Source organism: Cervus elaphus, chromosome 14 (genome assembly GCF_910594005.1).
Source record: "Cervus elaphus chromosome 14, mCerEla1.1, whole genome shotgun sequence".
Taxonomy (NCBI): Eukaryota; Metazoa; Chordata; class Mammalia; order Artiodactyla; family Cervidae; genus Cervus; species Cervus elaphus.
Genome location: NC_057828.1, coordinates 29,472,566 through 29,760,923, shown reverse-complemented (window position 1 = coordinate 29,760,923; position 288,358 = coordinate 29,472,566). Strand labels below are relative to the sequence as shown.

Here is a 288,358-nt window from a genome sequence, read left to right as displayed (position 1 = left end):
AGGTGGGAGAAAAGATTAGTAAATTGGAGATTTTAGTACAAGATTTTGCAAAGCCAGGAGGGCACAAGCTGCCGCAGATTAATATCCGAGCACGTGTGACAAAGCCTGGTTAGGACACTAGAGGTAGAATCCTTGGAGAAGTTGGGATAATGAAGGGGAGGATATTATGGTAATTAACAATAAAACAGAGTGCCCATGTCATCCAACCCCTAATAAAAAGGAAATTTTAAACAGCAATTACCCTAGACTTCTGATAACAGGTAAATACACCCCAAAACTCCTAGGAGCAAACTTGCATTCTTTCTCTGTCCCTTGAAATAGTAAGTCTTATCATGTCTTTGAAATGTAAACACCCCAAAGGACAACAAAGTCATTACCTACAAAGACTGAATGAAAAAAAGGGGGAGAAAGGTTTTTTAAAATATAGACTGCTGGGCTTTCTTGGCAGTCCAATGGTAAAGAATTTGCCTTGCAATACCAGAGACACCAGTTCAATTCCTGGTTGTGGAAGATCTCACATGCCTGGAGCAACCAAGAGAGTAACCCCTGTTCCCTGCAACTACCAGCACAGTCAAACATAAATAAATATTTTTAAAAACAGAGTGCTATAGAAGCTCCCTTGCCCAAAATCTAGTTCACAGCCTCCTTGACAGTATTAGTCAAAAGCAAATATAAACCTTAAAAGTCTTCCTCACAAATACTGGATAAAAAGTTTTAACCATGTGAAGGAGAGCCTAATTCATGGCTAAAGTTTTGGAATGAAAGCTATGGGGTCTCTGTATGTTTAGGTATGTTATACACGTGTGATGTTTTTCTATCTCTGAAAAGTATTATCAAAGTTATTTTGTAAAAGATCTCTATCTAATTGGCTTCAAGAAAAAAATAAGCTTTAATATCAATAATGGACTTAAATAAAACTGAAACTCACTTTTTGTTTCATCTGCTAAAAGGAAGAAGGCCTTTTGGACTACTGGCCTCTTCATGATATGATTATAAAAGCTCTTCTTTACCTTTTAAGTAATCTGCCTATCAAACAAAATTCTGTGTTTTATAAAAAATAATTTCCTGTTCTTTATCAGGTCTTGAGAAAATGAAATCTTCTCTATTAAAAGAGCTAAGCTTTTATACATATATACATATATAACTTTTATATATATATAAAACTATGTTACTCTGCATTTGCCTTTGAAGTCTTTAGTTGTCACTTTTAAATGCATAATTAAGTGTTGTTTCAAAAGGAACTCTGATCCTACTTAATCAAGCATTTTAAATCTTTTGATATTTTATACAAACTTAAATTTGGGCAAAATCTTTTAAATCCCAAAATCAAATTCTAAATGAAGTCTTATTGACTTTGAAGTTACTTTGGGCTTATATTAGGCTTATTCAATATGCTAAGTTACATGGAAAACACTATCAAATAAGAAATGATGCTAAACTTTCTTTAGGTTATTTCATATAAATTATGTCATTAATATAAATGCTCCTGAAAAGGTGCTTCAAGGAGATTCACAGAGAAACTAAGATCGCCTTCTTATGGGAGGGACAGCAGTAGAGCTTTCAAGTATCCCCATGAGGCACAGTCATAATACGGGGTTGGCCAAAAAGGTCATTGGGATTTTTCCCATAAGATATTACAGAAAAACCCAAACAATCTTTTTGGCCAACCCAATATACCTGGAATGGTAACCCGAGACCTGGCCTGTTTTTCTTCCCCACATCAGTAAAATGTGCCTATTAGTGTTGACGTAAGGTTAACATATGAAGACTTGCCTCTGCTGCAGGCCATTCTGCAGGCTTTACTGGACACCTGTGAGGGAAAAGATTGGAGGTACACATGTGGAAAATTCAAGGCTCAGGTACTGCCATAAAGTTTGGGGGGATCATTTGGTTAAAGAAGACGTTCATTGTCCCAGAAGCTATGATTGATAAGATGCAAGCCTATTAAAACCCCTAAGAGCATGAAAAAGATGCAAGCCTTTGCAGGGATTTGGGGTCTGGAGGACTTCTATTCCCCACCTGACACAGTGCCTCCATCCCTGATCTGCCTGGGAAAGAGAAGGCACATGTGGGATTGGGCATCACAACAAGAAGCCACCTTGAGAAGGCAAAAATACTAAAGCTCTGGGCAACCCCCCAGCAGGGCTACCATTGAGTCAGAATTATCTATGACTCTGGAAGGTGTGTTTGGGCGCTATGGCAGAGACCAGGGAAGGAGAGTACCCCAAGGATTCTGGCCCCAGCTTTAAAAGGGGCACAAACTTGACCCACTCCCATAGGGCAACAGCTCCTAGCAATGTACATAATACTCCTCTAAGTAGAATGCCTCACATATCATGGTAATAGCATCCCTTCCTATCAAGGGATAGATTGGAATATGTTCCACTGACCTACCTCTGCCATGGATCCCACTTTGACTCAATAGCATGCTTATTTGCTGCAGCGCACTGTCTCTAAAAATGTAGGTGCTACTAAGCCCTGTAAAATATATATATCCTCCAAATGACCTCTATGCCTATAGCAGCCTCTATGGCCAACAGAGAGAGAATAGGTGAGTTTCCTGCTGATGCCTGCTATACAGATGCCTAGAAACAGGAATAAACCACACCACCAATAGGCTGAACTCAGAGCAGTTTGGCTGGTGATCACTCATGAGTCCAGGCTGTTAACAACCCTAGAAGCCAAGGGATAGATGACCATAAATAAACCCTTGTGGGGTCAGGATACCTGGAAAGACATTTGGGTTCATCTGCAAGAGCCTGAGGCATTTCTTACTGCCCTCCACGCACCTGGCACTGACAGCCATAGCAACCAGGAAGTTGATGCCCTAGTTTGGGTATGAGCCCTAGCAACTGACTCCCCAGTTTACACAGCAGATTGGGTACACAGAGCAGCTACCAGAGCACACATTACCAAGATGCCAGGCCACCCTTGGTGCAGTAACAGCATGTCCTGTGTATTCAAAACTATGCCCAAGGCAAGTGCCAAGGAAGTTTGGGGTCATCCACAGAATTCCCAACCAGTGAGGGACCGGCACATTGATCATACTGGCCACCCCACTCTGAGACAGCATTCTAAATATGCCTTGGTTTGTGTGGACACTGCATCTGCTTTAATCCAAGCTTTTCCCTGTTGCCATGTAAACCAGGCTACCACCGCCAAGGGACTCAAGAAACTGAGTACCACATACAGATATCCTTGTGGAACAGTGATCAGGAGTCACAGTTCAAAGGTCATGATATGCAAAACTGGACAAAAGAACACGGCATTGAATGGAGGTTTCATCTCCCCTATAACCCGCAAACAAAGGGATTAACAGAAAGAAAATATAAAATATTAAAGCAGCAGCTAAAATTCCTAACAAGTAAAACTATCTTGGCTGAGTAGACTAAAGTGCTCTTCCAGGATTTAATAGATTTGAATGATCAACCAGTAGAGCCCGTCACCCCATATGCCAGACTGGGGACACCTACCAATGCACCCAATACTATAAAGGCGTGGAAATAGTAGGAAACAGCCACTGCCTAAACTCTCACCATGGATCAACGCGCTATGCTGCTGAGAACACCAAGCCTCATCACACCTAGGAAAGAAGTTACCTACTGAAATTTGCAATGGGATATCCCACTGGGATGGGTAAGGTACTTGGCACCCCCGGGTAAGGGATAACTCTAGTGGGATCCCGTTGTCCTACTGCAAGCTGGATCTGTGAAAACACACTACAGCTGGAATGGAACATACACCATCGAAAGAGGAGAGAAAGTTAGAGTCTTGGTCTGGCATATCTTACCCGCAGTCTACCTCCTCACACCTGTTAGTTCTGCCTCCTTCAGCCGACATGTATGGTACATACAACCAGGTCAAGTCCTAAAACTGCCAATCTCTTTCTCCTCAAGGAGGGGACACACTCTGTTTTCCATTGGTATGATCATTTGGCCATCATCTTTGTCCCCTCTATCAGCCTAGAGGACATTATAACATGTATAGAAGCCCTTACAAAATTCTCTGAGCAAACCTCAAATGATCTAAGCCAACAACGCCTTTAAGCCTTCAAATGATTTAAGCCTGCCCTTACTGAACACTGAAATGTCTTTAATGAGAAAAGCTGTCCTCCAAAATAGAATTGCCTTGGACATTATATCATAAGGAGGCACCCATGCCATTATCTAAACAGAAGATAGTGTGTTCATACTGATGAGTTCTCCAATACAGCATCACTATTAAATCACATAAACACACAAATGAATGCCCTGAGCGACCTGACCCCAAGCCTAGGGGACTTCACAAATCAGTGATTCAGATTGTAGGGTTGTTGGTGAGGGGGAAATTTCCCTCTCTACCCTTCTCAAGCTCTTGTGGCTGGGCTAAAAATTGACGTAAGACAGATTAACAGGAGAAAAAGAAACAAATTTTAACTCATGTGCACAGAGGTCTTATAGAAGTGGGATCTAAGATGTGACCAAAGCAGACAGTTTTTATACTTTTTAGACCAAGAAACAGTAAGTGTGTATCAGTCATTCAGTCATGTCTGACTCTTTGTGACCCCATGGACTATAGCCCGCCTGGCTCCTCCATCCATGGGATTCTCCAGGCAAGAATAATGGAGTGGGTTGCCATTTCCTTCTCCAGGGGATCCTCCCTAGAGAAACAATAAATGAGGGAGGAATTGACAGAATGAAGAAATTAAGCTTTGGGTGCTTAATTAGTGAAGAATCTAAATTGTGTGGGCTTGGGGTAGTACGTGAAAGCAATAACAAGGCATGTTTACCAGGCTTCTCAGTCCTAAATTCCCTGTCTCTGGTGATAATGGTGTCCTTCTACATTCAGGTGCACACAGCTCACCTCTGACATGAGAGAACTTCCCTGCTTTTCAGGGAAACAGAAAGGGGTGAAATTGTCCCTCTTGTATCAACCATTTCTTAAGTAACTTAATTTCAAAATAATCAATATGCCATTGAGGCATAGTCTGAGCTCCAACAGGGCTCTTGATAACACACACACACACACAAAATGTTACTTAGTTTAGGAATCATTACCTTGATCTGTGTTTTCTCTTGCACTTGTCTAGACTGTGGCATCTGTTTTCAATGCAGCCAGACAGCCTCCCAACAAGCCACTTCCATGCTGGGGAAAACCCTTGCTGACCGCTCAGGGCACATTATGGAAGGGGGACATACAAGTTTGTAAGAGCCGGTTGTGGAGGAGGAAGTGATGGAGGAAATCAGCTAGAGGACGGGACTGCCGGCTGACCCTTGAGCTGGCTTGGGGTATCAAGGCTCCTCACCCCCTCCCCTGTCCTCTGCCTGCTGCTCTCATAGTGGGACCTGTTCCAAGAGAGAGAAGGGTGTTACTGAGACCCTGTGGACTGAATACATGGCTAAGCCAGCTAAGGCCTCTATATAAACTTTTAAGATTCTCGGGGTAGGTGTGGAGATCCACTCATCTTGTCTTCATATAGGACAGCCTGGTAAGTAGGCTCCCTGGCTTATTAGACCTGCCACCTACCAACCTGGAGTGGGCTGCCTTTTTCTTCGCTCTCTCCCTGCCCTCCATATGCAGAGGCCGGTGTATGAACCAACACATACTGAACAAGTGAAAAAAGGCAACAGTCGTGATGTCCACAAGCCTCCTGAGAACTGTGCAAAGACTTTGTCGTGACAATCAAAACCACACATGCCTCTCAGCAGTGACTCATTTTTCCCTCCCTTTGACTTCTCAGTAAAACCAGAGATGGGTCTGGAAACCACGGGTATAGTGAAGGTATTTTAAATAACTGCAGAGGGAGGTTTCCCGGGCAGTGTCTGTTTGACGCCTGATTAACCCACTACTGAAGGTCGTGTTTCCCTGAAGATCCAGGGTTTAACACCATTACAGTCAAAAGAAGCATACAGGACAATACTGCTGAGAATGCTGGAAGAGGGGGAGGTGGAAGGAATTTTAGATTTAGCTAAACTAATTAAGATTATTTAATGTTAATCTTTCAGTCAAAGCAACTGCTAAAAATCGATGTGGCAGCTGGAAAATCTGAGAAGTTTGGAAACTTAGGATAAAGCTTTCCAGAGTTTTCAAGGTGGTTGCCAGAGCAACCTCAGGGACCAGATACTGGAAGAGTTGAAACATTCTATTTTAAAAACAATCAGTTGTTCATCATAAAGCCAGAAATGATACAACCAAATAATAGGATACACATTGGAAAGTCTTATAAAGATGAGCATTTTCTCAAAACTGGAACTAATTCCATCTGTGAGCAACATTTTGACCCTGGAAGCAAACAGATTTCAAAGTGACTCCCGAGAGTTTGGATGATCATCTGCCTTTTGCACAAAATACTGAAATTTAAAGCTCCTCTCTCCACTTGAACTTTCTTTCAACTCATGTCTGCATTACAGGTTCCTCTTACCCATCAGGTCCCATCTCACTGAAGAAGTCTCTCACACGTGCATGCATGCATTCATTCAAAAAACACTTGTTGAGTAATTTATTATACTACTATGAGCGAGATATCCTGCCAGGTGATCCAAAGGTGAGATGACTCAATGGCATGGTCCTGACTTTGGGGAGAGTCTAGAAGGACAAGTCAGATAGATACAAAAACACAAGGCAGTATGAGATCTGATCATGCGACTGTAGGACCCCAAAAGTCAATGGTTCCCAAAACTGTTGCACATCAGAATCCCATGGTAGAACTTCACAAAAATGTAGATATCCAACCCCACTTCACAATCTGGATCTGGATGTTTTTTATTTCTAAGAGGATTAACAAAAAAAAAACCTTTTATTTTATAATTTATATTATATATAAAGCTGGGGAGAATTAGGACAACAGCCTAGAAAAGGCCCCTAAGAGGGCCAAGAAGATCAGGTGAAGGAGTTGGGACTAGATGCAACAGGCAATGAGAATCAAAGGCCTCCAAGGATGGGAGGGACACACATATGGCAATGTCAGCAGGCATAATTTGGCTGAGTTATGACAGACAGATCAAAGTTGGCATCTGGTTTTAGACAAATCTCTAATTATCAATAGTTAAGACATTAAAAAAAAAAACTAAGCTGGCTGCAGTAGGAGTGAAAAGAGATGAAGAAACAGTATTTAATGTCAATGTGCTGCTTTATTTCAAAACAGATTTGTTTTTAATTAGTCATGACATATTCATCTCTATAAAGCTATATTTAGTAAGACCTAGGATCATGCTTCATTTATTTGTGTTTTTAAACACTTTTCTCTGGGTTTGTTCTATTTCCTACTTTGGAGAAAATGTGATTTTTATCAACCCATCAATAGAGTGCCTCCTATGCACTAGGACAGCATAGGACCACAGACAACTCAAGGTTGAAGAAGATGTAGCACTGGCCCCCAGGGAGACTGCAACTAGAAAAGGAGTCAGATATGTAGATAAGACATCATTATGTAGGAAGACCACTGAAAGAGCCAGTAAGACAGAGAAGGCAGAAACTTCTTTAGTAGATTATTAAAGATTTCATGGAAGAGGCCACATTTGAGTTGAAACTGAAAGATAGCATTTTAGCCCACAGAGAAGGACATCCAAGTGATGAAATAGTGTAAGACAAGGCACAAAGAAAGGAAGTCACAGTCTTATCTATCTATGGTACTCAGCACAACCCCCAGCACATAGTAGGTACTCAATAAATGGGTGAGCAGATAAGTGAAAGGAAATAGATTTCAATAAGGTTAAAAGAGGGGTTAGGAAATCAAAGAGGGTCTTAAAAGAAATGTTAAGTATTGGTCATTCATTCTCTAAAGTTGGGACCCCAAGAAGATTTTGCTTCCCTGGTGGTTCAGTGGGTAAAGAATCAGCCTACAATGCAAAAGACCTGGGTTTGATCCCTGGGTTGGGAAGATTCCCTGGAGGAGGGCATGGCAACCCACTCCAGTATTCTTGCCTGGAGAATTCCCAAGGACAGAGGAGCCTGGCAGGCTACAGTCCATTGGGTCGCAAAGAGTTGGACATGACTGAGCGAAAGCAAGAAGACTTTGGATAAGAAAGTCATATATGGTAAAGGTCTGTTTAGATCACTTCAACGATGATGTGCAGAGTGAACTGAGGAGCAGGGCTAGGGAGCAGACCAAAGACCAGAAGGAAAAACCCACCTAGGAGGTTACTGCAATAGTCTAGCCAAAGAAAGGAGAGCCAGAGCTCTTGAGGAAGTGGCTTGGGGAAGGAGAGTTGCAATTCATGAAGCACTTCAGAAACAGAATCCACAGACCAGTAACAGATGCAGCAGTAAACCTGAGTGGCATGAAAGCTAATGTCCCAATTAACCAAGGTGGTTAACCAAAAGAGTAGGCTGTAAATCTATAGTAAGTTTATCGGTTCAGTCGCTCAGCTGTGTCCAACTCTTTGCGACCCCATGGATTGCAGTACGCTAGGCCTCCCTGTCTATCACCAACTCCCAGAGTTTACTCAGCTCATGTCCACTGAGTCAGTGATGCCATCCAACCACCTCATCCTCTGTCGTCCCCTTCTCCTCCTGCCTTCAATCTTTCCCAGCATCAGGGTCTTTTCAAATGAGTCAGTTCTTCGCATCAGGTGGCCAAAGTACTGGAGTTTCAGCTTCAGCATCAGTCCTTCCAATGAATATTTAGGACTGATTTCCTTTAGGATGGACTGGTTGGATCACCTTGCAGTCCAAGGGACTCTCAAGAGTTCTCCAACACCACAGTTCAAAAGCATCAATTCTTTGGCATTCAGCTTTCTTTATAGTACAACTCACACCCATACATGACTACTGGAAAAACCATAGCTTGGATTAGACAGACCATTGTTGGCAAAGTAATGTCTCTGCTTTTAAATATGCTGTCTAGATTGGTCATAACTTTTCTTTCAAGGAGCAAGCATCTTTTAATTTCATGGCTGCAGTCACCATCTGCAGTGATTTTGGAGCCCCAAAACATAAAGTCTGTCACTGTTTCGATTGTTTCCCCATCTATTTGCCATGAAGTGATGGGACCAGATGTCATGATCTTAGTTTTCCAAATGTTGAGTTCTAAGCCAATATTTCACTCTCCTCTTTGACTTTCATCAAGAGGCTCTTTAGTTCTTCTTTACTTTCTGCCATAAGTGTGGTATCATCTACATATCTGAGATTATTGATATTTCTCCCAGCAATCTTGATTCCAGCTTGTGCTTCCTCAAGCCCAACGTTTCTCATGATGTACTCTGCAAATAAGTTAAATAAGCAGGGTGACAATATACAGCCTTGACGTACTCCTTTCTCTATTTGCAACCAGTCTGTTGTTCCACATCCAGTCCTAACTGTTGCTTCCTGACCTGCATACAGATTTTTCAGGAGGCAGGTCAGGTGGTCTGGTATTCTCATCTTTTTAAGAATTTTCCAGAGTTTGCTGTGGTCCACACAGTCAAAGGCTTTGGCATAGTCAATAAAGCAGAAGTAGACGTAAGTTCATGGACAGGTGAAAAAAGGGAGAACTCTGAGCCCTTCAATTCCTTTCTCTGCCCCAACCCATAAAATAGGAATTTAACCAACAGTTTCCACATCTTAGGGAAGTATCAGGGAGGAAGCGTGTGGCCTGGCTTCTCTTGCTTTAGGGACTGCCTGTCCCTAAACTTCATTCATTCTCTTCCTCCACTCCTGCAAGCATGTGGTAGGTTTATGTGGCCAAGGTCTAAAGCCTGCTTGCATGGCGACACAAGCCTCGACGAGCCCACCCCTCTTTGTTATTCGCTACTAAAGGTGCCGGAACCCTACCTTGACCATCCATAGAGCTGGATGGATAGGACATTCTATTTTCCTCTTCACCTAGACTCATGTCTGTTCTCAACTAGTTCAACTGAAAGAGGAGGAGAAGTGTGATTCATCAGCACTCCTTGAGGTACAAGGTGTAGAACCAGGTAAAGATGCTCAATAGATGGCTTCAAATGCTTGCTTGGAATTCAAGAGGAAGACAGAGCAGAAGAGAAGGTATAGGTTTGGGGGCCACTCTAAGATGAATGATGATAGAAGCTCCAGCACTGGAGAGGGATGAGCTCAGAGAAAGCAGAATCTTACACTCAAATGCATGCAGGGCTAGGCAGGTTGGGGGAGTGGTCGAAGTGGAGGTTAACTGAAAAACACACTTCCCATCTGAAGGAGTCATCACTACCTCACTTCAGCTGATTATTGTCTTGAGGGGTATGGTTCCAATACTGCCAGGTCCCTTGCAATTATTTTCCCAAAAGAAGCTGAAAATCAAGATTTTTGTATGAAATTTTCAGATTCTTAAAATATTAAAAGGGTCAAACAAAACAAACTGGCAGGCCATATATGACCCATAGACTGCCGACTGCAACTCCTAGTATAGAACATGAAGAAAACAAGGTCAAAGGCAGAACATGAATGAACACCTGCATTTGGAGTGTGAGGGAAGAGGAGTCAAAAAGGAGTTAGAGATGAGTGGACACAAGACAGAAAGAAAATTAAGAGGGTCTTGTGTCAGGAAGTCAAAAAGAAGGAGTGTCTAGAAATGTCACACTACGGAAAAGTCAAGGGAGTGGGAATGAAGAAGTCGATCTACCAGATTTGTGACATCGTTGGTAACCTTCAAGATATCATTTTCAATTGAATGAAAGAAGCATCTGGCAAATTGCAAGGAATTCGGAGATAAGTAGGAGTAAGGAAGTGCAGGCAAGGGGGATTGACGACTCTTCCCAGAATTTGGCAAGATTTGAAAGAAGAAATGTGTGGGCTGGCAATATGATGGGTTACCAAGGTCAGTGAAATTGTTTAGAACAAGGGAGACTAGATGTATTCAAAGATGGGAGAAAAAAAAGAGTTGGATCGCAACGAGAGAGAAGGTGGTACTCCGGAAAGAGGGAACTAGTTTGGATATGCTCCAGATGGAGTCAGAAGGAAACTGAATCAAGGGAACCCATGGAAGGAGCAGAGATGGGCCCGGAGGTCAAGAAGGCTCTGGGAGACGAGGATGGAAAGAAGAGCAGGAAAGAGACAGGAATCTGGCGTTAATGGGCTCCATCTACTCACAAGCGAAAGTGGTCACTGTTGAGAAACGGCAGAGCAGTTTGGACAGTGAACAGTGGAGAAGCCACTTGCAGCCAGTGAGGCGTGCGGCAGGGTGGTGTAGGGATGTCAGGGGCCAGCTGCAAGCAGTGGGAGAGGCCACTCTCCTGTAGGGAGAGGCCAGCTGGATACCGAGTCAGCAGTGGGGAACTGACGAGGTGGGACAGGCAAGTCTGTGGGGCAAGGTGTTCATGCCTGCTGCTCCTTCCTTCCAGACTACACGGGGGGGGTGGTGGCGCTCAGAGAATACTGAAGAACAGTGTAGCCAGTCAGCTCTGTATCTGATAATCAGGGTCTCAGCTGTGCTGCTCAAAATAATGTGCATCCAGACCCCCTGGAGATCTTGTTAAACCGCAGACCAGGATCCTGTAGATCTGGGTGGGGCCTGAGAGTCTGCATGTATCACAGGCTCCCAGGTAATGCCAGTGCTGCTGGACTCCCACTGCTAGTTGGCCAATTCCACAAGGAGGAAGGAGAAACGAAAAACCGAGTCTACGAACTTGATGGTGAATCATCACTTGTCCACGTAGTAGAGGGGGTCCCTGTGATGTTCCAAAGAAGCACAGAGCCTTTATTCTAGGCTGAGGGGTGGTTTTGTGATTGTTGGTTTTCATCCAACAAATCTACTCTCCTGATTACATCTTATTTATACTCGCATGAAAATGGACTTCTCTTTTCCATGGTCAGAAGGGGGAGAGAGCCAACTGGAGTTTAGATACCATAGTAGACAATAATATGAAGGATTATCCATCTGTGAATGATGGAAAGTCAATAGGACTTGGAAATATGAAATGAATAAATAGCCCAATGAAATAGAGGTGGGTGGGAGGAAAGGACTCAGAGTAAAGAGGGGAGAGAGTTAGACTTCACTCTGCCATTTTGGGGCACTGAGTATCTGTCTTTCTTCACTTTCATTTATCCTCAGGGAAGGAGCTGGACCGGAATTCACAAAGGCCCTTCCGAGCTCTAATATTCTAGGATCCTAACTCAGAAGTCTGTGACTACTGGATTCTCAGAATTGGGTCCAACTTCCATTTCCATTCACTCACTGAACACTGACTCAGCACCCATAGGGTGCAGGCACCATGCTGAGGTCTAGGGACTTCGGTTTACAACAGACTCCATCCCTGTCCTTCAGCAGCTCATGGTCTAGTCGGGGACAGGGAAATGCAATGCTGCCTAGTAAGCCCTAGGGTAGACATCAGCCCAGGGGCTGGGGGACCCCACAGAAGGGGCCAGACCCCAACCAAGGGAGGAAGCAAAAGGCTTCCCAGAAGTGGTGACAAGAGCTGACTTTTAAAGAATAGGTAGGTTCAGCCAAAAAAAAAAAAAAGGAAGGAAGAATGAGCAGAAGAGGGAAAGTGAATGGAGCTTAGTTGGGTGTGGTTAGAGCAGGGAAGCAGGCAGCCTAAGAAGAACCACCCCCTCTGTAGGGACTTCTCGACCACCCACTGCAGCTGCTGATGGAGAGATCAGACACACCCCTGTTACACATCAAGCAGTTAGACCCTGAAGATCCAGCACAGAAAACACAGAACGGGCACAGGAGATGCTAGGAGAGAGAGAAAAGGAGGAGGTGAAGACGCTGGGCACCCAGAGAAGGTAGTGATCAGAGGCGCTGGTGACATCGTGCCGCAGGGCTGTGCCGTGCATGGCAGGCTGTAAGCAGCAAGCAGGGCCGCCCTCTCTGAGGACTGAGAAGCAGGAAGTGGCAGCCGCCAGCGTCCCCCACATAAACCTTCCTGTGGGAAAAACACCTTGCACAGTCCGCTGCTGCAAGGCTCCTCAACCTTGCTGCTGCCCATTGGGAATGTCTGGGGAACTTTAAAAAACTACCCATATTCAGAGATGCTTCCAAAAGGTCAGTGTCATTAAAAAAAAAAAAAATGGAGAGTCTCTCTCAGATTAAAGGAGAAAGTGGGATATATGGCAACTAAATGCTATGTGTGCTAACTGATTGGGTCCTGGATATTTTTTAAAAACCATAAAGAACTTATTGGGAAAAAAGAGGAAATGTGACTATAAACAACGATTATTAACAGATAATATTATGATGACAACGGCCTTGGGTGTGATCACAGTAGTGTGGTTATGCTGGAGAGTGTATTCAGGGGTCAAGTGTCATAGCATGTGTAACTAAATGGTCCAGGGGAAAAAAAAGCTACATACCTGGGGGAGGGGACAACAGATACAGCAAACATGGTGAGTGATAACTTTTGGTGAAGACTACATTACAGGTATTCATTATACTACTCTTTAAAAAAAAATTTATTGGAGTATAGTTACTTTACAATATTGTATTCGTTTTTACTGAACAGCAAAGTGAATCAGCTATACATATACCTATAGCCCCTCTTTTTTTATTTCCTTCCCATCTAGGTCACCTCAGAGCACCGAGTTCCCTATGCTATAGGTTCTCATTAGTTATCTGTTCTATACATAGTATCAATAGTGTATATATGTCAGTCCCCATCTCCCAATTCATCCCACTCCCGTTTTCCCCCTTGGTATCCATACATTTGTCTTCTGTATCTGTCTCTATTTCTGCTTTGTAAATAAGATCGTCTGTATCAATTTTTCATTATTTTACTCTTAAAACATTCCCTTCCATTTGACATTTCTCCCTCCCCCAAGAAAAAAAAAATTTAAGTTTCTATGTGCAATTCTCACCACTATATTGGAAACTCAAAGGGTGGGGCCAGGGCCTCAGCATTTTACGAAACACTGCAGAGGGGCTTGATTCAGGCAGGCATGAAAACTGCTGCCCTGCTTCTTCTTGGAGCTGGAAACACTTCTGACCTCTAAAAGCCTACCCATCCCAGCAGCTGAAAGGCTTTTCCAACTGTTGGAGGTGCTAGGAGATTGGGGGGGAGCTAAGGACGAGCTGTCTGTGCACCCCACCCAGCCCTGCGCTAGGTAAGGGAGGCGCAGGGTCAAGGAGGAAGTCGGCCCCAAGACCCACCGGGCCACAGCAGCCAGGCCACACAGGGCACTTACACGCAGTAGTGAACCTGAATGCTGAACCCTGCCTGGCAAAGAGTCTCAAACTTGACTGAGTATTATAATCACCCGGGGTGGGGGGGAGGTTTTAAAAATCCTGACTCCCAGGATTTATGCCAAACCAATTAAGTCAGAATCTCTGGAGATGGAACCCGGGCATCAAAATTTCTTAAATCTCCCCAAAGGATTCCAGTGTGCAGCCAACATTGAAAAACAGAGCACTTCACAAACATTAAATATCACAGTTAATAATTACGTGGCCTGACAAAGGCAGTGGCCCGCTACAAGACTCTACCAGCCCCAGCGTCAGCCATGGGCTGGGTCAGCATCCCACGGGCATTTCAGCAGAACTAGGCAAGCGCTGGGCACACCCACAACCCCAGCCCCCTGCCAAACACACACACACACACCGCTTGTGTATAAATCACCTGAGTCACCGCTGCTCTGAAGCTCCCCACAGCAGCCCGTGGGGCATTCTAACCGTTCTGACTCAGGGTGAGCAGTGGATGGCGGTGAAGAGCTATGTGCCAATCAGGCCACGAAAGAGGCTGAAGTCAGAGAGCTTTGGCTCTTGCTGGTGGTCTGTGTAACCCCAGGGGAGTGAGGGCTTGGGCTGCTGTTCTGGAGGCAGCCGTGTGGGTCACGCCAGTGCACATACTGCACGGGAAGAAAGGAAGGTCTGTAGACTGCGGGATGAAAATGACATCACCTACGTAGCAGGAGGACAGCACGTCCTCGCTTTTCTGGTCCTGAAAGAGAAGTGATGCACAGCCCCTTCTCTCCCAGAGAGAGTGTTCCAAATCGGCATGATCTGGAGGGCTCTCAAAGGTCCTGAAGGCTCTCCAGAGGGGACGTGCTGCAAGTGCTAATGTCAGACCTTCCAACCAGTGTGTTTCGGCGGGACCAGGGCAGTGACTAGAAGGAGGCTGCTGGGGGAAGGATATTACCTGCAGCTTCCGGTGAAAACTCCCCTGACCTACGAGGAGAGGGCCCTGAGAAGGGAGGAAGAGATGAGGGGAGAGACAGGGAAGTGAGAGGGAAGAAAGGACCCTAGAGTCTGCAAGGATCGCTCACAGAAGCCCTCCACCCTGCCGGACCAGGAGAAGCCCCTGGGCAGCTCTGGCAAACACCACTGCCCATGCCTCCTTGGCTAATTAAGTGAGACACTCTTATGGGTGGAGCCTCTGCACCTGGAATTTAAAAGCTCTCCAGGAGACTCCAATGTGCTGCCCAGACTGATAAGCTCAGGTCTGTGAGAACAACTTCCTGACCACAACCTTTTTGGGAAAGTAATCCAGCAAATTTAAGAGTACAAATGGCAACCCACTCCAGTATTCTTGCCTGGAAAATCCCATGGACTGAGGATCCTGGTAGGCTACAGTCCATGGGGTCACAAGGAGTCAGACACAACTGAGCAACTTCACTCACTCACTTAACCTGATAATCTCCCTCCTGCGATATAAACACACAAAGGTGTTTATTGCAGGGTTACCGATACAGGCCAAATCAACAAAACTGAGAAGAGACAGAAAGTCCACAAATATGGACATGACTGAACAAACTGGGTGGACTGTGGTAAAGAATCCGCCTGCAATGCAGGAGATCCCAGGTAGATTCCTGGGTCCGGAAGATCTGCTAGAGAAGGGATAGGCTACACCACTCCAGTATTCTTGGGCTTCCCTTGTGGCTCAGCTGGTAAAGAATCTGCCCACAATGCAGGAGACCTGGGTTCGATCCCAGGGTTGGGAAGATCCCCTGGAGAAGGGAAAGGCTATCCACTCCAGCTGGCCTGGAGAATTCCATGGACCCTATAGTCCATAGGGTCGCAAGGAGTCGGACACGACTAAGTGACTTTCACTTTCACTGTGGAATACTATGAGAGTTTGTCATTATTTATAAAACAGTTAGATCTATAGTACTCTAGTGATCTAGAGGGTTGTCCATAATAAAACGGTATGTGGGGAAAAAAGTTATGGAAAAAAATTTTTTCAATTATTGGGGAAAAAAGGCAAAAGGCCAACTCTGAGTGAATATACACATACGTGTGTGTGTGTGCTTATGTGCATTTGTCTCTGTTTGTGCATGGAAGTAGGAGCAGAGACCCAAGCTTTTAACATTAGTTATGTCAGAGAGTCAGGAATAGAGAGGAGTTGGGAGCTTATTAATATTTACTTCGAATTAACTGAGCATCATTTTCTAGTTAAAACAAGGAGATACAACTTCTACAATTAAAATCATTAATGAAGAAAACCCACAGCATGTCTGACTCTTTCAGGATCCTGTAGCCCACCAGACTCCTCTGTCCATGGGATGTTGCAGGTAAGATTACTGGAGTGGGTTGCCATTTCCTTCTCCAGGGCATCTGAACTCAGGGATTGAACTCAAGTCTCCGGCACTGGCAGGGTGATTCTTTACCAGAGCCCAGAGGTAAGATGACCTAGATTCAAATCCTGGCTTTGCATGTCCTAGCTTCAGTTCCTTAATCCCTCTGCCCTCAATACGCTCATTGGTGAAAGGGGACCAGAGTGATGCCTACATCAGAATGGCATCCACATCAGAGATGAGCATTAAGTGAGATGACCCAGTCAAGCGCTTTGCATGATGACATCTGGCATATTCTAGGCCACATACAGTAATTTAATAAACATTGTTGTCATGTAAAAATTTTCCCTTAAGTCACTGAAGACCAATCTTCAAAGTCTAGGTAAGCTCACCTCCTCCAGCAAAGAAAAAACCCAAGCCCCCTTGTCACTCTCTGCATTGCTTCAACCTTCCCTAGAGCCATGCATATAGTGACGTTTTTGTGCAGCCTGCGGGCACTATGGGTGGGCAGTGTTCCTTATGACTTCCTCCAGCTCTGGAATGGGTCACACTGTCCTGCTACCAAGTGACAGACTCTGGGCAGGGAAGTGCCTGGGATCTCCTGGGAAGGGATGTCCTACAAACAAAAAATAGTTACAATAATTATATAACTTCAGCCATCCTCAGTAACGGGCCCTTCTGTAAATGCTCACAATGCATATATGGATTTGGTCCTGACCCTGGGCCTGCTGAGGAGAAAGGAGCCAAAGCTAATTAGAATGATGAACGACCCCAGCCTTGTCCAGCGTGTGCTGAGTCAACTCCCTACGCTTGGATGACTGGCTCCACACGCTGCTCCCTGCAAGCGGTGTGACAGTTCAAAGAGGCCAGGCCCTGTTCTTTCTGTTTGGAGCCTCTCTCCTGGAAAATGATGGGAGCACTTCTTCACAGGCTTTGCTCAGAACAAGCTTGCTTTTTATTCTGATAAACATCCAATAAAATACAACATAAAAAATCAGTCTTGCCTTCTCTTCCCCTGGATAACACTTGTGCGTGATAAGAAAATGCTCCAGAAACCTAAACCCAGGGGCTCACCTTTCACTCTGCTATTTGTCGAGGAGCAGAATTCAAGGGAAGGCCAATCACTGCTCCTAACCAAGGGGATGTTGTTGCCATAAAAACTCTTCCCTGGTACCCATATGGATCCTGTGACAGGTTGAATTGTGTTTCCCCCCAAAATTCATATGTTAAAGTCCTAACTCCCCGTAATCAGATCAGAATGTGACTGAATTTGGGGATCTAAATCTTTAAATCAATGTGTGTGTGTACGTGTGTGTGCTCAGTTGCTCACTTGTGTCCGACTCTTTGGGATCGCATGGACTGTAGCCTGCCAGCCTCCTCTGTCCATGGAATTTCCCAGGGAAGAACAGTGGAGCAGGTTGCCATTTCCTCCCCCAGGGGATCTTCCCTACTCAGGGATTGAAACCACATCTCTTGTGTCTCCTGTATTAGCAATTAGATTCTTTACCACTGAACCATCTGGGAAGCCATAGTTAAGGTTAAATCAGGTCATTACCGTGGACCCTGATCCAATATGACTGGTGTCCTTACAAGAAGAGGGCATTGGGCCACAGACACACAGAGCAATGTCAAGCCAAGGAGAGAGGCCTCAGGAGAAGCCCGCCCTGTCGACACCTGTGCCTCTTTCTGGTAGTCAGACCGAAGAAGGGCAGGGCACACACATGCGTGTGACTAACAGGGGATTGTCTGAATGGATAAATGCCAGTGGTCAGAGGGTGGTATCCAAGTGTGCTCTGCAATCTTCACGTGTGGAACTGTCCTGGGAAATGCAGAGAAACATGCTTTTAATCCCTAGAGCATGGAGACGTAAGAAGTACTAGAAAGGGCAGGCGTTTGACAGTAGAGCTGGATTTGAATCCACACCCAGCACTCCCCTCCTGAGTGATGTAAGCCCTCAGGTCTCAGGTCCCCACCTCCACCTCACAGAGTTGATGTAAGAATAAATCCAAGACTGTGGGTAGAGCACAGAGCATATCCAGCCATTCTGCCAGCAATGAATTACTGAAAAGGTGCTGTCTTCTAGGTCAGGTGTTAAGCAGGAAACAAGATACAAGGGCCCCGCCCTCACCAACATTATAGTGGACTAAGGAAAACAAACATTTTAGAAAGAATAGTCTTTCTGACTTTGCCCTCCCACGATGAATTCCTTTCAAGTTGACAATATTGATAACTGAATAACTTAAATGTCAAGTACTCAAAAACAATCCCATGTCCATCAGTTTTGGTTTCTGTTAACAGTTGGCATCAACACTACCAAAAAGCATTTGAAGTAGCACAGTTATACGATAGTTTAGTTTAAGTGTGATAGTTTATACAAAGAGGATTATAGGAGAGGAGTTGTTGGTCATTTCCTCAGTCCATCCTGCTGAAATCATCTGAACAGTGTATACGTTCCCGAGAGCGGGGATCTTGCTTAAGCGGCTCCCTTATTCAGTTCCTACCAGGACACCAGTGACACTAGCACCACTTTAGGCTGATGCGCTGAGTGGTGAGGGCAGTGATGTCACCACTAGAAAGGCCACAATAGCAGAGCTGTGTTTGCTGTGTGTTGCCCGCCCACCTCCCTGTGCTATAATTGGGGACCATTGTCTTCCAGAATTTCATCACTGCTTGGACCATGTGGCAGACACAGAACGGGAACAGTATGGCTTTTCTGTCCCTTTGTAATAATGGCACTTTGCATTTGTATAGCACATTCAACGTATTCAGTGCATTTTCTTGTCTATTGGCTGGTCTTATCCTAATGAAACAAAACCCCATGTGTTTTGTAATTGTTTGTGCCGTAGAGACAGCTTAGGAATCAGAGTCAGTGAAATTGTGCTGGAGGAGGCTCGATGCCCCAAATCTCTTAAAGAATAACAAATCCCATAGAAGTTGCAAATGGAGCCAGCATGATAATGCAGCAATACAGCTATTCCACGGGGAGCAGATGCATCTGGAGCATGGGAATCAATTCAGCACAAGCCGGGGAGCCCAGAGGAGTTCTCTTCTGAGTCTCAGGGCTCTCCCTGTGGGCCCTGCCTGGGCGGAGGCTGGTACCCGGTTCTAACTACAGGGCGAGACAGAGACTGGACAGCACCACAGGGAATCAGGGACCACTAGGATTCGGTGATACCGGCACATTTTGTGGCCCAGAAACGTGACCCAGAAATGTTTCTTGCTTTTTCAGCAGTTTGGAAAGGGCAAGAATGAGTATCTGGAAGGGTGAACATTTCGGGGGTTGAAAAACCAGAATTTTCACTTATCGCATTTTGGAAAAGGCAGCAGCTAGAAGCCAAGCTGCCACGGAGAAAAACAAGTTGTCTGCCCGTTACTTGCAAGGCGTCTCCTGCTGGGTTGAGCATCTCCCAGGAAGCAGGAAGTTAGGCCCTCACTCCTTTAGTCCACCTGGGCACCCGCTGGTAAATTATTGCTTTTACTCTGGTACCATTTAGAAAATTACGGCTCTCTAAATCATACTCTGGGGGACTGGGCAAGAGAAAAATGCCTCCTCACCTGCATTGCCAAAGCCTGGCCTACCCTTCAACTCGGTGATTTGCAGCCTCGCTACACATTAGAATCACCTAGGGAGCTTTTCCAACACCCCCTCCACCCCTGCCAATGCCCAGGCTGCATTCCGGAACACTGAAACAGAAATGCTGGGGGTGGGATCCAGGAACAGTACTTTTCAAGCTCCCCAGGTGATTCCAGTGTGCAGCCAAGGCTGAGAACCAGCCCGCTAATCGTCGGCTCGGCCAATAAGTTCATTTGGGTTTTCTAGCCACTATAATGGAAAAACCTGAACAAACTTTTTGGCCAAAACATCCATTCTCATGCTCAGTGGACTGCCTGGCAAGCGAGGGATGCTCTGACAAGACAAAGCCCGTCACACCTGCCACAGACCTTTCTTTGGTCTCCTTCGCTTGCCTTAATCCCATGCTCAGTAGTGCTAATTCTACTGCATACATTAAGAAAATAATAATCCAAGCCATTGTGTGGTTGCTGGGCTCATGCTCACTAATCCATTTAGCTAATTAACATGAATCAGACACCATGCTAGGCAACACAGCAGACACAAAAATTAGGAGGACATGATCCCTGCCTTCAAGAATCGACTGTGGAAGATAAGGTGTATGGGTGACTATAATGTGAGGCATTGTGAGATCAGAGGTTTCAGACTCAGGCAGGAAATCAGAGAAAAAATGAGACTTCTTTTAGCTGGACTGATGTCTTCACAACTGACACATCTCACAGATACACACACACACACACACACACACAACAATTGTCAACACATAACACAAGACTCCATACGCAGCAGGTCTAAATGAATTCTGCTTGAATGAATGAAGAAATTCAGATTGCTCTCACTGGAGCTCATCAAGGCCAATATCCAGGACTTCCTGGCTCCTTTCTCTACCCCCACCATGTCCAGGCTCCTCCAGGTACCACCAGATATCACCTCAACCTCTAATGCTGAGCCTCTCTGCCCCCATCCCCACTGCCCACCTCACACTGCCCTTGGAGTTCCAGGGTGCCTGACAGTGGCTGGGTGCCCTGCACTGGCCACTCTGCTGACTGAATTTCTCCCAGAGACCAAGGCAGCTGTCCTCTAGCGTCCACTCCCCCTGCTCTCTGAAATAAAATCTCTGATCTGGAGCTAAGCATATAGGCCCCCCAGAAAAGACCAGATATAGCCATTTGCCTATGATCTGGCTGATGAATTCAGTGGAAGTGATGTGCACAGCTTCCAGGTCATGTCCTTCACTGAAGCGGCCCTTTTCCTGTTACCCCTCCACCCTGCTGCTTGAAATGGCACCATGGTGTGATGCCCTCATGAACCACATGGACAAGAAAATGCCCTAATGATGGCAGAGCTCAGAAAGCAGGAGGAGCCTGGGTCCCCAGACACCTCTGTGAGGCAGGGTCCTCTTCCACCCCACTCTCAGCCTGGTCGAGCTCCCCTCAGACAGAGCGGGCTCCCTTGTATCTTTTACTTACAGTCAGACCTGTAAACCAATATGCTTTCCTGCTTCCATTACATCCTACAGTACCTGGAGTTTCATTGTATATTAAAGAAAGGAGAAAGTGTGGCAGAAAACCAAATGACTTCTGTCAGTACAGTCAATGACTTGTGACTTCTCATAGCAGAACTACTGAGAATCCATAAGTCTGCTTAGGTCAGCCTTTGAGAATCTGCTTCGCTAGTGAATTCAGTAAGTTTATTGGCCTCTTTTTTCTGGTCTACGTGGTCCGTGGAGACTACAGGGGAAACTAAGTGATGGTCATTCTTGGTGAGTGACTCATAGAGACTGATTCCTAGGGTCAACCGAAGCTCTATAAAAGGTGAGCAATGTTACCAGCTCCTACAGACCAAGACAGCAAGATGGAAAGGGAGTAAGCACGAGCTCTGGAACCAGACCTGTGAGCTAGGTGACCTTGCCATCAATCTACCATATTTCTGGAGGGAAGGGATAAGATATCACTTTACTCCTATTAGAATTACTAGTATCAAAAAAGATGAGATAGCAAATGTTAGAGAGGATGTGGAGAAAAGGGAACCCTTGTGCACTGTTGGTGGGATTATCAATTGGCACATCCACAATGAAAAACAGTATGGAGGCTTCTCAAAAAGTTAAAAATGCAGCTATCACATGAGTGAGCTCCAGCAATTCCACTTCTGGGTATGTATCCAAAAAGAAATAAAAACACTATGTTGAAGAGATACCTGCCCCCTCATGTTCACAGCAGCATTTTTAACAACAGCCAAGATATGGAAACAACCCAAATGTTCACCAGCAGATGAACAGATAAAGCAGTTGCAGTAAATATGTTTATATGTTTAGTCGCTCAGTCATGTCCGACTCTTTGCGACCCCATAAATCACAGCACACCAGGCTTCCCTGTCCATCACCAACTCCCGGAGCTTGCTCAAACTCAAGTCCATTGAATCAGTGATGCCATCCAACCATTTCATCCTCTGTTGTCTCCTTCTCCTCCTGCCCTCAATCTTTTCCAGCATCAGGGTCCTTTCAAATGAGTCAGCTCTTCGTACAAGGTGGCCAAAGTATTGGAGTTTCAGCTTCAACGTCAGTCCTTCCAGTGAACACCCAGGACTGATCTCCTTTAGGATGGACTGGTTGGATCACCTTGCAGTCCAAGGGACTCTCAACAGTCTTCTCCAACACCCCAGTCATTCAACCACAAAAAGAAGGAAATTCTGCCACTTGTGACAACATGATGGAACTTGAGGGCATTATGCTAAGTGAAATAAGTCAAACAGAGAAAGATAAATACTGTATGATCTCATTGCACGTGTAACCTAAAAACAAAACAGTAACAACAACAAAAAACTAATAAAAAGAGATCAGATTTTTGATTATCAGAAGAGGGAGAGTGAATTTGATAAAAGTGATCCAAAAAGTACAAACTTCCAGTTTATAAGATAAACTTAAGTAACAGGGATATAATGGCATTTTGGGCACCAGTTGGGCTTCCCTGGTGGCTCAGACAGTAAAGAATCTGCCTGCAATGTGAGAGGTCCGGGTCCCACCCCTGAGTTGGTAACATCCCCTGGAGAAGGGAATGGCTATTGGAGAATTCCATGGACAGAGGAACCTGGCGAGCTACGGTCCATAAGGTTACAATGAGTTCCACATGAGTGACTAACACTTTTCACTGTCATGGCACCAATTAATGGCCTTCCTGTATCCATGCCCATTGCCTTGGAACTCTGTAGTCCCTTCCACTGTGACCCTGGGCTTGGCCATGTGACTTGCTTTAGCCAATAATAAGACACTAGAAGATTTGACACGGGCTTCCCAGGTGGCTCAGTGGTAAAGAATCCACCTGCCAATGCAGGAGACACAGGAGACATGGGTTCGATTCCTGGGGTCAGGAAGATCCCCTGGAGGAGTAAATGGCAACCTGCTCCAGTGTTCTTGCCTGGAGAATCCCATGGACAGAGAAGACTAGTAGACTATAGTCCATGCGGTCAAAAGAGTTGAACACGACTAAGCACAAGATTTGATGAAAACCAAAGCTTGAAAAAATGTTTGTGTATTTCCACTTCTCTTGCTTCTCTATGACACCACAAGAATAAGTCTGGAATAGTCTCTGGAAAATGAGATGGCCCACCCCAACTGAGGGCATCCTGGATTAGCTTATAGCCTGCTGACTGCAGGCAGATATATGAACAAGGCCCAGCCAAGACCAGAAGAACACCTTCTTCTCCCCACAAGCCCAGCCAAGATTAGTGGAATTACCAGATCACTCAAGGATTTACAAGAAATATAAATCATGGTTGACATGAGCAGCTATCATCATGGCAATGGAGACCTAACAAGGATAGGGCCAACCAGCTCCCCCAGATTAGAGTGAGAAGCCAGGGCCCATGTGGGAAGCCTGGTGTGCTGCAGTTGATGAGGCTGCAAAGAGGCGAACACAACTTAGCAACTGAACAACAACAATAGTGTGTGAGGCAGCTGTCGTGAAGTCCTTGGTTTCTCCGGCTGCGGCCTTGGGAGTGGAGGGGAAGGAGGACAGAGCTGTTCCTCCAGCTTCTGGCTCAGCAGCCCTGTGACAGCACCACTATCTACACAGCTAGTCAAATGTCCCCCGTTTCCCTTTGACTAACAAGGAGTCTGCCACAGAAGGCATCTGAAAATAAATTATACATGAGACATAGTTTCTGAACTAGTTGCAAGTTCTGTTCCAGGATATTTTTACTTTTCTTCAAACATTCCCTCCAGGGGTGAACGATCCCACCAAGAAATTAAGTAGAATTAGAAAAGAGTCTTAAAGAGATCTGCTTGGCCCCATCACAGTGAGCTAAGCATATGATAGGGTCCCTGAGGCCCTCTGGAGCTTTGGTATTTGTATCTTCCCTTTAAAATAGCTGAGCAATATTGCTGTAGTGGTGGTCCTTACGGAGTGTGTTTCAAAGAGAACTGACAATTCCTCCTTTAATGTGGAGATTGAAACTGTGGACTGTGTTCAAACAGACTTGCCTTCAAATCCCAGTTCTACCAACTTATGACCTAAGACACTCCAGGATACATGTATTGAAACTCTCTAAGCCTGATTTCCTCACCTGTTAACTGGGGCTATTAATCGGGGCTACTTCATAGAATTGTGAGGATTAAAAGAGTCAATCCTTTTAAAGGCACACAGTAGCCACTCAAGAAAGGTAAGCAATATTGTCACACTTTGGACATTCCCTAAGCCACAGAGAATTCTCATCTGGAAAACTTTTGAGCCAAGGATGGTCTCTCCAAGGCATTCCACACAACTGCCTCTGAGTTTCTGCATCTCTTTTCTCAATAGTATGTCTCTCCATGAAAATACACCATTCCCTCCAGAGCCCTGCAGGAAGAAATACATTAACAGCTAAAAAGACTGGAAATCAAGCCAATCCCTTGTGGCAGGGAGTGCCAGTGACTGCAGAAAAGGCATCACCTTTGCCATTCTTCCACAGTTAATGCATAACAAATTTTGTGCTCCAAAGTGACATGAGTCCTTCTCCAAGTTCTGGTATATAAATGCACTTAGTAGTCTCCTCTTAGGTCAAAGAAATTGGGACAGAGTTTTAAAGTGTCTATTTATAAATTTGTAGAGTCAGCAAATGGCTGATCTCTGCCACAGAAGGAAATCTCTTAAAAAATAAAAAGATTCCTCCCCCACCTTATAAAAATGGGAGATGCTTATAAGCATATAAGTATCAGCTAACTATTGCCATAATAATACTGCATAACAAATCACTCCAAAATTCAGTGACTTAAAACATTTATATTTGTTCATGCATCTAGAGGTTGACTGGGTGTCACGTCACCTACTGGGTTTGGCTCTGGGCTACAGGTAGGCTCAGGTCTGTATCTCATGCCTCCCATGCTCCTTGCACCAGTGGGTGGGCCTTGGTGATGTTAGAGGTGCAAGAAAGGAAGAATAAATGTCCAGTTACTCTTAATGTCTCAGTACACATTCACAAGTCCTCCCTCATTCCAGAGGACACATCCCGTCACATGGCTGAAACCTACATCAGCAGGGAGGGGAAATCTACTCTGCTTCCAGCAGGAAGAACTGCAAAATCATATGCAAAGGTCATGGACACAGGCAGGGCCAGCTTCAGGGATGTGCCGCCCATGCAGACGCACCTGGGCCCTACACTCAGGAGGGCCCCACCTTTGGCTGAATGCTCTGCTGTCAGCTGCGTAAGATCACTAATAAATTTTTGTCATGGAGCCCCAAATTTTCATTTTTTACTGGGCTCTGCAAATTATATAGCCAGACTTGAATATGGGGGAGGATAAAGAATTTGGAACAATAATGGAATCTTCCTACTTAACAAACTGACCTTAGACTACAGAAGTGTCATATTAATTTCCCAACTCTTCCAGACCCTGCATTCAGAACCACATGGAAGAATTTCTGCAGTGAATCCAGGTTCACACCATTCAGCTTCAGGTCACACCATGATGTCCTCCCTAAGACAGAGGTGTGGTTCTGACAAGCATGGAACAGGGAGGGGCCTAAGTGGTCATCAGTTGTTACACGTGTGGCCTTACCACCACCTTGTTCTTTCCAGAATTAAACTTGGAGCACCTGGCCCCCTGCACCAGACTGGTTATACCTCCCCAGTGAACTCAATACCCCCACCCACCCCCAACCCCCACCCACTCATCCTCTTTTTTCACATCCTACTGAGACTGCTCAATGGAAAAAGTAAAATTACCCATCCATGAGAGATTTTCACATCCACCACAGCCAGAAAACCTGCAGAGAGACTAGACACACTCTTGGGGAAATCAGGGGTGTGAAATGGAGAATCAAAGGTTTGTCAAACCAAAGCGACATCCCAAAGCCTCTCAGGCAGGTTCAGTCTAACTCAAAACCATCTCAGACATCAGGCTAACTTCACCTGAGGGAGGTGAACTTTTCTTAGTCCCTGAGATGAACAAACCCAAGGTTAGATGACAGCTGCTTATGAACGAAGTTTCTCTTTATTCTATGCCACTCTCAGGCTCTCACTTAAGCTCATTTCCTCTAACCAGTCCCTGAACTTGGAGATGCAACATGAGGCCCCTAGTCAATCTCCTTCACACGAGAACCCTTCCTGAGAACGGCCGTCTAACCAACCTCTGCTCTCCATACTCCGCCCGGCTCTCTGCACTTGACTGTGACCCTCAGAGCAACAGCACGCCTGGTGGGGATGGCAAGTGGAAAAAATGAATCATAAGCACAAATTGACACAAGAATCCTGCAGTTCAGACAATTACCCAAAGAACACATTTTCTGATAATTATAGAGCTAAAAATGGATCCACTCTGAAAATTCCTTCCTTTCTCCCAAGAAAGCTGAGGAGGTGGTTTAACAACAATCAACTGCTGAGATGCATCACATTCCGGGGTACTTAGGAGACGAGTTCCAAGAAATTTCTTGGAAGGTACAGTTCCCAGAAGGTGGTGGTGCTAAAGAAACCCATTCATCCTCCCCACCTCCTCCAGCACATGCTCACAGCTGGGGAATCTGAACTTAGAAACCCATTCAGAACTAGCCAGGAGGGAGGAGGCAGGCCTTCTTGCCCCGTGACTCCGCTTAAATGTCAAATGACCTCACCCCCACAAAATGTGAGGGGCTGTGGCCAGTCCAGGGTTACTTCAGCACCATGGGTATGCTTGGGGATGTTATAAGAAGTTTTAGGCAGCAGCTGAGGGTCAGGATAATCAGAGTAACATTTAGTACATGCTGAGTATTTATGAGCTAGATGCACATGTATCATCTCATTTAGTTCTCACAACTCCACGAGGAGGGTGATGAACTTACCACCCCCACTTCAGAGTCACACTGAGGGTGACACAGAGAATCTGGGCACAGGCGGGAAGTACCAGAAGCCTGCACACTTTGCCACCGCCCTACATCATGTGGCCAGTGGAAGGAAACAGAACAGGCAGAGAGAATTTATTCGTAAGGTTAAAATATAGACTACAAAGAGGGGAGGGACAGAAACACAGAGGAAAGGAATGGGATACAACCTGGAGCTTAGAGACCTTCTGTGTCAATAATGAATACAATAAAGAGTTAAATTCGATTTTAAAATACAAACCTGATGTAAGTAGCAAATGTGGTAAGATTTAAGTTTTGTGCTCTGTCATGGACACTGTTGAAACGTAGAAATGAAAAGACTATTACGGGATCTAACCAAGTTTCAGAGCTTTTGCACAGCAAAGGAAACCAGCAACAAAATGAAAAGATGACCTATGGAATGGGAGGAAATATGGGCAAATGATACAACCAACAAGGGATTAATGTCCAGAATATACAAACAGCTCACACTATGCAGTAGCAAAAAAAAAAAAGAAAAGTTTAAAAATGGGCAGAAGACCTAAATAGACATTCTTCCAAACAAGACATACAGATAGCCAACAGGCACATGAAAAAATGTTCAACATCGCCAATTATTAAAGAAATGCAATCAAAGACACAATGAGGTATCACCTTGCATCTGTCAGAATAACCATCATCAAAAAGCGAACTTTCCTACCCTGTTTGGTGGGAATGTAATTGGTATAGTCACTATGGAGAACAGTAAGGAAGTTCCTTAAAAAACTAAAAATAGAGCTACCATATAATCCAGCAATCCCACCCCTGGGCTTATCTCTGGAGAAAACCATAATTTGAAAAGATACATGCACCCCAATGCTCCCTGCAGCACTATTTACAATAGGCAAGACATGGAAACAGCCTAAATGGTCACTGACAGAGGAATGGATATACAAAGATGTGTGTGTCTGTGTGTGCACATGTGCACAATGGAATATTACTCAGCCATTAAAAAGAATGAAATAATGTTATTTGCAGCAAGATGGATGGACCTAGAGATTATCATACTAAGTGAAGTAAGTCAGAGAGAGAAAGACAAATTTCATATGATATAATTTATATGTGGAATCTAAAAAAATGATACAAATGAACTTTCTAAGTCTCAGAAAACAGACTTAGAAAACAAATTTATGGTTACCAAAGGGGAAAGGGGAGAGGAATAAATTAGGAGCTTGGGATTAACATATATACATCACAAATATATCTTTTTAAAGATAGATATATTTTATATTTAAATATATATATTTTATATTTAAATATATCTATTTCATATTTAAATATATCTATTTAAAATAGATAACCAACAAGGGCCTACTAGATAGCACAGGGAACTCTACTCAATATTCTGTAATAATCTATATGGGAAAATAGCTTGAAAAAGAACAGATAAATGTATATGTATATATAACTGAATCACTCTGTCGTACACCTGAAACTAATACAACATTATAAATCAGCTATTTACTAAGCATGCCTGCTTAGTCGTGCCTGACTGTGACCCCGTGGACTGTAGCCCACCAGGCTCCTCTGTCCATGGGATTTCCCAGGCAAGAATACTGGAGTAGATTGCCATTTCCTCCTCCAGGAATCTTTCCAACTCAAGGACTGAACCCACATCTCCTGCATCTTCTGCACTGGCAGGTGGATTCTTTACCACTGAGCTACCTGTGAAGCCCCCCAAATCAATTATATGCCAATATAAAATATTTTTAAATACAATTAATTTCTCTAAAAAAAGCCACAATGAGTTATCACCACATACCTGTTAGAAAGGTTGTCATTAAAAAGTCTATAAATAATAAATGCTGGAGATGGTAAAAAGGGAGAAAAGGGAATCTTCCTACACTGCTGGTGGGAATATGTAAATTGGCTCAGCCACAATGGAAAACAGTATGGAGAGTCCTTAAAAAACTAAAAATAGAGCTACCATATGATCCAGCAACCCAACTCCGAGGTATATAACCAAGAAAAATGAAAACTCTAATTCAAAATGATACAGGTACCCTAATGTTCACAGCACTATTTATAATAGCCAAGACATGGAGGCAACCTAAGTGCTGATCAATAAACAACTGGCTTAGGAAGACATGCTATATATATATATATACGTATACAATGGAATATTAAGTGGTCATAAAAAATGAAATATTGCCATTTGCAGTAACATGGATAGACCTAGAAAATATACTTTAGTTGAGTAAGTCAGACAGAGAAAGAAAAATACTATATGATACAGCTTCTACGTAGACTCTAAAAAATAAGACAAATGAATCTATATACAAAACAGAGACAGATTCACAAACATGGAAAACAAATGTATGGTTTCCCAAGAAGAGAGGACGGAGAAGGACAAGTTAGGTGCATGGGATTAACAGATACAACCAACCATGCATGAAATAGGTGAGTAATGATTGACTGGAGAGCACAGAGCTGTAAGATAGGACCTTGGCAGAGGCAGCCACAGGCTATTGCCTGCTGTCTGGCTAGAGTCAATGGTCAAGCAACACAGAAAAGTGAGCAAGGCTCAAATGTGACTGATGGAGGTTACTGCTCTGCCAGAGAATTCAGGATGGTACATTTTAAATGGGTGGGCGTGGGCAACTTGGAGTTGAAAGACCTTGGGTATCAGTCTTAAAAAATAAACTGGAGACTACGGTATTGACACACAGAGAGGATTACTGGTGTCTGAGTCATTCTCTGGGCAAATAATCTACAAATTCATGACTCACTCTTAAAGCCAAATGCATGCATGTGTGCTCAGTCATGTCCAACTCTTTGGACCCTTTGGACTGTAGCCCACCAGGCTCCTCTGTCCATGGGATGTTTTAGGCAAGAGTACTGGAGTGGGTTGTCATTTCTCCTCCAGGGGATCTTCCCAAGCCAGGGATCAAATCCACATCTCCTATGTCTCCTGCATTGGCAGGTGGATTCTTTACCCACTGAGCCATCGGGGAAGCCTCTTAACACCAAATGTCATATGTTATTTTCTTAATCATTCTTTATTCCTTGGATCACTAGTATTTCCATTATCTGAGCTTACTTCCCTGCTGTGTCATAGCAGATGCAGAACCCTGACATACTGAGTTTCTTGAAAAATGGTAAAGGACGAGTAATTAGCTAGAAAAATAACTGCCTTCTTGATTAAGCTCTCTCTCCCAATGAAAGGCGTCATTATTGAAATATAGGGGAAAAAATCAAAAGCTTGCAAATTGTTTCCCTTCCATCAATGTTGGCATGGCATTTGGTTTCTCTCCTATTCACATAAGGCTCAAAAACTCCTTTTGGGTGGACAGGTGGCTTTCCTACAGCCTGTACCTCATCCACTCTGAATAGAGACCAGGGATGTCCCTTGGCTCAAGGTAATGGACATGCAAGTTTTACATGCAAGTTGCTGTTCTCCACACTTCACTACAAAAAGTACATGCTTTCCTTACTGGAGAGTGGCAGACTGATCTCTCTGTCACAGGGGTCTTCCAGCTACATCATAGAACCCTGCTAAATACTAAGCTTAAGCCGTACATGCATACATGAATATGCGTGCACACGTGTGCTTTCTGAATGCACTGAGGGCAGCTGTGACCTACTGATCATTCATTCAGAGAAACTCTCTGAATGCCTGGCTCCCCCTTTAATAACATCTCCCATCCCACCCCTCCAACACTCCTGATGACGCTGTCAATCAAACTGCAAAGCTGAGTGGCAGGTTGAAACCTCAAATGAAACCCAACAACCAGTTAAAAACTTGGCTGAGCCAGGCGGGAGCATTTCTGAGCCCAGCATCAGACAGGGAACAAAGGCTGTGAAGCAGTTATCAGCTGTAAAGGCCATCCATCATCAAGCAAAGATAAAGAACCTCAAAATCCAACCAGAGGGCACTTGCAAATACCCAGTGCTGTCCTGACACCTTGATTGATGGCCACCCCTTTTAATTAGTGCCTCTTGTCTCTGGAGGTTTCCAAAGAACTGATCACTTGTTCCCACCCCCTTCTCCCCCACCATCATTTGCCTCTGTGGGGAGACAGGGACCGAAGCAGGCATTCAGCCTTACCAGTCCCTTTCACTGTGTAACCACCCATGACCATGTGACCATCCACCCTTTTGGCATGGGGCACTTGCACTGACCTTTCGCAGAAGGAAGCATATTCGCTCAATGTTCCTCAGCCGCTCCCTCTATCAGGAGGCACAAGAAAGAAAAGAGAGGGGAGGTTAGGTCTTCTGCTGGAAAAACACGAGAAACGCTACATTCAGCCCCTAGTGGAGGAGGCAGAGTCCACCACACACCCCTCCCAGCCATGGCCTTCAAGCTCTGACCTTTTGCTAAGAAGAATTTCAGCTCATACAACTCAAGAACAACAACAAAAACAAAACACAAATAAACCAATTAAAAATGGGCAGAGGATCTGAATAGACAGTTTTCCAAAGACATACAGATGGCCACCAGGCACATGAAAAGGTGCTCAATCTCACTAATCACCAGGAAAATCCAAATTAAAACTGAAATGAGATATCACCTCACATCTGTTAGAATGACTAGCATCAAAAAGACAAGTGATACCAAGTGTTGGTGAGGCTGTGGGGAAAAAAAATGAACCCTCCTACACTGTTGGTGGGAGTGTAAATTGGTACAGTCACTATGGGAAACAGTATGGAGGTTCCTCAAAAAATTAAAAATAGAAGTGCTACATGCATTCCACTTCTGGATATATCCAAAGGAAACAAAATTACTATGTTGAAGAAATATCTGCACCATTATGTTCATAACAGCTTTTTTAGAGTAGCCAAGACATAGAAATAACCTAAGTGTCCATTGACAGATGAATGGATAAAGCAGTTGTGGTATACACATGAATAATGGGATATTATTCAGTCATAAAAAGGAAACCTTGCCATTGGTGACAGACCTCAAGGGCATTATGCTAAATGAAATATCAGAGAAAGACAAATACTGTATGATCTCATTTATATGCGTAATCTAAAAACAAAACAATAAGAACAACAAGACAAATTCATAGAAAAAAGAGATCAGATTTGAGTTACCAGAGGTAGAGAGGGAATTTGATGAGGCGGTCAAAAGTCAAAATCTTCCAGTTATAAGACAAATAATAGGATGTAAAGTATAACATAATAACTATAGCTAACATGCTACATGGCATACTTGAAAGTTGCTAAGTGAATAAATCCCAAAAATCATCACAAGGAAAATATTTTTCTTTCACATCTATATGACATGATGGATGCTAACCATTTATTTTGCAATGTTAACCAATTATTTTGCAACATGTGCAAGTCAAGTCATTATGCCATACACCTGAAACTAAATATACTGCTGTGTGTCCATTATATCTTAATAAAACTGAAAGAAATAAGAGTTTCAAACTTTTCTCTATCTACCTTGTCACAGTTATTTGCTCTTAACCCAACTTCCCCAGCAAACAGCATGGGTTCAGCTTTCTTTTCAGTGCAGCACAGGTTTCTTTATTTATTTTTCCTACAACCTCCGTGTCTCTGTAAGACAGTCAAACTAAAGAACAGGGACCCCGTGCTCATGAATGTCCTGAAGCCTGGAGTCAGGCCCCCTGGAGGGCTTCCCATTCAAGTCTCGAAGAGCTTATGTGCCTGATTAGTGTGTAAGGTGGGGAAGCTCTCTGCCCTTGACTTTATTTTTCTAAAGTGACTGTATTTAGAGGAAGCAATCTTCCCACTCAGTTAGACACCAGCAGTGCCCCCAGGCTAAGAATTTTTCAAGATGGCCATCTCTGGAGTTTGGCTCACTGCCATGGAAAAATGCCCCAGGGGTGGGCAGGTGATGATGCTTGGCTCACACACTGAATGTTGACTCCCCTTTCCCGCAGTGACTTCTGTGATCTCTGAGGCCACCCTGAACACAGCTGTGGCATCTCCCGGTGCTTCATTACCAAGGCAATTTGGTTGTGGCAGACGTGATGATAATGAGGCTCCTCCTGGATCGCAAGAAGACAGGTGGCTGGGCCACTTCAATTTCTCTAATTAAATCACAAATATAGCAATTCCTGTGCATCCGTTAAGCCCAGAGGAAAGAGCCTACATCAGCACATATTAGCGTCCACGTGGCTAGGAAGACAGACCACATCCTCCTCAACACACGTGTGTGCTTGCACGTGTACAAGCAAACATACACACACACAGCTGGGTATCAAGGCTGCCTAAACGGAGAATGTGTGAAAAGACGTGAGATTCCAAGGATGAAAGAGAGGGGTTCAGGACACACGCTAGCTCTTTCTCCAGCAAGCCAGATCCTCTGAAAGACATTTCTCCTTACTTTACAGTGATATTAAATGTCCCACTGATAAAAGGAAAGGGGAAGGGTTACCATGAGAAACCAAGAGTAAAAACAAACCATTCCTCCTCTTCCCACTGGCTGGAAGCAGGGGCTGGTGGTGAACCAAAGGGTCCAACAGTATTTAGAGCGTAAATCTAAAGAACCAGTGGACCTCATGCATGTTCATTTATAAATACTCCACACCAATCAGCAACTGTTTGTAACACACATTTGTCCAGGACTACAATTAGCAACCAGTGAAGCAGTTTGTCAAGCCACCTGAGCCTGAGACGCTGCTGCAGAGACACCACGGGGGCCGAGAGAGCTTAAAGATGAGTTAAATGAGGCATCCAAATTTTAAGTTCCTGCCAGGGAGTAACATCATAAAATCCAGGGGGAATGTGCCTAATGCTCTTCCATTAGGGCTTTAAAAAATATCAAACAGGAGTCCTTTACAAAGCTAAGGGCTTTACTCTGTCTATAAGATGTCTGGCCTTTGGGGCCCAGACTCCTTAATTAATTCATTAACTGATTAGATGTATGGCTTTATTTTTTTAAACTTTTATTGGAGTATAGTTGACTTACAATGCTATGTTAGCTTCAGGTGTACAATAAAGGGAATCGGTTATATACATACATATATCCAGTCTTTTTAAGATTCTTTTCCCACATTACTACAAATATTGAGTCCCCTGTGCTATACAGTAGGTCCTTAATAATTATCATTTATATATGAACATGAAAGTTGCTCAGTCATGTCCGACTCTTTGTGACCCCATGGACTATATAGTCCATGGAATTCTCCGGGCCAGAATACTGGAATGGGTAGCCTTTCCTTTCTCCAGGGGATCTTCCCAAACCAGGAATCGAACTGGGGTCTCCTGCATTGCAGGTGGATTCTTTACCAACTGAGCCATCAGGGAAGCCTATTTTATACATAGCAGTGTGTATATGTCAATCCCAGTCTCCCAGTTTATCCCCCCTCTTCCCCACCCCTGGTAAGCATAAATTTGTTTTCTATATCTGTGAACAAATGTGGCTTTCATAGTAGGAATAAAGAGTTGAGGTTCAGCTTCTCTGCTATGCAACCTCGCCCTTCGACAGTCATTCATTCGTTCAGCAACAAACAGTTATTGAGCATTCTGTCCTTGTGCAGGTCCTGTCCTGGCACTGACCTTGTGCAGAAGCTTCCCGTTGGACATACACTGGTCCTAATTTTCTTTGTTCTGCCGAAACTAAGGAAACTGCCAAGGTAAGATGGAAATGGGCATCGCGAACCTGTCTCATGGTTTCACCGACTCTCTTGCACCCTGATGTTGAATTCACATGATGGATTTGAGGGGCAGGACACAAGAAACTCTGGGTATTCCAAGTGAGCCACTTCCTAATTTGAGCCCAAGCCACCAGGAGGAAGCAAAACAGGCTCTTGACTCCCTGACATTCCAAACAGAAGCACCCTCTAAGCCTAGAGCGGCTCCACGCACCTGGTCGATGTTGACGGGCCAGGTGTGTGATGTTGGTGCCAAACAAAAAAACATCCAGAATGAAAGGAGGCCCAGGGTGCAACCCTTTCAGGCCTGGAGGAGCCAAGTTACCCCTGGGGGGTGGTGAGGCTGGAAGATGGAAACAAAATGAATTTTAAATAATGACAAGTTTCACAAGACAGGGTAAGTTTTAAAGCAGATCTTAAGGATTCTTCCAATTTGCCACAAAACTCTGCTTCACACTGTTGACTTGGAAAGGGTAGGGTCTGTTTCACAGAATCAAAAGATTATAAAAACAGGTATTTAAAGAATCATATCTATCTCTTTTTCTACAACATAGAGTAAGTGGTAAGAACACAAGCAGACCTGGGTTCCAATTCTGACTTCACTGCTCCTTGGTTAAGAGTCTAAATTGGGCAAATGATACCTGCCTCAAAGAGTTATGAGAATTATGGGTTTTATATATATGTGTGTATGTGTCTCTATACGGGGCTTCCCTGGCTCAGTGGTAAAGAATCTGCCTGCAATGTAGGAGACACAGGAATAATCCTTGGAGAAGGAAATGGCAACCTACTCTGGTATTCTTGCCTGGAGAATCCCATGGACAGACGAGCCTGGTGGGCCACAGTCCATGGGGTCTCAAGAGTTGGACATGACTTAGCGACTAAATCACCATTGGATATATATGTATATATATATATATATAGTTTCTTCGGTTCAGTTCAGTTCAGTTGCTCAGTCATGTCAGAATCTGCAACCCTATGGACTGCAGCACACCAGGCCTCCCTCTCCATCACCAACTCCCGGAGTTTACTCAAACTCATGTCCATTGAGTCGGTGATGCCATCCAACTATCTCATCTTCTGTCGTCCCCTTCTCCTCTCACCTTCAATCTTTCCCAGCATCAGGGTCTTTTCAAATGAGTGAGTTCTTCGCATCAGGTGGCCAAAGTATTGGAGTTTCAGCTTCAGCTTCAGCATCAGTCTGTCCAATGAACATTCAGGACTGATTTCCTTTAGGATGGACTGGTTGGCTCTCCTTGCAGTCCAAGGGACTCTCAAGAGTCTTCTCCAACACCACAGTTCAAAAGCATCAATTCCTCAGTGCTCAGCTTTATAGTCTAGCTCTCACATCCATACATGACTACTGGAGAAACCATAGCTTTGACTAGACGGAACTTTGTTGGCAAAGTAATGTCTCTGCTTTTTAATATACTAAATTTGGTCATAACTTTTCTTCCAAAGAGCAAGCATCTTTTAATCATGGCTGCAGTCACCATCTGCAGTGATTTTGGAGCCCAAAAGAGTAAAGTCTGTCACTTTTTCCACTGTTTCCCCGTTTATTTGCCTAGAAGTGATGGGATCAGATGCCATGATCTTAGTTTTCTGAATGCTGACTTTTAAGCCAACTTTTTCACTCTCTCACTTTCATTAAGAGGCTCTTTAGTTCTTTCCTTTCTGCCATAAGGGTGGTGTCATCTGCATATCTGAAGTTATTGATATTTCTCCCTGCAATCTTGTGCTTGTGATCTGGAATCTTGTGATTCCAGCTTTTGCTTCATCCAGTCCAGCACTTCTCATGATATACTCTACATATAAGTTAAATAAGCAGGGTGACAATATCCAGCCTTGACATGTTCCTTTCCCGATTTGGAACCAGTCTGCCGTTCCAAGTCCAGTTCTAACTATTGCTTCTTGACCTGCACACAGATTTGTCAGTAGGCAGGTAAGGTGGCCTGGTATTCCCATCTCTTGAAGAATTTTTGACAGTTTGTTGTGATGCACATAGCCAAAGGCTTTGGCATAGTCAATAAAGCAGAAATAGATGTTTTTCTGGAACTCTCTTGCTTCTTCGATGATCCAGCGGATGTTGGCAATTTGATCTCTGGTTCCTCTACCTTTTCTAAATCCAGTTTGAACATCAGGAAGTTCATGGTTCACATATTACTGAAGCCTGGCTTGGAGAATTTTGAGCGTTACTTTGCTAGCATGTGAGATGAGTGCAATTGTGTGGTAGTTTGAAGATTCTTTGCATTGCCTTTCTTTGGGATTGGAATGAAAACTGACCTTTTCCAGTCCTGTGGCCACTGCTGAGTTTTCCAAATTTGCTGGCATATTGAGTGCGGTGCTTTCACAGCATCATCTTTTAGGATTTGAAATAGCTCAACTGGAATTCTATCACCTCCACTAGCTTTGTTCGTAGTGATGCTTCCTAAGGCCCATTTGACTTCACATTCCAGGAGGTCTGGCTCTAGGTGAGTGATAACACCATCGTGATTATCTGGGTCGTGAAGATCTTTTTTGTATAGTTCTTCTGTGTCCTCTTGCCACCTCTTCCTAATATCTTCTGCTTCTCTTAGGTCCATACCATTTCTGTTCTTTATTACGCCCATCTTTCCATGAAATGTTCCCTTGGTATCTCTCATTTTCTTGAAGAGATCTCTAGTCTTTCCCATTCTATTGTTTTCCTCTATTTCTTTGCATTGATCGCTGAGGAAGGCTTTCTTATCTCTCCTTGCTATTCTTTGGAACTCTGCATTCAAGTGGGTATATCTTTCGTTTTCTCCTTTGCTTTTTGCTTCTCTTCTTTTCACAGTTATTTTTAAGGCCTCCTCAGACAGCCATTTTGCTTTTTTGCATTTCTTTTTCTTGGGGATGGTCTTGATTCCTGTCTCCTGTACAATGTCACAAACCTCCGTCCATAGTTCATCAGGCACTCTGTCTATCAGATCTAGTCCCTTAAATCTACTTCTCACTTCCCCTGTATAGTCATAAGGGATTTGATTTAGGTCATACCTGAATGGTCTAGTGGGTTTCCTTACTTTCTTCAATTTAAGTCTGAATTTGGCAATAAGGAGTTCATGATCTGAGCCACGGTCAGCTGTGTTTTTACTGACTGTATAGAGCTCTCCATCTTTGGCTGCAAGTAATATAACCAATCTGATTTCAGTATAAGCCATCTGGTGATGTCCATGTGTAGAGTCTTCTCTTGTGTCGTTGGAATGTAATAAAACCCACCCAAAATTTAACAATAATAACTGTTAACTAATAATCCAATAATAACCCTGTACCAAAGTCTATTCCCTGGGTCTTTTAGTACCTCCCGAAGAACACAACTCTCTTCAGGGGGCCTGCAGCTAAGGAGAACAGACCTCTTTGTCCCTGTCACTAAAGAATTATGTCACTAAATGATGTCACTAAAGCCTTCCAGATTAATATTCACACGGATATATGCTATATATATACATATGTATAGTCACACTAGTAAATCCTGGCATTCACTCTACAACTTTTAACTGAAACTATCAACAGAACTCTTCAAACAAAAACTTGCCTTAGCCCTGGAAACCAGGGCCTGGAGGGAAGTTCAACACAATGCAGGGTCACTGAGCTCAGACTGAGAGACAGACCGGCATGAACTATGAGCGCCATCCTTTGAGTTCTGGTCCAGAAGAGTCTGGAAAAGGCTCTGTACAGGCCTGGCTTGTGCCCGGCTCTGGGACGTGGGCTGCACTGAGCCAGGGAGCGGATAGCCAGCACCCACCCAACTCTGCAAACATGAGGTCCTTTTCCCTGCTCACATCGAGCCTTCTTTCTACATCCACTCCAGGCACGTGGAAGCAGTGGTCATGGCCTGACGAGCCAGACAGAGCAGCAGGACTCAGGGAGCAGCAGGCGCAGGGGGTTTCTCACATTCTGAACCGGGGCCAGACAACTGGACTGCATCAGGTTCCCAGGGGGAGGTGAACTGACCCCAAGCCCAGAGAGCCCCCCCGGAGATGAATGTTCCTGGGGTGATGGATACAGTGAAATGAGCTGCGCATGTCAACCCCCTGCAAGTTTCCCTCTGAGAAACCTGGCAAAGTACAGAGTGGGGATGACCACAGTGATGCTCCCACATCCGCCAACATGATGGACAGCCTGGAGCCTCTCTCCCTGTTCAAGACCCACTCACACGGGGCTGTGAGGACTCCACAGCCACAGCACAGAGAGCTTTCCCACCCGGGCACTGGGACTGCTATACTTGACTTTTCAGGATAAGTCGAGACCTCTGTGGCCTCAGGGACTACCGCCCTGAACCATGCATGGAGGTGCAGCCAGGGCCAAGTCTGTGCTTCACTCACCCTACTCATCAAAACCTTACCCTCCTTCACAGGCCCTGGGTGGCCTGGGGTGACACCACCCTTCCAGTCCCCGGCACCCACTACTTACCGCATGAACAGGGTTGCACTGGTCGATGGGGCTCTTAAAATCCGTTCTTAACTCATCAAAGGCAATTATCTGAAATGGAAAACACAGAGTCAAGATGTTAGTGCAAAGATGAGTCAGTTCACCATGTGGAAAGCTTCCTATAGATGTGGTCCGAAACAACTCAGGAGGCAGGAGAGGGGTGCCAAGGACACAACCCTGGCCAGGAGTCACTGTCAAAGCTGGTGATGGACACTTGGGGTTGACTGTACTCTCCTGTCTACATTGTATATGCCTGAAAATCCCCTACATGGGGAATGAGAGGGACGTTGTTTAAGGGTACATATTTAAAATAGCAGATAAATAAGTCCTGGAGACCGAATACACTGTACAGTGGCAATAGACAACAAAATTGTATTATAAACATTATACTTGCTAAGAGACTAGATCTTAATTGTTTCCAGTACTAGGAAAAATGGTAACTGTGATGGGCTAGAGCTGTTAGTCAAGGCTAAAGTGGCCACCGTATGGTAACACAAATGTACCAAATCTACACACTGTACACCTTAGAGGTACTCAGTGTTGTATGTCAAATATCTCAATTTTTAAAATCCCCAAAATAAAGCGTTTTTTAAGTTTCCTGTGCTTCACAAAAATGTAGAGAAAACTCTGTTACGGCGAGAGCAGGCTGGGCTTTGGATAAAGGTACATACACACAAAATTAAAACTTCAAACCAGCACTTTCCATTTTCTCCTGAAGGAAAAAGTTGTTTATTTTTTACTTTTGGTTATTCTGGCAGAGATGCCGATTAGAAGTTAAATGGATAGAAGTCAGGCAAAAGAGAGAAGAGAAAATTAAGAAAGCAGAGTTGACAGTACTAGAAACAATTGAATCTTTAGCCATCCAAAGGCTGGACGATCAGCTCCTGGACAATCAAGGCATCAAGGTCATTCTGGACAGACTCAGGTCCCCAGAGAGCAACGGTTTCCCCATCTGTCTAGAGGGGAGAATATTAGAAGTGACCTTCTCCAGTCACAGAATGAGGCATGACCCAGCCACAGAAAGAACTAGCTAGAAGGGACACTTCCTAACCCCGACCACCTTGTCCCCAGGTGTGTCCAGGGAGACTCACTAACAGAACAAAGGTGTGTACAGCCAGCAAGGTGTCCTCTCCTAGGATGTGAAGGTCTCAGGACCTTTCCTGGGCTGCACACAAATGGACAAACCAGCTCCCCCAGGAAGGCACATCCCAGGCGTCCCCGAACACTCGGGAGAATTGCTGAAACAATGAAGCTGGTGCCCCTGTCCAAAATAGTCCCTGTTCCAGCAGCAGGGGGCTGAGAGTAAGTACCAAGTGAGGAAAAATGACTTGTTTCCCTTAAAAAAGCAGGTATGATTTTAGCGCAGTCATATGTCATTCTGGTTTTAATACTCCTACAGAATTAGGAGGGAATTTTAGTGTAAGTAATATTAGAGAGACACATTTCTGTATCATCCCTTGCCAGATAGTTCATTATCCAGCTGATACCTGAAGCTTTAGTAACAAGAAACTCACCACTTCCTGAAGACTCTCCTTCTTTCCCTGGCTACCTCTAATTAATCATTATGTTCCTTAACTAAACTCACATATAACTCCCTAAGGTTTCCACCCACATGCTAAGTCAGTGTGAGCAAACCACAGCCCGCAGGTCAAATCTAGCTGGCCACTCATTTCTGTACAACCTGTGAGCTAAGAATAGTTTTTATATCTTTAGAATAACAGAAAAAAATTTAAAAATAATATTTTGTGATGCATTACAATTAGATCATTTCAAATTTCAGTGTCCATCGATAATGTTTCATTGGAACGGATTCTTTTATACATGGTCTATTTTCTTACACTATAATGGCTGAGTTGAATAGCTGCAACAGAAACCATATGGGCAGCAAAGCTCAAAATAGTTACTATCTTGCTCTTTAATGAAAAAAAATTTGCTAACCTCTGTTCTATTCTTTTATTTCTCCTCTGAGCTGCATGTTGTCCAATATGGTAGCCACATTCAGCTGTTTTAATTTTAATTAGTTAAAATTAAATTTAAAATTCAGTTCCCACATTCTAATTGCTTAAAATCACATCTTTCTAGTAGCTGTTAAACAGCATAGATATAAAACATTTCCACCATCACAGAAGGTTCTATTGTAAAGCATCGCTTTAGAGACAGAGGATCATTGAATCCCTCTTCCACAAGGAATCCCTATCAGTATTGCCAGCTATGGTGAACCCAGCAAATCTTTCTTCTTCAGGCTAAATCTCTCCAACCATTATATATATTTGTGTATATATATATATGTATATCTTTTTAAAGTCGTTCAGTCGTGTCTGATTCTTTGTGACCCCATGGGCTATACAGTCCATGGAATTTTCCAGGCCAGAATACTGGAGTGGGTGGCCATTAACTGGAACTAAATTACCTCACACTTCTGATTGCCCTTCACTCACATCACAGCTGTAAACACCTTTACTAAAACATGACTGTCAGAACTAAACACCACACTCAAGGCGAGGTCAGTTGGCTCAGAGACTAAAAGCATCACTCACCTCCTCTGTTCTGTAAACTGTACCTCTGTTAATGTGACCTGATAGCAGTAACCTTTTTGTAGACACATCACATTCCTGGTTTCATACTGAACTTGCATTGCATTATAGCCCAGGTCTTTTTTATGTGTTTCATTTAAACTAAACCCACTTCATTACGCATGCCCATTACTGGATTATTGATGCCTAAAAGCACGAACTGACATTTATCCCTTTTAGTTCCTCCCTATTGGTCCAATGTGTTGAGATATGTCTCCAAACTACAAATTTCAATGAACATAATGTGCTCAACATATACATCTGTATCCCCTGATATAAATGCAAACTGAACAGAACCGAGGGCAGAGCCTGAAGATCTCCCTCCTAGATCCCAGGAGGCTGACATAAGCAAGTATTCCACTCATTATGTACCTAATTATAAAGACAATTCATCAGGTTTAATCTAGTCAACTAAGAGTCTCTGGGTGGCGTTAGAACCCCATTATTGTTGGTACAGCACATATAAGCTCCCCAAAGAGGCTGGCAGCCCATTCAGAAAAGGGATCAAGCCCCACATGACCGCTGTAAATGAAGACACACCTGCCTCCAGCCTTCTCCCTATCTAAGTGAAGGGATGTGGGTCCGGGCTGAAGGGAACAAAGGCAGCTGATGCTTGAAGCAGCTAGAGAGGAGCCCCAGGGGGTTTCAAGCTGCTGAGTAAGTCTGAGAGCAGGCAACCACAGCCCATCTGAGGACCCGACTTGAAGGAAGGTATGAAAAAAGCAAGGCCAGAGTGAAGCTTATGCCTTCAAGCTCCATGAGATAACAATTATTTCCTGGGTGCTTTGTGATAATGGTGATGGTAATGGACAGAAAGGCTTTCAGTATCCCCTCCCTCAGCTAACTACTAACTAAACAATCCATCCATTCACTTGACATTCAGTGAGCACCTTTTACCCACAGGCACCGGGCTAGTCCCTGCAGGTACAAAAATCAACAAGATATAGTTCCTGTCCTCAACAAGTCCCTGGTCTAGAAAAGAAGGCAAGCATGTAAACAGATCATCATGCTATAAGGTGATAAGTACTATTAACAAGACAACTATAATAATATCTACCATTTAGTGTGCCTGTTTACATGTTGGCTCTAGGCTTCACACTATACGTGCTTTTTATCATTTAAGTCTTCAGCCACCCCATGAGATAAGTACTGGTCTTGTCCCTATTTCAGAAATTAAAAAACTGAGACCAAAAGTGATTAAATTACTTGTCCAAGATCATTGCTTTGGGGCCAGGATTTAAACCAAAGCCTCTCTGACACTAAAACCTACACAGTTACCATTAAGTCATCCTACCTTCCAGTACACACAGAGAGAAGGAAACAGAGTCCAAGGACAGGTGGGATGAGCACCTATCTCCATGGAACAAAAACAAAGCTTCCCAGAGCCATGAGGTTTGGGTTACCCTCTTCTTAGCACTAGTTCCTAGCACTCCCAGCCTCCTGGCCGGTATCTGAGAAGAGAAGGCTCAGTACAGCGTAGTGGAGCCCTTTGGTGCCACAGATTTCTATCTGGAGCCAAGCCAAAAGCCTCAGGGATGGACGATGAGAAAAGCATGATGACGATGCCATGATCAAAGGATAACAGTTTAATTCAGCTGTATCCAAAGACCAGCTTATATGAGCCTCTGCTCCTCGCTGCAACCCAGCTATATCATTACCTTGCTCCTTTTTGTTGCTGAGTAGTGTTCCATTAGAGAGATGACCAAAGTTTGTTTACTTATTCACCTGTTAAAGAACATGTGGTGGACTTCCCTGGTGGTAGAGTGGCTAAAACTCCAAGCTCTCATACAGGGGGCCTGGGTTCGATCCCTGGTCAAGGAACTAGACCCCATGTGCCGCAACTAAGAATTGGAATGCCACAACTAAAGAGCCCGCATGCCTCAACAAAGACTGAAGATCCCACGTGCTGCAACTAAGACCCACCACAGCCAAATAAATAACTTCTTTAAAAAAAGAGAGAGAGAACATGTGGGTTTTTCCAGTTTTTTATAGTTATGAATAAAGCTGTTATAAACATTTGCATAACAGTTTTCATCTAAATGTGTTTTCGAATTTCTTGAGTAAATAGGACGTGTATTGCTGGTTCATGTGGCAACTAACTGTATGTTTATATTAAGAAATGGAGAAACTATTTTCCAAAGTGGCTGTACCATTTTGTATTCCCACTAGCAACATACAGGAGTTCCAATCACTCCACATCCTCACCAAAACTTAGTATTGTCAGTTTGGGTTTCTTTTATTTTAGCCATGACAATAGAAATATAGAGATATCTCATATCTCCAATAATTAATGATGTTGAGCAATTGTTCATGGGCTTAATGGTCATATGTATATCTTCTTTGGTGACATGTGTGTTCAAATCACTTGCCCAACTTTTTAAAAATTGATCTCTTTGTTTTCTTATTGATGATTTTTGAGAGTTTTCAGTATATTCTGGATACAAATCCTTTGTCAGTTATGCAAATTGAAATTTTCAAAAATTTTTAATTGAAGTGCAGTTGATTTACAATGTTGTGTTAGTTTCTGGTGTAAAGTGATTCAGTTATACATATATAGATATATGCTTTTTTCATATTTCTTTCCATTATGGTTTATTACAAGATATTGAAAATAGTTCCCTGTGCTTTACAGGTAGGACAGTATTGTTTATCTATTTTATATGTAGCAGTTTGCATCTGCTGATCCCAAATTGCTAATTTATCCCTCTCCCCACCTTCCCCTTTGGTAACCATAAATTTGTTACCTGTCTATGAGTCTGTCTCTGTTTTGTAAATAAGTTCATTTGTATCATATGCAAATATTTTCTTCTATTCTGTATCATGTCTTTTCATTCTTAACAGGATATGTCTCTGAGCAAAAGTTTTTCATTTTAATATTTATCAGTTTATCCAATTTATCAGTTTTTCTTGTATTGATTGTGTTTTTGGTGCTGGATCTGAGAACTCCTAAGACCACAAAGATTTTCTCTTAAGTTTTTTCCTAAAACCTAGAGTTTTCACGAGGGAAAGTTTTAACTAAATATTCAGTTTCTTTAATAGATTTAGGACTATCAGGTTATTCCTTATCACATGAGCTTGGATAGTGTGTGACTTAAAAACTAGCCAGTTTCATCAATGTTGTCAAACTTATAGGTTGAATTAATATTCAGAGCCACTTCACTGCTTATTTCACTTTCTTGTATAGGGAATCTTCCTTCCTTGTTCTCCTGCTAAGCTTTTGAGATGGAAGTTTGAGTGAACACAGAAAAGACTAGATAAGGCAGCAGCAGGACAGTGGAGACAAAGCAAGAGAAGCAGCTCTTCCACCAGCTGCATGACAAACATTCTAGCCAACCAGGCTGTCTATGACCTTGCCTGGGACTGTGCTGTGTGGGAGATGCTGCTCAAGAGGGAGAGAAGGTCAGATGCCAGCACCTGGTTGTGTGCAGAGTGGAGGCTCCAGGAGGTGCAGAGCCAGGGGCCCAATGAGTCCACAGAGATGTCCAAAAAGGGAGGGAGGTCCAAGCAGAGAAACACTCCAGATGTGAAGCTGTCTCTGCGAACCTTGAGCCCTGTCCTTGCCACCACTAGGCTTAAGGCTAACTCATTCCCAAAGGTCCTGACCCAAACCCTCCAGCTCTTCCCAGCACCCTCGGGGCCCAGGATAATGAGTCAACAATTCACAGACTTTTGGAAGAATTAATATTGTTAAAATAGCCATACTACCCAAAGCAATCTACTGATTTAATGTGATCCTTATAAAAGCACCCATGACATTTTTCAGAGAACTACAACAAATAATCCTAAAATTTGTGGAAGCACTAAAGACCTAGAATTGTCAAAGCAATCTTGAGGAAAAAGAACAAAGCTAGAAGCGTAACCTACTCAGGCTTCAGATAATATACAAAGCTACACTCATCAAAACAGCATGGTACTGGCACAAAAGCAGATACATGGCTCCATGGAACAGAATAGAGAGCTCAGAAATGAATCCTCATACCCATGGCCAATTAAAGAAGACCTGCCACCATAAAATTCCTAGAAGAGAACATACGCAAAACAGTCTCTGAAATAAACCACAGCAATGCTTTCTTAGAACAATGTTTTCTTAGAGCAAAGCTTTCTTAGTCTCCTAAGGCAAAATAAATTTTTTTAACAAGAGAAAGAGACCTAATCAGATCAAACTTACAAGCTTTAGCACAGCCAAGGAAACCATCAACAAAATGAAAAGACAACCCACTGACTGACAGAAAATATTTGCAAATGATGCAACCAGCAAGGGATTAATTTCCAAAATACATAAAGAGCTGATACAGCTCAATATAAAAATAAAATAAAATAAAATAATGGGCAGAAGACCTAAATAGACATTTCTCCAAAGAAGATATACAGATGGTGAACAGACACATGAAAAGATGCCCAACATCACTAATTACTAGAGAAATGCAAATCAAAATCATAACTCATACCAGTCAGAATGGCCATCATTAAAAATTCTTTAACTGCTGGAGAGGATGTGAAGAAAAGGGAACCCTCCTACACTATGGGTGGGAATGTAAATTGGTGCAGCCAATATGGAAAACAGTATGGAATTTCCTTTAAAAAGGAAAAATAAAACTACCATATGATCCTACAATCCCACTACTGGACATATATCTGGGAAAGACATATATCTTGAAAAGATACATGAGCTCCAATGTTCATAGCAGCACTATTTATAGTAGACAAGACAGTAAAGCAAACTTAATGTCCATCAACAGATGAATGGATAAAGAAAATGTTGTGTGTGTGTGTAAGAACTGATGACTTCGAGTTGTGGTGCTAGAGAAGACTCTTGAGAGTCCCTTGAGCAGCACGGAGATCAAACCAGTTAATCCAAAAGGAAACCAACTCTGAATATTCACTGGAAGAACTGGTGCTGAAGCTGAAGCGCCAATACTTTGGCCACCTGATGCAAAGAGCCAGCTCATTGGAAAAGACACTGATGCTGGGAAAGATTGAGGGCAGAAGAGAAGAGGGTGACAGAGGATGAGATGGTTGGATAGCATCACCAACTCAATGGACGTGAGTTTGAGCAAAATCCAGGAGATGGTGAAGGACAGGGAAGCCTGGCATGCTGCAGTTCATGGGGTAGCAAAGAGTTAGACACAACTGAGCTACTGAACAACAAAACTGAAACAGACTTTCAGACAAAGAAAACAAATTTATGGTTACTAAAGGGGAAGGGGGAGGATAAATTAGGAGCGTGGGATTAATATATACACACTACCATATGTAAAATAGATAAACAATAAGATCCTACTGTATAGCACAGAGAATTAAATTCAATATCTTATAATAATCTATAATGGAAAGTAATCTGAAAAATCAAATATATATAAAATCACTTGGCTGCATACCAGAAACTAACACAATATTGTAAATCAACTATGCTTCAAAAAATTCAAAAATTCACTCTGTGAGGAGCCTCACTATGGACTAGAGCCCCTCCTGTGGCCAGGCATGGGTTGGCCCTAACTCTAGACAGCCTCCATTCCATCAGTCCACATGCCCAGGTGGGGTGAAGCCTGGCCCCACCTCAAGGGGCTTTGTCATTGTTCAGTCACTAGGTCATGGCTGACTCTTCAGTGACCCCATGGACTGTAGCCCTCCAGGCTCCTCTGTCCATGGAAGTTTTCAGGCAAGAATACTGGAGTGGGTTGCCATTTCCTTCTCCAGGGGCTCTTCCTGACCCAGGGATTGAACTCACAACTCCTGAATGGGCAGGGGGATTCTTCACCGCTGAGCCATCTGAGAAGCCACCTCAAGGGGCAGGAAATTACTAAAGTCCTCTACTAAGCATTTCAAGAAGCCTTCTTTCTTTAGGCCCACAGCATTTATAACTAGGAGATTAAAAGTTACCTTGCTTGTCTGAAAGAGTTATTTTGCTAAAAATAACTATACTCTACTATGGCAAAAATCTTCCTGGAAGAGTAAGAATGAGAGAAAATTCCACCCCCACTCACTAACAAGTCCCCAGGGCTGCCCCGTCAGAGAGTTCAACATTTGGAGAAGCCTCTTTTCTCTGGAACATTCTCTTGTCTGTGTTCCTTCCATGGTATCCTCTGGCTTCTGAAAGATCTTCGCGGGTTGAAGCCTCACAGTCTCACATTTGTATCCCATTATGTCCCGGCACCATTTCATCTGCACAAGGACTCTGTGCACTGGATGGGGATTCCCCCTAGTGTAGAGTTTGGGAAACCAAGCCCCAGGCGGAGCGTCTGAATGAATCACTGGCCACAGCACAGTGGGCGAGCAACAGCCCACACCAGGACCCGGTTTCTGAATTCTGATCAGCCGATGCTCCATGTAGCACCACATAGTTGTCTACAGACTCCAAGTAGTTGTCTCTCTGTGACTTGAAATCCTAAAAAGAAAGTACTGAGTTACTGAAGATGCCCCCAGAGACTCTTCACTAAGCACCCACGATGTCCCTGACACTGGTCTTTGGCTCTGCGATATAACAGTGAACCAGAAGACAAGGTCTCTGTCGTCACCGACAAGGGCAGAAGACCGAATCAACAAACAAACAAACAAAATCTGAAAATGCTAGGCTGTGTGAAGAAAGAACAAGGTGATATGGAGACACAGAACTGGGGGGCTGGTCAAGGAAGGCCTCTCGGAGGAGGTGCCATCTCAGCTGAGAGACTGAGAGATCGGGAGCCAGACACGGGAAGTTCCAGGAGAAGGAAGTTATCATGCTGCAGAGGCCCTAGCAGGGAACAAGGTCTTCAAGGGTGAGGTGCAGAAAGGCCACGGCAGGTAAAGCCCGGTGACTGAGAGAGACAGTGGGAGGGGATGGGGCCAAGAGCAGGACTGACCAAGAATCCTGCCTATTCGGGACTCAAATAACCACTCCTCAAAGCAGCCCTGAGAGTGAGACCCCGTTCAGCCCAACTGCTCCATCGGTGATGTGGCCCCTCCCTGACTCTCAGGACTGAGTGCCTTTGCTGCTTGTGGTTCACAATCCAACAAAGGGATGTGACCGAGAGGGACGATACGAGACCGGTCAGTGTGCGTGAAAGCAGTGTCACGTGTGCACACAGCGGAGCAGGTGGCAAGCTGATGGCCTTCTGGTCCTTCCTGCAAGGCCGTTAAATCGCTCAAAGGTAAAGTCAGTGCTCAGAGGCAGTATGAAGAAAGACCAGGAATCCTGGCTAGTCAGACCCAGGAAGCCAGAGGGTGATTTTGGGTTAACCCGACCCAGAGAGTGACTGGACACGAGAAAAGCTGTCCAAAGTTTTCTAACGGGAGGGCACATGACCTGAGTCCCCCCAGAAGTTCTGTCTACTGACCCATCTATCAACAGGGACAGTTCTTTCACCCAGGAATGTGTTCAGACTCCTGTCTGCAGTAGGGCCACCTGGGCAGACCTTCTTTTTTGATTTCTCCATGTTGTAGGCTGAACCTCAGAATGTGGCCTTATTTTGTTTTTTGTTTTTTATTTTTAATTTTGGCTGGGCTGCGTCCTTGCTGTGGCCTGCGGGCTTCTGTAGCTGCAGCACATGCGCTCAGTAGTTGTAGCATTCGGGTTTAGTTGCCCCGTGGCACGGGGGATCCAACCAGGGATCAAACCCACGTCCCCTGCATTGGAAGACATTTTCTTAACCACTGGATCATCAGGGAAGTCCCCTTGGCCTTATTTGAAAATAGAGTCGCTGCAGAAATAATCAGTTTAAATGAGGTCATACTAGATGAGGGGCCCTAAAGCCAGTGACAGCATCCTTATAAGACACAGAAAAGGCCACACAGAAATGGGGGGTGGGGGTGATGCAGCCACAAACCAAGGAGCACCAGGGATGATTAGGAGCCGTCAGAAGCTGGAAGTCACAGGAAAGGATCTCGCCTAGAGCTGTCAGAGGGAGCAGGGACATGCCCTGACTTCAGACTTTCAGCCTCCTGAACTGTGAAAGAACAAATTCCTACTGAGTCACCGAGTTTGTAGCAATTAGTTCAGGCAACCCTGGGAAACCAATACACTCCACTTGCAAAATACCTGAAATTGTTGCTGCTGTGACCTAAGATGTTTACCAGGAGAGAAGGGCATTCGGCGCTATCAGTGAAAGTTGGTTAGTGTGAAAGAAGCCAACAGAAGCATTTACAACCCAAAATAAATACCTTCCCTGGGGAAGCAGGCATTTACACTTACCACATGCCTTGTAAGTTCCCTAAAGTCATGCTCAGAATATACTTCTAATTTAGAAAGAAGTCAGTTTTTTGTTTTTTTTTTAACTTCTTCTCCATGTCTTGTCCCAACAGGAGTAATTCCTTCAAACCACTGCCCAAGCCTTGGGGACATCTTTGAGAGTCAGGAGCTTGACGGGATGGGAGAGAGAAGGGGGATGGGAACAGCTTTACTGGTTGTAACATAGATGGCTTCGGTTTAGTTCTGCTTTTATGTCTGACATGGAGCAGCGGAAGCATCCTAGAGGTTCCATTCTCTGATTCTAAACGGCTATGGGCAAGTTTGCTAAGCCACACCTGAGCCCCCAGGAAGAAAGCAGCATCAGCTCCACACTCATGGGTACCACTTCTGCCGGCCCCACATCCCCCTCCTCACCATCGCTAAGTGGGCCACCATTGACTCCTTGCCTCCTGCGTTCCCTTTAGAGGCAAGAAGCCCGCACCTGGAGGAGGGCTCGGTGGGGTCTGGACCCTGCAAAGACTAGCTGTGTGACCTTGGGCTTATCTCACTTCACTTCTCCAAGCTGTGGTTTTCTTATTCAGAAAATGGAAATAACAACCATCCCTACCTCTACATGGAGCCATGAGTGTGAAATGAGGTGCCACAGATCACAGCATCAGAGCAGGAGAGATAAAGATGGGGCTGGATGAGGAGCCAACTGCTGTTACAGAGAAGGCGCCACATGGTGGAATGGTTAAGCCTATGCCTGTGAGTCAGAAAGTCTCAGTTCCGATCCAAACTCCGCCTCATCTATTCATGAGACTGCAGGCAAACTGTTTAACCTTTCTAACCACAGTATCCTCAAATATAAAGACGGGACAGTAATGGTTCCTACTTCCTACTGTGGCTGTGAGGATCAAAGGAAATAATGTCCATAAAGCACTGGGCACAATGCCTAGTGGCAATGGTAAAAATTGTTATTTTTATTACTGTAGTTATTACCAGCATGCAGATGTTAGGACTCCACTTCCCTGGCCTTGAGCACAGTCATTAACATCACACAGTCTGGATCCAGAAGAACCCAGGCACTGTAGGGGAGGAGGATGTAGGTAGCTGTGGAACCACTCTGAGGCTACACATGGATGAGAAAGTGGCAGGGCCCATCCTGTCCCTGGTGGGAGACTGAGCACGGGGATACTAGGAAAGAGGCTGGGATCGGCACATCAGCTGGGAAGGCAGACATCAGCTGCCCCCAGACCAACCCCTGGACCCAAACGACGAGTACAACTTGCGGAACACAAGGACACAGCCTATTTGCCATTGCCTGTGCCAGAATTTGCAGACACAGTTGGTTCTGACATTGCTTCCCCGGTGCCCATCTAGTTAACAAAAAACAAAGGTGCCCCAGAGCCAGGTATGTCTGGCATGGGAGCCAAGAGAACAGGAGACCAAGCAGGCACAGCTTCAGCCAGGGGACATCCCAGAGGGGAGGAGGTCAGGAGAAGACCCCATGTTCTGCTAACGTGGAGTGGGCGAGGCAACCCCTCTGAAGAACACACGCAGTGAGGGAAGGGTGGGAATGGAACAGGGAAGAACAAATCCCACTCCATTCTGAATGTTTCTCTTACTTTAACCTTTCTATTCCACTGCTTTCGCTACAAGAATGCTGCATGTAGCCTGGGATGTACAGGACAGCCCATTCTCAAGGCTCCGACCTTTAGAGGCATAACACTTCCATTCACACAGAGATAAAAAGTTGCAGAACAGAGAACAACATTTGTCTTGTTGGAGGTTTACCGGAAAGTCATGATCTTTAAACACCTACAGGGACAGTTTCAAGAACAAAATATTCTGACACAAAGAAGTCTGCAATAACCAACATACCCCCTCCTCCTCTAGTATAAAAGAAAGCCTGGATTCTAACCCAAGTCATCTTACCCAAGTAAGATGATTCTTTGGGGGACTTCCCTGGTGGTCTATTGGTTAAGACTTCAGCTTTCAATGCAGGGGCTGTGGGTTCAATCCCTGGTCGGGGAGCTAAGATCCCCTATGCCTTGTAGCCAAAAAAACACAAAACATCAAATGGAAACAATATTGTAATAAATTCAATAAAGACTTTTAAAATGGTCCACGTCAAAAACAAATCTAAGGAAAAAAAGATGATCCTTTGGGACACTAGTCCAGCATCTTCTCAGTCTGCTGGCTTTTCAAATAAAGTCACTATCCCTTTTCCCAACAACTTGCCTTTCAATTTACTGGCCTGTCATGCAGCAAGCAGTACAAGCTCTTCGGTAACAGGAGGAGGGCAGCAGCGGGCAGCATTCTGAGGTCTTCCTGGTCTCACTCAAGCAGGCCACAGGCCCCTTGTTCCACTCAGCCCCTAACCCAGCCAGCACCCACAGTACCATAACCTGCTATGTGATGCAAGTTGGGAACCACAGAGTCTAAGTAACTGTTGGAAGCCCCAGGTTCCCCTTTTCTCCTGTCACACTTGCACTTGCTCTGGCATCATTGGCTCTCAAACTTGAGATTTTCAGGAGCAATTTTAAAGGGTTTGGTGACCTTCCAGACTTTAAATTTTAAAGGGTTTGAGGTCTTGGCCATCAGACTCCCACACACCTCTCAGAATTGCTCCTCCTTCTGGTTCCAATGTCCTCTGTTTCTTGAGCAAGCAAGTGCCCCCTCCAGCCCCCAGGCCTGCAGTGCCCCATAGCCAGTGGGTCCAAGTTCTGGGGGAGCACACATCCAAGGGTAAGTGTGAACACACATCAGGGAGGCTCTCACACCCCGGAGAATCTTGCAGGAAGATCCATCCTTATCACAGTTGTTGTTTAGTAGCTAAATCATATCCAACTCATTGCGACCCCATGGACTGTAGCCCACCAGGCTCCTCTGTCCATGGGATTCTCCAGGCAAGAATACTGGAGAGGGTTGCCACTTCCTTCTCCAGGGGATCTTCCCAACCCAAGGATGGAACCTGCATCTCCTGCATTGGCAGGCAGAGTCTTCACCACCCAACCCGCAGGGAAGTCCATCACTATTCATTCTTATAAATACTTACTAGGATTTACCATTTGCCAGGCACCATGGTAGGAGTTGGAGATACCATAAAAAGGAAGGCAGACAAGGCACAGGGCTCTCCCAGTGACCAAGGTCACTTGATCAGGGTCTCCTTGACCAAACCTTAGTCAGGCTCTTCTGAATCCTCCTCTCAGCTAGGTGTCAGTCCTGGGCTCTGTGTCCATCCTTATCAAGTCTAGTTTTAGCAAGAATCCTGCTAAATTGGTTGAGAGAATCCCTACTCTAGATATCTGATCACCCTGGCCTGTCTTCAGTAAGAATGCTAGTAAGTCAGTTTAGTAAACCTCTCCACCCACCCTTGATGTCTCATCTTAGTGATTTTTCATCATCAACCCCTTTACCCTGTTTATTGGCTACAAATCCCCACTGTCAGGGATTTCCCTGATGGTCCAGGGGTTAAGAATTTCCCTTGCCTGATTCATGCTGACGTTTGGCAGAAACCAACACAATACTGTAAAGCAATTATCCTTCAGTTAAAAATAAATGAATTTAATTAGTTTAAAAAAAAAAAAAAAGAATTCACCTTGCAAGGCAAGGGATGTGGGTTCCATCCCTGGTCAGGGAACTAAGATCTCACCTGCCATGGGGCAACTAAGCCTGCATCACAACTACCAAGCCTGTGAGCCACAACTAGAGAGAAACTCACCCACCAATAAAATATTCCATGTGCCACAACTGAAACCCAACACAGCGAAAACTAAAATAAGTATTTTTAAAAATCCCCATCGTCCTTGTATTCATAATCAAGCCCACTCTTCTCCCCTATTGCAATAACCCTGAATAAAGCTCCCTTACCACTTTCACAAGTGCCAGAATAATTTTTTCTCTAGTACTAAATTTATTCATTCTCATATTAACTTCAAAAAAGCAACAGCCTCTGGGCACAACAGCCTATTAAGCAAAACACTGACTTTTCCAAATGTGACTGTGAACTCTTTAATCAAATTAAAGGTGGGATATATATAAAGGGGTGCAAGACCCCAAGCTCTAGGCCAGAACTTAAATTTTTCTAAGTTGGTGGTGGTGGGTTGCTTCTTTTGGCTTGAGATCCTCAGGAGCAGAGGGTGAATTAACCATACTCCTTGGTTCATAACACACTGTCATCATGGATCTGAGCAAGGCCCTCTCTTACTTTACAAAATTATCTATCCGCTTCCTTTTCTCCCATTAGCCTTTCCTTTCATTAGAGGTGATTATTGGTTTAATGGGTATCTTTATCTTTGTTATATTCTTACAAAATGTGCATATGTGTGTGTACATATGTGTGTGTGTGTGTGTGTGTATGTGTGTGTGTGTGCATGTGTGCTGGGTCTTCACTGATGCACAGGATTTTCTCTAGCTGTGGTGAGCCGGGTCTACTCTTCGTTGTGATATAAGGGCTTCTCATTGCAGTGGCTTCTCTTGTTGTGGTGCATGGGCTCTAGGCACTCAGGCTTCAGTAGTTAGACACAAAGATAGACTCTTACGTTATTTTCCATTTTTTTAATGAGATTTTAGTTCTCTGGTTAGTCCTTTCCTGTCCTCCAACACCAGTGACTTTACTTGTTGTTAAGTCACATCTGACTTTTTGCGACGCTTTTTCCACACCGGCTAAGTTTCTGCGATTTCCAGGCTCCAGAGCTTGGGTCAGTAGTTGTGGTGCATGGGCTTATTGCTTCATAGCATATGGGATCTTCCTGGACCAGAAATTGACCGAACCTACATCTCCTACAGTGACAGGCAGACTCTCATCCACTGTGCCAACAGGGAAGCCCCCTATGTGTACACATTTTTTTATTTTATTTTATTTTTTTTTAATTTTTTTATTAGTTGGAGGCTAATTACTTCACAACATTTCAGTGGGTTTTGTCATACATTGATATGAATCAGCCATAGATTTACACGTATTCCCCATCCCGATCCCCTCTCCCACCTCCCTCTCCACCCGATTCCTCTGGGTCTTCCCAGTGCACCAGCCCCGAGCACTTGTCTCATGCATCCCACCTGGGCTGGTGATCTGTTTCACCATAGATAGTATACATGCTGTTCTCTCGAAACATCCCACCCTCACCTTCTCCCACAGAGTTCAAAAGTATGTTCTGTATTTCTGTGTCTCTTTTTCTGTTTTGCATATGGGGTTATCGTTACCATCTTTCTAAATTCTATATATATGTGTTAGTATGCTGTAATGTTCTTTATCTTTCTGGCTTACTTCACTCTGTATAATGGGCTCCAGTTTCATCCATCTCATTAGGACTGATACAAATGAATTCTTTTTGACGGCTGAGTAATATTCCATGGTGTATATGTACCACAGCTTCCTTATCCATTCATCTGCTGATGGGCATCTAGGTTGCTTCCATGTCCTGGCTATTATAAACAGTGCTGCAATGAACATTGGGGTGCACGTGTCTCTTTCAGATCTGGTTTCCTCAGTGTGTATGCCCAGAAGTGGGATTGCTGGGTCATATGGCAGTTCTATTTCCAGTTTTTTAAGGAATCTCCACACTGTTCTCCATAGTGGCTGTACTAGTTTGCATTCCCACCAACAGTGTAAGAGGGTTCCCTTTTCTCCACACCCTCTCCAGCATTTATTGCTTGTAGACTTTTGGATAGCAGCCATCCTGACTGGCGTGTAATGGTACCTCATTGTGTGTACACATTTTTAATTTACCTAATTGTATCTCATTCTCTTGCCTACCTCTTGCACTCAGCAAAGTAGCTACAGGGCTCCATAGGTATAGCCTCTACAGTTTGTCCATCGGTGTTCCCAGGGAGAGACACTGACTGATTTGACCTTTGCACATCGAATAATGCTCCAAAATCCCCATGCATATTCCCTTAAGGATTGGTGTGGCATTTCCTCTAGATTTATACCTAGGAATGGGACCGCTGGGCCATGTGGTTTATGGTTTTTTTAATAGAACTAAGTACTAAGGGGCTGCAGTCCACAGGATGGCAAAAAGTCGCACACAAATCAAGCAACGAAGTACGCATGCACTCCCCCACCACCCTCCTGAGTGGCTGCACTCCCCCTGTGAGGTGCTACGGACTCTTCATCCTACATGCCTGCCAACACTTAGCAGCATCCAGCTTTCCCCCTTCTGAAGTCTAATAGGTTTTAAGTGATCTTTTTGTTGTTTTAACTTGCTTTCTCCAGACAGAGCCTCTCTCCATATAATGGAGAGCCTTTTATATTTCTTTTCTGTAAATTGCCTGCTTAGCTGCTAGGCCCATTTTTCTATGTGGTTGTCTCCATTTTTCTTTTTGATTCGCACTTGTTGCTACTATGCTGTAGATGTGACTCCTCTTTCAGTTTTAGACATATTGAATACCTCCTCTCATCCATCACCTATTAACTGTAGTATCCTTCATTGAGTGGAAATCAAATTTTCCCTTTATGTTTTATATTTTTTGAAGTTTTTTTTTTAAAAAGAAGTTCTCTAGCTTGGGGGAGAGAGGCTAGAAAAAGACAGGCGAGGAGACATCGCGGGAATTGTCTTTATATTTCGCGAGAATGGGGTTTACTTTGGCACCGCCTCTTTGTGCATCCTTGGGCTAAGGTGGTACTGTTTTCCTACTTGGGTGGTGGGTAAAGACTCGTGGGGCGACTGCGGTTAGGTTTAATTTTTGAAAGCCTGGAGGAAAGGAGTAGTGTCTTATTGGCCACCACCTCAGGGAGTAGAGTGGGTGGATTTTTTCACCGAGGGTCATTCTGTTGTATCCTTGGGGAAGCAGGTGACGTCGACAGGCGCAACGGCGGCGGCGCAACAGTGTCTCGAGAGCGCTGCGGCCGGGAGAGAGCGCGCCCCGGCCGCCGCGAGGTGATGCTGCCGAAAACGTCCGCCCGGCCTAGCGGGAATGCCGCCTGATTTTCAGGGTAGTAAAGTGTCCCTGTATTTTACTTCTAGATTGTCAGTTTGGCGTTTTATCACAGGCGGGGTGAATCCAGGCTGGAGGCCTTTAGTTCTAGAGTTTATTTCACAAAGGTTTTATGTAAATTAAAAAAAAGAAGAAGTTCTTCCTTGCCCGTAAGACACAAAGATAGACTCTTACGTTATTTTCCATTTTCTTTATGAGATTTTAGTTCTCTGGTTAGTCCTTTCCTGTCCTCCAACACCAGTGACTTCACTTGTTGTTGTTAAGTCACATCTGACTTTTTGCAACGCTGTGGACTGTAGCCTACCAGGCTCCTCTGTCCATGGGATTTCCCAGGCAAAAATACTGGGGTGGGTTGCCATTTCCTTCTCTAGAGGATCTTCCCGACTCAGGGATCAAACCCACATCTCCACCATTGGCAGATGAATTCTTTACCACTGAGCTACCAGGAAAGCCCAGTGACTAGACTATGGAGAGTCCACTAAAAGGGATCAGAGTTATTAGTTCATTCACTGAATATTTAATGAGCCCCTACTACGTGGGGCATTATGCTTGAAGCTACAGATAAAAGACAGGACATTGTCCCTGGAGCAGCAGATATACAATAGGACATTGTCCTTGGACTCAATGACAGGAGTGGAATAGCAACTCCATGTGACATAATAGGAGATGGGAGAAATCCGGAAAAGGCAACCCTAACTTGAAGAGATTAAATTTCAACTTGCAAACTGCCTGGATGAGACTTGTCTCAGAAGGCATATGTAAATCATATGCAAGTCAGATGAAAATGACTATGCAAATATTTGTATATCCCAAGAATAGTCCAGAGAGGAACATCCTTGGGACTTTAGAATTCCTTTCCCAGTCTAATGTAAATTGGTGCAGCCACCAATGGAGAACAGTATGGAGGTTCCTTAAAAAACTGAAAATAGAGCTATCATGTGATCCTGCAATCCCACTCCTGGGCATATATCCAGAGAAAACCATCATTTGAAAAGATACATGCATCCCATTGTTCACTGCAGCACTAACTACCATAGCCAAGAAGTGGAATCAACCTAAATAAATGTCCATTGACTGATGAATAAAGAAGATGCGGTAGATAGATATAGATAGATAGATACACACACACATACATATGTATTTATTGAGGAGGGCATGGTAACCCATTCCAGCATTCTTGCCTGGAGAATCCCATGGACAGGGGAGCCTGGTGGGCTGAAGTCCACAGGGATACAAAGAGTCAGACACAACTGAAGTGACTGAGCAGGCACGCGTGCATGCACACACACACACACACACACACACACATATAAATAATATGAATATATTACTCATCCATTAAAAAAAGAATGAAATAATGCCATTTGCAGCAACATAGATGGACCTAGAAATTGTCCTACTAAGTAAAGTAAGCCAAAAACAAATACCATATGATATTGCTTATATATGGAATCTAAAAAAAAAAAATACAAATGAATTTATACACAAAACATAAATAGAACCACAGACATAGAAAACAAACGTATGGTTACCAAAGAGGAAAGGAGGTGGGAGGGATAAATTTGGAGTTTGGGACTATCACATAAACACTACTATATATAAAATAGATAACCAACAAGGATCTACTGTATAGCACAGGATACTTATACTCAATATTTTGTTATAACCCATAAGGAAAAAGAATATATATACTCTTTTATATATATACATAAAATATATATATATATATATATAAAAAGCTGAATCACTTTGCTGTCCACCTGAAACTAACACAATACAGTAAATCAGTGATACCTCAATTAAAAAGAAAACAAAAACAGAGTTCCTTACTGAAGCTAGGAGGATTTGTACCAGGACTAGAATGTTAGGCTTTAACAATCAAGTCCTCAAAACCAAATGTGGAATCAATCATGAAGGAAAAAATGATCAAATGCCCTCAACTCAGCCTCCATAGTGCACCTAATGGGCAGACTCTTTCCTTAGAAAGCCATTTTCCGGGAGTCATTTCCTCCATAACTACACACACCCATGAATGAGTTTGGTGAAGGAAGGCTTAGCCATAACTCTCTGTGGAAACCTCCAAGGGCTTGCAACAACACTTCTGGTAGCAAATGTCTGCCGGAATGATCTCCTGCAGAGAGACTTCCCCACCAGAGGAATACCTAAACACTTCATTTATTAAGGTTTTCAAAGCAGCACCGTCTGCCTTGAGTCTTAAGAGCCAGGCACTATACATTTAATAACTGAAATAATTCAGTGGAAGAACAGCAACTCCAGTATCAAGTGGGAATGAAACCAAAATGCCCAGGCCAGGCCTCTGCTGGTACTCCTTCCAGAGCTGGGGAGAAAGCGGGGGGATAACCTCACAGCAAGTGTGTATCAGTACCCCACCTCCCCGCCCTTGCTACCTGAAGGCACATACAAGGTAAACAGCCCAAGCTCAGGGAAAGGGCACCTTCCTGTGCAGGAGTCAGGAACTTGAGTTTGGGTCCTGGCTTTGCTCTTGACTATGATGTTGGGTAATCTCTTTGCCCGCTCGTGCCTCAGTTTCCTTGTATGCCAAACCAGCACATGGGGGCAGATCAGCATTTCTGAACATCGGATAGGAACAGTAAGCATGTCGGCTTTTTTTAAGGATGTTGTCAAAACACAAGCCCTGCCCTTGATCTGCTAAGTCAAAATGAGGATAGCGTGGCCACAGCCACTTGAAAACTACCTTTCTCTCTGCTCTAACGTGCTGTGTGAGACTTGGAGAATGTTATCACATCAGGTACCTGCAGCATCCCTCGGACAATAAAAGCCCGGCATATCAGCCTCCTCGGGAACTACAGACATGGTTCTCAGCTCTATCACTGTCTTTAACTCTTACCTGTAGATACCATTCCATGGTGTTGGGAGAATGGGAAAAACCTATAAATCTCTGTGAATGCGTGTGTGTGTGTGCTAAGTTACTTCAGTCATGTCCAACTCTTTGCAACCCTATGGACTGTAGCCCGCCAGGCTCCTCTGTCCATGGGATTGTCCAGGCAAGAATACTGAAGTGGGCTGCCATGCCCTTCTCCAGCAGATCTTCCCAACACAGAGACTGAACCCATGTCTCTCATGTCTCCTGCACTGGCAGGAAGATTCTTTACCACTAGCATCACCTGGGATGGGAAGCCCCTCTTTGTGAATACAAACAACCTTAACAAAGTTATTTATTTATTTTTAATCTTGGTTTCTTTTAAATTTATTTTATTTTTTAGCCACACCAAGCGGCATGTGGGACCTTAGTTCCCCAACTAGGGATTGAACCTTCACCTCTTATAATGGAAGCACAAAGTCTTAACCACTGGACTGCCAGGGAAGTCCCCTTTAACAGTAGTTTGGATCTATAAACCCTAATCTGAAAACATAGCTTTCATTTCAACAGTGAGCCTCCGCACATCCCACATACAGAAAGAACTCATGCAAAGAACCCCACTGGTTATGAGTGCCTCTGGGATTTCAGGATGAAATGCTCTGTGAGAAGAGACACTGTTTTGTTCATCATTGCTGTGAGATAATAGAAAGTAAACATATTGGTCTCTGACCCTGTTCCTGGCACAGAGCTCCTAAAACTCATAAATTCCAAAGTGACTGGGAGCAACTTTCATTCTATTGAGGCAATTCTGGGTGGTCTCCTGGATGGGGACTGGCCACCAGGAAGACCAGGTCATGATTAGAAGCTTGGAACTTTCAGCTTCTCATTCTCCAGAGAGGAGTGAGGGGCTGGAAATGAGTAAATGATTAATGATGCCTATGTGAGGAAGCTTCCATAAGATCCAAAGAGTACAGGGTTTGGAGAGCTCACAGATTAGTGAAGACATTCACACTGGGAAAGTGATGCACCCCCAACTCCACAGGGACAGAAGCCCCTGTGCTCGGGGCCCTCCCAGAGCCTGACTTCTGTATGTCTTTATCTGGCTGTTTATCTATATCCTTTATTGTGTTCTTTAATAACCTGATAAAAGAAGTGTTTCCCTGAGTTTTGTGAGCTGCTGGGGCAAATTAATCAAACCTGAGGGGGACGGGGTCATGGCAACCTCCAGTTTGTAGCCAAGTAGGAGGTAATTGACATATAAACTGGGGACCACTACTTGCAGCTGGCACCTGAAATGGCAACCGTCTTGTGGGTTGTTGTTGTTTGGTTGTTAAGTCATGTCTGACTCTTTGCAACTCCATGGACTGTAGCCTGCCAGACTCCTCTGTCCATGGGATTTCTCAGGCAAGAATACTGGAGAGGGTTGCCATTTCCTTCTCCGGGGGATCTTCCCAACCTAGGGATTGAATCCACAACTCCTGCACCTCCTGCATTGGCAGGCAGATTCTTTACCATCTGAGCCACCAGGGAACCTCATCTTGGGGGACTGAGCCTTGAACCTGTGGGATCTGATACTATTCTCAGGCAGTCAGTGTTAGAACTGAGTTAAATTGTAGGACACCCAGTTGATTTTTGCAGAGAATTACTTGGGGTGTGTGTGGCAGGGGGCTTCCACACACTTGGTGGCCAGAAATGAAGTTGTAAAGGAAACACAACAGAAGGAAAAATCTCAGTTTTTCCTTATACAGCTGCCTCCCCACCATTTGGATTAGGGCCAACACAATAGATGTTCAACAAATATCTACTGAAAGGATAAATGAACAAGTTTACCCATATTTGTATCCTTGGCCCAGTGCTTGCAATAAATGTTAAATGAGCACATGAACAAATAGGAAGCATTTTAAACTTCTCAAGATACTTGCATAAATACTTCCTTAATTGAGCACAACCACCCACCCAATACTTCTTGCAGACAAAGTGAGGGACATCCTTCTCCTACTCTCATATACACTTAAGGAAATATTATCTCTGCACCAAAGATGGAGCCCTAGGGTACTCCAGCATTCAAGAGATCAGTTCCCTGAGGGCAATCACATGTCCATCCATCATGAGGCAGGTCCCAGGATTTGCAACCTCCATCTAGACCAGTCTCCTCCAGACTCCCTAAGTGATTAACTGAATTTACCCATATTCATAATGTGTAAGAATACTCTACCTTATAGGAAGTTATTTCAGGTAGCTTATCAGAACTACATAAAATAGTTTTTAAAAATGAGGATAAAAATTAGATCCAGGAAAAAATTCAAATCTGAATGAAAGATAAAAGTTGAGAGAAGGAAATACACACACACATGCACACACACACACATAAACATACACAAACTCTAGGATCCCAAAGAAGCCAAACTAGGTGGCTCGAAAGTTTGGATCTAACCTTCCCAGAAATTAAGATAGGAAGAGGAATCAGCTACACAGTTCTCAATGTCCAGAAAGAAAAAGGGTTCCTCAGGGGAAACAAACTATCCCCAACACTCACATCTAAGTTATTTATCACACATATTTTAATCCACAGTAGGGGGCACACACAGCAATAGGTAGATGTCATTGGAGCCACACTCAATGATGGCTGAGAACTCAACATGAAGTGTGACTCAGTGAAAACAAGTCATACTGTCCAGATTTTGAATGTGTTGCAAACAGTCTTCCATGAATCTATCTCCCACTGAGGCATCTGAACAGATGGAGAACTCGTAAGAAGAGGCTGGGTTTCCTCTGCAGGGACCTCCACTGCAGGCATCCTGTGCTTCTCCTACTACATGGAGCTCCAGTGGCCACCAGCAACACCGTGCTAAAAAGTCTCCATCTGCCCCTCTAGATCCCACTCAACTCTCCTCCACCCTATGCTCAGTCACTAAGAAATGTACCACCTGGCTCTCCTTGCCCTCTGACTTCTTATTACTTCAGGCCAATAGGAGGCACTGGCAGGGTACTTATTCCCCGGGTCCCTTCTTGCTGGACCTGGGTTAGGCAGTGTTTCTGCCCCTCCACCTGAGGCCACAGGCCCCTCAGGAGGCACCCTCACCCCCATGAAGTTCTGGCAACTGCACCCCTCTTGCCCCTCCAGACCAGAAGTGGTAAGTTTCCCCTTCTGATTGACCCTGGTGCTTCAATATCCATGTTGGTTTCTTAACCCAACTCCCCTTCTGTAAATAGTCCTTTCATTAAAGCATCCTCAATCACCTCCTCTGAATGTGTCATCTGTCTTCTGCTGCAGTCCTGACCAATATAGACCCAACAAGAGACCTGAAGGTTAGGCCAGGTCTAATGTGGTAAAGAACCTGCCTGCAATGCAGGAGATGCAGAAAATTCAGATTGGATCTCTGGGTTGGGAAGATCCCCTGGAGAAGGAAATGGCAACGCACTCCAGTATTCTTGCCTGGAAAATTTCACGGATAGAGAAGCCTGGTGGGCTACAGTCCATAGGGTTGCAAAGAGTCAAACACGGCTGAGCAACTAAACGCACATGCGTTCATCTAAAAATGAAACAAATAAACACTCTAGTACCAAAATATCTACTTAAATTCTTTCCTTAGTACCATTCCTTCAAATAAAGTAATTTGGCACCAAAACAAACAAATAAATATTCTAGATACATTCCAGCATGTGAATCGATGATTAATCAAGTTCCCAACATTCTGCATATCATACAGAATAGAGTCATTTTGGCCTAGATAAATTTCAAAGTCAGTACTACTAGTTACTAATTGCTCAGCAGAGGAATTTCTTTGTTTGCTTGTTTGTTTTTTAAATGTCAGTAACACTCCTGTGAAATAGCAGGCTTTGAACAAAACAGCTTTCTAATGAATTCTCCAGGATGAGTTATTTGCAAAGTGTGCCCAAAGTAACTAAAGGAAGTGACCTGCTATATGGAGCTATTGAATGTAACCAATTAAATTTTACAGGACATCTGCTGATGCTGGTTTTAGAACTAGGTTTCACACAATGGCTAAAATAAGTGCCTATTGAGGCCACTGTTAGCTTATGACCAAAGTTAAAAAAAGAAAAAACTGTATCATCAGCATACAGAAAATCCTATTAAAAAAAAAAAAGACAAGCTCCATAGCAAGGAGACATGCACCTAGATTATCCAAAAGCAACTTCAAATCTTTAAGCTTAGGTTAAAAAGGAAGAGGGGCTGGAACACAGCTGTCTTACTTTGTTCAAAACAAATTTCTGACCTAGTAGAAGCCTCTGAGTTCACACTGCAGTAGCGCTGAAAGACAATAGTAACTGAGAGTTTATGTTGAGTTCATACAGTTTCACCAACCACAGAGTAAAAGCCTTAGACAGTCTTATATTTTCTTTACCAGCTGCCTTCCTGAGAGAAGTGTGTAAAAGTGATCAATAAACAGATAGAAATATCTGAAACCCAGTTGCTCCCCATGTAAAATACTGGTTTAAGAAATGCGAATCCACAACTTAAGGAAGAAAAACATAAAATGTAAATGAAATGTCTAATAAACTCAGTCACTTCTAATGATGAGGTCTTCCCGGTTTGAAACGTGATTAGCCAAAAAATGATTTTGAAGGGAAATGTAACCTAATTAATAATTTACTTTAGCTACAGAAATGTGGCCAGTCACTCAACTGGGTAGGCACGAAATGTTTTCCTTTCCTCATGTTCCTTTCCTTGCCATGAGCAAAGGAAATTTCCAGTGACTCCTGCTTCTGCGTCATTTTCACCACCTCTGTCCTCCCCACCCCTGCGCAGCCAGAGCTGCTAAGACCTGCCCAGATAGGTTCGAGGGGAGAACAGAGGCTCATGTCCTCCTAAGCAACCATCACCAGGGACATGAAGCACATTAGCAGCCGCAGCCACATCAGCTGCTGCAACCTGGGCTGAGTTTTGCTTCCTGGGTGTGGTTTCTAAAGGAAGTCCAGAGATGACTGTGCGGTGCAGCTCTGCTGTCTTTCCTGTTCTTTCTTTGGGGACATGGTGTGTACAGCAAGGATCCTTCCTCAGCCACCCTGCCCAGTCTAGGACTTGCTTGCTGTAACAGGAGTGTGCTTGCCAAGGCCCCAGCACTGCTTAGCCCTTGTCTCCCCCACTCCTAGGGGCTTTAATTCTGTTTCCTTAGCTGCACCCTTTCCTCCAATACCAAGCAACTGGCTAGAGTCCAGCTGACTGCAAAAGGATTGATTACCTGGAACGGACACTTGCACCAACCTGACTTTCAGCAACCTGCCTACAGCTGCTGAACTCATCAAACCTGTTGACTCTTGTGCAGCAGACCCTTGAGGACTGGAGCCACATTATTCCCGACGCCCTGATGTCGAGTCCAGTCCAGGCAATGACCCCAGTTTCCCTTGTTGATCTGCTTCAACACAGACACCATCCGCGTGTTCCTATCTGATCAAGCCTCTAGCACACAGGGAAGAAAGGTCTGGATGAGGTCACACGCCAGTTTTTTTTCCCAATCCTACAAAACCTGATAATTAAAGGTCAAACTTCCATGCAATACTTCTTTGCAGAAATAGCCAACAGGGGCTTCCCTGGTGGTTCAGTGGTGAAAGAATCCACCTGCAATGCAGGAGACACGGATTCAATCTCTGATCTGGGAGGATCCCACATGCCAGGGAGCAACTAAGCCTGTGCTCTAGAACCCATGATCCACAACAAGAGAAGCCACTTCCGTGAGAAGGCTGCACACCACAACTAGAGAAAAGCCCACACAGCAACAAAAACCCAGGACAGCCAAAAATAAATAGATAATTTTTTTTAATGAAAGCATTCATTAAAAAAAAAAATGAAGACGAAATAGCCAACAGATCAATAGCATTAAAGAAGTTTTTCAACCTCACTGATAAGCAAAGGAATGCAAATGAAGGTAACAGTGAGATATTGACATCTATCAAACTGAAAAAGAAATTTAACTATGATAAGTAAACTGCTGTTGGGGAAGCAGAGAAAAAGGAACCCCCACCCACTACTGGTGAAAATGTGAAGTGACACAGCCTTTGGAAAGCAGTCTGATAACATCTACTGTTAATGAAAACAAACACCACCTTCACCCAGCAATCCTCCTTCTGGGGCTCTAGCTTCTTGAAATAAAGGCACCACTAGGTAAAACTAGATGTCCAAGCACTGTCTGAGATGGCAAAAAAAACTGAAAACACAGTGAATGCTTATCAGTAAGAGAATGGCTGCACAAGCAGTGATGGGTCCAATTCACGGCTTTTGACGCTGCCCCGAGCTGGATCTACACAGATGAACTGAGGAGGGCTTCCTTGAGCTGCTACTCAGCAGGAAAAGCAAGGTGCAGAAAAACTTCAAACCAAATCCAAGACACTCCCTTAAGGAGTATTTGTGTTTGTATGTGATTACATGACCAGGAAGAAATATATGGAAGATGCCCACCAGGCTGCCAACACCAGTGACCTTGAGTATGGGAGGTGACAGTGGTGGGAGGGGAAGGCAAGTGCCCACGGGTGGGCAGAATAGGGGAGCAAGAACAGCAGCGAAAAATAGAACTTTCTAAAGCGGAGATGAAAAAAATAGAATATATGATGTAATTTCATATAATTCCTTTTATGTAAAATTATGCTATGTGTGTCCATAAAAAGATACATGAAAGTATAGTCACCAGAACGCTAATACAGGTTATCACTATGCGGTGGCCTTATACCATTCCTGCATTATCTGCATTTTTTTTAAGTATGAATTATTCGTATAGTCAGAAAAAATACCCTTCAAAGCTATTTTATGTTAATTTTTTTATTCCCCTGCTTTTCTAATTCTACCATCACTCCAAACTCCCTACCTCCAACCAAATAAACCACATCATAGAGGAGCTGCATTAGATTCAATGTTGACCTGTGTGTGTGTGAGAGACAGAGAGAGAAAGTCTTCTCTCTCTGACTTGGGCCAGAAGACCCCATCACGTTAGTGTCTACACTGAACACAGGCAGGTGGGTCCGTACCTACCTACTCACCTTTGCAGGAAAAGGGAGCCCAGATTTTAAACCAGGCTTGAGGGAGACTTGCCCGAATTCTAGCAACAACAAAGAGCCTTCTCCTCAATCACCATCCCAGGAGTTGGGTTCTAGCAAATCTCCTAACTTCTTACTTCCAAGAAGACAGTTTACGAGGCCTCTGGAACTTCCCTGGTGGTCCAGTGGTTAAGAATCTGCCTCCCAATCCAGGGGACACAGGTTCAATCTCTGGTCCAGGAAGATCCCACATGCAGTGGGGCAACTTAGCCCCTGCACCACAACTGCTGAGCCCAGGCTCCAGAACCTATGTTCCTCAACAAGAAGAGCCACCACAACCAGAGAATGCCCAAGTGCAGGAATGATGCCCCAGCACAGCCTAAAATAAGTCAAATAAATAAGTAAAAATTCTAAGGCCTCTGGAACCTCGTGTGAATAGAAAGCTTTTAGGAACAGCATGCCAAGGCTCTAAAAGAATTGTTTTTGTCGTGGCTGTGGGAACAGTCCTTCCCTCCACCACCCACATTTTGCCAACATTACAGTCTAGAGTCCCAGAGCCAAAAACAGGGCTACACACAGGGGCAGCAGGGTCAGGGGCCGCTGTCCAGACCGAGGCAGCTGGGCCAGGTCACATGGCTCTGGCGCTTATTTGCAAAAATTTACACGTGGATCTCAAGAGGCCTAATTCTAAGTTTTTAAAATCAAATTGCATAGTTTGTGCAACTTCTTGGAAGTGTGTGTTCAATGAACCGCCCTGCTTGGTCTGGATCCAGGGACACAGCTAGCCTGTTGAAAAGCACTACTTAAGCAGGGAGTGCCCCTTCTACACTCCAGGAAGTCCTCCAGGGGAGGTTCTCCTGCCCTTCCCAGCTCCCCACCCTGTCCACCCAGATCCCCTACCCCGAGCTCAACCCAGAAGAGCTCCTTGGCCTCAGAAGCTGGTTGAGGGTGTGGACAGCATGGCCCCAGGCCCTGTGTTGGAGGCTTCACCTTTTTCAGAACACTTAGGTTCTGTGCAAAGCAGAACTTCAGCTGCCACCCCGACACAAGAGCACTTCAGTACATCATCCCGAGCATCAGCTGCTGGCCTGTGTGAGCATCTTGAGCACAGGAAGCACGCCTGTTCAACAAGCCCTGACCCACCGCTCCTGTCTCCTGAGCCAAACGCCCATCTGACTCCACTCACTGCTACACCTCGCTCACTAAATCCCTGCCAATTCCCAGACCACTAAGATTCTGTTAAGCACAACATTCACGTGCAGATGTCACTCCACCTGACTTTCTGAACTCATGGAAATCGCCTGGATTTGGATTCGCAGTGAAGAGAGTGTGGAAGCAGTGAAGGGCAAGACAGAGCCGAGGCAATCGACCGGCCCTCTCAGGACTGCTCCGCTGGGTGGCTCAGATTAGGGAACGGATCCAAGGGGATGACAGAGGATGAGATGGTTGGATGGCATCACTAACTCAATGGACATGAGTCTGAGCAAGCTCCAGGAGTTGGGGATGGACAGGGAAGCCTGGTGTGCTGCAGTTCATGGGGTCTCAAAGAGTTGGACACAACTGAGTGACTGAACTGAACTGAACCTGGGGATTCCCTTGCCTGGGCCGCTTCCCCCAAGTCTCTACCCATCCAAATGAAGCGAACAGAAGGTGGGGAATGGAAACAGTGACAGACTTTATTTTCCTGGGCTCTAAAATCACTGTGGATGGTGACTGCAGCCATGAAATTAAAAGACACTTGATCCTTAGAAGGAAAGCTATGGCACAGTTAGTCTATTAAAAAGCAGACACATCACTCTGCCAACAAAGGTCAGTATAGTCAAAGCTATGGTTTTTCCAGTAGTTGTGTATGGATGTGAGAGTTGGACCATAAAGAAGGCTGAGTACCAAAAAAAAAATGATACTTTTGAACTGTGGTGATGGAGAAGGCTCTTGAGAGTCCCTTGGACTGCAAGGAGATCAAACCAGTCAGTCCTAAAGGAAATCAACCCTGAATACTCATTGAAAGAACTGATGTTGAAGCTGAAGTTCCAATCCTTTGGCCACCTGATGTGAAGAGCTGACTCACTGGAAAAGACCTTGATGATGAGAAAGATTGAGGTCAGGAGGAGGAGGGGATGACAGAGGATGAGATGGTTGATGGCATCGTGGATTCAACGGACATGAGTTTGAGCAAGCTCCAGGAGATGGTGAAGGACAGGGAAGCCTGGCATGCTGCAGTCCATGGGGTTGTAAAGAGTCTCAGCCATGACTGAGCAACTGAACTACAGCAGAACAACAGATTTGAGAAAACACCATTGAGAACCATTCTTGGGGCTTAAAGTATTCATCCAATAAATTGAGCACCTATGTAGGTATATACTGGAAATTAGGTGTATGCTGATATATTAGTTTCCTATAGCTGCTGTATCAAATGACCACAAACTTAGTGGCTTAAACAACAAATATGTATTATTTCACAGTCCTGAGGGCTGGAATTCTAAAATGGGTCACAAAGGAAGGGGCTAAAATCAAGAGTCCCCCAGGCTCTAGCGAAGAATCTGCTTCCTTCTCTCTCCCAGTGTTGAGCCGCCTGCAATCCCCAGCTGTGGGCTTCAGCCAGCCATGGCATCCCTCTGAACTCTGCTTCTGTCATGCTTCTCCCGGTCTGACTCTGGCCCTCCTGCCTCCTGCTTAAAAGAAACCTTGTGATTACACTGGGCCCACCTGGACAGTCCCCTCATCTCTGCATCCTTAATTTCATCACATCTGTGGAAGTCCCTTTTGCTACGTGAGGTAACACAGTCACAGGTCCCAGGTCCCAGGGAGGGGGCATGGACATCTTTGGGGCATCTTTCTACCACAGTCTGTGAGAACAATAAAGAAGGAAAGCCCCACCACTTACACGCTGGCTGAGAAGGTGAGAGATTCTGTTCACCTGCCAATGCAGGGGACACGGGTTTGATCGCTGGTCCGGGAAGATCCCACACGCTGCAGGGCAACTAAGCCTGTGTGCCACAACTCCTGAAGCCCGTGCACCCTTGAACCCATGCTCCACAACAAGAGAAGGCACAACAACAAGAAGCCCATGCACCGCAACTAGAGGCACCAGTGCAGCCAAAAATTAATTAATTTAAAAAAAGAAAAGGAAGAAGTTCTGAAAGGAAGAAACTCAAGGAACAAGGGACAGTGGGTTGTTCACAACTCAGGACAAATCACAGTTCTGGGCCTGTTTCTTTCCACGTTTCATAGTGGTGGTTGGAACTCACACATGTAGAACGGCTGAGGACTTTCTTGCTCCTCCTGCCTGGGAAGGAACAATCACCAACCTGACTGCAGAACCTGAGTAGGCCCCGCTCACTGGCAGGCCAGGTCACTGGGCACTGAAAGCTCAACCAGCCCTCACACAACGTCCCTCTCTCCTGAGCCAAACGCCCTGCCATCTTACTCTGTTCTCCATCACACCCTGTGGGTGTGGACGCACACTGGTGATCAAAGTTGGATTTGAGCTAAGAGAAGGCACAGATTCCCAGTTCAGTGATAAAACCATGAGGTGTGGGCCCCCACACAGCTGTGCTGGAGCTCTCAACACTGGGGAGCCCTGAGCACAGGCCTGAGTCCTGATAAAGTGAATCCTCGTTCCCCAGCAGGCTTTACTGTTCCTCATATCCACATCTCCTTCAGAAACATCCCAGGGAGAAGTGATGAAAAGTTCAGATACTCCTCCATCACTAGCTCCAACATCACCTTAACAAGCAAATTTCTCCCCAAGCCCAAAAAAAGTGCTCTTGGCTTCTAGAGGACTCTGAAGAATGAGGATTGCCTATGACAATTCCTGGTGCTACACAAACATCCGGTGAATGAATAAAGGAATGGAAAACATCCTGTCTTCATGCTCTTTCCCTTTGGTGATCTCATCTCTTCCCACAAATTCCACTACCATGTCTAGACTGATAACTCCTAGCTGGACATCTTCACTCTCTCCCCAGCTCCAGACTCAAAGTTTCCTTCCCAGGGTCCTTCAAAACCTCAAACCCAACATGCCCAGAAAAGAACTCATCAGCACACCTCTCTGAAACCTCCTCCTACATTTGAATTCATAGCCCTCAGAGGGGTTCCAAGACTTAAACTACTTTTAACTCTTCTCTATTCCACCTGCCACTGGTACCTTAAGCCAGTCTGACCCACCCAGACCCTGTACCTGCACGTTACACTGGTGGTCTGACCATCTTCCAAGATGTTTCCTCCTCTCTCCATCACCCCGCTTGGTTCCAAACTGCTTTCTTTGATCACTCTGCCACCAAGCCATAAACTTCTGGCTCTGGAGGGTCTCACCCCATCCCAGCCTGTGTCTTCTCTAAAACTGAGGTTAACACATACTCCCCCAAATTGTTTAAGACTTTGTTTTTTAAAAACAGCTTAAGGTTCTCGGCAAAACTGAACGACACAGAGGTTTCCCCGCTACCCCTACATATTCGCAGCTTCTTCCATTGACAACATCCCCCAGCAGAGTGGTACACTTGACACATTACATTCACCCAAAGTCCATAGTTACATTAAGGTGCATGCTTGGCATTGTACGTTCTATGGGCTTGGACAAATGTACAATGGCATGGGTCCACATTACAGTATCAGACAGAGAGTTTCTCTGCTCTAAGAATCCTCTGTGCTCTGCCTATTCATCCCTCCCCACCTGCAACCCCTGGCAACCAATGATGACTTTATGTCTCCATGGTTTTGCCTTCCCTGGAACGTCAGAGTTAGAATCGTACAGTATGTAGCCTTTTCATATTGGCTTCCTCCACACAGTAATATGCATTAGTCTCCTTCAAGCCTTGAGACTTCCCTGGGGGTCTAGTGGTGAAGACTCCATGTTTCTAATGCTGGGGGCACATCATCCCATCATCCCTGGTCAGGGAACTATGATCCCACATGCTGCACAGTCTGGTCAAAAAAGAAGTTTCAAGTCTTTACACGGCTTGATAGTGCATTTCTTATAGGGTCTCCCAAGTTTTTGAGCTTCACTTTCTCCTAGGGGTTCTGACCCAGCTCACTACTTTGGTTCTTGCCATCACTTCAGTCTGAGGTGAGAACTTCCTGGTCACACAGAACCAAGTCTATGCTAGCAAATGCTTAGCCAGTTTCCACCTATTCCAAGTCCCCAGGCCCAGGCACTGCTATTTCACCTCAGAGACCTTGCTTTGAACTTCCATCATAGACCTTAGCTGCCTTATCTCAGACTCCAAGATCCCTGAGGATGGGGCCTTAATCTTACACGTTATGTCTCCTGTAAGTTCAAACACAGGGACTGATAAACAAGTGCTCAATATAACTATGAATAGAATGAAATAAAACTGGTTTCCCTAAAGGGCTGCCCAGCTCAGGGCTGAAAATATCCTGCACTTTGCCAAGGGCAAGAGATTATCTGGTCCATGAATTAAACATGGTCCATCCTTTCCTCACATTTCCCCACTGCTTTCTGTTCATTGGTCATTTCAGTCCTCATTAACTCCTTCAGGGAAGGATGACTGGGGGAAAAAAATAAATATATATGTGCTACAACATAAACTCCTCCATTTGGGGGTGGGGGCAGTGGGAGGGGTGGGAATGATTGAACTTTGGATGTTTGCTCGTGGCTCAAAGCGATAGGCAGCCACTGCCACCCCCGTGGGTACTGCCCACACAGGTTCTCAAACATGTTCCCACTTCCCTTAGCTGCACAGAGACCTCAGCTACCACCACACAGCGGCTATTGGCATAGGAGCCACCGCCGTCCCCCTGCGCCTCCAGCTCAGACGTGTAGGTGTTTGGCTGCTTAAACATCTATTGCTCATTTGAGTTTTCAGAACTGGCCTTTGTCTTGTTGTTGTCCAGTCGCTCAGTCGTGTCCGACTCTTTGGGACCCCAAGGACCCCAGGCTTCCCTGTCCTTCACCATCTCCAGAGCTTGCTCAAACTCATGTCCATTGAATCGGTGATGCCATCCAACCATCTCGTCCTCTGTCCTCCCCGTCCCCTCCTGTCTTCTGTCTTTCCCATCTTTCCCAACATCAGGGTCTTTGCCTACTGTCCAGATTTCCCAGTAGGCAAACCTTTGAACCGGAGGCTGCTCTGGAAAACCTCAGCCCTCTAGTGGCAGTGGATAGGCATTACAGCATTTCAGAGAGGAAAAAAAAAAAAATGGGTTTCAATTGAAGACAAGGCTGTTTTGAACAGTCAGGTGTCTTCAGGGTAAAGGATAGTCATCCATCTGCAGCAGCCAGGAGAAACTTAATGAAGAATGGATGAGAACAAAGATAAGTGGGGAAGGGTTATGTGGATGCTTTTTTATTCCAGAGAACTGAAGAATTTGTTTCAACAGACACATGCTGCTTTATGCCAGGCAGCATGTTGGAGTCAAGAGGTCCCCTAGACATCATTTGGTCCAATCCCACTCTCTCTGATATGCTGTAATCCATCTCCATAGCTACCACCCTGGATGTGAAATTATCCAGTAGAGATATTTACAGTCTCTTCTACACATTCAGTCACCAAGCTCATGTTGAGCGCCTACAAGGCAGAATCGGCCCCACCTTCATGGAGAAAGTCCAGTCGAAGAGGCCCCCAGAATCACTCAGCCTCCACCCCAGACCAAAGGTCCCACCAGGGTTGCACCAGTACCCACCTTCCAGCTATGGAAACCCTGGAGCTGCCTCATCTGGGCTGGATTCTCATCCCAGGTGCCCCCAACGTTGGGGGCCACAGAAGGTGAGTCCTCCTGCCTCACCTGATCCTGCCTTCTGGACTCACTGTCCTGCCTGGATCACTCCCGTCAAGCTGATGGGCCTGCAGGGCCCAAAGCAGGACCAGTGTGGTTATATTTAACATCTTACTGCATCTTCTCCAGTTTCCTTAAGTGTGAATGAGCCTCCATGTAGATGTGGCTGGAACTAGTGTCCCAAAAATACTGCAAATAAGATTCTCTGTGGAGGCAGCAACCAGCGCCCTGGAGTGCTACTGTTCCTATCATGTGTGTCTCCTGGAGACTGCTACCTCCTTCAGAGCAGGCTGTGTTTTCTTCCTCCCTATATTCCTGAGGCCCAGGACCCTTGGTAGGTACCTGATGATTGTGGAAGGACTATATGCATTTAAGGAAAGGAATATAAAAGCTAAAACCAAAATGCACACTCTCCAAACGCCAGCCTTACAGCCACCAAGACCACAGAAGGCCTACAGACCGGTCCAAGCTGCCAGGTGGTAGCTGGCTGACACTGGCAAAAATAGGGGCCCTTTGGGGGCCCCGCATCTTGACGTTTATGTCCAGCTGTATTGACAAGAGCTCTCAAGAGAGAGTGCAGAGTAGTATCTGCTCACAATGTCCTGACTACTCCTTCTGCCCACCTCTAACCTTGTAGGCTCAGGCTTTTTTCTTTTTAATTGGATTATAGCTGACTTATAATGTTGTGTTAGTTTCAAGTGTACAACAAAGTGAATCAGCTACACATATGCACACATCTACTCTTTTTTAGATTCTCTTCCCACATAGGTCATTACAGAGTATCGAGTAGGGCTCAGGCTTTCCATCTCGAGATGGATGACCTAACCATCTCTGGATTTTCTTTCATCAGAGATACTCACATGTACGTACAGTTCTAGGACTATGTTGCTGTTGCTGTGTAGTTGCTATATCACATGTGAGTCTTTTGCTAGAACAGGACACAGCCCATGGACTGTAGCCCACCAGGCTCTTCTGTCTATGAGATTTCCCAGGTAAGAATACTGGAGCAGGTTGCCATTTCCTTCTCCAGGGGATATTCCTCAGAAATACCAATCATTTTCTTTAAAAAAAAATCTCTACCTACAGAACACAGAGAGTTCGGCACAGTTACCCAAAAGGTACAGCAGAGAGGTGGGGTAGCACATGGGAAGGAGCCATATTCTGGGGTAAGACTGCCTGGAATCACTGCTGGCTTGGCCACGTATCACCTGTGTGACCACAGGCAAAGATTTTGTGCCTCCATTTCCTCATCTAAAAATAGAACTAACAACAGGATCTGCACAAGAGGACCCTGTGAGGATTAAATGAGTTGCTACAGTTAGGATAGTGCCTGGTGGACTAAGTATTCAATCAATATTAGCCATCATCACAGCTAATATCCTCCCATCCTTGCAGAGACCAGCAATCCAGGTAAAAGCTCATTCTCTAACAAATCCTTACATCCAAACTAAGCATGACCAGTCCTCCCACCCAAACCAAAATCCCCAAGGGCAGGAATTAATCTGAACTTCATGAACATTTCCTGGTGACTCACATGCACACTCAAATTTGAGAATATAAGAATATGAGTAAGTCACCTACATATAAACAAGTTCTGTTCCAAGAGTGTGTTCATAAATCAAGCTTGTTCGTAAGTCCAACAAAGTCAGCCTAGATAGCCAACTAACACAATCAACTACATGGTACTGTACTGTAATAGGTTTATAATACTTTTCACACCAACAATACATCAAAAGCAAACAAAAGATAAAACATTTTAATCTTATAATCAGCACAGTACCTTGAAGGACCTTGAAGGAGGGAAAAGAAGGGGACAACAGAGGGTGAGACAGTTGGATGGCATCACCGACTCTATGGACATGAGTCTGAGTGAGCTCCAGGAGCTGGTGATAGACAGGGAAGCCTGGCATGCTGCGGTCCATGGGGTCGCAAAAAGTCAGACACGACTGAGCGACTGAACTGAACCGTACCTTGGAAAGTCCAGTAGTACAGTACATTAGCTGGAATACAGGGGCTGACATCGAGTGAACAGGCAAAAAGAGTTACTGACTGGAGGAGGGAAAGAAGGTGGGAGATGGTACAGCTGAAGGATCGTCAGCAACAGGAGACCAAGGGCAAGCTGTTAATTTCACCCATGCCGGATGTTGATGGCACAGGTTCTGGTTCCTTCCCGGAACCAAATGCACGTTCACATCACTGAAAGTTTGCAACTTGAAGATTCATGTGTACGGGACTTACTCTGCCAATAAGGGAGACCCCAAATGGAATGACTGCAAGATGCAGGAAGAATGGAACCTATAGCTTTCATCAGTTTTACAAAGACAACTCAGTGTTCCATTCTCATCAATTAACCATCATCAGAGAAGGAGACAGAGCCGGAGAAAGACAGCAGACAAGACCAGATGGCTCACGGTCCTAATCTCAGGTGATGTGAAGGGGAGTTAGCTGTCACCATGAATCTCACAAATGCAATCCACTTATCTTCCATTAACTACTGGTGGGAAAGGAAAGTGGGGGCATGGCAGCTTCAAATTTGGAGGTAGGGACAGGCCAATATCCCCACCCTATGAGAGAGATGCTGGAACATGATAAGAGAAGCGACAGAGGGAAAAGGAGGTGTTGTGGGGAGAGCCCCATGGCCTGTGAGAGCTGGCTGCCCTTCATTTGAGAAATGTGCCACTGCAGAGACGGACGACCCAGAGGCCATGACTCGGAAACCATGCTCTCAGCAACATTCCACTCAGATGTCATGATACTGATCAGTCACAGGGCTGGTGGTCCCAACTGGGGTCCTGGGCTGGTGGCTGGAAGAGGAAGCAAAGGCTGGGAGGTACCGCAAGGCCCTGCTTCTCTGCACACAGGCTTGGGGGATGGAGAGGCAAGGAGGAGCTCTCCTGGGGTCTCCAGCGTGCCTGGGAAGAAGATAGCATCACTGAATAAAAGCAGGACTCCAGAGCCCAGCCGGGGACGATGGAGGGGGCTTCCCCCTTGGTTGGTACATGGTCGTGTTGGGCACAGCCCCGAGAAATGACTGGTGAGCAGGGAGGCATGCTCCCCGGGAAGGGAATCTTCTCTGTCTTCCTTTCATAAGTGCTGCAGGCCTACCCTGCAGGTAGGGCTAAACCACTTTCCATGCAGCAGGTGCCAGGCAGCCTCTGGGTGGTACCTGGGTCTGCAGGGGAGGCTGAGCCCAGGCTCTGCCACCACCACACTGTGCCCCAAAGACTCTAATTGCAGCATCTTCATATCCCAATTGCACTGAGGGTAAGTCTCAGAGGCCCTGGGGAACTGCACTTGCCTGATCAAGGAAGCAAATATAGCACATGCAAAGTACAACAGTTCGGCGTAATCTTCCAAGAATGTCAACTATTTCACGGGAAACGTGACACCTCCAACTCCTCTTCACAATCGAGTGTTCCTTCTTCCTTCACCTTTGGATCTGCTGCGTAGGAAATAGCAAGCAGCAGCCTCCAGCCCACCCCTAACAGCCCTGCCCCTTAATGACCACTCATGGTCCCTGAGCATCCCGGCAGATGATGGAGGAGGTCCTCCATCATCACCCAAACCTCTTGTCCCTGGGCCCAGTGCTGGCCCCACTCCACCAATTCATCCTCATTTCCCTGGCCCCTCCGGCCCCAGCCCACTCAGGGCACAGACGCTAATGAGCAGAGAAGATCTGGAAAAGGCAGTGGGGATGCTAAGGGGTAAATAAATTATTCAGACGATCACAGGAACCAAGAGACACAAAGGTTCTCTGGGAGTCTGAATTACCAGAGAGCACATGTGGCTTCCCCAGACAGACTTGACACCAACATCCTTTGCAAAGAAAGGCCTTTTCTAAGCAGCTCTCATCAACCACTTCTGCAGACACGTGTTGTTAAGGGCGCCAAACAGTGAGTGGGGCTCACTCTCTTAAGAGCAGAAAGGGGCTTCAGCTGTCACCGTGCCCACCGCCTCAGTTTACCGATGGGAAAACCACAGCCCAGAGCGGTGGGCTGAGGCTGGGGAGGTAGGCCGTTGTCACAAAGTGGAGGTGTTTCAGCCTGCACTCAACACACGTGGAGAGCGAAAAGAAGCTGCAGGCCTCTCAGTGGATAAGAATCTGTGTGTCAATGCAGGAGACACGGGTTCCATCCCTGATCCTGGAAGATCCCACATGCCGCAGAGCAGCTAAGCCCATGTGCCACAACTATTGAGCCCCACGCCATAGAGGCTAGGAGCCGCAACTACTGAGCTCATGTGCTGCAAGGACTGAAGCCTGAGCGCCTGAGAGCCCGTGCTCCACAAGAGCAGCCACTGCAACGAAGAGAAGCCGCCACGTCTAGAAACTAGAGAAACTTCCAGAAACTAGAAAAAAGTCCAAGCAGCAATGAAGACCCACCACAGCCAAAAATAAATAAATAAATTACTTTTAAAAAAAAAGAAGAAGAAGAAACTGCAGGCCACAAAGCAGGCAGCCGATGTCACTCCTTTTCCTTTTGAAGCCACTTGGGCCTGGGGCTGCTGGCTGGGGGTGGGGACAGGTGGACCCCACCAATGTCTGACTCACAAAAGTGTCAGATAAGGGGGCTTGTTGTATTTGAAAGTTCATTTCAAGAAGAGAACAGAGCAATGCTGTTAGTGTCCCATAAGAGACAGAGGTCAAGGATCAATAGTGATGATCAGGCCCCTTGCCGAGAGAGGAGAACAGTCAAGAGTTCACTCTGTTACAGGGGAAAGAAAATTCACAGACCAAACAACCAAGAGAACACATTTTCTCATCAAAACAGTAAAGGCTGGGGCTTCCCTGGCAGCCCAGGGGTTAAGACTCTGCGCTTCCAATGCGGGGAATCCCCGGTAGGGGGACTAAGGTCCAGACCCACTTGCCACATGGCACGGTCTAAAAATAAATAAATAAAAATAAAACAACCACCCAAAAAAGCCATAAAAAATAAATAAGGGGAAGAAAATGCAAGCAGATACTTAAACATTAAAAAACAAAACAAACAGAAAAGATTGCTCTCTGTTGTGAGATAAGATATACCACCTTGAGGGCCTAGGGAGAACCTGAGTTAAAACAGAAACCAGCAAGTAAGAAGCAAATTCTGGGAAACTTCCTGGAGAAGGGAAAAATGGAAATATAGAAAACATTAATAGAACTGCAAATAGAAAGATTACATGCTATGTGTAAAACAGATAGCTAGCGGAAAGCTGGTATACAGCACAGTGAGCTCAGCTCAGGGCTCTGCGGTGACCTAGAGGAGTGGGATGGGGGTATGGGGAGGGAGACTCAAGAGGGAGGATAGACATGTATACATATAGCTGATTCACACTGTTGCACAGCAGAAACGAACACAATTTATAAAGCAATTATCCTCAAAAAAAAAAAAAATTACATGCTAGAAGTGTACATGTGGAACCAAACTGAGAGTAAAGGAATGACAAGGTGATTAACTTTATTTAACATGGTGCTCTGGGAAGGAATCTTTCTAGAATAAGACTCAAAAGAGCCATGGACCATCAGGAACATTCCGTCCAGTGCCTGCTGCAGCTTCCTAATGCTGCCTGAACGTCCAAGTCACAGGGGAGCTTTCTGAAAATTCCGAATCCCGGCCCCTCACTGCTGAGAATAACGTCCCAGGGTCAGGCATCTGTAGGAACCACTAATCCAGGCACCTCCTTTCACAGAGTCGGAAAGTGAGGCCCAGAGCAGTGAGACGAGGCTGGTAAAATCAGGAAAGGCAAACAGGAGGCGAGTTCTAGAGCCCAGATTCAGAAGGTCGGGCCTGACTTGACACAGGCAAGAGGGGTCCTCAACAGGTGGTGGGAATCCCCCTGACTGTCGGGATGCGCACCCTGGTAGGCGGAGCACAGTGGGGGTGGGGGCGGAGCCTACCGCACCCTGGGAAGCGGAGCACAGTGGGGGTGGGGGCGGAGCCTACCACGTCCCATAGAAGGCTGACCGCTTCCTCCCTGTCCAGCCTGGAGGCAGGGGCTAGGCTGAAGCCCCGTCACCATCACCTGCCCCTTCAGCATCTCCTTGTGCCTTTCAACTGTTCAACATCCTCTGCAGACACCACCCTTCCTCTTCCAGGTGGTTCAGCATCACCCAGACTGACTGTAAAGCCCCATGAAGCAGAGCCTACACACACGAGTCCCGGGTCTCAGATGGAGATCAGGCCCTCCTTGTACATCATCAAGTTGGCGCCCCCTCCCCAGACATGGCTGCAAAGCAGTCTTCCCATCTCACTCTTTGGAAACAGGGTTTCTATCTTGGAGACACTATGAAGTGAAGTGAAAGTTGCACAGTCATGTATGACTCTTTGTGACCCCATGGACTATAGCTCACCAGGCTCCTCTGTCCATGGAAATCTCCAGGCAATAATACCTGGAGTGGGTAGCCATTCCCTTCTCCAGGGGATCTTCCCAACCCAGGGATCAAACCCAGGTCTCCCGCATTGCACATGGATTCTTAACAGCTGAGCTACCAGGGAAGCCCAGAGACATTATACTAAACAGGAAATACCACTTGCTTTGTATGTCTTTCTTATTTATCCATTTGAAAAGCATTGCTATCACAAGCAATCCAATTTGTCCTCTGCAAGGCAGGGGTCACATGTGCTGCTGACCAAAGGGATCAACTGAAAATCTAGGAGAGCAAAGGGTCTCAGAGGGCCCACCCTCACCCCAAAACACACCACCACAGTGTTGTCGACACCCAGCTGGGAGGGTGGTGGTTACACAGTCACAGTGTGACCAACAAGCCAGCCATCACCTTGCTGAGGACTTTGTGTCCTTTAATTTAATACTGTCCTTTAATTTAATACTGACTCCGAGGATAGACACCATGACAAAGCAAGGAAAGGTGTGGCTTCACTGATGGTTTACAAACACCTTCTCAAGGCAAGGAGGGGACGGGAACTAAACAAAACCTTGAAAATGTATGACCAAGACGTCTTGCATGAAAGCTGGGGAAAAAGTGATCCCAACTCAGGACACCATGAAGAAGAAAAGACTCCCCTGTTTGATGACTAAAGAAACTACAATCCAAAGAGAGATGAATTGACATGTCAGGTGGCTTGGGGACAGGCGCCAGGCACAGCACACATTATGAATCAGAATGAGAAACCAGGACAACATGTGTGGCTGGGCCTCGTTCAGTTCAGTTCAGTTCAGTTCAGTTCAGTTGCTCATGTCTAACTCGTTAAGACCCCATGGACTGCAGCACGCCAGGCTTCCCTATTCATCATCAACTCCCAGAGCTTACTCAAACTCACTTCCATTGAGTCGGTGATGCCATCCAAACATCTCATCCTCTGTCATCCCCTTCTCCTCCTGATTTCAATCTTTCCCAGCACCAGGGTCTTTTCAAATAAGTCAGTTCTTCGCATCAGGTGGCCAAAGTATTGGAGTTTCAGCTTCAGCATCAGTCCTTCCAATGAATATTCAGGACTGATTTCCTTTAGATTGGACTGATTGGATCTCCTTGCTGTCCAAGGGACTCTCAAGAGTCTTCTCCAGCATCACAGTTCAAAAGCATCAATTCTTCAGCACTCAGCTTTCTTTATAGTCCAACTCTCACATTCATACATGACTACTGGAAAAGCCAAAGCTTTGACTAGACAGACCTTTGTTGGCAAAGTAATGTCTCTGCTTTTTAATATGCTGTCTAGGTTTGGTCATAACTTTTCTTCCAGGGAGTGTCTTTTAATTTCATGGCTGCAGTCACCATCTGTAGTGATTTTGGAGCCCCCCAAAATAAAGTCTATCACTGTTTCCATTGTTTCCCCATCTATTTGCCATGAAGTGATGGGACCGGATGCCATGATCTTAGTTTTCTGAATGTTGAATTTTAAGCCAACTTTTTCACTCTCCTCTTTCACTTTCATCAAGAGGCTCTTTAGTTCTTCTTCGCTTTCTGCCACAAGGTGGTGTCAACTGCATATCTGAGGTTATTGATATTTCTCCCGTCAATCTTGATTCCAGCTTGTGTTTCATCCAGTCCAGCATTTCTCATGATGTACTCTGCATATAACTTAAATAAGCAGGATGACAATATATATGAGGCTGGGCCTCATAGGAAAAATCTCTGGCCACAAGGGGAAAAGACACTTCTTAATGTAGTTTTTAAAATATTTTTTTTAAGTTTTATTTTATTTAAAAAATATGTCTGACTCTTCACAACCCCATGGACTGTAGCTTCCAGGCTTCTCTGTCCATGGATTTCACTAGGCAAGAAAACTGAAATAGGTAGTCATTCCCTTCTCCAGGAGATCCTCCCGACCCAGAGATTGCAGGCAGATTCTTAACCATCTGAGTCACCAGTGAAGTCCCAAAGTATTTCATTTTCTTTTTTAAATATTTATTTACTTATTTGCCTGCATTGGGTCTTAGTTGTAGCATGTTGGATCATCCATCTTTGCTGCAGAGTGTGAGATACTTTAGATGCAGCATATGGGATCTAGTTCCCAGACCAAGAATGGAACCCTGGCTCCCCGCATTGGGGGCACAGATTCTTAGCCACTGGACCACTTGGGAAGTCCCTAAAGTATTTTTAGTAAATGAAAAAATTTAAAACAACCCTCTAACTCACATCTTCCCAGAGCTACGCAATATCTTAAATAGGGGGACTGACAAAATATTACCTGTCCCTCTTTTCTTAATTCAGTCAACAGTGTTCTCTTTAGCCCACCTAGAAAACAACCAAACATCACAAAATCCGATAATGAGTTGTGGGGGAAGTTTGAAGATTTAGTCTGCACGGCTGTGAAGGTCAAGGAGACACATTGTTATTCTCTATTTCAGTTGTGATGAAACAGGACAGGTTTGCCTGATGAAACCCCTATGGACTGGAAGAAGAACTGGCCACAGAACTGGGAAACCTAGAGGTATGCTCTGGGCTTAGCCATGACCTCACCTCTCCACATTAAAGCATCTCATTCCAAACGTACAGACAGACCAGACGATCTTAGGTGCCTTTAGGTGTGGGGACTCCAGGCCTGTCCGAGTATGTGACTCCATCCCTTGTCATCAATGTAAATCAAACAGAAAACAAATCAGGAAACTGAAAATGAAACCCACCCTACTCAGCCTCATTTCCAGACAAAGGCAAGGTAGAGGGCGCAGAGGGCCAATACATAGCAATCGACTCCCCCTAACAACTGGCTGAGCCTGGACCTCAGACTCTTTACCGGCTCAGGTTTCCACTTTTTTTGTTGTTGTTTTTTTTTTTTTTTCTCTTAAATAAGATACTCTCCTTGAAGGATGTCCCCGGCAGTCCAGTAGTTAAGACCTCGCCTTCCAGTGTGGAGGGGGGCGGGTTCGATCCTTGACTGGGAAGCTAAGATTCCACATGCCTTGCAGCCAAAAAACCAAAACAGAAATGATACTGTAACAAATTTAATAAAGACTTTTAAAATGGCCCACATCAGGAAAAAACCTTTAAGAAAAAGATTTTAACAAAAAGATATTTCACTCAGAGTTTTGATATAGCAAAGGAGAAACTGAAAAATTATGGGAAAACATGGACTAAGCAGCAGCTCCAGCAATCATATGGTGGTCCTGCCAGCATCTTCTCTCCTGGTCCCCGCACCAGGCCCAGCACTTCACTTGCCGCCCCACGGCTCAGTGGGACTGACCTCTTGAAAACACCCTCCTGGTTCTAGAGTCATTTCTCCCTTGGCTTTAATAATCCTGCCACATCAAACTTCATCGGTTCCTTCATGGCAACCCTGAAACGGTGGAGGAGCTAATTTTAACAGAGGTGCCAGCACACAACATAGCTCTGAGCCATAACATCACTTCTCCCCTCGGGAGACAATTGATGCTGCCTCTCATTTACAGAGCAAAATAACTTACTCTGTAGAGTGGCGGAAGTTGCCAACTTTGCTAATTGTAAGAGAGTGACTCCTGGTAGGAATGCAGAGGGGGGCATATTAAGTGGTTCACACAGGGCTTGGGAGGGGGCCCTGTCCTGGCTCTGTATGGAGCAGGGAATGGTAATTGAACACATCTGCTCAGCCCAGTCTAGATAGGGGGGCATGGGGGGCTTTCAGAAAGAGGAGGGTATTTGAGGGGATGGGTTTGCTTTTCCAAGAGGAAAAGGAAGAGCTGGGTTTCACTCTACCAAGTATGCTCTAGAATTTGGGGCTAAACAGCCTGGAAGACACCAAACTGGCAAGACATCACTTTTGTTTTTATTTTTTTATTATTATGCTTATTTTCAGGTGAGTTGGGTCTTAGTTGAGGCACTTGGGATCCTCGTTGCAGAGTGCAGGCTTCTCTTGAGTCATGGGACGCAGGCTCCAGGGCTCATGGGCTCTTTATTTTGCAGCACTTGGGCTCTCTAGCTAAGGCATGAGGGCTTAGTTGCCCCGCAGCAAGTGGGACCTTTGTTCCCCAAGCAAGAATCAAACCTGTGTCCCCTGCATTGGAAGGTGGATTCTTAACCACTGGACCACCAGGGAAGTCTGGCTTCACACAATTGCTGTTCCTCCTTCTAGATGAGCATGTGTTTTGTTAAATTCCTGCTAAGTCCTCATCCAAATGGTCTCTGTGAAAGCTGCAGGTTCCATCACCTTGCCTCCAACGTTTTAACAGTGAGACAATGGAGACTTTATTAAGAGGTAGTGGGCGGTCATTACCCAAGTCGGAGAAACACACTCAGGACCATGAGTCCAGTAGGTCCATCTTCCTGGCCAGCGCACAGCTGCTCCTCATCAGGCTGGACTGGAGATAAATAAGATCTTTTTCGGCAACTCGCTTAGGATAACATATCACAGGGTCTGTGGCAACAAGTTAACCTTTACTTCAGAGAAAATTTTGCTTTCTCTGATTACAGGGGAGGCGACAGTTAAACTGAAGAGCTCAAGTAGTGAATATCAGTCACATTTTTGGTCACTCAACATTCATACCCCCTTTTCTACACCAGTCTGATTTCCTCTGGAGAATTACCTCTCTCCCTTTGACTCAGAGCCCTGATGGCTCAGAGGTAAAGAATCTGCATGCCATGTAGGAGACCCAGGTTTAACCCCTGGGTCAGGAAAACCCCTGGAGAAGGGAAGGGCATCCCACTCCAGTATTCTTGCCTAGTAAATTCCATGGACAAAGGAACCTGGCAGGCTACAGTCCATGGGGTCACAAAGAGTTGGACACGACTGAGCGACTAAAACACACACATACACCTTTTGCACAGTCCAGGTGGGAGGGTAAACCCAGGTGTCTGTCCTTCTACTGGGGAGGCTGGGAGGTCCCTGTGTTACTTCCACTCACCACTACAGCTCACAGGGGCACCAACCCAGACGCAGTCTATAACCCGCTCCATCCTTGGGAGTATCAGGGACAGAAAAAAGATGGGCAGCGGTCAAAATCAAAGTTATCTTACTGCTTCAAGTCTAGTTTTGAAGGCTTTCTGTCCATCCTATAAGCATTCCAATCCCATTTCCATAAATTATTTCTTTGATTAAGGGGGACTGCCCTGATATCTAAGAACCTTATCTAAGTGTTCCCTCCATAGAAATCTGACACTGAATGCCCGGGAAGGCCACCGGAAAAGAAAAACCATCACAAGAGAAAAGGAAGAGAAATACAAGATGCACGTAGCAAGTATGTGCTTGATGAGATGAGATGAGATGCATGAATCAGGCAATGGAAGAACCACAGATTTCTGGAGCCGGCTAGGAGGCTAGACAGAGATCACTTTACTCAGCAACTTCGTTTTACACACAGAAAAACAAGAGGCCTGGGGAGATGCGGGGACTTGTCTAAAGCCCAGGGCAGCTTGCCGAGGGCACCACTCAGCAGCAGCTTCAGCCCCATTAGCTGCCAGCCCCTTTCTAGGGCAGGCTTTACGGTTCTAAAATTGCCAACCAGTGAGAGAAAAGGATGTCAAGCCCAGACACATTTTTCTCCAGTCATTTTTCTCCAGTCAGCACATATGCTTGGTTGGCTTCAGTTCAATTTCCTCATCACTCTCCAGAACCTCCAAGAAAAATTATCCCGGAGAAGTCACGGTCTGGTAATGATGAAGTGGCTTTAGGTTCCTCGGCATCTGGTCCGGATTCCCAACTCCAGACAGTGACTCCACGTGCGGTAAGAGGCCGGCCCTCCTCACACACTCCCCCTCCACCCTCCAAGGTAGCCTTGATGCCACCACAGTTCAGAATGCCTCTCAAAGATCTCCAAGCCCCACCCAATGGCCTGCTGAGGATATCTGACAATGAGAATAAAAGTTCCATAGAGATTTCAGGCCAGGACTTCACTGGCGGTCCAGTGGTTAATTAAGACTCTGCCTTCAGATGCAGGGGGTACAGGTTCAATCTCTGGTTGGGGAGCTAAGATTCCATATCCTTAGGGGCAAGAAACAAAAACATAAACAACAGAAGCAATACTGGAACAGATTGAATAAATAGTTAAAAGAAAAAGATATTTCAGGCAGGCCCAGGGGATTCACTGGGCCTATGGAACAAGGGAAGCATCATTTGTGTATCCAATCCATGTAGAATTTAGAGGCAGTTGGAGCATACTTGTTCTCTTTGGCCCTGGTCTGCCTACAGCTGCTCTGAAGCCTCCCAAGTGGGCAGTAGCCCTGGGTGGACATAAATCCGGACGTGCAGTTCCATGTCCACACACACATGATCAGATCAGATCCCTCTCCCCCGACAAACCCAAGGGTGGGCTATCTCAGACCGACAGCCAGAGCAGTGCCATGCCCTCAAACCCATCTTCTCCCACTGAGTCCCCGTATCTGAGCCTTCCACCTCCCAGTTCCCATTCCTTAATCTCTGCATTCAGGAAAACTAGAATCATTTGGCTAGTTTCATACCCACAACACCTGAATGCAGTTGCTGCTAATTCCTCTTCTCAGTAAGATTTGCAGAACACATTTCAATATTTTTTTTTTATCCAAGATACAAATGCCTCTGTTATATAGGGGACCATCTGGGCTGCTATTGCTAGCTGGCTATGTTGTTATCAACTCTTTTTTTAGGGTTCATGAATCAGTTACCAATAAGGAAAAAAAAGAAAAGGAAGTCAGCTCCAAGACTGCTCTCCTCCCCTGCATTTTTCCCCAGCAGGAGAGCTATATCCCATCATCAAAATGGACCATGTGAACACAAAAACAGAAAAGATACCTAAAGCTAATGTTCTGGAAATATCAGCCCACAGTTCTAGATGCCCTGGGGGAGGGAGGTGGTGTCAGCTAATATCCCAGAACTCAGGCCCTCCAGCTGAGCTAAGAAATATTGTGCAGGCTCTGGCAGAGTAAGATCTGTGCAAAGGAAAAGGAATAGAAGGAAGCAGTAGAGAAAGGGAAGAAGGAAGGAGGGAGACAGAGCCATCAAGCCCTGGGATCCCTAATGCCAGGGACTCGCCAACCACCAGAGGCTCCAGCCAGCCCAGAGCACCCTGAGCAGTCCAGGGGTTGAGCTCCGGGTGCCAGGCCAGGGAGGGTGAAAGTGAAAGTGTTAGCGCTCAGTCACATCCGACTTTGTGTGACCCCATGGACTACAGCCCACCAGGCTCCTCTGTCCATGGAATTCTCCAGGCAAGAATGCTGGAGTGAGTTGCCATTCCCTTCACCAGGGGATTCCAACCCAAGGATCGAATCCAGGTCTCCTGCACTGCAGGCAGATCCTTTACTGTCTGAGCCAACAATATAAATGGGAAGCCAAAACCTGAAGAGGAGGTGAATGGGGAAGCTGGGGAACAAGGATGGGCGGGGGTGAACCATGGGCTCATAGTTGCCTGGCCTGCTGTGTCTCCCTCTCCAGGAGGACAGGCGTCCAGAGGAAGGAAGTGGGTGTGTCGTTCAGCTGGAAACATGTCCGGAGTACCTGTCTATAGTATTTACAGACACTGAAAAGGACCAGAGGTCACGGCTTCAGCCAGCCAGATGGCATCACAGAAGTCGGACCTCACCCCACGGGCAGTCCCAGGTGCTGTACATACTCAAGGGCAGACCATGCAAACAGGCGTGGGGGCCTTTGACCCCGAGCCTCTGGGTGGTAAGCAGCAGTCACTGGTTGTGTATGGATGTGTGGTTAACAGCTCCCACTAAGGCATTCCACCCCAACTGTGGGGACTGCAAATGGACACACCTCCCACAGCCACCCTTACCCCCAGAGAGACAGAGGAAAGCAAATTCCATCCTCCCCAAATTTATGGCCAAGAAAAGGTGGGATTTGCATTGCTGTGGAGAATTTTTGTTGTAGTGATAATTGTATGCACATGCACACAATTATGTCTGTGTGTGTATTACATTTTAATAAATCTGGTTTATCTTTTAAAACCACTTTAGTGACCCAAGACAACTTAAAGAAACTAGGAAATTAAGTCATCCTCCAAACTGTCTCCCAGTGAGCTAAAACCTCCTTCATTTCCATGACCCAGCAGTCCCCAGTTTAGGGGCAAAATTGAACTTGAGTCTTCGGCCCAGGTAAAGTTGCCTGGTCCCCCTCCCTGGCAGCCACAAAAAGAAGTGCTGGGCCTTTGGGCTTCCCATTGATTCATGAGCAGAAATGCAAAGGTTTAAATGAACAACAAAAAAATTTTGCAGAAGATCCCTTTGTTCTCAACATCAGGTACATTTCTCAGTCCTCACACACCCAGGCCGAAAGTCTCAGAAAACACTGCTAGCTCTTCCTGATGAAATCCTTTGGAAGAAATGGCTGTGGTCATGAGGCGATGGCAAAACCCAAGATCTGTCTCCGGTAAAATCTGTTTAAGGAGCATTTAAACTTCTCAATAGGTTCAACTAGGACTCCATGCTAAGGCTTGAAGAAAGATTCTGCAACTATTTTATTCACCTAGAAGACTTGGGGATTCCAGAGTAATGTAGCAAAACAGACCAGATTTTTACACAAGCAAATAAACCCAGGATGTTTGGGGCACTGCTGTTGGTCCATCCTAGAACAAGGAAGACAGCAGCAACAGATGGGCCAGAGAGTCAAGAAAAGGCAGAGCTGGTGCCGCAAAGACTGAGGACCAAAAGTTCCTGGTTGAAATAGTTCCTGCATTTCCACTTGTGGGTTGTTGCTCAGTCACTCAGTTGTGTCCAACCCTGCAACCTCATGGACTGCAGCACGCCAGGCCTCCCTGTCCCTCACCATCTCCCAGAGTTTGCCCAAGTTCATGTCTATTGCATCAGTGATGCCATCCAGCCATCTCATCCTCTGACACCCTCTTCTCCTGCCTTCAATCTTTCCCAGCATCAGGGTCTTTTCCAATGAGTCAGCTCTTCTCATCAGGTGACCGAAATACTGGAGCTTCAACTTTAGCATCAGTCCTTCCAAGTGAGTATTCAGTGTTGATTTCCTTTCAGATTGATTGGCTTGATCTCCTCGATGTCCAAGGGACTCTCAGCAGTTTTCTCCAGCACCACAGTTTGAAGGGGCGCTCTGCCTTCTTTATGGTCCAACTCTCACAACTGCATGTTGACCACTGGCCACTGGGAAGACCTTAACCTTGATTATACGGACCTCTGTTGGCAGAGTAATGTCTCTGCTTTTCAACATACTTGTGGGTATATACACCAAAAATGAAAAACAGGGTATCAAAGAGATATTTGCACACCCATGTTCACAGCAACACTATTCACGATAACAGCCAAAATGTGGAACCAACAGCTGAATGCATAAACAAAATGTGGTACACACATACACTGGAATATCTTCAACCTTAAAACGTAATGAATTGCTGTCACCTTCTACAACATGGATGAACCCTGAGGATGTTACACTAAGTGAAATAAGCCAGACATAGAACGACAAATACTGTGTGACTCCACTTATACAAGGTACATGTGCCTGTGTGCTAGGTAGCTTCAGTCGTATCTGACTCTTTGCAACCCTATGGACCGTATTCCACCAGGCTCCTCTGTCCATGGGATTATCTAGGCAAGAATACTGAAGTGGGTTGCCATGCCCTCCTCCAGGGGATCTTCCTGACGCAGGGATCAAAGCCAGGTCTCCTACGTTACAGGCAGATTCTTTTTGTCTGAGCCATCAGAAAAGCCTCATATAAGGTACATAGAATAGTCAAATTCCTAAAGACGGAAAGTGAAAAGGTGGTTGTCAGGGGCTGAGGGGAAGGGGGAATAGGGAGTTATTGTTTAATGAGTATGGAGTTTCAGTGTGGCATGATGGGAAATTCTGGAGATGGATAGTGGTGATAGTTGTACAACCACAAGAATAGACTTAATGCGACCGAACTGTAAACTAAAAAATGATTTTTAAATGGCCAATTTTATGTCTATCTTACCACAATAAAAAAATTTAATCAGTTTGAAAAATTAGAGGAGCCAGAGAGAGTCCAAAGTAGAAATTGCAGGGTTAGGTGCAATCCCGTTTCCTCTCTCAGGTAACCAGGGAAACACAGAGAAGGCTGAGCAAAAGGTAGCAACAGGACAGAACTAGAGAAAACAGATAGCTTGACCAGGCAGCCTGACTCTAGAGCTGGGCTGGTGTAATTAAATGATGGAGACTGGACAGAAATCTCCAGTCCAACTCAACACACACTTAATCAGTGTCTACAGAAGCTCAGGTAAGACAGAGAGAAGATAGTCCCTGCCCTCTATCTGCCTGTGTAACTGAGGCCCTTACAAGGCCTGAAGCTAGAGCAATGGAATTGTTTATTTGTGACAATGGCCTCAGGGTCAGCTGGTGATGGTTCTGGTCTCAGCAGTCCAACACAGATGGGAGTGCCAAGCCTGCAGTAAGAGGCCAGCCCCTCAAGGATGAAGCCAACCTCTGTGACCGCGGTACCTGGCTGGTGCATCCCTTCCAGGTCAAGTCTCAGAGCAAACAGAAGGAGCAGCTGCCAGCAGACCAGCACCCACAGCACCCAGCCGGAGCAGCACCCGGCTGGGCCAGCTCCCAGGCCCTGCTCTCAAGGCCGGCCACCACAGTCACCAGAGCCCCAGGCGCCCTCTTTTCTTCAAAGTGTGAGTTCTTTGTTTAAAATTGGGGTATAGTTGCTTTCCAATGTTGTGTTAGTTTCTGCTATACAATAAAGTGAATCAGCCGAACGTATATAAATATATATCTCCCCTCCCTCCTGGGCCTCCCTCCCACCTGCCATCCACCTAGGTCATCACAGAGGACCGTGCGAAGCTCCTTCTGCTATACACTACCTACCTATTTTACACGTGGGAGTGTATACACGTCAATCCCAATCTCCCAGTTCATCCCCACCCCCCACCTTGTCCGCACACCCATTCTCTACATCTGCATCTCTATTCCTGCCCTGCAAACAGGTTCCCCTGTGCCATTCTCCCACATGAGTTAATACGCGATATTCGTTTTCCTCTCTCTGATTTACTTCACTCTGTGTGACAGCCTCTAGGTCCATCCACGTTTCTGCAAATGACCCAATTTCGTTCCTTTTTATGGCTGAGTAATATTCCATTATATATATGTACCACATCTCGAAGGGTGAACTCTGAGTTAATGAGCCAAACAAGGCTACCAAAGAGGTGATTTTCATTCCTCCTTTCATGGCTGACCTGAAGACCACCCACCGCCAGCCACAGGATCCCCATGTGGTCACTGTGTCCTCCTAAGTTCTCTGAATGCATGACATGGACAGATAAGGACCCTCCCCTCTAACAGTGCCTACTGCACTTAGAGAGTTCAGGACACACATGTGAAGGTGTGTACTCACACAAGGTCCTACATGCACACGAGAAAGTGAGCTACATGAGCTTTCTTAGAAGCCTGTGGTAGGCTGGAGTGAGCAGAGTTGACAATGTGAGATTTGAGCGAGACAGTGAAAAATGTGCTGAATTTAGACCCAAGAGGGTAGAAGTCTTTCCTTGTGGAAAGTGGAATAAAATGCACACTTCTGGGAGGCAACAGAGTCTACCTGTGGACCAACACCAATCTGATGTGGACGTTGTCCCAAGAGATCTCCTGAGATCCTAGCCTTAGTCTGTAATCCCCGTGCCCTGTGGCAGGGAGTATCCCAACCAAGATTCTCTAACTAAGTCTTTCAATGCCTCTGACGCTGTGCACAGAAATGTTGGTGGCTCCATTAGAGTCTAAGAGCTTAATCTTGGTTTAGATATCTTTTTTAGAGTTTTATAGTTCATATTTTGGCTGTATTTTAGTATATGTAAGAATGTCTTCAGGACTTCCCTGGCAGTCCACTGGCTGAATCGTCACGCTTCCATCACTAGGGACACAGGTTCGATCCCTGATCCAGAACTAGGATCCCACACAGCCAAAACATTTAAAAAAGAAAAAAAGAAAAAGTCTTCTGTTTGCCTTTCTACACTAAATTAAAAATATTTGCCAGCCTCATCATTAAGCTGTATGAGGATTTACTGAGCCCCTTCTACATGACAGGCACTCTTCCAGGCTCCAGAGAAACCATGATAAGCAGAAAGGGTCCCCTGCTCTTATGGAGCATCATCCTGTGTTAGTTGTGAGGCAGTGGAGAAAGAATACGGTGGGGGATGAGAGAGGAGGGAAGTGGGGGAGGAAGGATGTGCAGACATCACATCTAAGAGTGACATACCACAGGAGATGGGGATGCCTCAAATACAGCAGAACATGGAGGCCAGGTAGGGCGGAGCAAAGAGACCGGCACCTCCATCTGGACAGATCAAAGGAGGGTCCTCAAGGGACAGGCTATTGCCAAGCCCAGGCATCCGACCATTTCACGTAAACCCATTATTTTCGTTTCCAGATGGATAATCTGAGAAACTGAGAAGTCTGCTCAGTTCCCTGTGACACAAGCTGGAACTGGCTGAAAGGCTCAATCATAAAGACGTTTCACCTAGCAAAACTGCCCCTCAGTCAGTATTATTTGTTATTTTCTGTTGGGGTCTGTTAAAACTCTCCAATGGCAAATGCTGCTGTGAATCCAAAGAAATATCATTGGAAATTAATTTATTTGTATGTTGCAAAACTCAGTCTTTAAAAGAGACTCTAGATATTTTTTTTTAAAAATTTAAACTAAAAATTTGAAATAACCGGTATGAATCTTCGATCTTTTCAAAGAATGGTTTCATCTGTGTTTATATAAATGAGAGTCTGCAAACAGGCTCAACCAAGCTGGAGCTGAGAGGGCTCTTGCGAGTAACATTGTTCATTTTATGTTGGCTGGAAACAGACATCACTTCACATCTGAAACCCTTTAAAACACTTTTCTTCCTTCTAAACACCCAATATACATTTTAAAAAATACACACATACACAATGTTTGGAAGAAGAAACACCCAAGCCTCTTCTGGATGACGACATTAGCAGTGATTTTGGTCCAGGATTATGTACCTGTCCTTTCAAAATTCGGGGCAATGAACTTGTATAAACAGAAAAAATATGTTTTTTTTTTAAATAAAATAGAATTTTCTCTTTTTAAAAAGGATATACAGTATGGTTGGTGTCGTCTTCCTGTTGTTGTGACTCTAATCAGAAATTCCAACTCCAAATACTTCATCATACAGAAAAAGGTAATTCTTTGGATAGGAATATTATTCACTATTATCAAAGCTAAACAATCCAAAGACAGTGACTAGAGTTAGAAAAGGGACATGGGCGTAAGAGCCTGAGACTCAGCTAAACCCTCAGCTCTAATGCATACCAGCTGTGCAACCTTAGGCACAGTCTCTTCATCTATAAAATATCATACAGTCTCTTCATACAGTCTCTTCATCTATAAAATATCAGTTGCGAGGACAAAAAGGCTGCCTGGGCAATAAGAGACGATGTATCTGATGGTATGCAAAGCCACACACACACACAAAAAAACCCCTCAGTTTTATTCTGCACCTTCCAAATATAACAAATATACTCAAAGATGGTGGCTCATATAGAATAAATTAACCAGTAATATGAAATCTTTCCATTTGAAAACAAATGCAGATAAATTTTCAAAGTAAAAACCAAGACTTGAAAGCTTTAAAATTTTCAGCTTTAAAATTTTCTTTTAAAAATATCTACAGTCACTTTTAAAAACTGCTACAATATTGTAAAGTAATTAGCCTCCAACTAATAAAAATAAATGAAAAAAAAAAAAACTGAGTTGTGCTATGACTGGCCACATCCATCTTTGCTTCCAGACCTCCCGTGGGGAGAGGAGCCAGGTAAGCAATTAGAGATACACCTGAGGAGTCCTCTGTAAGTACCTAAGACTGGCCTAAAACAAACACTCAGCAAACAGCAGCTACTCTTACTGTCCCGACGTGTGTACAATTAGGTAAGAAGAACCATCTTCTTATCTTCAGCCCAGACATGGCAGTGGGGCAGGTCTTTTAACTGCTGTAAATTGTTAAGTGCACAAGTCATTATTTAGGATGTCGATATATAGTAAGCAATCAATACGGCTTGTCAGATCAAGAAATTTATAAGGAACATAAGCTGAAAAAAAAAGAAAACAGAGTATAACACAGACTAACCTAAATTTTGGTTGAAATAATCATCACTGTATAACCAACACCCCCACACACAATGGGTATGCAGACTGTGTCGATGTGTCTCAGATTTCCCATTTCAGTGTTCAGGAACCAAAGCAATCAGTGGGGCTTTGGATTGTTGGTTTTGCAGAGAGGGTGATGGAAAAGACTAGGAAAGGAAAAGGGGCTGAGACTTGGGAGTTGCTACTGTAATTTGAATTCAAAGAGCACAAACTCTTTTCATCATCAGAAACTGGAACCTTGCCAGGTCAGGAAGGAGGTCTGGACCTGACCCAGACTTTGAACCTGACCACGTCCAGCGACAGGGGGGTGAGCACTGGAAACCTGAAGAGCAGTGGCCAACACAGTATTGCAGCAATGCTCGGTGTTGAGTCAAATTATCAGTCAACCAGCTGCACAAACCATCCATTTAATTAACCTGCTCCTGAATTATTTATTATCTTCCCGAGTGAGAGAAAATCATTCTTTCTGGTTACCTGCTTTGCTTCAGGGGCTAATTCAAAGCTCTCTAAGCCTGACAGTTTGATGAAGCTCTCTGGTACCTACCACCCTCTGGCCAAGGCAAAAATGTAAAGAAACAGCGAATGAAGTATTTCTTAAAAAGAGGGGTAGTCTTCTAGAATGCAAACAACTCCCTTGATCTCAAGAAGCACAGCAAGCTCCTTTAAAGCACATTAGGAGAGGTCTGTTTCATGTTTGGGCATGATCTGTCCCGCACCCCTTTTATCCTAAAGTTTTGTTTTCTCTTAATGGGTGTCAGCAGCTTCAAGGCTCCATTCTGCACCGTACGATAGAGCCAGCCTTCCCCACAGAGGAAGAGATGATGCAAAATCCCATCACTTCTCACTTGCAGGATTTTTGATCAGCCCCAAAATTCCCACATATGAATTCCTTCTCTCTCACTCCTAGATTCCTAGGTCAACTGATTCACACACTTACACCCTCTTAGCCATAATGGGAAGCCTGAAGATCATCCAGATCAACTTTCTCACTTTTGAGATGTCTTTCCTAAGCATCTTCCCTAAGGTGACACAGTCAGAAGTCTTCCCCCTCCTGGGGTTCCTGCTCCTCCCTGTCAGAGAGCCTTGTAACAGGGGCTGCTCTAGCTACTTAGTTCTATTTTCAAAGAAATCCTCTCACTCTGGAAACCATTTGTACAAAACATCTTCATCCCACCCACCACGAAATTTTCTCCTGGTCTTCAATCCACCCGACGCGTGTTCTCTGAGGCTCACGGGAACCATGCCTCCAGGAACTCATCTCAGCATCCTTCCCTAGCACCTGACTTGCTGGGCAGCATCGGGGTGATCCTAAAATGTGCAACCTTAGCTATTCTTCCCAACAAGTCTCTGGAGGTGAGGGCGGGGAGCTTAAACCACCTCAGAGGAGGAAGCTCTGAGAGTAACTAGACTTGTCGGACATTGTGCGGTCTCTGTGAGAGAACCAGCATTCCTCATTTCTCTCCCCTTCCTTCTATTCAGAAGCACTCTGTCCCCTATTCCCACGCCACACCTGGAGAGTCAGGACTCACCACGACTGCCTTCAACCTGATGCAGCCCCAGGAAGGACAGCAGGCAAGCGCGTGCCCACTGGGGATGCCCGAGATCTCGCCAAAAGGAGGTGTGCCACCTGCAAAGCCTTTCAGTTGACTGGCTCAGACCCCAGGAGGGCAATGGAGGAAACTCTCTCCCCTCCACCTGTCTCTGCGAGACTTTGCTCCGCAGCCTCATTCATGAGCCTCTTTCTCCGTCTCCCTCCCTGGTCCTCGCTTTTCTCTCTGTCCTCACTGTCCACCCCCTTCTCTGTCCACCTGCATCACCTGGTTTCCCTCCACTCCCCTTCCTGGCCGGGCCTCTCCCTATTTCCTCTTACAAGGCGCTCCCGTCGTGTCTCCACTTTGCCTCCAGTTATGCGGAAACACAACCGACCACAGATGCTGACATTTTAAATGTTTAGTTGTTATAGTTACTTGACTAACTGCCGGGCCCACGGTGGCGCTTCTCCTTCGCCTCCCCGCGGGCAGGACAGGAGGGGGCACGGGAAGTGGGGGGAAGGTTGCTGGGGCTGCAGACGCTCATCTCGGGGCCTGGGACACAAGGCCAAGCCCTGGCGAGGGTGCCCTGCCCCGCGACCCGGCGGTCCCTCCGCCCGCCGCCAGTAGGAGGGCACCGAAGGCGCGCCGGCCTCGGGATGCTCTGAACCATCTCCCGCCCCGGGACAACCGGGCGGCGGCAGAGGGTCTAACCGCGGGTGCGCCGCGGCCGGCCTCCTATCCGTCCACACTCGCGATGTGGAAAAAGTGAAGTGGCATTTCAGAGGACCTGGGGAAGGAGGCGGCCAGGGGCGCGAGAACAGAGTTAGAAGCCGCTGCCGGTTACTCACGTGCCAGATGGCGAAGAAGATGAGGGCAGCGCACAGCACCAGCGAGAGCATGTAGCAGAAAGCAGCGAAAGTGAAGGCCATGGCCGGCCGGCGGGGGGCCGCGCGCACCCCAACACCAACACACAAAGCAGCGCCTAGGAGGCCGAAGTCCCTCTGGAGGACCGCACTCCCTCAAAAGGCGGGGGACAGCAGGAGCCAGGTCTGCACCCTCCGCTCGAGGCCAGTGGCTAGGAAGGAGGCACGCCAGCGGAGAGCCCTGCGGGTCTGGGATAGGGGCAGGATTCCCGCAGGCTCCGGCGACCTGAGACGCCAGCTCGTCCGCGAAGACAGGTGCGTCGCGCGTCGTTGGCGGGAACTGTCCCCAAATCGAAGAAGAAACCAAATCAATAGCGAACTTCTTCAGTTAGTGCCAACCAGCCAGCTTCTCGAGACAAGACGCGGGGGTGCGAGGACTCCTCGGAGGACCGCGCGAGCCACGGAATCCCAGGGAAGAGCCCCCTCTGCTTCCCGCGTCTAAGAGGCACAGGAGAGCCGAGAGCGCCGCTCAGGACCCTCCCGCGCCACCTGGGCGCCAACCGAGAGCGTCCAGCTAGGTGCCCGGGAAGGGGGCGGCGGGGGGGAACCCCGAGCTCCTCCCAAATCCCAGATCCAGCAGCGGCTCTTTCCCGGGAAAACAGGTCTTTAGGTAGCCGAGAAGAGCGAGGTTCCCTTGGTCCTGCGCCCCGGATGCGGTTTCCAGAGCTGCCGTGCGCTCCTAGGCGCGCCGGGCTCCGGCGGCCCCCCGGCCCACCAACCTCGGTAATCCAAGTACCCCGGAAACTAGGGGTGGGACTCTAGTGTCTCCTGTGTCTAAGCGGCTCAGGATCCCGGGCAAACGGGCTCCAGCCCAGCAGGCCCGCTGGAGTGGATCTCAGGCCAAGAGCTGCTCACCGCGAAGCTCGCTCCACCTGCTGCTGCTGCCGGTGCCACTGAGAGCACTGAAGCTGCGCGGCCGGGGTCCCCTCCCTCTTGGCGCCCCACCCTCGGCTCCGGCTCCGCCGAGCACGCCCTCCCCGGCGGGCGGAGACTGCGGCGGCGGCGGGGCAGGGGAAAGGTGGGCGGCCAACCGCCTCTGGGCGCTCGGTCGCCGAGGCTGCCTCACTCGTGCGCGCCGGCCTCTCGGAGGAAACTTGAGGCCAGCAGCGCGGGTGGGGCGGGGCGGGACGGGACGGCGGTGCCGAGGTGGGGCGGGGTGGGGAGGAGCAGGGACTCTTTAAACACGTGCGTCTGGAGGAGGTGGGAAGCTGCGGAAGGGTATGTGTGTACCTCGCACCTTAAGGCTGCGGCTTCCCGCTGATCTCGCAGTTACTCTGGAGTGGGTATTGTAAGGGCTGGGGATGCTGATGTTGTGTTGGTTGGGGAGACAGGAAAATCTTTTGGACCCCAGGGTTTGTCCAGTGGGTTTTCCCAGCTATGGATTTCATAATGCTTCAGGCTGCGTTTGCAGCGCATCCCTGCAAATTCTGTGTGAGCGTCTTTCCTTTGCATCCTTCACCCTCCCCCGCCGTCTGACCTTGGGATTGAGAAAGCTAGACTTGGAGGACTTTTGTGGGCTGGAGAGGCGGCAGCAATGGTTCGGTGTGTATTGGCGTTGGTCTAGTGGAAGTGTCAAAAGCTTGTGCTTTTGCAGTCAGACCCCATTCTACTGCACCTTTCCTAACCTCTGTAAATCTCGGTCTCCTTATCTGCGTAAGGGTCCACATTTAATTGCCTCTGGGTCTACATACTTTGCACTGCCAAGTACAAAATGCAAATGTGGGGCTTCTTATTTAAATATGTATGGGGGAGAGGGGTCTTCCCTGGTAGCTCAGCTGGTAAAGAATCCGGCTGCAATGCAGGAGACCTGGATTCCTGGGTTGGGAAGAAACCCTGGACAAGGGCATAGCAACCCACTCCGATGTTCTTGCCTGGAGAACCCCCATGGACAGAGGCGCCTGACGGGCTGCGGTCCATGGGGTCCCAAAGAGTCGGACACGACTGAGCGGCTAAGCACAGCACACAGACTTTCAGCATCGGAACAGCAGATTATTAAACCAAGGGTGAGGCCCGTCTGAGTACAGGACATCCTCCCCCAAGCCCTGAAACTGTGGAGGTTGCACACCTCCACAGGGACTTCAGCCCTGCCCTGTGTTATATTTTTTGCCACTTTATGTTTCACCTAAATATGTCTCCAAGTATAAAGTTTTATTAAAGAAAATTTGGAAATACAGAGATGGAAAAAAATGAAGCAAACGCTGTTTGCCACTCTCAGAGGCCACTAACACAAAAGTGGTGTGTTTCTTTCTAGCTCTATTTTTTGCTTTTTATTTTATATCAGTTATTTCTTTTAATTGTTGTGATTATGCTGCATAAATTTTTGTAACACCAGAACAATACAATAATCTCAAAGGGAAATTTGATCATTCAAATATTTTGAGACCCTTAAGGCTGATCTATTGTCTTTTGTTTCTACTGGTTCCTTCTTGTGGAATCCTAGCATCTCATCTGTCTAGTGATTTTATATTGTATGTCAGACTTTGTTTTGAAATGTTCTTTGTGGAAATTTGAGGTTTCTAAGATGATGTTATCTTTCTCCAAGGAAAATTTTATACTTCTTTTACCAAGTGTCTGAGGGAAATGAGCACTCTGAAATTACCTGGATCCAGTTTTAGGGACTGAGATTTTGTGGGCTAACCCACTAACTGTGGTCTGCGTGAAGGATGTCTTTATTTCTGGTTCACTCTTATTCAAGTGGAGCAATCATTTTAGATCCCAAGCCAAAGCAAGTGGGTTATCAAGTGCTAAACCATGGTGGTCCTTGGACTCTGACTTTTGCCCCCACCCTGCAAAGCACTAAAGCACAGCTCAGCCTGTCAGTCACCTCCTCTAGGTTAGCAAACGTCTCTAGAGAAAAACTGGCCCCAAGTGCTAGGCTGGCCTCTCTAGGTTTCCAACCACCCTCAGAACTTGGCCTCAGTAATTCCTTACTCCTTTGTTCAATCTTTGGTGCTTTTAAGAATATATATATATATATATTCCTTAAGAATATATATAAGAATATAAATATATTTAATAATATAAATATATCAGAATATATATAAATTTTAAGAATATAAATATATATAAGAATATAATATATATATTTCATTAAGCTTTTAAAATTGTGTTCAGTAGGAGGATTGGTCTGAATTATCTAACCCAGCATTACCAGAATCAGAAGTCTCTACATGAAAGGAAAATTTAATTATGCTACCACTCTGGCTTTCAAGTCTCCATCCATATCACAGGCCCTATTTTTCCTGCGGGTTCCCCAGCCCTGCTGTATCTCATTTATCAGTTATAAAGTGGTATCTTAGTAAAGGTGACTGCAGTGGTAGAATTTCAGAAAATAAGATCCCAGGCAGTTACTGTTATTCAACAACTATCTAGTACCCATATGTTGTGGGCATTCCTATGGACTCATAAAGTTCGCAGGCTGATTGCTGAGGCAGCACATAACTCCTCCACAAGCCAATGTCTTTACAAAAATAAAATAAAAGTGCATGTGACACAGTACAGGAAGGCAAGGAATAAAGTGATTAGGAATGAATGTTGCGTGACCAAATAAAGTGTTCTGTACCCAATTCCAATGTGAGGGGGTCCTCTCATATCACCAAGCAATCCTCAGAAACCAACTGGGCATCCTACAATTCAACTCAACTCTTAATAGCATCCGATTCCACAAGTTAAGGGCCAGTCTCACAAGCCAGTCTCCAGTTCAGATGCCAATCTCATGAGCAGATAGTTACCTCTGCTTCTGCTAACTGGCAACTGATTGGAGGCTCCAATGATCCCTTCCTTGGATTTGGTTAATTTGCTAGAGCAGTTCACAGTACTCAGGAATCCAGTTTACTTACTAGATTACCAGTTTATTACAAAGGATATTCAAGGTTATGAATGAACAGCCAGATCAAGATATACATAGAACAAGATCGGGAAGGCTCTCGAACTTAAGAACCTCTGTCACCATGGAGTCTGGTAGGCACCACCGCAGTGATGTGTTCTGGTTCAGCAACCTGAAAGCTCTTGGCCATTGCTGACAAACTCAGCCCCCATCCCCTCTCCCCTTCCCAGAAATCAGGGAGTAGGACTGATCCTACTGTCAGTAACTAATCATAGTTGATTCCCCACTCAACTCGCCCCCTTTCTTAGGAGTGTTCCAAAAGTCACATCGTTAACATAAACCAGTTGTTGTAGAAAGGAGCTTGCTATGGATAACAAGACACCATTTCACCTTTCTGGCTCTGAAATGATTTCAGGAACTGAGGACAAGAGACCAAATATTATAACAAAAGATGCTCACACTGCGCTTATCTCTCAGGATATTTCAAGGGTTTTGGGCGCAGTGAGTCAGGACAGTGGACATTTGAATGACCAAATACATATTTCTTATAAATCATAATATCCTGCCAACCTACATTGTTTCAGCTGCTGTAGATATTTGAAAAGCCAGTTACTTGATTTTTTTTTCCCAGCCTCTGTGCAGGTAGGAGTGACCATTGTGACACAGCTTGAACCTCTGAGATACATACTTCTTTTTGCCTGAAATGCAAACCTGATGCCTAGAAATACACCAGCAATCTCGTGATCATAAGAAGGAAATCAACACATTAAGAATGGGAAAGCTAAAGAGACAGAGGGAGCAAGTACCATTGACAACATAGTTGGGCCTCCTGAAACAGGAGGAAAGCCGGCAGGACACATCCTACAAATGAATGACATAGCCCTGGAGGATACGATATAAACTGGTTAGAACCAACTAGGTCCAAGATGGCAGAAGCTTTGACTTCCAGTGGACCTTGAGTCTCTTTACAAGTTAGGTTAGCCTCCTAACCTCTTCCCAAGCTTATGTATACAGGTTGGTTTTGGTTTTCTTCCTTCTCTTATCTTGTTAATAGTAACACTTCAGTTTCTCAAGGGTGAAGACATATAACATGTCCCCACATGACTGAAGACTTGGTTCATCATGAAGCTTCTTCCAACCCTCAGCCCTATCCTGCTTCTTCCTCCCATGACCCTCCCTCTCCACCTGACCCATAAGCATCAATCAGAGAAACAGTCAAAGTTTAAAGATGTATGTCTTTGAATCCATGCGAAGCTCAGTTAAGTGGGCTGTGAGCCCCTTCTATCCCATTACCAACCCCATTCCACTGATAGGAAAATCTGACCAGACTTCATTTAGCACAGATTCAAGAGTATATCCTGAGACTTCCCTGGTGGTCCAGTGACTAAGACTCCGTGCTCCCAATGCAGGGAATCCAGGTTCAATCCCTTGTCAGGGAATTAGATCCAACATGCCACAACTAAAGATCCCTCAGTGAAGATCAAAGGTCCCCTGGGTCACAACCAAGACCCAGCCCAGACAAACAAATAAAAATTTTTGAAAGTATCTCCTTACTGGGGCTTCCCAGATAGCACTAGTGGTAAAGAATATGCCTGCCAGTGCAGCAGACATAAGAGACACAGTTTCAATCCCTGGGTCAGAAAGATCCCCAAGGGGAGAGCATAGCAGCCCACTCCCAGTATTCTTGCCTGGAGAATCCCATGGACAGAGGAGCCTGGTGGGCTACAGTCCATAGGGTCGCACAGAGTCAGACATGACTGAGTGACTCAGCTCAGCACAGCACATGTCCCCACTGTCATTTCACAGAAATGAACTCTGCACCTTTCAGGGCTGGTGTGGTATATCCAGTTACTCCTTTGCTTCCCAGCCAAACTCTGTCAGAATCCCAGAAAGCTTTGCCCATCCTCCTGTGTAAACCCCACACTCACCAGCTTCTTCCCCAGCCACTATGCAAATACTCCTCAAATCCCTACCAGACAGAGGATTTGCCCATTTAATCCACCTCACCAAGATTCTCTGTTTCTATCGCTCTGGTGAATTTGGTTATTGGAATGCCCTGAGAATTTCAATTTTTTAATGGCTTTTATTATATAATTTGGGGTTTCCCTGTTGGCTCAGTGGTAAAGAATCTGCCTGCCAATGCAGAAGACTTGGGTTCAATCCCTGGGTCAGGAAGATCCCCTGGAGAAGGAAATAGCTACCCACTCCAGTATTCTTGCTTGGGAAATCCCATGGACAGAGGAGCCCGGTGGGCTACAGTCCATGGGGTCACAAGAGTTGGACACGACTAAGCAACTAAACAACAGCAACAACAAATTATAAAATTTTCAAACATATAGAACAGCAAAGAAAAGAGCAGGTTGAATATTCAACTATGTATCACCTGGACTCAACAACTGTTAACGTCTTGCTATATGTGCTTCCAATTGTCCCAAAATTGTATTTTATAGCTGGTTCATTCAAACAGGGATCTAAAGATTTTCCCTTCACTCCTCATCTCTCAAAGCATTATAACCTTTTGCTTGCATATAGTTTATTCACCAATCCTTTTTTTTTTTTAAGTTGAATGCCTGCTATTGACAGCTCTGCACTGAGCACAGTGACTTTGCTCACTGGTTTCCTATGTTTGTTGCTCTACATGCCCTCAAAAATCTAAGTTAGCATTATCTAGCCTAGGAATTTGTCTACTTAATTTGCTTGGCACACATTCACACATGTGGAGAAGCTGGCTATCAATTGTAGACTCGTGACTGCTGGATGAATCCCTTCATTTTCCTTAAAATAATTTAAATCCAATTGGACCTCCCTTCTAGCTTGCAGGACTAGTAGGAAATTCACCATCAGCCTTCAGTGGGGTTCCCCCATGAGTGCGGATAGAGCTTCTGCGGGACTTACATAGCACCAAAGCACTGGGCTTTGGTTATCTGTCCAGCTGGTTCCTGCTGAGACATCCTAACTGAACTGGTCATTGGTTTTTTCACCTCTGGCCTTCTGTTCTCTCCTAGCTGGTGTGTCTGGGAGCTCCTCTGCCTGGTTTTTCCAGCCTCCCTGGGCACCACACTGCCATATCTCTGAGATCCTGCTGCTTCCATGAGTTGCTGGCATGAAGCACTATGTGGGTCACCTCCAGAACACGTACTTCTGCCCTTTTGCTGTCTGCAGGACATTGCTTCCTGCTTCCTTCTTGCTACTGCCAAAGCCGTGCTCTCTCCTCTCTCATCTTTTCTTCTTAGGGACATCTCGCAGAATCTCTCCCAAATCAGGAAGAACCCTTGACTTGACTTCAAAGACCTTCTACTTTCTGCTTTGCAACTTATTCAGCCAATATTCACTGGTATAACTAGTGATTGTGATACTCTTGAAAGATTTCTGTTCCAATTGGTAAGTAGAATGACAGTTACTGCAGCAAACAGTAAAATTAATAAATAATTAAAGATTCTAAATTAAACTCATTCATTTGGGTCAATTGTCATAGAACATCACAAGGACCATTGATAAACGGGCCTCTCAGATGCTTATTTTTCACAAAGTACACCATGCAGTTGACATCCCTGTTTATCACTATACTGGAATCATGTGGTTGCCACGGATTTTAAATAGTTGCTACTTCAGTTGTATTTGTGCGTTGTAATGTTTGTATAAGTGGTAAATGTAGTGTTTCAATATTTATAAACTCAAGAATTTATCAATAAATACCTTTTAAAACTCTCAAACAAAAAAGAGGACCAAGCATGGATACATTCATTAATGTTCCATTTAAATATCATACAACTCAATCTTCTGAGTCTGCAAAGAACAAACAATATTAATAATGAAATGTAGCCTAGAATACCTACTGTGTAGATTTCAAAATGACCTGAACATTTTTATACAGTGCAAGAATTGGTACAAGTTCACATAATACTTTTTATTTCTTTAATGCAAAATAGATTGTTTTAAATTATGAGTGTCTCATCAGTGCTAGGAATATAAATATAGGATGCAAATGGTGCTCTGAGTTGACTGTTAAAAGACACTCAACAGAGTGGCAATCACATTTTGCCAAAGCTTGAGGTTCAATAAGAAGAATTGTAATTATCAATGAAATAGTCAAAAGATCAGTTTCACACTATAACATATTTGAAAGAACAAAATCTTCAAAATTTAACAAAATATTGATTAAATGATTTAAAATATTCAGGAAGTACCTTTTAAAAAATTAACTAAGGACTTCCCTGGTGGTCCAGTGGTTAAGAATCTGCCTTGCAGTGCAGGGGATGAGGGTTTAATCCCTGGTCAGGAAACTAAGATCCTACATGCCACGGAGCAGCTAAGCCTGCACACCACAGCTACTAAGCCTCCACACTCTGGAGCCTGTGTGCCACAACTAGAGTCTGTGATGCAACGAAAGATCCCATATGATACAACTGAAACCCAAAGCAGCCAAGTAAACACATAAATATGTATATTAAAAAAAAAGGGAGAACACTAGCCAGCATGTGCTTAAGCATAATCAAGCATTTCCCAACATGAAATATTTAACAGTCATTTAAAAAAGAATAGTATCTGTATAAGAATACATTACATTCTAGATTTATGTTCCCACTTGTTGGAAAACATGTACCTACTGAAATGAGAAAACAGCTTATTTTAAAAGTTGTAAATCAAAAGAGTAAAACATTCACTTTCTATGAACCTTCAATTGTTTCATATAAAAGCATATTAAAATTTTATTTTAAAACAAGAAATTTTGTGGAGTTAGAATAATGTTTGAAATAATAACCAAACTTTATTGCCAGTGTTTAAGAAAAACAGTGTCAATAAGACACGGTTTCATGGAAACTTTTTGTTCAGACAGTACTAGTGCCTATATGTTAGGGAAAAAGTTCCTATTTCAGTCAAAATTTTAGAAATATTTCTAAATGTTTTTAATTTGACACTAAGTCATTGTATTCAATTACCCCTGGATGATGTAATGAAGGATGTAAAGTACTTAGTACTTATTTATCCTTAGTACTTATTTATCTTATAAATGGAAGTTTGTACTTCTTGACCACCTAGTCTCTATTTCATTTATTTCCATTCTGATCTTTATTATTTCCTTCTTTCTACTAACTTTGAGCTTTGTTTGATTATCTTTTTCTAGTTCCTTTAGGTGTAGGGATAATTTTTTTGAGATTTTTTTGTTTATTAGTTTCCTAAGTTCGACCTGTACCACTGTAACCTTACATCTTAGAACTGCTTTTGCTGCATCTCAGATTTTGGAACATTGTGTTGGAAAACTGTTCTATATGTAGCTGTAGTTTTGCTGTGTCCATGGGAGGAGACAAGCTTAGGATCTTCTACTCTGACATCTTGATCCCACGCCCACAGAATTTAAAATTTTTATTTTCATTTTGATGTAACTTGTAAAATGGAAGTAAACATGTAGGAAAAAATTAGAGAATTAGCCTTAATAAACAATATTCTAATAGTGATAGTCACACTTTCCATGACTTTATAAGAAATGTGTTTCTGTTAAATCGATTTAATTCTACAATTAATAAAAGTAATAAAGCCTATAAAGATAAATAAAAGAAGCTTTAGAGAAACAAAGAAATATCATATACCACTTGAAACAAAACAAATTATAAATTCTAAGAAGGCTGTTCAAACATCTACGTAAATTATGTAAAGTGAGTGATGACAAGAGTCAGAAGCGTAATGAATTTTTAAGTTGTTTCTATTTATTAAACGGTGTCATTCTGCCTAATGATGTTTGCAAAGCTCCATGGATTGAAAGTAATAAAAAATCAATCTGACTTTTTTTTTTTTTTCAATCTGACTTATTAAGTATGTTATTCCATGAGAACAGAGGCCTGGCCAGCCCCCGTTTCTCCCCGTACTTTTGGGGAGCCAACTTGACTCTTTCAACCCCAGACCCATGGGTTAACTGCGTCCAGCACCACATACAGCAGAGACAACACCCAGCTGAACCTAGCCCAGGGCTGAGCCGTGAGCAAAAAAGAGTGGTTATTGTTTTAAGTAACTAAGTTTGGGGGTTGGTTGTTCTGTAGTGATAGACCATTGCAAATGTTCTTTATTCACCAAGTGGCCTTTCTAATTTGGTGTCCACTGTAGATAGAACTCATGGCTTCTAGAAAGAAGTGTATAATGAAGCAAACTCCCTAATAGCTTAGGTAAGACACAACTCCAGATCTTACACCTGCATTTGCCCTGATTCCCACAGCCACCCAAGCCCCATTCCACAAGCAGGGGCACAAAGGCTCTGAGGTCTGGGCCAGGCTGGAGCTCCAGGGGTCAGTTGTCCTCAGGCTTCAGAGTACTTACCACCCTGTTTGTGTAAAGGATGTTGTTGTTGTTAAAACATATAGAAGATCTACCATTTTAACCATCTTTCGGCATTTGGTTCTGTGATATTGAGTACGTTCACATTGTATACAACCATCACACTGTTCATCTCCAGAAATTGTTTTAACTTCCCACACTGAAACTCCACCCCCAGTGAACAATAAGGCCCCATTCTCCCTGCCCCACCCTGACAACCACCATTCTACTTTCTGTCTCTATGAATCCAATTAGTCTAGATACTTCATATAAGTACAGTTTGGAAAACTCAGAAGTGGCCACAGGACTGGAAAAGGTCAGTTTTCATTCCAATCCCAAAGAAAGGCAATGCCAAAGAATGTTCAAACTACAGCACATTGCACTCATCTCACACGTTAGCAAAGTGATGCTCAAAATTCTCCAAGTCAGGCTTCAACAGTACATGAACCGTGAACTTCCAGATGTTCAAGCTGGTTTTAGAAAAGGCAGAGGAACCAGAGATCAAATTGCCAACATCCGTTGGATCATAGAAAAAGCAAGAGGGTTCCAGAAAAACATCTACTTCTGCTTTATTGACTATGCCAAAGCCTTTGACTGTGTGGATCACAACAAACTGGAAAATTCTTCAAGAGAAGGGAATACCTGACTACCTAACCCACCTCCTGAGAAATCTGTATGCAGGTCAAGAAGCAACAGTTAGAACAGGACATGGAACAACAGACTGGTTCCAAATTGGGAAAGGAGTACGCCAAAGCTGTATTTTGTCACCCTGCTTTTTTAACTTATATGCAGAGTACATCATGCAAAATGCCGGGCTGGATGAAGCAAAAGCTGGAATCACGATTGCTGGGAGAAATATCAATAACCTCAGATATGCAGATGACACCACCCTTATGGCCGAAAGTGAAGAGGAACTGAGGAGCCTCTTGATGAAAGTGAAAGAGGAGAGTGAAAAAGCTGGCTTAAAGTTCAACATTCAGAAAACTAAGATCATGGTATTTGGTCCCATCACTTCATGGCAAATAGATGGGAAATTAATGGAAACAGTGATAGACTTTATTTTGGGGGGCTCCAAAATCACTGCAGATGGTGACTGCAGCCATGAAATTAAAAGACGCTTACTTCTTGGAAGGAAAGTTACGACCAACCTAGACAGCATATTAAAAAGCAGAGACATTACTTTGCCAACAAAGGTCCGTCTAGTCAAAGCTATGGTTTTTCCAGTAGTCATGTATGGATGTGAGAGTTGGACTATAAAGAAAGCTGAATGCCAAAGAATTGATGCTTTTGAACTGTGGTGTTGGAGAAAACTCTTGAGAGTCCCTTGGACAGCAAGGAGATCCAACCAGTCCATCCTAAAGGAAATCAGTCCTGAATATTCATTGGAAGGACTGATGCTGAAGCTGAAACTCCAATACTTTGGCCACCTGATGCGAAGAACTGACTTATTTGAAAAGACCCTGATTCTGGGAAAGATTGAAGGCAGGAGGAGAAGGGGGCGACAGAGGATGAGATGATAGGATGGCATCACCAACTCAATGGACATGAGTTTGAGTAAGCTCTGGAAGTTGGTGATGGACAGGGAAGCCTGGCGTGCTGCAGTCCATGGGGTCGCAAAGAGTCAGACACAACTGAGCAACTGAACTGAACCACACTGTCTTATAATTCAACTTTTAAATTTGTATTTTATTGAAGTATAATTTATTGACAATGTCATGTTAGTTTCTGCTGTACAGCAAAGTGATTGAGTTATATATATTGTTACATAATAATATATATGAGTTTTATGGGTTTCTCTGCTGGCTCAGTGGTAAAGAATCGCCTGCAATGCAGGAGACCTGGGTTTGATCCAGGGCCAGGAAGATCCCCTGCAGAAGGGAATGGCAACCCACTCCAGTATTCTTGCCCAGAAAATTCCATGGATACAGGAGCCTGGTGGGCTACAGTCCATGGTGTCACAAAGAGTTGGACACAACTGAGTGATTAATACACACACATGAGTTTTATATATATGTGTGTGTATGTATATGTATATATATAATTCAACTCTTTACATGTTGAATATCTATCTCCCTCTCTAAACTGGGACATCTTTGACATAAAGATTTTCTTTATGTCAAAGATTCAAAGACTTTCTTCTTTGAATCACCATTATCCCTCCCAGTGTCTGGCATATAATAGATGTCTAGTTAGGGTTCGAGAAATGGATGTGTATGTGTATGGATGGATAGGTGGGTGGATGGACTGATGCAAGTATCACTGTCACTAGTAGAGTAGTTGACTTTAAGTCTGCCCACTGATGACATGCAGATGGATCATGTCTATTTCCTACTTATTTGCCTAAGAGCACTTACCAGTTCAATTGTCCCCCAAAACGGGGCACAATCCATGCCCGTAAGAATCTAACAGAGCCATCTATGACTTTGATAAGAACCCTAACAGAGAAGTGCAGATACTTATAGAGACACCTAGCACGAGGCTTCGGGCATAGAGCATGTTCAATAGGAGTATTTTTCAGTGAATTGAATCAGACGACAAACTAGTCAGGAAGCTTTGAGCTTCAATTTCCACTTTGAAGCTATGTGACTTTAGGCAAATTAATTTATCTCACCACGCCCTGCAGATGTGTTTTGGTTCTGACAAGAACACCAGGTATAAGCCAGCTTGGCCTGCGCAGACAGGACCCAGCCTTTCACAGAAGCCACATTTTCACCAAAAAATGGTGGGGAGAAGGACAGAGGAGGACCAGGGAGGGCCTGGAACCACAGAATTGGTTCCAGAGAGTCCTTGGGTTAGGGAAGCAGAGGAATGGGAAGCAGCTTCCCACTTATGTTCTGAACTCACCGAAATGTCATCTTCCTGCCAACGCGGCCTTCTGTGGAAATTGTGATTTTGCTATTATTAGCTCTGTTAAACAGGCACTGTAAACAGATTGCAAACAATGAGCCTTTGTCAGAAACACCCCGTTCTGTTCTTGGCCCTGGCTCCTTTCACACCTGGAGATACAATATCTATTTTAACAATACTGCTTAAGAGGCAGCTGTGATGTCAGGGGAAATTGTCTTACTCAGAAACTGAAGAGATTTCAGGAGGAGGTTAATGGTACATGTTGGAGTCTGCCTTTATCCTCGTAAAGCACAAAAGTGGATGCTGCCACAGACAGGGCCAGCGTTACTACTAACATGGAAACTATGTGTTGCCATTCCTGTGTTTCCATTTGCTAATTCAGATAGATTTGAGGGCCTGAGTGTTTCCATCAGATGTGAAATATCTTCCCATGCTTCCCACATGCTATGAGCCGGCGTGCTGTCTTTAATAACAATTTAAGGCATTCCGCAGAAAATCTGAGGCTACTAAGTTTAGCCCCACAGCTAATGAGTCTGTAACTCACAAGATTAATGTTAGATCTAATTTTATGGAGTCTGAATATCGCTGTCATGATTTCCCTTCCGTTCTTCAACGTGCTCTGAGAGTCCCAGCTCTTCTCTTTGAAACTTTCCACACCTCTGTGCTCTATTGGAACTTTCATTTTTATTGATTAAAGCTGTGAGTCACTTATTCCATTTTGTCGATTCTTATAAGGATATCTGAAACCATTACAAAGATCAGAGTGTTTGTAAACATACACGCACACACCATCATGCATGTACTTGGAATGAAGTTCTTTCACTTTTGGACAAAATAAGTCCTTGAAGCGTCATCTGAATGAGCACCACATGTGACAATGACCCCAGCAGATAACAACAGCAACTGTTTATATGTTCTGTGAAAGTATTGATATTCTTTGAAAATATTCTGATATTCTGATATCTGATATTCTGTGAAAGTATTGATAAATAGTGGTTATTAATAATCAATGCTGGGGGAGTGGGATGAATTGGGAGATGGGGATTGACATATATACACTACTATGTACAAAATAGATAACTGATGAGAACCTACTGTATAGTACAAGGAGCTCAGTGCTCTGTGGTAACTAAATGGGAGGGAAATTCAAAACAGAGGGGTGCCAGATCCTGAGCAAGTACTTGCCATGTACTCTCTCCTCTCATTCCCACACGCTATGATGTGAGTGTTTATCATCTCCATGTTATCAATGAGAAAATTGAGACTCAGAGAGGTCAGGCCCTTCCCTGAGGTCACACAGCAGACAGCAGGGTCTGCTAGGATCCACATCCAGCTCTTACTCTAAAGCCCGCTCACTAAACCTCAGAGGTAGAGGCTGAGGGACGTGGACCTCCTGGATAGAGATTGAGGAAACCTGGCAGCTCAGCCTCTGAGAGTAAAAATGGGCTGTTGTACAGTTCAGGGCCAGGGATCCTCAAAAACAGAAGAGCTCCAGCTGGGACTGCACCAACTTTCATGTCCTGGCGTGCACGGCAGGGAGCAGATGCCAGGACAGTTGGGCCTGATTTGCCTATGGTCTCTCCTGATCCTCTGGAACAGGCCTCCAAGAAAGCCATCTGCCCCGGTGAGACCAGTCTCCTCCCACATGCCATCTGGAAGGCCCAGAGGTACAGAGAAGTTAGGTAACTTTACCAATGACACGCAGCTAGTAAGTGGAAGAGCTGGGATTCAAACCCAGGCAACCTGAGCGCAGAGCTGGTTTCCAAACCCTGCACTTCAAAAAAAGGCCTGGACTAACTGCCTCAGATTAGCGCAGGTCATAAATGACTTCACAGTTCAGAGTGGGCGGTGGCTGGGAGAGAGGGGAAAGTAGGTGGAGCGTTGATCCTTTAGCCACACCTGGAAGAGAAGGGAGGCGGGATTTATGGAGGTGATGGAGTGGAGGATGCCAACCTGTGTGCTATTTCATTAATCACTGAGCAGATCAGCTTGGCTATGAGTTTATTAATAGAGGAGTGAGGGGGGAAGCCTAATTAGAAAAGTAGGTTTGGTTGCCTTGTGTGCCAAGCTGGATTAAATAAAAATAAGTTCAAGAGAAGTTAGAGTCTACCTTTTCCAAGTGCCTCCCACATCAAGTTTCTGTACAAACAACTCTAGAAGAGGAGCTGTTTCTGCACAAGACCCCTGTAAATGTTACAGGGAAATGTAATGCATAAATGAAGCCCCAGAAGTCCCTAGATGCTCTGGAAATCGCCATCACAAATTCAGCCAGTACCCACCACCAGGGAGGAGAGATGGAGGGGGAGAGCCAAAGCCATGGAAAGGAAGATTCTGCGGCATAAGTACACCCTCCCGTTGAAGATTAAGATGGACAGGACTCCCCTGATAGTCCAGTGGTTAAGACTTTGGACTTCCAATGCAGTGGGCAACAGGTTCAATCCCTAGTCAGGGAATTAAGATCCTATATGCCATTTGGTGCAGCCAAAAGATAAAATTTTTTTTTAATTTTTTAATTTTTAAAAGATGGAAGCAGTTACCTGGAGAGGGGAGGAAGTTATAGAGGTAAAACAACCCCAAAGAACAGGTAACCTCAAACTCTTTCAAATGGCCAATTGTAGTATTTAGGCTTCCATTATTTTCCCATTTGTTTAATAAACATTTATTCATGGTCTACCGTCTGCCAAGTACTGTGTTGGCATTTAAGAGCGAATATGCTGATATACTGGTAATTCTCAAACTTCCAAGCAAAAGAATAAGATTTCACTGGCAAGCCTCCATTTGGAGTTGCCTGAAACCACTCCTCAACTCCTGTCCGCCCCCAGTGCTACACTGAGGTGTGGAGGTGAGATGGGAAGAGACTTAAAGAACTCCCCATGGAGCTCCCTGCAGGAATTAATAATCAGCCACCTGTTTCTCTGGCTAAGCCATGAAAAAAAAACACCATGGGAAAAGAATAAAAGCAAAATATACCAACACAGTATAATCTAAACAGAAGTACATTGGTTTGATTAGTTGGGGTGGTCATGCCCTGCTAAGCTAAGAAAAAACATAGTGTGGACCTTGGAATGCCGGGTCAGCGCAAGTTCAGAACGCTGCTTGTGCACACACCAAGATATTTTCCCAAAGCATATGCCAGTCTATGACCTCCAGCTGGGTGATACCCCTTGTACAAGAAAATAACAAAGATAGTTCAAAGTAACCAATAAAATGGGAGGCATGACCAGGGACACAGGAGGCTGATTTTATCATAGCACAACAGATGTACTTTCTGCATGCCAAGACATTAAATAAAAGTGATGTGGCTCCGAGGAACAGGGCTCTTGATCCAAGAGGTCTTGAGTCCCCCGTCCCATCTTGAAAACTTTAATTCTGTCTCTAGTTTCTTTTTCCCAAACTGTGCGTTGACCACTTTCAATCCCTACCTGCCGTGCTGGCCTCAGGAGCTCTCTAACACAGGCCGAGGAGTCCTTCCCTGGGGCTGGGCAGCTGTGTGTGTATTCTGGGTTAAAAATCTTCTCTCGTCCCTGAAACTTGAGTGTGGCATAGAAATACGTTAAGCTATAGAGCAGCCATCAGAGATAGGTGTCCAACTGTTGGCAAAAAAAAAAAAAAAATCCAAAAGCAATCCTGGCCAAACCCTCCAAGAGTCAGCTTCGAAAAGGGGGCAGCCTGCAGTTCATGGGACAAAAATCACTTTTGCCTGCACATTGAATAGTGCATAACTCATTTTCATTTAACCCCATCTCCTCTAAGGAGACTAAACCGTTATTTTGATTCAGAATGTAGTGTAGACTTATAATAATGATGATCTGCTATACCTTCAAAGTGCCCCTGAACAAGATATGAGCACAGAGATGCTAGGAATTCAGTGACCCTCTGTGGCAGAGCCTGTGAAGAGCAATGCGCTGAGTTTCCGTCCCTGAGAATCATTCCATTATTCTAATGTCCAGGCAAAGGTGAGGCAAAAACAGATCCAAACTCAGGAAAGGAAGTTTGGGCATTTTCAAGTTTTCTAACAGCAATGATTGTGCTCACTCAGCCACTTTCATCACCAGAGCTCAGCCTTTTTAATCAATTCCCACAGAGATCTGGAAAACTGATACACAGAATGATTCCATGTAAAATGTCTCCCCAAAAAAAGGTGGGGGGGAGGCGGTGTCAGGAAGAAGCTAGTGACTTGGCCCAAGGCTTAATGTTAAACCGGCTTCAGAATCAAGAACAGAAGTTTCTAGGATCAGCATTTACTCTCCCAGTAAGATCCACAACCTGAGAATCTGGCCAATAAAATTCAAAATCTTTCAACACTCAGAATCAGCAGCATCAAGTCAGAGCTAAGAAATAAGTAAGTGTTGCCTAGTGCTGCCAGCAAAATAAAGAAAGTGTAAAAATCTAGTTAATTACTCAGGACATGTTGGCAGACACCTCTGCTTGTCAAATTCCTGGTTGTCTGTGTGGTTATTTACATCCGCATTAATTTGCACTTGCGGAAGTTTTAAATACTTCTTAAGTAGCAGCAAAGATATTACCAGAAACTGTGCGGTTTTGGAAAAATTCCTCTCCTCCATTCCTGATTTATTCACAGGTATAGGACATGTTGCCATAGAGCCATGACTCTTGAGCTTGGAGAGATCTTAAATGGATCTCACACTCGGACATCACAGCTAAAGCCACTGCCATCCTTCTGGCTCTGCCTGGACCATGAACTTGATCCCCAGACTTCTACTCTTGCAGTGCACAGTTCCAATGCAAAGGCTCTAAGAAAATCTAGACACTCATTAAAATTTGAAAAAAAAAAATGGGTGAAGGTGATCAGGGGTTAAAACTTACAGTCATAAGACAAATCAGTTCTGGTGATGCAGTATACGGCATGGTGACTATAGATAACAATACTGTATATACAAAATTTGCCAATATATATGTTAAAAGTTTTCATCATAATAAAAAAATTTATAACAAGGTGAGGTTGACTGATATTAACTAGACTTACTGTGGTGATCATTTCATAACATATACAAATATCAAATTGTGATGCTATACATCTAGAACTAATACAATGTCAATTACATCTCCATAAAACTAGAAAAATAATTAAAAACTAAAACTTTGACAAAAACATATTGAGGTGCTCGCTTCGGCAGCACATATACTAAAATTGGAACGATACAGAGAAGATTAGCATGGCCCCTGCGCAAGGATGACACGCAAATTCGTGAAGCGTTCCATATTTTTTACACAAAAAAGAAAAAGAAAAAAAAAAAAACATATTGAGGGAAAATTTTTTTTAATATCATTTTGAATTTTTTCATTCATTCAACAAATGTTTCCTGAGGACATATTTTGTGTCATATTGTACCATTAGGTCTTGGGGACACATAGTCAAAGATTTATCACATCACCTCTGCCTACAAGGAGTTCACAGTTCAGTGAAGGAAACAAACACTGAGAGAAAAACAATGGAATAGGTGTTTAGAGTGGAGTGGGAGTGAAGTTGACATTTACATACTAAAGCTCAAATATGCAGAAACTAGAAATATGTTTTCTATAATCAGTCTTACCTTGAGCTCAATCCCCAGTGACAATACACATACACAAATCTTAAATTTTTCAGTAAGAGATAACTCAGGCCCAGGGGCTTCCCTGGTCGTCCAGGGTTAAGACTCCATGCTTCTGCTGCAGGGGGCTTGGGTTCAGTCCCTGGTTGGGGAATGAAGATCGTGCATGCTGCATAGTGCAATCAAAAAAATAACAAGAATAAACAAAAACTTCAGGTTCTTCTAGGTTAAAAACATCACTTTCAGGTAAAGATTCACTCACTTTCCAAGTTCAAATTCCCTTTCAGTTCTCTTCTCCTTTCCAAAGGAGCTCTGGTCTAGCCACACACTCAATTCCTTCTCATCATGGCACCAGGTGCAGCGGGAAACTTCCTAACCTGTTGGCATCCAGCCGCCGGTCCTCTACTGAGGTGTTTCTGGTCTCCTCTGGACACCCATTTCCTACCCCAGTGTCCACTGCTGTGACTGACCTCTCTCAGTGTTCTAGGTTGCAGTGCTCCCCACTAGGGCTGAAGTCCTGAGTCTCTGGCCCTCCTCTCTGGCCTCCCTTATCCCATCCCTGACTCTTCTCTATCTTCAGCTCCTTCAGCCTGTCTATATTCCCACTCAGGCCCATGTAAACGCCAAGTCTCATAACCCACACACCTTGGCTGCTCTCATAAGCCACACTGCCCCATGGCTCTGCATGGCAGTCAATTCCTAGGGCTGCCAGAAATCTGGAATCAAGGCCATGGCCCTCTGAAGTCCCTGCAGGAGGAGTCTTCCATGCCCCTTCCAGTTTCTAGTAGATCTCAGTGTCCCTTGGCTTTCAGCAACAACACTCAATCTCTGCCTTGACCTTCACATGGCCTTCTTCCCTGTGTCCTTCTCTGTCTTCTCTTCTTATAAAAACACCAGTTATCAGATACAGTGCTCCTAAGAGAGTTGCAGTCTCCCAGGGAAGCAGACAGAGTATTTGTTCTAATGTTCCCAGAGTCCCCAGATCACCTGGTAATTACTCAATTCCCTTTAGAGCTTTGAGGTCCAGATCTAGAGCCCACTTGGGAGAACCAGATCATCCCCATGTAAACTTCCCTCTCTGCCTACTGTTTTCATTTACATTGTACACTATACTCTGAATGCTACTGCCACTTCTGATCACCAAATGCAAGGTCAGGGATAGGGAGGGTGGGAGGATTTCCACACATCAAGCAGTTCTGCAGAATACTGTCAAATGCTTTTTCTGCAGCTGTTAAGATGATCATTATGAGTTTTAAGCCTTCATTTCATCCTTCTGCAGACACTAGCTGGGTGTCCTACAACTCAAGTCAATTCTGACACTATTTACCTGAAGATCGTGTCAGATTCCGAAAGTTGAAGGCTCAGTCCCACAGCCTTCCCCATTTCAGATGGGGAAGTCTAGATGTAAGTCTAGATTGTTACCTGTGCTTCTGATCAATAGGCTAGTTCATAGGCATGGTTGATTAAATCAGTAGTCACTGATAATCAAAGTCTCTCTGCCCTCCCCAAGGTAGGTGGCAGGACTGAAAGTTCTAACCCTCTAATCACATGGTTAGCTCCCTGCCAACCAGCCCTCACCCCTAGATTACCAGGAGGCTTTCCAAAAGTCACCTTATTAATCTAAACTCAGCTGTGGTTCAAAGGAGCTTGTAGAGACTCCCTGATGATCCGGTGGCTGAGACTCCACACTCCCAATGCTGGGGGCCGGGATTCAATCCCTGGTCAGGGAACTGGATCCCACATGCTGCAATTAAAGATCTTCCATGCTGCAACCAAGACCCGGTGCAGCCAGATAAATAAATACTTTTTAAATAAATAAAGGAGCTTGTAGTGAATAAAAAGACATTTATTTCATCCTTATATCTCTGAAGCCATTTCAGGAACCAAGGGCAAAACATGCAAATATGTATGTGTGTATATATTATAACATAAGATGTTCTCATTGCTTGTATTGCTTAGGAAATTTCAAGTGTTTGAGGAGCTATGAGCCAGAAAATGTGGACAAAGGCCAGATACATGTCTTTTATTGTAAGTTATAATATCAACTGCCCCATTTCTCCCCTTTCCACCCTCCCCAGGTACTGGGGAGCAGGGTAGGGGAGAGGGGAGTCTCTTTTTTTCTATAAGGTGAGGATTTTCTTACCTCTTATCCTGAGGTCCCTCTATATTCATAGTAAAAAAGTCCACAATCTGCAGAGGTTCAGAATGGCTCCCTCCTATTAAGCAAAGGGCAAATGTGAGTCTCTAACCCTTTCAGCAAAATCTAGCCTTCAAGACTACTGCCTGGCTATAGATTCAAAAACTCTGATATGAAATTTAGAACTGAACCATGATCCTCTGTCATAGGCTATCCCTGCCTGCCCCCCCTCCACCGCCTCTCTTGAGATGTTGATTCAGTGTATGTGCAGCTACAGGAAAGCTGAGAGAGAACTGCATTTTGATTTAATATAATTAATATACTACCCAACACATCTACTGTATGGGCTATGGCAGCACATATATGATCCCCTGAAGGAACTGTGTCTTATCCATCTTTATTCACAACATCAGCATCATGCCTGCCACATGGTAGATGCTCATTATGTATGTGTTGAATGACTATGGGGTTCTGGAAGGCTTCGTGATAGAGGCAACGTTGAGTCAGGCCTTGAAAAATAGCTGAGTAGGATTTGACCAAGGGACATGGGCAGGAGTGTCATGACAAAGGGCAAAAGAACAGAGGCATAAGAGAGAGCGCCAGCTTCAGGGATGGTGAGGAGTCTGGCATGACTGGTGGGTGGTGGCAGGTGAGACTGGAAAGCTCAGCTGAAGCAACTTCTAAAGGACTTGAGAGATATGCCGCCCACCGAGTTGAGATTTTAGTGGGAAGGAAATGGTGGTGCGGGCTGAGAGCAGAGGGTGCTGCAGCATTATTCACATGAATTGTCAACTGAAGAAGTGGACAACGTAAGAGCCGTGAGTTAAGATTTATTTAAGGCCTAATGAAGACTATAGCCCGGGAGACAGACTCTCAGATGGCTCTGAGAAACAGCCCCAGTGAGGTAGGAGGAGGCCAGTGTATATGTGATTTTGGTGATGGGAGTTGCATTCAGTCAAGCACACATTTTGGCAGAAGGTTGCTGCTAGCCACCAGGAGCAGATGTCTCCATTAATTGTTTTAGTGCTTTCCTAGATATGAGGAGATGCAAGAATTTGTGTTCATAAAATCTTCTTCTGAAAATATAACCATCTGAAGTCCTATTCTGCCAGTTTTTCCTAGAGCACAGAGCGCCTCATTTCTGATCTACACTCTGAACTCCTTTCAGTGGGTGTTGAAGGTCAACAGCTGCAGTGGCTAGCGACTTCATTCTTGTGGAACCAGGTGGAGAGTTTGACAACTTTTCATTGACAGAATTAATGCTTTGTTGGTCTATAACAGATTACGGGAGACGCCAGTAGGCCTGGGGGTTCTTCCTGACCCACTGAGACTGATGTTAGCAGGTGCAGCTGTGTTGTTCCCACTCCTAATTAAGTCCCATGGTCTTATCATCATAGACTTAATGCTGGGTCAACCCACACTGACATTTCTGAGATTCTCATAAGGCTGAAGGAAACACCATGCAGGCAACTAGACCACAAATTAGAAATATTTCAAAGAAACACATTCAACCACTTTTTTCAAAAGAGTCAGTGCAAATCAAACTGCTGAATCATGTAGCCAGATACATGCATATATATCTCAAATGATAAATACTATTCATCAAATTCAAGTGTTGCAGTTCTGTTGACTACAATGTGAATATTTTTACCAGTCTTTGTTCTATGACCAAAAGGATCAGCTTCCCAAAAAGGAAGGATCTACATCAGCGCTTTTTCTCTGCCTTTTAATGAAACATTGTTTGCTCTTGACAGGAAGGATTTGTGATAAAACCAGTGGTTTTTCCCTCTAGCCCCCAAACAAGACTTAAATTCAATTTGTTTAAGATCAAGAAGTACCTTACTATCTTAAATATCACCAGGCATAACATTATCTCTGAATTTCCCACTATTCTAAGGATGTCCAAGGACAAATAATCATACAGAGTTTATGGGGATTGTGAGCCTCTATACGAAATAAACCTGAGACTTTTTTCCTCAATGTCTTTTCTCTGTATATTTTAACTCTCTTTTAAAGAAGACAATGGGACAAAAAATGAAGCTGGAAATTATTATAATAAAATGTTTTTGAAACACTGAGTGATGTAAGCAATAAGTGTGCAAAAAATATCCTTTTTAAAAGTTTCCCACAAGGATCTCAAAGAACTATGGATTCAGTGGATTTATTTCCCAAGAAAGTGTAAATAAGTGAGGCTAAGGCACTTGCAAGTGATTTGGAAAAACTAACATGTTCTAATCTGAAAATATATATGAATAAATAGTGATGTTGATGAAAAAATTAACCTGTCAATCTAAGAAAGAAATGGAAAATTTGAAAACAAACTTATGGTTATCAGAGGGAAAGGGCAGGGGGAATAAACTGGGAGGCTGGGACTGACGTATGCACACTGCTATATATAAAATAGATAATTAATAAGGATCTACTGCATAACACACAGAACTCTACTCAGTACTCTGTAATGACCCACAGGCAAAAGGAATCTTAAAAAGAGTGGATATATGTATATGTATAACTGAATTACTTTGCTGTACAGAAGAAAGTAACACAACATTGTAAATCAACTATACTCTAGTTAAAAAAGATGTTTTTTTAAAGTAGGGTATTGCAATTGTAGGGCTTCTCAGGTGGTGCAGTAGTAAAGAATCTGTCTGCCAATGCAGGAGACCTGAGTTCAGTCCCTGGGTTGGGAAGATCTCCTGGAGTAGGGAATGGGTACCCACTCTAGTATTCTTGCCTGGAGAATGCCATGGACAGAGGAGCCTGGCGGGCAACAGTCCATGGGGTTACAAAGGGTCAGACAGGACTGAGCAAATTTCAGATTCAAACATGATCTCTAAATTCACCCTCCACCTTTGCATAGCATCTCTCAGTTAACCTGCCTAGAGCATCTCTTTGATAATGTTCCAAATCTTCAGAAATTCCCAGCAGTGAACAGGAAAATTGATATTTACTTGGCTCCCATCCACTGATCTCATACTCAGTTCTGATCTTTTCTCTCACTCCCTCACAGTCTGGCCAAACTGGTCTACTCCCTGGCTGACATTTCAACCACTGAGCTGGGAATACAGCCTCCCCTCACCTAGCAAGTCCCCACCCACCCCAACACCCACCCACCAACTGTTCCCTAACAAGCATTCCTAGTTATTTGAGACTCACCTCAAATTCTGCTTTGATAAAGGCTTCTCTGGTCATGAAACTGAATGGGGCCCTGTGGAGTTCCCAGGCAAGGTCTCCCCCTCCCCACCTCCACTGTTTCCTTTAGGCAAAATTCCAGCTTCCATGACCTTCCTGAGTTCCAAAGGGCAAATTCAAATTACTGTTAATCAAGGAAAGAGCAGCCAAGAACTCATCTGAAGCAGGATTAAAGGGACCAGAGATTAAAGGAGCCATTAAGATTACCTAAGGGACTCCTCTGGGTGGACAAGTGGTTAAGACTGTGCTCCCAGTGCAGGAGGCATGGGTTTGATCCCAGGTTGGGGAACTTGGCCAGAACAAAAAAATAGATTACCAGAGACCAGGTTAAAGAAGTGCAAGCCCCACATACACCCTAATCTTATCAGCAACCCCACCCTTGAACTGTTGCTATAAAGTGAAAGTCACTCAGTCTTGTCCGACTCTTTGCAACCCAATGGACTGTTGCCTGCCAGATTCTTCTGCCTATAGAATTCTCCAGGCAAGAATACTGGAGTGGGTAGCCATTCCCTTCTCCAAGGGATCTTCCCAACCCAGGGATCAAGCCTGGGTTGCTATATAACCCCTCATCAAATCCTCTCAGGGTTGAGACACATAGTTTTTCTAGACAGAAGCCCACTGTGTCTCCCTTTGCCTGGCAATGCAGTTGCCAGGTTTCCTCGGTCCAGTTCAGTTGCTCAGTCGTGTCAGACTCTTTGCAACCCCATGGACTGCAGCACGCCAGGGCCCCCTGTCCATCACCAACTCCAGGAGTTTACTCAGACTCATGTCCATTGAGTCAGTGATGCCATCCAACCGTCTCATCCTCTGTCATTCCCTTCTCCTCCCGCCTTCAATCTTTCCCAGCATCAGGGTCTTTTCAAATGAGTCAGTTCTTTGCATCAGGTGGCCAAAGTATTGGAGTTTCAGCTTCAGCATCAGTCCTTCCAATGAATATTTAGGACTGATTCCTTTAGGACGGACTGGTTGGATCTCCTTGCAGTCCACGGGACTCTCAAGAGTCTTCTCCAACACCACAGTTTAAAAGCATCAATTCTTATGCATTCAGCTTTCTTTACAGTCCAACTCTCACATCCATACATGACTACTGGAAAAACCATAGCCTTGACTAGATGGACCTTTTTTGACAAAGTAATGTCTCTGCTTTTTAATATGCTATCTAAGTTGGTCATAGCTTTCCTTCCAAGGAGTAAGCGTCTTTTAATTTCACGGCTGCAATCACCATCTGCAGTGATTTTGGAGCCCAAAAAAATAAAGTTGGCCACTGTTTCCACTGTTTCCCCATCTATCTGCCATGAAGTGATGGGACCAGATGCCATGATCTTGGTTTTCTGAATGTTGAGTTTTAAGCCAACTTTTTCACTCTCCTCTTTCACTTTCATCAAGAGGCTCTTTAGTTCTTCTTCACTTTCTGCCATAAGGGTGGTGTCATCTGCATATCTGAGGTTATTGATATTTCTCCTGGCAATCTTGATTCCACCTTGTGTTTCATCCAGCCCAGATTTTCTCATGATATACTCTGCATATAAATTAAACAAGCAGGGTGACAATATATAGCCATGATATACTCCTTTTCCTGTTTGGAACCAGTCTGTTGTTCCATGTCTAGTTCTAACTGTTGCTTCCTGACCTGCATACAGATTTCTTAGCAGGCAGGTCAGGTGGTCTGGTTCCCATCTCTTTCAGAATTTTCCATAGTTTGTGGTGATCCACACAGTCAAAGGCTTTGCCATAGTCAATAAAGCAGAAATTGATGTTTTTCTGGAACTCTCTTGCTTTTTCAATGATCCAGTGGATGTTGGCAATTTGATCTCTTGTTCCTCTGCGTTTTCTAAAACCAGCTTGAACACCTGGAAGTTCATGGTTCACATATTGTTGAACCCTGGCTTGGAGAATTTTGAGCATTTCTTTACTAGCGTGTGAGATGAGTGCAATTGTGCAGCAGTTTGAGCATTCTTTCCAATTCCTTTCTTTGGGATTGGAATGAAAACTGACCTTTTCCCATCCTGTGGCCACTGCTGAGTTTTCCACATTTGCTGGCATATTGAGTGCAACACTTTCACAGCATCATCTTTTAGAACTTGAAATAGCTCTGCTGGAATTCCATCACCTCTACTAGCTTAGTTCATAGTGATGCTTCCTAAGGCCCACTTGACTTCACATTCCAGGATGTCTGGCTCTAGATGAGTGATCACACCATTGTGATTATCTGGGTCATGAAGGTCTTTTTTGTACAGTTCTTCTGTGTATTCTTGCCACCTCTTCTTAATATCTTCTGCTTCTGTTAGGTCCATACCATTTCTGTCCTTTATTGAGTCCATCTTTGCATGAAATGTTCCCTTGGTATCTCTAATTTTCTTGAAGAGACCTATAGTCTCTCCCATTCTATTGTTTTCCTCTATTTCTTCACACTGATCACTGAGGAAGGCTTACTTATTTCTCCTTGCTATTCTTTGGAACTCTGCATTCAAATAGGTATAGCTTTCCTTTTCTCCTTTGCCTTTCACTTCTCTTCTTTTCACAGCTATCTGTAAGGCCTCCTCAGACAACCATTTTGCTTTTTTGCACTTTTTTTTTCTTGGGGATGGTCTTGATCCCTGTCTCCTGTACAAAGTCACAAATCTCCATCCATAGTTCATCAGGTACTTGGTCTATCAGATCTAGTCCCTTGAATCTATTTCTCACTTCCACTGTATAATCATAAGGGATTTGATTTAGGTCGTACCTGAATGGTCTAGTGGGTTTCCCTACTTTCTTCAATTTAAGTCTGAATTGGGAAATAAGGAGTTCATGATCTGAGCCACAGTCTTTTCCCAGTCCTGTTTTTGCTGACAGTATCGATCTTCTCCATCTTTGGCTGCAAAGAATATAATCAATCTGATTTCAGTTTTGACCATCTGGTGATGTCCATGTGTAGAGTCTCCTCTTGTGTTGTTGAAAGAGGGTGTTTGCTATGACCAGTGCATTCTCTTGGCAAAACTCTATTAGCCTTTGCCCTACTTCATTATGTACTCCAAGGCCAAATTTGCCTGTTAGTCCAGTTGCTCTTGTCTTCCTACTTTTGCATCCCAGTCCCCTATAATGAAAAGGACATTTTTGGGGGGTGTTAGTTATAAAAGGTCTTGTAGGTCTTCATAGAACCATTCAACTTCAGCTTCTTCAACATTACTGGTTGGGGCATAGACTTGGATTACCGTGATATTGCATGGTTTGCCTTGGAAATGAACAGAGATCATTCTGTCGTTTTTGAGATTGCATCCAAGTACTGCATTTTGGACTCTTTTGTTGACTATGATGGCTACTCCATTTCTTCTAAGGGATTTTTGCCCACAGTAGTAGATATAATGGTCATCTGAGTTAAATTCACCCATTCCAGTCCATTTTAGTTCACTGATTCCTAAAATGTCAACGTTCACTCTTGCCATCCCCTGTTTGACCACTTCCAATTTGCCTTGATTCATGGACCTAACATTCTAGGTTCCTATGCAATATTGCTCTTTATAGCATCGGACCTTGCTTCCATCACCAGTCACATCCACAACTGGGTGTTGTTTTTGCTTTGCCTCTGTCTCTTCATCCTTTCTGGAGTTATTTCTCCACTGATCTCCAGTAGCATATTGGGCACCTACTGACCTGGGGAGTTCATCTTTCAGTGTCCTATCTTTTTGCCTTTTAATACTGTTCATGGGGTTCTCGAGGCAAGAATACTGAAGTGGTTTGCCATTCCCTTCACCAGTGGACCACATATTGTCAGAACTCTCCACCATGACCCGTCCGTCTTGGGTGGCCCTACATGGCATGGCTCATAGTTTCATTGAGTTAGACAAGGCTGTGGTCCATGTGATCAGATTGGTTAGTTTTCTGTGATGGTGGTTTTCAGTCTGTCTGTCCTCTGATGGAGAAGGACAAGAGGCTTATGGAAGCTTCCTGAGGGGAGAGACTGACTGAGGGGGAAACTGGGTCTTGTTCTGATGGGCAGGGCCATGCTCAGGAAATCTTAAATCCAATTTCCTCTTTCCTACTTCACCTAAAACTCTGTCTCTGAGATTTGACTTTACCAGTGCAGAGAAGCTGAGCTTTTGGCGTCAGTCACTCTGGAGTGTGTCCACTACCAGAAATGTTCTCTGTCCTCTGCATTCTCACAGCACTTCATGTATGTGCCTAGGGAATGTAAGTACCTAATGTGATGAAGTGAGAGTGTCTAGGTGCCCAGAGTCAAGGGACCCAGAGCAATTTCTTTTAAGTTTAATGTTTTTTAAAATGTATGTGAGTTTTGAATTCTCTATAGTCTATTTATGGAGACCACCAATCTCTCAGGCAGATGTGCTATGTTTTTTCTGAAGCCTCTGTTACACTGGCCACATGCTGTATATCCAGCAATACATGAGTTGAAGTCACACATCGGAGTTACAAAGAGAGGAAGGACTCAATAAAAAATGTCTGAATTAATAGATAAGTGAAAACTGTATTAAAGTCCAGTTTTTCTCCCTTCTATGGTTAAGAATAGCTCCTAATCTCTAAATTTTCAGCCCTGACCATCCCAATATTCAGAAAATTAATGCCCTCTGGTTAGCAGGACTCAGCCTCCTTAGAAGAAGGCATTTGAAATACCTTTTGATTCCTGAGAAGGCCATTTGGGGTCCCCTACCCTGACCTCAACAGTCTTCTCAAAATATTTCTTCTAAAGATATACTCCTTCATACCAAAAGGAATTTGGGTGAATAAAGTTTCTTTCATTTCATTACATATATATATTAGGAGAAAAGTTTGTGGTGATTCACTCAGGTATGTTGCATAAAGAACATCACCCCAGATGTTTCAATATCCATCACCACTATTTCAGATTAAAACTAATCAGTTGCATGACTTCTCCATGGTCTAGCGGTTAAGACTCCATGCTTACACAGTAGGGGGCATGGGTTCAGTTCCTGGTTGGGGAACTAAGATCCCACAGAACCTCAGGATATCAGGATAACCAGATAGAAAGCTAACTTTATGAATGAAAATGCAAAGATTTTCTGGAGAAGAACCAGCTCCTCCCATCCTCCCACATCCCTTTGCCCAATTTACTCTCATCAATCTTCATTCCTTTTTTATGCACTCCTGCCCTATCTTCTGTATGGGTAAATGTTTAATGTTATATCCTGGCAAGTCTCATCTGATTCCAGAGATGTGAAAAGGCCTCCAGGACATGCAGCTCCAGTTCCCTCCTCTTGAGGCTTCCCAGAGTCCTCATTATTCCATTGTAATTTGGATATGAACAGTCTGTCTCAAACTACAGGCTTAGAATGACTCAAATGTTATCCCTAAAGATCCTTAGCAAAGTAGATTAGCTAAATATGACCTTAAATCATCTTTTAAGAAAAGAAAAATAATGCATGTCACCTTTAAAAAGCCAACTATTCAGTAACAAACTGGTGGGTTCATAAGAGTGATAATTATGTTTCCCCATGATGCAAACCCTATATAGTAGCACTGCTTCAAAAGAGAAGTATGATTTACTTCTCTTCCATCCTCACATTAGGAGGTAATCAAATGCTCTGGGTTCTTCATATCATGGTCTCAAGAGCAATGAGTAATTTATGTGTCTGATTATTATTTGTACCAGTCAATTAATCAAAATCTATAGTCAGATTAACTAGCAGATGGTAGAGACCTATGAAAGTGGGACACAAAAGTAAAAGTTTATTTTTTAATTTATTTTTTTATTTGGCTTTGCCACATCTTAGTTGCTGCATGTCAGGCCTAGTTTTCCAACCAGGAATCACATCCCAGGCCCCCTGCTTTGGGAGCGCATAGTCCTAGCCACTGGGCCACTCGAGAAATCCCAGTTAAAGGCTTTTAAGTAAGGGATAGTAGGGAGTAAAAGAACTGGAGCAATGATTTACATTTTTCCCTATGATGATGCCTTTTTTATTTCAAGAAATTTTAGGATCCTGGTTAAGACAGCAGACACAAAAGAAAGACAAAGGAAATTTCTGAGATAATGATGAAAAAAGTCATCAAGATAGTGGCTGTTTCAGCACACATAGGGCATAACTAATCCAGTCTAGAGAAGGTGAGAGGCTCTAGAATCATCAAAAAGATGAAACTAGAAAAGCTACCTCAAGTAGTTACATGATAAGAGTAGCTTCATACACTGGGAGCAAGTAGGGAGAATGAATTAGCAGTAAGTACAAAGAAAGTTAACTGGCCCAACAAGGCAAAAAGTTTTACAGAAAAGAAAAAGTAATCATAGCACACTACATGGCTCAATTGTGAATTGTTGGTGTTTTTTAGTCCATAAATTGTGTCCAACTCTTTTGTGACCCCATGGGCTGTACACCACCAGCCTCCTCTGTTCCTAGGATTTCCCAGGCAAAAATACCAGCGTGGATTGCCATTTACTTCTCCATGGGATCATCCTGACCCAGGGATCAAACGCATGTACCTGCATTGACAGGTGGATTCTTTACCACTGAGCCACCATACACATACACACACACACACACACACAATGGAATACTACTCAGTCACAAAAAAGAATGAAGTTATCTGATATACTGTTTTGAAAATGCTCATTTATTCACTGAAATAGTCACAGCAGGATTTCTATTTGCAATAACTTAAAAATACTTTCTAATTATTCACTAAAAAAAGAATAAAATTTTTCCATTTGCAACATGGATGGGTTTGGACTTGGAGGGTATTATGCTTGATGAAAAAAGTCAGACAGAGAAAGACAAATACGGTATGTTATCACCTATATGTGGAATCTAAAACATCATTAAGTCGCTAACAAAAAAGAAACAGACTCACAAAAAGAACAAGTTAGTGGTTACCAGAAGAGAGAGGTAAGTGGGGAGGGGCAAAATAGGGGCAGGGGATTAGGAGGTACAAGCTACTGTGTATGAAATAAATAAACTACAAAGATATATTGTACAACTCAGGGGAAATGGCTGGTATTTTTAATAACTATAAACAGAATATAACCTTTTTTTCCATTTATTTTTATTAGTTGGAGGCTAATTACTTTACAATATTGTAGTGGTTTTTGCCGTACATTGACACGAATCAGCCATGGATTTACATGTGTTCCCCATCCTGATCCCCCCTCCCACCTCCCTCCCCATCCCATCCCTCTGGGTCTTCCCAGTGCACCAGCCCTGAGCACTTGTCTCATGCATCCAACCTGGGCTGGTGGTCTGTTTCACCCTTGATAATATACGTTTCGATGCTGTTCTCTCAAAATATCCCACCCTCGCCTTTTCCCACAGAGTCCAAAAGTCTGTTCTGTACATCTGTGTCTCTTTTTCTGTTTTGCATATAGGGTTATCATTACCATCTTTCTAAATTCCATATATATGCATTAGTATACTGTATTCGTATTTATCTTTCTGGCTTACTTCACTCTGTATAATGGGCTCCAGTTTCATCCATCTCATTAGAACTGATTCAAATGAATTCTTTTTAATGGCTGAGTAATATTCCATGGTGTATATGTACCACAGCTTCCTTATCCATTCGTCTGCTGATGGGCATCTAGGTTGCTTCCATGTCCCGGCTATTATAAACAGTGCTGCGATGAACATTGGGGTACACGTGTCTCTTTCAGATCTGGTTTCCTCGGTGTGTATGCCCAGAAGTGGGATTGCTGGGTCATATGGCAGTTCTATTTCCAGTTTTTTAAGAAATCTCCACACTGTTCTCCATAGTGGCTGTACTAGTTTGCATTCCCACCAACAGTGTAAGAGGGTTCCCTTTTCTCCACACCCTCTCCAGCATTTATTGCTTGTAGACTTTTGGATAGCAGCCATCCTGACTGGCGTGTAATGGTACCTCATTGTGGCTTTGATTTGCATTTCTCTGATAATGAGTGATGTTGAGCATCTTTTCATGTGTTTGTTAGCCATCTGTATGTCTTCTTTGGAGAAATGTCTGTTTAGTTCTTTGGCCCATTTTTTGATTGGGTCATTTATTTTTCTGGAATTGAGCTGCAGGAGTTGCTTGTATATTTTTGAGATTAATCCTTTGTCTGTTGCTTTGTTTGCTATTATTTTCTCCCAATCTGAGGGCTGTCTTTTCACCTTGCTTGTAGTTTCCTTTGTTGTGCAAAAGCTTTTAAGTTTAACTAGGTCCCATTTGTTTAGTTTTGCTTTTATTTCCAATATTCTGGGAGGTGAGTTATAGAGGATCCTGCTGTGATTTATGTCAGAGAGTGTTTTGCCTATGTTCTCCTCTGGGAGTTTTATAGTTTCTGGTCTTACATTTAGATCTTTAATCCATTTTGAGTTTATTTTTGTGTATGGTGTTAGAAAGTGTTCTAGTTTCATTCTTTTACAAGTGGTTGACCAGTTTGCCCAGCACCACTTGTTAAAGAGGTTGTCTTTTTTCCATTGTATATCCTTGCCTCCTTTGTCAAAGATAAGGTGTCCATAGGTTCGTGGATTTATCTCGGGACTTTCTATTCTGTTCCATTGATCTATATTTCTGTCTTTGTGCCAGTACCATACTGTCTTGATGACTGTGGCTTTGTAGTATAGTCTGAAGTCAGGCAGGTTGATTCCTCCAGTTCCATTCTTCTTTCTCAAGATTACTTTGGCTATGCGAGGTTTTCTGTATTTCCATACAAATTGTGAAATTATTTGTTCTAGTTCTGTGAAAAATACCATTGGTAGCTTGATAGGGATTGCATTGAATATAACCTTAAAAATTGTGAATCACTATGTTATATGCCTGAAACTTACATACTATTGTAAATCAACTATACTTCAACTTTTTTAAAAAAATCAATTCCAGATAGACTGAAGACTTTAACATGAAAGGCCAAACTATGAAACATTTAGAAGATAATACAGCCCATATGTTCATAACCTCAACTGCACAGAAATGGCACCAAAAGCTAAACCATATAAGGGAAAGTTTGGTAAATGGACTAAGCTAAAATTACGATGCCTATTCACCAAAAAACATGTAAAGAGAGTGAAAAGAGAAGCTACTTGTTGCAACATATAGTTGGGGTACTGTCTCACTCCATTCAGGCTGTGTGACAAAATACCACAGTTTGAATGGTTTACAAACAACAGAAATTAATTTCTCACCATTTTTGAGACTGTGAAGTCCAAGATTAAAGCAGCTATAGACTCTGCCTGATTAGAACTCACTTCGTAGTCCTAGTCAGTCATCCTCTCCCTGCGTCCTCACGTGATGGAAGGGACCAGGGCTCTCTCCGGGACCATCTTTTTCATCCCATTCAGGAGGGATCCACCTTCATGACCTAATCACCTCCCAAAAGCCCTACCTCAATCATCATCACATTGTGGATTACGCTTCAACATCTGAATTTTAAAAGGACACAAATATTCAGTCTGGGCTTCTCAGGTGACTCAGCAGTAAAGAATCCACTGGCCAAAGCAGGAGAGGTGGATTGGATTCCTGGGTCAGGAAGATTCCCTGAAGTAGGAAATGGCAACCCACTCCAGTATCTTGCCTGGGAAATCCCAAGGACAGACGAGCCTGGCGGGCTACAGTACAAAAGGTCCCAAAGAGTTGGACATGACTGAATGACTGAGCAGGGGCAAACACTCAGTCTATAGCCCATAGTTTTTAAAATACACAAAGAATTCCCACAGATCTATTACAGAAAGATACAGATCCCAATAGAAAAAGGTTGGCAAAAGACCTGAACTGCTCTTTGCAGAAAAAGAAATATAAATAGCCAAGCCAAAAGGAAATGTGCTCAACGTCATTCATAATTAGGGAAAAGAAAAATTAAAACCACAACAAGATACCATCTCACACCTCCCAGACTGGCAGAAGTTGAAAGAAAAATGACTACATCTGAGGAAGGAGGAGGATGCTTCCAGAGGAGGCACACAGGGGATTTCAAAAGTAAAACGGAACCAGGTGTTCACTATTATAGTTCTCTACACATCACATATATTTTATGAATACTCTTCGAAGCTACTCAATATTTAATCAAAACAATTAAATGAGATGATGACCCAGTAAAATACACAGCACAGTGGTTGGCATATGCTAGGTGCCCATTCTTCTTCTAGTTCTTGTTTCACTATAAATATTTTAGAAAAAAATGTGAGCAAAACTAAATAGTGGTTCTCTCGTAACTCCAATACTACTTGGTAGATGGAAGACTATAGGATGAGATTCCAGATCTGTTCAAAGACAGAGACAAACAAGCCTTTTTGCTCCCAGTTCCCAATCTTACAATCTAGTTATTTACGCCAATTTTACTAAAAATAAGTATCTAAGTGTTTCATTCTCTCTCGTATCTTGATTTCTACCTCTTCAGTTCTGTTTTCAACTGGAAAATGGTACTTTGGTGAAACCATTATGAGAGAAGCCACAGCTGAATGGTGAAAGGAATAAAAATCAAGGCACAAGGGATGCCTGCAAGCCAGCACACCATCTCAGCCTGGTCCTCCACAGTATTACACGGTATGCAACAGGCAAGAAAGGAGGAAAGCTAATGGCTTGCTCCATGCCTGCTCTTGGACTGTTCTGTGGCCCACATGCTAGAAGTCCCTAAATCAGTTTGAAAACATCTGTCATACAAAGAGCCCCAGACCAGATACAAGGGAGGGAGGACGGAGAGGATGGGACAAATTGAGATGATGGCATTGACATATCTGCACTGCTGTGTGTAAAATGGGGCTCAGATGATAAAGAATCTGCCTGCCATGCAGGAGACCTGAGTTCGATCCCTGGGTTGGGAAGATCTCATGGGGAAGGGAATGGCAACCCACTCGGTCTTCTTGCCTGGAGAATCCCACGGACAGAGAAGGCTGGTGAGCTCAGCCCAGGGGATCGCAAAGAGGTGGACACCGCTGAGCACCTGGGCACACGAAGGGGAGAAGCGGGGGCAGCCATGAGAACACAGGGCCCCAGGCTGGCTGGCTCAGCCTTCCCAGAGGGTTCAGCATTAACCTCTGGTTCCAACGAGAAGGAGGAGTTAACCTGATGTGGTGGCATCATTGCAGGAAGGGGGATCCCTTCCAGGGCCCAAAAGTGGGCTTGGTCTAACACTCAGAAATGAATTGTCTGAAGGGACACATATGTTGACAAAGCAAGGGGTTTTACTGGGAAAAGGGCACCCAGGAGGAGAGCAGCAGGGTAAGGGAAACCAGGAGAGCTGCTCTGCCACGCAGCTCGAAGTTTCGGGTTTTATGGCAATGGTGTTAGTTTCCAGGTTGTTTCTGGCCAATCATTCTGACTGAGAGTCCTTCCTAGTGGCGCACACATTGCTCAGCCCAGACAGATGTCAGCGAGAAGGATTCTGGGAGGTAGTCAGACAGTGGTGTCGCCTTTTGACCCTTCCCAAACTCTTCTGGTTGGTGGTGGCATGTTAGTTCCGTGTTCCTTACAAGGACCTCCTGTCATAAAATAACTCATGCAAATGGTTACTAAGGTGCCTGGCCAGGGTGGGCGGTTTCCATCAGTGTGCTTCCCCTAACCGAGTGGGGGTGATATAAGAAGCAAGGAGAGAAAGCCCCAAGCTGGGAGATGCAGGTGTGGAGGCTCTGGAGCGAGCTGAGTTTCCTTCTGGATACTAGATGGATCAGAGGGCCTGGAGCAAAGAATGCAAGAAGGGCGGAGCTTGGTTTATGCTCTCCTTGGGATCATGCCCACCAGACAAGCCCAGAAAATGTCCAGCCTTAGTCCTGAAGAGCAGAGGGCATGATCCATCCACTGCCCTCTCCTGTGCTTGGCTGCAAGGATGAGGCCAGCTGGGAGGTCTGGTTGGGACCTGACAGTGGTTCAAGGAATGCAGCTGGACAGTACAAACTGAAATTACAAGTAAAGACTGGTTTAAAATTTTTGCAAGAGAAAAACTACTGCAGCATGACTCCTCCCATACACTCAGGTCTTCAACTGCTAGAACTCCCCTGCTATACAGGGAGAGGTGTTTCCCTTGTGGCTCAGTGGGTAAAGAATCCGCCAGCAATGCAGTAGACACAGGAGTCACAGGTTCAATCCCTGGGTTGGGAAGATACCATAGAGGAGGGCATGGCAATCCACTCCAGTATTCTTGCCTGGAGAATCCCATGGACAGAAGAGCCTGGCGGGCTATAGTCCACAGGGTCACAAAGAGTTGGACATGACTGAAGCGACTGCGCATGCACACACATATATGAAGAGGAGCCTCCAGCACTGCAAAGTATATATCTGGGAATGGTCACCAGCTTGACAGCCTGACTGTAAGTGAGAGAATACCTCTTCTGAGGGTTTCCCTGGTAGCTCAGCTGGTAAAGAATCTGCCTGCAATGAGGGAGACCTGGGTTTGATCCCTGGGTTGGGAAGATCCCCTGGAGGAGGGCATGGCAACCCACTCCAGTATTCTTGCCTGGAGAATTCCATGGACAGAGGAGCCTAGCGAGCTACAATCTGTGGGGTCGCTAAGAGTCAAGACATGACTCCGCAACAAAGCACAGCACAGCATACCTCTACTGAAAGGAAGAAACGACGTTTTTCATTTCCAGACCTGCCCACACACAGACTTAGGGGCATCTGTAAGGTGAGACAGAGGAAGACCAGGAAGTGGGGCAATGTCTACCCATCACATGCTTAGTCCTGCACTATCCCACCCACTCACCCCTCTGCTCCCCACTTGCTCTTCTAGCACTGCAGCTGCTTCAGGCTCTCTTCGCCAGAGACCTGTCAGGAGTCAATTGAGCTGTATCCATCCAGGTATTGCCATACATTTGTTTCAACTATAATTACCCCTCCCAGCAGACAGAGGCATCCTGGTGTGTGACACAGCAGGCCAGCACCACACAGGCACATGGGCCAAGCAGCAGGAAGAGTGCAGTGAGGTGGCTCTGCCATCTGGTGCTTAAAGGAAAGGCTTGAGACTCACATCTCCACCCCCAGCCCCTAAACTCCAGACTTCCCCCAGAAAACCACGGGTAACACCTCTGTTCAATTCTTTTCAGCACCTCTGGTCTCATGGGTCCATTTTGTGACTTGCCATGGACAGAGGAGTCTGGCAGGCTACAGTCCATGGGGTCACAAAGAGTCAGATATGACTGAAGCAATTAAGCATGCATGCATCCTCTTCCAGTTAGCCCTTGACAGTCATTTTGACCTGCTCTCACCAGGTCCAAGATGCTGAGTTGTCACAGCCAGGGTTTGAGAGTGGAAAGCAGAGAAATTTAACTGTGTAATTAACCTTAAGGTCTCTATAAGCCCCGTTGACAACTCCCCAGGTATCACACTGGTAAAGAATCTGCCTGCCAATGCAGGAAACACAAGAGACGCGGGTTCAGTCCCTGGATTGGGAAGATTCCCTGTAGAAGGAAATGGCAACCCACTCCAGCATTCTTGCCTGGAAAATTCTATGGACAGAGGAGCCTGGTGGGCTACAGTCCATGGGGTTGCAAAGAGTCGGACACCACTGAGCAACTAACACTTTCACTTTCATCTCTACAAGCCCTGGTGACAACTTTACCTCTTCCATCCAGACACGGTACTGATGGAGATAATAATGAATTCTTTTCCCAAAAGTAATTATTGTTATGGTCAAAGCTAAATTGTTCTCTAGTTTTGTCATCTTTTCTAACAAACGATATGGTACAAACTGGTGTGACTCTTCTACCCCTTTGTGCGACCTCTGCCTTGCACATAGCAGGCACTTATAAATGTTTACTGATGCTAGATGATGAATAATTAGCACCAGAGCCTACTGGTTTACAAAAGGAACTCACAAGAAACCAAAGATCTATAAACATAGACATGGACTCCCCATACAGGGCACTGCTCAAGGGAGCCCACCCTATCAAATCAATATCAATATGATTCATGTCACATGGACCCTTTCAACATGGAGATCTATTCCTCCCTAGGATTCCACTTATGGATCCCCTAGTGGAAAAAATATACATTCACCTTCCAGATTTTATTGGAGATTCTGTCCTCTCTCTGGGAAGATATTTGGAGACGCCACTCAGCAGGAGAGATTTTGGAGGGACCAGATGGCTGGTAAATGAGAGGCCATCTCAATCCAGGGCCAACAGGAAAGCAGAAAGCCAGAGCTCAAATTTAGACTGAAACCTGGTACCCAACAGTATAAACTTAGAAACTCCCTTGAACCATCTGGCTCTTTTAAATAAATACCTGTCTGTCCAATCCTAGAATGGAAAGGAACTTCAAAGTCTAGTTTTCTTCCCAGACACAGCATCTGTAGTGCCTAGCAGCTACGGGAGATGCTTGAGATGGACCAGCTAACTGAGCCTACATTAATGGCTGCCAGTCTTAAGGATCTTAAATTTCACTGGACTCTTTCTGATTCCACACATCTTTCACACTTCTTTTCTGTCCATCTAATTCTTTTTTTCATTACCCTACCAGAGGTTAGAACACACACACACACACACACGCATACACCATGCAACCCTCTCTAAACATTTTAATACATTACTGTCCCTCTTCTGGTCCACTTATAATGGTCTTTCCCTCTCACTGACACTTTCCACTTTCCCTCATGTCTCTCTCCCCTTCTGGACAATAACCCCTAAAAATCAGCATTTTACCTCCCTGTGTGAAGTCACCATCCCTAAGTATTCTGAAATATGGTGTCTCCAGCCAAGTTAACACAGATCCCAGATCCTCCTCCCCTCTCCAACCAACACATTGCCTTAAGACCTCTCCCACCATACACAGGCTTGCCAGGAGCTAACACTACCTTGACCAAAAGGTAGTGACTAGACTACCTTGACTAGAAATGGCCTTACCTGATCAATTCCTTCAACTGAATCTTCATCCCTTGCAAAAAGAAGTGGAGAGACAGTCTGAAGTGGGAAGGGTGGCAGTAAGGACCACAGGAAAAGAAAGACAAATAGGACCTCCCTTACGTGTTTCCCCCTCCTCCCCTATTGTTAAACAGTGAGGTAAAGTGCCAAGGCCCTCAGTTAACTGTTAGATCCAATACAAATGTAATTTAACATTGCTATTAATTCTTTATTACAAAATAATCCCTTAATTAGAATAGAACTAGTGTCATTGAGTGAAAGTGAAGGTCGCTCAATCGTGTCAGACTCTTTGAGATCCCATGGATTATACAATCCATGGAACTCTCCAGGCTAGAATATTGGAGTGGGTAGCCTTTTCCTTCTCCAGGGGATCTTCCCGACCCAGGGCTCAAACCCAGGTCTCCCGCATTGCAGGCAGATTCTTTACCAGCTGAGCCACGAGGAAAACCCAGGAATACTGGAGTGGGCAGCCTATCCCTTCTCCAGTGTATCTTCCCAATCCAGGAATCGAACCGGGGTCTCCTGCATTACAGGCAGATTCTTTACCAACTGGGCTATGAGGAAAGTGTCATTGATGGTTCCCTCAAATGAGCTTCACCTCCATGACACAATGATTTAGTCTCAGTCTTAGTCACCTTCAACTCCACCCCCTCCCTTGCCCTTCACATTGTCAAGCACAGTTTCCATTCACTCTATTTTCAGAAAGTCCTTTAATTCATTCTCCTCATTCACTCTCTTTTGCCCTGAACTCAGCCCAGTTTTTTGTCATCTTGACACTGAATTATGACTGTCTCTTACTCGAAGGTCTTCCCACTCTGTATCAGTTCAGGTCTTCCAAGAAACTAAGCCAAGATGGGATTAGATTTGCAAGATGCTGACTGTGGTTGGGGGAGGGCAATGGTAGGGAGAGGGACAGCATATGAAGGATAAAGAGAGAGGGAGGGAGTGGCAGAAGGTGGGGAGAGCCTTTGGACCCCGCTGTAGGTCTGACACCTGTGAGGGGTGGAAGGAAGCCTGGGTATGAAGAGCCTCTGACCACATGCAGTCCTGGGAAAGTCTCAGTAGACCGATGAGTAGTCTCCAAGCAAATGTCTCCATTAGAGGTATCCCACATGGACAGAAATGAGGCTTTAGTACCCTCTGTGCTCAGGCACTGATAGGCAATAGCCTGGGAGAACTGTGGCCTCAGCATAAATATCAGAGTTATGGGGGAAAGAGTCTTCTCAATAAACAGACTAGATCAACTGGACATAAAGGAAAAAAAAATAAAACTTAATTTCCTCTCATACCATTCACAAAAGTTAGTTCTGAGTGAACTATAGATCTAAATATGAAAAGAAAAAGACAAAAACGTTTAAACTTTTAAAAATAATATGAGGAGACTTCCCTGGTGGTCCAGAGATTGGGAATCTGCCTGCCAGTGTAGGGGACACGGGTTCAACCCCTGGTCCAAGAAGATTCCACATACCCTGGGCAACCAAGCCCTTAAGCCACATCTGCTGAGCATGCATGTTGCAACAACTAAAGCCCATGCACCTATAGCCTGTGATCAGCAACAAGAGAAGCCCATGCACCACAACTAGGGGGCAGCCCCCTCTCACCCTAAGTAGAGGAAGCCCGCATGCAGCAACGAAGACCCAGTGCAGCCAAAAGTAAATTTATTTTAAAAAATAACAATAATAATATAAGAGAATCCACTTATGACCAAGAAAGGAAACCTACAAACTATACAAGAAGAGAAGGATTCATTGGAATACATTACAATTAAGAACTTTTATTTATCAAAATTAAGAACTTCTGTTTTGGCAGGCAGAAGAAAGTGAAAAGACAAACCAGGGTGGGAGAAGTTAGCTTCAACGCATTTGACTCATAAGGGGATCATAACTAGACTATAAATAAAACTAGTAAAAGTCAATTAAAAATTTTAAAAAACAACAAAGACCTGAGTAGAAAAAAAGAGCAAAAGACTTGAAAAGATGTTTCACCAAAGAGGATACCCTAATGGCCAATAAATTTATGAAAAGGTGCCTAATATCATTAATCAAGACAGGAGTACACACTAAAACCACAATAAGATATTACTGAACACTCACTTGTATGGTTACATCTAAAAAACTCTGGTAACACGAAGTTCTGGAGAAAACATGGAACAACAGAAGTTCCCTGATGTTACTAAAGAGTGTGCAAAATGGTTCAGTCACTTTGGAAAACCATTTGCAACCTTGACTACTAATAGGCTCAGCCTGTAACCGAAAAATTTCGTCATAGGTTTGGAAGTACCTAGACGTAGAATCACGTATGCATAAGATGCACACCAAAAGACATGCACAAGAAAGAATGTTCACAGCAGCATCATTATCATGAGTTAAATGTCCACCAAGAATAAAAATGGATAAATACATTGTGGTCTAGTTCTTCCATGGTGTACCATAGTGAAAATTAATACATCAATGTTACACCTGACAATATGGATGAATTTTGCAAATACAGTGCTGAGTGAAACCTACTTCAGGATTATACAAAGTTCAAAAACAAGTGAAACTAAAATTTGGTGTTTAAGGATTCATTCTTAACTGGCAAAACTACTGGGTAAACAAAAGCAAAGACATGATAACCATCAAAGTCAAGATGATGGTTACCTTCAGGGAGATAGAAAATTAGAAAGAGATAAGCATGAGGTTTCTATATGCTAGCAACGCTCTACTTTTGACCTGAGTATATGCCATATAATAACTTTTAAAATCTTCTTTTAACATTCATGCATTTTTCTTAATTGTGTTATATTTTACAGCTTTTAAAATGTTTCTTTAAAATAAAAAAATAAGAAAATCTTATAAAAGAGGAGCAATCTAAATAGACCTAACTCCTGCCGCTGAGAGCCTACACCTGATTATCTAATAGGGACTGTATGAAAACTCTGGTAAAATGTAAGGAATAGAAGACCAAGCACAGAGAAGTTTAGTTCATGATATGACAAAGCATTGTCATCTCTGTTTCAACATTTTCATTTGTTTATTTATTTTTGGCTATGATGGGCCTTCATTGGGCTTCCCTGGTGGCTCAGTCAATAAAGCATCCTCCCGCATTGCAGGAGACCTGGGTTTGATCCCTGCATCAGGAAGATCCTTAGGATAAGGAAATGGCAACTCACTGTAGTATTCTTGCCTTGGAAATCTCTTGGACAGAGGAGGGTCTTTGTTTCTGCATGTGGGCTTTTTTCTAGCTGTGGTACACAGGCTTCTTGCAGTGGCTTCTCTTGTTGCGGAGCACAGGCTCTAGAGCATGGGCTCAGCAGTTGTGGTACCTGGGCTTACTTGCCCCACAGTATGTGGGATTTTCCCAAACCAGGGATCAAACCTGTGTCCCCTGTATTGGCAGGCAGATTCTTAAGCACTGGACCACCAGGGAAGACCCTGTCACTTCCTTTTTTAATAAAAGAGTAGAAACCAGAAGGTATTATTAACAGAAACATCCATGGAAGTGAAACTGCATAGAGCCCCAATTGTCTGCTACCACCCCAACAATATAGAGAGTTGAGATGACTATTCTCCTCTTATCAGGGTTAGCACCCCCTCTCATAACCTGGCTGGCAGTTTGAACTCCAAAGAAAGACATCACTGTGACTCATATAAGCAAAAAGTGATTGATAGCTCATTTTCCCAGGGTACTTTGGGAGCCACCTTGCAAAGGGTACTTTCAGTACTCTGGTAATTAATGTATAAGCTGGCAGGCACTTTTTCATTTAAAGACATTTATTTCTTAATTAAAATGACATGCAAATGTTAACATTTATTAATTATTTTACTAGCTCACAGCAGTGTAATTAACTGACTTGAAAAGCTGAAAATGATACCTCCATCTTTCAGAACTTGCAACACAGAGCTGAAATGATAATATGAAGCAAGAAAAATTGTTCCTGGGTGCTCCTCAGCTCCTTTCACAGTCTCCACCCCACATCCTACCTCTGTGACCGTATTTACCAAGTGGGCTGTGATGATTAGGATGTCTGATTTCCAAAGCCACTTTGTAACCACAGTGCTGTTCCGGATGACCCGGTAGAGGCCACAGTAAAGCAGAGAGGAACCATTACCAAGCCAAGGGCAAGTGATACAAAAAGACAGGAAAACCTAGCTACAGGCGTGGCAGTTTCTCCTTTCGTGATTCAAGGAGAGAAAGCGAATGCCTCAAGACTGTAGGCAATGGATTGGAAGAACTGAATACATCATGATAAGATCAAAGCACTGTGCCTGCTGTAAGTTACAGCCACTCTTCCTCATCAGTCTTGGCTGATCCCTGTAAAACTTCACCAGCTGCCAGTGAGCAACGCATCTGGGGCAGGAGGGGCCTTACAGACAGCCACCTGGGATGGAGGGTCAGTTATTCTGCCTACGTATGATCAGCTGCGAGGAACAAGCAGGTATGGGGTATGGCCAGGAACATGAATGATTGAAAATATTCATCAGGTCCCATAGCCACAGTGTTGGGTCTACAAGTCAATTCAAGGACAAGGGAAAAGTTTAGGATTGTTTTTAAAAAGCATATATATATATAAACTATGAAAAGAATACTACAACACCACAATCAATAAATGCTTAATTACATGCCTACAAAATGTAATGTCAACCTCATTTGTTAAATTAATATTCATAAAATTTTCATTGTGCTGAAAAACAATCTGCAGGTTAGGCTTTCTTTCTTCACAAAAATTCCAAGTGTAAATGAGAAATCACAACCAATAGTGAATTAAGTAAACTGTTCATAGCCTGATTGCTTTGAAAGCAAAATTATTTCTTACAGGTCTTCCAAGTGTTTACAGCCAAAAAAATTACATTTCCTGTAACATATTTTTTTAAATGCTGTAGGATGGAGCCTCCAAAGGAAGTGTTCTTAGATCTCTAAAACAGCGCTGGCCAGCTTTGTCCTGAATCTGCAAAGAAGGACCATTAAAGGCCTTACCAAACCCAAGTTCTTCCCACAGTGACTGAAATGTTGTTGGTCTTCATTAAACTGTAATTACATCTGGAGGCAACACTTTCCACACTATGAACACAGGATCTGGAGTCAGACTGCTCATGTTCAAATTTATTTTGTGCATCCTGAGGGAAGTGGCTCAACCTCTCTGAGCCTCACTTTCCTCATCTGTAAAATAAGGAGCATGATAGAATCCACTGTAAAAGATTGGGAGGATTAACTGAGTTAAAACATGTAAAGCATTTATAACTGTGCCTGGCACAGAGTAAATATTGAATAAATGTTATTCATTCACAGAAACGTGGATCTGCCGTAAGAACCCTATCCAACTGTTTGATGATTTTTACATCATTCCAAGGTGAATGTGCACAAAGGCAGGCAGACGCTTCTTCAATCAGGTTTCACCCAGGCAAGGTCAGGCTGTTTCCAGGCAGAACAGCAGTGGGTGTTCAGGGCCAGGGGACAGATAGGAATCGAGCAGAGAACAAGAAATCCAGGACACAGACAGTGCTTTCACAACTGAGACTCTTGCCCTTTGCTCTCTGAAATGGTTTTCTACCCCTCCCTCCCCCCCAGCTGGATTATTTGTGCCTATGGAGAGAAAAGAGAGAAACTTTGGAAAACTACATGGTTAATTAATCCTCAACAAACTGCGTAGTTGACCTGCAGCAAATGGATACTTCCTACAGAGGTGACAGTTATTTGAATGCAAATTAAGTAGTTTATAGGCCCTTAGAAGAGGGAGATAATTCCTTATAAACATCCATTTTGTGAGGAGGGAAAGGAAGGGAGAGAGAGGAAGGAAGGAAGGAAGGAGAGAGGGAAGGAAAGAAGTGGAGGAAGAAAGGAAGTAAAAGAAGGAAGAAAGACCCAAAACCAAAGAATCTGTAGTACGAACTCATTTGTAAAAAGAAGAAAGAAAAGAAATCCAAACTCCACTTTTGATGTTTTATGTGTAAATGCATAGAAAAAAGTCTGAAAGAATACACATCCAATTTTAGGGAGCACTACCTCGGAGAGGAGCACAGATTTTTGGTAGGGGAGCTGGGGTGGGAGGACAGTGGGAGTGGAGAGATGCCTGCAGTCTAAAGAGAGCGAAACCTGGTGAATGAGCTGGGTCCCCCAAACCTCAAACTAACTCACAACATGGCCACCCCCCACTGGAGGCCTCCCAACCAGATTTGGGCGTGGGAGTGAAACAGCAAGGAATTCTTGCCAGGGGAGAAGAAACCCAATCTGCATCTTACAGGCTAAGCAGCACCACTAGGCAAAGATGGCAGGAATCAAGCCAACTGGCAAAAAGTCCACCTGTCCAGAAGAGCCAAATAAGCTCCTGAGAGTTCCCGTAAAGCAAGCACACTTTCACATCTCCCTCCAACCGAGTATCTAAAATGGTAAAAATCCCAGGGTAGTCTGTACTCAACTTACCTATGCCCAGAGTTCCAGATGTGTAATATCTGTAGGCTGGAGAAAGCCTTAGCATCTCTGTCATCAAGGATGTGCCTGTCCTATAACAGCCAGGTGAGCAAGCGTCTCACAGTCACCCGATCCTCATGGTCTTCCTACTGGTACATCTTGAACACTCATCAACACCACTGTGTGATAAGCATTTGTACAGTCAGGCCAATCAAGATGGCAGTTCCAGGGCTCCTCTGGTGACTCAGTGGTAAAGAATCCACCTGCCAACGCAGGAGACACAGGTTCAATCCCTGATCCTGGAAGATCCTACATGCCTCAGAGCAAATAAGCCCATCCACCACAACCATGCTTTAGAGCCCAGGGGCCACAGCTACTGAAGCCTGTGCACCCTAGAGCCAGTGCTCTGCCACAAGAGAAGCCACAGCAATGAGAAGTCCAAACACCGCAACTATGGAGTGGTCCCCACTTGCTACAACTAGAGAAAAGCTCACACAGCACACAGCAATAAAGACCCAACACGGCCATAAATAAATAAATTGGTGGTTCTCTTGCTCTCTGTGCACCCCCTTCCCAACCAGTCTCTGCTTTACCTGCACCCCAGTCACATGACTGACCTTCCCTCCTAATCATAAAGCTTAATCAGTAACTGCCCGCATACTTGACCTCTGGCCCCAGCCAGGGGGTGTTCTGATCAATCCCTGCTCAGATCAGAACAGCGCCACTACAATAGTTTATCAAACGGAAAACATCTGCCCAGGTGACTGACCGGAGGGGCTATGAGGGGTGTGCCCCTCTGCTGGTTTCCCTGGTAACTGGTGAGCCAACCTGATGTCAATTCCCACTATAGACTCCTTCTCCCCGACCAGAGCAGCAAAGACTGCTGCTGTGTCCCGCCTGCTGTCTGCCTTACATGGCCACCCCAGGACCTTGCTTCAGAAGTTTAAACATTCCCTATCCAATAGATCACTGAGGTCTCAGTTGCTATCTCAAGGCTCTTCCTTTGCTTGTGTGTCTGGGCAATGACAAGGGTTGCAGGCCTGTGGGGTGCAGCCCAACAGCACTCTATTCAGAGATGAAGAAGACACAGTCCTACCCCTGAGAGAGACAAAGAAGTAAATGGGCAGTTATGGCCCAGTGGTTTTGGGGCTGCAGTCTCAGGAAGCACGGGGTAGTATGGAAACAGTGTGGTGTGGGAATGTACAAGTACACCTACCCCAGCACACCTAGAGTGGAAGACGTGAGTCAGGAGGTGACTAACCCTGGGCAGAGCCTTGGAAAGGGGGGAACAAGGGGAAGGGCCAGAGCTGATATGAATGAACGGGGATGCACGTCCACATTCCTACATCCCCTTCTGCCAGCATTCCTGACCTCACTGATGGCCACTGAAACTGCAGTCTCTTTGCCACACACAGTGGGCATTACCTCACTATTCTTTGTCACTGAAATCCATTGACTTTCATCTGAACACAGTTTATACAGGAACGTGGGCATAACTGATTAGCCCCTATTAGAAGCCTGTTATTTCACTCCACCTCTAAACCGTAGCTGAAATAATTGGGTTCTGTTGTCAGGGAGGCTGCCTTTAGGGTGGGCAATAACTAAGTAATGCTGCTCTGATAAACTCTGAACCATCGATATAATGACTGTATTTGAAAAATTTAAACGTTTATGCTCAATATAGTAATACCTGTTTTGGCATTTTCGTTTGTATTTTCCTTCTTGAACTGGTAGTTCCCTTCCCTCCCCATTCGCCCACGTCTACCTTCTTTTATGACTTGAGTCACTCATGCCTTGTAATATTGTTTTTTGCTATTGTTTTAGTTGCTAAGTCATGCCCGACTCTTTGCAACCCCATGGACTATAGTCCCACCAGGCTCCTCTATCCATGGATTTCCCAGGCAAGAATATTGGAGCATGTTGCCATTTTCTCCTCCAAGGAATCTTCTTGACCCAGGCATCGGACCCGCATCTCCTGCATTGGCAGGCAGATTCTTTGCCACTGAGCCACCCAGGAAGCCCACCTTGTAACATTAAGTGGACTCAAATAGGTTTCCAAATCTCCTTTTTAAAAAACATGGCGCATCAGTCTACATCTGGGCATTAAGATGGCAAAGAACAGAAGGAGATCAAGAAATCCTTCTATTCCAATTGACAAATATCTATTAAACACTTTCTCTGTATAAGATGCTGTACTAAATATTAAGTAGAATGCAAATACATATAGGACATCTCTCAAGATCCTGACAGTTGGGAACAATAAGACCATTATTAAAAAAGGAACAAGTCACAAATAACAGGTAGACATTCCAAGAAAGAAGATCATTGTCTGAGAGGCAACTACAAAGTCCCCCCTAAAACTAACACTCAACTCTTAATGAGATTCAACATGTTTAAAAAAATACCTTAAAGATAAAATATTGCTAGGAACAAACACTGGATAAACAAGCAAATTGTTTCAGCATTGTTACAGATCCAAAGTTGAAGCAGATAAAATGGTATAAACATGGAAGGCATCAAATTAGCAATGAAACAGACTAAACAAATGTCAGAGGCAACTGTGGGGACCTACCCGAGATGTGCAGGAAAGGAGATGCCTTGGCCCATGGATTCTGGGTGCGCATAGTGGGGACATCTCTACAGTAGAGACTGGTGCTCTGAACCTGGTATCCTTAACTATTTTAAAAGTGCAACTCACCCCCACAACTACGTTGCTGTGATTACAAAATAACCTAGAAGCTTTGGAAAAAATTTGACCTTCTGGGTATACTTTCCTATTGAGACACAACACACTGACAGAAGAATGTACCTTGGTCCTGAAAGGACTTAAAGTTTTCATTATAAATGAACAAAATAGCATACTAGATTCCTTATGAATCTCTCACGAAATTGGTCAATATGAGTCTACTCAGAGAGACTGATCCATTCTAGGTGTGCTTAGCCTAAAAGCTAATAATAGAAGCCGATGCAAATTCACTGATGTAAATGGCACAAGCTGCCTTCAACAGTGGATTTCGCAATCAAAATAATGAACTTATGCAGGAAGAAGCCAAAGTAGCTTTTTTAAAAAAAAGAAAGAAAGAAAAAACTAGTGATGATCTGAATTCAGTTAAACATAGAAATGAATCTTAACTGGTAACTAGAGTTACAAAACATGATGAGATCATTATGAATATCTTGGAAGAAGAGGTACACAATTTTAAAATAATAAGCTTTTGATGATAATATATTAGGGAAAAAATTTCAGAATGTGCCAAAAACAGGAGATCCAAGGGGGGAGGTACTATCAGAGTGCAAATGTTTTTGAATTTCTTAGGAAGAGTTAAGACACTGATTCATTTTTGGAATTGATAGACTAGGAAATGTAAATTTAAATATATTACTTAAAGATTAAAAGATAACTGTAGACTATTTGACTTCCAGTTCCTGCTAAAATGGAGTAAAGGGGACCAGATTTATCTTCTGCATGAACCTACCAAGAAAGCTAGACAAAATCTATAAAACAAAGGCTTTCCTTGTAGCCCAGGGGTTAAGAATCCGCCTGCCAATGCAGGAAACATGGGTCTGATCCCTAGTCCAGGAAGACCCTGCATGCCGAGAGGCAAGTAAGCCCATAAGCCACAACTATGGGAGTCCTCAGGCTTAGTGCCTATGCTCCTCAGCAAGAGAAACCACCTCAATGAGAAACCTGTGCACCACAAGTAAAGAGTAAGCCCTGCTTGCCACAACTAGAGAATGCTTGCACCCAGCACTGAAGACCCAGCACAGCCAAAAATAAAATAAATATTAAAATATATACGGTGGGTGGTGGTTCAGTCACTAAATCATATCTGATTCTTGCAACCTCATTTATTGTAACCCACTGGGCTCCACTGTCCATGGGATTTCCCAGGCAAGAATACTGGAGTGAGTTGGCATTCCCTTCTCCAAAGGATCTTCCCAACCTGGGGATCAAACCTGGGTCTCCTGAATTCCAGGCACATTCTTTACCATCTGAGTCATAAAGGAAGCTCCATTAAAAAAAAATATTATATATATACATATATAAAACAATGGTTTTCAAGAACTAGACATCAGGCAACTAAGGACAGTGATCCTGAGAAACAGAAATACAAACATGAGTCTTACATTGGTCCACCTTACCAACTTATGAGTTTCTAGGATGTGGCTCAGAAAGGAGGAAGGAGAGGCCAGGTAGAGTTCCATGGTCTCCCTGAGTTGAGGACACAAATATGGGTGTACAGGAAAGCCAAGGTACCTAGTGTTCAAAGGACAAAGTACCAAAAGTGAAAGAGTTGCATAGAAAGAGAGCTCAGGAGACCTACAGAGGGCCCTCCTTCAACCTTCAGCTGAGTACTGATGAGCTCATACATGAGAAAAAAATTAAGGCTGGGAAAAGAATCACAAGAAAGCCTCAGGAAGAACAGTCCCTGGACAATGACCGGAGTAGTTCCTGCTCTTAACCAGTCAGAGTGAAAACCCTCATGATTCACGATGCCTCAGTAGAGTATAGAGAGGGGTTTTGTGTCGGTATTGGGGGGGGAATTACCCCCAGATTAAATGCTGCTCTGGTCCCACCTAACAAATATTAGAAGCACATCTCAAAACCACACCTCCAAACAAAGTTCAGTAATTCTGAAAGGAAACACAAAAGCATCTGGGACCCAACAAGCCAAAATTCAGCATCTGGTATCCAACCAAAAAATACCAGGCATACAAAGAAGCAGGAAAAAACAATCCATAACAAGGAGAAAAATCAATCAACTGAAACTGACCCGGAAAGAACAAAAATGATAGTGGACATGCTAAATCATTTTGCATGATTTTTCTCTGGGATCTTTAATTATAAATTTGTTGAACCATGTGATACACTGGGTCACAATGGAACTCCTTCCTTTTCTTTATTCACCAGTGTTTCTCAAGGTATGTAGATCCCAACTCAGGCACGCAGCTCTGTAACGTCACTCCTCCTCATTTCCCTGACCCAACTCTGGTTCAGCCATCATCCCCTAGGAGGCTGCAACAGGCTCTGGTCTCTCATGCAGTTTCTCTCCTCTCAAGTTCATGCTCACTGATAGCACCAGTGAGTAGCTTGGAGGTGTGCTGGAGGGATGGGGTACAGCGTTTTACTGTGTCCTATTGTTCACTTTTATTTGCAAACCAGTTCTCCCTGAAGCCCTCTGGGAACTGGCAACATGGGAGATACAGGTTAATACATTGTGATTTCAGTTTGAAAAAAACTTCCATAAAAGAGATATACAAATATGCAAGAAGGAAGCCAAGTTTACAGTGTTATAGGCTGAATCATGTCCCCCAAATTCACGTGTTGAAATCCTAACCTCCAGTACCTCAGAATGTGACTGTATCTGGAGAGACTGTCTTTACAGAGGTAATTAAGTTAAAGTGAGGTCTTACAAGTGAGCTCTAATCCAATGTGACTGGTGTCCTTATCAGAAGAGGAAAGCTGGACAAAGATATTCACATACATGGACCAAGGGGCAACCATGTGGGGACACAGTGAGAAGGGGCTGCAAGCCAAGAATAGAGGCCTCTGAAGAAACCAACCCTGCTGACACCTTGATCTTGGACTTCAGCCTCTAGAATAGTAAGAAAAGAAATTTCTGTTGTTTAAGCCCTCGGTCTATGGTACTTTATTATGGCAGACTTCACACACTCATATATGTTGTGAAAGTCGCTCAGTCTTGTCTGACTCTCTTCGACCCCATGGACTATGCAGTCCATGGAATTCCCCAGGCCAGAATACTGGAGTGGGTAGCCTTTCCCTTCTCCAGGGGATCTTCACAACCTAGGGATCGAACCCAGGTCTCCCACATTGCAGGCAGATTCTTTACCAGCTGAGCCACAAAGGAAGCCAAATACATGTTGTAGAAGCCAAATATTAGCCTTGTGTGCATGCTAAGTCACTTCAGTCATGTCCAACTCTTTGTGACCCTATGGAAGATAGCCTGCCAGGATCCTCTGTCTATGGGATTCTCCAGACAAGAATACTGGAGTGGATTGTCGTGCCCTCCTTCACAAGATCTTCCCAACTTTGGGATCAAATCCACGTCTCTTTTGTCTCCTGCATTGTTAAGCAGGTTCTTTACCACTAGCGCCACCTGGGAAGACCAATATTGGCTTTACAGAGGCCCTATGTTAAGCTGACTCAGGGGAAATTGCTTCCTGCCTCACACCTTCATCCAATGCCACAGGGCCTTTCCCCTCCTCTGTGCCCCTCTCTCCTCAGCCTGGCACTTTCCAGTGTCTGTTCTTACATCTATTTTTGTTATGCCCTTCTCGAAAGCACCTAGTTGCCCAGTCAGGCCCCTAAACTTAAAACCAGGTGAGACCTTCAAGGCCCAATACTGTGACTTCCAACACAGACTTGAAAGTTACCCTGAGTGGCAGGGAGTCTGGAGGGAGTGGAATGCTCTGGCGTTTCACACTGTTGTTGAATGTGCATGTTTTTTAAAAGGTGATAAGAACTCTTCTAAGCAGCAAACTTTCTTACTAACAGTCTCACAGTTCTTTGTGGGGTTTGAAATATTATGATAAATGGAACTGAATTAAGACTAAAGGAGAGAAAATGATGAAGTATGAGCAGTAAGGTGTGGGTGTTTGGAGCTCTTCACTTATTCCACAAACGTTTATGAGTGTCTATTATATGTAGGCACTGCAGACCCTGGAGAGCAAAGCCTATATAGGCCCTGCCTTCCAGAAGCATCTAGCAGGGAAAACATAAACTGACATAAATATATAAATATATGAATATGCACATACATCTACATACATGTGTAAAATAATATACAATGAGAATCCATACAAAGTTCTATGAGGACTATGTGCAGGGAGGTTTTTATGTTTTTTGTAGAAGTGAAAGTCGCTCAGTCATGTCCGACTCTTTACAACCCCATGGACTACACAGTCCATGGAATTCTCCAGGCCAGAATACTGAGGTAGGTAGCCTTTCCCTTCTCCAGGGGATCTTCCCAACCCAGGGATTGAACCCAGGTCTCCCACATTGCAGGCGGATTCTTTGACAGCTGAGCCACAAGGGAAACCCAAGAATACTGCCTATCCCTTCTCCAGCGGATCTTCCCGACCCAGGAATCGAACCAGGGTCTCCTGCATTGCAGGCGGATTCTTTAGCATCTGAGCTATCAGAAAAGCCCCAATGTATATTGGATTGTGTTTTTAAGGTTAACTTGATATATGTCCTACAAACAGATTGCACCTTCTTCCCCCTCCCGACAACGTGCTATACTGTAGGTTCTCATTAGTTTTACACATAGAAATGTATAGTTCTGAGAGTGAGCATAGCTTGTCTGCTCTAGTCTGGGTGGGCAAGAAAGGCTTGCCTGGGAGTGACCCTTGAGCTCATGCCACGTAGAAGCTGCGGCCTCTCAGCTAACACTCCCCCTGCTTCACTTCCTCTCCAGCACCAGGACCGGAAGCCTGAGGCTGCATTTTGCACACTCCCTTGCCAGCTGGTTCTGCCAGTGGGAGGCACTGGGAGGAGACTGAAAAGCAGATGACAGGAAGAAGTGATCCTTTTTCCTGATTCCGGTGGCAACGTCAGCAAGAGCAGCAGAGGCAGTGGCAAGAGCCGCAGTGGTGGTGGCAGGGGGGATGGCGGCGGCAGCAGGCGTGAGGGCGGCTCTGGGGTTCCTGCTCTGGAAGCCGGCTCGGAACAGCAGCACAGTGGTGCGCTCTGGTAACGCATGTTCACTGTCTGCATCCTCCTTTAGAGGTGCATGGCCAGTGGCCTCCTCAAATGATCAGTTTCTGCGGTTCCACCGTCCCAAGACCTTTGCTACCAATTTCCTGGGTCAAATTCCCTCTGTTTAAAAAACCAAGAGTAGTTTTTGCTTCCCCAACCAAACTCATGCTCGGCTTCTAAAACAGCCCCAGGAAACTGACTTGAAAAATAGGTATCTGGATTGGTCATCTGAGCGATCCTGGCTTGAGTGCAGTGATTACCTCAACACCAGTGAGAAATTGGGATGCTGGTCTCCATGGTACACAGCAGCAAATGGTGACTTAAATTATCACCACTGGCCACTTGGGAGGAAGTGCTTATGGGAGGTGAGGCTTGAGGAGACCAAATGGTGGCTGTAAGTGACCATTTCAGTAGGAACAATGACTAGAAAGGCTCTGGATGAGCTGGCTGCTTTCTGAACACACCGGTGAGTTCAGTGGGGAAAAAAAAAAAGACCAGTTCAGGGCTTTACTATCTTAGCTAATGTCAGGACTGAAAAGTGAAAGTGTTAACCACTCAGTCGTGTCCAGTTCTTTGCAGACTCCATGGACTATAGCCTACCAGGCTCGTCTATCCATGGAATTCTCCAGGCGAGAATACTGGAGTGGGTAAACATTCCCTTCCTTCTCCAGGGGATCTTCCCGACCCAGGGATCAAACCTGGGTCTCCTGCATTGCAGGAGGATTCTTTACTGTCTGAGCTACCAGGGAATCCCTCATGTCAGGGTTAGAGAACCATAAAGTTTCTATTACAGCAAAAGAGAACCTCTTGTCTTATAGCCACGGAGCCAACTGAGCTAAAACATCAGAGCTCAAATTTAACCCTGTCGGGGCAGAATTACAATGAATGGATTCACCAGGTGTCTAGTGTGACCTCTGAGTCTATAATCAACCAATAAAGTCATGGCTCTAGGTCTTGGATACAGAGGTGAACAAGACCAACAGCACTTTCACCCTCAGAGAAGTCTGGGCAAAGATCTGGAGAAAAGGCCTTCTAGGGAGAGGGAACAGCAAGTGCAAGGACCTGAAATGAAGCCAGCTTGGTTTGTACAAGAGACAGAAAAAAAGGCCATTGTGGCTGGAGTGAAGTGAATGTGGAGGGAAGTAGTGACAGAGGCAGCCGGAGAGGCAGGAGAGGTCAGGTGGCAAGGCCACGGTGAAGGTTTGCTTTATTCTGGTTTAATAAAAGTCACATGGAAGTTCAAGAAGGTGGAATATGGCAATACAGTTTTGATACCAAGCCCCTGGGTCAGCAGAGGCCCCACAGCCCCCAAGAAGACTGTCATTACTTCATATGTTAGCTGCAAATTCAAGGGTCCTGAGGCCACCCACACTTCTGAACAACTGGCTAAAAATTCAGGAGGTTCTATGACTCCCTCAGATTCAATTTTACCAGAACAACTGACAGAACTCAGGAAAGCACTAGACTTACACTTGCAGTTTTATTATAAAAGATACAAATCAGGACCAGTCAAATGAAGAGACACATAGGGTGTGGATTAGGAGCATCCCAAGGAATCAGGATGTGTCACCCTCCCAGCACATGGATGTGTTTACCAACCACTGACGCTCATCTAAGCCTTGGGGTCCAGAGCTTCCAGGTCCAAATGACTCCCATCCAGAGCCATCTCATTAGCATGAATAATCCAGACTCACCGTGAATAACAATAGCATTTTTATCACTTGGGAAATTCTAAGGTGTTTTAGAAGCACCAAGCCAGGAACCTGGGACAAAGACCAAAGAAATCCTTTATTATACAACAGCAAGAGAGTGTCATAATCCGAGTTAAATTTTAGAAGGAGCATTGCAGCTGCTATATTGTCCTGTACGAGACAACACAAGACATGGAGCCTACAGTGGCCTTCTAACCAGACGGTCTCTGGTCAGACCCCTTGGCTGTCCCTGGCTGCCTAGTCTCCCTTGGTCCCTGCCCATTTTCCAAACCTTAGCTTTCCAGCTTCCCCATTGATTCTAAGAGCTACATAAGACCTTGAAATAAATAGTCTGCTTAAATAAACCAGAGTTGGTTTCTGTTATTTTCTACCAAACACCCTAAGCACTGCATGCTCTCTTTCTATCATTAGGTTTCCATAGTCTCTCTTCCACAAAGGAAAATGTGGTTGACCCTCAGTTTCTAAGTTCACATGTTCCAAATCTGAACACTCAGACAGTTTTTCAGTTTCATTTCCAAGTTCCTGGGAAAGAGAGTCTGATCATTTCATTTGGGTCAGATGTACTCTCTTAGTCCAATCATGGGTAGCTTAAAAGGCTGGGTTATGTAGTACAAACATCACCAGAGGGTAGCTAAAATTATTACAAGTAGACTAGATCTCCAAACACTGTTTCCTACATATAGGTGGAATTTAGATAACCTAGGGGGAAAAGTATGAATTGCAAGGAGAACATGAGCTGATGATGCATAGAAGCTGGACTGGTTGTGGCATTTTCAAAGAACAGGAAAGATTCTGGCCAAATCACAGAAGAGGGATCTGATGAGAAGTGGAGGGGGCATGGGCTTGGCGATGAAGGGGGAGGTCCTATTATGGAGAATCTGGATACTTAGCAGAAAAGTTTCTACTTGTGAAGAAAATGGGAAGCCATGCAGTTTTTCTTGGCTGAAGAAAGGTCTTATAAAAGTATTACCTCAATAGTAGCAGCAAGTTGGATGGGAGATGATGGTGATAGAGAGAGATACAAGTTTAAAAAAAAGAGTATACTCATTTACTCCATATGGAAAAATGAGAGAAATAAATCACAATTATAAAATCCAAAGTTGTTAATGAGAGAGAGCAGTAAATCTCAAACTTACAAACAACTGATAAATGAATGTCCCATAAAAAAGAACAGCCAGTGGCACAGTGTGTTCTTTCTGCGCTTGTTCCTGTGATGGTCTCTGCCTCTCAGAAGGTAATAGCATGACAGAGAACCATCAAATCTAATGAACAGCTCTTATCTCTTTTAAGGGGGGTGGGGGACAAATCTTGCATTTTTGCTGACTCAGCTCCACTCACCACTATGGGAAATTTATTTTTTATATGCACACAGAGCCTTTTTAAGAGCCTCTTCTCCCTCTTTCCTCTCATGTAATTTTTGTTCAGTTACCTCAGGAAAATGTCTCTTGTGCCCCCTTTTTTCCATTTGTGAGTCAAAGAAAAATGACCCTAATCATGAATGATAAGTTTAAAGTAGTACTAGTGATATATCCATGTGAGGAAAAAAGAAGGCCCTATATTTGGGAGTGAAATGTAATGTCATCAAGAACCAATAGTAGCAAATTAGAAGGCCTGGGAAAGAACCCAAATTTCCCTTCAGACTCTCCACTATAGTACCAATCTGTATTTTCATTCTCCTTTAATGAAATCTATTTTTCCACAGGCATTATCATTTAGTAAGAATGAAAGCCTTTCTTCATCAATTTTAAGGATGAGAGATCAAATTACTTACATAAAGGCTAATAGTGCAGTGCAAACATTTTTTTAAACTAATTTTCCTCACAAATATACAATATGGCATCACTGTTTTAAGCTTAAATGGCTTTACTGAGCCAGCCCGGGTACCTAGTTGCATTTATAATGACATTTTAGGAGAAAAATACATTATATCTTCAAACAAACAGACTTTCTTTGATTTCTGGAAATCTAGATTTTGAAAGTTGAACACTGCTTAACTCAACAAAAGATTCTAATGGGAAATACAAAGTTATATAATTATTTTATGTAGAGTAATGGAGAATTCCAACATGCATGCTTGATGCACGTGACTTTCCTTTCTCACCACTTGATGTTTTGGTAGGCAGCCAGTTCTTTATTTGTTGTTCTGAAGTTGTCATGATGAGTTCAGCTAGCTCACAGAGTGGGGGAAAAAAAAGATGAGCTGGAGGTATGAGTTTTGTTGCATGAGTTTTCTAAATATATTTATTGGTACTCCTTAAATTAGGCTCGAAGCTGGTTGTCTCTCTCAATTTAGAGCATCTTCCCACTTGCTTTAGCACCACCACGATCTCACTTTTATTGTCTGTATAACCAGATGCAGCTGCATTTATTTACATTTTTTAAATGAATGAAACTCTTAACTTGTTGACATATTGGAGAGTCTAAAAATGTCCCATTTAAAGTCATCCTCACAACTACATCCGCATGGATGGCAGTTGAATTAGCCCCACTTTGTAGCAGAGATGATTTTCAAGAGAAATGTTTACGTGGAAATGAAGGTTTTCAAAAGCCTTATTATTGGGTGACACAGAAGAAACTATTTTCGTTGCATTTCAAGTTTTCAACTGAAATTTCAAGTCAAGGCCATGAGACAAAATCTACAGGAACAAAATGAAATGGAGTACAGCTGCGCTTCCGTTTCAGACTTCCCAGAGACTACTTCTCCACCAACTAAATCACCTCCTTTTGAACTTCTGGCTCTGGCGAAGAAAGATCAGGAAATCTTTTTTTTTTTTCTTTTTAGCTGTGCTGGGTCTTAGTTGCAGCATGTGGAATCCAGTTCCCTGACCAGGAATCAACCTGGACCCCCTGCATTGGGGGTACAGAGTCTTAGCTGCTGGACCACCAGGAATGTTTTAGATCAGGAATTCTGAAACTATGATATATACTTCAACACCAGCCTCTCAGTGATCCATACTGTAGGATTTGCTTAGGATTCATTCATTTGCTAATATTTGCAGAGAACCCACTATGTATAGTCAAAGCTATGGTTTTTCCAGTAGTCATGTACGGAGAGCTGGACCATAAAGAAGGCTGAGCACCAAAGAATTGATGCTTTAGAACTGTGGTGTTGGAGAAGACTCTTGAGAGTCCCTTGGACTGCAAGGAGATCACACCAGTCAATCCTAAAGGAAATCAATCCTGAATATGGATTGGAAGGACTGATGCTGAAGCTGAAGCTCCAATACTTTGGCCACCTGATAGAAAGAACTGACTCATTGGAAAAGACCTTGATGCTGGGAATGATTGAAGGCAGGAGGAGAAGGGACGACAGACGATGAGATGGTTGGATGGCATCACCGACTCGATGGACGTGAGTTTGGCAGTTGGGAGTTGGTGGGAGGGACAGGGAAGCTCTGGGAGTTGGTGATGGATGGGGAAGCCTAGCATACTGCAGTCCATAGGGTTGCAAAGAGTTGGACATGACTGAACTAACTGACTAACACTATATACAAAGGTGGTTCAGTGGTAAAGAATCTGCCTGCCAATTCAGGAGACGGAGAACAATGTCGGTTCCATTCTGGGGTTCTATCCCTGGAGGAGGAAATGGCAACCCACTCCAGTATTCTTGCCTGGGAAATCCCACAGAGGAGCCTGGCAGGTTACAGTCCATGGAGTTGCAAGAGTCGGACACGACTTAGTGACTAAGTATGCATGCACGCTCCGTGTGAAGCTCTATGGGATGAACACAGAAAGGAATATGATTCAATAGCTGCCCTTGAGATGCATACAATCTGGAGAGAAGGCAACTAGCTATAATATAAAGCAATGTAAAAATAAGAACTATAGGAGAGGAGTAAGAAAAATACTGTGGAAAGATGAAGTCAGGAATAATTGATTTCAACTAGGTGGCCCAGGAAAGGCCATGTGGAGATCTAGAATTGAATGGAAGCTAAGAAGATTCTACAGACAGTATAAAAACACAGAGGTTTGCGTGACTCCACCGGTGGTCCGGTAGTTAAGATCCCATGCTCCTAAGGCAGGGGGTATGGGTTCAATTCTACATGCCTTATGACGTGGCCAAAAGAAACAGCATAGAGATTTGAATGGCAAATTCAGGGGAGAGTGAGGAGTGCAGTGTGACACATGCAGGGGCAGAGACACGCATAGTGAGTGAGGAAGCTGAAAAGACAGATCAGGGCTCAATCCTGGAAGGCCTTAAAGCTACAGACAGGTACTGAGCCAGATACTTTGACCAAGAGAGAGCCATTGAAGATATTGAGGGGGTAGAACTGTCTCACTTATTTATAGGAAGATAACTCATGTGACAATGAAGAAAATGGGCTGGAAATTTGATATGTCAAAAACCTACTAAAAGAATTCAGAGAAGAGTTAAGTACTTAAGTTAGAGCAGAACCAAGGTATTGGCATCACCAACTCAATGGACATCAGTTTGAGTAAACTCTGGGATTTGGTGACGGACAGGGAGGCCTGGCGTGCTGAGGTCCATGGGGTTGCAAAGAGTCAGACATGACTGAGAGACTGAACTGAACTGAACTGAAGGTATTGGGTGGATGAACCACAAGCTGGAATTAAGATTGTGGGAAGAAATATCAACAACCTCAAAATATACAGATGATACCACCCTGATGGCAGAAAGCAAAGAGGAACTAAAGAGTCTCTTGATGATGGTGCAAGAGGAGAGTGAAAAAGTTGGCTTAAAACTCAACATTCAGAAAACTAAGATCATGGCATCTGGTCCCATCACTTCATGGCAAATAGATGGGGAAACAGTGGAAACAGTGGCTGATTTTATTTTTCTGGGCTCCAAAATCACTGCAGATGGTGATTGCAGCCATGAAATTAAAAGACGCTTGCTCCTTGGAAGAAAAGATATGACCAACCTAGACACTGTTTTAAAAAGCAAAGACATTATTTTGCTGACAAAGGTCCATCTAGTCAAGGCTGTGGTTTTTCCAGTAGTCATGTATGGATGTGAGAGTTGGACCACAAAGAAAGCTGAGCACCAAAGAATTAATACTTTTGAACTGTTGTGTTGGAGAAGACTCTTGAGAGTGCCTTGGACTTCAAGGAGATCAAGCCAGTCAATCCTAAAGGAAATCAATTCTGAATATTCATTGGAAGGACTGATGCTGAAGCTGAAATTCCAATACTTTGGCCACCTGATGGGAAGAGCTGACTCATTAGAAAAGACCCTGATGCTGGGAAGGATTGAAGGCAGGAGGAGAAGGGGATGACATAGGATGAGATGGTTGGATGGCATCACCGACTCAATGGACATGAGTTTGACCAAGCTCTGGGAGATAGTGAAGGACAGGGAAGCCTGGCATGCTGCAGTCCACAGGGTCACAAAGAATCAGACACAACTGAGCAACTGAACAGCAACACGTGTACCAATATGAGAGTTGGGCCATAAAGAAGGCTGAGTGCCAAAGAATTGATGCTTTCAAATTGTGGTGCTGGAGAAGACTCTTGAGAGTCCCTTGGATAGCAAGGAGATCATACCAGTCAATCCTAAAGGAAATCAACCCAAATATTCACTGGAAGGACTGATGCTGAAACTGAAACCCCAATACTTCAGCCTCCTGATGCAAAAAGCCAACTCATTGGATAAAACCCTGATGTTGGGAAAGACTGAAGGCAGGAGGGGAAGGCGATGACAGAGGATGAGATGGCTGGATGGCATCACTGACTCAATGGACATGAGTTTGAGCAAACTCCGGGAGATGGTGAGGGACATGGAGGCCTCACATGCTGCAGTCCATGGGGTTACAAAGTGTTGGACACGACTTAGTGGTTGAACAACAACAACAATTGAAAGTTCTTTGAGATTCCTACTTACTGTTGCTATGGCCACACCAAGAAAACTGAACATCGTCTGCCCTTAGTAATGGAAGTATGGTCCTAGCTTTCCTCCATATACTTGCTCATAAGAAATTCAGAAACATCTCCTATTGCCCAGTCAGTTAGGTCCCAAAACCTGCCATGTCCTTGAGGCTCTCATAGGGTGAATTAAGAGGGGAACATGCAGGAGTTTGGCAAAGCAGAAGTTGCAAACTTTTCTCTCTCAATTTTCTGATTTCTGTTCTTAGATCTACCCTATTTTAGTTGATGAAATGAAGTCTCTATTGTTTATTGTGGGTGAAAATGATAATGATTAGCCATACACCATTCATCAGGGTAGCTGAAATTATTCAGGCATCTCCTTGTACCCCCAACTAGAGGGCTGTTATAGTGACTGTTGCTATACATTTTTAATGTACACAGTGCTTCATAACAAAAGAGCACTGTTCCTTACACTGACTCATCTGTTTCTCACTACATTCTGGTGAGAAAGATACAATTTCATTCTCCCTGATTCTTGCACACAGAAATCTCCTGCAGATTTCTCTCAAGATTGCATTCGGGTCATCTTTCCACATCTTTCTCTAGCTCATTTTCTCTATTAACTGGAATAGAGCTCACCTTCTTCCCCTTAGCACATGATTTTTTTTTTCTTTCTAACCTCATCCCTAGTCAGTATTTTCCTCCTGGCAATCCTTTCCTCCAAGCTAACAATCCACCATTATCTGTCCCATTTTTGTTAGGTTTCTTTCCCTCCGCCTCTGCCCCCATCGCCCTTGAGCTTTAAAAGAAACTGCATTAGAACTTAGCATTCAGAGACAGCTATTTCTCACATAAAAATAGGTGCCACCAAAATGCAAATAGGATCAAAATGGGGACTTTCACACCAGGCATATCCTTGGATGAGCAAATTGAAGCTGGGGGAAGGGTAGGCTGCTGAAAACTGGCTCCCTGCCCCCATATGGCATGGTCTCTGCACAGTCTCCGCCCCCATCTCTTCTTGAGAACCCACTCTCTAAACTGCTTCACCCGTCTTTGTAACCCAGAAAAGCTAACCTTTATAGGCTCCATGCCAGCTGCCCTCCAGCTTCTGGTTGGATGAAGCAAACAGGTATCAGAGGATGGAAGAAGAGAATGAGCAGATGTGTATCCCCCTGGTTCCCTCCTTGCCATGCAGATCCTGTTAGACAGCCACCTCCTACGACCTCAGCTACTGCCATCCCTGGCTCTGGGACTGTCCGTCCCTGACTCCTTTAGGTCAAGGGGTGGTAATGGCATCTTCCATTATGAGCTCCAGTTAGTAGGAGTCATCCTTCATCATCCTTGTTAGTTTCCTTGCCCCTGTCCACCTTTGTGTTTCCCTTCATTAAACTCTCCCCAATTAGCACATCTGAGGGTGACCTACCAGACAGAGTCCCTTCACAGAGCATGTGGTGCTCAGCAACTCCCCACGCCCTCCCCACACTGCCAGCAACAGCTGCAAAGACCTGCTGCTGCTAAGTCCCTTCAGTCGTGTCCGACTCTGTGCGACCCCATAGACGGCAGCCCACCAGGCTCCCCTGTCCCTGGGATTCTCCAGGCAAGAACACTGGAGTGGGGTGCCATTGCCTTCTCCGGCAAAGATCCTAGTAATAACGAATTAGCTAAGCTAACCCAACAGGCTACAAGGGCCTAGAGAAATGAAACTTAAGGCAGATAAACACTGGGGAAAGGAAAAATGTTTTCATTTCCTTAGGCTGCCATGACAAAGGACTACAAATTAGGTGATTTAAACCAATAGCAATTCATTCTCTCACAGCTCTGGAAGCTAGAAGTTCGAAATCAAGGTGTCAGCAGGGCCATGCTTCCTCAAAAGGAAGGGGAGAACCCTTCCTTGCCTCTTCCAGGTTCTGGAATTGTTGAGGATCCTTGGTTTTCCTTGGCTTGAGCTGGAGCCCTTCAATCTCTGCATCTGTCATCACATGGCCTGCTCCCTATATGTCTCCGCCTTCATGTGGCCTTTTCCTCATTTAGTCCCGGTCCAAATTCCCCTCTTCCATAAGGACATCAGTCATGTTGAATTATGGCCCAAGGTAATGGCTTCATTTTAACTTGATTACATCTACAAAGATCTGACATCCAAATAAGGTCCCATTCTGAGGTCCTAGAGGTTAAGATTTCAACATGTCTTTTTAGGGGACACAGTTCAACCCATAGCAGATGGGTTCAGAAGTATAGGCTGCTAGATGTCTATGACTGCTTCACGTTTCTAAAGAGACCAAAGCTGCAAGGCATGCTGTCTACAGCTGATTTGTACCTGTCAACACAGCACCTGTGCCTGCCTATAGGGCTCAGCATGGGGGATCTAAGAAGAAACCACCTGCCTGGACTTGTTTGTTGCAAATTCAGTCTGACTTGTGAGCCAAAATATCAGCCCCTCTAATAAAGTTGTGAAAAGGTGAGAAATGTAATAGGTCATGTTTGTGAAAGACTTGAGGAAGCTCAGGGGGCATATGCTGTCTATGGTGATGATTTATAATCATAGGGGCTATATTTAGACTCTTCCATTATAGAAAATGATACCATGTTCATGCTGGTCTTAACATGTTTATTTTCCTTAACATGTTTTTTTGAGTCCATTACTGCTTCTTTCAAAGACACTAACTCAAGAAAAAGAATCTCTGTTCTGAGACCACAGACTTGCTACTTGGGTGTTCCAAGCTGGCAACTGGTATTTTTAACAATATGTATTTTTTAATAGAATCAAGGGACAAAAGTCTGGTGACATCTTTAGATAGACTGAAAATCTAGAATTCTTAAATCTCAAGCTATAAGCTACAATTCTCCCTTGCTTGACCCTATAAAATCAACTCAGTGTTTCTCAACAAGCTTTACCACCCTAGAGAAAGCATTGTCCAAACTCCTCTACCCAGCATTTCAGATCCACAGTAGTCTCAAAAAACCACGTGCACATCTTATATCCAATCATATGTCATTCATTTTCTTTATTTCTTCAGCAAATAATTAGTCACCTACTATTTGCTTAGCAGGTGTTGCAAATAGCAGGATCAACTGTGTCTCCCAAAAAGATACGCTGAAGTTCCAACTGCACCCGGACCTGTAAGGGAACCATGCTATTTAGTTGCTCACTCCTGTCTGACTCTTTTAGGGACCCCATGGACTGTAGCCCTCCAGGCTCCTTTGTCCGTGGGATTTCCCAGGCAAGAATACTAGAGCAGGGTGCCATTTCTTCCTCCAGCGGATCTTTCTGACCCAAGGATCAAACGCAGATCTACTGCATTGGCAGACGGATTCTTTGCCCCTGAGCCACCTGAGAAGCCCAGAGGGAATTGTACCCAGTACCTGAAAATGTGATCTTATTAGGAAATAGGATCTTTGCAGGTATAATAGAGTTAAGATGAGGTCATACTCTCACATACATCAAAAATAAACATATGGTTACCAAAGGGGAAGGTGGGAGGAGGGATAAATTGGGAATTTGGAATTAACAGATACATACTACTGTATATAAAATAAACAAGGACCTACTGTACAGCACAGGGAACTGAATTCAATATCTTGTAATAACGTATAATGGAAAGGAATCTGAAAAAGAATATGTGATTCACTTTGCTATATACCTCAAAGATTGTAAATCAACTGTTTGTTCAGTTGCTCAGTCGTGTCTGACTCTTTGCAACCCCATGGACTGCAGCACACCAGGCTTCCTTGTACTTCGCCATCTCCCAGAGCTAGCTCAAACTCAAGTCCATTGAGTTGGTGATGCCATCCAACCATCTCATCCTCTGCCACCCTCTTCTCCTCCTACACTTCTCAACCATACTTCAATAAAAATTTTTAAAAATTAAAAAAGGATGAGGTCATATTGAACTGGTGTGGGCCCTAACCTGATATGACTGATGTCCTTATAAGAAGAGAAGAGACACTGAGACAGACATAACAAAGAGAAGACATATGATGACAAGACAGAGGCTGGAAGGAGGCACTTACAAAGCGGGGGATGTCAAGGGTTCGTGGCAAGAAAAAAAGCTAAGAGAAAGCATGGAACAGATGCTCCCCTGGAGACTTCCAGAGAGCATGGTACTGTCGACAGCTTGACTCTGGACTGCTACTCTCCAGAACTGTAAGAGAATAAATTTCTGTTGTTTGAAGCCACTCAGTTTGTGGGAATTTGTTCGGGCAGCCACAGGAAACTCCTACATCAGTTAAACCACTAAGTTTAGCCAGACTGGTCCCCCTGCTGCTGCTGCTAAGTCACTTCAGTCGTGTCCGACTCTGTGCAACCCTGTCGATGGCAGCCCACCAGGCTCCTCCATCCATGGGATTCTCCAGGCAAGAACACTGGAGTGGGTTGCCATTGCCTTCTCCAAGACTGGTCCCCTACTCCCTCCCTAATACCTTCATTGAAGTCCCAACTCGGTGACTTTGCAAGAACATTTCCCTCCATCTGGAATGTCCTCTACTTTACTCTCCACCTCTACAAATTCATGACGTCCAACCTTTTTTCAAAGCCTAACTCAGGTTTCTCTATACCTTGAGGTTCCCTGAATGATTTCAGCCCACATAAATAGCCCCCGAATAGACTAGTATAATATTTACTGTATAAATGATATCACTTCATCCTAGATTATATCCTTTGGTACAATGTTTTATAAAACTACTTATTATCTACTTCATCCTCCGGAGCCTCAATTTCCTTGTCTATAAAATGGGAATAACAGCACTCAACTCACAAAGTGGTTGTCAAGATTTTTTTATTTTTCTTTCCCCTTGGTTATGCTGGGCCTCCGTTGCTATGCACAGGCTTTCTCTAGTTGTGGCGAGAAGGGGCTACTCCCTGGGGGCAGTGCACGGGCTTCTCAATGTGGTGGCTTCTCTTGCCATGGAGCACAGGCTTAGGCACACAGGTAGGCTCTCGGCCTCTAGATAGAGAGCTCACTAGTCATGGTGCACAGTCAGTTGCCCCATAGAACATGGGGTCATCCCAGACCAGGGATCGAACCAGGGTCCTCTGTGCTGGCAGGTGGACTCCCAACCACTGAACCACCAGGCAAGTCCTGGTTGTTATGGTGGAATGAGGTATCAGGCTGAACTACATAAAACTGAAAAACAGTAAACCTAACATATATAAAGTCTTCAACAGGGCATTCAACATATAATAGATATAAATTAGTGGTATCATTCCTACTCTTGTTCTTCTTATTGACTGAAGTATTTTAGTTATCTCTCAAAGTAGATCATTTGGAAACTTTTGAAAACAATAAATATTTCTCTTATCTGCCATTGTGACTACGTTAGAGGGACTGATTCTATTCCATTTAATTCAGCAAACAATACCACAATAAATGGGCTTCCCTGATGACTCAAATGGTAAAGAATCTGCCTGCAATGCAGGAGACCCAGGTTTGATCCCTGGGTCAGGCAGATTATCTGGAGAATGGAATGGCTACCCACTCCAGTATTCTTGCCCAGAGAATTCCACGGATAGAGGAGTCTGGTGGGCTCCATGGGGTCGTAAAGAGTTGGATACCACTGAGCAACTAACACTTTTTTTTTCCACATCACAATAAATAGCTGACAGTTGGCCTATGGGTTCCAGTCCAGATCTCAGGCCCAGAATCCAACCACTTCCCCATTCCTCCACTGCTACCACCCAAGTGTGAGCTACCATCCCACCCACCTGGATAAGTGCAAGAGCCTGCTGGTCTCTGCTTCTACCTTGTCCTCGACAGTCCATTCCTGATACAGCAACCACTTGTCCCATCATGTCACCCTTCCTCTTTACATTTTCCTTTGGTCCTCCTTTCAGAGTGAAATCCACAGGCCTTACAATACCCACAAAGCCCTCTGTGCTCATATCTCCTGTTGTCTGTCTGACCTCATCTCCTAACTCCAGCCATGGGGCCTCTATGTTGTTCCTCAAACACACCAGGCTCACTCTTACTCGGGGCCTTTGTACGAGCCACTTCTGCTGCAGGAAATGCTCTTCTTCTTGGCTCAGTCCCTGAGCCTTTCAATGAGTCCATCCTGATCACCCTATTTAAAATTGCAAGCCACCCTTCCCCCACCCCAGGCCCAATTCCCTTAAGCTTCCTCTGTTTTGTCTTTCTGCAACATACTTCAAAGTATATATTTTAATTATATATCAATTATTCATTGTCTGTCTTCCTTTCTCTACCCCCGCCCCCTACTTTATTAGAATATAGGACTCACAGAGCAGGGATTTTTATCTTCTTTTACTCTGTAGCCCAAGTACCTAAAATATGCCTAGGCACACTATGGGCAATAAGTGTTTGTAGAATGGAGGATAGTTTCGCTTTGTCTACCTTTTCCCCAAGTAGATTTCATCCACCCTCTTGGTTTCATTTATGCTGAACCCTCTCTCCCATCTGCTTCTGTACCCTAGACTTTCTCCTAAGCTCTGGATGTCCACCTGCTCATCAACCAGTTGGATGTCACACACCACCTCAAACTCACCAGGTCCAAAATTCATACACATATTTGTCATATACAATGCAGTCAAAATAACACTTTGAAAATTCAAATCTGATCATGTCACACTCCTGGTAAAAATCCTTCAACTGTTTCCCATTACTCTTGGGACAAAGAATGAAGTTTTTACATTCCCTTCAGAACTTGGTCCCAACTCACTTTCATTGGTCAACAGCTCTTCTCTTTACTCATTTCAGCTCGACTTTCTTTAAATCCTTCAAAAGTGCCTCATTCTACGTGAACATCATTCCCTCTCGGAAGCCTTACCAGATACACCAAGGTTGGATCTTCCTGTCTTAGACCCCATATTGTCTAAAGGTGCATGGTGCATCCCTTCATAGCATTCAGTAGAATGAAGAGTGACTTCTTTAACACTTGCCTTCTGTATATGGCTCAAGGCTACATGAGGGCAGAATCCACATCCACCTCATTCCCCCCTGCACCCCCCAGAGCTTAGATCGGTGCTTGGCATTAAAATAATGGAGAAATAGTGTGGCTACAATTGGAGTGCACTATGCTCTCATCCTCCCACTGTCCTGAACCTCTCCTTGATATCTGCAAATCAACATGATATGAAGACGGAAAGATGCCCCAAGCTCTTAGCCACCAATTCCATGTCTAGAAATTCTGCCTTATCCATCTTGCCAAAGGAGAGTTCATTTTAACCCCAAGAGGTAAAGGAAGAAGAGGACTGAAAGACAGAAAGAAAGCTGGGCTTAACTCTAAGAAATGGAGGGTTAAAAATCCTCATTCTGCCTCTTATTAGCTGTGTGGTTTTGAATACTTCTCACCCTCTAAGTCTCACTTTCTTCATCTCTAAATTATGAATACTAATTCCTACTTTGTGTGTGTGTGTTAATCTCTCAATCGTGTCCAACTCTTTGCAACCCCATGGACTGTAGCCCACCAGGCTCCTCTGCCCATCGAATTCTCCAGGCAAGAATACTGGAGTAGGTTGCCATTCCCTTCACCAGAGGATCTTCCCAACCCAGGGATCAAACCCGGGTCTCATGCACTGCAAGCAGATTCTTTACTTTCTGAGCCACCAGGGAAGCCTAGAAAGTGTGTGTGTGTGCCCTACTTCACAGGTTTGCTATATTAAATGGGATACAGTTTGTGCAAATCTTTCATAAACTCGAAAACCTATAACCTACAAATGTTATTTTATATTGATAACAGTCATTTGTGACTAACTACATTGGTCATGCCAAATGCAGTTTGGGACTTGATTTATGGGACTTAGTTTATTCCATTTCATTAAATAATTAGACAATCACTCAAGAATAGAGGTACATAGAAACTTCAAAAACAAAATAAAACAACATATATATATTTATAGAAAATATAACAGTATATAAATAGTTATTTATATAAATCAGATTTTGTATCATATTCTCTAGCCCCGTCCAGCCTTCCTCCTAGAAATTCTATGCGCTGGAGAACCACCGAGATTGCTTTTGCAGAAGCTTTGCCTGAGTTCCAGACTTAACAGGAGCACAAACTCTGCTGCCCCAGGAGAGAAACTGTTTTCCCTGCCTCCACAGCATGACTTGAGGGCAGAACATAGCAAGCGCTCAGCAAGGCCAAGCTGAATCCTCTCCATGGATCTTCATGCAGAAATGTAGGATTCTCTCTCTAAGTGCTCATTTTGCCCATCACACCTACTATGGCATGAAGTTAGGGTCCGTTATCAGAAAGCGGTCTTACTTTTAGCAGAGTGGGCATAACTATAGACTCAAAGGGATTTTTTATTTTCACCATGGAGTCCACACAGAGAACTCCTCAATGGGAACTGGAAAATTTTCCTTTTCTGCCTCCCTACCTCATTCACCCCATGGATCCCCCTGTCCTCCTCCACCAACTGTCCCCCCATTGGTGTCTGTGCTTCACTTTAGAGGGCCAGCATAAGTCATTGTGGTTTCGAGTGAATCTGGCAGAAGCTCCTGGTCCTTCTGATGGTCCGGAGTGGCCCATCTCCAAGACAACCCTTTCTTCTTGCTAATGCTGATCACACTTTTGCCTCGCATCAAAATCCCTGGCCAGAGAAGATGGAATAATACAATTGCACACCTAGTCCCGCCCATACCTGAATTCACTTCTTCAGCCATTTTCTTTTGCATACAGACTTTCTTACAAATACACTGATAAATAAATACAGTAGACAGAAAGATTGATATGTCAAAGTGGAAACACTTGGTTTCTCTGTGCCAATGAACAACTGGATCCCAGTGTAACACAAAGAACAAAGCTGAATAGTCGCTCGGAACTACAATGAGCTGGCAATCAATATTCATGAGGCCTGTGACAAATCAGATTCACTCTGCTTTCCATTTCAGGTGGGAGACACTTCCTTGGAAGACATCCCCCTGCAGCTTGCCATCTCCTGTCCCTCCAAACGGTACACACATCACGAAACAAGTGATGTCAGCAGTTTGTCTTCCTTAGGTAAGTGGGCAAGACCTCTCCAGAAGATGGCAAAGATGCTCGGAATTCCCCAAACTTAATTCTCAGTCTCACCATTAGCTTCCTGGAAGACCATAACCAAGTTGCATAATCTAAAATATGGGATATTTGTGATAGGACCTATATGTGACAAACACATTATTATCATTTATCAGTTTCACTTCATAATTTTTAAAAAAGTCTTCATATTCTGATCATAAAATATCATCTAGAAAAATAATACATAAGCATTATAAAGCATTTGGAAATACAAAAGAAAAAGATCCAAATCACTTATCATTCCATGATCCAAAAGAAACCACTGTAAACATTGGGCATTTCCTATTAATTTTGTGTGTGTGTTAAGTAGGTAGATATAGATAAATGTACATATGTGTGTACATACATGTACATGAATTTGTACATATAAACTTTATGTATTTTAAAGTTTTAATTGTTAAAACTTATTTTAATTGCTTCACATTTTATCAAGGTTAATTTTCTTTGACCTTAGAAGTCTTTATCACTTGCATGAAATTCTGTACCATATTCCATTAGGGAATTTTTATAAAATCATGTTGTGCTATAAATACAGAGTGGAGTTACTGGCAACAAATTGTTCATCAGACAGAACCTGCTATCAGCACCCATTATACCAGTACCAGCCCCTATTTCACTCAGTATTTATCAGTACCAGCCCCTGTTTTAGGGTCTGCTGCCTTAGCAACAACCATTAGGCAAAGTTCACAATTCTGGTCAACAGTCATTTTGCTGCTGCTTTTGTGAAATGAAAGTCCCTTTCAGTAAGACATAGTACTTTCTGGGACTTCCCTGGTGGCCCAGTGATAAAGACTGCACTCCTAACACAAGGGGCACGGGTTTGATCCCTGGTCAGGGAACTAAGATACCACAAGCTGCACACCACCTGGCCTAAGATATAAAACAAACAAGTAAATAAAGATTAAAGTCAAAAAAATTTTAAAAAGAAACAGCTCCTCCCTGTGAGGAGCAAAAAATTATCTTAGGGGGCTCACAGTATTCCTTGAACAGATGGGTGAGAGATAGAAGCTGTGGTTTGTATCATTGGTCAGCCCCAGGATTGGCAGCAGCTGGAGCTCCCCGCACCCAGCACCTCCCCAGGTCAGCACAGATCTGTGCTGGATTCATCTTCATTTTCCCCAGGCACCTACCCCACATGCACGAACATTTAGTGAGTACTCAGTCTTCAAGCTTTTGAGCACCTACTTTGGTCTACACTGTGCTGGATGCTGGGGAGGAGTTGTGACTTCAAATTTGGTGGGACAATTTGAAGTAGGACATTCTTTTTTTTCTATATCTTTTTATTCAAGTATAGTTGATTTACAATGTTGTGTTAGTTTCAGGGGTCAAGCACAGTGATTCAGTTACATATAAAAGAAAGTGAAAGCGAAGTTGCTCAGTCGTGTCCGACTCTGCGACCCCATGGACTACCAGGGTACCAGCCTACCAGGCTCCTACGTCCATGGAATTTTCCAGACAAGAGTACTGGAGTGGGTTGCCATTTCCTTCTCCAGGGGATCTTCCCAACCCAGGGGTCAAACCCGGGTCTCCCACATTACAGGCAGATGCTTTACCATCTGAGCCACCAGGAAAGCCCAGTTATATATGAGGGAGGGAGTAAATGAGTGAAAGTCACTTAGTCCAGTCTGATTCTTCGTGATCCCATGCACTGTAGCCCACCAGTCTCTTCTGTTCATAGAATTCTCCAGGCAAGAACACTGGAGTGGGTCTGGGGGCGTGCCCTGGAGGTGCCGGCCCAAGGCAGCTGGTGTTGACAGATCCCAGCGTCAGAACCATGCCTCCTGTAGCTGTGGGTACCACCTCTTGTGCCAGGAGCACGCCACTGCGCAAGAGGAGACACCATTTGAGTTCTCCATGAATGTTCAGAGGAGGAATGTCAGAGCTGCTGGCTGAAAGCTATCCAGACAAAAGAAATATCCCCAGGATGGACTCTCTGGTTCTCTTCTGGCTCTGTCTGGCTTTGGTGCTGGTTGGTTCTGTGATGATCTGCATCAGCTCAAAAACCCATGACTTGCAAGACCTAATCAGCAGAGGAGCACAGATATTTTCATATATAATTCCAGAATATCTTCAGAGAGCCATGCTAAGAGTGGTTCATTTCCTCTTCCACACAAGAAGCTGCATCTCCGTTATCCTGCATCTAATCTTGCAAGGGATGGTTTATACTAAATATACCTGGGAAATATTTGGCCTCTATCAAGAGCTGGAGTTCTCTTTGTATTACATTTTTCTGCCTTATCTACTGCTGATTGTAAACCTGCTTGCTTTTTTTTTTTTTTTCCTTCTTTGCCCTTAGTTCTGTAACCAACACTGGTACCACAACAAAAGCAAATGAATTACTGGTCCTTTAAGCTTATGCATTCGATGTGATGTTCCCAAAGAACGTGAGGTGCCCTACTTGTGATTTAAGGAAACAAGCACTGTCCAAGCACCGGGTGTGTAACCTGTGTGTGCACCAGTTTGACCATCACTGTGTGTGAGTGAAAAACTGCATCAGGGCCTGGAACACCCGGTATTTACCCTCCTACCTCTTGACGCTGACAGTCTCGGCCACCACCATGGCCGTGGTGAGCACCGTGTTCCTGGTCCAGCTGGCGGTGATGTCAGACTGGTACCTGGAGACTTACGTCAATGACCTCGGACATTTGCAGGCTGTTGACCCCGTCGCCCTTATTCAGTACCTGTTCCTGACCTTCCCAAGGATCCTCCTCCCGGTGGGCTTTGTCGTGGTGCTGAGCTTCCCCCTGGGGGCCACCTGTGCTTCTGTCTGTACCTGGCCGCCACCAACCAGACCGCTAACAAGCAGTACAAAGGCGACTGAGCCTGGTGCCAGCACTGCCGCCACATGGCCAGGCCCCCATCAGCAGAGCCGCGGGCTCACCAGAACGTCCACTCCCACGGGCACTGGCGCAACCTTCTCGAGATCGTTCTACCTGCTACTGCACATTATGAGAGAAAGAAGAAATAGGGATGGGAAGAGCACTACTGCCTTTTAAATATAGCATACATTTATTTATGAATATGGATACTTTCTAAAAAAAAAAAAATACTGGAGTGGGTAGCCATTCCCTTCTCCAGGGGATCTCTTTACTGTCTGAGCCACCATATATATATATATATATATATATATATATAATTTATATATATATATATTCTTTTTCAGATTCTTTTCCCTTACAAGTTATTACAAAATAATGAGTATAGTTCCCTGTGCTAAACACTAGGACCTTGTTTATATATAAATGTGTGTGTGTGTGTATTTTAATTCATCCTAATTTATTCCTCCCCTGCTTTCTCCTTCTGTAACCATAAGTTTGTTTTCTATGCCTGTGGGTCTATTTCTATTTTGTAAATAAGCTTATTTGAAGATATGAAATTCTTTTTTTTTTAACTTTAAATCTTTCCATTGGTATCAGGGTATAGCCTGAAGAAGCAAAATTCTTAATAGAAAACGGAGGAGAGGTAACTGTCAGATGAATCTGCTATGCCTCCCATCTGACCTCTGACCTGTAGGGTCAGACATGAGCCCCTCAGCTGAAGCAGAGACAGAGGGACACCTAAGTGCCCTCCAGGCCTCTGAGTGGATACCTTAGCACCGAGCTCAGGGAGACCCTTCACAGCAGCCTTGAGCAACACAAGCGCGATCCCCTAGGACACAGCCAGCCTGCCCAGTGTCTCCTCGGAGAAGCCCTGCCTCCTGTCTTCTCAGTCTTGCTGGTTCCTGACTCTTGTTCTCTGCTCCCTGGCTCCTAATTCTGACACCTCTTCTGCTTGGCCTTTGGCTCCTTCCACTCCCTGCCCTGGGAGCCCTCATTCCTTAGTCTCACTGTTCACTCCTTGTGCATTTGCCCACAGATCCCTAACCTTGAACGCCGCTAGTCTTGCCATATCTCATGTCGTCCTAGGTTTCATGGTCATGGCCGGCAAACCTACAGCCCTCCACCCCCACTAACATGTGTGGAACATGCTGCTGTCACACATGCATGTGTGGGGCAGAACATGCCACCATCATTGTGACACATGTGCCCCAATGAACTGTCTCAACTGAAGTTCACGATGGGGACCTGGACTGTAGGGGGCCGGATGTCATTCATCTGGGAGGAGGGGAGAAGGGAGAGTCATAGTACCAAGCAGTGTGCCAGTGACATGCTGAAACAAAAGTCCTCTCAGGCCTTGGATGCCAAACCAAAAGAAACAGAGGAACAAATTCAACTAGGTCTTCCCTTTACTGCACTAATTCCTGAAAGATAGTAGGATAGTTGTTTCAGTAAAAGTCACTCCTCTCTTTCAGTTAATGAAGGCTGCAGAGCACCAAACATACCCAAAGCATATGGAGGTGTTTATGCATTTCCCATAGCTGATCATGACTAGAGGATTTTCAGTTGCAAGTTTCAGAACCTGAATCACATGGTCGCAGGCAAAGTATCTCATATTTGTGGCTCATACAGTGAAAAGGTACAGGAGAGTAATTGTCATCAGAGCTTTGAGTGAGGACATCACACTTGGCCTCTCTCCATCTCCTGCCCTGGTTTCATCTCTACTGGCTACATTTAGGCAGACACTTCTCATGCAATGCAGGACAGTCCTCCAATGGCTCCAAGCTCACATCCTATCACTGTAACACCACCAGTGCAAAGGAGGCTTCTCTCTCCCAGGAGATTCTCAAAAGTTCAGAAATTGAATCTCATGGCCTGGGCCCCTGACCTCAGTCACGGGGCTATCTCTGAATCAACCACTGTGGCCAAGAGAAAAGCATAAACCACATAGTCTGAGAATTGAGAAGAGGGCAGTTCTTCAAAAGAAAATCAGCATGCTATTACCTAGGAAGAGGAAGTTGATACCTAGGAAGGCAAAAATAACAAATGTATTCTACAATCCATCCCTACCCTCTTATTATCCCTATACAACCTTCTTCCCATTTGTACAATTTCTATTATCTATTTTCTATATAATATAATCTCTATCCCTAACATAATATAACCAAACCCACATGCATCTAAAAATTAAATCACACCCTCCCCAGTCATAAACAATCCAAATTATGCCATTTTTATACCCAGCTCCAAGACCAAGATCTCTAGGTCATGTGGATTCCTCTCAATGAGGTCTGGATATAGCACCTAGAGTTTGACATCCTTCAGACTAAATGACAGACATAAACACTCCCAACATATACAGCAGTGTTCTTGTAAACAAGAGTGAAAAGAAAATAGGATAATTCAGTAGCTGTCTCGTTTGGAAGTGAAAAGGGGAAACAGAGGACGTGATGAGCAGCCCTCTTCCTTTATTGTGTTCTTCTGGACAAAAACAGTAAGGACTCGTGGGCTAGCAGTGAGTGGGGTCCTTGCCAGCCCATCTGACAACCCCGGTCCTGCTCTGAGAGGATCCCCTCTGCATGTTGTCCCCCATTCCCATCTGAGGAGAGACACTGGGGAGGACCCACTTCCAGATGGTGCAGGTTGCAGAATCTGGGCTTACCTCAGGGCTGAGCAATGACAAGCCCCCTTGGCCATGCTGAGATTTCTCCAGCAAAATAAATCCCTCAGAAGCTCACTACTTACTACTCTTTCAATTTGCATTTGGTCATTTCATGGAATATTAACCAAAGCAAGAGATATTGTCCTTAATCTAAACTCTGGCCTGGGAGTTTGGTTTCTTAGCAGCAGCTTGAGGGCTCTTCCCTCCTTCTCAGCTTAATGGCCTCTGCCTTCTCCTCTGCATCAGTGAAATTCCAAACCAGAGCCTGGAATGGGAAGGTTCAGCGAAGCTGCCTCTCAAGCAGCAGCCAGGGGATAATTATTATTTTAATGAATCATTGATTTGCACTCTCACAACCATCTCTCTTCTTCCATAGCCTATGATTAGAAGATTTTTTTTTTAATGTTACTGACAGAGAAATGCTGAAATCACACATGAATGATCACAAAGTAAGCACACCAGTGTAAGCAGTGCCAGGTCAACAAATGGGACATCAGGACTCTCGGAAGCCCCTTGCGTGCCATCCCAATCAGACCTCCTCCCATATTCCCAGGGTCTTCATTCACCTCATTTCTAACACCATACGTTGTTTTTGCTTATTTCAAAGATTACATAAATGGAACCCTATAGGATGTGTTATGTCAAGCTTCTTCACTCAAAATTATATCTACCAGATTTAGTCCTCCTGGTGACGCTAGCAATCGTGTGATCATGTTCATTGGACTATGGAGTTCATTGTAATTATTTACCCATTTGCTGTCGATAGGCGTTGAGAGTTTTCCAATTTGGGACTGTTACAAACAATGCTGCTAAGAATATTGTTGCACCTTTTGGTATATATGCACTCACATCTAGGAGTGGAACTGTTTGGTAATAGGCTATGCACACATTCAATTCTAATGGATAATACCACATTTTTCCCAAACCACCTATTTACATTCCTACCAGAAGTGTCTGCGGTTTCCAACAGTCTTAAACAACATGGGTATGATCTGTCTTCTCTATTTCAGCTGTTCTGGCAGAGCCTATAGTGGGATGTCCTATTTGTTTTCATTGCATTTCTCTCATGACAGATGAGGTTGAGCATTTGGATAGCCCCTTTTGTGAAGGCCTGTTGATCAATCCTGCCCACTTTTCTACTGGTTTGTCTATTATTTGCTTATAGGTATTCCAGATATGAGCTCTTTGTCAGTTATATGTGCTGTAATACCTTCTCCCATCCTGTGGCTTGTGTTTTCACTCCACTGTGATGTCTTTTGATGACCACAAGGATGAGCGGCGATCAAGCTCAGGCTCCTTCCTGGTTTTTGTCTTCTCTTCTCTTCTGTTTCTAGTCTTCCTGCTTTTTCTGGGACAAACTTCATCATAAGGCAAAGAACTCACCTTTTCCACTCTTACAAGGTATAACTTCACCTGGCTCTCACTTATGAAAGGCAGAAAAGACCTTTTTTATCGACATATTTTTCCTCTTTTTCTACTTCTAAATGGACCAACTTTGAAAGAAGCTTGTCTCTCTCTCATAAAAAACTCACTGAGCACTTTAAGAAGCAGCCAACACATTCCACAGCCTAAGACATTCTACAAAAACTTTAACGATTCCAGTCTCAAATGGCACATGCTCTGAGTTCCAAGAAAGAATGGGCAACAATTTAACTATATGCTTTGTTAGAGCATAACAAAGACAGCTAACTTCTCAGCGGGGATAGTCAGATCCCGGCTGCCTTTCCATTCTACCTTAGATGGTACGTTTTAAAGTCTATCACTTGGGGACTTCCCTGGCAGTCCAGTGGTTAAGACTTAGCTTTCCAAAGTAAGAGGTGAAGGTTCAATCCCTGGTGAGGGAACTAAGACCCCACATGCCTGACAGCTAAAAACTCAAAACATAAAAACAAATAAATAATAAACTCTAACACTTGTAACACCTCACGGCTACATAATGACACCTAGCAGAAATCTTTCACAATTCAAATTAGCTTCTGTGAAAAAATGACCAGGGGAGTGGTGGGGGTGGGGGGGTAGGTGACAGATTTATTAGGTCACATAAGTGAATAGTCTCAGTATAAATCAGTCATAACTGCATACAGGGGCTCAATTCCACTTGGAACAAGCATCTCACTATCTTTCCATTTTTCTTTCCTCTGTGTTAGCACTGTGTGTCATTCATGGGAATCTTCTGGCAGTCTAATAGTTAGGACTCTATGTTTTCACTGCCTAGGGCACAGATCCAACCCCTGGTCAGGGAACTAAGATCCCACAAGTCATGCACTGCAGTCAAAAAAAAAAAAGTAGTCATGTGTCATTCATTGCATTAGCATGTGTATAATTTATGCATTCATGCATTCAGGCAAACTCACCACCAACAGTTTTAACTGGCATGCTATCTTCTCAGACTCCAGGGTAAGTAGAACATGTCTTTTCCTAACAGTTTAAACAGAAGTCCTGAAATTGATCCTCAGATCATGTTCCCACCTGTGGAATTTTGGGAAAGGGTCCCTTCCCCCACACACACACAGCCAGAGGAAAACCAGTGAGTACCACTGAAGGAGGCCCAGTGTATGTACCGCAGGTGAAAACAAAAGATGTTCTCAACAGTCATTTACCAACGGAAAGCATCTTAATAACTTGGAGGAAAACAGTATGATTTATCCACCCATGGTCCATTTTCTCTATTCCTTCTTTCTGGCTGATGGAGTCTCAATTTAGCTTGCTTGGAAATACGCCCAGTTTCAGGCCATGAATCATAACTGGTTTCAGCTAAGATTAATAAACACACTTCCCTTTTCCAGATTATTTAATGAGTGGATTCATAACAAACTCTGGTGGCTAAGACAAAGAGAAAATCTGCTGGGGAGGTGTATTTCTGGATTTTGCTCCCTGAAGAGAAAAGACGTCCAGGCAGAGGTTCACTTGTTGTCCTGCCCACCCCTAAGCCCACTCTCAGTTCCTGCCTTTGGACATCATTTCACAGGGATGTGATGCCTGGAGCTGCTGCAGTCATCCTGTCAACCGGGAGGAGAAGGCCAGGAGAATAAGAAGAGACTCCAGCTCAGAGCCCTTAGGGTCATGGAACTACTCATCCAGCTTTAGAGCTACCACATCCAGGCTGCTTGTTAGGAAAACAGTACGTATGAAGCTGGGTTTTCTGTTTCTTACCACTAATACATTCTAACTCTTCCATGACTATTCACTACAAACACACATAAGCCTCTCTTTATGCAGCAGCAGCAGGCAAGGAAGAAGCAGGCTTTCAGCCAACCACCCATTGCCAAGTTAAAACTACCTGTATTATCGCCAACCCATAATGAAGAAAGGAACACAAGCCACAGATGCCCATGCTGCCCTTTGTTCTCCAGCACTCCTTCCCTTGACTTAGGTTGAACCTCAGGAAACTGATATTTAGCCCTTTCTGACCTACAAAAAAAAAGCTATTTCATATGCTTCAATCTAATATAATCTCTTTACCAGTAAATACCCCTATACGAGGCTGTCTCTATGTTAACAAGCATTGTGGTTGCCGTTCAGTTGCTAACTCGTGTCCAACTCTTTGTGACCCCATGGAACTGCAGCACACCAGGCTTCCCTGTCCTTCATTATCTCCCGGAGTTTACTCAAACTCATGTCCATTGATTCGGTGATGCCATCCAACCATCTCATTCTCGGTCACCCCCTTTTCCTCCTGCCTTCAATCTTTCCAAGTATAGAACCTGAGAAATCATTTCCTTATTTCCCAACCATGGTGAATCTTTGAGCAACATTTGGAAAAAATAATAATAATAGTAAACAGTGCTAGAGGAGATGTGACAGGTGCAGCTGTTGTTGAGTCACCCTGGGGAACAGGCTTCCTGCTCATCGACTGGCCTCCCAGCCGTGGTCTCTGGACACTCTAGACTAGCACTAGCCAACAGAACTTTCCACAATGAAGAAAACATTCTGCTCTGTGCTGTCCAATACGGTAGTCACTAGCCACATATGGCTGCTCAAGTCACTTGAGCATGAGATATGGGGCCTAGTATGACTGAGAAACTGAATTTTAGTGGCACTTAATTTGAATTAATTTCAACTTCAATAACCACAGGCTGGCTGGTGGCAACCACACTGGACAGTGTAGCTCTAGATTTTTAATGACTGCTTCCAAGGCCTCGTTTCAATGGCCGAGACTGACCTTGGTCCTGCTCCATCATTTCCAGTAAAGTTAAATCTTATGGTAAATATGACCTAAACAGCAGACTGTAGAAAAAGCAATAACTAGCCTGAATCCCGCGCTAAGTCTGGAAGGAGAAGGTCAAGGTTGTGTGCTGTGCCCCAGTCACTCGATAGGACAGACGCCCACTGCAGAGCAGGATATAATACACAGAGGCTGGAAAACCAGCAAGTGTTCTGGTTCACGTCTCCCCAGAAATCAAGCCTGAGGAAGCCTCAGGCACTAATATCATCTCTTCGGTTCGGGTCTTTATTTAAGCGTGGTAAGGGATGATGGTGACAGGTCAGTCTTGTCCACAAGTTTCTCAGTCTCAATTGGGGAAAAACCAAGCCTGTGCAAGAAATGAAAGTGTCTGTGAATGTCTATGGTCCTCTTTCCCAGCTCAGAGTTCTGCTTGTTGCAGCAGGGGTCTAAAACTAAGCTAAAAGAACTTCATATCCATTCATTTATCTATCAGTTTAGTATACAGAGTGTCTCCTATGGGCTAAGAATCTCTGTATGGTCTGAAGACAGAAGATAGAACAGATAGAAGATAGAAGATAGAAGCAGAACAAAGCCCTTGTATGCAAGTAGCTCACTTTCAAGTGGCTCATTAAAAAGGCTTTTTTGAAAATTACACCTGGAATGATCCAACAGACTCAACACAGATTCTTAAACAAGGTACCCTAGTAGTTTTCCTATTGAAAACTAGGTTCCTTTGGAGAAGAGCTTGGTATCCTAAGTAATTTGGTAAATACTCTACTCATTTGCATCCCTTTCAATGTCAGAATCTCTCCTGGGCTATGAGAGCAGGCTTCTAGTTTGGGGTTTCAAAGAAATTTTGAGACGTGTTGCATGTATCATGGTAAGGAAGGTGATGACTGCCTTAACACATGCAGGACCTAGGAACAGTTTGATTTCTCAGAACAACCAAGGAGGTGAATAAATACCTCAAAGGCTCTGTGTGGTGAGCAGCTCAAGGCATCAGCATTCTCTTCTGATCTCTCCAGAGTTTTAAACAACCTAATATTTTTAAACTCTGATCAGAAGTCTCCAGGACTAGATAGCTCTACGAGATATTGGAGCCTGTGGGCTCATCCTGAGAAGAGTCTGAAAAAAAGGCACGATTGTGAGGCTGCCAGGGCTAACACTATGACAGGCGGCCCGGATCTAAGTTGCGGTTTCCCCTGAAATGGTAAGATTCCCTACCCCCATCAGGCCGCCTGGAGCCAGCCAATCAATATGCGCCCAGTAAGAAACAAAGGGAAAGCTGAAAAGCCCGCGAATGCCCAAGTTTGAAAAAAGCCCACGAAAGTTTGTACCAATAAAATTGCTTTGCAAACATGTAACCAATCCACTTAAGCCAGCTACCAACCGCTTATGCATACCTTATAAATTCGGGTAACAGCTTGGGCTCGGGGCTTTTCTGACCCTGCACCACTGCGTTGGTTGCGGCAGAAAGCCCTGGCTTGAGTCAGTAATAAACTTCCCTTTTTGCGAATTGCATTGTCTTGGAAGCCTTCTCTCTTCCCGCCCGGGGATTCGGACATCGGGCATGACAACAATCAGTATAGATCTAAGGGTACAGTTGTAGGAAAACTTAGCTTGCAAACTGACTGCAGTGACTTCTTGGTCAATCTATGTGTAGTTTTGTTACCAAATTGGCCAACTTGACCTGTGTAGAGGTCCTAGCCTGGCCAGAGAGGGAGGCTCTTTTTCCAACCAGATTCAGGTAGCCAATAACAAAACAGATGCTGAGACGGGAACAGCACAAGCTTTATTCAAGGGCCAAAAAAATGGAGAAGTGGGAACTTTGTTCACAAATCAACTTCTCAACCCAGTTCGGATGGAGACATCAAATATGTAGGAGGATCGAAGTAAAAGGAAAGGATTTGTAGGAGGAATATTCATGAGCTATCCAAGAACAGGGGTGTGGTTTGGACCTAGAATTGATGCAACTCTCCTAGTCAGTCCTTGTATGGGCTTTTCCAGTTGTTGTCATGGCAACTGTCAATGAGCATGGTGCTGGTGGGTGTGTCATAACATGTTAATGTATTACAATGAGCATATAATAAGGCTCAAGTGGAAGTCAAATCTTCCACCATCTTGGACCTGGTTGGCTCTAACCAGTTCTTGTTTTTCTTCTCTTTGCAGCTTCCTCCTAAAGCTTAGATAAGAGTAACTGGTTTCTATTCAAGGGAGGGGCAGGACTGTGATTCTGGGGCAAGCCTTGATAACAGTTTCATTCATTCACTCACTGAACAAATATTTATTTCATGCAGGCATGCCCAGAAATGTACTAAGTGTAGGAGGCTCAAAGATTTAAAAATATATGGTATCTGATCTTACGAAACTATAAATAAATTTAACTAATTTATTTATTAAATAAACTATAATAGAAGGGAGATAAGCACCAGGAACAAGACACACAGAGACTGGGTACCTCTGGGAGCAGAGAGGAAAAGCTCTGAGCGGAGGTTTGTGAGGAGCGGGTGTCAGAAAAAGCTTCTCAGGGGAAGCCAGCCTGAGCTGAGTCTTGGAGAATTATCTGAAAATGATATGATTAGAAGTGGTTCTTAACTGTCACAGTGCATCAAAACCAGCTGGGAATGAATCAAAGCCTGAACCCCTTCCAGGCCAACTAAATAAGCATTTTTGAAGGAAGGCCTAGGCACAGGTGTGGTCTAAAGCTCTCAGGTGATTTTCATGTGCTGCTAGGGTTGAAAACCACTATTCTTGGAACTAGAGTGATAAGCAAGGGATGCTTCCTCTCTGTTGACCTTCTTGGGTTGAGATAGAAAATTATTAGGTAGTCAGTGTAGGGTTAAGGCCTCGCTTTCTTCTTTTAAAAATACAACTCAAATTTCCACCTATTTTCTTACACCAGCATCTCACTTCATTAAACTATAACCATACTCGTTCTTCCAGTTTTCCTGGCATTCAGAGGAATGCCTCCCTGGCCTGGAGGTCATAAAACACTCAAACCCATGACAGGACAATCAGGAACTGATGTCCAACTTATGGAGAAAGAAAACACTAGGTGAACCATCAACACTAAGATATGCATCTGGTCCTTAAACAATGGCCTGAGGTCACGAGAAAAGGTCAGGGTATGGAGACTCAATGTCTTAGGAAAACTCAAGGACTGAGAGATCAAAAAAGGCCATAAAATTGACAAACTATGCATGATGACTTTTAAACTGACTGGTCATGGATTGCATACATCAGAACCCCTAAACCAACCAAAACTGAACAGGTCAGTGTTGGCAAAGATATAAACTGTTGTGATTCCCACTGTTATGGGACAATTTTCCCCCTCTCGGTGTCTATGCTGAGAGCTTTGTACTTCTACTCTCTGAAAAAAACTTTGCCTATGTGAGTGTCTGCATGTCCATGGATTCTGTTCTTCGGTTTCATGAACAAGAGCTTGGATTCACTTTTCAGGGTTAGCATGGAACCAACACAGGATTAAAACTAGACAAAACTCTACTTCATGATCATTGCAATGAACCAGCACAGCAGAAACAAATGGCTGCTTCATACCCCATAATAGGCACTTGCATTAGCAAGACCAAGACATGAGAGCAATTCAGCAATGGATGGTTTATGTGGAGAAAATATACAGCTGAAATTAAATGGTTCCAGAAAAATTTGAACCCCTTAGTCTGGAGGAGATGCTTTATGGCTTAAATATACTTCCAACTTAACCTTGATTTAAGCCTTAAAATCAAAACAGCACAAAACTGGGGAAAGAAACAAAAGTCCTGGCCTATTTATACACACCTCAAGCCCCACATCCTCTGTCCCCATGAGAAAAATTACACATAAATACAACCAAGCTAAACACCTAGAGCTGGAAGCAAGGAACACAGTGGGGAAAATGAAGAGAAGGATATAAAGTACAATAAGAGGTTCAATTTTTTCTAAAAGATTTTGCATGTTACCCAGCATATTCCTCTTTCTAGTTTGTATCACGCACCTTTACAAAAATAGAATTTACCAGCAGGGATCAGCCCATGGATTATCTTGTTTGAAATCACGGTTCCTGCAGCAAGGGCCCAAGGTGAGAGGCCAAAAAAATAAGAGACAACTCGATGGGGATGAGCTGTGCAGGCAGCAGGAAGAGCTAGTCCCTCCCCGACCCCCTGGCCAAGCAGGTAACCAATGCCCTGCTCTTTCCTAGGCAGAGCATCAGTCACCCACTTGGTCTATCCCCATATAAAGGTGCTAATGGGTCTCCTCACATTCCTTGGGTCTGTTTAAAGTATAGCTTTATGGGACTTCTCTGGTGGTCCAGTGGTTAAAATTTCACCTTCCAGTGCAGGGGGTGTGGGTTCAATCTCCAGTTGGGGAACTAAGATCCCACATGCCTCAGGGCCAAAAAAAAAAAAAAAACAGAACTTAAACAACAGAAGCAATATGGTAACAAACTCAATAAAGATCTTAAAAATGGTCCACATCAGGTTCCTATTGATGTATGGCAGAAACCAACACAATATTGTAAAGCACTTGAAAGTGAAAGTCGCTCAGTTGTGTCTGACTCTTTGCGACCCCATGGACTATACAGTCCATGGAATTCTCCAGGCCCGCATACTGGAGTGGGTAGCTTTTCCCTTCTCCAGGGGATCTTCCCAACCCAGGGATCAAACCCAGGTCTCCCACATTGCAGGCGGATTCTTTACCAGCTGAGCCACAAGGGAAGCCCAAGAATACTGGAGTGGGTAGCCTATCCTTTCTCCAGCGGATCTTCCTGACCAGGAATCGAACCAGGGCCTCCTGCATTGCAGGTGTATTCTTTACCAACTGAGCTACCAGGGAAGCCCAGAATTCGAGTTCTCTGCCAAGAGGAGGTGATCAGTCTCCAATCCTCAGCTCAGGCTGAGGCCCTTCGACCTGATTCCTATGCCCAGGACTGGGGGATTAGAAAAAAAAGGGAAGGTTAGGAAGGGTTAAGCAGAGGAAAGAGAGAGGGAAGGGGAAAGAGGTCAATAAAGTCTCTTGTTCCTTACCTGGTCGGGGCACTCTGGCCAGTTGTCCACGTCAGGAGGAGACTAGGGATAAAAGGGTCCCAGTTGCGGCCACTGGGTCTGGTCCATCGGTGAGCAAGCTGGCCCCTGAGTACCCCGAGTGGTCAGGATGTCAGTCACAGCAAGGAAGAGTCCCCACCAGAGTCGCCATTTGTTGCAGGAAGGGGGACCCCTTCTAGGACCCAACACTGGGCTCTTGTCTAACACTTGGAAATAAATTGTTCGAGGAGACACATGTGCTGAAAAAGCAAGAGATTTTATTAGGAAAGGGCACCCAGGTGGAGAGCAGTAGGGTAAGGGAACCCACTTATGCTTCAATTAAAAATAAATTTTTTTAAATATCTTAAATAAAGTATAGCCTTAATATTTACACCATGAGTTTCTTTCTGTATCTGCCTCAAAATCACTACAGTCAATGAAGAATACCTATCTTCAGGATGTTAATTTGATAACTTTTTTGTGAGAATCCTTGGTTATTAAGAACATGTTCCCTATTGTAAATCCTGCACTAGGGCTCCTCAATTTTTTTGTTGTTAACTTTACCTTCCTAGGGTTTATCATCTGCCTCATAAGGTTCTTTCCCCAAGACAAGAGTAAAGAGAGGCCCACTTCCTACCAGAGGATAAAGATGCCCCATGGGTGACATAAATTCAGAATCAAAGACCCCTGAACAAAAACATTAGATAAATCTAATATGGTCCTTATGAATTTCAGTGTTCTTCACCCTGAGAGGTACAGGTGATACTTGGTGATGGTTTAGTTGCTAAGTAGGGTCCAACTCTCTGCGACACCATGGACTGTAGCCCACCAGGGTCCTCTGTTCATGGGATTTCCCAGGCAAGAATACTGGGGTGGGTTTTCATTTCCTTCTTCAGGGGATCTTCGTGACCCAGAGATCGAATCCAGGTCTCCTGCATTGGCAGGTGGATTCTTTAACACTGTGACACCAGGGAAGCCCACGGGTGATACCTAGGGAAAGTTTAATAAGAATAATAGCACCAATTAGTAGATGTAGTAAAGCTGTCATCATTGTCATAATCAGTAATAATACTAATACTAGTAACAAGGCTTGTTACTAGTAACTAGTAACAAGGCTTTGCTTCCCTCACATAAATCGCAGTCAACAAAGGAAGTCATCAACTTCAGTAAACGGGCACATCCTGTGAGTTTTGAAGGGTTTTGCTGAAGTGGGTGCTGAATGCTGGACAGTTGTTTGATGGTACAGTATATGCATTACAGCTATAAAAGTCTCCTGGGCTTACCCCTAGTATCTCCAAACTCAGAGTCAGCCAGGTCTCACAATAATAATCATAGTAACATACTGTGCGCTTAGTCACTCAGCTGTGTCCGACTCTTTGCGACCGCATGGCCTGTAGTCCGCCAGTTCCTCTAACCATGGAGCTTCTCGAGGCCAGAATACTGGAGAGGGTCGCCATTCCATTCTCCAGGGGATCTTTCCAACCCAGGGATCGGACCCAGGTCTCCCGCATTGCAGGCAGGTTCTTACCATCTGAGCCACCAGGGAAGCCCAATCATAGTAACTGCTGCTTATTAAGTGTGGACAATATTCAAATGTTGAGCTGAACGGTTACAAACCTTATCTCATTTGCAAAATAACCCAAGGGAGTAGGTATTACTATTAACTCCTTTTATAAATTATGGAACTGAGGCTGAAAGAGTTAAAATAACTAACCAAGGTCATACACATGACCCAGAGATTCGACCCTGATCTGCCACGTGTGGATCTCGAGAGACAGGGATGTGAAAAGCATAGGTTGGACTGAATTTGGACCCTGAAGGCTGGCTTCTGTCCTTGCCCAGGCCGCTTTGTATCTCCAAACCTCAGTTTCCTCGTGGTAGAATGAGGCCAGGCCTCCCACCCTGCCTATGTCACAGTTACTGCAGTGATCAAGTGAAAAAGACTGGCTCTGAGGGCAGGTACCACCTCTGTCTTGCATCTCTGGCATTTTGCATTCAATAAATGTTTACAGAAGTAACAATGCATCCAAAAGTGCTTAGGAAGCTGTAGGATATCATGAGGTACAAATGCATGAGACTCCTAAAGGGCTAGAGTCTGCAGCACCGTTGATGAGGGCTCGCTCTGCTCCCCAGAGTGCTTGTGGATTCATGGCCCAAACTTAGGCCTTCAAACCTGGCGGTCCAGTGGTTAGGACTCCGTGCTTTCACTGCTGAGGGTCAGTTCAATCCCTGGTTGGGGAACTAAGATCTTGAAAGCCTTGGGGTACAGCCAAAAAAGAAGGACACATTTCTCCTCAAAGAGAATCACCCTAGAAGCTGAGGTATCAAATCCCTGTTCACGGAAGTACTTCAACCCTCCTGAGGCTGAGATAAGCCCCGCTCCAAACCTAACAAAAACAGTGTGAGTTTATGCATCTTCGTTTATGGGATAAATTAGCTAAATATGTTCCCGGCCTGCCATTTCTGCACATTTCATAGGCTAATGCCCTGAAGACAAGGCTTCCTCTGAGATCTGTTCAGCATCATGGGAACTCAAGTCTGCAGGGTTCGTAGGGGTCACCTTCACCCCACCAGCCTCCATCATTACAGGAAAGTTGAGAGGATCAGGGGGACACACAAGAGACTGAGGTAACACATAAAATCCAAATATATCCCATTGCCAGAACACTCATATTTGCCCACCGCAACACATGGGGTACCCCAGCTCTAGGATCCAGGTGAAATTCTGCCCCTACTTCCACTCTTAAAATAGCTTATCACTTCCTGGGCCCTGAAACAGAAGCCGGGTTGGGAGAGTGGGCGGAGCCATCTGGCTTTCTACCTCAGTCTCCTAAAATACCCCAGGAGGCCCAGAAAGGCCCCGGAGGGGAGAGGGTGTCACCACAGCACTGCCTGGGGGACAGATCATCTAGAAGGGATGATGCCAGGAAGGCAGAGGCTAAGAAAACATGCTGCAAGGTCTGCACGCTGCCCTCTCTGTTCAGCGCTGTTCTGTCCGCAGGCACCAAACGGCCCATCAGCTCCTGCCAGGCCGGCCAGGGCCAGGGCCCAGGCACCTGGGGCAGTCTATGGAGATCTCTCCCAGGAGGACCAGGCCCCACTGTCTGGGGTGTGCAAAGGTTTCTTGCAGGCCCAGCCCAAAAGGCCAGAAGCCCACCACCCTTCATGACAGCACTTTTGCTTTGAAAACTGAGAATCTACCATCTGTGGCCTGTGGCGTGAGCTGTGCTCTGAAAATATAAGGATAATTAGGACTCCCATCCTCAAAGTTCACATTCCCATGGAAAAACCACAGATGGGGCCAAATAGTAGAGTTGTCATTGCATATGAACTGAGGCTGCACCATGAACGGCTTCATGTGCCAAGCTGAAGCACATGGATTATAAGTCTACACTTGCAATCTCTAGATTTTGTGAGTTGCAAAAGATGATCCAGAGGGTGAAGGAGGAAAATATTAAATTGTCCATCTATTTATTTTTATATAAATAAAAACAAAAATAAGATCTATTAATATTCATATAAGCAACAACTTTCACACCTTCACCAGGTCCACTCATCAGTGATGATCACACATCACTGAGGGTCTCCAGGGATCCTGGAAGCATGTGGACATTGGTGGACAGTGGCAATTTCATTTCTGGCAGCACCACGTGACCTACTCCATACAAGCCTAAGTCAGTGGAATTACACAACAGATCTAATTTTTAACTAACCACCCCAAAAAGGGGTCTTTTTTTATCTAAAAAGAAAATATGGGTTGATGTAATAATACAAGACCAAGAATATGAATACCAAGAAAAAGGCAACCCTGACACATTGTTAGCAACAATATAATCAGACCTCACACGTCGGCCAGGAAGTTTTTTAATTACCCAGAAGACAATTTGAAATGTAGCTTTACATTTACTGTTGGGAATGAACCTAATCATAAGCTTAAATGGTGCCTGAGATATTAGCGAATGATAGTAGAGAAACCAAAGCAATTAACAAAGCATTTTAAAATATTGCCTGCATTATCTTCAATATGTATTTTCTGAATTTTTATGCACAATGTGTTGGTACTGTAATGCATGTACAAAATTACAAATAAATGAGTGTGCATCTGCTGGGAGTGCACATGCAACACATTTCATTGCCAACAGTGGGCATTCAAAACGTCTTGGAAGTGACTGCTTTAAAAGATGCAATCCAGAGATAGCCTACACCCCTATCCCAACCCCCCTTCTTCCCGAGGACTTCTTTGGCTTTCATACTTAGCAACAGAAGGAGAAGTGTTAAGAAGCAAAGCTAGGCATTGCCATGTTCACAACTTTGTCAAAGACCATCCCAAAGCCTAAGACCTATCAGTTTAACCAGACTGTTTCTTTCCACCATGGCCATGTGCCAGAAAGGAAACAGACCCAGCTAAATTCAGCTCTGCAACTCGCAGAGATTTGGGGCAATTCACACCACTTCCACGCGTGCAAAATAAGGTTGCTGTACTAGGTGCTTTTATTTTAATGCTAATTTTTTTTTTTTGATGTGGACCATTTTTAAAGTCTTTATTGAATTTGTTACAATGTTTCTTTTGTTTTATGTTTCCATTTTTTGGCTGTGAGGCATGTGGGATTTTAGCTCCCAACCAGGGATTGAACCTGTACCCCCTGCATTGGAAGGCAAAATCTTAACCACTGGACCACCAGGGAAATCCCTTGCTGTTCTTTATCTTAATATGTATTTGAGGAATATTAATTTTCCATTTATGGCCATGGTTTTCTTATAAAAATCAATTCATATTTACATGAGGGTTTATATGAGTGTTAAAATATTAAGCAAGTCATTTAGCTGGAGTGCAGACTCATATGTCAAAAATTAGAGAGATGGGATGGATGGATGAGGAAAATACCAGACTAGATAACCTCTATACAGTATCCAGGTCTGAAACTCAAATATAGTAAAGCTCTTACAGCAAATAATAGGACCTAGATAAGCATGTTTCAGTTTAGATTTTCCCCACGTCTTAGTTCATTCAGGCTACTATAACAAAAGCACCACAGATTGAGTGGCTTAAATAACAAACATTTATTTCTCAGTTTTGGAGGCTGGGACCTCCAAGATCAAGGTGAAGGTTTTCAGGTTCTTCTGGCTAAGTCTTCACTTGGTGGAAGGGGCTGGAGCCTCTTTCATATGGGCACTAATTCCATTCATGAGGGCTCCACCCTCATGATCTAATTACCTCCCAAAGGCCTAAAACCATCACATTGGGGATTGCAGTTCAACATACAGATTTCAGGGACACAAACATTCATTCCCTAGTACTTGGACACAAAGGACTCTGGCTCTTGATTAAGATGAACAAATGCAAACCAAAGGATAATGACTGACATGGTCTCTGTGGTGACAGCTTCTTTGAGGTAGGGACCCTAATCTCTGAGCCCAAGACCTTCACAGGACCCTCTGGGAAGTCCTAATATCTCTGGGCAGCTTTTTGTTTCTTTTTCCAGAAAAATGGAACGGGCAATTTGTTTGTTCTTTTAACAAAGAACATTCTCTGCTATTCTGCTGTGAAATCTATTTTAGAAAGAAATGACCAAATCCCAGGAAAGAGAAGAGAGCAAACAGACCGATAAAATGTGAGCTGGAGGCCCTGTCACTCATCTAAGCTCCATCTCCCAGCAGAACCGTGCGGGTTTGGTGCCCCCTACTGTCCCCTGCCTGCTTCTGTCTGTGTCTTCTGTTTGTGTTCTGTGTCCCCTGGGTCCGGTGTCCTGTGTATCCCATGTTCTGCCGGAGACAGACATCCCCAACCATGGTGGGCGGGAAGAGTCACTGCAAAATGAGCAGGTAACGGTGGAATGAGGGCACAGTCTTGTAAAACTGCATCTGAAACATCAATGATAAAATCCATGACTGTTAAGAAAATCAAGGGCAGGCATGGTCCAGTAATTAAGACTCTTTGTCTCAATGCAGGGGGCTTGGGTTTGATCCCTGGTCAGGGAACGAGATCTCACGTATTACCATTGGCAAAGCCGAATAAAGAATTAATTAGTTAATAAATTTTAAAAGATCAAGTGCAGTGAAGTGGCTCTGCATCCCTGTCCCTCACCACTATAGTGAACTGCTGTGCGATCTGAGATGACAGCAGAACCTGGGAAGTGTCCTCAGCGAGACCGTCCCAGTGTCCCCTGGATATACTGAGAACACAACTCCTGCTGCGCCAGCCCGTGTGTGCCTCTGAACTGAGGCTGGGAGCAGGCCTGAGGCATTTCAAAGATTTCTTCAAGAAATTAATAAACTTCTATACTGAGTTAGGAGGCACTGGAAATAATCCAAAAGGTATTTAGTATAGACTAGGAGGAGGGGCCCTGCTCTCAAAGGTTTTCCATCCAGGGGGGAAAAAAAGAGATAAAAACATAAATGGCTAAATAATACTAATCACCATTTATTGCCAGCCATCTATCATTATGCCCCATGTCAACAATACTGTGAACTGATCATCACCAGGTTACAGATGGGGAAACGGTCTCAAAAAGGCCAAAAGACACCGGCCAGACGTGGTAGAGGCAGGTCTCAATCCCTAGTCCACCTGACTCCAAACTCCATGCTCTGCACCCCACATCCTCTATGCCTTGATCCTGTCACTCACAAGGGGAAGCCGCAGCCACCCACGCTGGTGCACACACGGGCACACACTCGTGGACAGCGTGGGTGCATACCCACCACAGGGTCTCCTCAAGGGTCAGAGGAACATCAATGGGTGGGATGGGAAATATACAAACGTTCATTTCTTTTCTTTTAAAAAACAAACAAGGTTTAAAACCATGACAGGGTGTATCATTGGATAAAAATAGCTTTAAATGCCAATAAAATTGTTCATTGTAAAAAAAAATCGGTATTTGTTCATTTGGTTGGTGGGTACAGGGCTATTCATGATATCTGTACAGTTATATATTTTTAAAGAATTTTCCTAGATAATATTTTTCAAGAAGAAGGAAAGACACTGAAAGTGAGTGTGAATCCTCCAAGGATCAGAATATGAAATATGAAAATCAGTCTCTTAGCAGTCACATCTGAGCTTGACCGTGAAACCACAGGTTCGATCCTGGTGGAGAAAGTTCTATTTCACAGCAGCTTTCATCTGCGGCCCTCTGAGCACTTCCCAAACACAAATTAATTGCATCTCCTGTTACCTCCGAAAAGATGGAGGAGTATTTTACAGATAGTTAAAGAGAGTCTATGGGAAATGAAGTGTCTTGTCTAACATCCCACTGTGAGATGCACACTGCATTGAGACTAGAGACTTAGAAATTTGACAGGCAGCCCTCTGGCCTGACCACAACTGTGACGGGTCTCCCCGATAAAGATGAACAGGCCACAGTGTCGGCGGCTCCCACAGAACTGACACAGCGTAAGGCACCATGCCTTGAAGAAACAGCCCTGACGGAGAGGTCAACCTCGCTTTCTTCACATGAAGCCTCATCTGAAAATATCCTTCCACACATAAATAGACATCTTTTTCAGGGACAACCCAAACCACATCCTCAGGCTTTTATTTGACATGTCCAGCCCGGCTTTTTTAAGCGCAGGGCCTCTGGTGGAATGAGGCAGCTCACCTCCCGTCCTGTGTCCCCTTCTCTCAGCAGACAGGACGTGGCAGGAACAAGGGAAGGCCATCGGCCTCAGGCCTCCACCACCAGGGGAGGCTTAGTCCGAGCAGAGCCAGTACAGAGACCACTGGCTCCGGAATCCCCTGTGGAGTCACAGGAAACATCTCTGACGGCGGATCCTGGAACTCATCTCTTCTTGTGGCTCCTCTTCCCTGCCTACCTGATCCCCACAGCATCATGGGCAAGCGATTGGCCGGGACACTGATAAGGTTCTGGTCCTTACCGTCTCAATTGCCTCAATTCTTAGCCTCCTAACCGGCCTCTGTGGCTCCAGACTGCTGAATGCAATAGTCCTGAAGCACAAATCTGACCATGCTGGGCCCCCGCTGAAAACAGGAGACCTCCCCACCTGTGAAGGATGGAATCTACACTCCTTCGCACGGGGCAGGGAGCGCCTGGCTCCCACCGAGGCCTCCAGCCTCACCCACTTCTGCTCCCCCTTCCCAGAAGCAGAGCTCCCACGGAGAAACTCCCCACAGAGCATCCAGACATGCCATCCACGGGTCAGTGAGGAGGCAGGAGTCCAGGGGTCAGGGATCAAGCTTAAGCTAGGCAGGATGAAGAGGGTGGGCCAGCAGCCAAAAGCCAAGGAAGCGCCAAGCTGCAGACAGCACCGCTTTTCTCAGGTCTCCCGCCCCACGGCTTCCTGGGTTTGCTCCGGGGAGACACTGACCCAGTCCACTGAAGCTCTGAGGGTGCAACGAGGCCTCAGGACACTCTTTAGCTCTAGATGCCGCCCCGGCAGGCCAGACTGAGGCACTGCCGTGAGTCCAGCGCTCACGCTCCTGGGTGAGGGAAATGCAGAGGCGCCCAGAGCCTGAGCGCCTGTCTCATCACCTGGGCACCTCACACCACAGCTCTGGAATCACCTGGTGGCCAAGCAGCCACAGAGGAGTCTCTCCTGGGGGAGTGACACGATCAGATGGCGGGGGGGGGGGGGGGTTGCAGAAAGACCACTCTGGCAGTTGTGTGGAGGTGAGGAGATTACTTGGGAGACAGTGACAAGAGTCTGGGGGGAGATGGCAAGCGCCTGAACTGTGCAGGGGGGCTGGACTCAGAGAGAAGGGTGGTGGGTCTCCAGGGCGGGGTGGAGATATCTGAGGTGGGGGAAGCATGGAGCCAGAACAGATAGAGGAAACCAAGAGGAATACTCACGGTCAATATACCAGCAGGGAAGGGGGTTTTACTTACCCTGATGTTTGCCCAGCAGCAGAGACTAAGGGCTACTCTTCCCTTTTAGTATCTGACACATTTTACCTCCAGTTTTTGCTCAAATGCCTAGTTCCACTACTAAACTATAAGTTGGGTGGATGCTCGGTCGCTCAGTCATGTCCAACTCTCTGCAACACCATGGACTGTAATCCGCCAGGCTCCTCTGTCCATGGGATTGTCCAGGCAAGAATACTGAATCAGGTTGCCATTTCCTCCTCCAGGGGATCTTCCCAGCCCAGGGATCAAACCCATGTGTCCTGCACCTCCTTCATTGGCAGGCTGACTCTTTACCATTGAGCCACCTGGGAAGCCCCAAACTATAAGTTACTTTATGATTAAAAAAATGTTGTTGGGAATTCCCTGGTGGTCCAGCGGTTAGGTCTTGGCGCTTTCATTGCTGGGGGATAGGGTTCAATCCCTGGTCTGGGAACTAAGATTCCAAAAGCCACACAGTGCAGCCAAAATAAAATAACTTCTTTTTTTTTTTTTTAATCTTACTGTATTTATCTTTGAACCCCAGAGTCTAATACTGTACCTCACATAGAATAAATGTTTAATAAATAAAGTCAATAAGGTTTCACCAGCATGCAGATTCTTCACCATTTGAGCCCAGGGAAGCACCAGAAGTGTTAGTCACTCAGTCATGTCTGCCCCTGGACTGTAGCCCACAAGGCTCCTCGGTCCACAGACTTCTCCAGGCAAGTGGGTAGCCATTCCCTCCTCCAGGGGATCTTCCTGACCCAGGGATCGAACCCAAGTCTCCCACATTGCAGGCAGATTCTTTATCGTCTGAGCCACTAGGGACGCCCACAAGAGCATATACATATAGAACTAGTGGGAGAAGGTGGAGCTAGGCCGTATTTCTAAGGACGCTGAATTAAGTGGATAGTTGTATGTTTGATACTGTAAGTAATGGGGAGTCATGGAAGTTTTATGAGAAGGACAGTAATTTGATCAGAGCTATGAGAATCCCATGAACAGAGGAGCCAGCTGGCTACAGTCCATAGGGTCACAGAGAGTCAGACATGACTGAGTGCTTAGGAAAACCAGACAGGCCAAGATACGTTTAAGAGATTGGAGCAGGGAGGAGCAGAAGTAAGGTCAGTCAGAAAGCTGTGGCAATACTTTAGCATGAAGGACTCCTGCTGAGAGTTTCACTCATGGCCCCATTCTATAGAATGCGAGCTAAGTCACTGCTCATTAAATTGAAAATCACATCCCAGGAATTCCAATTAAGACAGATGCAAATGCAGTATGAAGTCCCACTGTGTTAGTTCGCATATTTGTCTTTGCTGGGAAAGCCCACTCCTTCAAATGCCAAAGGCATTTACAACTCTCCTAAGTTTCAGCCTGTACCATCTTGGGAGTCTGAAGGGGCCCACATCTGGCTTTAATGACCACTGTCAAAAAAGAAAAATGGCTAGAGAGTTAGAAAGGAGGGAAAACCTTGCATCTGAGGGTAAGTGGGAAGGGATAGGTTTTCTCTCAAACCATCTAGCTTCTCTTTTTTAAGACTCCCCATCACCAAAGGCACTTCAGGCCTGGATTTTCACAATGCTAACAAATAACAGAAAATAGGGGCTAAAATGGAAACCTGTTTCATTTGTTACTTGGCTATGGCAGATGGCCTGCTCCTGACGTTCAAGGAAATGGACTTTGCTTTCAGAGAGAAGAGCCTATAAAACAATGAAGAGCTGTCCGGGATGGGCAGAAATGCTTACCCCTTAGGCACAGATGTCAAACGTGTAAGTGAACTATAAACAACATTCACGGTCTAGTGGGGACCAAGACTTCATATCTCCACATACAAGCAGGTAGCAAACACTTCCAAATGTGAAAGTATGTCTAACCAATTGAAGGAGAAGTCTTGACACAAGGTGTACACTTAAACTGGTGCCTCGCATTGATAAGTCCATGAGGTTTCTGCATTCAGTAAGACTCTAACTGAGAGGCAAGATGCCAAGTACCTGCTTCTTGCAGACACCTTTGATAAAAGAGCAGGGATGGAGTGAATTTGGGGTTCAGACTGTGTTATACTTAAAGCCAGGGGTCCCCAAACTCTGGGCCACAGACCAGTACCAATCTATGGCCTGTTAGGAACCAGGCCACATAGTAGGAGGTAAGCAGCAGGCAAGCGAGTAAAGTTTCATCCGTATTGACAGCCGCTTCCCAATGTCCTCCCATCACCCCCAGATGGGACCATCTAGTTGCAGGAAAACAAGCTCAAGCCTCCCACTGATGCTACATTATGGTGAGTTATATAATTATTTCATTATATATCACAGTGTAATAATAACAGAAAGGGTTTCCCAGGTGGCTCAGTGGTAAAGAATATGACCGCCAATGCAGGAGATGCAGGAGATGCAGGAGACAGGGGTTCAATCCCTGGGCTAGGAAGATCCCCTGGAGGAGGCAATGGCAACCCACTCCAGTATTCTTGCCTGGAGAATCCCACAGATGAGGAGCCTAGCAGGCTACAGTTTGTGGGGTCACAAAGAGTCTGATACAACTGAGAGACTGAGCACACACACACACAATAATAATAAAGTGTACAATAAGCGTAATATGCTTGAATCATCCCAAAACCATCTCCCCACCACCAGTCCATGGAAAAACTGTCTTCCAGAAAACTGGTCTCTGGTACCAAAAAGGTTGGGGCCCTATGAACAAAACCTTTTGGTCTAACCATGGATCCTAGTTACCAAATCAGGCTGCAATTTCTAACATCATAGGGGTCTGAGATATATCAAATATACATGTATTTGACAAACACTTATACAGACTTTATTATGTGCCCGGCACTATTTTAATCACTTAAAAAATATTCATTTAATTTAATGCTCATAATAAACCCAGAAGACAGGCACTGTTATTACCTTCATTTACTGATGAGAAAACTGAGACACAGAGAGGATACTAAGCCTGCCCAGGGTGCCAATGCTACTAGGCGACAGAGTCAAGAATTGAAACCAAATTCTGTGTCTTAACACTAACTCCTGGCCTTGTACACACCTCTTTTCTGTGTTGATTAGAACATGATCATTTCCTCTCTAGTCCAATTTTGGGCACAGTCTGATGGCTAAATACATGTAAAATTCCACTACAGAAAAGGGTCTAATGTAAAAACAATGAATTCCATTTCTCAAGGATGGCTAAAGGCAGGGAAGATTGAAGGCAGGAGGAGAAGTGGATGACAGAAGATGAGATGGTTGGATGGCATCACCGACTCGATGGACATGAGTTTGAGCAAACTCCAGGAGATGGTGAAGGACAGGGAAGCCTGGCGTGCTTCAGTCCATGGGGTTGCAAAGAGTCAGACATGACTGAGCGATTGAACAACAAAGGATGGCTGCTGGACATGGTGACTTATTGCTCCCCTTCTGATCTCACACTGTTCCCCTAAAAGGGCTAGGTCAGGTTTAATGTCAGGGAAGGCCTCAGAGGTAGGGATGAGACAAACCCCATTCTGACCCATCCTCCCCCATGCAAATGCCCCCAGGAATAACACACACACTAAAACTCAGTCCACTGAGCAGTGGAGTCCGTGACTGCCAGCAGATCTGTTACTACCAAGGCCGGGAGGAGGCAGAAGGGTGTTACAGAGCAGAGCACCGATGCCTGGCAAAACAGAGGCCAAGCCTGAAGGGAAGGAGCAAAGACAGTCGAGACGGAATGTGCTCGCTTCAGAACTTTGCCCGCAGTGTTTCACATTCCTCCGTTCTCGGACAAAGAGGAGCGGCTGTGTGTGCAGAGGACGGGAATGCAGCCCCTGTCCTGGTGACTCACACCGACACCACTTCGCTGTGGAGTTGTTGTTTGTGTTTAACACCCAGCTGCCTTTGTCACAGAGGAATTCCTTCCCAAGAGATTCACATGTCCCGAAAGATTCATTCCCAAAGGATCATTATAAGTCAAAATTCTACGAGCCAAGATTCCTAAAAATAAAGAAGCTTCCCTAGACTTTGGGCACCAAAATCTTTCTGACTGGGGGCTGGAGAGAGAGTGCATTTTCAAAGTGGCAAACAAGATTAAGCTTAATGTAAGCCAATCACTTCAAGAGAAATAACGAAACTTTTAGTGCCATAAGTCATAGGGATCAAAGTACTACTTCCAGTTAAGGCTTCAACCTGTTCAAGGCACTTTGCATCTGCAGATTTTTTTGGTCATCAATCGAGAATTCAATTTTGTCCAACACCAAGAATTGGTATGGTGTCAGTATAAGCAGTAAATGAAATTAAAGTTCAGAATATGTTCTGCAAAGACAGTGTGACTAAAAGGCACAAACAATAAGATAAAACGAAATAAGACCTTAAAGTCAAACAGACCTGCACTGGATTCTCAATCTTCGCAGCTGTGTAATCTTGGTCAACTTAATTTCCTTGAGCCTGTGCTCCACAACAAAAGAAGCCACTGCAATGAGAAGCCCACACACCACAAAGAAGAGAAGCCCCCATTCGCCACAACCAGAGAAAGCCCACACACAGCAATACAGACCCAGGGCAACCAAAAACAAATAAATCAATAATCAGCCTTCTGGCTTATTTTTTAAATGGGAGGAAAATGTATCCAAGGTATTTATTGATTATCCAACACATGTACACCACAATTCATGATATGATGGGAAAACAGAAGATATGCCTGCTTTTAAAGAGCTTAAACTCAAGACAAGGAGACCAAAATGTTGACATTAGGCAATTAGCAACAAAAAAGTCATAATGAACCTCAACTGAGCACTTACAATGTCGTGAGCACATGCAGACTTCAGGAAAAGGGTCTCATCTGATCCACTTAACAATCCAATGAAGTCATTACTCAGTCCCCATTTTCCAGATGAGGAAACTGAGGCTTGGCAAGATTTAGTTACTTACCCAAGGCCACAGAGCTCAAATACTGGCTTTGAACTCCAGCAATCTAAATCTACAGATATGACTTAGATACAACTGAGTCTTGTAAATTAAGGGGGAGTTAGACTAGTGACTCAGCAGTGGCCACAGGACTGGAAAAGGTCACTTTTCTTTCCAATCCCAAAGAAGGGCAATGCCAAAGAATGTTCAAGCTACAGCACAATTGCACTCATCTTACACGCTAGCAAAGTAATGCTCAAAATTCTCCAAGTCAGGCTTCAACAGTATGTGAATCGTGAACTTCCAGATATTCAAGCTGGATTTACGAAAGGCAGAGGAACCACAGATCAAATTGCCAAAATCCACTGGATCATAGAAAAAGCAAGAGGGTTCCAGAAAAACATCTACTTCTGCTTTATTGATTATGCCAAAGCCTTTGGCTGTGTGGATCATGACAAACTGTGAAAAATTCTTCAAGAGATGGGAATACCAGACCACCTGACCTGCCTCTTGAGAACCTATTTGCAGGTCAGGAAGCAACAGTTAGAACAGGACATGGAACAACAGACTGGTCCCAAATTGGGAAAGAAGTATGTCAAGGCTGTATACTATCACCCTGCTCATTTAACTTACATGCAGAGTACATGATACAAAATGCTGGGCTGCATGAAGCACAAGCTGGAGTCAAGATTTCAGGGGAAAATATCAATAACCTCAGATTATTGAGGTTATGCAGATGACACCACCCTTATGGCAGAAAGTGAAGAAGAGCTAAAGAGCCTCTTGATGAAAGAGAAAGAGGAGAGTGAAAAACCTGGCTTAAAACTCAACATTCAAAAAACTAAGATCATGGCATCCAATCCCATCACTCCATGGCAAATAGATGGAGAAACAATGGAAATAATGACAGATTTTATTTTCTTGGGCTCCAAAATCACTGCAGATGGTGACTGCAGCCATGAAATTAAGATGCTTGCTCCTTGGAAAAAAGGCTATGACCAACCTGGACAGCATATTAAAAAGCAGAGACATTACTTTGCCGACAAAGGTCCATTTAGTCAAAGCTACGGTTTTTCCAGTAGTCATGTATGGATGTGAGAATTGGACTATAAAGAAAGCTGAGCGCTGAAGAATGGATGCTTTTGAACTGTAGTGTTGGAGAAGACTCTTGAGAGTTCCTTGGACTGCAAAGAGATCCAACCAGTCCATCCTAAAGGAAATCAATCCTGAATATTCAGTGGAAGGACTGATGCTGAAGCTGAAACTCCAATACTTTGGCCACCTGATGAGAAGAGCTGACTCATTTGAAAAGACCCTGATGCTGGGAGAGACAGAAGACAGGAGGCAAAGGGGACGACAGAGGATGAGATGGTTGAATGGCATCACAGACTCTATGGACATGAGTTTGAGCAAGCTCTGGGAGTTGGTGACGGACAGGAAGTCTGGTGTGCTACAGTCCATGGGGTCACAAAGAGTTGGACACAACTGAGCGACTGAACTGAAGACTGAAGATTAGTGACTCAAGACTTCTTGGAGGAGTTGAGTTGGGCCCCAGAGGAAAGTGAGGTTTGGACCAGCAGAAGACGCAGAGTGAGTAAATCACAGGAAAAGCCTCCCACTGAAGATTCCAAAGGACCACAGAAAGAAAGGAGAAACTTTCTTAAGGGGAAAAGAAACCAGAAAGATAACTCCTTTACAAAATACTGCTTGGAACCCAGAATTTCAGTTGGCATCACATGTAAGAATAATGTCCCACATTTTCAACAATGCACCAGAGTTTACAAAATGCTTACACAAAATCTTTGCATTTGATGATGACAAGAGGCAACATTTATTGAGCAACTTATAATAAACCACGGCTTCCCTGGTGGCTCAGACAGTAAAGAATACACCTGCAATGTGAGGGACCAGGGTGCAATCCCTGAGTCAGGAAGATCCCCTGGAGAAGGGAATGGCTACCCATTCCAGTAGTCTTGCCTGGAGAATGCCATGAATAGAGGAACATGGTGGGCTATATAGTATGGGGTCACAAAGAGTCTGAGACGACTGAGAAAGTAACAGTACACTTTTATAATAAACCAGGCACTGTATTAAGCTCATTCCAGCCTCACCAGGACCCTAATGAGGCAGGTTCTATTACTGTCCTTCCCAGATGAGAAAACAGATGTTTAGGTCAGTTAACATGTGGCAACAGTAGGGTCTGAGCCCAGATCTTAACTCTGGAAGACATCATTCAACCACGTGGTTCTCAGAACAACCCATTTAGTAAGCAGGGCAAGTATTATTGTCATTTTTCAGAGGAAGAAAGTGAGTCTCAAAGAGGGCAAGTCACTTGAGTGAGCTCACTCCATTAGAACCAAACCAGCTTAGCGGCACCTACCCCTTGCTTACCCCTCCACCACCCAGGACAGGCCTCCCCAGTCCCCTTCCTCCGACCAGGTGTAAGATGGGACTCCCTTAAAGAAGGGAGCGCCTGTTTGCCTTCCCGGGACTAAGGGGTCTCCAGCTCCCGCCCTCCTGGAAACCGGTTGCCTGGCTACCGCCAGGCCCGCCTATCGGCGCCTCTGGGCTGGGCCTGTTATTTCACAGGAGCTGGCACCCCCGCCGAGGCCTCTGCCAGAGGGCTGGGTCGGCTTTCCTGTCTATCTCCTCTGCAACAGCTGTGTTTTCAATAGGGAGAGTCTCCTGCTCGCCTCTCCTCATGGCAGGACCGCACTCCAGCTCCCCTTACTAAGTACCAGGCTCCCGTGTGCGATCGCGGCAGGGTTGTGCGAGGATAAGATTAGGAGGGGGCCCCGCCCCTGTGCTGTGGGTGGGCACTGAGGAGGCGCCGGACTTGGCTGGGCCTGGACAGCCTCGGGCACAGGCCTCCCCTGGGCCACTGCCTGTGAGGCCCTGGGGGTTGGGAGGCCCGGGATGTCAATTTCAGCACCAGGAGCCCCTGGAAGGCATGGCCTTCCCTCCGCAGGGAACCCAGGGGTTTTGCCCATGCCAGGAGGAAGGAAATGAAGAGGGGGAGCAAGACAGAGACAAAGTGAATGAAGAAAAGCCAGGGAGGAGAAGACAGAGGAATTACGGGCCAAAAGACTAACATTGGAGATAAGAGGCTACTACGTGTGCTGCCAGCCTAGCTTGCAATCAAGCGTGAGGCTGGCGTCTCAGACTGTAGTTGACAAATAGAAATTTTAATTGAAGAAAGTTAAGTTTTACCCCAAATTTACTACATTGTGGACTGAACCGCAGACTGGCCCTTAATACAAAATAAAGACCATCCGCCTTCACGTCCTCCTCCCAAAAGGACGGTGACTTCATCCTTGTGGAAGTCTCCCGGGTTTCCCAGGCTGGGTTCTCTCCCCCAGAGAGCTATGTGCTTTAGAACAGACTCTTCCAGAGGCTGGCACCGCCTTCCTGCCCTCTTCCCCTCTCTCTCCCTCAGTAGGCCCTATCCCCCTACCTTTGCCCTCCTCCACTCTACCCTGTCAGCTCACACATTTTCATCATCTGTCTCACCCTCCCCTCCACCTTTTCTGTCTCTCTGGCTCTGTTCCTTGCAATTCATATGGTTTTTAAATCCACCGCTTCCTTTCAGTGGTTAGAGAGCGGATAAAAGCTTTCCTTTATGTTTGCCAGTGTTTAAATTGCTTTTGAAAACACCCAGTGGTAAAGCCGATGAAAAGGGGACAGTCTTTTTCAACTGATTGTTTATGTAGAACTTAGCAGGAAAAACAGGCAGGGGGGTGCTCAGTAATGACTAGGCTCCATCCACCTGGCCGCCATCCTGTGGGGGGCCCTGACTCTTCTTGGAGGAATAGCAAATCACCTCCCCAGGACTGGCTAGTGCAAGGTCACCTCCACAGGGGCAAAGGCTTTGCCCTGTGCTCTCCCGAGCCAGGGGGCCCTGAAGCAGGCAATGTGGGCTCAGTTATGAAGGAAGCAGTGAGTCTCCAGATCTCAGGGTTTCAGTCCTGCTGCACTGCTGCCACCTTTCAGGAGACCTGGGCTTTCTGCTCCCAGAGAGGGCCCTCGTCTCCTCCCTCCATGTCATCAGCAGGGAGTTTCTACAGGGAGAAGCCCTCTGCTGCCCAGCTGCTTTCTCATAGGTAATATCTGGACACGGTCTCACCACTTCTTTCTTTTTTTAATTAATTAATTGACTTGATTGCACCTGGTCTTAGTTGCAGCATGTGGGATCCAGTTCTCTGCACAGGGATGGAACCCAGGCCCCCTGCATTGGGGGTGCATGGAGTCTTAGCCACTGGACCACCAGTGAAGTTTCACCACTTGTTTTATCTTAGCAGACAGTCACTTGGGTTTCTCATTTCCAGTTCATCCAGCCAGTCAAATAACTTGATTCCCTCATTTGTGAGGACTCCAAGCAAACAGGAGCCTCGGTCAGGGTGCCACACTCAGCAGCACTTCCGATTCTGCCCATGAGCGGTACCCCAAAGGAAGACTCTTCTCTGGCAAACCATCCTGAACAAAGCCCGTAACTTCCTCCACTCGCCTGATCCCTACCCCATACTCCTCCATACCATCCCTTCAGTTTCTCAGGGAGCCTCAAGCTCCTTGCCCTCTTCTACCTTCTCCACTCAGAGTCACCTCTACAGGGACTTATCTTCTAGGAAAGTATCTCTTCGTAAATTTCTGCATAAACATGATAAATGCTTAAGAACATGAACTCTGGAGTAGTAAAAATCTAGGTTCAAATCTATACTACTGCTGACTATATTGCCAACACTAAATGAGACTAAATAAAATTCTCTGGGAAGCGTTTTTTAAAAAGTGCCTTTTGCACAGAAAGCTCTCAGTGATATTATTATTACTCATGACCATTCAACACTACAATGAGCCAAGTAGGACTCCCCCTACCTCAAGGGTCTTCCTGTTCACTGGAGGAGTCAGACAAATGGACAATTGGATATAATGCTATAAAGTAGTAAGATATACATAGTCTTTGACTATCTAGATATAAGATATAGAAAGTTTTTGACCTTCATTCCTGACACAAGAGCTCCTAAAACCCTTGGAACTTTCTAGGAGCATCTTTTGTTCTAAGGACATGAATCTTGATGGGCTCCTGGATGGGGAGTTGGTCATCAGAAAGACTAAGCCATGATTAGAAGCTTGGAACTTTCAGCCCCACCTGGGTAGGGAAAAGGAACAGCAAAATGAGTTCCCAACCGATCATACCTACATGATGAAGCCTCCACAAAAAGCCTTGAAGTCCAGAGTTCTGAGAGCTTCCAGGCTGGTAAACACATCCATGTGCCAGGAGGGTGGTGTACCCCACCTCCACAGGGACAGAAACTCCCGAATGCTCAGCATCCTTCCAGACCTCGCCCCATGTAGCTATTCATATGACTGTTCATCTGCATCCTTTATCATATCCTTTATAATAAGCTAATAAGCACAAATGTTTTCTTGAATTCTGTGAGTCATTTTAGTATATTACCAAGCCTAAATAGGAGGTCATGGGAACCACAACTGATAGCCAGCTGATCAGAAGTACAAGTGACAGTCTGGGACTAGCAGTTAGCATCTGAAGTGGGAGTCTGTGGGACTGAGCCCTTAAATTTATAGGCAAAAAATAGTGTCAGAACTGAAGTGAACTGCAGGACACCCAGCTGGTGTCAGAGGATGGGTTGGTGTGGGTAAAAACCACACATCTGGCCTCAGAAGTGCTGAGTGTGAGGGTACAGGGAAACAGCACATTTTGCCCCAGACAAATGCCAAACAGAACTACATGTGAGCTAGAATAAATGCATTTACATATGAGCTAGTATGGTGTGTCCTGGGGAAGGTGGGGGATAGAAGAAGGATTAATCTTACCAGGAGAACAGAAGAGACGTAGCAGTGGTACTTGAAAAGTTTTAAAACATGTATAGGACTGGGATCAGTGGAAGCCAATGGAAGCATCAGGGGAGATTTCTCACAGAAATGAGAAGGTGCAGGGTGTATGGAGTGAACAATGCTGGATGCTTCCTTAGATTCTAGACTGTCTTCCTTCTTCCTAACAGTCCCCAATGTCCATTTAGGGGTCCATTCAGTTCTGGGGAAAACTTCTGGTGTAAGAAGGACCTTTGTAGCTGCACCTCCCACTGACCATAGGGTTTGGCACAGGAGTAAAAAGATGGCATAAACAAAGTCTAATCAGATTGGGCTTCCCTGGTGGCCCAATGGTAAAGAATCTGCCTGCCAATGCAGGAGTCACACGAGACACAGGTTCCACCCCTGGGTTGGGAAGATCCCTTGGAGGAGGAAATGGCAACCCACTCTAGTATTCTTGCCAGGATAATTAGCCTGGCTGGCTACAGTTCAGGGAGTCACAAAAAGTCTGATGAGACTGAGCAACAATCAGATTGAAGATGGATTAGGAATGCTGGGGCAAAGACATTCTGTTTTTCTTTAGAGACATGAACAAAGAAGCACAAAGCCCAAGAGTTGCTGGCAATCATCTTGGGACCATGATAATCAGTTGAAAAGAAATTGAGTCCTTGGGGAAATTGTTGAGCTGCTGGATCAAGCCCTGCCTGCAGCTCAGACAGATAATGGCCTTTTTTTAAAACCCAGAAGCAAATAAATACCTGAATTGTATAAGCCAGGCTTTTCATGTCTTGATGTTCAAGAGATGACCTCAAAGTATGTATAGCAAGAATTTAGGGGGTGGGGGGAACATGGAGGACTGTAAAAGACATTGACACTTGAAAGGAATTAGAGGGTTAAATCATGAGGGGCTTTCCTTGACCCATACTAAGGTATTGGACTTTATATGTAGGCAGTGGGGAGACCCACACTGAAAATGGTTGAGGAAGGGAGGTGACATGATACACTGTACTTAAGGAAATTACCTCTGATGGCAGGATGATAGACTGCGGGGAAGGGAGATTAGAAGCAAGAAAATGTGATTAGTAATGAGTCTGGGGAAAGGAAATTTTATCAAGTACCCCCCAGAGGTCAACACTGCCTGGAGTGGGGAGCGGTAAGCAAGCAAAAATACTCCTGTGGTAACCCCTCTTATCAGTACCAAAGGCCTTTCCTTTGCCTGCAAGGGCATCCAGTATATAGCTGAGAACCCAAATCCCAGTACTGTCATACCTTAGCAGGCTATCTAGTTGTCCTAGAAGTTTCAAATAACAGGAATTTTAAACATTTTAAAATCTCAAACAAAGTGCATTTCAATTGACTTAAACATCTGAACTAACAATACTTTTAAAGGGTAGTAAAAAGAATACACCCCAGAACAACAAGCCAAAACAAAGTGTCTCCATTCCCCAAGCGTGTGAATCATGGATAAATCATGGTGCTGCTAGCTCCCTTACTGATGGGAGCATCCACCACAGCTTGGGTTCCCAGGCCCCTCGACAGCTGTCAGTTTGCTAGGGCCTTCTAGAACCTGTGCACAGAAGGGGCCTCCAGCACTCATGTGGCTCCATCCTTTACATCCACGAAAAGATAGAAATCTCCCCTGGAGAGATGTAAGCATCTTCATTTTCTCACACTGCACGTAGACAGCCCTTGCTCCCTGCTGCCCTTGGGCTGCCCCACCGTTCCAGCAGTGCCTTGGGCTGACAACGCCAGGGCAGGGATGGACCACACCCCACATCTTGCCCCCTGCCGTGTAGCTTCCTCACCGGTGCCTTAATAGCACTTGATAACCTGGCTGCTCCCATCTGGCCTCATTCTCCAGTCTTTCCCACAGGCAGACTGCCACCTGCATTCCACAGCAACTGTTTAATTTACATAATTCCAATAGCACTCATTGCCAGCTTCCTGTTTTTGTAAACTCCTGGACAATTTTTTCGTTTCATAAGAAACAAAAGCCTGGACTCACAATCAACCTTCTACCAACCCAGTCCCTCGGCATCAAAGGAGACAGGGAAGCTTCTCTCTGATGGCTTCCCTTCTTATTTTAGAAACAGAAGCTTAAGAAGCACCCCGTGGTTTCCAATCCAGAGTTTCATACAAGCTTTTGACTTCACTGGTTACTGGCTTCCTGTTAACAGAAAGAAGTTTCAAGCTGAGTCAGAGAAGAGAGCCAGACCCAGCCGTGATTCATTAGTGTTGTAATGACACCCTGCCGCCACCACCAACCGCCATCAACCCTGCTTCTGCCCAAGCTGCTGTGGCCCACAGCCTCACCCTAGGAGAGCAAGAAACTGAAGCAGTTTTCCTGATCTTCTCTTCCAGATGGTGTAGCAGTGGCAGTAGTCAGCACAGGCCAAGCAAGGCTGGCCTTGGGATAAGGAGACCAGATGGGCCCTGAATCAGGGTGACCTCAGGGATGCCCAGGAAGGCACCACAGCCTCAAAATAACTTCTGCTTCCCCTACCCTGCCTTTTCTGCAGGGCCTGATGATTGCTCCCTCTGAGCTTTATTGGTCTTCCTTTAAGATACAAAGACAACTTAAACAGGCCACTCACACCCTAATATGATTAATATGATGAGCTCATTTTGGAAAACACGAATCACTTGAGAAAGCACATGGGCGAGACACAGAAATGATAACCCAAAAGACAACCAGGCCAGGCAAGTGACACAGATGTCGATTCCTTCACAGTGTTGCCCGGGACCAGGCTTGGCTGCAGGGTCAGCAGGTGGGAAAACACTCACCCCTTTGCCATGACTCTAGTTTGGGGATTTCTCTGGATTCCAAGGTCATCTCAAAGAGCCTCAGGAGAGAGCAATTTACTTAGAAGCTTCTTTATAAATGCAGGAATAAAATGACGGGGGTTCCACTCCTACACTGTTGGTGAGAATGTAAATTGGTACAGCCACTAGGGAGAACAGTTTGGAGTGTCTTTTAAAAACTAAAAATAAGACTGCCGTATGATCCAGTAATCCCACTGCTGGGCACACATCTGAAGAAAACTATAATTTGACAAGATGCATGCACCCCTGTGTTCATAGCAGCACTGTTTACAATAGCCAGGACATGGAAGCAAGGTAAAAAAGTGTCCATCGACAGATGAATGGATAAAGAAGATGTGGTAGATACATACAATGCAATACTGTTTAGCCACAAAAAAAAAGAATGAAAATAATGTCACTTGCAGCAACAGGAATGGACCTAGAGATTATCATACTAAGTCAGAAAGAGAAAGACAAATATCATATAATATCACTTACATGCAGAATTTAAACTATGACCCAAATGAATGTATCTATGAAACAGAAACAGACTCACAGACATAGAGAACAGACTTGTGGTTGCCGAGAGGGACGAGGGGTGGAGAAAGAAGGATTCAGAGTTCGGGATTAGCAGATGCAAACTATGAGATACAAGATGGATAAACAAGGTCCTACTGTATAGCACAGGGAACTATATGCAATATATGTTCAATATCCTGTGATAAACCATAATGGGGAGGCCCACAAAAAGGATATTCTGCTACTGCTGTTCAGTTGCTCCAGTTGTGTCCCACTCTTTGCGACCCCAAGGCCTGTAGCCTGCCAGGCTCCTCTGTCCATGGAATTTTCCAGGCAAGAATACCGGAGTAGGTTGCCATTTCCTCCTCCAGGGGATCTGACCCAGGGATCAAACCTGTGGCTGCTGCATCTCCTGCACTGCAGGTGGATTCTCTACCACTGAGCCATCAGGGAAGCCTGAAAAGGATATATATATATATATATATATATATATATATATGTAACTGAATTACTTTGCTATACAGAAGAAATCAACACAACATTGTAAATAAACTGTATTTCAATTAAATAAATAAAGGGGTTCCAAACCACGCCATAACCATAACAATAAAGAAAACTCCCAGGTCTTTTACAGACAGCCAAGTCTATCGCAAGCATTATCCTGTCTAATATTCATAGCCATCTAGGAAATACAGCTTCTCCTGATTCTAGAGGTGGAGGGTAAGGATGACTCCACGAGAAAATCTGACCCAGGTTTTCTAACTCAAAGCATCACAATACATCACAATATAACTGATCAATTCCTACATTTATTACAAATCAAGTTAAAATTCACACACCATTTTAAAGTACACCATTGGGTGGGGCTTTGTAGATTCACTGTCGCACGACCACCACCACTGACTCATTCCATGTGCCAGCAGATGGGAGATGTGAAAGTCCTTCCCCAGACCCACCCGTGGCCAAATGGGCCAATCAGCTCTTCCTTCTCAGGTAGATGGTAGTTGGCAGACTCCAGAAGACACAAGAGAAGAGATAACAGCAGACGTCCCGAGGAAGCAGAAGTTAGGGACCCAGAAGAAGGGAAGGGCGTTGTTTGGTAACCAATGTGTCACTGCAGATCAGAGATGAACAAACTCCTGCAGCTGGAAGGAGGAGGGCTGACTCTCTGGAATTACATGAGCTCTCCAGTAATTTTTCACTTCCCAGATGATGTCCACTCCACATGAAAAGAGCACATCCTTACTGCTTAGCTGGTCTCTCTCTCCCCATTGATATCTCATAAACATCTTCAACTTAACTAAACACAAATTCTCCACGTTTCTCCTCAAAGTCGGCTCCCTCCCCCCACCCCCTCCCACTCCACCTTTGTCCTCCAGACTCACTGGCCTCCTTCCGTCTCCTTCGCCTCACCCGGCTCCTCTTGCACCACAGAACCTGCACATACTGCGCCTCCACTGGGGATGCTGCTGGCCTTGTCATTCCCGTGAGCTCCGGGTCTCCCCAGTGCCCCACGGCTCTTCGAGAAGAATGCCCGCTCCTCCTGGGAGCTCAGCCCCGAGTCACCTCTGCAAGGAGGCTCCCTCGGGGCAGCAGTGTCTCTTCTAGGCTGTCTAGAGCACAGCTGCTCTAGGCACAGCTTCTTTGTGACAGTTCACACAGTAAGTCCAGTTAACCTGTGTCACCATTTATTGTTGTTCAGTCGCTTAGTCGTGTCTGACTCTTCGAAACCCCAAGGACTGTAGCTGCCAGGCTCCTCTGTCCATGGGATTCTTCAGGCAAGAGTCCTGGAGTAGGTTGCCATTCCCTTCTCCAGGGGACCTTCCCGACCCAAGGACTGAACCCAGGTCTTCTGCAATTGCACGTGGATTCTTTACTGTCTGAGCCACCGGAGAAGCCTGCAAAGATGGCTGCTAGATGGCAGGTATTCTTCTCCTTGCTGAGTTCCCTCAGGGCTCACTGGCTCACATCTGTTGCTGTTGTTCAGTCAGGGTCCTGTCTGACTCTTTGCCCAGGGACTGCCGCACGCCAGGCTTCCCTGTCCTTCACTATTTCCCGGTGTTTGCTCAAACTTATGTCCGTTGAGTCGATGATGCCATTCAACCATCTCATCCTCTGTCCCCCACCTTCTCCTCCTGCCCTCAATCTTTCCCAGCATCATGATCTTTTCCAATGAGTTGGCTCTTCACATCAGGTAGCCAAAGTACTGAAGCTTCAACTTCAGCATCAATCCTTCCAATGAATATTCAGGGTTAATTTCCTTTACAATTGACTGGTTTGAGTTCCCTGTTAACAAAAAAAAAGGTTTCTTCTCCTGTGATGATTAGGGCTGAAACCCTAATAGCTCTCTAGAAGAAAGTAGCTACAGAAAGAACCTCAAAAGAGCCATAAGAGTTAAGCTATCAAGTCATCAAGCTAGTGACTGCATTGCGTCAACTTTGCAGAGACTTGGCAGGAATGGGTTCAAGAAAAAGGATTGTCAGGCACTGTGTTGATCAGGACTGTTTTCTGCTTTCAAAATATAGGTTGAAGGAGGATCTGAGTATGTGACACTGGCTACTCTCAGACATATATTCTCTCAGCCTAGTGGTCTGAGAGCACTGGAAGGACACCAGGATAAACTAGCAGGCCTCAGCCTACTAAGGAGATATGTGTGGAATTCATCCAATCTAATCACTCAGACTACACAGCATGTCAAGGAGCTTGGTGATTTTTGAAATTCAGTATGAGAATGACATGAGATCTAATTTTTCAAGTCCTTTTAGTCAATTTTATCAATAAAAGATGTGAAATACCAATAACTGCTGGTAAAATAGAAATTACACGACCATGGCTTTTGAATCAACATCTGTGATAAGACATCCAAAAATCGACCCTAGTGACTTCTAAGACTAAAAACCTGAAGGACACAATTACTGGTTTTAGATTGTCCTTTCTCATCCAATGTGTTCAAGTTTATTGTCTGTTAAAATACTGTGGTAACAACAGCTAATTTACATGGCATTTTGTTTCTGGGGTAGAGACAAGCACAAAGTAGAGTTACTGAAGGAATTCTGACCTGACCTTTGCAGAATGGAGAGGAAGTATATGAGACTTCATAACTCGGGGGGCCACAGGAGAAAGGAACTGCATTCTGTCCTTCCTCACTCTCCTGGTCTCCAACCCCTACATACAGCTTTAGTCCTACTCTCCTTACGGAGCTCCCAAAACTACTGGAGAGGGCCAGGAGTGAGAGTGACCTGAATTATCTCCAATGCATGATGAAAGCAAATCATTCACAAATTATATTATAACATTAACAATCACTTGTGATACACCTTGTAACTCATCTGGATACCTGGTTGAGAAACTTAATATGGAGTTGACTGCTTTCCTGAAGGGGAAAAAAGAAAAAAAGATACACTGGCTTACCAGTCCACATTTACACATTACCACTCCCTGCTAACAAAGGGAGTAATTTAGCTTCCTTTCAACCTCTTTGTAGTTCTATCTCACTTAACATAACTATGTTCCTGGAAACCTGTGTGCATTTCATGTCTTGTAAATGGTAAGGCACTTGAAAGGCACTAAGGGAGCTTCCTATTTAAAGGAAATCCAGGGACTTCTCTGGTGGCTCAGTGGGTAAGACTCCGAGTTCCCAAAGCAGGGAGCCCAGGTCCAATCCCTGGTCAGGGAACCAGATCCCACATGCTGCAACTAAGGATCCTGAGTGCCACAAGTAAGACCTGGTGCAGCCAAATTAATTAATTAATTAACAAAAAATTAAAGGAATTCCACATTAAGAAAATATCAGAACTAGGGCTACCAAGACTTTGTGGCAACATGAAAAATGCTTATGACCCAGTGTTGAGAGGAAAAAAATAATCAAAATTGTGTGCACACTATGACTGCAATTTTTAAATAACATAGATGTACATATGATACAATTTTGGAATGCAACGTACCAAAAACGATAATAGTTACATTAGGAGATGGGATATGAGTTATTTGTGTCTCATTCTGCTTTCCAAACTTTCTGGAATGATGTTTTTACAACTAAAAGTGTAAAAGAAATATGTGCTAAATCTTACTGATAGAGTTGAATAATTATTCAGTCATGCTCTCTATCTGGATCTTTCTTAAGTTCAGGAAAATCTGTATTTCAAAGATTTTAAAACCATTAATATTTCCCATTAAAATAAATCTTAGGGCTTTCTAGGTAGCTCAGTGGTAAAGAATCCTCCTGCCAAGCAGGAGACGTGGGTTCCATCCCCGGGTAGGGAAGATCCCCTGGAGAAGGAAAGGGCAACCCACTCCAGTACTCTTGCCTGAGAGATCCCATGGACCGAGGAGGCTGGCAGGCTACAGTCCATGGTGTCACAGAGAGTCGGACACGACTTAGTGGCTAAACAACAGCAACAATCACATTACCTGACAATAAAAGTAATTTAACAAAACCCAATATCCATTTAACCGGCATGTTAGGAATTGAGAGGAGCTACCTCAACCTGATAGAACATCCCCCCCCCAAAAAAAAGAATTTTAAATTTAACAATTAGAACACCCCTAAAGTCAATCAAAATTAAGATGTGAAGAAGAAAAATATTGGTAAACTAGAAAAGGACTGTTTCTCAATATGCAACTCCTTAAGGAGTTTTAGTGCACAGGACAGGCAAAAACAGGACTCTGTCATCTTTGCGCTTTGTTCTATGTGGGGAACCATCTGCTCCCCTCTCCACCTCCCACCCCAATGTTTACTTTTCATTATTTTTGCTAATAGCAGTCACATCCCTTCATTGAGCCCTTGGGGCACACCGAAACTACATTCTGAGAAGCGTCCCAGTTCTCTCCAGCCACCACCAGATACGTGCATAAACATACGCATACACTCTCAATGTCAAACCTCGGGTAGGTTTGCTAAGGACAATTTTAAGAACCAAAAAGTGACTTGTAAACTTCCTTTATGCTCTAGAAATATAAAAGTTCCACATGTCTATTACATAAATCAGTCACCTACCCAACAACCTCTTTATTACCCACCATATTAAGTTGATATACATAAACTAACCAAATAACTTTCAACAGATTAACCCCTTTAAACAAAATAAATAAATAGAAGAAAGATTTTACTAGTAAGCTTAAGATGCTTTTGTCAACTAGTAACAAACAAAACACATTTTGTAGGTTGAATTAAAGGCCCTAGGATGAATGCCCTCACTATCCACAGAAATCACTGGCTAAATCCTTGTAAATTGATTAGACGGCTCACTCTCCTCCATGCTGATATTATTTGATGTTATAATAAAACAGTCTAAGTCATTCAGGCTTGTCATAAACAAGATGGTCTTTGCCTTTCCCTCATATTTGCCTAAAGGCCTCTGCCATAAACTCAGAAGAAAAATTGAAATTTTTGATAGTAACCTCAAAAACAGATGCAATAAAAACTGCAGCAGGTACTTTATTGATAGTACAATAAACAGACTCAAAAGTGCAGGCTTCCCGCCTGGAGCTGACATCCACAGAAACATGTCCAGTCTGTATCAAGGACTTCTTGCTTTCTAGCTCGGAAAAAGATGATCCCGTGAAAGTAGCCTACTTATCCTGAGATAGTGTTAAAAAAAAAAAAAAAAAAAAAAAGAATTTTCTGGGATTAAGTGAACTGAGTTAACTGTAGTTAATGTTCTATTTTTGAGTAGATATATGAGGAAAAAATCCTTTTCTTTCTCTTTTATCTCTATCAGTTTAAGGTAGCGATACTTACATACTACATACTTTCATAAACTGGAATGAAACATTCTTTAAGTGGCATATTATTCCAACATCCCTCCTTAGAATTCATGGGGAAAAAATTGTTATGAAACTTCTCAGTGTATATTTTCAATGTAAAAAAACCTACAGAAACTTAAAAGAGCAATTCTATAGACTATATTAATAGGCCTTATCTAACAGTACCCAAAACAACAGTAACAATGGTTTGATATTATTCAAAATGCTTTTACCAAATTCCTCTATTTTTTATAATCATGTAGTTATTTACTCAAGCTTAGTAAAAATTCATTCTCTTTCCTATAAGGTTTAACTGGATAAATCAAATTTGCAACAGTAAGACTCAAATATCATTTAATTACATGTGACAAACTGCTACTAGGACCAAGGACTGTACTTTACAGGTTGAAGGGAAATGCATGCAAACAGTAATATGCTAGTAAATATTTAACATCCAGCTCACCAAAGGAAAAAAAATAGCATTTGCTGATGTCTGTGGTGTAAACACTTCCATCACAGCCAAGTTTAACATGACATCACTAAACATGGAGTTGGGAAGAGACATGCAATAACACACCATTATATAGTATTTTCACCATAGATGAATGGATAAAGAAGTTGTGGTACATGTTCAATATCTTATAATAAACAGTAATGGAAAAGAATATGAAAAAGATTATACATATATTATTATGTTTGTATACCTGAATCACTTTGCTGTATACCAGGAACTAACAGAACATTGAAAATTGACTATACTTCAATTTTTAAAAATAGCTCTTAAAAAGGTCATACAATAATTAGGAAGTGATAAGTTTTGAGTATTTATTACCACTGATTTAAATACAACCCATTTAATTGTAAGCTACAAAGTTTAATTTCTGATAATGGCCATGTTTAATAAGCAGCTTCCAAAATTCCTATAAATTTAGCAATGAGCTCTCATGAGCCAGCATGAACCAATTCCAGTATACCATTCTCAGGAAACTGTCCTGGAACTTATTCTATGGTTTAAAAAATATGAGCTTTTCAGGTAATAAAGAATTTCCTAGCAGGTCAGGAATTTGACAAACCTGAGTTTTGCAGAGAGAGAGAGACCCTTACAGGCTACTAAATAGGTAAACCTCATAGAAACAAATTGGAAGGTCCTTGTTCCTTAGCTCAGTAGATGAGCTGATAAAGGCAATAAAATAATTTTGATACCTAAAAGTAAATTATAACTGTAGAGGAGTTTCAAGTTAATTCTTAAACCAGAACTGCTCCAGTTTTATTAATATATAACAAGGATGTCTTTGTATATTAACATCTCTTATACACTATATAAATAAAACCAGTTAAATAAAACAAATCAAATGAGTTACACTGAATCAGATAATCTCTAAACAATTAATGAGGTCAAATCTGCATGTGAGTGAAACTTGACCATAAAGAATCCCAGAGACAAAATACACACACACACACAAACACACACACACACACACACACACACACACACACACACACACACACACAACATGGTCACTGTATACACTTCTAGTCCTCAAAATATGAAATCTTGAATATTTCCTATGGGTTACTGCCTACCTAACAAAAATGTCTCTATACCTAACTTTTCTAATATCAGTGTCTGAAGATATATCTTGTCCTTTGTAAATATTAAAGTCATGCAAGAAAACTACTATTTTTCTACCATAAACAAACTGACAGTAAACTCTGTGATTTGGTAATTTTTTTCCCTTTAAACATCTGCTGCATTTTTTTTTACTTGATAACCCTGTTTTTCTAAAGCCTAGTGTGCTCATTTGTTCAGTTGTGTCCAATTCTTTGTGACCCCATGAACTATAGCCTGCCAGGCTCCTCTGCCCATGGATTTTCCACGCAAAAATACTGGAGCAGGTTGCTATTTTCTTCTCCAAGGGATCTTCCAGGTCCAGAGATCGAATCTGTATCTCTTGCGTCTCCTACATTGGCAGGTGAATTCTTTACCACTGTGCCACCTGGGAAGCCCCTCTAAAGCCTAGAGTCCCTTGCAAACCTCTTCTTAAGTAAAGTTCTTTCCTTTCCTAAATGCTTTTGTCTCTGAGTCTTTGTTTGACAATAACTTGCTTATTTGTCCCTATGTTCTTTGGTCCTACATACCTATCTAGTCACGACCATGTGGCTCCTATCAGACCAAACTTCTCACGGAAAACAAATGTAAACTCTGAGCTAAATATACAAGCAACTATCTGAAGATATTGAAGAGCAACTAAGAACAGGTGGATACTGAAAGGGAGTCAACATTTGGATGAAGAGAAAAGCACTGATGAGTTTCCATTTTTTATGACTTTTTCCCTGAGAGAAGGCCTTAAATTGCACTATGCAATGCAGCTAAAAATCAAAGAAAAACCCAAAATCTTACTAGCTTGTAAAACCAGAGTCTAAGGGAAATACAGCTGCTGGAAAGCAAAGGGAGAATTCCTAAGAAGTAGCAAGCCAGGAAAGAGGAGACCCGAATCATGTGTATAAATTCTAGCCAGCTCTCTGGATGAGGTTGCAACCATACATGTGTGAGGCCGACTTGAAGCAGAAGACTAAAAGAACTGAGCAGAAATTCGAGCCACCAGTCACAGCGAGGAAGATACAGCTTACAGTCTGAATTCAGCCAGGTTAACTGATTACTATTAAAAAAAGAAAAAATACTCCTCGGGGGAACATAACAGAATTCAGAATCTCAGCATATCATTCACAACATCCAGGACACAGTTCAAAATTACTTAACAGTCAAAGAAAATAGGAAGACATTACCTATTCTCAGAAAAAAAGCAGAATCAATGGAAGTCAGTCCTGAAATGATTCATGTATTGAAATTAGCAGATAAGAGTTATAAAACAATTATCATATCTTAAGTTCAAGGACACAGAGGAAAATATGCTCATAATGAAAGAAAAACTAAGATGTATCAACAGGTTACTAGAAGCCATAAAAAAGGACTAATTATAAATTCTAGAATTTAAAAATATACATTTGAGATGTTAAAAAAATTACCCATTGGTGGAGAAGGAAATGGCAATTTCCCAGTATTCTTGCCTGGGAAATCCCATGGACAGAGAAGCCTGGTGGACTATAACCCTTGGGGTCGCAAAAGAGTCAGACATGACTTAGCAACTAAACACCAATAACATACCATACTTAGAAGTAAATTCCAGATGGATTGAAAATTTTAATGTAAAAAGGAAAGGTATAATATTAGACTAAACTAAAAAAGTACTGAATGGGCTTAACAGCAGAACAAAAATAACAAGAAAGAGCCAGTGAACTTGAAGAAAGATTAATAGATTAATTATCTATTAATAATCTGAAGCACAGAAGAAAAAATAATTGAAATAATTAAGAGAACTTCAGGAACCTGTGGGACATTATCAAAAGATTTGTCATATACAACTAGAGTCCCATAAGGAGAAGAAGAATAAAATAAAGCAGACAAAATACTTGAGGAAATAATAACCAAACATTTCCCATAATTGTTATATCCCCAGCTAGACCATAAGCTCAATGAAAGCCAGGAATTCTAAGTTGTACCTCTTTATTAATCCACATAGCTCCTAACAAAGGCTGCATAGTGGGTTCTCAATTAATACATATTTATATATTCAGCATCAAGAATGATTATTTATTGAGTGCCTACTGTGTGAAAAGCATGATGAAAGGTGCTACAGACACAAAGATGCTTTAGTTACAGCCACTGTGCTTAATGAAGGAAATTTTGAAGAAGATAAAAGAGAGAAGCCTCAATTGTTTTGAAGAAGGAAAGGGTTTCCAATGGCTCCTGTTTTTCATTTTTCCCTAGGCAATTCATCATGATTTTATCTAACTTGCTTACTGTAATCCCTGTTAAAAGGAGAATATAACATTGTAAATCCAGAGTGAGAGGGGTTCTGGCATCAGAGGTCATGGTTATAAGTATTACATTCCAGAGCCTGTTCAAACAGTCCTATTCTCCCCAACTTGGTTCAATTAGGACAAACAGGGGAGACACTTCTGTACAATTTTCACTAATTTTTTTTTACATTTGCCTCTAGCTTTCAGGCAGAACTTATATCCTCTAGACACTTAACAAATGATCAGTAAGGACATATTTTTATAACCTCAGCAAAATATGGGAGGAAACAGCTGAGAAAGAAAATTTCCACACTTTGGGAAGAATACACAGAAATGTGCATACCTCTCCAGAACCTGGAGTGTATAAGATCAAAAGAATTATGAGTGTATATGTGTGTGTGAGAGAGAGAGAGAGAGAAACAGAGACAGTGGAACAAAGAGAGAAACAGACGCTGAGAGAGACAAAGTAGGACTCAGCATTCCTTTCTCTGTGTGAAAGCTTGAAGCACTTCACTCAGTTTGTTTAAAAACTATCCACCAACAGTCTGTGATTCTGAGAGGCAGTCTGTCCACAAATAAACTCAGCAAAACACCACAACAGAGATGTGCTGGCCTGATCTGCTCATTTCAAGCATGACCATGTATGTAAGGACATGGTTTGGGGCACAAATCCCAAACCTAGATGCCTGCAACCATGAATTTAGTACATCCCCTTGAAATGAGCTGCTGGAAATGTCTTGTTTCTGTTAAAAAATAGAACTCGCTCATAAAGATATAAGCAGAAATTAGATTTTAGTATGTTTGCAGGAGCCTCTGAGTCCAGGAAGTGGCATTTACGACTTTGGTTATGAATCTGTCTGTGACTTTAGTCAGTATTTCAGTCTCTCTGGTGCCTATTTAGTCAGTCAGTTGGGGATAATACTCTTTGCTGTCCATTTCACAGCACTGCTACATCTGTCATGATCATAATAGCTGTCATTTATCGAGTTACTACTATGCATCAGACACTGGGATAAGCACTCTGCTTGCATTATTTGCAATCCTGACAGTAATCCTGAAGATGGGTGTTATTCAATTTACAGATGATGATGCTGACTCTCCAAGAGGTTTAGCAACTTTGGAAAAGTCACACCAACTAGTAAGTAGTGGTGTCAGGATTCTCTCAGATACCTTTCACTACATTACGCTAATTTGCTTTTATTCCTTCAGCATAGTTGAAATATAAAGAATACTCGAGGTATACACATATACTTATGGGGGGGAAAAGGAGAAAACTTAGGAAGTGTATTCCAGGAGTGTAAACCTAGACTGGGTATAAGACATGGCCTAAATCGACCAGAGGCTAGAAACAAATCACAGAGCAAAGGCTGCACTTAAGGACTGTGCATAAAACATAAAGGGAAAAGGTAACTGAGATGCTTAGGGTTATCACCTGGAACTCACTGGAGGCTCTTAGTTTTCATGTTGTATGCATCCTAACTGGGATAAAAACCAAGAGTCCTACACACAAACACACACACACACATGCACACACACACACACCCCACAAGACAAAATGGGTTATGCATCCCCCTGCCACATGATAGCTAATGTAACTTGAAAATAAGTCTCTAATGCTTGCAAATCAGAAGCATTAGAAAAATAAATTTTCTACATCAACTATACTCCAATTTAAAAAAGAAAAAAAACAGAAAACTTTTTTTTAAAACACAATTTCACAAGTTAATGATTGTTGATTGGTATGTGGAAATACCCATTGTACCCATTGTACAGTCTCGTTGTATTTTTGCAGGCTTAAAAATTTCCATAATTAAAATTCTAAAAGAAAGAAAGGTGGGAAATGAAGGGAAAGGAAGAAAAGAGGGGAAAAAAAGAATAGCCATCTTCTTGAGATGGAAGAAGAGTGATGTGTGAAAACAAAGAAACTCTGATTTAAAAATGACTTAAGAAAGAACTGCTTTCCCCCAGTTCAACAACGGTTGTAGGATTTCAAGAGGACAAAACTCAGGAAAGAAAGGAAAAGGTCCTCCTGTTAAAACCTGAGAGTGTTTTTACAAGAAATGTAGGACTCTAAATCTCCAAGAAAAGCCAGTATCTTGGAAAATACACCAGAGTGACCCAACACAGAGGAGCTGAGAATGAGAACACAAGTTCATGAGAAAAGGGCAAGTTTTTAACAGAGGACTGTTCCCAGGGAACATAATTGCATCTAAGAACAAAGTCCAAAATATTAAGATATATTAATATATATGTATATATATATAAAATATATCTATAGTGATGTCTCAGGGAACCAGTCTGTTTAAGCGCTTATCAGGGCTTCCACATAGTTACCAATTTTGCCCTGGTTGATCTTGTTGTTTGCTGCCACTGGCATGAGATGGTCAACTGGGGCTGTTACCTCCTTTCATTCAATTCTAGCTTATAAACCAGTGAGTCCCAAACTTCAAGTTAAGACAGATTGCTCATTTGATTTGATGGAATTTGTTCTTTTTTTCTCCCTAAAGGAAAAAAGCTATATGACATTTTAATAAAACTAAACAAAAATAACAGTTCTGATAATTCTTTACAATTAATAATATTGATATTAATATTAATTAGAACATGAATATTAATAATAACACAAAATTTGATGTTAATAAGAATATTATTAATATAATATCCAATATTAATAAAAATACAAAGATACTCAGCACTCAGAATGGTGAAACTAACAATGTCTGACATTCAGTCAAAGATTACGAGCCACAGAAAGAAACAGGAAAAACTTACTCTTAAAGAGGAGAATGATTAGTCAAAATAAGCTGAGACAGAACTGACCCAGAGGTTTTGTGTCCAAAGATGTAAAAATAATCATAACAGTTGTATTAAATATGTTCAGAATTTTAGTTGACACATGGAAGATATTTTTAAAGTACTCTTGGCAAACTTATAGACACCCATAAATCAATGGAACAGAATAAAGAGCCTAGAAATAAAACCATTCATATTTTGTCAATTAATTTATGACAAAAGAGCAAAAATGCAAAATGGAGAGAGAATAGTCTCTTCAGTAAGTGGTAATGGGGAAACTGGATAGCTATACAAAAAGAATGACTAGACCACTATCTTACATCATACACAAAAATCAACTCAAAAAAAAAATCAACTCAAAATGAATTGAAGATATAAATGTAAGACCTGAAACCATAAAATTTCTGGAAGAAAACATGTGACGTAAGCTCTTTGACATCACTCTTGGCAATGACCTTTTGGATTTGATGCCAAAAGCAAAAGCAACAAAAGCAAAAATAAAAATGGAACTACATCAAACTAAAAAGTTCCTGCACAGGAAAACGGACAATCAACAAAATTAAAAGGTAACCTACAGAATGGGAGAAAATAACAGCATAAAATATACATGACTCCCTGTGCACTGTAAGTGGGAATGTAAATTGGTACACCCATTATGGGACGCAGTATGCAAACTCCTCAAAAAATTAAAAACAGAACTACTATGCTCTATCAGTTCCACTCTGGGTATATGTTGTTGTTGTTGTTCAGTCGTTAAGTCGTGTCTAACTCTTTGCGACCCCATGGACTACAGCAGGCCAGGCTCCTCTGTCCTTTACTATCTCCCAGAGTTTGCTCAGATTCATGACCACTGAGTCAGTGATGCTATCTAACCATCTCATCCTCTGCTGCCCCCTTCTCCTTGTGCCTTCAATCTTTCCCAGCATCAGGGTCTTTTCTAATGAATCGGTTCTTCACATCAGGTGGCCAAAGTATTGGATCTTCAGCTTCAGCATCAGCCCTTCATGAATATTCAAGGTTGATTTCCCTTAGGATTGACTAGTTTGATCTTCTTGCTGTCCAAGAGACTCTAGAGTTTTCTCCAGCACCACAGTTCAAAAGCATCAATTCTTCAGTGCTCAACCTTCTTTATGGTCCAACTTTTACATCTGTACATGACTACTGGAAAAACCATAGCTCTGAAAATACGGACTTTTATGTGTCCATATTTTGTGTCCACCAGGTGGCCCTGGTAATAAAGAACCCACCTGCCAATGCAGAAGACAAAAGAGATGTGGATTTGATCCCTGGGTTGGGAAGATCCCCTGGAGGAAGAAATGGCAACCCACTCCAGTATTCTTGCCTGGAGAATCCCATGGGCAGAGGAGCCTGGTGGGCTACAGTCTACCAGGTCGCAAAGAGTTGGACATGAATGACGTGACTTAGCAGGCAGGCATATGGACCTTTGTCAGCAAAGTGATGTCTCTGCTTTTTGATATGCTGTCTAGGTTTGTCATAGCTTTTCTGATAAAATAGATAACTAATGAGAACCTATTATATAGCACAGAGAACTCTACTCAGTGCTCAATGGTGACCTAAAAAAAGAGGGGATATATCTCTATATATATAGCTGATTCGTTTTGCAGTACAGCAGAAATGAACACATCACACATCAACTATACTAAAGAAAATCAATAAAAAAATAAATAGATGCAGTTTATTGTTTGTCAATTATACCTTGATAAAACTGACTTTTTTAAAAAAATGACTCAGAGATCAAGAAATACTTGGGTCATCTGACACTAACAAGCTCACCATCCTGGTGGGCAAGGGAACTGAACCAAGGGCCTCAGCCCAGCTTTCTCTGAGCTCAGTATCAGAGGTTTTTACGAGCTCCAAATGTGTTTTGGTTTTGTTTGTTTTGTTGCCATGCTGGGCAGCTTGCAGGACGTTAGGTCTCTGACCACGGACTGAACCCAGGCCACAGCAGTGAAAGCGTCAAGTCCTAGCCACTGAACCACCAGGGAATTCCCCATCCGTCCATCTTACAAAGGCAATGCCTGGTTTTCTCCTCTGTGTCCTTAGGAGCCTCCCTCACCGCTCTCCACATATTTAAACTGAAGCTAAGACAACCAGATAACATGCTTCTGAAACTCCACTCCACTGTGAGGAACACTGAAAATCAGTAATTTAAGAACAGCCGCCCAACCAGATCTATATTACTATGTGCACAGAGTCCTACCAGAGGAACAACCCCCACCCCCAGAGATTCAATCTGTGTTATTTCTGTTCTTTATTAAGAACTATTTGCCCCCATGCCATAGTATGGATGAGAAACAAGGAAACACCTGGTTATCACAGAGGGTCGCTATTATCTGTTACCATGAAGTCTGGCTTCACATAAGAAAGCCCAGTCATTCACGTAGGTGGGTTTCTTTTCTCACTTTATTGAGAGTAAAGCAGTCAAACTGTTTTGGCATCTCCATGAGGTCATCAGGGTCACAGCCTTCTTCTGTCTCCCCAAGCATGTGTTTTCCATCCTCAAGGTCACATGGTGTTGGCTGGAGAGCTTTGATCTGAGCAGTAGGAGGAAGGAAGGAGGAAAGGAGAGGTACCTTGATTTTCCAGGACAGTAGAAGGGGAGACTACCTGGAGGAAGGAGAGGTGGATCACCTGGAGTGATCCAGGAATGCCTGACTTTGGAAGTCAAAAGATGGTGGACACCGGGGCCAGTCCTGAGAGAGCACTTGTGCTATCTTGCACCTTGAGGGTCTCCTAAAGAGTTCATCACTGGACCATCCACTCCTTAAGATTCAAGCTCCCAATGCAGGGGACATGGATTCGATCCCTGGTGAGGGAACTAAGATCCTGCATGCCACATGGTGGGGCCAAAAAAAAAAAAAGGAGTTAATCACTGGAGCTGAAACAAGTCCTCTGGGTATAAAAACCAATAATTGAGTGCAGTGCTGAGATTTTCTTTCCCTGAAGAGCTGCTTTGAAAGAGCTCCACTCCTGTGTCCTGGTCCTGACTCCACCCTCAGGGACCACATGACAAGTGCAGGCAGGACCTCTCTCCTCCCTGGAGATCAGACCCGGCCCTGGGAGGCTTCCCTGGGGCTGTGCCCTGAACACCTTGCCTCTTCCTCTGTGGTCACTCAGTCACCCAGTGTTTCTGGGCTGCTGGCTGGTAAGCTGGGTGAATGGGCACAGCCATGCGAGAGGAGTGTTTGCTGTCCAGAGCACATACTTGGAAAGTGGCTACGTGCAACACACGCACACTCCTAAAGGTACGCTATCATGAGTGGGAGTAGTGGGAAAGCGGTGGGAGGTGTGTTCCAGAGTAGAAGGCAATGCTGGTGTTGCACAGTAAGAGGCACAGAGAAGCTAGCCAAAAGGCGACGGCTCTCGTCAGGCCGGGTGCTCCTGCCAGCCAGCCCCAGGCCACATCTGCCCCCAGCCCACTTCTCTGGGGTTAAAACCTGGGGAGCTTCTGCCCCGCACCTCAAGGGGCCTCACCGCACACACCTTGTGAAACTTGGCCCCGGGCGCCTCACGCGTGTGAGGCGTCGGAAACTCCAATGAGTGGTTGACTCTCCAGCTGGAGCCCCGCCGCTGAGCACGACCTCGGGAAGTGGGCGGCCCACACCTGACAGGATGGCCGCTCCCGTCACTACAGTGGCCACCAACGCGCCTGCCTCCTGAGTCACTTCAGTCATGTTGGACTCTTGGTGACCCTATGGACTGTACCCGCCAGGTTCCTCTGTCCACAGGATTTTCCAAGCAACAATACTGGAGTGGGTTGCCGTGTCCTCCTCCAAGGGACCTTCCCGACCCAGGGATCAAACATGCATCTCTTACGTCACCCGCATTGGCAGGCAGGTTCTTTAGCACTTGCGCCACCTGGGAAGCCTGTGACCATCAAGGGAGAGGGGGATTTTTCCCGGCTTCAGCCCTCCGGCCATTCGGCTCCCCAGGAACAGCCTCTACTCAGCTGCTGGGCTCCTCCACCACCATCAGTGAACAAGATCAGAGGGAGACCAGCCACCTCCACGCCCTCCAAACACATGAAAGCACTACAGGTCCCTGGACACAAAACCAGGAGAGGGGAGGAGCCCTGGAGGGGAATATCCTGGACTTCTGGGCCTCTTGCCCAAGTGAGGTCCTCCAGCTGCACTTAAAGTAACACTTTCTTTCTGTTTAAAATCGATTTCAGACATAACTAGTGGGTGTAAAGTAAAATAAGTTCCCCCTCCCCTCCAAACCTAGCTTCAACTCCAAGGACTGTAACATGCAGTTTTGGGTATGTCTTTACAGAAATGTTTTATACAAGTGCATTCTGTTAAATGCATTCTCAAGAATTGTACTTATAAATTATTCAATTAGTAAGAATAACTAATGTATAAAGTATATCTTATTTACATTGAAATTGGAACCGGGAAAAAAAAAAACTTAAAAGTGATCAGAGGGCTGGCAATCCTCCCAGAGTGCAGTTTTCGAAGTGACCACCAGGTGTCAGAGTTATCAATAGTATTCCCCAAATTACAACTGGAAAGTTACAGGATGGGGAAAGTGCCTGGCTGGAAAATGAGATGGTGAGATCCCCAAACAAGATAATTTGGCCCTTTGGCCCAATATTTTGTCTACTTAGGGTTCCGTAGGGAGAGAGTCAAGGCAGCTGCAGGAAAGAAATCTTACGTTCTCCCCCCATAGACTGCCACTCAGTTGGGCACGCTTAGATCTTCAGAGAAGCTCTGAGTGCTGGTGAATTTCACATGGGAAATGTGAAAACGGCTGGGCGGAGTCGGGTCTCCTACCTTTGCGAGGCTACTTTTGGAATCCAGGGCCATCTCCCCTCTCCTCAATAGGAGACCACAGGATGGTGATCATAAGAGGAGGACACACATGAGGCCACATCAGCTGTGGCCTTCCTCATTGGAAAACCCACATCTGTGTCAGGAGCTCTTCCTATCTAACCTTGAACATCATGGTCTCTTATTCACTTCCAATTTGGCCTCCTCACATATATTTCCTTTACCAGAACTGATGGTAGAGCCTGTTGGCTGTTGTCTAGAGCTGCTGGCCTAGAAAACATGCACCCGCCCATGCTTGAGAGCACAGGGTGGGGCATCTACCACCACAGTCTTCAGGCTGTTGCCCAGGGTTAGTTACACTCTTCCTCTAGGGGCCCAACCACCTCACTGGTACCATCCACCCGGCTCTAGTGGACTCAACATACTGTGGAGGACTCCAGGTGATGCTCATGGCAAGAATTACCCTCCTTGGATCCACCAACATCCAACTCAGCCAAAAGGGGATGCTGAGGCAGTTACAACACAGACTTGTAGGAGGAGGGGATGATGGCCAAGGCTCCTCTTCCCTTGGAGGCCACAGCTGAAGACTGTCAAAAAGCAAGGAGAACCCTTGCCACGTGTCCCAGCTGGCACCTGTCTAGGCTGTTCCCTGGACCACATCCCATTTCTGGCCGTGGGTCCAGGCAAGGGTTCAGACCCACTACACACTACACACTGGGGCTTGTCATGGGTGGAACTTTACGGCGAACAACGATGCCAAGCTTGTGGGAGGGGTAGGAGGCAGTGTAAGGGGAGGGCAGAAGGTAAGTCAACATTTCATGGACCATGTTACTGGTATTTAAATACTTCTCAAGACTTGTGATTTCCATGAATTCAGACAGGCAGATTAAGGGGACTATTTTGGGGGGATGGGGCAGACGGGTGCCAGCAGCATGCAGGATCCTAGTTCCCGAACCAGGGACTGAATCCAGTCCCCCTGCAATGAAAGCACAGAGTGTTAGCCACTGGACCACCAGGAAGTTCTAAGGGGACATTTTATGTGATTTGAATGACATCATCTGGTAAATTGGTACATCCTATGTAGGCCACATGAAGCAACAGTAATTATATAAGTCACTATACACCTTAAATGCTATATACATAATTTAAAATGATACACCTGTGGTGCCACGCACATAATAAAAATGCCAGTTATTATTAAAACATAGGTAGTATCCATATTCAAATATGACCATGCATTATGTTTGATGTTTCAAACAGAATATACAAGCCAAATGCTTCATTTAAAAACAAAAAGGGATAAAGCAGTGTTTATATTGGGACCCATGTTAATTTACCATGACAAGTATATTAACTGTTGCTTTGATGTGGCAACACTGGTATGGCAGTTGAAGGTTTTTTTTCCATTATCCTATTACATATGCTATAAGAGGGATGGAACAGAAAGAATCTCTCATAATGCTAACCACAGCCTGACTGTTTCAAAGGCAAGGCTCTCCAGACTAAGCCAAGGAAGGGACCACAGAACTCCACCCTAATCTGCTCAGGGTTTATCAACCTCAGGAGGCCCCACTTACTGTGGCTCCTGGACAATCCTGGACCCACTAGATTCCCATAAGTCAAAGAGCCTCCTCTAGCCGTGAACAGTCTGGCTATCCATCACTTGTTCTACTTGTGACAGATACTTGAGCCACTTAAGCGACAAGGGTGTCACAAGCCCAGAACAGACTTCGCACAGTCAAGGCGTATCTTGGGATCCCCAGACTTCGAGGTTCTCTGGAAAAGGTACAGCCAATGGTGCCCCCTGAACTGGGAAAAAAAGGACTCAGGCCCCTGCCTCCCCAGTGCCTGCTCACCACCTGGCCCCTCCAGGGTAATCATGCTTTGTGTAGGTGAGTCAGAAAGGAAGTGGGCAGTCGTGTGTGGATATTCTGATGACAGTGACTCCTCCCGTGACTTAATCCTTCTTCCAAGCCCTGCAACTCAGCCAGGCAAGAGGCCTGATTCAGAATCTCCTCACCAGTACGCAAGGCTGTTTCCCTTCGATAAAGCGAGCAAGGAAATCGTTGATGTGGACACACAAAAATAGACTTCCTGAATCAGATGTGAATTTGGGTGCAGAGTGAGGCCAAGCTAAAGGCTCAAACTCACTGACCATAACTATCCCTCCCATAGGGCAGCAGCCTTCCTTACCTGCAGCCAAGCAGCTTCTGAGGCAGTGACGAACAGCTGAACCTGTCGAAACCTCAGAGGAAACATTCCTCACCAGGTCTCTCAGCCCAAGCTTCAGAGGACAGGGCACCAGAAAAGTAAACAGACTAAGCCAATAGCAACAAGAGAGAACTGGTTCTCCTGCTCTCAAGATGGTTCATGACACTTCAATTAAGTTCAACACAATATAGTTGAATTATTTTTAACCTTGTATGGAGCCTCTTGGTTTCACAAACAATATTTATGTTGGTAAAGTTGAAGGATAGCTAGAAGCAGAGTCCAGAAAAAAAGAAAGAAATCACGAGGAGAAATGAGCCTTTTATTCAAGAAATCATAAGTGCAGTACACTTTGGGTGTTGCTTATTTGTCATTTATTTCTCAGAATAATATAGCACATTTCCTTTAAGCAATTTCACGGTTATTCCAGCAAATGGGAAAGGAATCCTCAGTTCTGACTTTCTCAGTATCTCTGTTGCCTTGATTATCAGCTCACAGCTGAACAACAGTTCAAGATATTCCTGCCTAAAGTTAATATGAAGAGTTCTTACTGCACAGCCTTTTGGACTCACTCATTGTCTAAGCAGACTAATCTCACATTTAATAGCTCTGCTATGGGGCAAAGGGAAAGAAGGGTCCCTTTTCCTTTCTCTGTTCCGCTTTTCTTGGCTCCATGCTACAAAAATCTCTTTTCAAAACTTGTCAAGGGTATACCTTAACCTCCCTGAAAAAATGTATCCGAAGTTTTTCTGATATGGTATCAGAGTTTAGCACAAGAGTTGCAACTTGCAATGCCTTATAGGTGCCAAATAGATTTGTTTCATAATATCTTGAGCTGTATTCTTTGGCCTTGAAACACTTTGCTTTTTAAAATATCCATTCTGGAACTTCCCTGGCAGTCCAGTGGTTAAGACTTTGCTTGCCAATACAGGGTGTGATTCCTGGCTGGGGAATGAGGGTCCCACATGCCATGGGCTGTGGCAAAAAAAAATTTTTAATCCATTCTTCTTGAAATATGGCCCACTTTTAATAGATAGGTGGGCATGAGAAATAGCTCTCTTTCCTCTTAATTCTACTATCAGAAATACAGCAGCTCACAATTGACCATAAATGGCAGCTGACAGTCAATTTCATTGTTTGAGAGATAACAAGGACTAGTGCAGACTGGAGTAAACTGGAGAGCACATGACCTGTATAAAGGAAGAAGCCACTGTTGCTACCAACAGCCAGCCCTGCAGGAGTATGAACTCAAGTCTTTCTGGAGAAACCAGAAACCCAGATTCTGGTGTGCAATCTCTCAATTTTTAAATATGAACTACCAGTTTAAAAAAACTCATCAGTTCGCCACTTTGCTGTCTCCCTTCAGTGATTAAAGGCAGTATGACTGGGAACAAAAAAGCCACCATGGAAGCCAGGAACCCAAGACTGTCAGACCTAGCTCTGACACCAACCCACTGTCTATCCCTGGGCAAGACACCTAACACCTCAGCTACCTTGTCTGAAAGGTTAGAGGTCCAAGGATCCTTTTAATCCTAAATTATTACACTGTATATTTAAACAAGTCTTCTAGATGGTCAATTTCCCAAGAACAACCAGAAACATAATTAAAGGTGGGGGGGGGAGACACACATACACAAAAACAGATTATTGTGCCATAACAGGGTCTATTATGCTGTCTAGACATGGCCTTGATGTGGCCAAGCCACTTGGTTAATAAAACCACAAAGAATGTGAACACTTCTATCAGGCCTGATCTCCTCTATCATAGCCACCCACCCACTGGGGAAGATGAAATTGTATATCACCATTTCTGGGGCAGGGAGCACCTGTCTGTAAAACAGAACTCTCTTGCCCCTTTTGAACCCAAACCCAGGGTTTTCAGGGAACATTTTGAGCTGGAAAATAAAGCTGGCCAGCAGGCTGCCCTGAGCCACGGCTCCTGATTTTCAAGTTCATGCTCAGCCTACCTGCGATGAAATTTGGAGTTGCCACATCAGGGCTTTCGGCATGAGCCAACTGTACTCAGACCAGCTCTTGTTATGTAACCTTCGGCCACGGCCCACATATGTACATGAGCACATGCTCACCCTGTACAAAAGCACACAGATCTTCAAATACAGCACCTTTTTTTGTTTCAGTTACAGGAAGGGAGTAGAAAACATTAAGCTGGAAAATAATGAGGGATGGGTAAAGTAAAGGCCCTTTCCCACTGGAAAGGTTAAAAAATAGGCACATTTCAGAGCAGATAAAAGTCCACATTCTTGTGGCTACATTAACTGTGTGGCTTGGGCAAACTGAAGGCTCAAAGAAGAGAAAGCCAAGTGAATTACAACTCGGCAGTTTCTTCACACAGGCCATCTTGACATGAATAGCTTGGCTTCCAGTGAAGTGGGGAGGCACCTACATTCCTAAGCGCTTTTGTGCATCAGTTGTGAACAGCAGGGCCTTTTTATTTTGCTATTTGTAGCTGCCAGTAAGCATCTAGTATGCTTTAAAGAACCTTTGACTCCTAAACCAGCTATGACCTATGGCTTCAGTTCTGCCTGCTGCAGACACTTTCCTCACTGTGCCCTGATGTTGCCCTGGCTTTAGGTAACCAGTGTTTGTTCTAAGTCAGCTTGTTCTTACCCTAAGGCCTTTGTATTATCTGTTCCTTCTTCTCGGAATGCTCTTTACCCTGATCTCCACAAGGGAGTTCATTCAGGCCTCAGCCTCCAGGCTGTCCCTCGGAGAGGCCTTCTCTGGCCATCCACAGAATCCACCCATGCATTCGGTGTCACGTGACCCTACTTTAATTCTCTGCCTACACTTCCTACCTCCTGATTCAGTTCCTGTTTCTTTCTTTCTTCATTGCCTGTCTTCTCTCACTGGTACATAAACTCCATGGAAATAAGGATTTTGTGTCTGTTTCACCATGTGTTTCCAGCAGCTAGAGTGATTTGTATATAGCAACTGCTCAATAAATATTAGTCGAAAGAACAATGGACAGTTGGATGAATGGAAGAATGCGTCCAGCAAATACCTGTGAAGCATCTATGGTAACCTGGGAAGAGATGAAGAATGAAATCCTCTTTCAAGGACTCCACAATCTACCAGGGATGACAGACATTTAAGCGGTACAACATGGCGAGAGAACTGCGTATAGAAGAACACCATGGGGCTTCTCTGGTGGCCCAGAGGCTAAGACTCCCAAAGCAGGGGTCCTAGGTTCAGTTGTTGGTCAGGGAACTAGATCCTACATGCTGCAACTAAAGATCAAAGATCCTGTATGCCGCAACTAAAACCTGGTGCAACCAAATTAATAATAAATAAATAAATGTTTTTTTTAAAAAAAGAAGACGCGTTCCATGTCTTCTACCCAAGGTGAGTAGGAGGACAATCTCTAAGGAAAATTCAGAGTTAGCCAAAAGGGCAAAGACGAGAAGAAGGGTGGCAGGGAAGGCACCCTGTTGAGAAACATTCCAAGAAAGGCATGATATCTGAAAGCAAACTATGGGTTCCAGAAGCCCCAGGAGGACTGGGCTGGTTGGTTCCACAAGTGACAAAATGAGAGAGATGGGGCCTCAAAATAGAGACCAGGGCTAGTTTTTAAGGAGCCTCACAGACCAGCCTCTGGATGTTAAGATTTTAATTCTCTGATCTGTGGGAGCCATTGAGATGCTTTTAAGCAGGGAAGTGATATGATGGTTTTATGTTTTATAAAGATAATGCTGATGGCAGTGAAGGAAACTAGTTAGAGGGAAAAAAGCATTCAGGAGGTTATTGTCCAATCCAGGTGAACAAATGTCAAGGAACCCAATTAGTGGCAGCAGAAAAGGAAAAGAGCAGACAGATATGAAAGCTATTAAAAGGGTAGAATCAATAGAGCTTAGTGACACATGAAATGAGGGAGGTAAAAGAAAGGATAGGGTTAAAGAAAATCCCAGGCTGTGGTTAGTGTCATCAAAATGAATGGTGCTCCTGCTTCAGGCCTGGGAAGCCTAGATTCACTCTGTGATGTGGCTGAATCTGAGTCTGCTCACTAACATGAGCTCATGGACCCTTGCCCAGGTGGCTCTCTGTGATCCTAGCACAAAGGTTCTTTTCTCTGCTTATCAAGCAAATTTCTATAGAAGTCCCTCTGAAGTGTGTGCATCACATCTACAACATCGATGATTTATCGGTTCACAAAGACACACATTATTATTTCGATGCTCGGCCATTTTTGGAGGCACACACTGATCCATCACCACAGGAGCATGACTATTGGTCTAAATATAGATGTGCCTGTCACCTCAGAGAAAGAACAGACCAGAAGTCATGATTCCATTTACTCCAAGGAAATTTTAAGGTGATAAAATTGTAAAACAAATCGGTATCATGTTTCTTAAGTCTATAAATCTGATCTAAAGAGAAAATTATGATTACCTCACCTGTGTTTCACATTCTCTTGACATTAATTGCTAATTTAGCCCACAGATCCCTCTAAAGCAGCCCTCACCCCCACCCCAAGATACTGCTTTCGGTCTTCACAGGCCAGCTAGCCCACGGGTGACAAAAAGCAAGCAGAGTGGGCTCTCTGGCCAGAGGCCCTTCAGGGATCCCCGGCTTATTCCTTTTCTCCTACTCTAGCCCCCATCGGCTGCTGCCACCTGAGAACCTACATAACGTTAAGAGACAGGGGGCATTGGTGCCTAAAACTTGGCTTTACCATTTATAAGCTGTGTGATCTCAGGAAAGTTATCTAGCCTCTCTGTGCCTCAGTTTCCACCCTTGTAAAATAAGGATACTTTTACCTAATTTACCTCATGGGGTAGTTGTGATTATTAAATGCGTTAATAAAGTACTTAAAACAGTACCTAGCAGAGTAACAAGTAACAAGCACTCAATAAATGTAAGCTACTGGGCACTTCCCTGGCGGCCCAGTGGTTAAGACATTGCCTTCCAGTGCAGGGGGTACGGGTTTGATTCCTCGTGGAGGAGCTAAGATTCCACAGGTTCCACAGCCAAAGAACCAGAATATAAACAACAGAAGCGATATTGTAACGAATTCAACAAAAGACTTTTTAAATGGCCCACATCTAAATAAATAAATAAATGGACGCTCTTAATATTCCTCCTCCTACTACTGCTCTTAGTGGCACTGGGGGAGCGTCTGGTAGGTTCTGAAATACAGTGCCAAAGCAAAAGGGAAGGGACGATGTCCTGCTTCTGTAATATATCAAAGGGGTCACAAAGCGGTAGAATACATGCTCAGTGTTTTCTATAATTACCAGTAAAAGAGTTCTTTGCAGTTTTCACTGGCAGCCCTCCCTCCCCAAACCAAAGGGCTGAGACATGAGTCCACGGGCACCAAGGCTAGAAGACACGTGAGTGACAGACAGCACAGTCTCCCTCCCTCGGGGCAGGGCTTCATTACAGGGTCAAGTGGGTCCAGCCTGGCTCCCACTCCCTTAGGATGAGTTCTTCCCAAGAGAATCGCTCATTCCTTACCTAAATAGCCTCCTGGAGCCACCCACTTCTCAGTCTCTCCAAAGGAAGCATTTAAATCTGATACTTTAAAAGGATAAAAGACCAGCTATATTGTTTAATTATTTGTAAGTAGAAAGTAAATATAAATCATAAAAACAAACTCAATTCAAGACTAAAGGCTAGTTCTGATATGGACTTTTAATTTATCTGTAATGATAAACTACCTGTCAATAGTCTTAACATTAGTACAGGCAGAGTAAAATCAAATGTTAAATGTGATACATATTAGCATATATTAGCATATATTATATATTATAACATATATATAACATATATTATAACATATATGTAACATATATAACATATAACATATAATAACATATATTAGCATAAAAAAATTCAATACACAGAACAGAATTGAGAGCCCAGAAATAAACCCACACATATAAGAACAATTAATAATTTACAATAAAGTAGCAAAGAACATACAATGGAGCTGGGAAATAAATGGAGCTGGAAATAAATATAATTGGGAAAACTGGACGGCCACATGCAAAAGAATGAAACCAGACCATTACACCATACACAAGAATTAACTCAAAATGGTTTAAGACTTCAGTGTGGAACCTGATACCAGTGGCTCAGCAGTAAAGAATCCACCTGCACTGCAGGAGATGAGGGTTCGATCCTTGGATTGGGAAGATCCCCTGGAGGAGGAAATGACAACCCACTCCAGTATCCTGGCCTCGGAAATCCCACGGACAGAGGGGCCTGGCAGGCTACAGTCCGTGGGGTCACAGAGTCGGACACAACTTAGCGACTAAACAACAACAACATGCTCTTTGACGTTGGCCCTAGCAGTATTTATCTGGATTTGTCTCCTCAAACAAGGACAACAAAAGCAAAAATAAACAAAGTGGAGCTAATCAAACAAACAAAAACAAAAAAAAAAAAAACCACTCAAAAAAAGGAAGAAAAGGCAACCTACTAAATAGGAGAAAATATTTACAAATGATATGTCCAACATGTGGTTAACATCCAAAATATATAAAGAATTCACAGAACTCAACAGCAAAAATAAACCATCCAATTAAAAATGAGCAGACAGGGACTTCCCTGGAGGTCCAGTGGTTAAGAATCCTCCTGCCAACACAGGGGACACAGGTTCAGTCTCTGGTCTGGGAGGATCCCACCTGCCTCCGAGCAACTAAGCCAGCGTGACACAACTACCGAAGCCCAGGGACTCTGGAGCCTGTGCTCCGCGACGAGAGAGGCCACCGACATGAGAAGCCGGGGCACCGCAAGGAAGAGGAGCGCCCGCTTGCCACAGCTAGAGAAAGCCAGCGCCCAGCTACGAACACCCAGTGCAACCAAAAATAGCTAAGTAAATAAATTAAAAAAAAAAATTTAAACGGGCAAACTACTTACAGTAGCCAAGATATGGAACCAATCTAAATGTCTATTGACAGATGAATGGATAATGAAGATGTGGTGTATATGTAATAAATACAGTAGACTACTACTCAGCTGTAAAAAAAGAATGAAATGATGTTATTTGCACCAACATGGATGGACCCAGAGATTATCATATTAAGTGAAGTAAGTCAGAAAAAGACAAAATACCATATGGTATCACTTATATGTTGGAACCAAAAAAAATTATATAAATAAACTTATTTACAAAACAGAAATAGACTCAGATATAAAATCAAACTTATGGTTACCAAAGGGGAAAGGGGGTGGGGAAAGGCTGAATTAGAAGTTTGGGATCAGCAGATACAAGCTGCTATATATAAAACAGACAAGGGAATTCCCTGCCAGCCCAGTGGTGGAGTTCAAGAACCAAAATCCCACAAGCTCCACTGTGTGGCCAAAAAGAAAAAATAGACAGGCAACAAGGTCCTATTGTATAGCACAAGGAGCCATATTCAATATCCTGTAATAAACCACAATGGAAAAGAATATGAGAAGAGCATATATATAATATACATGTATAACTGAATCACTCTTCTGTATACCAGAAACTAACATAATATGGTAAATCAATTATACTTCAACTAAAAAAATGAGCAGACACTGAACTGATCTTTTTCCAAAGAAGACATACACATGGCCAAAAGACACATGAAAAGACACTCACATCACTAATCATTAGAGATATGCAAATCCAAACCACAATGAGATATCAGCTCACATCTGTCAGAATGGCTGTTATCAAAAAGACAAGTAACAGGTGCTGGCAAGACTCTGGAGAAAAGGGAACCCTTGTGCACTCTTGTGGGAATGTAAATTGGTGCAGCCACCATGCAGGATAGTATGGAGGTTCCTCAAAAAACTAAAAATAGAATGCCATATGACCCAGCAATTTCACTTCTGGGTACATATCTGAAGAGAATAAAAACACTAATTTGAAAAGATACATGTACTCCAATGTTCATATCAGCATTGTTTATAATAGCCAAGGTTTGAAAGCAACCTAAGTGTCCATCACCAGATAAATGTATACATAAAATATATGTATGTGTGTGTATGTGTGAGTGTGTGTTGGTCACTCAGTCATGTCCAACTCTTCACAACCCTGTGGACTGCACCCCACCAGGCTCCTCCGTCCATGGGATTCTCCAGGCAAGAATACTGGAGTGGGTTGCCATTCCCTTCTCCAGGGGATCTTCCTGACCCAGAGATCGAACCTGGGTCTCCTGCATTGCAGGCAGATTCTTTACCATCAAATATTGGCTATATTCCCTTGTAGCTTATTTATTTTATACATAGCAGTTTGTACCTCTTAATCCCTTACCTCTATCTTACCCCTCCCCTCTTTCCCTTTCCTCACTAGTAGCCACTAGTTTGTTCTTCATATATACAAGTCTGTTTCTTTTCTGTGATATTCACTAATTTGTTTTATTTTTTAGATTCCACATGTAAGTGGTAACACAACTATTTGTCTTTCTCTGTGTGACTTATGGGCTTCCCAGATGGCATTAGTGGTAAAGAACCCATCTGCCAATGCAGGAGACATAAGAGATCCCTACAGTCCATGAGATCGTAAAGAGTCAAACACGACTGAAGTGACTTAGCACACACATGTGACTTATTTCACCAAGCATAATACCTTTGCAAATGGTAAAATTTCATTCTTTATAGCTGAGTAGCTTCCCAGGTGGTGCTAGTGGTAAAGAACCTGCCTGCAGATGCAGGAGACCTAAGAGATGTGGGTTCGATCCCTGGGTCAGGAAGATCCCCTGGAGAAGGGCATGGCAACCCACTCCAGTATTCTTGCCTGGAGAATCCCACGGACAGAGGAGCCTGGCAGGCTACAGTCCATGGGGTCCAAAGAGTTGGACAAAACTGAGCATGCAGGAAGACAGGCAGTATTCCATTGTGTGTGCGTGTGTGTGTATATGTGTGTGTGTGTATATATATGTGTATATATGTATATACAGATGTATATCTCTATATATACACACACTTGTATATATGTGTGTGTATATAATATACACACACAATTTTGTGTATAATGTGAATAGCTGACTCATTGGAAAAGACCCTGATGCTGGGAAAGACTGAAGGCAGAAGAGAGTGACAAAGGATGAAATGGTTGGATGGCATCACCGATACAATGGACATGAACCTGGGCAAACTCCAGGAGATGGTGAGCAACAGGGAAGGCTAGAGTGCTGTAGTCCAAGGGGTCACAAAGAGTCGGCCATGACTTGGTGACTGAACAACAACAACGTGTGTGTGTATGTGTGTGTGTGTGTGTATAGGTATAGATATGTGTATACACACACATAATGGAATATTACTCAGCCAGAAAAGATGAAATCTTGCCATATTATAAAGATATTTGCTCTCACAAATCAATGCACAGATTTTATTTAATTCCAGTCAAAATCTCGGCAGTTATTTTGTGTAAACTGACAAGATGATTCTATTTTTCTATGGCATGTAAAGGGCCAAGAACAGCCAAGAAAATCTTGAAGAAGAAAAACAGCTGATAGATTTACATAACCACATGGAAAAACTTATTATAAAATTATAGCAATTGAGTCAGCATGGTATTAGCACAAACTTTTGCCAACTGAAACACAAAGATACACAAACGGACCAACAGAACAAACAGAGCTGAGGAAGAGACCTGCACGGGTATAGTCCTCTAATGAGGGATAAAGACACCACTGCAGGACAGAGGGGAAAGGGTGGTCTTCTCAAAACGCTGCTAGATCAGGAATTTCCTGGCTGTCTAGAGAATAGGACTCTGTGCTCTCACTGCCAAGGGCCTGGGTTCAATCCTTGGTCAGGGAACTAAGAACCCACATGCTGCACAGTGAGGCCAAATAAACAAATAAGTAAACAACAACAAAAATGATATCTGGATCATAAAAAAAGATATCTGGATGTTCACATGGAAAAACAAATTAATGTTGACCCCTGTCTCATACCCGTCACAAAACTAAATACTAGGAGTGTAGACAATTTTAAAAACACAAAATGCTGAAACTTCCGGAGGATAACTTATGAGAATATCGTCATGCCCTTGAGGCCAGGGATTGAATTCTAAAGTAGACAAGAAAAGCACAAACCATAAAGGGAACAATTGATGAATTGAACTTCATTAAGAAATTCTGCTCATTAAGACACCATTAAGAGAGTGAGGGCAAACCACACAGTGGGAGAAGACATTTGCAGTACATACATTCAACAAAGGACTCGTATTCAGAATATATAAAGAATTCCACAAATCAATAAGAAGGAAACACACTTTTAAGAGGGAGAGAGAGGAGGACAAGAACTTTTCTAGGCACTTCATAGATTACAGAAATGGCTCCAAAAAAATATATTTTAAAATGACTTAACACCATCAGCCATCAGAGAAATGCAAATTAAAATTACAGTAAGGTACTATGGAATCCTGGTAAAGCTCTGTTTCATGACACATGGGTGGTGGTTTCACGGGAAAATATTCACTGAGTTGTACAACAGGAGGTGTGCACTCCTCTCTAGATATTACACTTAAATAAAAATGCTTCCTTAAAAGACAGTGAGACTTTAGAAATATATCAACCAAAAGCAATGTGTGGATCCTATTTGGATCCTGCTTCACACAAACCAACTATTAAAAAAGAATATGTATGTGAGACAGTTGGGGGAATTTGAACACTAACTGCATATTTGATGGTAATTAAGGGATTATTCAGCTTTTTAGGTATGATGATGGCTTTGTGGCAATGTTTTCAAAAAGGGTTGTTATTTTAGACCTACATACCGAAATATAAATACATATATTATAAATAATATCTTGGATTTACTTCAAAATAAGCGGAAGAGGGAGGATGGATGAATTGATGGCTACTGGAACTGGACAGTAGGCACATGGGAATCTCTGGACTATTCTACCTTTGTGTATGCTTAAAATCTTGCATAATAAGTCTTAAAAAAAAAAAAAAAGCTATGGCATAGCCAAAGTTTTATGCTTTGGGGCTATTTAAGATTCCTTTCTCCTACCCCCACAACCTAATCAAGTAATACTATGTAGTGGCAACAGAAACCAGATACACCGAGCCCTTAGGCTATAGGGACTTCAAGAAGTCACCTAGGGCATGATCTTATTTGCAAAAGAGAGACAGAGACACAGACATAGAGAACAAATGTATGGACACTAAGGTGGGAAGGGGGAGGTGGGATGAAATGGGAGATTGAGATGGACACATATATACACATATATGGACACATTTGGGCTTCCCTGGTGACTCAAACTGTAAAGAATCCGCCTGCAATGTGGGAGACCTTGGTTCAATCCCTGGGTTGGGAAGATCCCCTGGAGAAGGGAACAGCTAGCCACTCCAATATTCTGGCCTGGAGAATTCCATGGACAGAGGAGCCTGGCAGGCTAGAGTCCATGGGGTCGTAAAGAGTTGTACACGACTGAGCAGTGACTTTCACTATTGACATATGTACATATGTCTAAAATAGGTAACTAAAGAGAACCTACTGTATAGCCCAGGGAATTCTACCCAGTACTCTGTGGTGACCTAATCGGGAAGGGAAACCAAAAAAAGGAGGTATACGTATACGTATAGCTGATTCGCTTTACTGTACGACAGAAATACAACATTGTTAAAGCAACTATATGCCAACAAAAATTAATTTTAAAAAACAAAATTAAAAAATAACAATAGAAAAAGAAGCCATCTAGGCCACTTTCTCATTATCAAGTAGAGTATCTGAAAGAGAAGAAAACCCACACCCCAACTACACGGTGATGGGCAGACGAGACACAGTGTGCTTACCCTCAGAGAAGCGGCTAAAAAAGAAACGTGACTAGGGCACCTGCCCAAGACACAGCAATCACTTACCCACATTCTTCGGGGCACATGCCACTCAGGGCTCTAAGCAGCCTGGCTGCCCTCCCTCACAGTAGACTCAACAGAAGCTCCTGTAGCCTCCCCAAGCTGGCCCTTCCTGTCCTGCCCGTGGATACTAAGCATCTGCTGTCTGGCCTCATCTTAGTTAGACATCTATCTTCCTTTGCCAGTTGACCTGGCTGGAGCCACTAACGGAGTAAAGCAATCAAGTACGAGTTCTTGTATAAATCAAGGCTGGCTCTTTCTTTTCCCAGGATCCTAGACAAGTACAGGCTTACACAGTTGAGAAACTCGCACTAGAGACACAAGCAGTTGCAAAACCACCCGGCTGAGGCCTCCTGACTTAATGTGTCTCTCAAGAAGCCCTCTAGGTTTGGAGCTCTCCCAGTTCAAAAGGAAATTAAGTTCATTCATTCCTTCTGGCCCTCCTTCACTGTTTTAAGATGAAGTTCGCTAAACGGATAAACAAATCTCCAGGTTATACCTAGCCTCGTGTGTTATCTATCCCTTCTAGGCAAGATGCTGCATTTCAACCAGGACTTTTTTGAAGAAATGAACTCTGTGTTTGTCAAGGAGCTTTCGGGCACTCCCCCAGGTGGCTTCCGGAAGAAGGAAAACGTTTTACTAGCGCTTACAAAGCCATTTATCTACCACTAAATGGGCTGATGAGACGACAGGGGCTTCAAAGGTGAGGGACCAAAATCTTATGTGCATAAAAAGGGCAAAGTCAAAAAACTAATTCAGGGACTTCCTTGGCAGTCAGTGGTTAGGACTTTGCTTTCCAATGCTGGGGGAGCAGGTGTGATCCCTGGGCAGGGAGCTAAGACCCCACACGCCAAAAAACCAAAACACAAAAATGTAAGCAATCCTGTAACAAATTAAAGTCTTTAAAAATGGTCCATGTTAAAAAAAAAATCTTTAAAAGAATTAATTTATAGGACTTGCTCTATTTCTTCTTTTCGGCCCCTTTAAACGAGTACTTTTCAGAGTCATACCAGCCATCTCCGAAAAGCAGTGGAGTGCAGAGCACACAGTTCTGAAGCCTGCGCATCCGGCTCTCCCACACACCAGCTGTGTGACCTCAAGTTTTCTGGTGTCAGTTTATCACCCATAAAATGGGGGTAATATTGATAATACTGTATACCATCAATAATATTACATACCTCATAAGGCTGATGGGAAGGTTAAAATAGTACAGTGAATGTCAAGACTTAAAACAAGGCCTGGTAGGTGTTAGCTCTTCATATTTGTTTATTATTATGGTAAACCCTGTGGTGGACATGTCCCATCATAGGAAAGAAAGGATAAGAATGAAAAGGATGGACACTAGGAAACAAAAGGAGAAGACCAGTTTTGTTGAAACTCTGTGACTGAACCTTACAAACACACCTATTTCTATTTTCATAATATTTGTCAATAATTTAGGGATAGAGAAAAAGCTACTCTGAGAAAGGGTCAGAAGTATAGTTAGAAAGTGGACATTCCTATATTTCACAGATGTACACAGAAAGGTCACTCTTATGAAGACACAAACCCCATTGGTATTAAAGGACCAGCAAGTCCTAAAACCCTCTCGTCCTGACTTAGCCAAAGGCCGCTCCACAAGCCATTAAAAAAAAAAAAAGCTAACAACTACTGTTTTGCACTTTCGTTGTTAATGACTGGCATTCATGAATTCCTTCAGCTTTTTAAATTTAGGCTACCATCCCGTGCCACATTTGCCTACATATTTAGTATTATTAAGTAAAGAGCACATTTTTGAGGTAAAATTAAATGAAGAAATGCAGGAACTCTTTCAACAGTTTTTTTAAACTTCATGAATAATCACCTACTAAAACCTTTAAAATGTTTAGGCATTAGACCATTACTTCTATCTGGGCTGTGTGTAATCTAATCAGAAAACATACTTTCTCATACTAATTAGAATTTGTTGGTTAACAATAATTGTGTTTTTCCATTGATTATTATTTACGATTATCATAGTGCCAGAGAGATGAACCACATACAGGAACCTGAGAAGAAGAAAGATTGCCCAAAGGGCCTGCTGTCCACTGTCCATGGACTCCAGGGGCTATTAATTATTTATCTACTTTTCAAAGTTAATAAATAGGAATGTCTTTTTGCCCTTTATTCCCCAGATGAATTTAACCAAATGAGAGATGGGTGTGTGTGTGCGTGCAGAGTCAGCAGTCTGAGAACATGGGAAGTGCAGGTAATGGGAAAGAAAGAGATGTTTACAAAGCAAATATATTTAATGTCATCAATTATACACAACACTGCTTCATCTGGCATCTTTTATTATGATTAATGATCATGAATATTTTTATTGGTTTTGAGTGTACTTTTAAAAATGTGGAAAAAATTTAAAAATTAAAATAAAAATAGAAACGTGAGTACTTTAAAAACATGACACTTATTAATACACACAAAAAAAACAAAATCCAAATAACCTCTATTGACACTTTAAAAAAATACTTATATTTAGTTAGAAAATGCAAACACTGCAGAAAAGTATCAAATGGAAAAATCGGAACCTCCCTCCTCAACCACCCCAGTCCTTCCACTCAAAGATAAATCACTGCTTTATGCTCTTCTATCCTACCAAAAAAAAATAATGCATACATATCTTTTCATTTATTTATCAGGTGAGTCATATGAGGCACACTGTTTTGTGATAGGCATTTTTTACTCAATATATCTTGATCCTATTTCCATATCAGCACCCCATTCTTTTTGCTCCTTCCAATGATGCTTCAGTGAATATCTCTGCACACACATCTTAGTGTTACATGCATTTTGTGACAGAGCCGCAAGAACAAGCTACTCCAAGCAGTCTAACCCAGCTGTGTGGTGGGAAAAGAACAATCTAGTTTTCTTGGCAAAAAGGACGGTATTCAGCTGAGAGGAAAAAGAATACTTCCACATGTTCCTTTCTAAGTATAAGGCTCCTGTCTTTGCACTTGGATCCACCCAGCGTGCCACCCCTTCCCTCCCTCACAGGAGGATACTGGATGCTGGTGGCAAGAGCGGAATGTTTGTAGGAGGGGAGGATAACCAAGTGCTGGAGAGACATGCATGGAGCAGTAACTGCCAGGGTTACTGTGCCCTCCACTCTACAACGTAGGTACTGGAAACTCCCCATTCCTGGAAGGCCAGTTTGAAGCACAGTATGGACAGCTGTCAGGCTAGAGGTGCACAGGAACCCAGTGGAGTGGTCGTGTTGGGGTTAACAAATGACTACAGAGTCACAGCTCAGAAACACGAGCAGTTATTAAATTCTTTGAACTTCATTGCCTCAAGTCCTTTTTGAAATGATGGAAGATTTAAGCTATGTTTTAAAACCTTTCAAGATAGACTTTTTCCAACTATCTGTTATACTTGCATCTTGTTTGACTCCCAGATCAATTCTCTGAGGCAGGTAGGCCGGTGCCATTATCCACACTTCACTTGTGAAATGAGTGCAGGGCAGTGAAGTCAAACTACTTGTCCAAGGTCAACTGGCTGATCAAATGTGCTCTCACTCCAAGTGCTCTTTCCTCAATTCTCCCAAGTCCAACAAGTCCAGCTTGCCAATATTAGAACCCTGGACAAAGAAAAGCTAGGAATGATACAGGAAGATTCTTTACTATTTGAGCCACCAGGGAAGCCCCAGAAATGATGCTAGAGATGTAAATACAAATATATCCCTCTCCAAGGACACCTGAGAACTACCTCTTCCAGTAGAAATTTAATAAACTGAATAATAGTAATGTTGCTAAGTACCAAGTTGAGACACTAAATTTAAAACTTGACAGAAGAGTAAACAGTCTCTTCTAGTTTTTTTTTACAAAGTCTTTTATGAAAATTTGGTTTTATGTTTTATTATGAACACCCATACTATCTAAGTAGCTTTTAATTTTTTAATCTAGTAGCTTTTGATTTTTTAACCTAGTAGCTTTTAGTTTTTTAATCTAGTAGCTTTTAATTTTTACAGCTAAGACACTGCTCTGGACAGAACTTGTCTAACACTGATCTCCTGAGTTGCCTTTTGTCAGTCTAGACTGTCTGAGATGAGTGTTTTGCAAACTTTTATGAGAATGGCCTACAAAAGAGATGCATTTTGCTTTGTAAAGCTGAGAGATATGTCTGTCATTAAAACAGAACTTTAACAAAATAATAATGACCTTTCCTACTAGTGACTGACTTGGATGCTTCCTAGTCTTTTTCATTTTTCCATTTCATTTTTTAAAATTATAATCACAACCAAAACAACAATTTTATGACTCACAGGTCAGGGTCCAAAATCTGAAAAACATTGGCTTAAACGACAATACACAGATCCTACCTCAAAGAATTTATACTCTAGTTGAGAAACACATAATGTTCATAACTCACAGACATCTTGTAGTTGGCAAGTCCTTATACATAAAGTAGCTCAACTATCTTCTACATCCCTGTAAGTCTTTGCTTCAGTATCTCTAAGATAAAAGTTGCTTCTTATTTGTAACCTAGCACAGGGTTGGTCATATAAAGGCCTGTTAAAATAGCACAGGAAGTGAAAACAAATGAATCAAACACCTGAATATACATTCAAATTTTTTTTTTCCTAAAAGACATCTTGGACCTTTACTCATACATCTATCTCAGTCTTTTCCAGGAGGAGGGTGAAAAGGGGAAGGCAAATCAGGGGAACTGAATCAGTCCTCTCTGAAGACTTGAAGAAGGGGTTTTAGTTAAATATTGCAAGCAGACTTCAATATTGGAAGTCTAAATAAAGGACTCTCAGAAGGAGGGTAAGGAGGCTGGAAGTCAGGAAAAACTCCCCTGAGGAGGTGAGAAAGGAGCCAAGTCTTGAATCAGAAGGGTAGAGAAAAGGTAGGAGGGTGCATGTGATCAGACTCAGAAGATGAGGCCAGCACATTTGGGGGAGTGAAGGGTTCATAAAGGGAGCAGTAAGAAATAAAGTCAAAGAGAAAGATGGAGAACAATCTGTGGAGAGCAAGGTAAACTCTGGATTGCATCCCGCAGGTAATACGGTGTTACTGAAGATTTCTCAGTGTGTACAGAGTGGTATTTCAGAATTATTCATCTGTGCATGGGCTTGAAACCTGGCTCTAAAAACATTCAAAGTTCAAACAACAGGGTCTCCAGCTCTATTTTAGTTTAGAGAAAAATGTGTGCCCACATGGACTTCATAAATTCAGAATTCTTGTAACAGCCACCTTAGTCACATAATACATACAAAAGCTGGGGTATATATATGAGTTTAGACACCAATTGAGACCAATTTCTTTTGCCTTTCATCCTTTACTTTTGTTCATGAAGGGTAAGCCTTGTCTGTGGCTACCACTAAGTAATCGTTTCCTTCATGAAAGCTACAGACTTTATTCAGAAACTTGTCCTCAGTACTGCTATGGGCCTCATAAATTATTAAAAATGACTTTGCAAATTTTAATTTTGTATAAACAAAAACAACACGTTTAATAATAAGGCTGTCTAAAGTTAGCATACAACCAGGACTCTCTGAAGTGTTAACTATCTAGTAATTCAGGCTCTGCTGGATACAGTGGCAGTGCCCTATGAACCTCAGGTAGAACTCAGGTCTGTCTCAGGTGAGTAAGAATACTGAATGTGAGTCATCTCAAAATTACACTGCCACCTGGAAGCATATTTAAGAGATGAGACTAAAAGCTAAATCTCTGTCAGATCTTGCATTGGTCTTCTTTCTTAAATTTGAGGATCAACAGAACTCAGGATTCTTTAATACTTTCTCATAAGAATTATTTTTTGTGGTGGCTTAGTCACTAAGTAGTGTCCGACTCTTACGAGTCCATGGACTGTAGCCCACCAGGCCCCTCTGTCCATGGGATTCTCCAGGCAAGAATACTGGAGTGGGTTGCCATTTCCTGCTCCAGTGGATCTTCCCAGCCCAGGAATCGAATCCCAGTTTCCTGCATTGCAAGCAGATTCTTTACCAACTGAGCAACAAATTTTTCTAACTTCAGAAACCTAAACAAAAGCCTCAAAGTTATTTTGCGCTATAAACTTTTGAGATTTCTGAGCTGTAATATACTCCATTGTTGAGTCTGTTTTTCCACATGGAAACTAGTTCAGAATAAGATTGTTAAATGTCTAAGAAAATCTCTGTACATGTCAGGTGTATATGCTATCGACCACATATATGTAAATAACTGTTTGGGGTAATGGAGACTATTTACCAATGATCAAGACTCAGCCTAGCTCTTGGTTGCTGCATTTCTACAGCCACATAAATGGGTTAAGTTACATCGACATTGAAGCCTCGCAGTTCGCCTAAACATTTAAGCCTGGATCTCAAGTTGAGTCTGAATACTCCCTGAGATTCATGTTTTGGATGAAGCTGTTTGGTCTCTATTACTGCTGCCTAAACTGAGCAGTGACTCAAGAGGCAACTGGAAGGGAGAAGGAGATGCTGGGCAAAAGCTAAGTGAAAGCCCCTCAGCAGAGTCCCTCCCCGCCTCTCTACACCCACAGCCTTTTTCTGACTCCTTGTCCCCATCAGATATTGCTCTTAGCCATTATTCCATCTCCCACGGGTGGAACACAGTCTCCCAGGCTCATCATCTCAAACCTCCAAGGATGGCCCAGGCACGACAACTGTGTGTGGCACCTGGCTGTAGAAATTCGATTTTTCCACACTCAAACCGAGAGCTGGCTAGTCCTGGTTACCATTGAGCGAGTCGACAGGGCCTACCACAGCCCTGTGCCTCTTCGTTCTCGTGACAAAAACCTCGCCACCTGCTCGACCCCGTCCTCGGCCGGGGATGGAGAATCTGCAGTCCCTCCGCACCCCTGGCGTTTCTAGGTCACCCCGGGGTCCACACGCACATTTCTCGCGCACACGATCGAGATCGCCGCCCTCCTGTGCACGCCCAGCCTCGGAGGGCGGTTACAAACTTACTCCTCGCCGAGGCAGCCCTGCCAGGGGCGCTGGGGGCGAGGCCCAGCCGGCCAGGCCCGGGCTCCGGGGCGGATCTGGTCGGGTCGGGTCGGGGTCGGGGTCGGGGTCGGCCCCCCGCCGGCCCGCCGGCCTTCCTCCCCTCCCGCCCGGCCGGCCCCCGGCGCACGTGCCGGGTGACAGGCCCCCCTATAGGTTCCATACCTGCCACCGGAAGTGAGTGAGGAGGGCAGTATAGGCATTTCCTGTGACGCGAGCGCCTGGACTCCATTAGGCAGCAGCTGGGGGAAGAATCAACACACCAGGGAGCAGAGCGGAGCGGACCCGAGGACAGAGGCGGCAGCTGCCTCCGCTGCCGCCCGCCGCCGCCGCCGCCGCCACCACCGCCGGGGCTTAGCCCAGCGGCGGGCCCCGAGCCCCCCGCAGCCGCCCCGCGGCGCCCCCCCCGGCCCGACCCCCGGGCCGCGCACCCCGAGCTGCCTCCGGGAGGGGGGGGGGGGAAAGGGCCCGGATCCTCCTTCTCCCCCTCCTCCTCTCCCTCCTCCTCCCCCTCCTCTCACCCCTTACCCTGACCCCCCTCCCCGCCTCCCCGGCCCCCCCTCACCCCGACCCTGTCCCCGGCCCCCGCCTCCCCTCCCCCGCCTCGCCCCACCGGCTTCCCACCACGGCCTCTCTCGGCGAGGAAACTCTGGCCTCCGCTTCCTCCTCCTCCGACTCGGACACCGGCGGAGCCTCCCCGCCCCCGCGGAAGAAACCCCGAGCCTCGGCGGCGGAGGGAGCAGGAGAGCCCGGGGCTTCGGCAGGCAGAGCAGGCCTCTCCCCTCCGTCCTCGTCGTCCTCGTCCTCGTCCTCGTCGTCGTCCTCCTCCTCCTCCTCCTCCGTGGTGGTAGTGGTGGGACTCCCCCCGGCTGCTGCCCCTTCCGCCGCCGCCGCCGCTGCCGTCCCCCACCGAAGTAGCGGCCACAGCCTGGTCAGCGGCAGCATCATGCAGGCCAACGGGGCAGGAGGAGGAGGAGGAGGCGGCGGCGGCGGCGGAGGAGGAGGAGGAGGGGGCGGCGGGGGCCAGGGACAGACCCAGGAACTCGCCTGCCTGTCGGCCCAGAACGGGGAGTCGTCCCCCTCGTCCTCGTCGTCCGCGGGGGACCTGGCCCACGCCAATGGGCTCCTGCCTTCCGCCCCCTCCGCCGCCAGCAACAATAGCAACAGCCTGAATGTCAATAACGGGGTCCCCGGCGGGGCCGCCGCCGCTGCCGCCGCCACCGTCGCCGCTGCCTCCGCCACCACCGCCGCCTCTTCTTCCTTGGCCACCCCCGAACTGGGCAGCAGCCTCAAGAAGAAGAAGCGGCTCTCCCAGTCAGATGAGGATGTCATTAGGCTAATAGGACAGCACTTGAATGGCTTAGGGCTCAAGTAAGTATCCCTTACAGGCAAGCTGGTGTGGACAGACCGAGGGGACCGAAGCTGGCGGGGAGGCGAGGGGAGCGGGGCGCGCTGGAAGGAGCTCAGTCAAAGAGTGAGAATTACTGCTGGGCCCAGGACACGGCAGGACGCGGCCCAGACAGGCTGACCAGGGAGGAGGAGCTGACCTGAAGGGAAATAAGGGAAAATCAATCAGTCGGACAAATTGTGAGAGGAGACAGGCGGTTGGGAGGGTTGGGGGAGAGGGGCCTAGGAGCCCAAAGATTCACCCCTCTCCACACACCTTCAGAGCTTAATTGTCTGTCAATAAAGACAGATGCGGGAGTGTGTCTCTGTATGTGTTGGGGGAGGGGTGGATTAGAGCTGGTGGAAATAATGAACCTTGGAGGATTTGTTTTTCAAGTGTATCTCAGAGGCATCTTTGTGGGACACCTCCCCACCCCCAACCATGACAGACGACCCAGGCAAACTACCAATCAGGAAAGACAATCAGTTACAAGTGTTTATGGGAACTGAGGGGCTGGGATCATTCGGAAGGAGGCTGCTAAATAAATCTGATGGGAATAATGAAGTAAGATACCATGTTGATGTCATGTAAAGGCCCTTGTGTGTGTGCAAGAGGCTTACCACTAACTTGTCTGAAATCCCAATGTAATACCAAGAAAGCGGTTGCCTCTGAAAAAGGGACATCGAATCTGGTGAATCATTTATTTTCAGATACAATTTAGATGGCCTTGTGTACCTAAAGTAGGGTGAAGGTAGACGACCTTGGCCCCAACCCCCCACCCCACCCCCGTTTTGTATACACACAAAGAAAAACCAAGCGCGGGGGTGGACGGTAGGATTGGTGGGAGTACCGTGGAGCCTGATGGAGGAACCGGACAGAATAAGACTAGGAAACAACATGCAACAGTCAGTTTCCAGCTTCAAAGCATAGATTAAATAAAATAAGTTCTTAGACCTAGCCTTCACTTAGTATTTTTGGATTTATAGATTTGTTCTGGGGAGAAGGTGAAAGAGCATTTTTAAGAGTGACATAAGTATTTTGATTCTCAGGCAGATTATTGCACTGTTTTTGCTGAAAAATGGAGCTGAATAAGAAAGCATTGAAACATAAGTATGTAAGATGGATAAAGATTCTTAGAGATATCAAAATATCTGATGGAAGAAACCACATGTGGTGAATCGTTTAAGCTCTGAAAGAAATGTATCGAAGGAAGATTTCACTTTGTTCCCTAAGGAAAAGGATTAGTGTGAAAACAGATTTTTGTAAATGCTAACAGAACCTATTACTGAGACAAGAAGCAAGCTGACAGCAGCAGGAGGAAATAACTCGTGACTGTTTGGAACCTACACCATAGTAAATTTGCTATTTTTAGTATAGAGAGAAAGGGAATGATTTTTTGATGCTGGATTTATTTTAATTTTAGAGATTGACTTGTTAGAATTTCTTTGCAGACATAATACCTGGATGTAAGGCTCTTACCTAATAGAGGTCATTTCCATCACCTTGTATGGAACTAACAATTTTTTAAAAAATCTTTCAAACTGTAGTAATGTGGCTAGTATGTAAATCATGGTTTTTCATGTGTCTTAACCAGTTGGTTACAACACATTTTTAGAAATTTTATACTTCATTAAAGGCATAAAATGAAGGAAGAATTTTATTTTGATTCTGGTTTTAAGAAGGTTTTTGACTTTAGATGTAAACATAGATGGCAGTTTAAAATTCAAGTTTGTTTAGCCAAGCACATCAAAGCTGTTTATTTCTTTTTCCTTCATCATGAGGTTAGCTTAAGAACTTTTGAAACTGTTTTCATAGACAGTAGTTTATTTGGAAGAGTAAACCCTAAAGTTGGTCAGGTCTTTTTTACACTGTATCTCTCCTGCAGCCAGACTGTTGATCTCCTCATGCAAGAGTCAGGATGTCGTTTAGAACATCCTTCTGCTACCAAATTCCGAAATCATGTCATGGAAGGAGACTGGGATAAGGTAAAGTAGGGCATATAGAGCTGTGTAACTGCTGCTAAAATTATATATTTGATGTGCATTTTGTGACATTTCTGTTTTTCTCTTATACCAATTTTTGCAGGCAGAAAATGACCTGAATGAACTAAAGCCTTTAGTGCATTCTCCTCATGCTATTGTGGTAAGAGGCGCACTTGAAATCTCTCAAACGTTGTTGGGAATAATTGTGGTAAATACACTTTTGTTCTTAGTTTCACATTTATGCTTATGTTAGTAGGTTATTGATAAGTCTAGGCTTCTTCTTATAAAAGATAAGGCCGTAATTTTCATATCATTACCTTTGTAAACTAAGATGAATGTTGATGGTGTTTTAAAGTTTGAGCTTTATATTTTAAAAATCATATTTAATAAATATATCCTTTGAACCTCGTTTATAAATTAAGCTTCTACTAAGTTATACTGAAAGATCTTTACACACTCAATACTATTAATAGGTGTTTTGTATTTATAGGATCAAGAATAAATTATCCTTTTATTCTTTAAAATACTGAATGTGCTGGTAAAGAAAACATTTTTGGGTGTATGTATATCTATATAACCTTAAGTAGCTGACCACATTAAGTATCTTTTTAAAAAAAAAAAATCTTTGGGAATTATAATTAACTCGAACCAGCTCCATTGGTGTGCTCATCATTTTCCATTCCTGCATTCCAGTTGTGTGAACTGACAGTGTCAAAGTTTGTATGACATAAATCACTCTGGTGGAGGACTCATGCAAATTTGACCATTGGGCTCTGCTTATTGCCCTTATTTCCTGACAGGATCAATGTCGAAGTTTAACCTGTTAGCCTCTTTCATAAATCTTAAGGAATCTTTTATACTAATAGGCTTTAATTCTTCAGTAGATGTTGGTGAGGGAAAGGAGGCGATCAGTTTTTTTTCCTAAGTCCTTGTGATTGGAAACCATGAAGAATCAGCTGCTGGCTGCTGGCTTTTTAACTTCTAGCTGATTCATTTGTTGTCAAAAGCAGTTTCCTGTCTGGTGGGGGAGGGAAAGAAGGCGAATAGGAAGTGAAGTAGGGAAACCAGCTGTTTGTTGACTGTTACATTTTGATTTTTTTTTTAATTGGGTCAAACATTAATCTTTCTACCTTTGTCTATAAACCTAATAGACCCTCCTGTTCTGTTTTTGGGGATTTTTTTTTTTTAAAGAAAATCTTGATTATAAGAGTTTTCAAATTCTTAATATAATCTTTTATAAAAATATAATCCTAGAGAATGGACTTCAAGTGAAATAAGGGAGGAGCCATATGAACAAATATGGATTCATTTAAATTGATGATCTAGTGTTTTGTGGGGTTTTCCCCCCATAAACACTTAAAATACTAAAATGTTTAAGTTACTATTGAATCAGATGCCTGATAATAAATTAACTCATGGAATAATCAATTCTGTGGTAAATTTTTAAAATGGAAACACAGAAGTTACAAACATCTATATTCAGAAAGATTGCAAATTTTCTAGCAAGTAAATTTTCCCCAATCAGTATGTTTGGGGGTTGCTTTTTTTTTTAAAGTGATACCCAAGTAAATTTTGATTGGGCAATTTTTTAATACATTGTTAGCCCTGACAGAATGGAGGTGACCCTAATATAAAGACAATTAAAAAGCCAAAATAAGAGTTGGGGTTCCTTTCCCATTGGACATTAGCACTACTTGTATGGTGACAGTAGAGAACTTGCCCATGGACTATTTTAAAATGTGTGATTTCTTGGAGGATCGTTTTCCTTTTTTAAGCTTCAACCAAATTGTATATGTAACTTTGTAGTAAAAATTATTAATAGGCTCACTTCTTTTTTTCTTACTTATTTGTAGTAATTTGAGACTTCTGTATTGGATTTTGATTATAAATATCTCATTAGAAATCTTCATTAGAAGCAACATGTAAACTGATGAGAGGTAGTTGTAGATAATAAGGAGGAATCCTTTCTTTTTACAGCCTGTTCAGTCTATAGAACATTCTAGGATCTAATAAGAGATGAAGATAAAATCTCTGGCTGAGCCTCACACCATCAAACTGTTTAGGTATTTATAAAAGAAAGGGGTTCCAACTGTATCTCACTTTAAACATTAATGAATCAATTGCTTTTAAAGATTTAGGTCACATTTTTTCACCTAATTATGTTTAGATATACTCCTTTCCTCCACTCCATCTCTAAAAGATAATCTAATGTAAGCATAAATTTGTAATAATACCTTAGAAGACAACTATTTGGGTTTTTCTTAAAAACATAATTATTTTAATTGTATACCCAGACACATTTGATGACTTAGTCTAGACTAAAATTGTATTTTCTTTTTAAACCTGAATGTTTCTGTTGACCCAGTCCACTCTCCCTCTCAGCCCCCATATTTTTAAATTGTTCATAGTCAAATGATTCTACGAATAGCAGAATTTTTTTCTGGAGTTTCTGGAACCTGAGCCTATGAATCAACATATTTTAATTTGGGTTCAGATATGCTTAGCCATGTCTGGAGAATTTGGGTAGATATTTGAGATCAATAACATAGAAAATTTTATATGTCTAGAAATGTTTGATTCTTAATATAATAGAAACATGCTTAACAAAAGTGTTCAAATATTAACTTGATGTACAAAAATTTACTAGTGTATTTTAAAGTCAAATAGTGAGACATTTTAAAAGCCATGGTTTAAATTATAATTCATTTCCCCTTTCTCTGAGTCATGATTTAATTGATATAACTTGGTTATAACCTTATTTCAGAGTTAGTCAGAATCACTACTAAGTTAGCTAGGATCTGCCCTTGATAACCAGACTTTCTCTATATCATAAGTTCTGAGTTTCAGAACTTCACATTGAGTTCAGTTTAATTATATGGGAGAAAACAGTAAATCCAAACAATGGATAGGGTGGTGGGGGACAACCTAAATCCTAAAGATTTACCACATGCACTAGGTTATGCAGGTTCACCTCATATGCAGGATTTACCACATACACTATCTTTTGAGCTATCCTACCTAGTCACTTACCAATTTCAAGTTTTTATTAGATAATAAGAGAGAAGGAATTACTGCTAGGACCAAAGATGCTGAAAAATTATCAAAGGTTAAGAATAATCTCTTACAGAGGTCTAGTTAGGAGGTGGGGAAAGCTGTAAGAAGAGTTTATTTTCTCAACCTGTTTTCTTTTTTCCTTCATGTAAGAAGCATGTCATCTTTTAAAAAAACACATAGTAAAACCATATCCCGACCTCAGCAAGCTTTAATTTTGCTTGATTCTTTAAATTTTTTCAGTAAATAATTAACATCTTTTGTGAAAGATGTTCATTTTTTTGAAATTGTCTTTATACTTTTGCGCTTTAAATTTTGGAAGGTAAAATAATGGCTTTACTTTCTCAATCTTTATCATATGTGTCAAATACTGAAATTGATTCTTAGCAGAATAAACAGTTTCTCAAGCAGAACTCTAGCTGTTCTTGGCCAGTAACTTAGTTACCATGCACACTACCAGAAATTGGTATCTGTTTGAGGATATTCTGTGTCTTAATCTGGATAAAATGACTCACAGAGAAATGTTCTTGCACTGCTTTTATAGCATTCCCTGTACACGCAGAAGTGTGTGTTTATATTGGCTTCTCTCAAAGTTTCACTCGCCTTTCTCTTCTCTCCTGCCCTGCCTCTGCCCCTTAGAAAGAGAGGAGCATGTTGTAGTAGGATATTGATGGGAAAGCAAGGGGGAAATAGGAAATAGCTCTTGGGGCACTGTCCCTACACAGATTGGAATGGGCAAGGAGGCGTACATAGGACCTAAATGATATATATCCCACAAATTAAGACGTGCCCTGAATTAAAACAAAATTTTCCCCCAAATTCTCAATTACTAAGAAAATTTAGTGAAATTAAATACATATGCCACCAATGGCATTTAAATGAAAAAATTCTGCAAGTAAAAGATACTCGAGGTTGATTCAAAAACACTGTAAAATGAAACTCTTAACAGTTTGTTGATAAATGGAAATATATGAATGCTTCATTTTCATAAAGAGTTGATGTTCTTTTCAGAAGATAAAATGGTGAGAATACCCACAGTAACTTTAAAATCCTTTGATTTTTAGATTTTTTTATTTAGTCTTTTGGTTTTTGTCACGTGATGGACTTTAAATATTTTATTTGCCATCTAGAGATTAACATTAGGTTATATGTTTCAAGGCATCTTGGTAACCTGTTTCTGAAACATTCATTAGTCTTAACTTTATGTGTAAAATTTGGTAAATGTAGTTTTTCTAGAGTTACAGGAGCTTATCTCATAGTTTGAAATTTTTTCTGTTCTTTAATTGTCAGTTTAAGATTAGATTATTATCAAACATAAGCAATGTATATTGTAAAAGATGTATTTAAACGTATGCCTAAGTTATATGGGAAGGTATGTTTCGTTAGAAATCATTTTTATAAACTTGTAGGTTAAGCTTTCCTTTCTAAATACTCCCTAAAAGAAAATCCTATAGAACATTTCATTATACTGTTAATTTTTAAGTAAAAGATAATTTCTCCACACCATTTTTGACAGCAGTACCTTATTTTTTAAAGTAAGTGTCTTATTGAAGAAAAAAAGTCATTTGAGGTTTTCTTTTAAATGGATTTGAGATCTTTACTGCTATATTCCTTGGCATCTCTAAGTGTGACTAACATTTCCTGTCAACTTTTCTATCTGCATCATTTGGCTTGCTTAAGCACCACAAGTAGCAGATATGATAGCTGAAACCCTAACCCTCCAAGTAATGGTCTTTAATTAGGTTTAAGGTTTAAAAGACATTCCAAACTTAATGTTAGTAAAAACTCTTTTGTCTAGCAGAAAGCTGCTAAATGAGTGATGATCACTTTCAAGTTAAAAGTAAAGTAACGGAGTAAAGGAACATTAAAAGTATTGAAGTTAAACATATATCAGAAAAAAACTAAATGTGCAAGGGCTTCACCATAAGCTGGAAATGGTTTGTCCTTTGTGGGGAGGGAAGAGTTGATAATAGTGCTTCATAGTGAAATGCATCAGGATGAGATGCTACCAATACACAAAGACCTTCAAGTTTCACCTTCAGTTGTAGGCATCCCTTTATTGCCACCTGGAGAGAGGGAGTCCATCAAGCTCATGCTTGTCCACTTTAATCATAGGAAACCCAGTACTTTGCACGCCAACCTCTAGTCCAGTTGCTGGTCAACTCCTCTTACCTTTGATAAGCTAAAATCTGACACTTTGTAGCTTTGACCCAGCAGCTCCAGTTCTGCTTTTGGTCTACTTAGTCCTTGTTTCACATTGTGGCTTTTGAATAATTCCTTCATTAACTGGTTTTTCTGCCATCTTTTTTAAACTTGTTGCGTGAATCCCCCCCAATACCCATTAGAGAAGTCAGGCTTATTTAAATTTTCACAGAAAGAAAATTATAGTTGAATGTTTTGAGGACGGAATAAGTTTTCTCCAATGTTGATGCCTTGGTCACTAATGATCTTTTCTAATTTGAGATTAATCATTTAAAGCAGAGTTTTATTAAGATGTAAAACTGAGCAATTGAGTCACATGTCATCTGTTGTGACCCTATTAAATAGATATTTTGAGTCATTTTAAAGCTTTATAAAAATTATTTTCAAAGGGCATAGTAGAATGGTTTCTACTGTTCTGTTTAGGCACAAACATTTTCTGAAACCTCCATCAACTTTTTTCCCCTGACTGCTGCTTTCTGTCATGTCAGAGGATGAAGTTTTTGCTGCTGCAGCAGAAGTACCTGGAATACCTGGAGGATGGCAAGGTCCTGGAGGCACTTCAAGTTCTACGCTGTGAATTGACGCCACTGAAATACAATACAGAGCGCATTCATGTTCTTAGTGGGTAAGGAAGCTCAGTTCTTAGACTTCAGGTTGAGAAAGAAGCTGTTTGTATCAAGGTTACCATTCCAGAGTTGCATTTCTTTTAACATTTTCCCAAGATCTGAGTATTGCTAAATTCTTGGGTGATACTTGTTGGGTAGTTTCACTAATGTGTATTCAAACTATTTTTGTCATCCTAGGAAGCTTTCCATATTAGAATAGAGGTATTTAAGTGAATGAAAAGAAATATGTATTGACAATGAAATGCCATTTCATGATCTTCTGTAAAAGTCCTATGGCATAATGTTCTGTAGATAAAATAAGCAGTGAAGTTTCCAGTGTTGCATTTTTTTTAAACATATACTTGTAGCAGGTCCTTGCTAAGCATTTTATATACACAGTCTCATTTTATCCTCACATCAAACCTTTAAATGTTAGAGGGCCCAAAACCTTGGTTCTGGTCCTCCTTCTGTTCTGTCTACACACACTTCCTATGTGATCTCCTTCTGTGCCATGGCTTCACATACAATCTATATGCCAGTGGCTCATAAAATTACCCTCATCTGAACTCCTAACATATATATCTAATAGCCTGCTTGATAGTGTCCATTTGGATGTGTAATAGGTATCTCAAAGTTATGTGTTCAGAACAAAAATTCCTGATTCCCATAATCCCTCCACCCACCCCCACAGACCTGTTCTTCCTCTAGTTTTCCTCATCTCAGTAAATGGTAGGATCCTCTACCCACTTCTTCCAACAAAAAACTTAAACTTCATCCTTGCATTTTAATCTTTTAACTGTGACATACAATGTTTGTGTAAGGAAATTGCCCATAGAGGGCAGATATCAAATTTGACATGGTTTTTTCCTCTTAGTTCAGTGTCCTTTGAGTTATACTATGTGACCCCCCCCCATAAACAGACACACATTTGAAACCTTAAAGTATAATGTGTATTCAAAAGGAAGCAGAAGTAATCGTGGATAACTTTTGGAAATTTTTTTAAAGAAAACAGTTTTTCGTAAAATTGTTAATAATTTTCCTCCCAAAAAGTTATTTTAGAAACCAAAATTTTTGTAGTGTCCAACTTCTTTTATGGGGTTTTGTGAGTCTGATTACTTACACTATTAAAAAGTAAATTCTCATCAGCTAAGGTACGTGTGCATGCTCTGTCGCTTCAGTAATGTTTGACTCTTTGCAACCCTTTGGACTATAGCCCGCCAAGCTCTTCTGTCCATGGGGATTCTCTAGGCAAGAATACTGGAGTGGGTTGCCGTACTATGCTCCAGGGGATCTTCCCCACGCAGGGATAGAACCCACATCAAGTCCCCTGTGTTGGCAGGTGGGTTCTTTACCACTAGTGCCACCTGGGAAGCTCCAGTCAAAGCATATTTATATAGCAAATAGCAGGAGAACAAGTAGTCCTGCTATTGGGTAAGAGGCTATTAAATTCTTTAGCTGCTAAATGCAATTTGCTAAATGCAGTATGCAGTTTAAGAAAGTGGTGATACTCATGTTAACTGATACATTTATGTATACCAGATAGTAGACCAAGTACTTCATGTATTCCATCTTATTTAATCCTTACTACTTCCCTTCTTAATATCCTTTTTACAAATAAGAACAGACTGGTCTGAGGCCAGAGTATGAAGCAGAATAGGAGGAGAGTTACTTGCCAGGTCTAATCTCCATGTTTGATTAATGCCTTCACTTCTTTTACTTTTAAAGCCAGTTCTGGGTAGAGGTAGAACAAGGTTAGAGTCACACTTCCAGCATGGGGCCTTTATGTATTCTCCAGAATCCATGAATTTAGCATTTTTACCTCCTTTGGCAATATAGTGAGTAATAAAATAGTACCCAAATGTTCTTCTTTGGGATCTCAGTAACTTTCATAAGATCACACAAGGATGATTATCTAGTTATACCATTTCTTGAGTGGCATTTATGATAAACTCTTGAAGATATGTTGTTTTTGTTTATTTAACTTAGTGTGAATATCTTTGAAGGTTTTTTGTTGGGGATTTTTTGTTTTGTTTTGTCTTAACTATTGAGGAGCAATTAAGTTAACATAGTGATTAAGAGCAAGTTCTACAGCTACAGTGCCTCAATTTATTTTCCTACTTTACCTCTCCTATGCCAGTTCCTTAAGCTTTCTGTGCCTTAGTTTCCTCATTTATAAAAATAGAATAATAGTGTTTACTTCATAGAGGATCGTTATGAACATAAAATGAACCAATATACGTTGAATGCTTAGTAAAGAACAGAGCTCGGCACACCATAAGAGCTACGTATGCATAATGATACGTAACAGTAAATCTAAGGATACTGGTGGTTGTTTAGTCACTAAGTCATGTCCGACTCTTGTGAGCCCATGCAGTGTAGCCCACCAGGCCCTTCTGTCCATGGAATTCTCCAGGCAAGAATGCTGGAGTGGGTTGCCATTTCCTGCTCCAGGGGATCTTCCCAACCCAGCAATTGAACCCAGGTCTCCTGCATTGCAGTCAGATTGTTTACCAGCTGAGCTATAAGGAAAGTACCAAATCAAAGGATACATTCTATTAATTGATAGCAAATAATGATGTCTGTCCTGCTGTAACTTATATTCATGTGCCAGATTGTATTAATGAATTGGGTCCACTGTAGAAATTTCTTCTTGATATATATTTCTTGTAAGAACTAGATCTCCAGAGTATAATCAGTATTTATCCATGATGTTTAATCCCAAGAAAAAGGTTTGATATTTGGTGCTTTCTTTGTCATATTTTTTAGGTATCTGATGTGTAGCCATGCAGAAGACCTACGTGCAAAAGCAGAATGGGAAGGCAAAGGAACAGCTTCCCGATCCAAACTGCTGGACAAACTTCAGAGTAAGCATCTTCATCTTTGATGTTTCTGTATGTTCTCTTAGAAAGGATACTATGAATCCATTAGCAAGACTTACATCTAGACATACTCTTATCAAGTGGTTATATAGGAGGAATGAGCGGGGAGATCCATTAGGACACCCTTTAAACCAAAGGCTTCAAAATCCACCATGGAGTCAAAGAAGCTAAACCTCAGGAGTCAGTGAGTGGATGCTGGTCCCAGAGCTTGTCTCCTTCCATTTCTTTTATGTAGTGATGCTCCCCTTAAGATTTTGTTTGGGGGAGAAGTACTGTGGTTAGAGAAAAAACATGGAAACCACAGCTTTAAGCCACAAGTGTTTTAGATAGAAGCAGACCTCATTGTGCTTCTCAGATACTGCATTTTTTTATAGATTGAAGGTTTGTGGCAACCCTGAGTTGTCAAATTATGGTTAGCATTTTTTAGTAATAAAGTTTTTTTAATTAAAGCTTGTATAGTTTTTTAGACATAATGCTATTGCACACGTAATACACTACAGTATAGTATAACCACAACTTTTATATGTACTGGGAAACCAAAAAAGTTTCTGTAGCTCACTTTATTGTGATGTTCGCTTTATTTCAGTGATCTAGAACCGAACCCTCAAAACCTCTGAGGTGTGCCTATTTTTTTTGTTGATTTCAAGTGTAAAGCACCAGTTTCCTTTGGTAAATTATTTTACCCTCCCTCCAAATATTTTTATGTAACTTCCAAATTACAGGAGACATTTCCTTTTTGCCACATCTTTATAGTAAAAAACTGTCTTTCCCTCTTTAGTTAAACCATATCCTATGTTTTCATATTGAAGTGAGAGTGGAGATAACTTCAGAATCAGAAAACCATGTTGTGGAGGGATAAGGCATTAAAGGATTGAAATAGATTGGTATCGATAATAAAAACACCAGTTATTCCCTGCATTTTCACAGTACCTTGGCATTAGATACAATTTGATGAAACCTGGAACTTGAGTTCTTCCTCCATTTTGGTTTGCTCCTTGTTAAGTGGAGATTTTTCTTATACTTTTAGTGATGCTTCGTCTACCTGTGGGACACAAATATCTTTAGATTTTATTTTCATCATCACTACCTTTTCATTTTCTGTCAAATTTTTGTTTTTGTTATGTTTTTGTTGTTGTTTTAGGAAATTCATTTGCAAATTAAAGCTCTCCTACCCAAGTGTATTCATTCTAGTGACAGCGTAGCTGTAGTTGCTGACAGATACCCATAAAGCTTACATGTTACTTCATTTCACCCAGAACTGCTCTGTTTAAAGGTCGGGACACCACGCAGGTAGGGGCAGGCACAATAGAAGATGAGTCAGATGTCCTAAGTAAAAGTAAACTGTTCTGTTTGGTTTTTTAATTTTAATTTTTATTTCTCTTTTTAAAAATATCTTCTATTAAAGCCTATTTACCACCATCAGTGATGCTTCCCCCACGGCGTTTACAGACTCTCCTGCGGCAGGCGGTGGAACTACAAAGGGATCGGTGCCTCTATCACAATACCAAACTTGATAGTAATCTAGATTCTGTGTCTCTGCTTATAGATCATGTTTGTAGTAGGTAAGAGGAAAATGTTTTATATTTTAAAATAGGCTAACATTTTACAAACTCACTTAGAAATTTATTAAAATGTTAGGATTTTGTTTTAAGAGTTTTATCCTGTCACCATAAAGCAATTCATGTTTGCTTTAGCATTTACAAATATAGCTAGAACCACTGAAGTTGGCAATTAAGAGAAATTTGTATATGTTTGTATAGGAAATTACTCTTTGAGAACTGAAGCTGGTTGGCCTGTTTGTTCCTTTACTTGTCTGTGGGTTTGGTTGGTCATTTTTTGTATCTGGCTTTTTTTTTTTTTTTTTCTTTTTTTTTTTTTTAAGAAATTGTAAGTGATCCTGTGTGAGAATGCCAGTGACCCAAGCCTTTGTTGTCTTTGGATGCCAGAGACCACTTAGTTATTACCCTCCCCAGTCCCCACCCCCACCCCCCGCATGCCCCCGCCCCATCCACCCCCTCCCAGACATTCTGATTATTTTAACTGTGGCCCAAATTATTTTATGCTCATGAAGATCATGGAAGTACTTTTCATAATGGAAGCTCTGCTTTTTAGTTGAAGGTAACCTTTTGACTAGAAATACTTGTAATAATAGGTATTAATTTTCTGGTTTGGGTTTTGTTGTCATAACCTATGCATCTGCATAGTTTAACTTATAAGAATTCAGGCTTCACTTTTGATGTTAGAATTATTTTGAGTATAAAAGTCCCTACCATTTTAATAATGATCTCCAAAATTTCAGCAGAGCTTTCATTTTTAAGATACTGAAAAACAAGATATGAAATCTTTCAAACTCCAGAAGAAAATTATTTGGGTCTAGTGAACCAAACATGACAGCTGCAATGCACATGCTCTATTTCTTTTGTCAAAGATCCTTGGAGAACTATTGAAAATAACATGACTAGGAAGAATAAGAGTGTATATGTGTGAGAGCTTCGGGAAGATGAGGAATTTCTGAATAACCATAAAACATGTATATGTGCCCATATATACTATGATTTAAGATAATCTTTACTTGCTCATAAACTACTTTCATATATAGTTGATTTCTCACTTCACCCTCCCCCATTGCAATTTAAAAAATAGTAATAATTGAACTATTGTAAAGTATTGGATAATTACTTGGTGCACTTAAAGGAAGTGATTAGAGATCCTTTTCATTTATCCCTTGTTACTCCTTAACATTGCTTTTTTATTTGCTTATGAGAATTTTTAAGTCTTTTCATTTCAGTTGAACAGAGGTAGGAGGAGAAGATAGATTAAAAGACTATATGGGTTCATATTTAATAGCTCCTTTGAAAATTTGAGATCAGTGTTAAAATTAAGGCAATTGTGAACCCGAATTTTTTTTTTGGTATGTGAATTTATTGCTGGTGGTATACATTGAAAGGTATATATGGTAGACTTTATGGTTCAAGAGGTATCAGTAAGTTGAGAGCTTGCCTTCCTGTTTGGAAACTGATATGTATGAGAACATGACCTCCATTTTTCTTAGGTTCTTTAATTTCTATGCCAGTATCTGTGAAAGTAAATGATGGACAATATTTATTTAGTCTGACTTTTCCTAACCCTCAGATCAGGGATCAGGCTCCTACAAACCTGCATGGAAAGCACTCTGTTTACACAGGAATGAAAGAGTTCCTGCTCCTCAGAGATAACCATTGATGACTGGAGGTCTTCCTAGTTGTCACCGCACAGCCCCCCCACCCGCTGCAATACCTCCACTTTAAAGCCAACTTAAAATGGCTGCCTACTGTACATTCACAATACCTTCCTTACTGCTTCACTCTTCAGATTTCTGTAGTACTAGGGCTTATGCAGTCAGCACAACACCAGAACTTTTTTTCTCCTGATCTGCATTGAAGAGATTTTATTAGATTATATATATTTATATTTTTCACAATTAGTGCATATATATATTTTTTGGTTAAATTTGATCAGTAAAGTACAGGATTTTTTTTTTTTTTTAATCTGTAGAAGGTTTTTTTGTGTGTGGGTTTTTTTCCCACCAACAATCAATGGAAGGATGTTTCCACAGATAGCTTTTTATTTTTATAAGTATTAGTTTTTAGTAAAGGATCATAAAATATTTATAGAATGTTAAGGTATTTAGCTTGATTTAAATGCTACTTTTTTCAGTTTGATTTAGGAAGATCCTTATATTTTTAACAAATTTTAAATTTATTTGAAAACAAAGATAGACTATCATTTTAATACCCTAAAGTTAGCCTTTTAATAAACTAAGGGCTTAATTACTAGTCTTTTTAGAAGGTTACTTAAGTAATAATAAAATAGTGACTATTTGAGTGCCACTTTGGTGTTCCCATACAAGGGGGGGCTTCCCTGGCTCAGTGGTAAAGAATCCATCTGCCAGTACAGGAGATGCAGGTTCAATCCCTGGGTCAGGAAGACGCCCCCCTGGAGAAAGAAGTGGCAACCCACTCCAGTGCTCTTGCTTGGGAAATCCCATGGACAGAAGAGCCTGGCAGGCTACAATCCACAGGGTCACAAGAGAGTCAGACACGAGTTAGCAGCCTAAAACAGCATTTTTTAAAATGGACTTAAGAGTTTACCCATTAATGTTTAAGTAACTTTTACAGTACAGATCTGTATTGTCCTAACAGTAGCCACGGATTACATTTAAATTTAAATGAAAAATAATTCAAGTTAAATTAAGTGAAAAAAAATCTAAGTTCCACAAGTATGCTAGCCACCTTTCAGCTCAGTAAACACATACATCTAGGGTTATCAGATTGTATAGTGCAGGTATATAACGTTGGAATTATCGCAGGAAGCTCTATTGAACCGTGCTGATAAACTGGAAAAGGATAGAATGGTTTTTAAAAGTGAATACTTAATGAGAATAGTCTTAACTTTTTTCTCTTTAACTTAGTAAAGTTAATCATAGAATTCTGTCTTTAATATATAACTGCAACTTTATAAAGTACTAGCTAAACATCAGAGCCAGTTTAAATGCTTTACATTCATTGTCTCATCCTTTTTATTTCATCCTTGTATAAGGAATTCTATAAAGTACTCTTGTCTTTAGGTTATGGTTGGATATACTGAGATTTAGAGAGATTAGGTTTCTCAAAATCACAGTGAGTAGCCAGGATATGAACCTGAGTCTCTCAGACTTTTCTGCCCCCATTCTTAAGACTTTGACCACCACGGCCTCTACCATATATTGCACTTCTCTTGTGCTGTCCCCAGAGTAATACTAGCAGTCCACTTTTGAATGGCTGTTGCATTCCAGGAATTTTTGATGTATTTCTCATCCTTATAGGAACCCTAAGAACCTTGGTAGATTCATCTCGTTTTATAGATGAGAGAGCTGAGACTCAGGATTTAAATGGCTTGGCAAAGATACCAAAGCTTGTAACCCCAGATTCTCTACAGTGCCCAACTTGCTTTTATATCAATGAAAATGTACATTATTTCTTCTAGAACAACCTGATCCCAGCCACTTAACACAGACAAACATGAAGACCTGGTTAATTTTTATTTATATGAATTGACTTAATGTGAGCAAAAAATGTTTCATCAGGTTTTTTTAACATTTTCATTATTATTACTCTTAATTGATTTTAAGAGTAATTATTTGTGGATTTGTTTGTTTTAGGAGGCAGTTCCCCTGTTATACTCAGCAGATACTTACGGAGCATTGTAATGAAGTATGGTTCTGTAAATTCTCTAACGATGGCACTAAACTAGCAACAGGATCGAAAGATACGACAGTTATCATATGGCAAGTTGATCCGGTATGTACTCTAATGTGAATGTTTAGATTACAAAAAGGTAATTTTTCATCTAATTAAGTACATAATTTTAAAGTATGGGTATATAAATGGCATTCTTTTCCAAGAGCATTTTTTGTCATCTTCGTCATGTCTTGCCTCTTTCTGCGTTGTTTAAATAATACATAGAGATTAATATGATCAGAATTGTTGAATGTTACGCGCTAGGATTACACTTAGTCTATGTGTACATTATGTAATTTCATCCTCTGATTAACTCTCTTGAGATACTAATATCTCCTGTTTTCAGATGAGGAAACCAAGGTAAAAGTTAAACACCCAGGCTCTCACAGCTTGTAAATGGCAGAGTTAGACTTAAATCCAGGGATAGTTTTACTCTAGACCTACTGCTCGTCAGTGTCCCTGCCAATTGGCTATCTTTGTTAGTATTTGATTTACAGATTAATGCAGTAACCATTCTGACGTGGGTTAGAAAAGACTCATTTACCGTTTTGCCTTCCAAAACCCTTCATTATCTTCTGTAATTTGTGGAACTTCTGTTAAACATTCCCCCACACACACATTTCTTTCCCCCAAGTGATACGTACGAGAAGTATTATATTCTGGATTTAAAATTTTAAGTTCCCTCAAAAATCAAAATTGTCTTTCTTTATAACCAGGTGACCTACAGATTTGTAGAGATGAGTATTTCCATTTCTTTCAGCCAAGCAATTAAGAAAGTACATGACTCCAAATAGGTTAAGATGTATTTGGTATAGGAGTCATTCACCTAAAATCAAAAAGTATAAATAATCTTATTGAGAAAGGGGGCCATAGAAGGAAATATTTTAGAAAGAGTAGAGTCAGTTTGAGAGCATACATCAATTCTTGTGTACCTGCAGTATGCTATGAATGAAGAAAGATAAATGAGATCTACTCTGCCTTAAAGCAGGCATTTTTTTCCTTTAATTGTACCATGTACTCCTCTGGCAGTCTGAACCCTATGGACCCCCTTCTCAGAATATTTTTTTTTTTTTTTTGCAGTTGCTTTAATCTATTTATGACAAAGACACAAAATAAAGAAGTTATTTTTAGAAGTAGAATTGTTTTAATATAAGAGTGAAGTAGGCTGTATCAGGATGTCATCATCCCATCTGTTGTCTTTTTGATAAGCACTCAGAGCTCAGCTGTCCTTCCCCGGCGGTGCTAGTGATAAAGAACCCACTTGCCATGTACTCCTCTGGCCGTCTGAACCCTATGGACCCCCTCCTCAGAATAATATTTTTAAATGCATAATCCAAAGCACTTAGGAAGCCCGAGTATATATCATAAAGGTAAACCCAATTATATTGAAATATAATTATCAAAATAGTACAGAAACAGATACAGTATAGTAATATGTTACTTTTTTATAAGCATAGTAACAGATTCTAGTAGCAGATATGATAACTTCAAGAATTTTGAAGTAGTGACAAGCATAAAATTTTGAGATATCCAAAGCTATAATATGTGAAAATATTTGAAATTTCCATTATTAACAGTCACCTAATAGCACCCAATGCTGCCTTGTTAATTGCCTGTATTCAGGATTGAAGGAAATACTGAATATCAGTGTGGTTAGTGAAAATACAGAAGTGCATTTTCAAGTACAAGAACTGCTATTTAGTAAGCAAATAGGATGAGTAAGGCAAAGCATGGGAAATGTGACTAGAAAAATAGGTTGGGATCCATCATAACCTTATCATTGGAAGGACTGATGTTGAAGCTGGAACTCCAGTATTTTGGCCACCTGATGCGAAGAGCTGACTCATTTGAAAAGACCCTGATGTTGGGAAAGATGGAAGGCAGGAGGACGACAGAGAATGAGACGGTTAGATGGTGTCACTGACTCAATGGACATGAGTTTGAGTAACCAGGAGTTGGTGATGGACAGGGAGGCCTGGCGTGCTGCAGTTCATGGGATCGCAAGGAGTCGGACACAACTGAGTGACTGAACTGAACTATGATAAGAAGTATTTTCATTCAGTAGTTATTTACAACATGTCTGAAAAGAAAGCAGCCGTATCAAAACTTCTTTATTACATATATTCTTCTAGCAGCAGTGTATGAGTCCCTTTTGTTTAGCGAGTATTTATTGAGCACCTGCTGTGTGCTTGACCTTTTTGATAGAAGTCAGACTGGGCTCCTGATAATACATGTAATTATTCTTTAGTGAATGCTACAGGAACTCAAAAAAGAGATCCTATTGGAATTGGAAAGCAAGGGAAAGTATGACAAGTAAGCCTGAGATGAAGGAGAATTATATTATTTAGGCAAGACGTTATAGCTGGCCCTCAGGTGAAAGATGACGTGACTGGGCAGTTTGGGTGAAGACTCTGTAGACTAGGAGATGAGGTTCATGAAGTAAGTAGCAAACAGATCAAGGAGGATCTTCTATACTTTGCCAAAGAGTTCTGACTTTTATGCCAGTGTTTCCCAAAGTGTTTTTATGAGAATACTGGTTATGTAAAATGTTAACAGTGGTTACATGTAAAGGGCTTTTATGTCCAGATTAGCTTGGGAAATGCAGAGTCAGTGCTTACATTTAAATATGAGATACAGTGTGTTTTAGAGTTTGGTATCATGGTATTTTTCTATGTCAAATACTATTTGAAAAACTTGTTAAGAAAATCAGTTCTGTTTTTGAATGTATATTTTTAGTGGATAGAAAGAATATATAGAGAGTACCTTAATATTTGAATTGATGTTATTCCAGTGGTTAGTTTCTTTTAACAGGTTTTTTTACCTTTTTTCCCAGTAAAGAACTTTACCCATTCCCCTCCTCAGAATCCAGGCAAAATTAAGTGGATTGCATGAATGTGATATTACCATTTGGAATAGGTTACTCTTTATAAAGACATTGTACTTCTGAAGATATAATATTAATATTCTCATTTGTTTTCAACTTTTCCTTTCACATCTTTCTATTTTTTAATTAATGTGCATGAAATTACTAGGTTTTTAGTTAAATACTTCTATAGTGGCTTGTCATTAGTTTAGAAGCGAATCTTTGTGTACATCTAAAACACCACTATGAATGAAAATTTGTTCCTAGAAGATACTGGGCTAGTCCAAAAGACTTGACTTGCTTATTAAATTATGCAAGCTACTTTGACCTAATGATACTATGATCTAATACCCCAGGCCTATTAGCATCTTCCCAAAGAAGAGTCAGAAGTAATGGCTTTGTAAACTTGAACTTTCAGAACAAATTCCCAATCTAGTTTTATCAGACTAGTTCCAGACCCATTTCTAACTGGTGTAGGTCATCACCATTGGAATTTCCATCAGCATTGGAATTAACCAAAACTGGTCTCCATTAGTCTAGTCTTCCCAAATTCTGCTTCCTTCACACTGTTTACGTTCATCTTTATTCCCTAAAACAGAAATTTAGAGACAGTCTTTCAACATTTTTTGTCTCATCCTGTCATGTCAGTTTTATGTCCCACAACCTCTTTCAGTCCTGACCATGTTAGTTTAAGGCCCATTTCTTGTCTTAACTATGTGGCTGTTGTGCTGGCTCATTAGGAGTGTCCTTACTCTGCGTCTCTCTTTGTTCTGATTCTTCTTCCACACTGTTAATGAATTCTCTTCCTAAAGCCAAGTATATTGTATATTCCCAAGCTTAAAAATCATAAGTGGTTCTTCACTTGCAGGATAAGATTTAGCCCTTCAGTCTAAAATAAAGATGTCAGTTTTTCCAGTCTTTTCATTTGCCACTTCCATGTTTGCAGTTTATATATTTCATCCTATATAGCTTTAGAGTCAGGCGCCTCAGGTTCAAATTCCTGGTAATACTGTCAATAAAGGAAAGTTGTTTCTAACCTTTCTCAATCTTCATGTCCTTTCCTATAATATGGGGGAGGAGAATAATTCTTAACCTTTTAGATTTATGAGATTTAAATGAGATTGATTGTGAATAGTGCTAATACTGATTAGCACCAAATAAGTGGTAGCTCTCCTGGTGGGAGTGTAAAATGGTTTAAACACTTAAGAAACAGTTTGGCAGCTCCTCACATTGTTAAGCACAGAATTGGCATATGACCTAGCAATTCTACTCCCACACATATACCCGAGAGAAATAAAGACATGGGTCTGTGCAGAAACTCATATATTTGTAGCAGCAGCATTCATAATAGCCAAAAAGTGGAAGCAATCCAAATGTTGCTTAATATGGTATAGGCATAAAATGGAATACTATTCAACAATTAAAAGGAATAAAATACTGATATATTCCACAACAGGAATGAACCGTGAAAACATCATGCTAAGTGAAAGAAGCCAATTACAAAAGACTGACATGCTGTATAATTTCGTTTATATGAAATGTCCATAACAGACAAATCCATGGAGAAAGTAGGGGTTCCCAGTGCTGGAGGAAGGGAGAATAGGGAATAACGGCCACTTAGTATGGAGGTTCTTTTTGGGGTGATGAAAATGTTCTCAGGTTAGGTAGTAGTGATGGTAGCACAATCTCTGAATATACTAAAAGCCACTGAATCATATACTTTAAAAGGGATGAATTTTATGCTAAGATACTCATTAAAACTTTTTAAAAGGAGGGGATAGCTTTTAATATACCTGTTTTAAGTTTCCTTGAAAGTTTCTTAAGTACAAAGTCTGTGTCATCTTTATTTCCATGTAGCATTCAGTGCCCTTGTGTGTAATAGATGCTTAACAGATGTTGCAGCATGAATGAGTCTTTATGAAGCAAGTTAGAGGTTCTCTTAGGGGCAGGGAATTGGCAAAATCTGTGAAAATGTCCTCAGATTAAACTATATTATCAAAGCACATCTTTGTAACTATTTAAGTTCTTATGCCCAAAAAACAGTGACTTTAGAAATAAGAGTTAGCTAAGTTGTCTGTTTTCCCTCCTAGGATACACACCTGCTAAAACTGCTTAAAACATTAGAAGGACATGCTTACGGCGTTTCTTATATTGCATGGAGTCCTGATGACAACTATCTTGTTGCTTGTGGCCCAGATGACTGCTCTGAGCTTTGGCTTTGGAATGTACAAGTGAGCAAATTTCATCCTTGGTTTAGTCTTTGTGAAGTATAATCGTACTGCACATCTTCATTATAACTTTATTCATGATCTGTAGAACCAAATCATTCAACCTAAATTCCCATGATGTATTTCTTATAAAAGATAATTAATTCATCAGATAGAACCCAGGTGTCCAGATTTATAAATTTAAATATTTTGTTGAGCATAATAGCATTTTTGAAAGAATGATCAGTAGGTATTTTTAGGGATGTTGTACTTTGTAGTGTGTAATATGTACTATTTTACTGTGATACTTTGTACCTCAATAAAGATTTTACAGTTGTTTTATGGTTGCACAGTTTTATACAAAACTTACTTTTCAAGTGTGAAAACATCGAGACATGACACCAAATTTTCCATTCCAGTGGCAATTGCACCATTTCCTTACCTATATTTAATGTTACAATCTCATTTAGTAGATTTAAATGATGTTTGCAGTACTTACTATCAAGAGTTTTATTATAGTTTCTAAATGAAAACTTAAACACTTTATCTAGGGTTCCATTTTATAAAAACTCAGCACTGAGTTTACTCTGTCATCTGTTGGCTCTATTTTGGAAACCTTCTAGTTAATCATTTAAAATTATTTTTTAAGTTTCTTCCACAAGCTGACTGGTTAGATGATTTTTTTTTTTTTTTTAAACTTCTCGGCAGGGGAATAATTCGGGCTACAGTTTGGGTGTATAAGTATAAGCTGATGGGATATGGTTTTGAGTTTGGGGACCCATGTGTAAGTTGATTTTTATCAAGAGTAAAGATAAAAGCTCCATAGAAATGACTCAGTAAGATGGTATAGAAGACAGATGAATGCTAAGATGTACCTGAAGATGATGTGCCATAAATCTAATTCTACAGTACGATTTCTATTTCAACCCAGTTTCTTTATTAAGAAAATTTTGAAATATTGAGAAAGGTTGAAATATGAATATAGGATGACCTGTATCCATGCCACCATAGATTCAGCAGATGATGTTATTAACATTTTGTTACATTTTGTGTGTATATACATGCATGCATACAAACATACATATTTATATATCCATACCCAAAACATCTGGAAGTAAATTAAGATGATATTCTACCACTAAGTATTTAAACATGTATCTCCTTAACAGTAATTTTCTCCTACATAATCAAATGCCATTATCTTACCTATAATTCTCTAATTATTTTAGCTATAATTCCCTAATATTCATGTCATAATTTAAAAATTCCCAGTTGTTCCCAAAATGTGTCTAGGCCTTTTTTATCAAACTAGTGTTGAATCAGTGTTGTATTTGTGATTGGGCTCAGGGTGGCAAAGCACAGAGTAGATCAGATGGCTTCTCAAACAAGCTTAAAAAGAATCTGACCTAAAAGACAATTTCCGCCCCCTCAAAGGGAGGAGAAGTACATGGTCATAGTCGCACAACAGAGAGTCAGCCTGTGTAGTCTTCTTTAAATTCAATTTTGAATTTCTGGACAGTTAAACTATGTTCTAGCTTAACTGTTTTATTGTGTGTTATGTTATAGACTTGTTCTAAAAGGGTGGCCTTTTAAGTCAGTTTTCAAAGTTGCTCCTTTGAATTTTTATGTAGATTCCTAATTACAGGTTTCCCCTGCTATCTGAAAGTAATTATTCCTGTGAAATTTTTCATAAGCTGCAATGGCATAAAGAAGCAGTTACCTTAGGACACATCTTACTAAAGGATGCACAAAATAAATCAAGATAAAGCACAGGTGCTCACATAGCTCAAAGCCATGGCAACTTGGTGCTGAGATGCTGACTGTAGTTCCTGGGAAGGAGCCACTCTCAGGCTTAGAGTGCATGCTGCCTCTGAAATAGCTCCCCGCGAAACACGGAACTCTGTTTTCACTTTCCACAGACACTTTTCGTAAAAGCAGACATCCTTTTCAAATGTCTTTTGGTTGGCAAAAACAGGTACTAATGTAAATCTTTGTAAAAGCTAAGTGGTACAAGGCAAACTTTCAAAAAGCTGGGGATACCTGTAATGGCTTCATACTCAGAACAGTCCTGAGCATAACAGAGGAAAAGACCATTTCTGCCTTCAGAACTTACTGTAAATAGAAAATGCTGAAGATTCAGCTGTTGCATGTGTATTTGTGTTTCTAAACGTTCTTTTTTTTACCCATTTATATTGCACAATCGCAAAAGATCGTGACTTGAGAATAGTTAACAGTATGGGGGAAGGGTTTAAGATTGCTGAATTTTTTTTTCTTTTTCAGTGTAAGGAAGACATTCTGGTTTTTATGCCCTCTTTGCTTTTATTACTTGGCCCCATTTCCTGATCATGCACCCTTTTTTTTTTCTTTTCTTCTTTTTTTTTTTTTAATTTGATTACCCATTTCTCACAGGAAAATTATGCCCATGTACTTTTTATTACCCCAAGGGCAGCTCTAATCTCTCAGATCCTGTTTCTAATCCATGAACAAAATGGAATCAAGACTAGATTAACTGGTATGTGTCTACCTTCTAAGTTGAATAACTTAGAAAAAATAACAGGAGGATATCTGAGGGTTGTAACCAACTAAATAGTCTTACTTAGTTGGGAATGCTTTAAAATGAGTACGCTAAACAGTGCAAATGTCCTTCACTCTTTTCTGTTACTTTTAATTGAAATAAAGTTGTATATCAGAAAAATAATTTTTGTTTTCCCATTTTCCCTTCTGCATTTTGAGCATATCAGATATGAAATTAACATAATTTAGACTGCCTACACTCTTGGCCTAGTTTAAGGGCATAGTTTTTCTGCCTATTAATCATGTTCTTAAGGAGTTGCTAATTGCATGAACTACAATTTTAGAATAAAATAAAGAACTGTGAACTAAGGAGAAGTGAGAACTCAGAAGAAATAGGTATGTCGTGCTGGGCTTTTCATCGTTGTACTTGGGGAAAATTACTTGTTTTAATTTATGCATGTAATTGATTTAAGACTAGACTTCTGTTTGAAGTTTATCTCATAGCTATTCTTTGAATCACCTATGCCAGGCTTTGTTTGACTCCTGAGTTTTTTTCAAGTACTTAATTTCTCTTTTGAATGCTATAGTATTGTTCTATAAGGCCAATTTAAACAGTTTACTTCACTAATTAGGAGTATTAAACTAACCAGATATCCCAGTTACTATCCTTTTTCTGTTTTTCTTTATACATTCCCTTTAGAGGAGTATCTTGAAGATCTCATCCACAGTTTTGTTTCCTTGTAGACGGGAGAGCTAAGGACAAAAATGAGCCAATCTCATGAAGACAGTTTAACAAGTGTGGCTTGGAATCCAGATGGGAAACGCTTTGTGACTGGAGGTCAGCGTGGGCAGTTCTATCAATGTGTGAGTATTTAGTGCCCTACTTCAGATGCCTGCAAATTTACTTAAAAGCAGATTTAGTTTTGTAAAAATAAAGAATTCACTTGACTTGATAACTTATAAAATATATGAAAACCCACTTGACTGTCTAAGATAAACATTGTCCAATAGAACTTTCTGTGGAATCTTTTTCTCTTTTAAAAAAACATTTCAAGGGCTTATATGAAGTATAGGCTTTGAATTTAGTGAAACATTAAAAAAAATATTGTCCTACTAAACATTTTGTTCTTATAAATAAATAAGTTTCTTATGTATAGGACAAAAAGGTTTAGTATTTAATTTCTTTGGTGGGGAGGTCTTTAGCCCTTTGGATTTTTTTGTATCTCCCTCGGCCTTCCTCCCCCCACCTGCCCCTGCCCCCCACCTCCTCGAAAAATGCTGTATTTCATGAGGAGACTGACTTTAAAATTTTGAGGAATAAAAGTGATGATGAATGTTGCCAGGAAAATTTCCAGTCTTTATTTGAGGTGTCTTCTGATCATTACCTGCTCTATTAATCTTGGAGTGTTGGGATAATAAAAGTAAGTAATAGGTAAAAAGTCTTATGACAAAGTAGACTATGATACAAATGCAATGTCATTACTCTCTATTACCTAGATTTCATGTCTCATACCACTACCTAGCATGGTTCCAGTAGGTCCTTCTAGATTTATTTAAGACTAAAGTTAAATATCATAACCCCATCAAATCATTCAGTGTAGGTCATTTATCATAAAGACTTCTATGTCGCCATTACAAATTATCAGTTTCATTGAGCTCACTGCAAGACTCATGGAATCTAGTGTGCTATTTTCTCAGCATGGTTGTAAGTCATTTAATTTTTCCCCAGTTGTCCCAATACAGTTTATTGATACACCCCTGATTTTCTTTAAATTATTTTAAGTGGTCAGTACCATTATAATGTACTAATTTAAACATTTTATGTCTGGACTTTGTCTCCATGGGCTAATGCTATACTTCATTGATTGATTGATATAATTGACATATATTGTTACATTAGTTTCAGGTGTATGACAATATAATTCAGTATTTGTATGTATTACAGAATGATTTCCACAATAAGTCTTGTTAATAAACATCACCATACATAGTTACAAAAAAATTATTTTCTTATGAGCATTTTTAAGATTTACTTTATTAGCGACTTTCACATACGCAATACAGTATTATTAACTATAGTCACCATACTGTACATTTTGGCATTTAAGCCATTAGTTCTTAATTCCCTGGATTCAAGGTGGCCTTGTGTGTTTCTCCTGACTTTGCCGTCCCTTACAGTGTTTAATACTTCAGGGTACCTGACTTGGTAGTTCCCTAACCTGTAAAAATAGGATTGCCACTCAGAGCGTTGAATGTTCAGGAAGATAATGACCCTAAGAGCTTTACTCGGTAGAGCATGTTACAAATTTGGTGACTTTTTTAAAACATCATGACAGATTCCTAAGTTCTACACAGCTATAACTCATGTTAGTTAGTTGTCTTTTTACATGTCACAGCTTGTGAACATTACAGTACAAATCCCAGTATAGTGTGTTTTAAAGGGATGTTTAAATTCTTTTCCAAAAATTGTGAGCCCTTGAAACTTAAGGATTCTTTCTTTGTATTTATTGTATTTATCAATGCATGATAGAAGGGAAGATAGATTTACTGAGATTTTCCCCCTCCCTTTAGGTATTGTAATGAAATTTGACCTATATAAATTTTGATGATTGAAAACACTTAAGGAACAACTAGGTTGAGATCAGTCTCAGGAAGAGATAAATATTACAAAAAGATATATTAAGAGATTCTTTTGGGGGAAAAGAAAGATTCTTTTGGTTCTTTGTTTGCTTTCTGAGTGCTGTTCAGTAATGAAGTTAATAGTAGTTTTCTCCTCAGGATTTAGATGGTAATCTCCTTGACTCTTGGGAAGGAGTGAGAGTGCAATGCCTTTGGTGCTTGAGTGACGGGAAGACTGTTCTGGCATCAGATACACACCAGCGAATTCGGGGATATAACTTCGAGGACCTTACAGATAGGAACATGTAAATATACTTTATGTCCATTAAACAACAGTTATCTGATTTGTATTAAAAGTGTAGTAGAACTTGCTTCTTCAAAAGAAGAGGTTTTATTTTTATTATGTTTTTGGTTTCATTGGTAATTTGGGTGGATAGTCAAGTGGTGCTTAGTAATTATTAACTCATTCTTTTTCTTGGTTGAAATATAGTATGTAATAGTGATCACAGACTTAAATTTGTTGTATTTAAATAATTTGAATGTCTTGATTCTTAGTATGTTGGTTTTGACAAACTATTTTTTGGTTACAGAGTACAAGAAGATCATCCCATTATGTCTTTTACTATTTCAAAGAATGGCCGATTAGCTTTGTTAAATGTAGCAACTCAGGTAAGTTTATTAACATAATTCTCAGGAAAATTTAGCTTAGTTAAAATTTGTGGGGTTTAGTATATATAAACAAATATTTTTATGAATTCTTAAATTTTACTTCATGTGTTTGATCCATAAGTTTGTGGAGTCAGCTGGAAATTTTTCAGGACATTGGCATTTTGCATAAATAGAAATTAGAAATGTTCATCAGGCAAATGCATAGTTACAGGTTACTCTTTAAAATTCTTTTGCGTTAATAAATACTTATATTCTCTTTTGTTTACAGGGAGTTCATTTATGGGACTTGCAAGACAGAGTTTTAGTAAGAAAGTATCAAGGTGTTACACAAGGGTTTTATACGATTCATTCATGTTTTGGAGGCCATAATGAAGACTTCATCGCTAGTGGCAGTGAAGGTAAATTGTGTCTCCGTTGATTCACAGATATATATTGATGGACTGAAAGTTCTATAATTCTCTCAATTTGTGAAGGTAGTCATGATGTTAAATTCAAGATGTTAAATCAGAAATTGTATGAGTCACTTATCCAGCACACTGTTAATGTCCCTTTTCATGGAATGGTTTGAGTCCTTCTCATTGTCACGGATCAGCAGTGCCTGTTGTGGCTGTGTAGAAGTGGGTTTGGTGCATGTGTCAAGTGAAGATGTGGTTAAATCATTACTTTTCTGTAGGTATTTTTCTTTTTGTGAGACTTAACGGTTTTCAGATGTTAATAGTATCTTAGAAATCAAGGTTAATTATGTTTTACTTGATCTTGGACAAAATTCACTATAATCAGATCTTCAGTGGTTCTTTAATGACCAAAGAAAATAATTTAGATTTTCTTTGAGACCATGGGATTCTTAAGGTCTCAGAAAAGCTCAAATTATGGAATTTACTACCTTTTTTAATAACTTACTCTGGTCTAATAACATCAGTATATCAGGCAAGCACGTGCCTCAAGTAGTCTAATTTAAAACAAATTGTTTAAAATATGCAAGCACAGATAAGTGAGGCAGTATTAAAAGTTGCTGTACATTTTAAGGTGATAAAAACAAATAATGGCAGACTATTGAAAATTTTCATTCAGCACATTTTCTTGAGTACCCACTTCGCTGTTCTAGTACTATAGCAGCAAATTACTGAAGTCATTTTTTAAAAACTGAATCTAGTTTTCCAAGATAGACCAAGGAACTGGATTATGTTGGTGAAGACTTGGTAACATTCAGTTACTGTGTGAGATGTTTCTATTTTCCCTTTCTTGACCAAAAAAAAAAAATGATCTCAGTAGAAAAGAATCACAAGGTGACACATGAGTTTTTCCTTTGTGTATAAGGTGTATTTAAGGATTGGGACAAAGAGACATTTAGAGATTTAGATTTTTCACATGAAGCATATGACTTCATTCTTTCTTTCCCCTAAAAAAGTCATTCAGATAAGATTAAGAAACGAGACAGTGGCTTGCTAGGTAACAATTGGGAGTTCACTTTTTTCCCATCAAAAAATCTTTTTTATCTGTTAGTTTAATCATGTTATTTTCTTCTAGATTTTCCTTTGGTTTCTATTTGATATGATTTAAACATATTAAGCCTTCTACATGCTTTTTAGCTCCTCCTACTTGAAGATCCTTCCCCATGCGCTATTTAATCCTGCTCCTGGTGGGGTTTTTTACCCCTCTTAATTATGCCTCACAATCCTGTGTGTGTGTGTGTCCAACTCTTTGCGACCCCATGGACAGTAGCATAGGTTGCCATTTCCTCCTCCAGAGGATCTTCCTGGCATGTGTATCTTTGTGTGTCTGTGTGTGTCCAACTCTTTGCGACCCCATGGACCGTAGCATAGGTTGCCATTTCCTCCTCCAGGGGATCTTCCTGGCCCAGGGATAGAACTCCACATCTATTATGTCTCCTGAATTGGCAGGTGGATCCTTTACCAACTGTGACAATCCCGTATACTCTTTCTAAAAATAATACATAGCATAGAAGTACTTTTAAAAAATATGTATTGCCACCATTATCCCTAGTGATGCCAATCTTTTTTTTTTTTTTTTTTGGCCCAAACTAACTTTAGAACTAAGCCTTATGAACAATGTAATTAAGCCACATTATATTCTATTTAGGGCTAAAAATGAAACATAACTGTGAAGGAAAGAGATTAAGATTCTCATGACTCAGGTGGTTTAGAATGGCTCTAAAAATGTTTTCAACACCAAGTGGTTATAGAAAATATGCTATCTCCCAAGATGTCCACAGTAATCCATTCATCATTTATTTGTAAGAAATATATTCTAAGAACCTTCCAAACCCCCAAATACATGAATGTCAACATAAGATAGAGCAATAGGAAGCATTTCTGCCTAAAAGTTAGGCCATTACTCCAGCCTTTTCATTGTGCTGATAATAAAGAGAAAAACTTATTTTTCCCTCTGCATAGGCACTGGATTCCTTAAACTGATAAAGTAAGCAGAACTTTATCAGAAGGCCTGTCATTCTGACCTTATCTGCTCAGATCTTTCTTAATTTTTGCTGCATGTTCAATAAATATCCTCCTCGGGTATGTGTTCACAGAAGCGTTTTTCATCCAAATGTAGGCAGATTTCAGTTGCATTCTCACTTTTCAAGAAAGCCTATAATCTTTCTTTGTGGACTTGCTCTGTCCAAGGGGAAGCATAGCTAGTCTGGGCATTTTGTTTTTCCTTTTGTTATTTTTATTTTATTCAAGAAAAATTATTTTCAAAAATGACTGAACTAACAAATACCTTCTAGGAAAGATAAATTCAGTACTTCAGTGAGTTCCTTTTAACTTTCACTTCCCGTACACAAAAAAATGTTCAACAGTGGTTACAACTTTTTCTCTTTGTGAGTTTTGAAACCAGGGCATGTTCTTTTACCACAAGTTTGTTACGTATTCACCACTGTAAAGTTTCCTCAGTAAGCAGCACATCTGCTGAAAGTTCCCACATTGATCATGTTAATTGAGTGACAGCTCTTCAGATGGGACACTTTTCTAACTCACCCTCGGGTTCTGCTGTCTGTTCAAGAACCATCACTTACATTTAGTTAACTCTTTATGGTAATACATGGTGTTTACTGTGTGTTAGACTCTGTTCAAAACATTTCTTCATATACAGACGTACTTTATCCTCATAACATGATGAGGTAAGTATGACTCCCCATTTGCAGAAGAAAAGTTGCAGGGAGTGGGACGTGTGCCACACAGGGAGGGTGTGGGCCAATGGTCTGACTGCAGCCCTTACTCTGAACGACTACTCTATACTGGACAGTTGTTGCGTTTTGTTTTTGAAGATTAGTTTATCCAAAGAAACAAAGTTGTTGGGGTTTTTGGTTTTTATGGGCACTTGATGAGATTGTAAATAGACTGCCACACAGTCATATACAGCTGTATAATATACATAATATACAGCTGTATATTATGATATAGCTGTAGGACAGCTGTCTAGCCTCACAAGTAAACACGTGAGCAGGACCTCCTGGATTTCAATCCGAGGTTCACCGTTTACCGGCTGTTAACCATGAGCAGATTGCTTACACTTGCAGTTCATCAGTCACCATCCATAAAAGGGATAAGCACCACCTCCTGATGGTGATGAAGGTTAAATAACGTAGTTATTTAGCACCTAGAACATTGTAAGCACTCAACATTTAGCTGTCATCTTAATTGCCATATTTGAATTTGGATACATTGCTTCTCTGTCACCTCTATTTCCATAGAATTTATCTCCATCCTAGATTTGTTTATATTCAGTGGTCTTCACTGTGATTACACATTATGTATTAGAGAATATTGCAGATTCTGTGATGACTTGCAAGCTAGTCTGTCATTTTTAACAGGAGGAAAATGTGTATTTTATTAAAATTTAAATGGATTTTTCAAAAAATATGTTAAATTATTCACATTTTTGTTGTCCTTTCAAGTCTGATAAGTTAAATGTGTGTGTAATGAGCAGTAAACTTAAAATCATCAATTTTGTTAATCTGTTACACTTTGCCAACTTTTTTCTGAATTACTGCTACTCAGATCACAAGGTTTACATCTGGCACAAACGTAGTGAACTGCCAATTGCGGAGCTGACAGGGCACACACGTACAGTCAACTGCGTGAGCTGGAACCCGCAGATTCCATCCATGATGGCCAGCGCCTCAGATGACGGCACTGTTAGGATATGGGGACCAGCACCTTTTATAGACCACCAGAATATTGAAGGTACCATTGCACAGTATTCTCGTGTTTTCCCAAGTGAAACCTTGCCTACTTTATCATAACATTGGAGCACTTTTAGGCGGTACTTTAAAGTGAAGGATGTAATAGATTTTCTCCCTCATTTAAAGATTGTACACTGTATCTCAATCCACAGGAGTTTAATTAAGCTAATATGCAACAGTATTTTTTTGTTTGTTTTATTGATGACAGTGGTGAGAATAAGCAGGAATATACCACTTCATTTACAGGCAAGTTAGTATTGCCACTTTCAAAATCTCCCTAAAAATCTTGCTTCATTAGGCAAGAAGTATTTTATACTTCTGTGCTTATGAAAACTAGCTAGTATATGAAATTTGAACAGCTTCAGAATGATCTTGCTTATGGTTTTACCCTTACAGATGAATATCTGTTAATACCATGTAGCACACTAGCATGGACTGTGCATGATGGATAGAGAAAGAGAATGGAACTAGAATTCATCATGTACCTATGTGCCTAGTAACCCACTAGGCCCTTTATATACACTGCCTTGCATAACATCTTTATAGCCCTGCAAGAGAAATGGAGAAGTGTTTTTGTCCTCATTTTCAGTTTGTGAAAACTGAAGCATGGCAAGACTAATTAACTTGTAGAGTGCTACCAGGTCTTCAAATCTAAGTTGGAAAGGTGTTTTCCATTACTTTCAGATACCAGAAGAAAGCCCAAAGCCAAAAAGCTAACAGTTAAGGACATAGCTTACTTGAGCAAGATATGCTAGAAAGAGGAGATAATGAGAAATTTTATGTAAATGACTTACCTGTTCTTTTTTCAGAGCAGAAATATTTAGTTTGCTTAGAAAGAAATAATTTACCTAGAAACGGATAAACAGATTTTTTGGTTCACAGTGTGTCCCACCTAAGTGTTTTAGTAAGAAAGATGACCAACTGCTCTCAGTTATTCTCAGAGGAGGAGGGTTATCAGGGTAGCCCAAATGGCTTAAAAGCATGTTCTCTGTGCTTTTATCTGTGTGGTACAAACTGTACCAGATCTCACTGGTAGGTGAGGATATACAGCCAAAGACAAGGGTGAAAAGCATGTAGAGTACACAGCTCAAAAAGTTTGAAAACTACTCTTGAGTTACTCTAGGGCCTTTTTGTATTTGTAGGTCACTACCTGACATGATTTCACTAACACACCTCTGGAATTAGCTAAAATAAAAAATCTTTTATTGAATTCCTGTTGTGTGTGTTTGTTGTCCCGTTTTAGGTTTTAAGGCCTACTCATAGATACTTTAGAGATCTATAACTGAGATTATATGTGCTTTTCTAATTTTATTAGTCATTTTGGAAATTATTTCTTCAAATAAACATTTGATACAAAGAACTAGGAAAATACTAGGTATATAGTAACAGATTTACCTTGTAAGTAGATTTATTTTAGACATAGCTTTAAGGATATGTTTGTGCCTCCACTACAGTGGAATAAGAGTTGCAGTGCTATTTGGTAATTCAATTACTGTGGATACTCATTATGGTAGGTGAGACAAACTTAGTCCAGTTGTAAGAACTGAGTCAAATTAAGCAATTTTCAGTTGTGCTTTGCAAATGGGTATAGCACTAAAAGATTTTCATTTATACCTACAATAAGAAAACAACTTCTTTATAACTACATACTTAGTTACATGCCTTTTATTAAGGTATCCTCTGAGTTCTTTTTCCCCTGCTCGAAAACATTTTTTCTAATTAATACCTGTTTGGAATAGACATTTGGGGAAAATGTAGATGAAGCTAAGGAAATGGCATTCCAAAACCATAAGTACCCTAAGATACTATAAGTCATTTAACTAAAAATACTTAAGTTCCAAAAAGAATTGCTGACCTTTTATTATAACAGTAACAATTCATACTGCATTTTTTTTTGAGGACTGTATAAAATGGAATAGAATCAAGTACTCATACATGCTACAACATGGATGAACTTTAAAAACAATATGCTATGAAAGAAGCCAGACACAAAAGAGTACCTACTGTGGTTCCATTTATATGAAAGCATCCCAAAAAGGCTAATCCAAAGCGAAAGCAGACTAGTGATTGCTTAGGATTGTTAATTGACTTCTAATGGTGATGAAGATGTTTTAAAATTTATTGCCTTGATGGTTGTACAATCCTTTGTGAATATGCTAATAACTACTGAATTGTCCAGTTTAAATGGGTGCATTGTAGAGTATGTGAATTATATCAGTAGAGCTGTTGACACATTGTCCTTCACACACACACACACACACACACACACACACACACACACAGAGTAGGGTCATATTGCAGAGTTTCAAACTGAGGCACTAAAAGAATTCAATATTGGATTGGGCAAAAAAGTTTATTTGGGTTTTTCTGTAAAATAGGGAAACTGAACAAAGTTTTTGGCCAACCCAGTACATAGTTATAATGCAGTTTTACCTTGGACTGCCAGATGTTCTTTATTCTCTTCTAAAGTATAAGATTCCAACATGATTATTCACTTGGGTTCTCCAATATTCAAAATAATCATGGGTTTAGACTGTAATATGTAGCCTAGGATGTGATACACAGTTTTAATGATCATGATGAAAATACCAAGAATTTGCCTTGATGTGATTGTTTTTTACTGTTAAGATATTTTGTGATGTCATGATGCTGATTTCAAAACTTTCTAACTGGTAACTTTTTTCTCCCCCCTCCCCTCTTCTTTTCTGCCAATACACATTTCATCTTGTCTTCATTCAGAGGAATGCAGTAGCATGGATAGTTGATGGCGAATTTGGAGCAGACGACTTCTGTTTAACTTAAAATTAGTCGTATTTTAATGGCTTGGGATTTGGTGCAAACAAACATGATTGATAGCTGGACTGACATGCTCGTCATGAAAAAAGAACCATTTCTGAAGCCCGATTGGGGCCAAACATTTACACCTTGCTTCATAGTAACCAGTTGAGATGAAGCACGTCGTTAGAACGTTGTTGGACACCGTGTTGAATTATCCCCCCATCGGTTGTGAAGAACTGTGCTACATTCAGGCTTACCCATTGAACTCAGTATATATATTTTTTTCCCTCCTGCCTTTTGTCTGGCAGGATACCATTCTTGTTGCTCTTCTGTGTAATGAAGTTTAAATGCTTGTTTGGAAAACTTTATTTAACAGTTTAGAAGGCTTGATAGAAAGAGTGCATTAGTCTGAAGAGTATACATTGGATAGGAAAGAATTTCCTTCTTTTGTTTCTCCAAATCTTTCCGCCTTATTTAGCTTGAGATCTTTGCAGCTTGGTTCATGGATTCTAGCCTTGCCCGTTGCGCAGTATATACTGATCCAGATGATAAACCAGTGAACTATGTCAAAAGCACTCTCAATATTACATTTGACAAAAAGTTTTGTACTTTTCACATAGCTTGTTGCCCCGTAAAAGGGTTAACAGCACAATTTTTTAAAAATAAATTAAGAAGTATTTATAGGATTAAAGTGACTTCATTTGTATACATTTGGAATCTAAACCAGCTAAAAAAGAGTTTCCTCTATGACTTAGATACGCAGTATAAACTGATGCTCTTCTGGAATACCACATGAGACATGGTCAGAAACAGTACTTGCAAGGACATTATACAGAAAATTCAGAGTAGTGCTTTGAAGATTATTCCCCTTTTGTTTTATTACTGAAGGAACATCAGTACCTGATCTTGAAGAAATTCAAGATTCAAAAAGAGAATTTTAAATTTGTACCAACATGAGAGATCAGTAGTCCATATAAGTTTTCAACAAATTTTGTTCCAAGTTCTCAATTTGGGGAATCATTTTGGTGTCATCTAGCAAGAGAGTAGAAATCAGCAGATATAACCACTTTGGAAGTTTATAGTATAATTGAGCTTGTTAGAAGAATTCAGCAGGTTAGAAACATACTTAAACTGGGTTTAAAACCTCATAATCATTTATCTAATTGCCCTTAATATTTTGACATAGGGATACATAAGTTTAAAGACTGTTTCTCCTCAGTTTCTCAGATATCACCACACTGAACCTCATTCTAAACTGGTGCTGTGGGTAGTGCCCCTCTCCCCTCCCTGTTTAGTTTAAGGAAAGGTTTCCTTCATGGAAAAGCACTTTTGAGAATTTCACATTTAAAATACGCCAAAAGCCTGATGTTCACATTGTGCTTTTAAAATCCCGTTAACAGCTGAATACAACATACTTAGTCTCCTTTGAAATTCCCTCCCCTTTTCAGTAGAGGATGAATATAGTGACCATAGCTGTTACATTGAGAAGAGTGGGAATATCTCCAAAATAAGATTTTGGTGAAGAAAAAGTCTTAACACTGTTTCCTTTTGACCCAGCCAAATCTATATTATTACCATGAGCAGACTTCTTCAGGATCCACAAAGAAGAAAAGAAAGGCTTGGATGTCAGGAGTTCTTCCTTGGTGGGTGGGGTGTGGGTGGGGGGCGTTCAACAGGAGGGTAGCAGGGAGAAATGGTCAAGTCAGGGAAGGGGAGAAGAAAGAAAAACACAAATTGGCCTTAAAATAGCTCGGATTCTCCCAGAAGCTCATAGTAAGAGGAGATGACAGATCGTGGTCAGCAGATTATTTTATCAAATTGGTAATGTAAAAGATTTCTTTAAGCTCCATTTTGCAGAGACCACCACTTAGAGAATCAAGAATTCCTGTTTTGATATTTCTAAGTTAAAATAACTATATGTTACAGTTTATCTGGTACTTCATTTTTCTTAACTAAAATTACTTTTTACTTTAAGCTTGAATAAAATCTTCATTGGTAACTGTATATAATTAAGTGGCAACTTCTCTTTACCTCAGTACAGTTAAATCCATTCATATTTTAAGTGATCCATGTATACCCTGAAGCCATTAGTTACCCCAATGTCTGTGGTAACATCACTAACAAAATGTGGGCATAGAAACGCCACAGCTGTTTACAAATTTCATTAGTGTGCCATGGTACATTTGTAACATTCACTGGGATTTGTGCCCATTCAGGGGCAATTTGGCACTCAGAGTCTACTGTCCTTCACCCAACCACCCCTAGATCTGAGTTTTCAGAGTGCTTCTGAAGTACAGTTAAGAACACTTTAAAAAAGTGGAGGCAAAGTGAGGCACATTTTACAAGAACATAACTCCATTAAAACGGAGTAACAACTATGCAAAGGTTTCTGTAGCAGCTAGGTGAGTTTGTGTTCCAAGTCTGTCTTAATTGGCAGCTTCTGCATATACTGGTACTTTGCTGTGCCAATTTGCTGTAAACGTCTATTTCATGCATGTGCCGTGCAGTGACTGTGCTAGAAAAGTGAAATAAATGAAGAAACCTAGGATTTTATGGTACAAAGAACCTGATAGCAGGATGGTCTAACTCGTAGCTGTCAAATGAAAACCTCTGATTGTGCTGTAGTCTCTCTCGGCTTGAGGTGAGAATATTTTCAAGCCAGCTGCAAGATACTAACAAATGTATAAACTGAAAAGTACCAATACTTTTTGCACATAAATCAAAATAGAGTGGAGAATTTTGGCTCCAAAAATCAGGTTAGTAGGCTCATTTCCATGTGCTTGAAAATGTTTTTGTTGTTAACTATTCATTGATCAAGGGCTAGAGCACCTATGAAATTAAATGTCTTTTTCCTCCAAATAACTGGTTATTAATAGTACAGTGTTGGATTTGGGGTTCCTAAAATGGTTGTGTGGGTGGTGAATTAAGAGTAGGGAATTAGCTGGGAGGGACGACGGCCTCAGTTTTGATTTCTGTATTTTATTAGTGTTCATGCTAGCTACATTTCTATTACTGGCCAGGTAAATGTTCTATTTAACCAGGTAAGTAGTTTAAACAGAGGAAATTTTGTTTGCAAATGCCCCTACAAATTGGCCCATTTTAGTGGGTGGGAGAACAAAAAGGGATTACCTAACTTTAAAAATAATTAAAATGACTTGTCAATATTTTATTAATCTAAAACCACACTAGTAGTAATTTGGTGATTTTTATTATTAGGAGTGTTGTCCCTCTAGAGTGGCATTACATGACATTAATAGAAAACCCTCTTTCCCCACCCCTCCCCATCTTGAAATTCTCTTTTTTAGGATGTTGGTTCCTGCACACGAGAACTGACCCTAACACCTCTGCTCACACTGGTAAATGCATCTTACATCTCTTGAAAGGGAAACATCCATGTCAGTTTCTTTCACAGCAGAAGAATGACTACTTTTGAATGGGGAGGAAAGAAGACATTTTTCTTAATATCCTTTTTGTCCCATATCTAAAATGTTTATCTTGATTTTTTTGTTTTACTTTCTCATTTAAATTTTAGCAACATTTTTGGGGTTGTTCCCGAAAATATGACTTCCATTTCAAAAACCATACCTGATTTAATATAAACCGCTAACTTTAAGAGGTGAATTTGCATTTACACTTAGACACTTTCTAAAAACAGGGTGAACTTAATTGAAAATTTTCGGTGTTGTTAAGCTATTGTTATAGTAGCTGCTCTATAGTTGCAAAAACAAAACCCATCCTTTATCTACTTAATCCAGATAGCCTGGATTTAATGAAACTAATAGTATAAAAACGTGTGTGTGTGTGTGTGTGTGTGTGTGTTGTATCTGTATGAAAGAGAGAGAGTACTTAATAAGTCCTAGAATCAGCTGTTCTGGGTTCTTATCAGTTTTACTGAAAGTCTCGTGCACATGTGAAGTGCCCTCTCTGAATTAAGGTTTGGTTAATACTGGTATATTTTTATAAGACTGAAATTGTGTCCCCATCTTTAACTTAAAACATTTTCATCATCAGGGTCAAATGTGCTAAAACTGAATCGGAACATTTTTAGGCACAGGTGGAAAAAATTTTATTGGCTCCTTGAAAATGTGTGTATGTGGCGAGGGGAATAGATCCACAAAAGCATGTGTGTATTTACAAACCAAGCTGTAGAGATCAAGAAAAGAACTTTAAGTGTTGATCTCAAGATTTCTAAATTGTCAAGATTTACATGGCATTGTGGTGGAACTAGTTAACACTTAGAGCTTTTGGTATGTAATAATTATTTGCTATGGACTGATTAAATGTTTCAAAGGATTGTGTTCTTAAATTTGGGGGGGGGGGTTGTTTTTAACTGCCTCTCAGATTATATTTAGTAGTTTAAATTTCTTTGCTTTATTATTTCATTAAAGCGTAAAAAACTTCAGGTCTCTGGTATATTTATTTTCACTTGTACTAATTATTTACAAAACACCCTTTGTTAACTTTTTATTTTATAAATGTGTAGTATATTAAATGTCTTTAAATTTTTGTTCAACTGAAACTACGTTAACTTTGATTTGCTTTCCTGGGTTGGTTTTTTTTTGTTTTTGTTTTTTTTTAAGTACACCTTTTCCATGTCAGTGCATAGCACTTAACCAATTGTTTGTACTCCCTTTTAATTCAATAAACAGAATGAATAAGTAATTGCTGCTGTGTTAAATCTAATAGCCATTAATCTGAGTGTTTAAATAGTACTGTTTTTACCTAGAACAATCAGTTTGCTGAATTTGACATCCATAGATTCACCTGGAGTGTTTTAGCAGTGTCTAACAAAGCACTGCTTAGCCAGTTTATCTTTTTAAAGAGCTATTGTATGTAATTGTGGATTAATTTAGAAAATTTTCAGGAACATTTGCATTTTAAAGGAAATGCCGCATATGCTTCTTCATGTTCAAAAATGTTGTTCAGTCACCCAGCCATGTCCGACTCTGCAACCCCATGGACTCCGGGGCGCCAGGCCTCCCTGTCGCTCATCATCTCCTGAAGTTTGCCCAAGTTCATGTCCATTGCATCGGTGATGCCGTCCAGCCATCCCATCCTCTGACGCCCTCTCCTTCTGCCCTCAATCTTTCCCAGCATCAGGGACTTTGCCAGTGAGTCAGCTCTTCACAACAGATGACCAGAATATTGGAGCTTCAGCTCGCACCAGTCCTTCCAGTGAGTATTCAGGGTTGATTTGCCTCATGTTTGAATGGTTTGATCTCCTTGCTGTCCAAGGGACACTGGCAGTCTGCCTTGGCCTGGGTTCGATCCCTGGATTGGGAAGATCCCCTGGAGAAGGGAAAGGCTGCCCACTCCAGTATTCTGGCCTGGAGAATTTCATGGACTTGTGTATAGTCCATGGGGTCGCAGAGTTGGACACGACTGAGCGACTTTCACTTCATTTCACTTCTTACAGTCCAGCTCTCACAGTGGAGGTAACAAATAGATTCAAGAGATTAGATCTAGTTAACTGTACCTGAAGAACTACAGGCGGAGGTCCATAATATTATACAGGAGACAGCAAATGAAACCATCCCAAAGAAAAAGAAAAGCAAAAAGGCAAAGTGGTTGTCTGAGGAGGCTTTACAAAGAGCTGAACAAAGAAGAGAAGCAAAAAGCAAGGGAGCAAGGGAAAGGTATATCCAACTAAATACAGATTTCCAAAGAACAGCACGGAGACAAGAAGGCCTTCTTCAATGAACAGTTTATAAAATTAGAAGAAAACGGGAAAAGTGTAGAGATCTCTTTAGGAAAATTGGGAGATACCAAAGAAACATTTCACCCAAAGATGGGCACAATAGAGGACAGAAATGGTGGAGACCTAGTGGATGCTGAAGAGGTGGAAAGAACACACAGAAGAACTGTACCAAAAAGATTTTAATGAACTGGATTGCTACGATGGTGTGGTCAGTCACCCAGTCAGACATTCTGTGCAGTGAAGTCAAGTGGGCCTTAGGAAGCACCGCTGTTAATAAAGCTAGGGGATGCAGTGGAATTCCAGTAGAAGTATTCAAAACCCTGAAGGATGAATGCCATCAGGTGTTGCATTCAATATGTCAGCAAATCTGGAAGACCCAGCAGTAGCCACAGGACTGGAAAGTTTCAAAAATACTACTACATCTGAAATTGTGCAGTTAGGCAGTGGAAATGCTGACAAGGGGCGAAAATAGATTTCCAATTTGAAATGAAAATTTATTTCATAACAAATATATAGTTCTTTAAAGATCTCCTTGGAGAACACATTCAGTATATACAAAGCTTATATAGTACACTTGTATTTATGAAAATGAAAACCAATTGCCCATCAGTGAATTACTACAGAAGTAGGCTTTATGATTTTTACCGCTAAGAATGACGTTCACAGTAGAAGGAAGTTCAAATGTGGAAAATCTGTATTTGGCAGGCAGTGAGTGGAGAGTCAGCTTAGGATAGCAGATCCACTGGTGAGGCAGAGAGAGTAGTGTTTCCACACACTGCTCCCCTCTTCAAAGGTATGGTTGCCACTTACTCTGATCAACAGGCAAGAGGAACTTTTTCTACTTGAGTCTTTAAATATACAGCTACACTTGGCCGATTTAGCTTAGTCAGATTATCCCTCTGTTTAAAGCTTCAGGCCAGATCCCAGCAGGTATAGAAAACTTCCCAACCTTAATAAATCTGAGTAGAGAGTTAGATTTTAAACACAATTCTCTTCCACTGAAGCAAGAGAGAAGTTGATGGTCTTTAGTTAACATCATTTCATGACTTGACATTTTTTCCAGAAAGACTTAAACCTGTAAACATTCAACAAACAAAATCAGCCCATCATCCTGTCACTCGTGCCCATGCTGTCATATTCGCTCTTGCAGCCCCGTGGACTGTGGCCCGCCAGGCTCCTCTGTCCATGGGGTTTCCTAAGGAAGAATACTGGAGTGGTCAATACTTCCAATAATTCGAGGAAGTAGAATTGCCATTGGTTTTATGGCAGTGGGCTCTTCTCCCTCAAACTTGATGAGTGTGCTTACCATGAGCATTTCCTTTTCTGATGTGGAGATTCGTGGCTGCTTTGGTCACTGTATTAAATGGATGTAATGAGTCCAAGCCTTTTTTCTTTTTATAGCCTCAGGGAAAACATCTTATTTAAGATATAATTAGCCATAGTAATAGACTGTATCTATAATTCAAATAAATACATTAATGTTCTTTAAGTCCTGTGTGGCTTCATTTCATTTTTAATATAATATTAAAATGCAGCTACATATTGAATTGGGAGTTGTGTACCAAGTAGTTTCCAAATACTAACTTTGCCTCTTCCCCCAAATGGAAAAATACCAGTTTGCAGCCTGTGAATTTAGAAAAGCGGTCTTGATTGTATTATTAATGAAAAATTTGTTCTAAAAGTTCTTTCACACTGTTTAAATGGGTTCTTTTTCCCCTGTTAATGGATCCACATGAAGACCTTTTCAGTAAGATTTTGTTTCCTTGTCCACAAAGAACTGATAAATTAACTGGTTTGGTTTTAATTTCCTTTTCCTTTGTATACTTTCTCCTAATGTTTGTGTATATAATTGGAGTGCTTACTGGATACCAGGTACTTTATATACATTATTTAAACTTCTATCTCTGTAAGCAAGAATTGCTCACTTCTTTTTCAGTGATAAACTCAGGCTTAAGAAAACTAACACACTCAATGGGTGGTAGCATTGGGATTTTCAAACTCATTTTTATTCCAAAGCCTGTGATTTTAACTCCTAAATCCAAGTGCATGTGGGACTCAACTGAAGGCTTTTTTAACTTTTAGATTTCTAAGCCATCTTCAGATTATGAGTCAGATTTGTTAACACACGAGGTAACTAACTATGTTATCAGCTGGCACTTACTGGTGGTTTTTGAAAACTGGGGGACTGTGCGACATTACTCTACTTTAGCAGTGAGACCAAGAATTAAAAGTAGGAGCAAGAATGGTATTGAGAGGGGCCACCCACAGCGCTCGAGCTTCCCTGGTAGCTCATCCACCCGCAATGCAGGAGACCCCCTCACCTCCTGGGTTGAGAAGGTCCCCTGGAGAAGGGAACAGCTACCCACTCCAGTAGAATTGCCTGGAGAATTCCATAGACTGTATAGTCCATGACGTTGCAAAGAGCTGCTGAGCAACTTTCAACCACAACGCTATACACTAGTTGATTATTAAGTAACACGATTACAGAACAGGTATTCCTTTGGGCTAATGTATTTGGTGCTTACTTTAGGCCAGTCACTGCAGATGAGCCACTCATTTCATTCTCATTTAATTCTCATTCTCAAGGTAGCCTCATGGGGCAAATACTAATTTCCATTTTACAAATGAGGGAAGTAGGTTTAAATAAATTAACTGGTATGAAGGAGCTGGGATTCAAAGCCAGGTGCCCCTGAGCTTATGCTTTTAGCCACTATGTCATACAAACCTTCCTTGGTCTGTAGATGTCCACTTAACCCTGGATTAAAAATTGACTTAAAACTTGTCAAAGATAGTTAAAACATTTAAGGGCCCACTTGACTGATTCTAATTGTGTAGTTCATAGAAGAAAATGACACCTTTGAAATTCTATATTTTTCTCCATATAATAAAACAGGCTTATGAAGTTTTATAGAAGAAAACCTCCATAGTAAATATGAATATCTCAATTACTTTATAAAGTAGTGGTTAGAAGTAGTGGTTTTGGAATCATCAGACCTGAATACAAATCCTGTAACTTGCATGTCACTTTCGACAAGTACTTAAGCTGTCAGAGTTAGTTCCCTTACCTAAGAAAGGATCTAACAGTATCTTATCAGACAGCATTGTGATGGGTGAGAATGTACACAGTAAAATTACAATTTTTTTTTTAAGAGTTTATGGCAGAGGATGCAATCAGCAAAGGCCAGAATGCTACAAGTTCTACACAACAAATGACTTGATTGCTATGTCAAATGAAACCATTTCTTCAACAAAATGGAAAGGAAAAAAGAGGGAATTTAGTAGATTAAGAGCCTTAAGAGACTAATCAAGTGAAACGTACAGATCTTTGGATCCTGATGTGAACAAACTGTAAAACTTGAGCCAGTGGGGCAAATCAGAGCACCAATTGGCTGTTTAGTACGAAGTAGTTGCCAACTTATATATGATATTGGGACTTATCTTATAAAAATATTACATATGTAATGTCTGGTACTGGCTTCAAAATAGGGTGAGAGAGGGAAAGTAGTAGATTGTGGATAAAACAAGAATGCCCTTAGGTTTGATTACTGTAGCTGGTAAAATAGAAAATTACCAATTAACATGAACTAGTCCTATTACTGTCTTCCCCAAAGTTAGTATTTTATATAGACTTACACCAGAAGACTAGCCTCGCCCTGCATATCTCTTAGAGATTAGATGCAGTGGCAGCCAAACTTGCTTTTAATTGAGCTGTTGAGTTCAACCCTCACCTGGTTTGCATCCAGTCTGTGAAATACGCTGTTGATCAGATCAAGTATAAGATCAGATTCTAAAACTTGATTTCCTGTTACATCCTCTCCTTCAGAGATCAATTTGAATGAACTGAGCTGTGAAAACACATGAAGGACTCAAGCTCCTTCCTTGTTCAAGTGCCAGTCTCTTACCCTAAGAGTATATGGTACTTAGAATATCATATTTAAGATGAACTATGTCCCCTGGGTCAGTAACAAAGTGGAGACTGATAAAACACAGGGTGTTTAAAAGTGAACCAAGAATACGAGAGATGGCTGGAGAGAGATGATGTAGTAGGGTGTAACTTGGCACCTGACGTCTTCTCAACCTCTACACACAAGGTGCTCCGCTGGAGAACAGCAAATTCAGTTTTTGTTAAGCTGACTCACTTTTTGACTAGGCACTAATATTGAATGGGAACTAATACAGATGAAACCAAGATTGCTCTGTAAATGGAAGCAGCAAACCAAATACACAGCAGGGACGCCACAGTCAAACCTCAACTCTCAGCTAGCTGACTCGGACTGCCCACCCACTCACTCTTCCTCACCCAGCTTCAGAGGGAAGCAATTGAAAGCAAAAACAGCTTTTATCAAAGAATTTATTCTGAAGAGAATTTGAGCTCAGTACCAACTTAGTGATCAATTCCTTTAACATCTGTGTCCTAAAGGTTATTATTACTGTGGTTACTGAAGTTCACAATGCTAACTCCTAAGGCTTTGAATGACCCTCAGTCCTCAGACTATATTTACAGCCATACAGTTTGACTACTATCTTTTAGAATTTTCATGGTAAGTATGGCTTAAACCCAAAAGGCCTCACTGACAAGTTCTCACAAAGGCCTAACAGCCCGTTCTCTGAATGACCTTACTCACTGTAGTGTCGCTACACCAAGAGTATTTCAAGCTTTGTTACATGACATTGCAAAACAGTAAATCTGGCCCAAAGTACATACATTCAGGTGGCACCAATCTAGACAATAAGATTATCATGGAACTTCAGAGTTCCCTTCTCTATCTTGCTGCCTGTTTTCATATATTAGAACAATTTTATTTACATTTGAGAATAATTAATTATACCTAGTACATAATTCTTATCACAATTACTGACAAAATATTACTTGTGAGTAAAGTTCACTTCACAAGTCTCAAGTGCACCAAATACAGCTGTTTCCTTTCCTAACCTAGCATGTCTTAGAGCATTCCATAATGTGACTGCCTCGAAAACAGACGGTAGACTTTGATTATGTTGCTCCATTACTTCTGACTTCTCTGACGTCAAGGACATCAGTTAAGACTTCAAGCTGAAAGAGCAATAGAACAACACAATCAGATTTACTTTTTTTGTTTTTTTTCTTATAAGTAGTATCATCTTTAATTTGCACACAAAGAAACTGAGGCTTGAGAAGGTTAATAAGTTTAACTGGAAGGTGCAGGGCTTGAAAATCTCAACACAGAACTGTCTACTTCCTAAGTCCATCTCCCTTCTTCTTTGTCAGATTTATTCGTTCATTCAACAATAATTTATTGTTTCTGTGTGCAAGGCACTCTATTAGGTGCCAGGAGCAACAGAAAGAAGATGCAAACATGAATAAGAATATACTCTGCCCTCCAGGAGTATACAGTCTAGTAGGAGAGATGAATTGCATATAAATGACCACAATACCAGATAGAAAGTGGTGAGAGCCACAGAAGAAAAAGTTCCATTGGGGAGCTTTCTTATCTCTCAAAGTTCAAGTGTGGGGAAGCAGATTTGGACAATATTATTCCTTTGTCATCTGTGTGGCATGAAAAGGTGGCTGTCAGGCTTTGAAGAACTAAGCTGTACCTTAGATCTTTCTTCTCAGCTCTCTTAGCTGAGAGTCCCATGATCAGTAAGGGCACCTGCTACCACTGAAGGGAGGGAAGGAAAAGGACAGAACAGACAGATAAAAGTATTCTGCACCTAGGAGCACGTCACTGCAGCCTTCACTGGCTGGGCCCTGGGTACTATCTTCACAGACAGACAGGGAAGAGGAATGATACGAGAGAGAGAACACTAGACTAACCAGCAGGATTCCAGATGCAGTCCCTGGGGCTCTGCTCTCTAAGATGAAGTTAAACCAAAGGATTTCTAAGGGCCTCTGTAACTCTCCAATCAGATAAAAGCATAGAAAATTAATCTTTAGCATCTTAACCACAGCTCTTAAAAGTCACTGCTCTTTCCCTCTTCATCATTTGTAGAAGAGCCCCTAAAAAATAAAAACAAAAAACTAGAGTTACCCCCTTTCCTGGCTTTGATACAGACAAGTAATATAAGAAAGGTGGTTTTGCTTTTAACCACAGTTAATGTTTCAGAAGTAAAGAGCTCCTGACTTTTGTTGTAAACAAGGCAACTTTATGAT

At 42.9% G+C, this 288,358-nt stretch overlaps 3 protein-coding genes, 1 long non-coding RNA gene, 1 other non-coding gene and 1 pseudogene across 7 annotated transcripts in view; 3 read left to right on the top strand and 3 right to left on the bottom strand.

Annotated features, from left to right (window-relative positions):
* Positions 1-97,433, bottom strand: part of CNIH3 (cornichon family AMPA receptor auxiliary protein 3) — a 123,414-nt gene extending 25,981 nt beyond the window's left edge. Inside the window, exons 1-4 of one of the 2 annotated variants that reach the window (XM_043924646.1) lie at positions 97,220-97,276; positions 96,290-96,802; positions 39,270-39,338; positions 31,399-31,446 (exon numbers count right to left, since the gene is read on the bottom strand). In XM_043924646.1, coding sequence (XP_043780581.1) covers positions 31,399-31,446; positions 39,270-39,338; positions 96,290-96,370 — 198 coding nt within the window. In that variant the 5' untranslated portion in view covers positions 96,371-96,802; positions 97,220-97,276. Of the gene's footprint in view, positions 1-31,398; positions 31,447-39,269; positions 39,339-96,289 lie in introns of both variants that reach the window. The other variant, XM_043924645.1, reaches the window with a different exon arrangement.
* A 17,032-nt stretch (positions 97,434-114,465) lies between these two features.
* Positions 114,466-114,572, top strand: LOC122708428. Its single transcript, XR_006345200.1, has one exon. It is a non-coding gene; the product is annotated as a U6 spliceosomal RNA (small nuclear RNA).
* Positions 114,573-115,030: 458 nt separating this feature from the next.
* LOC122708083 (translation initiation factor IF-2-like) lies at positions 115,031-242,257 on the bottom strand. The gene is made up of 4 exons (XM_043924192.1): positions 241,934-242,257; positions 241,475-241,820; positions 117,039-117,111; positions 115,031-115,064 (listed from the first exon to the last, which is right to left on the bottom strand). Exons 1-4 carry the CDS (start codon positions 242,255-242,257, stop codon positions 115,031-115,033), a joined length of 777 nt encoding a protein of 258 aa, XP_043780127.1.
* On the top strand, positions 167,484-168,596 carry LOC122708310 (annotated as a pseudogene).
* Positions 217,252-241,402, bottom strand: LOC122708312. Its single transcript, XR_006345109.1, has 3 exons — positions 241,274-241,402; positions 218,193-218,387; positions 217,252-218,095 (listed from the first exon to the last, which is right to left on the bottom strand). It is a non-coding gene; the product is annotated as an uncharacterized LOC122708312 (long non-coding RNA).
* Positions 241,803-278,531, top strand: WDR26 (WD repeat domain 26). Of its 2 annotated transcripts, none has more exons than XM_043924643.1 (14): positions 241,803-242,680; positions 244,582-244,681; positions 244,782-244,838; positions 250,420-250,556; positions 253,303-253,400; positions 254,821-254,977; positions 258,595-258,733; positions 263,627-263,767; positions 267,002-267,121; positions 269,036-269,181; positions 269,467-269,545; positions 269,814-269,943; positions 273,565-273,750; positions 276,489-278,531. In XM_043924643.1, exons 1-14 carry the CDS (start codon positions 242,256-242,258, stop codon positions 276,512-276,514), a joined length of 1,941 nt encoding a protein of 646 aa, XP_043780578.1. In that variant the 5' UTR covers positions 241,803-242,255; the 3' UTR covers positions 276,515-278,531. The 2 variants fall into 2 exon arrangements, with proteins under 2 accessions (XP_043780578.1, XP_043780577.1); XM_043924642.1 differs by having other exon boundaries at positions 244,782-244,886.
* The last annotated feature ends 9,827 nt before the right edge of the window (positions 278,532-288,358 follow it).

Excerpts from the sequence above, each read along its gene's own strand:
- LOC122708083 (XM_043924192.1), bottom strand. The coding sequence starts at position 242,257 with ATGATGCTGCCGCTGACCAGGCTGTGGCCGCTACTTCGGTGGGGGACG. Across the intron at positions 117,112-241,474 it reads TCACTCACTTCCGGTGGCAG|GAGGGAGCCATTCTGAACCT; the intron begins GTATGGAACCTA and ends TTTGCTTAATAG. Across the intron at positions 115,065-117,038 it reads GAGGGACCTCAGGATAAGAG|CATGCACGATCTTCATTCCC; the intron begins GTAAGAAAATCC and ends TGCACTATGCAG.
- WDR26 (XM_043924642.1), top strand. The coding sequence starts at position 242,256 with ATGCAGGCCAACGGGGCAGGAGGAGGAGGAGGAGGCGGCGGCGGCGGC. Across the intron at positions 267,122-269,035 it reads GTGGGCAGTTCTATCAATGT|GATTTAGATGGTAATCTCCT; the intron begins GTGAGTATTTAG and ends TTTTCTCCTCAG. Across the intron at positions 273,751-276,488 it reads AGACCACCAGAATATTGAAG|AGGAATGCAGTAGCATGGAT; the intron begins GTACCATTGCAC and ends GTCTTCATTCAG.